General features: G+C 43.4%; 2 protein-coding genes across 4 annotated transcripts; both read right to left on the reverse strand.

The window, feature by feature from the left end:
• Positions 1-59,048: 59,048 nt before the first annotated feature.
• UVRAG (UV radiation resistance associated) lies at positions 59,049-214,545 on the reverse strand. The gene is made up of 15 exons (XM_067533189.1): positions 214,369-214,545; positions 192,953-193,070; positions 191,894-191,928; positions 183,585-183,746; positions 182,024-182,098; positions 170,480-170,565; positions 147,873-147,978; positions 146,357-146,483; positions 145,112-145,196; positions 144,562-144,649; positions 143,494-143,554; positions 137,209-137,374; positions 110,687-110,765; positions 82,549-82,640; positions 59,049-60,941 (listed from the first exon to the last, which is right to left on the reverse strand). The coding sequence occupies exons 1-15, from the start codon at positions 214,447-214,449 to the stop codon at positions 60,239-60,241; spliced, it is 2,064 nt and encodes a 687-aa protein (XP_067389290.1). The 5' UTR covers positions 214,450-214,545; the 3' UTR covers positions 59,049-60,238.
• Positions 214,546-238,073: 23,528 nt separating this feature from the next.
• Positions 238,074-275,029, reverse strand: DGAT2 (diacylglycerol O-acyltransferase 2). Of its 3 annotated transcripts, none has more exons than XM_067533227.1 (8): positions 274,871-275,029; positions 261,493-261,612; positions 259,840-259,947; positions 258,228-258,292; positions 245,621-245,825; positions 241,274-241,448; positions 239,906-240,108; positions 238,074-238,662 (listed from the first exon to the last, which is right to left on the reverse strand). In XM_067533227.1, exons 1-8 carry the CDS (start codon positions 274,908-274,910, stop codon positions 238,508-238,510), a joined length of 1,071 nt encoding a protein of 356 aa, XP_067389328.1. In that variant the 5' UTR covers positions 274,911-275,029; the 3' UTR covers positions 238,074-238,507. The 3 variants fall into 3 exon arrangements, with proteins under 3 accessions (XP_067389328.1, XP_067389327.1, XP_067389329.1); XM_067533226.1 differs by having other exon boundaries at positions 258,222-258,292; XM_067533228.1 differs by lacking the exon at positions 274,871-275,029 and adding an exon at positions 269,311-269,328 and having other exon boundaries at positions 258,222-258,292.
• Between the last annotated feature and the right edge of the window lie 13,329 nt (positions 275,030-288,358).

Below are 288,358 nucleotides of genomic sequence, written 5' to 3' on the forward strand. Positions count from 1 at the left end.
CCGGGTGGTGGTGTTAGGCACATGCAACCCATGCAATTGCAGGGGCCCCAAGGCAGTGAGGGGGACCTCCTGACATGGGGACTTGTCCCTGGTGACAAATACAGTTGCAGTGGAGCTGGAACATGTCCAACCTGTATGGAGCCCCGAGCAAAATGGTGTCCTCCATGCGGGACATGCGAGGTCACAATGTCCTGAGGACGCCATTTTGTAAAGCAAAATGGCATCCTCCGTACAGGTAGGAGCCCCCATGGGACAAATGCTGCCACTGTGATGGCAAACCCTGGTTAATCTACCTGGGATAACTTTGCTTAGTGACTTGGGCGATAACTTCCATTGTTTCCAGCTGTCTCTACCACAACAGCGTGGTTTGATTGCTCCTTCACTGAGCCTCTAAGAAGGGTGCTTGGTATATGCATCGGCTTTAACCAGCTCAGTGATGGTCTCTGGATCAAAGACTCACTTGACGGCAGCCATTAGAACCTTTCAGGATAACAATACTAAATGACTACAAACTAAGGGTGAAATTCACCCCCTGTGCAAAGGCCCAGCAACAAGGCTTATTCACCACTTAATAACAAAACCTACGCACCATTTAGCAAGTAGGATGTAAGTGGGGCCTATCCAGATTCAGCTTCTCACACAGCTGGTCCATTGGACTCAGTGGGACTAGCTGCAAGAGTGGTGACTTTCCATGAGCAAGGATAGTAGGACCGGGCTGGATAGCTAAAGTTCACTTATGAACAAATTCGAATGAAGGACTCTCATTGAAATTCAGCCATCTCTAGATGGGAGGAGAGTAGCTGTTTAATTGCACACAGCAATTGCACGCAGGGGTTCAGGTTAGAAAGTGAAAAGGAATATATCTCAACTCCTCTCTCCCTGTTTTATTTGCCCAGTGAATGGATCCTATATATTTTTTCACCCCGCAGAGTCTTATATTGCAGCAATGTTGCCAATTGTCATGTTTTTATGGCAAGTCTCATGAAATGTAATGCTTTTCTTAAAGCCCCAGACCCTGGAGTCCTGTGATTAGGTGACATGATCAACCTCATTTAAAAAAAAAAAAAAAGTTTCTAGTTCCTGTTATTTCCAGCAAAAAGCTTGGAACTGTGATCCCTAAAAACTAGGACACTGGACAACACAGAAGAAAAAGAAGCAAAAAGTTGTTATGCAAAATCTCATGATTTCTAAAACAATCCCATCATTTGAAGGGGATGGTTACTGTAACAAAACCCCAGCCACCAAGGGTCTGATGGGTATCATGTCTGCACACTATGGCCACTTGGAACTTCATGGTGACAGATCTTTGACCCCCCCAGTCCCAAATCCATACGATTCTCACCAACAGAGCTAGAGGAGAACTTTCATTCATTGTTAGCGTTACTGGGCGTAGCCTAGAGAACAACGCACTGTTGAAGACTTCCAATTCCGTCCAGTAGAGAGCAGTGGTAAACACAGGCCAGCCTGCCCATTACAATAGTGTGCCTGATTGAAATTATATAGGAAATTAAATATCTTCCATTGCTGCCTGCAGTGTTGTTGTAGCTGTGTTGGTCCCAGGAGGTTAGAGACACAAGGTAGGTCATATAATATCTTTATTGATCCAATCAAAGCTATTACCTGACCCACCTTGTCTATCTATGAAAATTAAAGGTATGCAGAATACAGTTGCTCAACTGGACCCATGCCAGGACACCCAGGCTAAGACCCCTTGGCATAGCAGCGTTTCCATGCCCCATGGAAGATACGGAAAGCTTCCTATATATGGACACCAGGCTCTCGCTAAGCCCAACTGTGTGACAGATTTCTCTGTGGGGAAGCTTCCAGTGATCGGTCTAATTAAACTAGAGCGCTCTGGAAATTCTTTTGTGGTAGAATATTTTCGGCTCTGGAACACGCACACTGCAACTCAAGGAATGAGCAACATATAATGCATCTTTGATGTCAGCTATAGCAGCCGGCCTTTCAAATAATAATAATAAAAAAAATCTACTCAATGACTTCACGCCAGCTCTCCCAGAGATAAGGCATATACAGGAAATTCTATGACACACTCGTACTGTTTACCCTTTAAGTGCCCATATCCTGCCTCAGTTTACTTAAACATAATTTGTTCTTGTCTTTGAGATGCTGTGATATATTTTCACAGTGAGTCACATAAACTCTGCCATGTAAATAAAAGCAAATTGGTTAATTCTTCCACCCACAGTCTGCTCTGGAAACTATGGGGGAGACCTCTGTGGGAGGGGAATTAAAGTGGCCCAGGAAAAACTTGGATGGGAAAAGAGTTTTAACCAAAGCATCTGGGCCAAGTTTGACCCTGTGTAAGTTCAGTTAACATCAATGGTTGTAAGTGGCATGAAAGGTGGTGGAATGTCAGCCAAAGGGATTTGCATATTAGCATTGAGAACAGAATTTTGCCCCAGAGGAATAAAGTTGCTATCTGTATTTCAGAGGAAATAATTGGTGTAAATTTACTCTGCTGCATAGGAAGCCCAAATCACAACTAAACTGTGCTAATTAATGGATTCAAATGTAGACTATGCTACTTTTACTGAGAGATTGTCCCTTTGAAAGTTTGTAAAAATGGAACCAGTATTAAATATTTCATACTGGCTACTAAATACTCAATAAATGGCTCTTCATGATCATTAAAAATAATTCTGTGGCACCATAAATGTACATAGTGCTTTATACACAGTCCCAGCCCCAAAGAGCTTACGTTTTAACACAGGTAAGGCAAACACAGGGTAAGGCACAAGACAAGACATGGGACAGCAGTGCATGGAAAAGAGAGCAAGAGGTGAAAACTGTTCAGGAGAACAAGGCTGGAATAGAGCTGCACCACAAAGGAGTACTCGCAATAAACGTTTCTTTTTTGCCTAGTCCCAGCCACATGACATGGGGAGGATGATAAAAGGTTACACCCCTGTCACACGGCAGAGGTCAGGATGCACTGACTCCAGGGGGTATGGGTACTGCAACGAAGGAAGGAAGGAAGGAACCCCAGAAGAAAGGTGTTGAGAGCAAGGCTTGGCAGGGGGGAGACTCGGCTAGCAGGAAATAGGGGACTAGTTTGTGGGGGTGGGAGGCAAGGGCACGACAGACGGTACCATGCTGAGATCAGGAGCAGGCAAAAGGAGCTTTAGTCAAGGGAAAGGACTGAGTGGGAGAGACGACAGTGAGTGAAACTGATCCCAGACTGAACAAATATCTGCACCACAGAGACATTAAGACTTCAAGTGGAGCTGTGGGCCCGCGGTGCCTCTGAAAATCAGGGCCTGACTAGCAGCCTCAAGTCCCACGTTTAATTCTGAACTGGTTAATGGGGGGGAAAGGGAAAAATAAAACCTTTGAAAAGAGGGACTCCGATGAGTCCTCCCGACATCAGACTGCTCGCTGCAGAGACACTGGACGACTGGTGTATGGGACAGGCACGACTGGGACTCTGCAGGGTGAAAAGAAGTTATTCTGACAGGGCCTCGTCCAAAGCTCATTGAAGTCAGTGGGAATCTTATAGAAGATGAGGGTTGGAAAGGACCTCAGGAGGTCATCTAGTCTCATCCTCGATGTCAGGGGCCTTTGGATCAGACATATTTCTGGATGCAATAGAATTAAGTCACGTCGACAAACAAAGAGCTTTGTTTACACTGAGAGGGATTTCGGAAAGCCCCACTCAATCATTTGGATCAGTTTCAGGTCCGGCTCTACACAGTGATTGCCGTGCACTCTAATAGAGAAATACACCTCCGTGCCGACAGCCACAAAAAGACACCACTTAAGTCCGATAGCGAATGTTTAACATGGATCTAAAAACGGCACATGGACCTTTTTTGCTGCACAGGGGTGAATTTCACCCTTCATCTAGAAAGAGGAGGGCAACGAGAGATATTTATGTGAGTGGAGAAATCCTGCAGGAATGTCTAGCGCCCTGTGGAGAAACTTTGAACTGTCTAAGGGAGATGGGAGGGGGAGGAGGGGGGAAGCTTTAACAATGTTTCAGGTTGACTAAGGTTCAGCTAGAAGCACTTGACATATTGAAAAGGGATTTGTAACTGAAGGCGGAGCCAAAAGTAGATCTTCCCTCGGGGAGCAGTTGGGGAATGAACGTAATTGCGGCAAAAGTTTAAAAAATATTGATCCATCTTTTCATTCACAAGCAAAAGGGACCAGTAAAGGGAGGGGGAAGCTTTGGGAAGCAGAAGAATAAACACTGGGGTGTTGCAAAGCGGAGATAAATCCACCTCCAATGAGAAAGGGAAACAAGCCTGGAAACTTTCTAACTCCCGACTGCACTGACAGAATGCTTCATAACACAAGGGTAGGTGCCGGAGAGTGGACCAGTGGAAAAACACTGGACACAGTAGTATTAATCTCTCCTGATTACGCCACAGAGCTGCTCTGAATTTCCTGTAACCTGATTGTGCATGGAGTGCGGTGAGGGAGAAAAAAAATGTATTTAAATGGTAATTATAATCTCGTCAGTGGAGTTTTCCTGGTAAATTAGACTCCAGACATGTTGTTATGATTGATCATTTGTATAACAGTAGCTGCTAGAGGCCCCAACTGAGATGAACCCCCATTGTGCTGGGTAATGTACAAATACAGTCCCTGCCCTACAGGGCTTACAGACGAAATAGACAACGAGCGGAAGGGGAAACAGAGGCATGGAGGGGTGAAATGACTTGCACGAGGTCACACGGCCAGTCGGCAGTGTTGCCAACCCCAAAATTCACAAGTCATGAGTCAGGCCCTAGCAAATCATGGGATTGAAAAAAAACCAGACGACTGACTTTGGGGCCAAAGAGTATATTGTGGTTCTTTGGTCTGTCCTGATTTTTTAAATCCTCCTGCCCATCGCCAGTGTGTGGGTGTGACAATTAGCATTGCCCACTCGTCTCCATTAATTGGATAAGGTAATTTCAGCCTCCTGCTGCAGGAACTCTTCCCCCAGCATTTGCCTAGCCCCTTGCCTGGCAATTAATTCTGCTCTCCCATCATTCTGCCCCCTCCTCGACTCTGCTTCTCCTGCAGCTTCCGAGATTCTTCACCTCCCTCTCCCTCCAGCCAGGTTGGTGTCAGCTCCTGACCGGGAAGGGGGAGCGAGATCTGCCTGCTCCCTGCAGCAGCTATGATAGGCTGCCCTTCCCCAGGAGGCGGGGCAGTGAAGACACCCAATCCAGGGGACGGTGGGTTCCACCCAGGCAAATTTGCAAGGGGGCTGGAACTTCTCATATCAAAGCCAGACTGGCTCCAGCTCTGGCTAAACTCATGTGATTCATGAAGTAGTCATGAGACTTGGTAACACTCAGACAATGACAGAGCAAGGAATAGAAGCCAGCTCTCCTGATTCCCTATCCAGTGCCCTATCTGCTAGGCCGTACTGCCTCCCTCATAGAAGGCAGGACCATCTTCCATTCATAGATTCCAAAGCCAGACAGTACCATTGTGATAATCTCGTCTGACCTCCTGTATAACTTGCCATAGCACTTTCCCAAAATAATTCCCAGAGCAGATGTTTTTCTAAAACACTCAATCTTGATTTAAAAACTGCCTGTGATGGAGAACTCATCGTCAGCCTTGGTAAATGGTTCCAACAGTTAATTACCCTCACTGTTAAAAATGTACCCCTTATTTCCAGTCAGTGCATTCACACGCGGTTATAACAAATGCTTTTGCTCCTCCATGAATTGAGAAAACAATTACAAGAAAGTTATTCATGAGGCCAGCAGCTATCTGCACATTCTGATAGTGGCAACGTTGCCAGCTCACAATTTGATGGCAAATCTTGTGGCATTTGGCATTTTTCTTAAATCCCCAGCTCTTGGAGTCACGTGAATATTGAGAATCTCAGTTTTCATTTAAAAAACAAAAACAGCCAGAAGTAAGTCTTTAGCCATCACAGTTGTGGAGAAAAGCTTGAAAGCCAAAGACTCAAGAACAAGATGACATCAGAAGAATCCAATATTTATTCTAATCTTATGATTTTCAACGCTTGGCACCAGCAATGCTGCATTGCTGCTTCTATTTAATGTTATTTAATTCCTTCCATAATTTTCTGATGCCAAACACTAACAACTGCTTAGCATAGTTTATTTTTCCTTTTTTTTTTTAATCCCTTGTGGATACATGATTATAGCGCTCATGAATTTTGCTGGAATGGCAGCTTCAGAGAGCAAACTCCATGGCCTCAGGACAGGCAGTGAAAACGCTACCGTATTTCCTTAGGCCCAGAAAGTATTGTTATTATTAAGCAGAAGCAACAGGCGTTGATCAGGAATCAGGCCTCCGTTGTGCTAGGTGCTGTACACAAGTAATGAAAAGACAGTTCCTGTCCAAAAAAGCATACATACGAGAACAACAACAGATGGCAACACTGACCTGGAGGGCCCATCTCCGGGATTGTACCCCCCTCCATGGCGCCTCCCGTCATTAACCCTGAAACTGCCAAAGGTGCAACTTAGCGCCATTCAATTTGTGATGTGGACACCAAACACATTTCACAGAGATCATCAAGCAACTAGCAGCTGGTATAAACTTCCAGTCACCACCGGCCTGGCATGAATGTGACCTGGCAGCCTGGAGGGAAAAGCTCACTCGATCCCTTGAGCCACCCAGTGTCTGTGGATGCAAAATATGGTGAGTTCCCAGCGGGTCACACCGGGGCTTCACTGGAAAGGAGGGTAGGTGGGAGAGAAAGCGATGTCCTTGGAGGAGGGGTAATTCCTTATGTGTTTTTCTTGGGCATTCCTCAGGAAAAGCCTGCTTTGCCTTAGTAAGCAGGTTAGTTCATGGAAATCTCTCCGTTCAAACCGTTTGGACCTGTTCTGTTCTCTCTCTCCTAGGGGATTATAACACGGAGTTTCTCAAAGGCACAAATGGCACATACGTGCACACACACACACACACACACACACACACACACACCCTGTCTCTCGCACACACCCCTAAGCCCCTTTGAGTTTTCAATGGGTGGTGAGCAAATGAGTGCCTTTGAAAATCCCCCTCATAGCGCCTAGCTCTGTATCGCTCTCACTATAGAGGGAGCCTTCGTCCGGCGCGAACAATAGGCATCGATTAGGGAGATCAGCAACAAAGTGACAACCAAAACAAAATGGCCTCCTGCAGCGTAGGGGATTTAGAGTAGGATTCAGAAGACCTGGGTTCTAACCCCAGCCTTGCCAGGGACCAGATGAATGACCTTCAGTGAGTCGCCTCACCTCTGAGTCTCTATTTGCTGCTCCCCCCTCCTTTGTCTGGTCTATTTAGATAAGATCTTCAGAGCAGGGACAGTCTTTTACTATGAGTTTGCCTTACCGGACTCCAGTCCTCAGGGCACCATATGAATACGAGGCCCTATGCGCACTTCTAGTGCTAGCATGGCCAGGAATTTATCTTCTTTGGGACAGAAGGGAGGGTTGGAGAAGGCTTGGGGAGGGAGAAATCCTTGGTGATTACTAATAAATAATAAGGAGTAGTAAAAAATTCACAAAAGAACCCCACGCCCCCGCTTCAAAATAAAGAAACACAATAAAAAAAACTCCATAAAATTCCCCCTTTCCCAGCAGGGCTCATGGGAATCGCACATGACAGAGACATAGCGCTGCTTAGACCGCTGATTAATTAGGTACTTAATGGGTGACTGCTTCGGACAATGTGCAGGAACAGCTAATAGAGTGAGCAGCACTGACCCAGAGGCCTGAGAACAGGCAGAACAAAAAACACAGCTTGCTTTATTAAATTATTGCGATTGAAACTCCTCTGCTGAGTAGAGTTCTTGTTTTAAACAGACTCTGTTTTAAGGATTAGAGGGGAAACGATCTCTCCTTCCCAAGCCTGATTCCTGCTTTTCAGCTGCAGTTCCCCCACCCATTCCCAGCAACTCAAGCGACAGCAGAGGGAACTACAGCCATGGAGGGAAATGCGTTGTTTCAGATGCAGGCAAGGAATGACGTAGCCATGAACTGTAAGATCTCTGGTGCAGAGACCGTCTTTTCATTCGATGTTTGTACAGTGCCTGGCACAATGGGGCCCTGCTCCTGACGGGGGCTCCTCGGTGCTATGACAATACAAATAATCTGAACCACAGGGTGGAACTGAGCAAAAGGGAAATTAAGACTGAATATTAGGAAAGATGAAAGGCTGCATATGAACATGAGGCCAGAATTATCTTTCTTGTGAAGAGCTGTGTAATCTGAGAGCCATGTGCAGGTCACAATAGCTGTTATTGGTCCCATAAGCTTATGAACAATGTTATGTATCCTTTTGCGCCAATAGATGACGCTCTTTGTATTAACGAATGCTCCCATAGACACAGCTATGTAAGTCCCGTAACATCTCCATCTTCCCACGGAACAGGACTAAATCACACAGGGCATGTCCCAAAGCCCAATGAATTATAGGAGTCTTTACGCAGCAGGGGCTGCATACCAGGCCAAGAAATTTGCTCCTTATATTATGGGAGAGCTGGCAACACTGCGATTAACAGGGACTTCAGCAGGGCTAGGATGGTGAGTTCGCTAATCTTACGATGGGAGAAAAATGTAGCAAAAAGCTCATTGCAAGAATGCCACACACAAATCGAGAGGAAGTGGTTTTACGAGGAGGATCATGCAGAAAGTCCTATTTTTGGAAATAGGTTTAAGCTGCCTTGGGCCCAATTCAGCCGAAGAAACATCTGGATCCCGACCCAGTAAAAGATCCCTATAAATCAGCGTGCATGGAGGTGAAACCAGACAGCATTTAATGTTTGTTTGCAGACAGGAGTCCTTCATTTGAAAACACCTCATCAGTTGGAATCTGCTATATAAAATATAGGCCTTCGACTTGGAACTGATTGGAAACATTCCCCCCCCCCCCCCCGACTCACCCCCCTACCCCCAGCAGAAAACATGGAAAACTGCAACCTAAGAGCAGGCATAGCTACAAAATTACCACCATCCATCATGTCCAATCGACTCCGGGAGAAATCCCAACTGTATGAGGAATTCTGCAGCATAACAATGGGCGATTAGCGCTTTCTCAAATCCGTGCAGTTGTGAGAGGGCCATCCTGTCCTGTCCCTTCAGGGCTGCCATCTGATACTTTCATTTCGCTTTGCAGAAAGCTAGAGGGGCCAAAAGGATCCAAGTGACAAGATAGAGTCTAAAATACCGGTCATAAAGGGACCTCTTTTATGGATAAATGTGTGATGCAGCCCGTGTGCAGCTGACAACAGCCACAACCACTGTGCGGTACCGACAGGCACAACGAAGCCAACCAGGCCTTTCTAATTAACTTCAGTGGCTTTAACTGGGTCAGAACAACATGAAGGCGAGTAACAGCAAATATGAATCCTAGAATCAGAGAAGATGAGGGCTGGCAGGGACCTCAGGAGGGCATCTAGTCCAACCCACTGCTCAAAGCAGGACCAACCCCAACTAAATCATCCCAGCCAGGGCTTTGTCAAGCCGGGCCTTGAAAACCTCTGAGGATGAAGCAAGTTAGCATGGTCAGAGGATCCCTTTTTTTTGCAAACTACGGTCCGCCCCATCTCATCTTCGGGTTCCAGCTTCCAACTCAGCTGCAATAGACAAGAATTTTAAGCTCCCCCCCGTGGAATGTTCCAACCCTTCAACACGCAGTCACAACAACGCTTAGAGGGCCAAGCATCACACTATATACCTCTCACACACCTTCCCAGGGAGCCTCGTCCAGAAGCTGCAGCTCCAAAACGCAGGCCTACGCTAAACTGAGCTAAGAAAGCTGCTAGCGGCTGTTTAACAGGCAGCTGTAGCAGATCCTTTGTCCTGTGTATGAAGCAGCCATTAGTGGGCAACATCACTCCTCACACACTCAGCTAGTGTATCACATAGCTCTTTCAAATGGGCTGATTACAAATGAGAAGCCAGCTGGGGTTCAGGGGGTGGGAAGAGGGCAACTGTTCCTGCTGGCAGGGCAACAAAGAAATCGTGCTTGGAGATTGGGGGCCAGATTCTATTCTCAGCTACGCTGGTGTAAAGTCACTGAACCCAGTGGAACTACTCCAAATTTACACCAGGGTAAGAGAGTAGAATCTGGCCCTCCCTCCAGGGAAACTCTGGCAAGGCCAGGAAAAAGGAAGAAGCAAAAAGAGGGAAGTCTCTTTTTAAAATTGTTTGCAGGACCTGGACAAAAACCAGAATCTACTAAATCCTCCCCAGATGGCATCTACTGAGCCCACACACAAATGCTCCAGCAAAAAAGGAACACAAGGAGGCAACCTCTGTCCACATCTGTAAAGCACACCTCCAGGCAGCTCCACCATGTTCTTCCCCCGCCCATGAAGTCTCTACCCTCAACATCTCCCCACGCCACATTATTTAAAATACTGACAGTAGGGGAGACTCCACCATGTATTGTTCTGTCTTCTATGGAAAGACTACGCTGGGAGAGCATCAGGGGAAAACTGTACACTGAGCAACAGCCCCAGCCTAGAAAGAGGACATCATTGACCCTTTGCTTTCGAATCCTGTGCACAGAGAATATTTTCAGATTTCAGCAAGCTGTATTCAAAAGCAACCCTGAGAAAAAGCGTACTGGATACTGGAGGGAGATTTGACATAGAGGGGCTACCGCTGCCCCTAGTGTCAGAAAGTCCCTCTCTTCCCCGCCCCATTAAACCTTTTCTCCTGTAGAATCCTTCCCTAAATACACTACTTAGCTAAACCCTGGCATCCTCTGCGGCAGAGTCCAATTGCTCATTACATTATGTGATGGCGTTGTCTGCTGGAATACGAGATTAGGTGTCTGGAACTCCTGATCTGAAAGAGAAAGTTACTTACCGTGTAGTAACTGGAAGTTCTTCAAGATGTGGTCCGTATGTGTATTCCACTGTGGGTACGCATGCGCTCCATGTGCCCGGAGCTGGCGGATTTTGAAAGAAGTGTCCATTGGTCCATACACATGCCCTGGCTCACCTCCTGCCTCCAACCGAGGAAATAAAGGGCAGGGCAGACTGACCGCTTTGCCAGCTCTGCAAATCAGAGAAGATCTGAAGCGGAAGGGAAGGCGAGTGGGGAGTCCACTACAGAGAGGGACCACACATCTCAAAAGAACCTCCAATTACCATCAAAGTTACTTTCTCGTCCTCTTTGGGCACTCGGCCCTGTGTGTATTCCACTGTGAGTGACTGACACGCCGTACTCACTTAGGAGGCGGATGAGAGGTTGTAGCTGGCAGAGCCGAATGAAGGACTGCCATTCCAAAAGATGCATCAGCAGAGGAGTCCCGTACCAAAGCACCATGTCTTGCAAACACATGGACGAAGGTCCAGCTAGCTGCCTTGCAGATATCAAGTAAAGGCACCTTTTGAAGTGATGCCACAAACGTTGCTTGTGCTCTTTGGGGAATAAATTCTTATCCGATGAGGAGGGGAAAGATTAGACAGCTGATGTTAGAGCAAAATGCAGCCCTGAGATCCATTCTGAGATTCTTTGACAGGATATAGCCTGATCCGTGACTCTTTCGGCTATGGCGACAAACAGTCCAGGAGACTTCCTGGTAGGTTTTGTTCTCTGCAGATAAAAGGATACGGTTCACTGAACGTTGAGGGAATGGAGCCTCCTTTCTTCTGTGGACGCGCGTGGTTTCAGGAAGAACAAAGGTAAGTGGATGGACTAGTTCAGGTGACACTCAGAGGCTACTTTCAGGGGTGAATGTAAGGTGCAAACGTAATGAAACCTCGTCCTTGTGGAATATAGAGTAAGGAGGATCCGTCATCAATGCTACCAAGCTATCAGTGCTACCAACCCGTCATTGATTGCTACCAGGTGGACCCATAAGGAACTGATGGACAAACCTACTGTCTTTAAGGAAAGAATATAGTCAAGAATAAGAGGAATATCTGCAACTTCTGGGGGTGTACGTATTTGATACACCAAGATAGAAAAATGCTTCCACTTGGCTAGGTAATGTTTTCTCGTGAAGTCCCTCCTACTGTTAGCAAGGATGTTCTGTGCAGTGTCAGAAAAGGATTGCTCTAAAGCCGATGCCCATCCAAACACCCGGCTCTGAGATTACTTGGGCATTGGATGGGATGCTGGACTTTGCCAAACCCCTAGGTCAGGAGATCAGGAACAGTTGGAATAACAATCTGTGCCCGAGACAACATGGGTAGGAGACACAGGAACCAAAACTGTCTGGGCCAGCGAAGGGCAATGAGAATGACTCGAACCCTGTCCCACCACATCTTGCACATACCTCGAGGCAGGCGTGGTAGTGGAGAGAAGGCAAAGCTCAGACGGGGTGACCATAGAAGGAGTAGAGCGTCGCCCTGTGAATGGTGACCTGGGACTCCTCAGTACAGGATATTTGGCATGTCCTGTTTGTATGGGAGGCGAACAAGTCCCCCATCAAGTGAAAATATTGTTAACCACAGAGTTGGGTCACTCCCACTCATGCTGGACAGCAAAGTGTCTCCTGAGAGAGCACGCTGGCACATGCTGGTTTCCTCACTGGTAGACTGCTGACAGGGGGATCTGACTACCAACGCACCAGTTCCACAGACTTCTGCACACAGGGGTGGGGGTGCATCTCACCTCTCCCTGTTTGCCGATGTGAAAGATGTGATGCTGGGATGTCGTCCGACATTATGAGGGCCTGGTGGCCTTGAATGAAAGGAAGAAATGCTTCGCAAGCCCTTTGAACTGTTTGCAGCTCTAGACCACAGAGGTGCATCCTGGACTCTCGAGATGTCCAGCTACCTTGTGCGATACAGGTGTCCATGTGGGCTCCCCAACGCAACAGGGGCGTGTCAGTAATGATCGTTCTGTTCGGTGTGGAGGCACAGAAGGAAATGCCGACACATACCTGCTGGGGATTCTTCCACCATAACAGGCACTGTGGGAACAGTCCCCACTCATGGACTCTTGGATTGGCAAGTACATAGTTTGGAGCTATGTTTGTAGGCAACGAAGGTGGAGCCTTGCAAATGGCATGACATAAGTGCATGAGACCACATGACTTAGGAGAAGGAGACAGGTCTTGACAGGCACTCAGGGACTGCTTGTAACCTGGTCTATAATATCGCTCACAGCCTGAAACCCGTCCCTTGGTAGGTAGAGCCCTTGTCATGGTTGAATGCAACGACGCCCTGCAGAAGTCTAACATCTGTGTAGGGGTGAGGATGGAGTCTTCAGCGTTTACACGCAGAGGAGAGGAGATGCAGCACTGTCAAAGTCGACACCTGGGCCTCTTGGCATGACCCGGCAACAAGGAGCCAGTCATCGGGGTGGGGAAGATGGTGAAATCACAGCATCTGATGCAGACTGCTACTACAAAGAACACCTTGGTCAAGACCTTGGGTGTGGTAGCAATGCCGAAAGGGGGTACTCTGTATTCAAAGTGCTCAGAGCCCACCATGAACCAGAGGAAATGCCTGCGAGGGGCGTGGATGTCCAAGTGACCCTTTACATGTCAAGAGCTGAAAACCACAGGTCCTTTTCCAAGGATAGAATTATAGATGCCCACAAGGAGCGGCCACCCTCAGCCGGCATGAGAAGTGGCTCCATCCCGCACCCCACCCAGGTCTGGCTGCCAGGGGGAGCGGTTGAGTGAGCCAGAAATGAGCCAGGGGGAGGTGCAGCAGGAGAAGGACAGAGCCCTCCCCACCCCACCCCGCATGTAACTCTGATGGGGCAGGGGGAGCACAGCAGTCCCCTGGGCTGGGTACAGGGTGGGGGGGGGGTCACTGGGGAAGGCAGTGGAAGCAGGTTCCCTGGCCCCTGCTTAGCCAGAGATAGGGGCACTACCCACGCTCCGTGCCTCCTCTGCTGAGATGTCTGAGAGCCTGGGAGAGACATCGGTGCTGTGACTCTCCCCAGCCTGGGGCTGGCCCCGGCCAGGCCCAGAGGCACATGTTCCCCACTCCTGTGGCCCCAGTCCTCCCCAGAGCCAGCGAGATTGGCTGCCCTGGCCCAGGGAGGTGGGGGTGGAAGTTCCTCCCAGAGGTGACAGGTGGGGCTGTCATGTGCCCCCTTTCCCCCCTGGTATCAGGAGGCACGCATCACTTACGGACCTGACAGAATGGGAGACTCGGGGTCTAGGAGAGTGAAGATGTCCCCATGAGGAGTGTAGGTCTCAGCTCTCCCTGGGATGAGTGAGGTCCTGTCCTCCTGAATCAACAGCACTGCAGCAGAGACAGTCCGTGCCACAGCTGCTGATGAAAAAGATGGTACCCCGGGGTAACCGATGCTCTTGGTGATCAGTTTGGTCAGTGCTGGGTTTTGTGATTGGAAAGTACTGCAGGTGTCAGTACCACTGGATCACGATCCAGCGCCAGCACCAGCAGACCCCTAGACTCATGGGTTTTCTTGTCATATCTCTGAGACTTAGTACATCCTAAGTTCTCTTGGGCTGATCTTATAGACTTGCTCAGTTTAGGCAGGGCTGAATCTGACTGCTTCAAAGTGGATTTGGAGGAAGACTTAGCTTCATGGTTCAGGGAATGCTTCCTGCTCTCCAGATAGACAAGGTGGGTGAGGGAACATCTTTCGTTGGTGAGACAGACAAACTTTCGAGCCACACAGAGCTCTGCTTTAGGTCTGGGAAAGGAGGTACTTACTCCCAGTATCACAGCTCAATGCAAGGTGGAACAGCTTGTTCAGCATAAGTAGTTAGCACATATTGTAAGGGACCAGTCAAGGTAGAGCGTCCCGTTAGCACCTCTGACAGAAAGAGAGAGTTAGTGAGTTACCGATTGTTGGAATAAGCCATCGTGCACCTCGTCTCTCTAACACCCTGGGACCCACATGGCTACAACTCCACTGCCTACATTTTTCTCAACATCATTTCCAAATTTTTTCATTTCTCGAAAACTGAGTTGTCTTCCTGCACACTGGGTTTTTGGCAAGCAAAACAGAGCTCAATAAGGTGTTTGGAAAAAAATGGTAAAAACATTGATTAAAAGGTCACAACATTTTGCAAAAAATGGAAAATTTCAATATCAACTTTTCTAGATTTTTTTTTTTTTTTAAACAAACTTTTGAGGAATGCTGAACCCTTTAGCTCGGAGTTCCAAACTTGCCTTGGCCAATTATTTGCTGTGCAATTTGAGGCCAGTCTTTTAGGTCAATATTTTCCAATTTGGGTATCTAAAGTTAGAGGCCCAAATCCCTATTTAGGTGCCTACTTAAGGAGTCTGACTTTCAGAGGAGATGAGCACAGTTAGTGCAGTCAGTCAGTTTGACCTTTCGAATGTGCTAGCTTTCTGGACTCGCTTTGCTCAGTTGGTTAAATGGAATAAGGTGGAGAACCAGGCTCAACAGCTTTATAATGCATCTGGAAGTTTTCCAAGAACTGCTTCCCTAATGACATTTCGCAGCTTTCATTTCTCCAGCTGGGCACCTGGGAATGCAGTGAGATCCAAAAACTAAAAATAATGAAGGAAGAGTTAATGGTTTTTTTTTTAAACCTCAGACAAAAAATTGGTTCATGTTTTGGGCAAAGTTTGACTGGTTCATTAGGAAATATATATATATATACACACACACACACTATGTCCTTCCTCATCTGACTTTCCTTCTGCAGTCATTTCTCTACAAATTTACTGTTGTCTTTAAAGTAAACCATTAAAATATGTTGAGTTGCACAGTATTTGTAGGGAGCTCTGCAAATATATTTGCGTTATCATGAGTGTCTTGTTATCTGGCAGCAGTATAAAACCCTAAGATAGATAACAGATGGTAAAGAATGCCTAGTTTTGAGTCAATAGCTGTACCATATTGTCTGAGAGGCAACTGATTAACAGCTAACAGGATGAGCAGTGCCCACTCTAGATGTGGATGGTCCAGTGCTGGTAGTGCGTGCTAAGGTTCCATCTATTGTCTCTATGTGTTTATACCACATTCATCAGCACAGTATCTCAGCCCCTGGGGTTCAGGTTCGGATTTAACAGTGTCAAAAGCTAGTGAGCTATTTTTGCAGATTTCAGCCCCAAATGATGGCAATCTTACTAGATCAATTGTTTTCAGGGGATTCCCACTATCTTGGAGCAAAGTGACATGCAAACAGTTGTACTCGTGAGATTTTAACTGCATCCGAACCAGGGAATGTCACCATTTCAGTTCCGGATCCAAGCTGGAGTTTAGAATCTTATGGACAGGTTTAGATCTGGGGTTTCTAAACTAAGTTCTGTCCTTAGCTTGGAAGGGGTAGGGCCTTCAGGTCCTGGCTGCAGATCCTAGTTTCTTCTTTGTGTAATGGTTAGATGAAGGGAACATTTGCAAAAACGCAGCCTTCTTTTGGTGGTTGCAAGATGTGCCGGCAAAATACATGCCCATATTACTGCACCTGAGACAGGATCGGAGGCACCAGTCTGAGTCCCGGCTCCGTGAATGCAGGTACAAATCAAGCAATTTGAGCAGCGCTTCCCAAACATTTTCCTGGCATGACCCCATTTTCAGATGTGTTGTTTCCCACTACCGCAGACAGCATGGAAGTTGCAGTTTGAAAATGGTGGCCTCCCTGCAGTGTGATCTCACACGCACTGCACATGCAAGATCACACCGCAAGGAGGATGTCATTGTGCTTTACGAAACGGCGTCCTCTGGACTGCTTAATCTCACACACACACACACACACACACACACACACACACACACACGTACGTGTGAGGTCATGCTGTATGCAGGGAGCTGTCTTGTAGAGCAAAAATGCATCCTCCGTGCGACATGACCTCGTGCATACGGTGTGTGAGAGAGCACGCCGTGTGGAGGAGGCCATCTTTGCACGCTCGTGATTGCCATGACCCCATCGGCTGATGAAGCGAAGCCACTTGGGGTCATGACCCACAGTTTGGGAACTGCTGAGTTAGAGGCACAAGATTTGCAGCGACCATCCATGTGCCAGGCACAAACTGCCCAGACAAACAGGAATATCAGGCCTCCACCTGGGCTGTAAATAATATTACCAGCACAAAACAAGAATTAAATGTCTAAAAATGATCAGTAAAGAGCGTGTTTAAAACAGGTAACATTCAGCGAGGTTACCATAAGGATGATTCTGATGCAGAAGATGAGAGAAGCCACTGAAGGGATCAGAGAACTAAGTGTTATTATTATAACAGCATCACTAAGCTATGACCAGAATTGTAATAGGCCTTACCCGTTGCTATATACTGAGGACAATTAGCCCAGCTAATATATGGCTCGGTATTGAAGCCTCTGTGGCAGCCAACTTCTAAAGTTTAAAATCTAGTGATCGAAGGAAAATGACTCAGTGACGCACCGCTGATGTAGAAACACTCTATGCTTTTTAGACTCCCCATGAAGAAGGAATTTCAGTTACCTTCAACCTCACTTGAGGAAAATTCCCATTTGCAAAGTTACACTGGATAGGGTTTCCCAATGACACCTAGTGGCCGCAGCAGGCGCTGCACCACTAATGATACAGGAAAACACAATCAGTGCTATTACCAGGAAGATTAATTACAAGAATAATAATATCCAGGCCTTCTGATGAAATATTTTGCAGTATATTGCCCCCAGGAGAGTAACTCTTTTACTTATTTATTTTAACCTTCACATTATGCAGATACATTATAGACTTCTTCAGCGATGCCATAGCTTTATTTACCCCTTGATAGGAAATAATAAACTTGTTCTTAGCTATCTAATAGAGCACTTCCAAGGAAGCAGTTGACATAACTAGAAAAATATCAAGGAAAATTAAGTCAAATGGAGCTCTAATCCTAGTGGGAAAGTACTTTAGCTCCACTTCAGAACGCAGATAGCATGAGAACCCCTGGTTCAAATGGAGTAGCAAGGGCCCAAGGTGGTAGCAATTATTAAAGATCCTTTTGGGCCCCTATGTGTTTTCGTGATGGATCGAGTCAAGCTTCACTGCTTCCAAAGTGAAAAGAAAGATGAATGCATTAGGAAAAGCAGAAAGCTCTCACAGAAAGTGACCTATAGACCAGTGGGTTGAAGACCCAGTTGCCTGAAAACTATTAATCTACGGTGAAAGATGTACTGATTAAATAACCGCATGTGTTCAGGTTTTTGGTAAAGCTTGTTCTCTCACTCAATATTCTGCCTTTATTCTCATTAGCTCTCACAGGGTAATGACACAGCTAGTGACAGTTGGACATCATAATGGTCTTATGGTTAACGCACTGGCGCTGCTTCAGACAGCCCGTGTCATCTTGGGCAAGTCACTTAATCTTTCTGTGCCTCAGTTCCCTAGCTGTGGAATGGGAACAATAATCCTGTTCTCGCACCTTCAGGCTGTCTTGCCCATTTAGATTGTAAGATCGTCAGGACAGGAACAGTCTCTCATTGTGTGCATGTACAATGCCCAGAACAATAGGACCCTCGGATGGGGCCTCTAGCTGTTACCATGCTGCGTAGAAAGGAGTGACAGTGAGGGAGTTCGGAGAACAGCAGCAGCCTAGGGAGAACTTGTAACATGCCCGAGGAGGGGCTCTGATAAAGGGGGAAGAGAGATTTGGATTTTCCATGGGCCCCTGGCAGCTCATGCACCACACCATGCAGCAATGGGGCACAAGCAACAAACACTGCAGGGACTGGCTTTTTGTCCCAGGTTTGTACAGCACCCAGCACAAGGGGGGTCCTGCTCCATGACTGGGACGCCTAGGTGCTACTGCAATACAAAAAACAACTCACTAATAATAGCAACTCCAGCCTCTTCCTACTGCAGTTCTCCCCACCCCCACCCCAGCCTCTTGGATACAGCCACAGGTTTAATCAGCACTGTCTCACTGCAGAGCATTTGTTAGCTGGATGGGAGTGATTAGGTCGGACAGAGAAACGCCTGCCCACCGACCCCGTCGGGAGTTTGGATTCAGATCCAGACACCACGACTCCAGCCCATCACTGCTCATTCATAATGCAAACTGAAAAGCAAAGGGGTAATATTTTCCAGGTTTCTCCTTCTACATTTCAAAGACCCAAAGGTGACATTCCTAAAAGGTCACTATGGGCTTGGGCCTAGGGTTTCTCCACACCAGCCCAACCCCCTGTGTAGCTACAGGCTGTAGGTGACATATGTACTAAACATTTATGATAGTGGGTGAGGAACGTCAAAGATTTGACTAAAACCAACTGGACTCAGAGGCAGGGAAATGGATCATGGCTGGGAGGCTGAGGAAGATTTACAATGACACATCTATGAGTGGCTGAGTTATTTGTAATGATACCCCCCCACACACACACAAATCCATCCTAAACCCCTCTATAGTCATAAAGGACCTTAATAAGATGTCAGGTTTCCAGTCTGGATGGTGAATGATACTGCAGATCCAATTTCTCTAATCACTACTATTGTTAGTGTGGTGTCCCGGGCGTGACTTGTCTGCCTACCAAAAGCCCTTGGAGTAAATCTTCAGAGACAATGCGTTATCACTTGATATAGGGCCAGGTTTGTGAACTAACACTTCATATACCCAGGACGCTCTTCTGTTTAATTCTTAATATCAACTTTCACTATGCTTTCCCCTGCCACAAAATTCCTCAGCAGATACAGAGCTCATAAGGTAAAGTGAATTTTAAAAGCACGGGCTCCTTTATGACACGTTGGATCATCATACACAATGTTATGGCATCAGCGCTATCACAGCAGGAGTTTTGGATTGGAGGTGTCCCAGACAGTGAGCCCCAGGGACTTGGGCCAGTGAGGGAAAAGAGTGTCTCAAGGTGGCTGAAGACCAAGAGGAAATGGGATAAAGGGTATCAAGGTGGTGGTAACTGAGCAGAGGTTTCAGCAGAGAGCCTGATCTCTGGCCAGACCAGTCCACCTCTGGTTTGAGAGAAGCCATGATATATGTATATAGAGTAAATAAGTGAGTTACTCTCTACCTGAGTTCATGTCACAGCTTTCTCTGACAATGGAAATTTAACCTGCTCCAAGGGGCCTCACAATGGACCAACACTCAACCCAAGGGCTACACCACGTTCTGATGTTGTCATAATATTGTTGTGGTGGAAAGTGCTAATGACTTGCGCATTGGGGTCACTGACATAGGCTCACTAAGGATGAAACTCCCCAGAGAAAGAGCCAAAGTAACTGCACCCAGAGCCAATGAGGGTTTGTGTGGCCTACAACACATCAAGTTCAAGCTTCTTGCGCTGATCTTCAAGGCACTGTATAAATCCACTTCTGTCTACATTCCTGCCCTAATCTCTTAGCATGGTAGCCCCTGCACATCCTGTTCACACCGTCTTCCATGCCCTGTTAGTCTTTTTCTCCCATGACCGTCTCCATACTGCCTCCTAGACTTACAGACTTTAAGGCCAGAAGAGACCATCTAGTCTGACCTCCTGCACATCACAGGCCACAGAATCTCATCCATCCATGTCTGTAATAGGTCTATACCCTCTGGCTGAGTTACTGAAGTCCTCAAATCAAGATTTAAAAACTTGATGTCACAGAAAATCCACTATTCACTCTAGTTCAAACCAGCAAGTGATCCACACCCCCACGCTGCCGTGGAAGGAGAGCCCCCACCTCCCAGGTATCTGCCAATCCAACTGGGGGAAAATGCATTCCTGCTTCCAAATATGGCAATCAGTTAGACTCTAAACACCTGGGCGAGACCCACCAGCCAGATACCTGGAAAGAATTCTTTGTAGCAACTCAGCGCCCTCCCCATCTAGTATCCCACCTCTCCTATGCATGAAATCCTCTTGAGATGGAACTCCAGGCTAATGCCTTCTCTGCACTCTAATCCCCCATCCAGACACCCTGCTGCTATGGTGCCTACAAGAAATTAGCCACGGCTAGGAAGCGGGCAGTGGGGGATAGGTCTATATTTTTACAGAACCTTTTAAAAAAAAAAAAAAAAAAAAAAAGCACACCCCTGCCCCATCAAAGATGTGGCTAACCTCACTCGTATAGTGTCCCTTCCCTATCGACCCTTCTCTGTTTGTTTGGCTTTTAGGTTGTAACCTCACTGGGGCAGGGACTGTGACTCCCTGTATGTCTGTACAGGGCCCAGCACAACCGGAGAGCTGCTGCCCTCTAAAGAATGAATAATAGTAATAAAATCTCAAAGAGGCCGAGTGGCTCAGAGGATCAGCAACGGGCTATGGACTCTTTCACCCCTGGAAGGCCAGTTCCAAAAGTGAGTGACCAAAAGGTGTTACTATTCTGGTGGCTGTTTGATGACCCAGGTGGAATGAGGTGATTTCAGTCCAATTCATAGTGGACAGGTGTCCACATGAGAAAGACCATCAGTCAATAGACTCAGCAGACAGAACTGACATAGAAATTCAGGTACCCACTCATTTCAGGTGGCCTTGGGTCAGCCACATTCAAACTTGGTTGTTTAAAGTTGGATATGGAACTCCATATTCAGGCACCTAAATAAAAGGGACCCAAGGCGCTGAGAACTTGCAGCTTCCACTGACACCAGAGGGATGACTAACCTGGGTAAACATTTGCAGGATCAAGCCCCAAAGCCATATGCTAAGATTAAAGTCTTGGAATGAAAGAAGGTTTGCACTGGACTTAGTTTGCTCTTTTCCTCACCCAGCACTGAGTTCCAGGGCGTGTTATTCTGCAGCAGATGCTTGTAAAACCACTGGCAAGGGTGCTGTCAATTTGAAAGATTGCAACATTTTGCAAAGTGTTCTTGCTAGCGGTTGTACAGTGACAGAACCATTACTCAGGAAACTCTACAAGAACGTTACGTTAGATGTGGGCCAGCTCCTTCCACCGATGCAAGTTCTTCACTAGAAAAAGAAATTGCTAAATACAAGCTGGAGATGGCAGTGATCACTGGACTAGGTCTCAGAAGACCTGAATTCCACTCTATAGCTGGCTCTGCCACTGCCTGCTAGATCACCTTGGCAGACCACTTTTCACCCCATGGCTCAGTTTCCTTTTCTGCAAAATTGGGATAATATTACTTCCTTTCTTGGCAAAGTGCATAGATCCACACATCAAAAGTACTCAATAAGAGAGAGTTATTATTAATTATCTCTATTAATACATGGATAAAGTACTTGGCACTTGATGGGTGAGATCACTGCATGGTCTTAACCAACTGGTCAGGGTTGGTCCTGCTTCGAGCAGGGGGTTGGACTAGATGACCTCCTGAGAGCCCGTCCAACCCTAATCTTCTCGGATTCTATGAATTAGCAAAGATTCCAAAAGAAATATTGGAGTTAAACCTGACTCCATTCCACCTTCAACAATTATATTCCATCTTCCTAAAGCTTCCCCTGCAGCTACAGTTGGATATTTTAAAATTTGTTTATATTTAAAACTGATTCCAAATTTTTCAACTGAAGCATTTTTCATGGGAAAACGTTGCCTTTTATAAAAAACATTTTTCCCCCTCAAAAAAATTGTCAGCTTTTTTTGTTAAAGATTCTCAAAACTATTATCAATAGTGTTGTCAGATTCGTTTGGCAAATTAAAAAATTTTATAATTTAAATTAAAAACTTTGATTTTCTTATTTTTAAAAAAACCCCGAGCGTGGCATTTCATTTCTTTCCTCCACAGACAGAAGCTTCCATTTTTCATCCAGCTCTGTTGTGTTACAATAGCGTGTAGAAGCCTCCACTGAGATCAACCTCAGAGTGGGCCAGTCAAAAGAACAGCTTGGCTACTTTTCTGTGGTTGCCACTGGGCACAGAAACACTGCCCAACAGTTTAGGACAGGAAGTGGAAGGAGGGGTCGGAAGGATGGTTCTGCAGTTAGGACACTCATGTAGGACTTAGAAGACCTGAACCCAGGTCTCCTGTTCTGCTCTGGTACTATGGTGCCCTCTCCATATAAGGCCATAGAAAAAGAATATTGTTTCCTGGGTGCAAGAGGGGACTTGTGGTTGAAGAACTGGGCTGGGACTTAGATCTCAGCTCCTGCCTCTGCCACAGACTCTCCGTGTTACCATGGACAGGTCACTTCATCTCTCTGGGGCTCAGTTCCCCACCTGCAAACTGGGGATAATGATCTTTCCTTTCCCCTCATCCCTTGTTTTCGCCATCTAGATCAACAGTTCCCAACCTGGTGTGCGCAACCCCTTTGGGAGGGTGCCAAAGATTACTGGGGCCCCGTGAGGCTTCTGTAATACTGAGGTAATTTAGCCCCGAGCCTGACGCTGGCTGGGCACCGCCCCCCTCAGCTCCGCACCAGCTGGAATGGAGGAGCAGCCCCCCAAGCTCCGTGCCTGGCCGGAGCAAAGCAACAGCCCCCCTAAGCTCCGCTCCCGAGGCTCAGCCTCCCCTCCAGCCCCAAGCGGGCCGGGCACCCGCCCAGAGCAGCCCCACACTGGTGGGGGCCTGGCGCAACCCTGGCCAACCCACCAGGGCCTGCCGCCACCTCCATTACCCTCCATCCATGAGGGACAGGAAGAGGCAGGCCCATATAGGGCGTGTAATGGCAGCTGCACCCAGGAAGGCTTCGCTTCTTACTCGGCTAAGAGTAATTTATTCTTATTTATGTAATTTAGTGTTGTTATTACCAGGGCCCAAGCATAATTTTTTCAGGCCCAGTACAAACTTGTAACATGGGCCCCCTCCCACACACACACACACACACACACACCACAATCCTCATCCCATACATACAATCTTATGAGCCATGAACAATTTTTTCCTCTTGGTAATGAGGGTTGCAGGATGGGCCGGGGGCCCTAGGGCCGCCGGGGGCCCCGGTAAAGTGTACCCTTCCCCCCGCCATATGGGAGCCCTGATTATTACTTGTGTTTATAGGGGTTGTGTGTGCTTATGGCCGGTGAGGGGGCAGGGGGTCCTGTGTTTCACCTAGTGTTAACCAGCGGGGCTTTCACTCAAAGATGGGGAACCACAGATCTTGATCATTGGTTCTCAACCTATTTACCGCTGTGGGCCACAGTGGCAGCTCTCTGTGTGTTATGCGGGCCACAGCCACACAATATAGATATACACACACACACATACACTAGGTGTATGGGCCTGAGGATGTCACATGGGTCTCTGCTATGTGCTGACTGGGCTGCAGGCAGCCCACGGGCCCCGTGTTGAGAACCACTGATCTAGATGGTCATCTTTGGTCCTAAACTGGGCCTGGAAACACTTCAACAGTTACTGCAGTTTGGCCTCCATGACTTGATTCCATTGGATTCAACGGCGTGACTCTCCAGTGCGTCAGAACACACTCAGGTCCGGTGCTTTTTAAACAAAGTTTTTCCAAGTTTTCCATGAAGCTTCAGCAACTCATTTCCTTTCATTCAATTTCCCTCCGAACCGATGGGCTCTGTTGCCTTTAATGAATTTCCAGTGACTGCAACCTCGTAAACCGGCAGGGGGGAATGGTTCTCCGCGCTTGGCATGTGCAGGAAATGACTGTCATTTTTCACTCCTCTCACCCAAGAAGCTGCTTACTGAGCCCATCATTCAGACACTGCAGATGGGCTCTTTCCAGAGGTGTGGCTGAGCCAGCCGCCCCCTCAGAAAAGACGCCAAGCTATTATTTTGACCGTCACTCACCAAGCACCCTGGACATTCAGGGACTCCATAAAAACCACATGCCATTTCTCTGGCAAACACTTTAGCCTCCTGTGAGTTGAGCAGCAACTCAGAGAGACACGCTTATCCCAGCATCACAAATAACGTGCCCTGTCCCTCTCTCTATTCATCTTATGGGCATCTATTGTCCCCATCCCCAGAGCATCTGAGCACCTCATCGTCTTTAATGTATTTATCCTTACAACAGCCCTGTGAATCAGGGCAGTGCTATTATCCCCATTGTACAGAAGAGCAACTGAGGCACAGAGAGGCTAAGTGACTTTCCCAAGGTCAAACAGAAGGGCTGTGTCACAGTTATGAATTGAACCCAAGTCAGCACCCTACAGACCATCTTTTTTCTCTTCCTCCTGGCATCACCAGGAGCAAGAGCAGTGAAAGGGAAAATGTGCTCGCTCAGTATTTTCTTCTCCTCCTTTCCTGGAGTGTCAGCATATGGGTTGGGAGATAAAAAGTCAAGACGTGGAATATCTTATTATTGGACAAGGCCCAGCTTCTGGACCAAATGTTACAGATGGACAAAGTTCCATTAGACCTTCCAGGTCAATCTTTCTGCCAAGCCGGGATTGTTCCCTGCAGGGCATTTCTTGGTGGTTTGCCCAGCCTAGTTTGAAAAGTCCCAAGTCATGGGGATTCCACCACTTTTGGTGGAGGCTATTCCACAGCCAGATACCTCTCAGATACGGTGATGCTCAGTTTCAATGGCGATGGGATTAGATCCATCGCATAGATACTTTTAGGAGGTGGATCCTGATATTCACTTCACATTTTCCCTCTCATGTCATCCCATTCGAATGGTTGGCAAATCCTGGCGAGAAGTGTATTTTTCTGACCTCAGTGGAGTTTACAACTTTACCCCAAGAGCACCAGCCCTTCCCATCTGTTTGCTCCACCAGTGTGAAGCAGAGACAGTGCCTTTCTAGATGTGTGGACAGCTCCTAGCACATGGTGGGCATTGCCGTAGTGCAAACAGTAAGTATGCTAAGGCAACAACTACTAGTTTGGGGTGTTTGCTAGCATTCGCAAGTGGGGGTGACAGCTTAGTGGGGTGAGGTTTGGATACTTGAGGACTAGCCAATAAGGAGAGGCGTTAGACATCTAGGAGGCAGGATGGAAAGCAGTTTGTGGACATGCATCCCCACCTGTGGTGTTGATTACTAAGGTCAAATAGCAACAATCTCGGCCTCGAAGCCCTTCCGACTATGGGTTTGTACAGCACCTAGCGCAAATGAGGTTGCGATCTCAGCTGTGGGCCTCTAGGCACTACTGTAAAATAAATATCTTCATTCATCACAATTTTCTAGGGGTTCAATCCTTACTTAACATACTCATTTTGGACAGCAGCCCTGAGTTTCCAGGTGGTTCAGTAATTTTATCCCCTTTAATACCTAAATTCTCCCTCCATACACACCTGAAATAACAACAGGCAAAGGCTGCATGATTTGCAACGTATGACTTTAATGTAGTAATAATCTGTTAAACCTGACAGATTGACATTGCAGGAGATATTGGACCTTATAGGGAATATAGATGTGCACGGAATTCACCTGGCTTGTCTGGGCAGGGAGCTTCGAACAGCATGGGACTGCCGAGGAATCTTGTTGTTGGCAAAACCAGCCTGTGACGTCTTCATTTCTCTACCCTTGACTTCAGCTTCTTGCTTAGTGAGAAGCTCAATCAGCAGGACTGCCAGTTCCACATGTTCAAAAGCCACAAGTCAGATCCGCGCCTCCCCCCCCTCCAAAATCATGACATTGGCTTAAAAATCATGAGATCTTCTAAAATAATAAATGGGGAAGGTATTTTTGCCTCCTGGATCTTGACGCTTTAGGGGAAAGCCACCACAGAAGAGACACATGCAGAAGTGCATCCTTCCCATGGGCTGCTAGGGACTCCCCTTGCACTCCACTGCTCCCAGGATGGGGGGGCTGCTATCCCATCCCTTCCAGTGCCCCCCAGCTCAGTCTCTCTCATGCTCTTCACATTACCCTGTTCCCCTAAATAGTCCCCTGCATCCTGCCCCCAATTCCCCTGCAATCCCTCACTCTGCTTCCTGCTCCCTTCTCATGTACCTTCTACATTATTTCTGCTGCTCCTCACAGTCCTTAAGTGCCAAAAACATTCTGTCTAGCCTCCTGTCCCACAGACTGACAGCCATTTTGCTTGTAGGCATGGCTTCAGTCTCACTGAAAACAGTGGGAGGTGGCAGCCATCTTTATTAAGGGCAACCTCGTTTCCACATCTAGAGAAGCAGTCCTGGGATAAAATGGAAGGTCCACCCATGGATCAATAACTGTTTAAAAAAATAGTAAAGAAAGGGTAGGAATAAATGGTCATTTTTCACAGTGGAGAGAGGTATATAGGATCTGCACCGGGGCCAGTGCTGTTCAACATATTCATAAATCATCTGGAAAAATGGGTAAACGAGGTGGCAAAGTTTGCAGATGGTACAAAATTACTCAAAATAGTTAAGTGCAAAGCAGACTGTGAAGAGTTACAAAGGGATCTCATTAACACAGCAACTGGGCAAGAAAATGGCAGCTGAAATTCAATGTTGACAAGTGCAAAGTAATGCACATTGGAGAACATAATCCCAACTATATGTACAAAATGATTGGGGGAGAGGGGTCTAAATTAGCTGTTACCACTCAAGAAAGAGATCTTGGAATCATTGTGAATAGTTCTCTGAAAACAGCTGCTCAATACGCAACGGCAGTCAAAAAAGCCAACAGAATGTTAAAAACCATTAGAAAAAAGATAATTGGACAAAAAATACAATGCCACTCTATAAATCCATGGTACACTCACACCTGGAATACAGCATGCAGCTCTGCTTGGCACAGCTCCAACAAGATATATTAGAATTGTAAAAAGTACAGAGAAGGGCAACACAAATGATTAAGTGTATGGAACAGCTACCATATAAGGAGAGATTAAAAAGACTGGGACTTGGAAGAGAGACGGAGAGGGGATATGATAGAGGTCTATAAAATGATGAATGATGTGGAGAAAATGAGTTAGGAAGTGTTATTTACCTGCTACATCTTTCCATAACACACGAACCAAGGGTCACCAATGAAATTAATAGGTTTAAAACAAACCTAAGGAAATACTTTTTCACACAACGCACAGTCAACCTATGGCGCTCGTTCCCAGGGGATGCTGTGAAGGCCAAATGTATAACCGGATTCAAAAAAGAATGAGTGAAGTTCAGGATAGGATAGGTCCATCAATGGTTATTAGCCAAGATGGTCAAGGATGCAACCCATGCATGTCCCTAAACCTCGGACTGCTAGAAGCTGGGACTGGATGACAGGGGATGAATCACTTGATAAGTTGCCTGTTCCGTTCATTCTCTCTGAAGCATCTGGCACCAGCCACTGTTGGAAGGCAGGGGACTTGGCTAGATGGACCAATGATCTGACCCAATATGGCCGTTCTTATATTCTTATGATGGCCACCATTTCCCTACAGTCTATCATGCTGGCTTCAGCCCCATTGACAATAATGCAAGTTAGTAGCCTTTTATCATGTTTTTTATAGACAGCATGAAAACACCCCCAAATTGCTAGACTCAGGATAAAAATTGCAACAATAACGGCAACACTCATGTGGTGGCTTGAGGACTGTGTTGGAATTGCAAACTAGCACTTTAAGAATGAGGGGCGGGGTCCACCTGCTTGCAGTGAACCCTGTTATTGTGGGTCCCAGCAGTCAGTCTGCAGCCAGACAGCCCAGAGTACGGTGTGGGGAGTTGTGCCCCTCTGTTTCAGGGAGCAGCCTGCTTTGTCTCTCTGTTTTACCATTCCAAATTCTAAGGAATCAAGTAGTGTCATTGTGCAGACTTCCAGCAAGAGTGTTTTGTTTTCATCTAACTTCTCTGTTTGTGCACTGTGAAACGTAAGTCACCACGTAGGAAGATTTTATGAAGTGGAAGAGCAAACCCAGGGCCCATGCAGAATCATTCTCCAACCCCTGAGTCCAACCCGCAGCTGCCAATACACAGACACCAGGGCTGAAAGCAAGGATGGAACCCCACCTGCATGAGTGAAAGGAGTAACCTAATCAATGGTAAGTAAGTAGTAGCAGGTTTTTATCCTTTATGGCAGGCAACCACTAGAGGGAGACAATCTCACCTTGCCAGTGTGTGGTAGAGCTTTGCACACTAACTCAATCAACGCAATCTGGGTGCTTTGTGGGCCACAGACTGGAGCTTTGCTAGGAGAACCAACAAGCATAGTTCCTTGGCAATGCCAGTGGGGTCTCTTCTGAGTGAGTCTCAGCAGGAAGTTGCCACAAAAGACACTGTGCTCAGACAGCACTGGCAGTTTCATCATCAAAAGTCTACTGAGCCCCAAAGGGCCCGTTGTCCTTAGAACATTATTGAGGAGTGGGCTCTCCTTGGATAGCCAGCATGGGCAGGCAGTCGGTCCTTACAGCCTTTGTAAGGGCTGGCTTTAGTTGCATTAAGAGAACAGCAGACAATACCAGCTGCACAGATTCTAGAACCAGGCCCAAGCATGTACTGGAAAGACATTCCAGCCCTCTCCAGGGACAAATCCAGCCTTCTCCACTCTGCTGCACATGGAGCGAGTGGATTTAGTGGTGGAGCCCCGCAAAAGGGACATGGCCTGATGCAGGAATTTCTGGGTGAAGTTCTGTGTTCTAGGCAGGAGGTCAGACAACAGGATTATAATGGTCCCTTCCGGCCTTAGGGTCTATGAACCTTCAGCAACAAGGTGTGGAGAAGTCGAGCAGGGGCCAACCCGTTGAAAGTGCTCAGCATCTCCCAGGAGTAAGCTCTAAGTCTGGATTCACATGGGCTCACAGACCCTGACTTCTGCCTCAGTATTGGGTGCAAATTAAGCCAAAAATCCTGAGCAGGGCTTGGTCCCAGATGTAAAGTTTCACAGTAGAATTGGGCAAATGCACCAGTCTCGAAGTTTTAACGCCAAGAAACTAATCTGCCTCACTTTGCTCCAAATGAAGTTCACTTGAAAGCATCACAAACATTTGGACGAACCTGAGCTGAGTCGGTAGCACCTAGTTTTAGGCTTCATAATGAAAGCAGCTGGACTCCTGTGTGCAATTCCTGGATTTGCCACAAAATCCCTGTGTGACATTGAGCAAATCGCATAACCTCACTGTGCCTCAGGTTCTCTTTCTGTAGAATAGCCATATTTCCCCACCTCATAGGGTGTTATGAAGATTAATTCATGTTTGTGAAATGATTCACAGATTCCTAGGCCAGAAAGGACCATTATGATCTAGTCTGATCTGTATAACAGGCCATAGAATTTCCCCCAAATAATTCCTGTTTTAGTTCAAATATACGTTTCAGAAAAACATCCAATCTTGATTTTAAAATTGCCAGTAACGTAAAATCCACCATGACCCCTTGGTAAATTGTTCCAATGACTAAAGAGTCTCGCGATGATTAGGAAAATGGCACTATCAAAACCCAAAGCCTGATTTTCAAAGGAACTGAGCATCTGTGGCTCCCATTGACTTCACTAGGATGTGTCCGTGTTCAGCACCTCTCAAAAATCAGACCATATTTCTGCAGTACCCTTGCACATCTGTGGTGTCCAGTATTGTAATCAGAGATCTGACTAAGAGTCTCCAAGAGTCTGACTAAGCTCCCACTGAAAGCAAGGTGAGTCGTGTCATTTACTTTAAAGGAAGTTAGATCAGGTCCTAACTGAAAATTTCAGATCCATCTTTTAGCCCCCATTTCCCACTCCAAATGTTTGGGGCTGTCCGTGTCCAAGGATTGGTTTGGAGCCATCTCTAATTATGATGACACAGATTTGTTTATTGTTGCAAATTTTGGGAAGGGTGTTCAAGATCCTTTCCATTGTGCAACCCTTGTGATGAGCTTTGGCCGAAAGACTGTTGCCTTCATGTTAGAAATTTCAGCTGAACCTCGTTGGCTGGGTTGATTAATAACAGTAAATTATACGATTAGGTCATATCCTGCACATCATAACCATTTCTCACATTCTTTTCCAGGCAACACGCACAGATACAGAAGCAACTGCCAAGTCTGATTGTCAAACTGTCAAATTTTGACTACTGTAATGTATAAAACATGAATCTACAAGAACAGACCCACACAGTACATTGTGTATCCTGTCCATAGCTCCACTGAAGAATGGGTCTCAATCTCTTCCTCACCTCCATAGTATAATCTAATGACCAGCAATGGATCAAGACAGTTTATCTAGATCCTTTGAACTTTTAGAGATCAGGTAAAATACAACTGGGATCCAACAGCTCCTGGTGTTTGTCCTGGTTCAGCAAAAATAAGTCCATCTTTTACCTATCATCACTAGTTACAAAGAAACCAAATTTTTGGAGGACTTGGATTCTGCTAGGGAAAAAGACAAAAAACAAATCAAAACCAACCAACCAAACAAAAAGCCAACCCTAATTCAAGTAATATAGAAATCTGAATGAAATCTACCAGCTCCACCCTGAAGAAATGACATCATCTACAGTAATTTATAGAGAGGACACAAGAAATTAGACTTCCAAATATATTCCAGGGTGCATGTTCACTCACACAGAATCATCATAGAATCATAGGAGATTAGGGTTGGAATGGACCTCAGGAGGCCATCTAGTCCAACCCCCTGCTCAAAGCAGGACCAACGCCAACTAAATCATCTCAGCCAATGTTATGTCAAGCCATACCTTAAAAACATCTAATATGTAATGCCAGTTTGCACTTGGAACAAAGTTTGATCCATGCATCAGACAGCATTATAAATAAACAAACCAAGATTAGAAAAGGGTTCCAGTCACTTCTGCGTTTTGTGGATTTCAGATGGAGAAATTATGAATTGTGTGTGTTACAATAGTACACAGAGGCCCCAGTTGAGAGATAGGCCCCATTGTGTTAGGCACTGCAGACATACATTATAAGAGAGAGTCCTTGACCCAAAGAGCCTTCAGTCTAAATAGATAAGACACAGGGTGGGAGCAAAAACAGGTCTCTAGAGTGGAAGTGACACAGAAAGTAAGTGGCAGAGCCCCGTCTACAGTGTATTCCATGCATTTGGAGAATGATAAAGTGTAACAAGGGGAAAGTATTTTCAGGGGAACTGATGCACTTCAGCTTCACCTCGAGAGATGAGGCATGACAATCTTGTGACTAATGCATGGCGCTTGGTTCCCAGCTCTGCCTCTCATCTCCTCTGTAAGCACAGATAAATCACTTAATCTCTCTAGGGCCCAATTTCCTCACCTGTAAAAACATGAGGAGGTTGTCGTGAGGCTAATTCCATTAATATTTGTAAAGAGTGCTGAGATCCTGGGATGGAAGACGCTACAGAAGGGCAAAGTGCCACCACCCGGGGCTATTCAATCACCAGTCGTCATGATTGCCGATAGCAGCGACTGACGCACCGTAAACCAATCAGCACCCTCCGTTACCCTCAACATTCCAAAAGTTCGTTCTCTGCTGATCAGGGTTGCATCTCGGAAAGCAAATGGCGCCGCTGGCCTCTGCTCAGCCACGCTACACTATAGATCAAAGCTCTTTAACGGCGCGCACAAGAGCAACATCTGAGAAAGGCATGTGAAGATCATAAATTTTAGGGGCGGGACGACGGCCATCCAAGGCCAACACACGCGCCCTTTTCAGGGTTCTCTTAATCCAGTCTTCCTGCTTTGTCACCATGCTGCTTAATCCCTTCCCTCTACCGATAGAAACGGAGAGCTCTCATCAGCTCATTTATACGCTTTGCTTCGATTGCTTTGCCAGTAATTTGTTCCAGATGTTTAATTACCCTCCTCGTGAACCACTTCTGCCCGAGTTCCTGGTTTGCTCCCTAGATTCCTGAAAGTTTGCTCAGGGCCCTTGGGTGTTTGAAAGCCTCTCCCATTGACTATCATTGATTTTAACGGGCTCCCAACATTTCCAGCGTTGCGCCCTAGAGCCGAAAATGTCACTGGTTTGCAACACACTCACAGGGACTATAGTACTGGCAGCTTTGCCACTAGTGGCTGACGGATCCCGGCAGCCAGGCTAAGAGGGGGCTGCTTCTGGGACACCGAAAGGACAGAAAATGAAGCTTTTCTAAGGGTTAAGCTCTGTGCCCCTTCAGAGTTATGGAGCGAGAGGAACGGGCACAAGCATGTCTTAAAACTGGTTATAAGTGAGACAAAGCAAAACACCTGGCTCCAATCCATCCCCACTCTGCCCTCAACAAAACAGGGACGTGCCGAACCAGAGAGAGTTCAGGGCTGAGATCCATCGTTAATTACATTTTAATATGTAAATTACACAATGCACAGGCTCCCCAATACAAACACTGGCCTCAGTCCTGCAATCAGACCTTCGTGGGCAGACCCCTAGGTTGCCCTGTGATGGGTTCGATGGGGATCCACACCAGCCTAGGTGTGCGCCTGCATCGATCCAATGGCGACAGTGGGGATTTAGTCATTCGGTTGTTGTTTCTGTAAGCCAGTAAACGGCCTTTTCCTAAAAAGAGATCTGCATATACAACACGCTGGTGAGGTCCCCTTCTAGAGCCGATCCACAGAGGAGCTGAGTCTATTACAGCCCCAGCAAGGTAACAAGCTGTAGCAGCTCCTGCATTTAGCTCCGGAGGGGAGCTGCATACATCAAACCAATAAAACGCTTTGCAGGAGGAAAGGTCCACCCGTAGGGCTTGGTTCGCAAAATAGGCCCTAGGGCAGTAGACCTAATTATGGTGGTTTTCTTTTAGTCTCGATTATGAGCGTAGGTAAGGGGGTGAGAGCCACATCAGAGCGAGTGGAAAAGCCAAAACAAGCGGGGCAGCTTGCGACACAGAGGTGCTGCCGTCACACACTAATATATCTGTTAGTGGCGAGAATTAAGCAGCCAGGTCCTTGCTGGTCTCTATTCCCTTTTTTAGGGCATTAGCCTTCAAGAGCCTGCTTTTTGCAACCTTCCTTCCCGAATAACCTCTCCCTGCTGAACCTACAAGCCTTTCTGTGACCTCATCAGCCCCAGTCCTGCAGACACTTACACACACAGTGAATCTGATACGTCATGAGCGAGCCCGTTGACTTCCATACGACTGTTTACAGAGCATACCCAATTGCTTAGCACAATGGGGCCCTAGTCTTGGTTGCAACAAGGCAAAATAATATAACACGAATAATAAACCTTAACCCAAGATCCTGTTTATATGCAAATATCCTTGGGGAAGGTCGTGAAGGCCATATGTGGGCCTTTGCGTTTTCAACATTTATGAGGGGGGAAAAAACCACACACACACACAAACAGAAAACAACGGACAATATAACACAGCAGAGGAATTGTTCCTAGCTGGGTCTTTTTAACAGACCCTAGATTGTCAGAGGGAGGAATTACCACATCCATTCCTGTGCCATTCCACAGCTTGTACAAGTGCTAATCCCATTTTTACCATGCGAGTCTCTCCTAGGAACCAGAGAGGATGCTGCCTTCCCAGTGAGAAATGAACTAGATGGTGTTTAAGACGTGCAAAGTTTAAAAACACAAGTGGAGAAATGAATGGCAACTTTTTTTCCAAGCTTTTTATTGAATTCCTACAGTAATAACATATTTTCATGACCCAGAGATGAATGAAATAATGACTTCAGCGCAACCGCATATTCATATTATGAATTCACTAGGGGGCAAGAATTATTTTATACGGGGAAAACTTTAAAAAAAAAGGCAAGTACAGAGGCTGGGGTTTTCAGGGGGGGCTTCGGGGAGATTGATATCCTGCTGCCAGCAGAGCAGCTAGTGTTGGACACAGACTGAGGGTCCAGGAGCAGAACCAGGACTGGGAGCTAATTACCAGGATTCAGGCCAGGTTGGAACACTGGGAGGTCAGAGTCAAAACGCAAAGCAGAGGCCAGGGATCAAAAGCCAGTTAACCAGGAATCAGGCTGAATTAGGGTACCAGGAGGTCCAGATTAAGTGACAGAACCAGAGGTCAGATATCAGGAGGCGGTTATCAAAAGTCAGGATAGCAGGAGGGCAAGAGCAGAAGGCAGGAACCTGTAAACCCCAGACCAGCAGTCCATGGTAAGGTGGAACCCCACTGTATGGGCAACTTACTGTTTCCTTTTCTGGCTTAAACAGGGGTTGAGGCCCAGTCAGGAGCTTGGAAGCTCTCCCAATCAGAGTGAAGGGATAGGGTTTGTGCCCCAGTTGGGCTTTCTGCACCCCCATCCCATGTGGAGGATTGGACCGTGATGATTTCCAGGGACCCCTCAGACACAGGTTCAAGACCTGCAGGGCCTGACACCAATTCCCTGTGAAAATCAATGAGAGCTCAGCACCTAATTCGTGGAGGTGCTTTGAAAATCTGAGCCTCAGCCAACAGCGCAGAGCGAGGTTCTGATACCTTCACTCACATTGCGTTGGCCCCACTGACTTCAATGGGGTCATCGATGGAGTAAGATGCTGGGCAGCATCAACAAGGGTATGAGAACCTGGCCCAGGGCACACAGGACAGAGCAGCAATTTCCAGCCAGACGGCGATGTAGCCCATCACAGAAACGTTCTCTTGTGGGCCGAGAGGTAGGACAGCATCTAGAGCCATACCAGGATTTCTTTACTCGCACTGAGTAGACACCTTATTCCTGCTGACTCCAGTGGGATGGTGCATGGTGTAAAGTTCTATTCAGTCAGGGCATCACATTCTTGCCGAGATGACTAAAAAGGAACGGAAAGAAGTCACGGAAGATCAGCCATAATACGCTGCTATTTTCATTTGACATGGCTGTGGGGCACCAACGGCGCTCTGATCCCTCGGACACAGCGTCAAGTGGGCCCTTCACATGCCCCTCTCTGATCGCTCGGACTCTGTCTCTGATGGGCCCAATGGACACACTCTGGTCTCTCAGGCTCTATGCTGGATGCAATCCTGAATACACCCAAGGCTTTACCTGTGTGCTGACACCTCCCTCTGCAGCTATAAGGTGTGGATCACCTGCCAGGGTCATCTGAGCACCTCTGACTTCGTCAATTCCCTGCTGTTGCAGGGACCTTGACATTGGTGGCACCTCGGTCTCTCCCGTTCTCTGCCTGGGGCACACAACAGTTTAGTCTCCCGAGGACTGAAATGCTTTCGTCCAACCCAAGTTACTGGGCTCGTTAGAGGAGTAACTGGGTGAAATGAAAGGCCCCTGATATCATCTAGACCAGGGGTGGGCAAACTTTTTGGCCTGAGGGCCACATCTGCATATAGAAATTGTATGGCGGGCCATACAGAGGGGCGAGTGGCTGCTGCCGCGCCGAACAACTTGTTCTGAAACTTTTCTGCAGACCACCAGTTCAGCTGGAGGGCCTGATGAAAACTCAGATGGGCCATATGCTGCCCGCGGGCCATAGTTTGCCCACCCCTGATCTAGACTGACCTCCTGTATTTAATGATCCCTTATGGCCATTAACTCCATTAAATTTATCTCCACTGCCCATTGGCCTGCCTTGGCAATAGGATATTAAATTTATCTCCTGCTCTTGAGAGAGATGAGCTGAGAGGCAACAATTTTAGATCCTGAACCAGCAAAATACACAACCATTGAGGAAGAGGTAAATAATGAAGGAGGACAGGTCACTGATTCAGAGCAATCTGGATTGCATGGTAAGTGGGGTGGAAGCAAACAATTTGCATTTTAATACAGCTAAATGTAAATGTTCCTACATCTAGGAACAAAAATGTTGGCCAGGCTTACAGGATGGGGGACTTGATCCTGGGAAGCAGTGACTCTGAAAAAGATTTGGGGATGGGGGTAGATAATCAGCTGAACATGAGCTCCCAGTGTGATATTGTGGCCAAAATGGCTAATGCAATCCTTGGATGCCAAAATGGGGGAATCTTGAGTAGGAGAAGAGCGGTTATTTTACCTCAATATTTGTCACGGGGTTGACTACTACTGGAATACTGTGTCCAGTTCTGGTGTCCTCAATTCAAGAAGGATGTTGATAAATGGGCAAAGTTTCAGAGAAGAGACAGGAAAATGATTAAAGGATTAGAAAACATGCCTTATCGTGATAGACTCAAATAGCTCAATCTACTTAGTTTAAAGAGAAATGTAAGGGGTGACTTGATTACTGTCTGTAAGCATCTACATGGGGAACAAATATTTAGTAACGGCTCTTCAGTCTAGCAGAGAAAGGAATAACACGATCCAATGGCTGAAAGTTGAAACTAGACAAATTCAGAGCGGAAATAAGGTGTACATTTTTAACGGTGAGGATAATAACCATTGGAACAACAGTTGTGGATACTCCATCCCTGACAATTTTTAAATAAAGACTGGATGTTTTTCTAGAAGATATGCCCTATGAATAGTTTTAGGGATGTTCTCTGACCTGTGTTATACAGGAGGTCAGGCTAGATGACCACAACGGCCCCTTCTGGCCTTGGAATCTATGACTTATGCTCATGCTTTACTTTACACTCACAAATATTTCCATTGACTTCAACAGGACTTTGTAATAAGAAGTGAGAGCTTAAGGCCTGTAAAACAGGCTAAGGCCTAAATGGAAAAAGCCGAGTGAACAGAAGTATAAGGGGTCTCTCAAGTTAACTGAGACTGGTATAGGAAAGTGCTGATTCTGCAAGGTTGTAAGACTGCCAAAATATTACTAAAATATGTAGTAGGTATAAGAGGTACCAAGATATTAACTCTCTGAAATGACACTTTTATGGGTAGAAATGATACATGGAGTGGCGGTGCCCAAATCAGCCAATCAATGGAAAAAGGTGGTATTAGACTACATCAGGAGGGTGGCAACTACCTACGTGAAAGGGGGCAGACCGAAAGTGTATGTAACAGTGTATAAAAGAGGGTGTCAGAGGGAATACCGGTGTCCGGTCTAGGGGATAACGGAAAGTCCCGCTGTTGGGCCGAGACCATTGTAACGCCGCCAATATGAAACTGACCCAGAGATACTCTGTAAGTCATTTCTCATTGTGCCGCACACAATAAACCTCGCTTGGGCGCCTTCGTTACTCAGCTAATCTGTGGTCGTGTCGACTCATTCGATCGTGAGAGCCGTCTCAGTTTCCTGGCCAGAGCTGGGACAGTATCTACACAGGGACACACGCACGCAGCCTACACTGATAAACATCGGTAACCAACACACCGAGTACAACACACTTCTTCTGAGCATAGTGTTAAACATGCACTTTGCTGGATTGGGGCCTTGGCCTCCAGTCCAGGGAAACAGAAGGAGATAATCCAAGTCTGCCCGTCGGTAAAATATAGCTCCAGTTAGGGCCTAAGGATAATCTGACATAGCCTGTTAACTTGATTTTTATCTGCAGACGTTTTCACACCAATGCCAGAGGGAATCCTGATTTTCCAGGACTTACCAACAGGAAACCCCAGATCCAGAGGGTTTAACTGTAATGATTTATTGTCTATTCAAGCACTGAATGTTAATTTGGATTACAATGTCAAAATCAGCTCCGAGAGCATGCAGTTATACCCCTGGTTCACCTGCCAGCAACTCCAAAATGAAACTAACCAGATGTAGGATATCGCACTCCTGATTCCTCTACACAAACACGACAAACGCTAGGGCTAAATGCTGCTGCAGGCTATCAATGCACCATCCCTTTTCACTTACTGAGGGGATTCCTCACCTAGACACACGGCGATAAGAGATCAGCCAAACCAGTTCACAATTAATCAAACGCGGTTGGAGACTTTTCCAGTCCCTACTAGTGCAGATCTGAATCACTGATTTGTGTAAGCGGAGGGCCTGAAGGCCCCAGTCAGGATCAGGACTACCACGTGCCAGGCACTTTATACATCTATGAAAAGACCACACCTGCCCACAGGAGCTAGCAATACAAGAGACACAGGAATAGACAAAGGGTGTGGGATGTACGATAGAAGCAAATGGTCATGATGAAGAGTTGTACTGCCTTCCCAGCCAAGACTCTGGGGAAGACACCACCCAGAAGCTGCAATTTGTATATGGCTGCCCCTCAGCCTCCCTTCCAGAGGCCTGTAATCAGCCAAAGATGAAGAGGGCATCGGTTGAGGCACTGGTTTGGGGGCTCGTCTTCACTATGCTGCTCCATCGGCACCACAGCATCAGTTGAGCAGGTCTGGTGAAGACCTGCTCAATTGATTGCCAAGTGCTCGCCTGTTGACTCCGGTACTCCACCGGAACAAGAAGTGTAAGCTATGTCGACGGGAGACAGTGTAGTGAAGACAGCGTGGCTACTCGATGTAAAGTACCTTACTTTGATGGAGCCACGTAGTGAAGGCAAGCCTGAGGCTCAGAAGATTTATTTGTTTTCCAGCTTTGTCACAGGCTCCCTGTGTGATCTTGGGCAGATAACTTCCTCTCTGTGCCTCAGTTCCCCCTCTGTAAAATGGGGATGTCCCAGTGGGGAGGCTTGGGGGAAGGGGGAGCGGGGCATCCCCACAGGTGCAGTCTACCAGACTGGTCCCGACCTCCTGGTTGTATGACTCAAGGGGCCGAATCGGGGTGGCCGCCCCTAGGGCCAGGGTGGCACGGTCTAATGGCCAGAGTCAATAGTTGCCCTTGGGTCAGGGCTGGGTTAGGCAAACAGTCTACAGCTACAGCAGGGGTTTGTGCATCTCTGCAGTCTGAAGCTGAGGTAGGGGGGTTGCTGTCACCTCAAGGGGAGTGGCAAGGGGTATAGGGGTGGCAGCAATGACTCCACCACTTCCCAGCCCAGGGCCCTGTTCGTGAAAGGGGTGGTCACCATGCTGGCCAATGGGGATCCCATTGCAACACACTGACCTGTTTCGGGTGGGAGATACCACTCACATCATCCATCTGGGCCATGTCCTACCATGCACCCTAATGCTGTTGACTGTGTCTCGTCGGAGCATCCGGGTTCCCTGGCATCGGTAGCTCCCTGCACATCTGGCTCTGGGCAGTCGGCTGTGGGCAGCAGGTCTCTGGTTTCCTCAGCTAGGGGCTGTCTACTTGGAGCATCTACCAGGCATCCTTCCTCCTCAGTGGTCAGCCTGGAATGAGCTGGGCTGCTCCCTTTTGTACTGGGGCAGCAGTTGGAGCATGCCCAGCAACAGCTGGAGGCAGGACTTCCGCCACCCATAGCACATTTAACTCTTTCCTGCTCAGTGCAGGGTAAGCCCACCCTGTCACGAGATAACAACCCTTCTTTTCTTTCACCCTGTGGTTGCCTTGTCAGTTTTGACTGTAAATTCTTCAAGGCAGGGGGTCTCTCTCACTAGGTATATGTACAGCACCCAGCACAATGAGACCTCTATCTCAGCCAGAGACTATGTGCTACCACAATACAAACATCTTTTTATACAAAGGGGTGAGAGCAAGGGATATCAGAACATTTTGCAAGTCCATGTGCCATTCCTTGTACAGATTTTAAAGCCCTTTCAAAACATTTTTTGCAAAGAAATCTGTAAATCCCAACCTGCGGATTACCTGAAATTCTATACAAGTTTGCTAGTGGGAAATTCCCTGCCCCCTTGAAGATCAAAACACGTGTGGATCAATCTCTCTCTCCACGCACATAGCACCATTATTAAAATAAACCATAGCAGATTATCCCACTAGGGTCCCACGCTCATCTTCCATTCAACCTGGTCTCCTCAGTCACTCATTCTATGGAAACACTCCCCTGGATATACAAATCACATTTGTATATTTTATATAAGTGTGTATGCGCGCATGCGCACACACAGGAAATTTTCTCTCAAACTTTCCATAAATAAATGAAAACGCAAACATCCTGCATCTCCCTTGTTTTTTTTATTTCTGAGACACCCCCCCTCCCCCGCAACTCTCTGATAGTCTTTCCCCTTTGTCTTTTCCTGGCGTGGTTTTACCTTTCATTAGCGTCTTTAGGCGCCATTGACATAAGATGGAGAAAAGGTTAGCAGGCTGGGGCAGCAACTTGGAGAGACTGTAGAAGCTATACTGACCCTTTCGTGTGAGGGAGTTTGTGATACTGGCTTCTTCAGAGGGGTTCTGTCCACAATCCAGATACAGAGACAGCTACAAAGGACACTGGTTGACATTTAGATCTCCATCTGCTTCCAGGCAACCACAGCAGCAGTAGCCCAGTAGCATTTTCCCCACCTGCATTTGGCTGGAAGCTTATAGCCATCACTTCCAGCTGTGGCCCTCACCACACTTATTGATGCCTTTACTGATTCCAACCCGGATCGCTGCACGACATTCATGTGGGCCTACTTGGAAGACCACTTGGAAATCAACTAAGGTATGCTGTTGCTGCTGCCGTGTATTGAGCATTATCCAAGTGATGGAGCATATTACACTGTCTTCCTGTCTGTCCAGGGGAGGAATTCAAGGGTTGGCATTGACTTATGATTTGATTCATGCTATGCTAGAGGCCACCTCATTTTTAACCTGTCAGATGAGGTTCACCATGACTGCTCGAGGGAGGCAGTTCACCACAGGGTTTGCGGAGAGTTATTCTTAAATTCACGCAACTCTTGCTAAGCCAGCCAGCATCCAAATTTCATTATGAACTCTCAGATCACGTTGCAAATACCATCCGTTTACTATGGCTTTCCCCAAACAGGATGGTGGATTGAATGGGTAGGGCTCCGTCGCTTTGGTACAGAGCGGCTTAGACATTTTTGTGGTTTGGGATATATTTTAGTCATTTTCTGTGTGTTTTAAAATGCTCTTGTGGATGAAGATTGTGAAAAGTGCAAATGTAAAATTCAAACAAAAACAGATGGAAATTCCAGTTTATTACATTTATGCACAATCAAATAGAGACAAGGCAATAATAATTCACAGGCAAATGCACAAGGGGCAGAGTTAAGGTTAATTGGTCCACCTTAAATTCTGGAATTTCCTGACTTTTGAGAGTTTGATTTCTCCACTGGAACATTTCAGTAATGCCAGGAATTTTTGTTGCATGGAGTCAATCCACACATATATATAACATCTTCCTGAGAATTTATTTTGCCTGATGATACACTGACATTGTCCAGACTAAGTGTTAAAGCTCTCCTATTAGAGTCCATATAGTTTCCAGCAAAGCTGGCAGCATCTTGTGTTTCTCTCCCAGAAGAAATCTAATCCTGATTTGAGAAATCTCCTATTTGGGTCACAGTATCCAAACAATTCCTTTTGCATTGTCACAGTACATACGGTTCACAAAATTATTTTAAAAACAATCCAGAGCCAACACAGCAGTGGCCCCGCTACAAGAGCATTCCCTGCTAGTACACGGGGAAAACAAATATGCACAAAACACATTATTGTAGAACTGAAGAAAGTTGTGTACTGGCTATCTCATTTCTCTTTTTATGTAACTATAATTTATAAATGTGCATGCTAAATGCGTAAGTCAGTTTCAATGGATGCCACTCACTGTATACAAGTGCTCAATAATCTAAGCATTTATCATGAGGGGATTTGACAGTTGAGGGCTCGTTAATCTACCACGGAATGCGTCATGAGGACCAGCAGCTGAAAAACGAAGCTAACTTTAAATAAGGCACAAATTTAACAGGCAGGGTAATTAATTGGTAAACAGTTTACCAAACGATGTGGTAAATTCTTCATCGCTTGAATCAAGATAGGGTATCTTTTTAAAGAGAGAGGCTCTGGTTGGGACAGGAACTAGATGCGGGAATTGCTGGGTGAATTTTTATGGCCTGCCTAATGCAGAGGGTCACAGATTAGATGATCATAATGCTCTCTTCCAGCTCTAACGTCTCTGGAACCTAGCGGGTCAGCTCTAAGGTTTCCAGACATATTCCTGGAATAGTGTATCCAGAGCTACTAAAACACATGTTGACGCAGGAATTACTGGGTGAAATTCCATAGCCCGTGTTATGCAAGTGGTCAGACAAGATGACTGTAACAGCCCCTTCTAGCCTCAAAACCTATTAATTACATCACCGCAGTAAAGATGGGAAGGAGAGAGTGAGCATGTTGGTGTTCATGGTAAAAGCAAACTTGCAAAGCCCATACTTTTATTTCCTTGTTTGAAGTGGAGCACAGGGTCGGCTAAATGGAGGCCGACCAATGTTTCAATGCCTCTTGGCCTTTCCTCAGAGTCAGGTGGCTTTGTAAAACGCTTGTAAAGTATCTGTCATGTCTCCTTCTATTGACTGGACAGCATAGAGGTAATGGCCAAGCGTTGCTGCTGTCTAATGAATTACTCCTTTAGCGCAAAGGATAGAAGTCTGTGCTTTTACGCTGCAGGTGCGCTGCATTTTCGCAGAAATTTAAGAGGGAATTTCATAGTAGTTTGGTTTTGCTGGTTCAAGTCCAGCAACATGCTCTGTGCAAGAGTGGGTTTTTAGAAACAAGCATCCAGAGAATGCATTTTCTGGAAATCTTTCTACTTTATTCTAGGAAAATAGCATGGGGCATACTGAAAGTAGGGCAAAGTAGTTCAACTAATGGAACTCCAAGGATGGTAGGGTGAAAAATACCTACCCGATCCAAGCTGGTTGCAAGACAATTGCTCTTCTGAAGTTTTTGTTGCAAACCCCATGGATAGCTCACCTACAATAGGGAAGGTTTTGCAGTATGCAGCCAGAAGATGACACTCAAAAGCAAGGAGATCACCTCCACCATCCCTTTATTTGGTGACAGTATTTCAACAAGGGGCTTCCAAAAGTCCCCACTGCAGCACAACATTGTTTTTGACCCCGTCTTACAAAAGGTGCAGAAATGGAGACATACATACCTTTCACCCTGCCACGGCCCAGACGCAGAACGTAATGCATGACAAACATTCAAAGTGAAGGACAGAAAATTATTCATGCAGGAGACTTACAATGCACAGGATCACTTCCTTCAGCATAAATGGCCCTTTATAACCTCAATGAGACAATTCTGCATCTCTGATGAAAATAATTTTCAGTAATGAGAGTGAGGATTCACCAGCTGTGTGTGAAATGTGGGTGACTTTGGGAAATATTCTTGGAACTATGTATGTTGGTGGTGTGGAGAATTCCCAATGGAGTTTTCACAGTACAATCAGCAACTGGAAGACGAGAGAACACTCCCCCTTCGTTCTTCGGGGGAGCGGAGATCCTTTTCCATTTAACAAATCATGGGGGGAGGAAAGACTGCGGAACCAGTGCACTGAAAAAAAGCCATCCAGCTCCTTCCAAACCAGAATGCCAAGAGAGGTCATCAGGATTCTGGGAAACAGAGACTGTGAAATGAAAGAGCTACTGTCCCCGTTCCCCACCTTTAAATCTGTGCAATACTTTCATACGCACACAGCTAGTCTGCTTCCAGAACGAGATGTAATTCCAGCACCACAGCTGAGATTTGATTCCATTACTAAGCCATCTCATCACACCTTTCCCTCCCACATAACACCAACCCCAGGCAATCACAGCCAGACCATAAAATGAGTCCTACAGCTCTTCAGGAGAAGGATCGGCTCAGCATTTGTCGCTGCTATTTGTCTGTAGTGAGAATGTGAAAAAAATATGAAAGCATCACACCAGCGGTTAATTTTAGAGATGAAGTAACAAAACACTGAAGCTATACAGCTGGTAGGATATATAGTGGAAGATGTGGGGATGTCTTTCCAGGCAGTGTATGATTTCAGAATTCAGTGCTACGGGAAGGCATAAATGAAATGCTGGTGCTGGGTTCTAAAAAAGGAGCGGGATGATTTTAATCACTAACATCTGTTGCTATACAAGCTCAGGCCTCGTTACCTTGGCCCTAAATCTATGGTTACATGAACCATTTTCTAAAACAGCTCATGCTAATTTGGTTTCAAAACAGTGGAAAGCTAAGCCATTGGGATCATTTTAAAGCACTCTGTAAAGGGTGGATGGAGTAAAAGTAACATGCTAGGCACGTCCTCAATTCCACGTGTGGGTACGCAAGCGCACCATGAGTATGTATCTGGAGATTCTTAGTAAGCAGTGTCCGTTGGACTGCACATACACAGTGGAACGCTGCGTGCTCTGAACAGAGAGCAAAAAGCACAGTGAGGGCTGACATGTCTCCCGCTCCTTTTCTTACCGCCAGTCTAGAGATTATCCACAGCAGAAGGGTCGGAGGACGAACAATGGAATACAGATAGGTACCACATATCTTGAAGTACCTCTAGGTACAGGTAAGTAACCTCCATTTCTTTAAGTGATGAGCCCTGTGTGTATTCCACATGTGCGAGATTAGTTACGTGGGTGGGTGCGATGAGGTGGGTGTGAATATGAGCTAGTTGGTAGCAAAGGATGATGCAGCCCAAAATCCACTTAGAGTGTCTGCAACGGCAACGCAAAGTGTAGGTGTTTTTCTAATTGCTTTTGTTCTCTGCAGATAAAAAGCCAGCGCCCATCAGACGTCCAGGGAGTAAAGCCTTCTCGTGTCATCAGAGCAACGCGATTTTGGAAAAAATACCAGTAAGGAGATGGTTTGATTCATATGAAACTCTGAAATTACCTTAGGAGTGAATTTTGAGTAGAGGCAAAAGGAGACCTTCTCCTTATGAAAGGTGGTATATGATGGATCTGCCATTTTCCAAGCTTGCTTACCTTTCTGGATGATGCAATGGTGCCTAGGAAGGCAACTTTCATCAAGAGATGGGATATAAAGCAGGTGGCTAATGGTTCAAAAGGAGGTTTAGTGAGAACTGAAAGAGCAAGGTTGAGGTCCCGTTGGAGTGGTGGCTTCCCCGCTGGTGGAAAAGATCTAATAACTCCGGATCAACTTGGCTGATGTGATTGCAGAACCATTGGCCATTATCTTTGAAAACTCATGGCAATTGGGGGAGTTCCGGGATGATAGGAAGAGGGCAAATACAGTGCCCATCTTCAAAAAAGGGAAGAAGGAGGAGCCGGAGAACTACAGACCAGTCAGCCTCATCTCAATCCCCATAAAAATCATAGGGCTGGTCCTCAAGGAATCCATTCTGAAGCACTTGGAGAAGGGAAAGGTGATTGGGAACAGTCAGCATAGATTCATTCAAGCCATGCTTGACTAACCTGATTGCCTTCTCTGATGAGATGACTGGCTCTGTGGAGGTGGGAAAAGTGGTAGATGTGACATATCTTGACTTTAGCAAAGCTTTTGATACGGTCTTCTAATGCAGCCCAATATTCCGTTAGCCTTCTTGGCAACCAGGGCACACTGCTGACTCATATCCAGCTTCTTTATCCACTGTAACCCCTAGGTCCTTTTCTCTACAGAACTGCTGCCTAGCCCGTCAGTCCCCAATCTGCAGCAGTGCATGGGATTCTTCTGTCTTAAATGTTGATAGGCAGATGGGTTGACATTTTCAGGAGGTGTGAGAACCAGAACTGCCTCAGCCAGTGGGGCTGATGAGAAAGACCCAAACTCTGTCATGATGAATCTTGTGCAGGACTTGTGATATCAGTGGGATGGGAGGGTAGACATACCTGAGATGTTTGTCCAGGTTAAGAGAAGAGCATAGCCCTCTGAGCCCTAGCCCAGCACTGCTCTGTAGCAGTACAGGGGGAGTTTTCTGTTCTCTTGTAAGGCAAAGAGATCCCAGGATGGTGTTCCCCATTAGTTGGAGATGTTATTGATAACAAAATCGTGAATCTCCTGCTTGTGGTCTGTTACAAAATGCGAGCTGAGACTGTCTGCTAGGAGTTCTGTGCCCCTAGTAGGTATCACCTCACACTCTCAGCAGTATACCTGATACACCAATTCCACAGTCCAGCCGTCTCTACACACAGGGAGAGGGCTCTTGTTGCCCCCCTGCTTTCTTATGAAGACAATGTCAGACAATATGACAACTACATGGATATGTTGGGTTTGGATGAGTGGGAGGAATGCGTTTCAGGACCAATGGACCACCTTTAATTCCATTAAATTGATGTGCATGCTGGCCTCCAGATGGGTCATGGTGCCCTATGTGGTATGATTGTTCAGATGAGCTCCTCAAACTAATAGGGAGGTGTCGATGACTATAGTCAACTTGGGTGTAGAGGTCAGGAAAGGCGCTCCCACCCAAACTTTCTCCAGCTTTGTCCACCAGGTGAGAAATGCCACAACATTGGCTGGAATTGATATTTTGGAATTGATCAGTTCATTTATTCACCAAAAAAGAACATAAAGTCAGGTCTGTGGGCAGTGGAGATGGAGCCTGGCAAATGGAGTAACAGGGGTGCATAAAGTCATGTGGTCAAGAAGAGAAAAGCAAGTCCTGACTCTGGTCCAAGATTTGAGGATGACCTGTTTTATAAAATTAGATTAAGATTAATTATAAGATTAAGATGACATGGAATCTCTCAGTGGGGAGATAAGCTCTCACTGTAGTCAACTCCACAGTTGCTCCTCTGAAGTATATGAAGCCCATAGGGTCAGAGCAGACTTTCTGTGGTTGACACAGATACCCAGGGAAGATAGAAGACTGAGTAGGAATGTTGTTGCCAACTGGACATCTGTGTTGGATGTGACCATCAGAAGCCAGTTGCCGAGAAATGGCAAGACGGTGCAACCATTTTGTCTGATCCAAGCTGCCGCTATTGAAAAGACTGAGTGATGTAGCTAGTCTGAATGGAAGCATTCTGAATTGGAAGTGGTCCTGTCCAATGAAGAATCTGAGGAACTTTCTGTGGGGTGGGTGAATATCTATATGAAAATAAGGGTCTTTCATGTCAAAGGCCGTGAATCAAGTGCCCTCTTTCTGAGAGGGGATTATGGATGTCAATGTAAGCATGCGGAATTTTAATTTTTGGATGAATACGTTCAGTCAGCATCCTCCATTGGATTTCTCAGAGTCCAAGAAATATAGGGAGTAGAACTCCTTCCTTTCCTGATGTTAAGGGGGTACCTGTTCTGTGTCCCCTTTCTGGAGAAAAGAATTTACCTTTTGATGCAAAATCTCCTCATGCGTGGTCCCTGAAAAGGGACCAGAAAGGGGGTTTGTGGTGTGGAGGTGAGAAACTCAATTGGATAGCCATGGTGGATGATGTCTAATACACTCATTTGTCTGTAGTTATTGATGTCCAGTTGAGAGCAAAATGGGTAAGGTGGCCACCAAATATGGGGGAGTAATAAGAGATGGCATAAGTGTCAGTATGCAGTCCTCGACCATGCCATCAAAAGAACCCCTTGGATGGTGGGTGGGGCTGGGTGATCATTGTAGAGGTAGAAGAAGCTGAATGTCTGGGTCCTTGAGTCTTACACTTCTTTTATGCAGGTTCAAATGAGTGGAGGTGATGACAGAACACCTGAGGAGGTGATCTGGACCTAAAGGGTTGCTTATGATGTTTTCTCTTTGGGGCAGGGAAGTAAATGCTCAGGGAGCATAAGGTTGTTCTAGAATCTTTTAGAGTGTGCGAAGACTCATCCGTCTTCGCATTAAAAAGATTAGTCTCAAAGAGATGGCTCTCAATGGCATTCTGGACTTCCCTGGGGAACCCTGAAAATTGCAAATACAATGCATGTCTTCTGGTTACAGCTGAAGCAATGGCTTTGGAGGTAGCACCAGTTGTGTCAACTGCCACTTGAAGTGATGCTTTGGCCACTAGCCTGCCTTCATCAATGAGGGCTTCAAACTGACCCCTGTCCTCTTGGGGAAATCTATCTTTAAAATCTTAAATTTGGCATAATAAGGAAATCATATTTTGCTAACAATGTCTGGTAGCTAGAGACTCTGAATTGGAGAGTAGGAGACTAGATGATGATAAGACTTTCCTACCCAAGAGATCGAGTCATTTAACCACCTTGTCAATTGGGGTAGTCTTAGAGTACTGTGCCCTGAACCTTTCGGTAGCTGCTCAGACCACTAAGAAATTGGGTGCCAGATGGGTGAATAAAAATTCTGCTTCCTTAGGTTGTATGAAATACTGTTTCTACATTCTCTTTGGTGTAGGGCACAAGAGGCAGGGGTTCCATGATGGCTTGGTTAATTGGAAGGGCCTCTCAAAGGCCAGAGGGCCGGAGGGTGTCGAAAAGGCCCTGTTGTGTGTCTTGGACCTCTTTGAGGTATCTACAGCTCACCTGCTATGCTCTGCAACAAGTCCTAGTACTGTTTGTGATCATCAGGTGGACAGGAGGATGATGACGCAACAACCTGATGTGAGTGGGACAACATACCAGTCAGAACCATCTTGATCTCTTCCCTCTGCAAATTCTGATGAAGCTGGTTGGTATCAGCTGAGTTGGTGTGATTCCCACACGGATCCCAGGCATGTGCTGTATGGATCCCATGGGTCCCAATATGACCAGTAGTGATGCACCAGAAGTGGGTGACCCTGGGGCATTTGGTACCTGTTATTCCCTGCATGGCTGTATTCGGAAGGAGTTAGGCTGTTCCAATACCTTCTTTGGTCTCTGACCGGACCTGTTTCCCTTGGACCTGTTTTCACGAGCATCAGAGTCACTTGACTAAATTATAGGCTCCTGTTCTATTGATGGCATCAATGGAACTGGTGGAAGGATGTTAGATGTAGACGTAATGGGGGGGGGAGGGGGATATTCTTCCCCTCAAGGTGGTCTCCTTGGGTGTAGGGATGTCTCTAGGAAGAGCCTGACCTGACAGCAGGGGTGATGGGGATAGAACAAAGCAAAGATATCCTCTGTCAAGGTAAAGGTTTCAGTCCTCCCTGGTGTTTGGGGAGCTCCTGAGGAGGGTATTGGTGAATCTGAGTCATCCAAAGGCTAGTGTTTGGGTGAATCCCACACAAAGAATGTCAGCGCCATCAGATGGGATCCCAGCGTTGAACTCCCTGATGGAAATTTGGATACTGCTCCCTAGGTTTGAAGGATGGAGACAGAGCCGGTATCATCAGATCCTTCTTCTTTCGCTCCTTTCCTTCTTGGATAGAAGGTTTATGCAGGCTTACTTCCTTAGGACTGTGAGAGAACTCACCTGACTTTAACTGAGCCAGGAAGGGAACCTTCCTCTTAGAGGCAGATCTGGGCAGAGATCTGTCCTTATGACTATGTTCAGATTTCCTGCTCTCATGAGACAGTTTCTTAGACTTCAGAGCTCAAACTTGGAGGTGCACTGCTCACAGTCCAGAGGCCAATGTACAGGGGTGGGAGTTCTCCCCATCCTGAATCTGAATGGGGTCTCACAGCCTTCTCCATCTGTTGCTTCTGCAGACTGAGCTCTCAGCCCTCACAAGTTCAGGGAAGGAAGGAGTGGCAGACACTGCACTTGGTGGCGATATGAACCTCCCCAAGGCAACAGAGGCAGTACTGGTTGCCACCACGGACAGAGAAGGAACTGGGGCAAGGCAGAGTTCTTGAACCCTGGAACTTTTGGCATGGTGCCTCTGTGGAGGATAGGGAGTAGTTAAACTGTGCTAACCATAAAAACACTAAAATACTAAGCTATTAAATTATTTACAAAGAGCATGCACAGGTTTACAGAAGAGAAAGATCAAATGGACACAGGATTCCAACTCAACCATGTAGTAGTAGTAAGAAGGAACTGGAGAGACGTTGGTCCACATTTCCCTTTATGCCCTAGGAGCATAAGGAGTTCTGCTATGCACTGTGGATCAATGGATACTGCTTGCTAAAAATTTCCAGACTCAGGCACATGGTGCACATACGTACTCTCATACAGGGACCATCACTCAAAGAACATTGGCTTCCTATGAAATTAGAAATCAGGTGCAGCGGTTTTTTGACAGTGTTTATGTTTCTGAAGACCTCACATTCTGTTTAACCATCAGGATATGTTCCCACATGCAAGTCAACATGTCCTCCATGGTGATGATAGGGTTAGTTATTGTCAGCCATCCCTATTGAACACTGCTCCTTTCCAACATGTATCAAGTTAGCCAGATTGCTTCAGAACCTGAACTGGTTTGTTATTCGATATAGGATTTTCAGATAGACATTCTCTCTCTGCCTTGAATTCTACATTTGTAGAGGTCTGTTCATCCCAGCTTCAAGTGCCATGGTATTTGAGAAACGAGCCTAGAAAAATGGGTTATAATAATTTATGGTTTACACATAATTTCACTTTGACATTCAGATTTGACCAGGTAATTTGATCTGTAGTTGCTTTTAATAGATACTTAAAAAAACACCATGCAAGAGAACTGAAAACGCTGACTTAAACAGTTATGGATTTTGCTTTCCTTTCAGGTGACATCATTGAAAGGTTTTACTGCCTGAGTGACTATTATTGACAGATATTATTATTGCTTTCACTGCGCGCAGGGAAAAGGTATTACTGGCAGAGTCAATGCCACACTTAACAGCAGAAGAAAAAAAAAAAACAAAAGCAAAAATCCCTTCGGACAGATACTTTATAGGAACGTAATGGCTAGCTACTATAATTGCACAATCCTTTTGGTGCCCAGAGCCAGCACAAGTCCCACTGCTGGCAGATGGCTGTGTGATGAAACCCGAGTGCCGTTGCCAAGAGGCTAAAACCTATAGTCCGAGCAAGCGTTCTATTTACTGCCACCGCAGCCAAAGAAACTAACCAAAAAACAGCCTGAAGTTGTTTCAATGCCAGTCGGTAATCAATAGCTGTTCAGTGCCAGCTCAAAATCTGCTGCTACAGCTATCAGCTCCTCACAAAACACCTTCCCCCCAGGAGTTTAGCTGCTCAGCTTCCCAGGCTAATGAGAACACTCAGGCCTGGTCTACACTGGCGACAGAGGTTGACATAAAGTCACTGACGTCGATTTCCGAACACCTGCGTCTACACTGGCACTGCAGTTAAGTCGAGGCAAAAGTCGACTTCATAAAACCACCTCGTAGCGCCTAATACGAAGTTATTGCTTCGATTTAGCGTCAGTGTAGACAGAACTTCACTTAACTCGACGTTAATGGCCTCCAGGAGGTATCCCACAATGCCCCGTTGTGACCGCTCTGGACATTTGCGCTGGGCTGTACCGTGGTCACACTATGTGGAAATGGCCCCTCCCCTCAAGCCCTGGGAAAATTTGAATTTTCATTTCCTGTGCAGCCAGCGTGGAGAGAGCTCTGTCGCTGGACTCCTCATGGCTACTGCATGGCCCAAACGCGCTCCAGCATGGCGTCGACCAGAGGTCTTAGATCTCATCGGGCTGTGGGGCGAGGAGTCCGTTCTGGCTCAGCTCAGAGCCAGCAAAAGGAATTTGGACATTTAGGGGAAGATATCCCAGGGCATGCTGCAGAAGGGACACAACAGGGACGTGCAGCAGTGCCGCGTGAAGATCAAGGAGCTGTGGCAGTCATATCAGGAAGCCAAGGAAGGTAACAGCCGTTCTGGCTCCTTGCCCAAAACATGCCGCTTCTATGAGGAGCTGCATGCAATTCTCGGCGGCGACCCCACCATGGTGCCGCCCGGCAGCATCGATACCTCCACTAGATCACAGTCCATGGACAATGACGAGGACTCCGTGGACGAGGAGGAGGAGGCTGAGGAGAACAGGGTGCAGGAGAGCGCGGTGTCCGTTCTCCCAGAAAGTCAGGACCTATTCCTGACCCCAGAGCAGTCCAGCAGCACACAGGACAGCAATAATGACCCCGGGGAAGGCACATCTGGTGAGGTTTTTTCCTTCTTAGCAGTTCTGTCCTTTTAAATGGGGTGGGGGATGAGGGGGGCGGCAGGAAGGGGATTTCAGGTGTTTATCGGACTTTACTGGGAGGGTTACCCCCGGAACAGATTATTTATGTGCAGAGATAAGCTCCGAGAATCATCAGTTGATATCTCAAGGAAACTTTCATGTGGGTAATCTGTTATCCTTTGCACAAGGTTTCGGGGGAGGGCAGCCTTGTTCTTCCCTGCCCGGTAGGATACTTTGCCACGCCACACTGCAGTCAAGGGAGCCGGCATCATGGCGGAACACAGCAGAGCGGCATAAGGGCCAGGCTGGTACCCCGCTGCATGCAGCAAATCTTCCCTTTCCTCGTGCGTTACCCTCAGGAGACTGATATCACTCATGGTCACCTAGGGAAGACGCTGCGTGTTTAAAATTCTGGAGCTGTACAGCAGATGTCCTGTACCTCTGTATTCCGCATTGCAGTGTCCTACCAAATCACTTTGATTATTTTTATTTGGTTTAAGCAGAGACTATATTACAGCTCCTCCCTTCCCCCGTGCTGTCTGCAGATCCCCTTGGCTTCCCATCTCTGTAAGTGCACAGCGAGCTGACCCTGCTGGGACGTTAGGAATGGAGTGAGGGGCTGGGTTTGCCTTGTGCACTGCATGGGGAGTATTGTCTACATTGTTGCAGTAGTATCATTTTCTTAGGTCTGCTAACAATGGCAACCTTGTGCATTTCTTTTCCTTCTGTAGACACCTCAGCCTTGGCCCAGCCCTCTAGAAATGCTGCAGAAAGACGATCGCAGATTAGAAAGAGGTAAAAAAAAACAAACCAAGAGACATGTTTGGCGAGCTCATGAACGCCTCCGCGGCCGCAGAGACAGAGCTCAGAGCGTGGCGGCTGACCTTGTCCCAGAATATCGACATGGACAGGGAGAGTCACAGAGAAATGCAGGAGCATGACCGCAATACCACGCAGGAGATGCTGCGAATCATGCACGACCAGGCAGACATGCTCCGGCGGCTTGTGGAGCTTCAGGAGGAGCGGAGGCCGGACAGAGTTCCGCTGCAGCCTCTCCCTAACAATCCTCTGCCTATGGCTTTGCTGCCCTGCCCCTCCTCCACCGCAAGAGGTCTCGGAGGAGACTGGCCAGGCTGCAGTACATGATGCACTCCACCCCGGTGGAGACGAGCAGAGAGCAGCGGCGGCCCCGCTGACAGCTGGCCAGCAAGAAACCACGCTACCCCCTGAGACTGTGAACGAACACTTCCCCTCTGCCCCCCACGACTTGAATGTTCATAAATAAAAGTTTGCATCATTTCAACATGTTTCTTTATTAAATCATATCTTGTTCGGGAGGGATTTGGAGGGTACAGATATCGATTGTGGGGAGGGGGCAGATGTTGAGCAAAGGCAAACAACAGCCAGGAACAGAAATCAGTCCTGCATCTCATTGCAGAACCTGGTTTTCAAAGCTTCCCTAATGCAAAGCGCTCAGCGGTTAGCTCTCAGCGTATTGCTGGCATCTGGCTGCTCATAATTGGCGGCCAGTCTTTCTGCCTCCACAGCCCAAGCCTGGGGGAACCTCTCCCCCGTCGCTTCACACACATTATGAAGAACACAGCACGCAGATATCACTGACGGGAGGTTCTTTTCACTCATGTCCAGCCTAGTGAGGAGTCTCCTCCATCTGCCCTTTAAACGGTCAAAGGCACATTCAACAACTATTCTGCGCAAGTGCTTAACCTGTTATTAAAACACTCCTTGTCGCTGTCAAGGTGCCCGGTGTACGGCTTCATTAGCCAAGGGAGCAAGGGGTAAGCAGGATCCCCCAAGATCACCATTGGCATTTCCACACCCCTGATGTGAATTTTTTGGTCAGGGAAGGAAGTGCTCGCCTGCATGTTAGAGAACAGCCCCGAATTCCGAAATACGCACGCGTCATGCACCTTCCCAGACCACCCCACACAGATGTTGGTGAAATGACCCCTGTGATCCACAAGGCCCTGCAGGACCATGGAAAAGTACCCCTTGTGGTTTCTGTACTCGGTTGCTAGGTGGGCAGGTGTTAAGATAGGGATGCGTGTCCCATCAATGGCCCCCCCGCAGTTTGGGAACCCCTTTGAGGCAAACCCATCTACTATGTCCTGCACATTTCCCAAAGTCACTCTCCTTCGTAGCAGAAATCTATTGATGGCCCTGCACACTTGAATCACGGCAACGCCCACTGTAGATTTACCGACTCGTAATTGATTCCCAGCTGAGCGGTAACAGTCAGGGGTTGCCAGCTTCCACAGAGCGATGGCGACTCTCTTCTCCACCGTCAGAGCTTGTCTCAAGCGAGTATTCAAGTGCTTCAGGGATGGGGCCAGCTCCAAGCACAGTTCTAGGAAAGTTGCCTTTCGCATACAAAAGTTTTGCAGCCACTGGTCATCATCCCACACCTGCATAACGATGCGGTCCCACCCGTCTGTGCTTGTTTCCTGGGACCAGAATCGGTGCTCCACGAACTGCAGATAATGTGTTACAGCCTGCAGCAATCGGGAAGTGTTCTGCTCGATGGCTTGTAGCAGGGCAGCCTCGGTGGCATCGCTGTTGCCTGTGCTTCGGCTTCTTGCTCTACTTTGAAAATACTCAAGGATAAGCCGTGATGTATTTGTGATGCTCACAATATAGTGCAGAGTTGAGCTGGCTCCAGGTCTCCACAGCAATGGCGAGCGCGCAGCGTAAAAAAACAGCACGAAAATCCGTTTCCTGTTTGTTTGGGGGGGAAGAAGGGATGGGAAAGCAGCATTGCATCATGGGATGATGAAACTCGTCCCAACAGCCACCGCGGCTAGTTGCACTGTAGGATAGCAACCCACAGTGCACTGCTTTGAAAGTGTAAATAAGCGTGGTGAGTATGGACACAGGAGACCTGCGCAAACAGCGTGGTGTGTACACGCTGCAGCGACTTCTAAAATCGACAGGTAAAAGTCGACTTTAAGTGGATTTCACTCGGCAATGTAGACATACCCTGAAATGGTTATGTTAAATATTCCCCTTCACTAAGACACTAGATTAAATCTTGTGAGAACATTTCCTTCTTGGAAGCGTGGAAAATGTCTGCTTTGTGCACTTATGGAAACCTGTGTCAGTCCAGGAGGGTGATAGATCCTTGCTCTCCTTCATCAGAAACTGAATCAAGGTTGACTGAACTTATTTCTGATGCCTTCTGCAAGCCAGGCTACTAGAAATTAGTTTTGTTTGTGCTGGATTTTAATTTGCTTTAGAAAGCAAAAGAGGGCTGTGTAAAGGGAAGGAAATGTTTTACCCGTTAAGTTATGAGACTTAACTCAGACTGGATAAGTATTCTTATTCAATACTTGTCAGTCAAGCAAAAATAGCCAATTAAAGTGACTTTTTGAATATAATATTACTAGAAATGGTCAGTCAAATGTTTAGAAAACATACTTAGAATCACGACAAAAAGAAAATTGGACTGAAAATTAACAGGCAAATTCATCCCTAATATTACTGTTTTAGTCCACAGCGTACATGAGGATAAATTTCACCCACAATATGTAGGTTGACATATCACATCCAAAGACCAGTTATTTACAAGTGGAGGAAGATGTCTAATTAAATATTCTCTAAAGTTGGTTTTATAAAACAAGATTTGACATTATTTACTATATACACAGTCCTCTAGGTACCAGGAGAATCCGAAATCTTCTCCCAGTCACACAGTGCTTTCCAATCTTATTTCACCAGAACTAAATTAGTAATATGAAAGTGCGCCTCACTATTGTGGGGTTTTATACAGGCAGCTATCACCATACTTTCAGAGTAAAATAGATCAAGTTTCAAGAGGCGTTCATGGAGTCTGACTCTCTCTCTCTCTTTTTTCCCCCCTTTAGAAACTGTTTGGAGAATTTTTTGTTGTTTGGTTTATTTGCTTATTTCAGGGGTTTAAATAAATGAAGGAGGTAGAGTTTAGGTAGAAGGTGTCCATGTTGAGTGTCATTCCTCTTTGAAAAAGGTTTTCCGCCATAGAAAAAAAGTCATGCTGAGTTTCCTACGGATAGTTGGTCTCTGGATTTGCCTAGTCTCCTTGGGATGCTTGTGCCATACTCAATCAAAAATGTTTTGTCCCCAACTCTCAAGTGCCTTGTGACATGTCTTGCCTCAGAGGAACACGACTGGTGAGATAGTTCATAGATCAAAATTGAGTTTAATGTAGTTGGAACTTGAGCCGTTAAACGCTTTGAAAATTAGGACCTAGGACTTAAATTACCATGTGAAGTCGACTGGGAGCCGGCGAAGCATGGGTCTGATGTGCTCACAATGACCTAGAGGGCCCTGCTAAGATCAGTTCCCCATTGTGCTAGGCACGATATAAGCATATAGTAAAATATGAGTACCTGCCGAGAAGAGTTTATAGTTTACATGGTCAAAGGAAGTTACTTTATGTATTTTACAGATTAGAATGAGAGATATTCCCAGGTCTGCCATTGGCCTGATCTGTGACCACCGGCAAGTCACTTGACCATGATCATTAGGCCCCCAACCTACTAGAATACAATACAAACTATATTTGTCATACATAGCATAGATAATTCACTTCTTTACCTAAGTGCTGTAGCTGTTTAACTGTGCACAGCAATGTTACACAACACTTTGGGACAGTTAGTGAAGAATGCTATTGAATTGTAACCCCCTGGAATCTCACCACCCCAGTTCTGCTTGAGGTTTAGGGCTGTACATTACTAGGTTTCTGATTCAGAAGTCATTTCTCTCTCACTTCACATTCCCTCAAGCCCACCCTTGCCTGGAGTCTTGGCATTTTACCTTCTGCCTGGACAAGGGAGGAAACGTCTTCTGTATCACTGTTGAAGCTTGGGGGTCCCTTCGGTTCTTCATATTACACTGCCTCCCACCCACATGCCCTGTGTCACGGTCACTCCCTTTTAGGGGTTGCAGTGGTGGTCTCGTTTGAGTGGAAGGTAAGCTCTTTTGACAGACATATGTTGCGTATTAGCGTGGATCACAGAAGGTGGTGGAAGACTAGCAAAACCTCCCTTATGAATGAACATGACATTTCCACAGCCCACAAAGCTCTGCAGACCCAGCTGCCTCTGAGCAGCACAATGCGATGTGGTTCTGTTATTCCAGCTGTGTACCATCTCTTCGGGAGGTGTGTGAAAAAGTGATGCAGTGCCATCTCATGTGAAATTAAATTCAGATCAAATGAGACAATAAGATGTTTTCTTAAACTAAACTTGCTTTCAGAATATTATTTATATTCAAATTACTTGGGGCTGATGAACTGAAAGCCAAGAAGTTTTATTGAGAGAGAACATTGGATTCAAATGTTACACTGACATGCAATTTGAAGCAATGTGCAGATTAAAAGTCATCTAGTAAAGAAACCACACACTTAACTCTTCAGATAAATACTAACCAATTTTATTTTATAAATACAGATGCCGAGATTTCTTGCAGTTACTAACAGAATTTTAACATGCCATTTATTATGGGATATTTTATTTTGTTTTAGTTATTTAAAATACCTTGCCAGGCGAGGATAAGCCAACACTCTTATGCTTGCTATAAAAATATAGCTGGACACAATCTTCCAAAACTAATATTCTGAGAAATCTTAGGAATTTCTAGTGGGGGAAGAAAATGCAATGAAAGATTTTCACTTGAAAACACTTGCAGACTTTTAACTGTGTGGTAGTGATATATCATCCCAATTTACGGTTTACCTCCTTTCCCCCACCCTAAGCTTTCTTTTCTTTTTTAATTCAGTAATTTACAAGGCAGACTGTAAAAAAGCCATGAGGTGGTGGCTTGTGCAATATTTTTGCCTTATAATGGCAAAAATAAATTTGTCAATGCTTTGATTAGCCCCAAGACACTGTTTTAGGTAGAATGTTATAAAACACTGTGAAGAAACTTAGTGGCAATTTAAGTTGTGGGTGTGCTGAAATGATTCATTATTGAAGAAAGTGTGTAAAGCAAACTTGTGCGACAGGCATGCAGAATCAAGAATAGCAGTACTGTGATATAAGCATTCTAATTACAGGGGTCAATAGTGTTTCATTAGAAGAATTTTTATCAACTCCATAAACAGTAGGTTAAAGAGCAACACAGCATATGGGAAGCCAACCATTGGGCTTTGTTTGGTTGTGTGGAACCTAATCAAGTCAATTTGAAACAAATGCAAAAAGCGTTTAAAGTCACATTGATGTTCCATGGACCCCATTTCGTACATTGTCCAATTGCTTTGAGTGAACTGGTGTCTGTGTAAGGGACCTGATTTTACAACTCTTCTTTGGGTAGATTTAGAGACACTACAACACAGGCTACATTATACTACTTCAATGAGAGTATAATGTAGAGACTTCAATGTGAATTTTGAGAGAAAGAATTCAATGAGAATTCTGTACATGCTTCAGGCATTCCAGTTTGGCTCTCATTATCCAGTCCATAGGGTTTAGTAAAAAAATATTTTTTAAGTTCTCCCCACACAGAGTAATAATGCTTTAAAACAGCTGTTAATTACCCTATGGCAATATGGACAATTAATTTAGAATGCAAAGGAATTTTTCTATGAGGTTAGAACTAAAGCACTGACTGTCTTCTAGGGCAGATGGGTCCCAATTCCACAAGATACTTAAGCATGTGCCCAACTTTAGGCATGGGAGCAGTCCCACATGGCTTGGGAATACGTTTGTGCTAAATGTTGGGCACGTGCTTAATATCGTGGCCTTAATTTCTGAATGCCTGTTATTTTTAAATGGTTTCTTGCATTATCCCGAAAAAGATTAAATACTGTAGAAAGGCTAGGTCGGCTAATGCAGTTATAAACACAAACTTTCAAAACTGTTAATGAAAATATAAATAGGATTTCAATATAATCATTAAGGTGTTACACAAAAAATGCAGCTACTAGACAGTGGAACTCTGTGTATACTGTATCTCTCACTCAATGTGTTGGTTTGTTAACCTACAATGTTTAGATTACACGTATCCAGGAGTTTAAATTAATTTAGGCTAACTTTAGAGTGAAGTTAGAAAGTAACTGATTAGTTTACTGGTTCAAGAGAAAGGTTAGAGTCGAAAGACAAATCAGGCATGATGAAGTAAATTACATTTTTATTCTGCTATATATTTTTATATTTGAGAGCTCACAACTGAGCCCAAATTCTTGGGTATACAATATAGAAAGCAAGAGCAATGAAATCCAAACTCAAACAAATACCAGGAATCACAAGCAGGCTGCAAAATCTGTTTTTCCATTAGTGCAGCTGTAAACACGTGTCAGTGGTAAACTACCCATCTACAATCAAACTGCATAACAGTGCAAACATACCAATTGCACATAGTCTGGATTACTTGAGTGTGTCCATGAAATCCATCACAGCACCTTGATGTCTGAAAGCAAGACACCTCATACTAAAGACGACAGGTGGAACTTGCAAATATAATGCATTTTTTAGGCTTTTGCCTCTGGCCTAGTAACTATATTTTAATCCTAAACCAGGGGTGTGGGCAATTTTCATTGGTTAGATTAACAGATGACAATTGAAGAATAGTTATCTAGCCCTCAAGGTCTCCACCTGGAAACTCTGCCTACTGGTAGTAGCAGTGAGTGTGGGAGGGGAAGGATGTTGTGTGGGTATCATTTACGTGGGGAAATAAACTATGGGGGGCTCTCATTTAGAGGCTTATTAAAAGATGCACATTTCTCTAGTAAGTTTACACCAGGCTTTACAGAACAGAAAACCCATCAGTGCAATCTTAGAACTCTAAGGATCGCAAATCTCAGCTGATTAAGTAGCAAATTCATGGTATTTCTGTAACACTGACTACATTGCTCAAGAGAAATTGTATATTGGAGAAGGTAAAAATATAAGGTCTGCTGGTCATACCATAGATATATTTTTAAATTAACTTTTTTCCTCAAAAGATGAAAATAAAATAACTAAATAATAATGCAAGCAGACAAAGATTCATACAATGAATGGCCTGATTGGCATTAATATCTCTTTCCAGAAAAGTATTTAGAATGGACTCTGGTAGCTGAAAAACAGCTTATAAATACCAGACAAAGAGAGGACTGGAAGCAGAGTCAAAGTTTACCTGGACTTTGAATATACCTTGATCCTGTGTTATCACTCAGGTACAAAAGTTCATTTTCCAACACCGAAGGAAGAACTTTAATCATTTTTCCATAATTAACACAAAGGAGTATAAGTGCAACTTTATCTTCATTTCAGATTGCTGCCATCACCTTGGTACAATCCACTACCAAATCCTTGTTCAAGATTACTTGTCCGAACTTTTGCGCGGCCTGCGAAAGCTGGACATGTTTTCGTTCAGTGCATAGATCCTTCGGGAGAACTCCTCAAACTCCCCTAGAACTTGATCGTCACATTCCACTGCCACAGCATGATCCACCGGGATGCAGTTAAAGGCTTCTAACTGATCTCCTGTGCTGAATCCTGTCGCTTCCATCCCAATTATTTCCTCTGCTTGCTCGACAGTGCAACAGAGATCAGGGCGGAGGGAATGATGGAACTCGCATGCCTGCTCGCTGCTTGTGCTGCCAGTGTGTTCACTAGACAGAAATGTTCCATTTATTGCACTATTATGTCCCAGGAAAGACTCCTGCTGGTCTTGGGCATTGTTCAGACTCCCATTTTCTGCATTTAAACTGTCACACAAATCCTCTCCTTTTTTGTTGGTTTCTTTTGAAGAGTCCATGGAGGTATCTAAGGACGAGGTTAGCGATCCAGATGCTTTATCCAATTCTTCTACAGGGGCTGCAATGGCAACAGGCTGTGCTAAAGCAGAGTTATAACTAGGAGGGGGGGTTTTGTACTGTAGTCTTTCATTCTCTGAGCTAGCCCGTTTCCGATGTCCTTTATCTGGAGAAGGAGGCCCGGTAGATAAGCCAACATCCAAGCCTCCGAAGGTAGAACTTTGTCTCTTTGGAACTGGAATTGCACTAGAAATATGATGCCGATCACTATAAAAAAGGTAAAAATGACAGTCATCAATGTGTGATCACAGTACAAAAGTTTATAGCCAGAACAGTATCGGCTTATGACAAACTAATTAATACTGAACCTGGACAACCTATTATTGAGGACTCCTAGAGCAAGATCATCAAGTTTGGTCCTACAATGCTGATACCCAAAATGTATTAATGCTGTATACACTGTAGAAGCCATCCTAAGTTACAAAACTATAAGTTCAGCTGGAGTGTACGTAGAAAACTCCCACTGTCTAAAGGTCAATCAACCAAGAAACTATCATATTACATTGATTCATACAATTACCTTAACTTAAGGTAAAGTTTTCATTCTCATCATTAAGTCCTCCAATAAGCAGTTGCCATATTTGAGAGCACTATTTCCAGTAGACACTCCCAAAAGCATGGCCTATTCTGAGACGTCAGGAGGTACTGCACAGGGTCTTGACTGTTATAAAATTAACTTGTGCTAGTAACATAAGGGCTTGTAAACACTACAGAGAAACTACAGTCACCAGAACTATTTATGTAGTGTTGATGTTGGGTTTTTTTTGCTAGCAAAACTTCTCTGATCCAGCAAAGACAAAAATGAGTAGTGGTGAGCCATGCTAGGGATTAAAAATCAGTTTCCATGTTACTCTACAGTAAGTTTTTGAAAAGTGCTTTCTAAAACACTTCAAGTTCTTCAGTTATCTTTATATATTTTTTACATTAAATGAACACCAGCAACACAGCCTTCAGACAAATTTATGAGAGCAATAAGCAAATATGGTGGCAGTCAGCGATGGGAACATTGCCCATGAGGAAACTGAAGTCAATGACTCAGCTCGTATTTGTTGCCAAGGAGCCATTAGATGGTAAATTGTCTGATTATATATCAAGAGCTTTAGTAGAAAACACATTTCACTTCCAGGTAACCAATTCAATTACAGCCATTATCAATCCTCTGAACTCAATCCCTTAACATTCAATTGTTGTTGGCACATGTGGCCTCCAAACACAGCCAAGTGTGAACAATACCCCCCTTTCCATTCAGGGGCTGAAGCACTTTATTCCCACTGTGGAGAGTACACAGCACTTTTCACTTGTGGAACTCAAATTGCTTTACAAAGAAAAATAAGAATCCAACTTAATAGTTGAGGAAAATGTGGCCTGGAGAGAGAAATTTCTTGCCTGAGGCCATAAAGAGAGTCAGTGACAGAGCTGGGAACACCACCCAGGTTTCCTAATTCCCAAGCCAGTGCCTTATCCTCTGGACCTCAGTGCTGCTTCAGGCCTCCCTCATTGTAAGCTTTTTTGATCACACACTTTTCATCAAGTTTCCATTTATAAACTGTTTACGAAGGGTTAATACATGATTAATAGATGTTCTAAACAGGTTACAGAGTAGTACGTGTTCTAGAGGGTTTAAGCACAGCAGGGGATGGTGTTATAGAGGATCACAGGTAACTTCTACTAACCTGTTGAACTCCAATGATTAGTCACTTGTTAAAACATCAACCACTGAACAGCCCTCTGTGTTATCAATCTGCACACAGAACCTTCATAAAAGTTCAACCCTTTTTACACAAACGGTGTGGTGAAGAGACTGCAATCAGGCCATATATTTTAGTCAAGTGTACATGGGGTAGCCTGCTCCACCTTTTTTCCTCACTCCTTTCAGCTTCTGATTCAGTACACAACCATCAAATGCTCAGTACTAAGTATTTGATATTAGTTCCTCAAATCCCAGTCAGTCTCCTTTACTTCATTTCCCCTGGGTTTGGGAAGCCTTCCCTGTGAGATGTGAGCCTTGATATGAGAAACAAAGGAACAGAGAGGTAAGAAACAGACTGCTGTGTTTTCAGGCAGTTTTACGCCATCTATTTAAAAAAAAAATGGAAATAGTTTTAATATAAGGCATTTTTCTCTGCATTAAGCTAGAACATGTTTTATGGCTAAGTTACATATCTTAGAGATTTACTCTGAGCCCTGAGGGTTTATGAAGACTCAAGGCCAGACCACATTTCTTAAGGCATTCCTTGGCACATTGTTTGGAGCTGAAGAAAGAGGCATGTCATTCTGAAGTTGTTTATGTGAAGTAATATTCTCATCTCATAAATAAATGGCTATAAAAGACCGTCACATCTGACTGCTCATTCATGGTTTAATTGCAAGGCTCTGTCTGATCACTTAAGAAACGGCAGATACTTTTTAGTATAAAATGACTGCTTACAAATTGCTAAATGAGACACAAATACGGTCTTTTGCCTGTTTTTAGATATACTGGATAATTACACGGTAGAACAAATTTTTTCCTTCATGCATGTGGTGAATGAACCTTTCTTAATAAGTTGCATACTTTGCCCAATGATCTGGCAGCATGCACCACTTGACCTGACTGAATGGGGGGGAGCTTTAACTCTGAATGTGGGCTGCCCAGTGAGGGGCTAGACAGACAAGTCAATGCCCTACCTGAAATGCAGAGCAAAGAGGAACGGACTTTCCTAGTCTGCTGCCACTGCCATGGGCCTTGCTGGAAGAGGCACATCTGCCTGTTGGGAGGAAGAGGGAGACAGAGCCTGGCTTTCTCCTGACAGTCTAGGTGGTGACTGAGAAGGAGCTTCACAACTGCAGCACCATTTGCCTAGTGCTGCAGGAATTTGGATACTGCTATATTGGTGGCACTTTGTCATCGGGTTGCCCTATGAGGAGCCTAAGACATCTCTCTTGAGCAGAGTAAGAAGCTGAACTGACAAAAAAATGCAGAAACCAGTCTGTCGAAGGAACTCACTCAGTGGGGTGGGGAGAAGAGCCATAGAAGGCAGTGATTTGTCACTCAATCTAGCAGTTCAAACTCCAGAAAGAAACCCATTGGTTCCAACCTTCAAAAGTGTCGGGGCAGGAACAAGTATATGTGCACCATTATTATTTACACAGCTCAAGAGTATGGAATGTGACTTACAGAACAAACCGTAGCTAGCTTATGATCTCACTTCATAAAGGAGCAAAAAAAAACCTACCAGGAACGATGTTCCAAAATTATTTTGTGGAGTCTGGATGAAGACAGAGTGACCACTGTGTAAAATCATAAGTAGGTCATGGGCTTTTCATGTCTGGAACTATTTGATAAATTTGCCTTCTCTATCACTAAATATATACACAATCTCTTTTAAATTGTAATGTTTTAAAAACTGTGCCAGAGGAGGGAAAAATGTCCACATGCAGACCAGCATTAATCCTCTTTCAACCTCAAGCACAAATCTTATTCCCCCACCCCACCAAAAAGGTAGACCGCTCCAAGAATTGATTCCAACATTAATTTCTTCTGTAAAATTCAAAGATGAAACCATTCTCCTTGGGTTCTATAACAATGTCAGGGGTCAACAGTCAAACGAGAATCGCTTCCTGCTCGTTGGGACCCCAGGAGAACCACACTGTCCAAAGGGGAGGGGAGTTGCGGGGGGGAGGAGAACACTGCTTCAGACAAAAAAGAGCTAGACCAGCACTTGTGGAACTAAGCCAAAATATTCAAACAAAATAAGGCATGCCTCTTACAGCAGAAGGAAAACTCTGCAAGATAGGGCATATATTTTAGAAAATGTGTTTGTGTTAGGACACAATGATGGCAGCTGCATAAACAGACACGCCACATTAACTATATTGCAGACATTTAGTGGCTAAAGGGTTAGAAACAAATTTAGTAAAACCAGAGAAAGGTTTTTGGGTTTGTTATTTTTTAAACTGTGGAATTAATTTCTAACAAGACTTTTAAAATGACACATCACAGGGTAATGGAATAAAAAAGGTGTTGTTCAGAGACAAAAACAAGGAACTCCCTTTCCTTTCAAGTAGGTCAACTGTACAGATAGAGATGCAAACTAAACGATCCTAACAGTCTAATGCAGCAGCAATGCAAAATTAATTTCTCATGATTACAAAGTGACTTCTCAATTCTTTAGAATTTGGCTGCTCTAGCTTTTCCAGGCCTACAGGAAAATCATGTCTGGCCATATTTCTTGAACAGTAAACAGGAAAAACATTGAGTTGGAACACTTTTACGATGCTCAAACATTGTCGAAGGTACTACAGTACATAAGGTGACATAGTCCCTCCTTTCCAAGAACTTACAATTTAAGGCCCTGATCCTGCAATCAGATAATTAAGGCAGAATCTTAAACCACTTCATTGAAGCCAATGGGAATCTACCCATATGAATGTGATTGGAGGAGCAGGTCTAACTTCAGATATGACAGGAAGAGGTAACAGATCAGAGCTGGAAAGTTGGGACAGGGGTTACGGAAAGAATTACTAAGTTACTTGGCAATTGCTAATGTACACCACACAAAAAACAGTGTAAATAAAATAGGTCTTACATTTAGAATAGTTTATTGATATTAAATTACTCTAAGCAGGAAATCAACGTGATCATTTTGCTGCAGGGCATTCATCCTGTCTGGAGACAGCAGAACAAATGAAAAAAGGGCTAAGTGTACTGCTGTTCTAGGACCATGATGTTTATCAAAGAGGGTGGTAGGAGAAGGATCAATCTTCAGCAATGATCTGTATTCATAAAATGATGGGGAGAGTGGAGACTGGGGCAAACAGTTTAACAAACAGCAGCTGCATGCCAGGTGTTTCCACTGTAAGCTCCCTGGGTTCTTATACTTCTGATTCAATAATTAAAATAAAGGTATTGTACTTCCCTAATCAGCACTGGATTAAGACTGGACACAGGCTAAATTAAATATACAAATTTAGGGAATATATGGAGCGAATAGCTAAATAAAAGAAATGGGACAATTAAAGACCTCATAATCCACAATTAGAAAAAAATTAATTAAAATTACAAAAAAGTGTTGGAAAAATACCATGAGTATTCTCACTGCAACAAATTTAGGACAAATTCATCCCTGGTATAATTCAACTGACTTTAGTAGAATTACACCAGGGATTAATTTGTCCCCATCTGTTTATTTATGAAGGCCCATCAGAGCCCATGGACTTACATTACTCCACACACAATACTCCAGCTGAGGCCTAATAAGCGCAGAGAAGAGCGAAAGAATTACTTCTCATGTCTTGCTTACAACACTCCTACTAGTACAGCCGAGAATGATGTTTGCTTTTTTTGCAACAGTGTGACATTGTTGACTCAGCTTGTGATCCACTATGACCCCCAAATCCCTTTCCACAGTATTCCTTCCTAGGCAGTCATTACCCATTTTATATATTTAAGTAATTTTTAACTTATTCTTTCCCTATTTTAGTCTCTGATCCTACCTCTTTTTCTCTGGAATTCATTAAGTTACAATATCTGACTATATTGGGGATTTTAGAAAAACAGTGGGCTATTTAGTTTTGCAACTGATTAAGTAGCACATTCAGTTAGCAAACTAAAGCTGATTGGCAGAGGATTTTTTAACGTTACTTTAGAATAAGTTCCAGAGGGGTAGCTGTATTAGTTTGCATACAGCAAAAACAATGAGAGTCCTGTACCACTTTAAAGACTAACAAATTTCTGCAGGCATAAGCTTTCGTGGGATCATGCATCTGACGAAGTGGGTTGCAGTCCACGAAAGCTTATGCCTGCAGAAATTTGTTAGTCTTTAAAGTGGTACAGGACTCTCGTCGTTTTAGAAGATGTAAAATGTATTTGTCTAGCAGCTATGGAGACTGAAGTCTATCTATCCAACTGGTAAAGCGCAGTGGCAGTGCAAAATTTACCATGCCACCCGACTAAGGTACAACATTGACACAAACTACTTCTAAGGGCGAGTTAGTTCAGCTTCCAATCACAACTACTTGACCCATCTTCTGAAAATGCAAACAGATGTGGTCACCTGTCCACTAGGAATGGTCTGAGACCAGGGAAGTAGATAAACTGATATAGTAAAATTGCCATCAGACCATGATGACTTAGACATCAACTTGGACCAGACTGGAGTCAGTGACCTATGAGGCAAAGTGAAGTTGTATTATGGAGTGGAATTCATAAATAAAAACAGGGAAAAGAGACTCACATTTACTGAGCATTATAGATAAGCATATTACATCAGTGACAAAATCGGAATGTTTCAATTGTGTCCAGATTTCTGCTTAGAATACTCTCTCTTCATGGATTACTGGTTATATTCTTTGGATAATCTCACAAGCACCTAATGTGCAAGAGACAGGAATTCTGCTACGCAGCAATATGGGAGTTCAGAGAGAGTTTTTTTTTTTTAAATCTGTTTATCCACAATATTTCAAAATATTTTTTCCCAATCAAGAGATGTGAATTGCAATCTGTTCAGCTTAATTTTTTAAAAAGTTCTTTCAATCACATTCATTTGAGATTATTTATTCCATCTGTAACAGAGACTCTCAAACTAACATATTATGAAAGACAAAATACAATTCACAGTCTCAAATATGTATCTTTCCCTCCCTACAAAATGTTTCCTCTGAGGAACATTACTTGATCACAGCTGGTCAAAATACTAAATCTTGATTGTCTGGCCAGAAGCCAAAATCCACAGCTACACACTATGGTATGAGAATACTTTAAAAAAATAACTTAAACACTATTTGATCTTTTTTTTTTTTTTGTTGCAAACTATGACCTCATGGTAATAAGAACGCTAACTGAAGGTGTTTAAATTGGTTTAAAGCCATTTGAAATGTTTGAAGCTCCAGGCACAGCTCTAAGCCAATATCATGTCAACTGTGCTAAAAAGCAATAATAGTTTCTCACCTTCTTAAAGATTACTGCTTAAATAATGCACGATAATGACAGGGCTGCAAAAGGTGCCAAAAGAAGGCTGCCAATTTGAAGTTAAGGTGAAATTACGTCTTTTGGCAGCTAAGAATTCTGACAATTTTTTTAAGCTTCATAAATTAAGCTACCAGTTTTCTAAGCTCAATAACTTCAGCTTTACTTTTCTCCTTGCATCAGGCACTATGAAAAATAGAGCAGTCTTTAGGAAGAAATGGTTACCAATTGGTTCCATAATTGCTGTTCTTTGAGGTGTGTTGAACATGTCATTCCACTTCAGGTATGTAAATGCCCAGTGCACAGTTGCTGGCAATTTCTCCCCTCAATGGTACCTGTTGGGATGATGCATGAGCCCTCTGCTGCCTCGTGCTGCTGCATGAAGGTATAAACGCACAGTGGCCTCCACGCTTCTTCAGTTCCTTCTTATTAGACTGCCTCTTTATCGGAGTCTAAGGAGAATGGGTTGTGAAATGGACATGTGCAACACACCTTAAAGAACAAGAGTTACGGAACAGATTAGTAACTGCCTTCAAATGATTGCACATGTCCATTCCACTTCAGGCAACTCAGAAGCAGTTTGATCTGCAGGTGGGATTGGAGCCTACCTAAATAAAGGCTGAAGGATCACAGGTCCAAACTTGACATCTCTGGACTGTTCAGAAGTGGCATAATATGAGGCAAAGGTATGCACTGGGGATCAGGTTGTTACTTTGCAAATGTCCAGAATGGGTACTTGGGCCAGAAAGGCTGTAAAGGCTGCATGTGCCGTCACTGAATGTGCTAAGACACTGTTCGGAGGGGTTACATTGGCGAAGCTGTAGTACAAACAGATACAAGAGAAGATCCAGGACAAGATTCTTTGAGAAGAGAGACTTCATGTAGTTTGCAATAGATACACACTGAAGATAACAAGATTGGCATTTTACTTGGACAGGACTAAACCAATGCTCTCCTAATATCATTCTAGAGTGTGAAGTTTCTCATTCTTATGACCATAAGGCTTACGGAAGAGAGTTCGTAAATAGCCTGATTAATATGGAAGTGAGACACCACTCTGGAGAGGAACTTCGGGTGAGGACATAGGTACACTTTGCCATTGTAGAAGACAGTATACGGTGGTCCAGACACGAGCACTCATAATTCATCCACTTTCCTGGCTGATATAATTGTCACCAAAAAGCTACATTCACTGAGAGGTGGAATAATGAATAATGGACAAGTGGTTAACAGTTCAAAAGGAGAACCCACTAACTTTGTTAACACCAGGTTTAAATCCCAAGGGGGGGGGGGGGGGAGGGAGATAGAATCCTCCCCTTAGGGATATAACCGGTCCAAAGCTTTCAGAAATCTGATTGTCATAAGATTGGGGAAAAGAGATCAGTTATCAACTGGCAGGTAGAAAGCTGAGATAACTGCTAGGTGGACTTCAATGGAACTAATGGCAAGACCAATGTGTTTCAGATATAACAAACAGTCCAACATATGATGGACTACAACCCAAAGTGGAGAAACACCTTTTCGCTTAAACCAGACAGAGAATCTTTTCCATTTCACCAGGCAAGTAGACTTAGAAGGTTTTCTACTATTTAAAAGTATATCCTGACCCCCGTTCAAACAGATCTCTTCCTAAGGTGTCAGCAATGGAGCATCCAGGCTGTTATGTAGAGGGCTGCAGACTGGGGCAGCAGAGGTGACCATGGTCCTGAGAGATCAGCTCTGAATCCGGAAGTAGTGTCAACAGAGCTCTGACTGAAAGGGTCAGCAGAATGGAAAAATCAAGGTTGCCGAGGCCACGCTGGAACTACGAGCATGACTTGTGCATGGTCCTGCCTGATTTTCAACCAGGGAGGAGTGGGACTGGAGGAAATGTATATAGGAGCTTGAGTGACCAGGGCAACAGGAAAGTGTCCATCACAGACCCGGGGCAGTGATCTGCTCAGGAACAAATGTGATGACACTTCCCACATAGACCTGTTTGCAATAAAAAAAATCAACAGGGATTCCCCCTGACCCGCTGGAAAATGAATCTGACAACACGTCTGGGTGGAGCAACCACTTGTGGTGATTGGTGAAGGATTTGTTTAACTGGTCTGCCAGACTTTTCTGCACATTTGGAAGGTGAGAGGCTTTGAGGTGGACTGAACTAGCAGTACAAAAAGTTCCACAGCCTCATTGTCTCCTGGCACAGCACAGTCAACCAGGTCCCACCTTGTCTGTTAGCACAGAACATGGCCACTCTCTTGTCTGTAAGTACGAGCAAATTTCTTCCATTGATATAGGGAAGGAAAGCTTGACAAGCTGTCAGAGAACAGAGACATCTGGCTATTTACATGAAGAGTCAAAGCATGGACAGACCATAAACCTTGTGTCTGCAGAGACCCCAGGCATGCCTCCCAATAAGGGGCAGAAGCATGTGTTAGTACATGCAAGTGTGAAAATTGGCTGAGGAGGAGCAAAAGGAATCCTGCCCAAACATTTGAAGGTTCTGTCTACCAATCCAGAGAGGTCAAGATTTGTGCTGGTACCCAAATTAACATGTCTAGAGGATGATGCACTGGCATGTACACCACAACTAGTCACCCTTGCAGTTTTTGGAGATGGAGCCTGGCATACATAAGTGAGAGAGGTCAATAGCCCTAGAAGCCTGAGGTAATTTTGAACTGCTGTGGTAGGATAGGCCTTACAGTCCAAAACAATGGCCAGCACTGCCTGTAATCTTAGTGTGGAAAGAAGATCTCAGCTTCTGTAGAGTCTGAGACAGTAGTTCCTCTAAACTATCTTTTGTACAGGTGACAGGATTGATCTCTTTGTTTTGATGAGCAACCGTAGGGCACTGAAGGTGGACTGACTGACCAACACGCTGGACAGCACCTGAGCCTTGGACTGGCCTCTCACCAATCAGTGGTCAGGAAGGGAAACATCTGAATTCTTGACTTCCTCAGGAATGCTACTACAATTGCCATGCACTTTGTGAACACACACCGGGCAATGGACAAGCCAAAAGACAGTACTGCAAACTGGCAGTGGGATTTGTTGACCACAATCCTGAGAAATTTCCTATCACTGATGTACTGCCACATGAAAATACACATCTTAAGTCAAGGGCGGCATACCAGTCTCTAGGATGGGGATAATAGAAGCCATAGTGACCACATGAAACTTTATTTTCCTCAGATATCTGTTGAGCTCTCAGGTCTAAAATAGGTCAAACACACTCTTTTGCTTTCTGGATTAGGGAATAGTGACAATAAAACCCCTTCCTTCTGAAAAACCTAAGGAAAGATTGAACCACCTGAAGGAAAGTGTCCTTGTGAGAGTAGTCCCTGAAAAGGGACAGGGAAGGGGGAAGAGAAGTAAACAAAGTTGTATCCCAATTTCACCATGCTTAAGATCCATTGGTCCGTAGTGATATGGGACCAAGCACTTAGGTAGTAGGATAGCGAATTGGCTACATAGTAGAGTAGGAGAAGCTGGCACTCTGGAAACTAGTAGACTGTCCTCAACAAACATGTTAAAATGCTAGCTTAAAACTCCCAGGCTGTCTGGATGAACTGGGAGCTGTCGCAGAAAGAGGGGGTGGTCTCCTATAAATTCTGCCCTGTTTCCTGCTTAGGTCCTAGAAGTGAGGTGTGAAAACTGGATAATGGTGAGGCTGCTGAGGTCGGAACTGCTTCTTCTTTGGGACAGGTGTATAAATGCCCAAAGTTTGGGCACCACCCTAGAGTCCTATGGTGTTTGTCATCTGTCTTCACAGAAAAGAGCAACAGATCCTCCAAAAGGTAGGTCCTGAATGGTCTGTGGACTTCCTAAGGAAGACCAGACACTGGAGCCACGAACATCTGTGCATCGTAATGGCTAATGTCATGGCCTTAGCTGCAGAGTCAGCAGTGTCCAAACTTACCTGAAGCCAGGTCCTGGCCACTAATTTACCCACATCCTCCATTGTGAGAAAGTCCTGTCTCACCTCCTCTAACTTTTAATAGATTGTCCCAGAGGCTCAAGTCATAGCATCCCAGCAATGCCTGCTGTTTAGCCATCCTGAGTTGTAGACTTACTGTTGAATAAAACTTTCTGCCAAAGGGATCCAGTTCCTTTACATCTTTTCCTTTCGGTGTAGATGTTGTTCTCGCTCACTGGCAGCTAAGACCACGAGCAATCCCGAAGGGGCATGGTTGTAAAAATGTTCAAGCCTCTTGTGAGGAAACATACCTTCTCTCTGCCCTTTTTGCGTGTGGGATGGAGAGGGGAAAGATGGACTCTCCCACAGCACCTTTGTAGGCTCCAGGATAGCATCACCAATTGGGAGAGCCACTTGAGAAGGTCCCACAGAAGCTAAGATGTCCACCAGTTTGAGAGACGTCTCTCGAACCAATTCCACCTGAATATCTAAGGAAGAAGCCACCTTCTTTAAAAAGGTCCTGATGGGATCAATAATCATCCGGTGGAGGTGAGGAACCCTCTAACACCACTGCCGAGGAGGAGAAGAAAGCCAAAACTGGCTGTGGTGGCTCCTCTAAGGAGAGGTTCAGAGGGATTTCTTCAGGCTCAGTACCAAACTGGTACTGGGAGTGGCTACCTTCTGCACTTGGCTGGGTAGTTCCTGATACCTATTGGATGAAGTAGAGCAGGGAGGGTGTGGTGGTGACCTGAAGGCAGGCAGAAATTCCCAGAGGTTCCAGAATGGCCACTGGTAAAGCCCTGGGACACAATTTTGTCCAGGCCATGGGTCTGCTTGTCAGCCAATACAGGGCCTCCAGCTGGTACCAGGGCGATTGATGGCCAAAGGGGAACGGTGTTATACATGACACGGTTGCGGCATGTAAGAGTCAAATTCAGAGTCTGAAAATGAATCATGGTCTCCTCTGACCAAGGTGGGGTTGTCCATTGGTGCCAGGGATTGATGTTGGGAGCCCAGGGAAGATGGTAGCAAGGAGATCATGGTCAGTTTTCCTCTGGATGGCACTGCTTGAAGAGGTATGCGGGAGACAAGGGTGCTCTCAGCACAGCATGATGGGATGATGCTAGTAAAAAACAGGAGCCGCTGTACTGAGCACGAACTGATGGATTGCCGGTGAAACCAGCACAGAAACCAAAGACTTGGCAGTTCCCACACTGCTATATAAGCCTCTGGAATAGATGATATTGGAATCTACTCTTGCTGCTGGGTGCTTGAGGACGGTACCAGTTAAGCAGATGGAGCCACTTCAGGGGTTAATCTCAACATGGCCAGCGCTAGCATCAATAGTTCCTCCTGAACTGAAGACTGCATTGGAGAGTGCCTCAGCCTTGAGCGCACCCCACTGCCTTTGTTCTTGCTGGACTTCGGTAGCGAGGACCTCGATATCTCAGATACTGAGTCCTTAGATGCTATCTTCTGGCGTCCCTTCCTCAGTACCAAAGAAGGCAATTGGCCCTGAGGAACAGGAGGAGTACTTCTGACAAATACAGATGTGCTTGGTACTTGTTCTGAATGGGAAAGTCCAAGGGTGGCCACAAGGCTGTCTTCATAAACAGAAACTTAAACCTAGCCTCCCTGTCTTTAGGCTTAATGTCTCTGCAAATCTGACACCGATCACAGATTGTATCTCCAAGACACATTAGGAAACTGGAGCATTGGTCATTCACTGGCATCTGTTTATTGCAGGATTAGGAGGCCTTGAATAATGGTGACTGAACTGTGCCCCAGTACCTAGTGACAGGAACCACAGTTTTTGAAAAAACACTTAAGGAATCTTCTCTCTCTCTCTAATACAATAATCTATTAAACGAGTACAAACATATGAACTATATACAAATAAAAAGAAACTTGAGATTGCAAGACAAGATGCTCCACAATTTTGGGTGGTAAGAAGGAATTGACCAAAAACCCAATTTAACAAATGGACTATCACCTGAACGACATATTGAGATAAAGCTTTTTAATATGTGGTCTAAAAACAAGATCTCCCTGAGCAGACAAAGTCGAAAGGGTTGTCATGTTTGCTATAGATGTGCAAACACATCTTCTATATTCCATTAACAAAGAAGAAACGTGTTTACTGGACAGTACAAGTCTGAAGTGCACTCTTCACTTGGTGCTCAAGTCACTTTTCCTTTGGCAACATTTTACATTGTTCTTGGAATGCTAGACAAAGTTGGACTAAAATTAAGATTAGAAAATAATGAAACTAAGCCTTAGACTTGATTTAAATTTAATTTAAAGAGCTTAACTTGTGAAAGAGAAAGCTCCATAAATGAAGAGGAATATAAACAAGTATCTTGGCCCCAAGTTATACAGTTTAAAAATGAGAAAGTGTCAGTAATCCTCAGAAGCTGAAGCAAAAGGCATGCCAATGTAGAATAAGAGCTTTAAAATATATGATGAATATGGCTGCAGAGCCATCTACATCAGCAAAAACTATTCTTAAAAATGAGCTGCTTTTCTGGAAGCCAATGAAGCTCCAAGACTAAAAGATTTGCAAAGCAGGGAGAATTATTCTCTAAGGAAACAAAAATACTTGAGTACTGCAACTGGGATAGAATACTTAACAATGTAGCCTCATCAGCTTTCATCTTAAGAAAAAGAGCCAACATCCAGCCTTTATATCAGAAAGGCAAGTCTTGCTACTCAGAGCCATCATAACAGAGTGTGGGAACTGACAAATCTATCTTGATGTTGCCTGCACATAGCACGAGAAATATTTTGTAGATGAAATATGTAAACACTGTAGAATATAGGTGTCAGGAGAGATGCTGAGGAGGAACAAGAGTTTGGAGACCTGGGAACTTGAAGGAATAAATCACTAATGTTGAGATGTGAAAACATGTATAAATCATTTAAAAAAATGTTGTGCCAAAGAAACCAAAACAATAAAATTCTCATCAGGCAGAGAGATCCAGCAGTAACACAACAGGGAAATTAAACCCTAATACAAAGACACTGTGTGCAGATCTGCAACAGAGCCATGGGCCGTCTCAGCGTTATGCACTGAAGAATGGACTCTGAAATAGGGAATTAGAAAGGTACGTCAAGCTGGTACTCTCAATTTGGATACAAATCTGAAATAAGTGGAAGAGCCTCCCCCAAAGGGTAGCAGGTTATTTTCATATCCAAACTTACGTCTATCTTGAGAAATGAAGACTTTGCTCAATTATTTCAACATTGTCATTTAAACTACCCTAACATTTCTATGGCACAAGGCAATTCAGTGAGGTTGGTAGTTGAGTGCACCCTGCCAATTCAAGAAGCACTTAGATAGTTCAGATCACATCCATGACTAAAAGGAGCAGCAGGAGGCCCCATATAATGAGGCCTGGATGTAACTGAAACTGTCCATGAAGTGGTTAAAGAAGCTCACAGCAAGGTAAGGAATAGGGAGAAAAGCAAACAGCATAACTGGATATTAACAAGCCATGTTCAAGCAAAAAGGTGCAAATCTATCCTAGTGCTCATTTAACGGTATGTCTACACTTAAAACACTACAGAAGTACACCAGCAGCACTTCAGCGTAGACTCTCACTACAGTGATGGGAAGGGTTCGCCCGTCACTGTAGTTAGTCCATCTCCCCAAGAAGTAGCACTGTCTAACACCTGGGGTTAGGTCGGCTTAAATATGGCTTTCAGGGGTGTGGATTTTTCCAATGTAAATTTTCAATGTTGACCAGCTCTAACAAAAATGTAGGACTGCACTGAAATGTGGAAGACAGATGCTAACAGACAACAGGAGCTGAGAATGTGGAGAATTCATATGCCATAAAATAACAAAAGGACTCCATGTAATTTATGAATCAGATTAACCCCAAACAACATCCTATATATTAAGAAATTCCCAGGCTTGAGAGTGCTCAAAGAACGCAGACTTCTAGCAGCACTGGTTGCCCAATAATAATTCTGTAAAAAATATGGAAGCGGGCTAGCCTGCTAAACTCCCTCCTCCCCCGTTATAACTATCTTAATAAATTGAATGGAGTTTACAGTACATGATTCATATACATTTGTAAGTAATAGTGTTTATTATTTAGACTGTAAGCTGTTTGGGGCAGGGACATCTAATGTGTTTGGACAGCATCCAGTACAATGGGGCCCTAGTAAATGACAGACATTCCTACGTATTACCACAACATCAGTATCATTTATACCCTAAATATCTTGTTGTGATGCGTATTACTTTGCATTCCCAGACTGTACCACAAAATCTGTAGTTTTGCTGGGAAAGCCATCACCACCAGCTTTTATTTTTCTAATGCATATAACATGGATGTGTCTAGTGGTTAGATCATGACCTCTGGGCAGGGCAGGCCTCAGGGGCAGGTGATTACAGCAACTGCTCTGGTTGCCAACTTCCAGGGGCACCAACCCAGCATCCAGAGGATGCCATACTGCTCAGATGTCTTTGGTTGGTTTTCTCTCTCTCTTGGCTGCTTGGTCGTGTTTTTGTGCTTGGTCACTTGGGTGCAGCACAAAAGGACTTTCTAGCAGGTTGCCCTCCCTGCCTCTCACTCCCGGGTTCTTCCACTGGCTCCTCATTGACCTTTCAGGCTAGTCAATTTACCAGCAACTGAGGGATAACGTCTACCACAGAAAGGTGAGGAAGTTTTGTCTAATGGAATTCGATCTTCAAATGAAATGCATCGCAAGTGCCAAATACCATTTTGATTGATTATATATTATGTATATATGTAACATATATAATGTCTACTTATAAAACCAATCAAAATGCAAAGCAATAATTGAATTCCAAGAACATTTCAATATAATTTTGTTTCATAAAAGGTCAAACTAGTCTTAAATTAGCAAGCGAGGCATAAGTATTCATTTTAAAACAGAACAATTCAATTTCACTTTTTTCTCTCAGAGTATCCCCCAGGCTAGCAGCATTATCCTTTTAATTTAGCTGCACTGATGTAGAGTTTGCATAGGTGGTGCAACTAGCTTCAATCTGTGCACAAAAAAACTCCATGTCGCTCCAAAGACCTCAACCTTGAAAGAGTAATTCATGACTGAAGTTCTCAATACAGAGTTGACGGCAATGGACTAAACATTATTTACAAACAGATTAGCTGAACTGATAGGTTGCCTTAACAGTTGCATTTTAAAAGTGAACCTTATCCATACTAAAATTCACAATTTCTTTTTGAATTTGTAATTTTTTCCCACATTGGTCCTAGGCCTTCTTTCCATAGGAAAGAACTGGAAAGAGGAAGCCAATGGTGCCATGTTATCAGAAGACTGCCATTAACGCAGGTCACTACCGCATGAATTCGAAGTTGTATAAAGTCAACCAAAATAATAAGATCCTTGACAAACGATCCTGTTGAAAGAGGAACTGTACTATGAACATGAATAATGAAGTTTACAGGAATAAGTTTGTGGAATAGATGACAGTTTAAAATTTAGTAAGACTTGTCACGGTTGCTGGTAAACATTAAAGAAGAGCAAGCGAACAAGACACAGGACCAAAGTAAAGAGGAGAGGCAGCAGAAGGGCAAACTTAGAAAACCAAGAAAGACTACCTCAACCACTCCCAATCTAATGTTGAGAGTTGAAGGACACCTGGAAAAGCCTCAACAATTATCCTATGAAACTGACTGTAGTCAGCCTATCAAGTGACTTACCAGCAGTGGCCTGCAAATCCCCATTTTAACAGCTGGTATTGTGTGTGCGCTTACTTTATATAGAGAGCCAGATATTTTCCAATACACGCTACGTATTTGCCCTCATGTGAATAAATGCACAACTGCAAGTGCCTGACTTTGAAAATCTAGTCTGTAATTTCTCCCTTGAGCTGTGCTCCCAGAAAAGATTGATTTCAATTTATTTTATAAAGAAGTACTAAGAAGTATTGTTTAGAATAATTAACCCTAAAAAAGAATGACTATACATACAAGTCTTAGAGGTGAGAAGGAAATGAGACATAGATATTCACTGGGGTAATGAACCATGCCTAATATTCATACGTTTTGAAAGATCACCTAGCCAAAAAATGTGTTTTGTTTTGCTAATGACCATACATCACGCTGAGGGAAATACCTTCCTATGTAAAGACAATGTCCCTAAACGATAATGAAGGCTTCCAACACTAGTACTTCAAAAGCATACTATGTATAAAAAGGGAGAGAAAAAAAGGATATCTAGCACCGTGTCTATACAAGTAAATGTACTCCTGATTATTAAACAGATCACAAACAAATCACCTCATCCCTGTTTAATCAAGATTGAAAATTTTGATCCTGTCCACATTATCGCTAAATGGATTCCACCTTTACAGAAATAATGCCAGATCCTTCTCTCCTTCCACAGGTCTAGAGTGCTCAGTGATAGACAACTATTAGCACTGACATAACAGTGATATATACTATACAAAAACTAAGATATGCTTTCCTCCTTTCTGTGACTTGTTAGAAGGTCAGAACTAGCAAAGGGAGAAAGCATGGAATTTGGCTCACAGCCTAAAGCTGATATCAGTGAAGTTACACCATGGATTAATTTGGACTTCCTGAGGGAAGATAAAGTAGAATTTCAATATTCTGTAAATTGTTTAGTGCCACCATAGCAACGCTTGTCACCATATTAATCTAGATGCTTATTCCCATCTATGAAGTTTATTACGACTTTGCTATTTTTGTATTTTTCTTCTCTATTGCCAACATTCTCTTTCAACCCTAACTAAATTACTTTCAGAGACTAATCTGAGTCCATTACTGATTAGTGTTTTTGGAGAATTAATGAAATATAATACTCTAGCCATTTAAGGGAGATAAGAAGGTGGTAATGACCTGGTCACTGGCTTGGAGGAGACTGATCTCTCCTCCCAAAAACGGCACATCAGCAAGAAGGCCATTGTGGGCACTGAGAACTAGTGACTTACAAGTTATCAGGCTCTTCTGGATTTTTGTTTTGTTGTGTTTTTTTAAAAACTTCTGGTTGCTATATTGCCTATTTTATTCTGGAATGTTCCTAAAATGCAAGTGAGCTCAAGATACATCTTAAGACTGGTAAATGAGATGCAACTGAATATACAAAGTACCAAAATAGCCTCATGACTGCCAGCACCAGTGCTCAGACTCATGCCTTTTCCTCATTCTCTACAGGATTCTATCACCATCAACAAAAACTCTGCTCTGTGGTGGGCTCTCTAAGTATTCTACCTCTACTTTGATTCCTCACACGACATCTCTCCTGCTCTTTTCTTACACCAGGGTAGACAGTGGACTATATTGTTCTATACTTCCACTAGGAATTTTACTGTTGCTATTTATTTGATGTGGAAGGTGCTCTGCTACTACACTGATAGGCAGCAGCACAGATCTCTTAGGTACATCCAGGTTATTAACACCAAAAGAAAACCAATCCATCAGTAAGCTGTGTCACTTCATATCAAATGCAAAGAAAAAAAAGATACCTTTAAATAGTACTTGCTTTGAATGGTCTGTTTAGAACCATGCAACAGTACCAGAAATGTTAAGACAATCACAGTGCTTATGGGTTAGTGTTCCCATTAAAAGGAAACATTGACTTCCTTTAGAAAGGACTGGGATGAAGAACTCATATATACTACTAGTCTTATTTTGCTGAAATGAAAACTTTCAGAATAAGGTAAATTGTTGGGTTCACTGGAGCAGTAAGAGAGCCTGCATTTAATCAACTCAGAGTACCACCAAGTGTCCCTACAGCAAAAGAAAAGTCAGCAAGGGTAAGAAGTGATTTATGAAAGTGACAATGCATGGAAAAAACCTGTTTAACATAAGAGGCTTGTGTAGCATGTGTACTTTATAATCCTAATGCCTCTGTACGTTCTTTAAATCTATTGAGAAAAGTAATGAAATTCGTACAACATGGCTGACCACTTAGCAACATGAACGATATGGTAAACGATTCACCTGTTCTCCATGGACTGCTTGGGCTTCTGATTGCTTTATAATTCAGTTCAAGGTGGTGACCAATCTAAAGACACGTATCCTTTGGATCTTTGGTTCTTTAGACACTATTTTGATATTAGAATGCTTCTGCTAACAGTTGCTAAATACAAGCATAACGGGATAACTCTCTTCCCCTGTTGGTCCAGGGTCTTAGGCCTTGACCTTAAAGATAAGGTATATTTTTTCCACTTACATGCTCCTTTCCCTCCAAAATTGAGCAGTGACTGCTATTTTAAGGGGGTAGTTAGATTATCAATTTATTGTGCTCTAGTTACCACAAGGATGTGATGTGATTACAAATGGAGAATGTCCAGAAGATTATCAGAGTATGGATTAAATCATGGTAAAGTTTGAGAATTTTTCAGAAGTTACAGGGACATACAGTAAAGCAGTGAAAAAGTACATAAGAAAATCTCCACAGGAATTTTTAATTTATTTATTCACCTGTTTCTTCTTTTTCACATTGTCCCATCAGTCAGGGTCAGCAGCTTTTGTTCTTTGTCTCCTAGCATACTTGTCAAATGTGTCTTCGAAGACATCAACTTTCATCATGTCCTCCTTCAACATCTCAAACCACCTTTTTCTAGGTCTTCCTTGTGTTTTGTGTCCTGTGACTACTAGCTCTTTACTTTAGCAACATATTCCACATTTTATCATTTCACATGTCCCAGTGATCATAAGAACGGCCATACTGGGTCAGACCAATGGTCCATCTAGCCTAAAAACCTGTCTTCCGACAATGGCCAGTGCCAGATGATTCAGAGGGAATGAACAGAACAGGGCAATTATCGAATGATCCATCCTGTCCTTCAATCCCATACTCCCCCTCAGCTATTCCATAATAGGGGCTATCTGCATCAAGGCTCGTAGCATTTCACTACATTACCGATCAGCTCTAGTATTACCTAGTATCCACCTATGCATTCTCATTTTGGCAGTGTAAAGTAGGAGTTCTCTCTCTCTCTTCCTCACTGATTAGCATTCCTACACTTATGTCATGACTGGTCCAATCTCGATCACACACACTTTGCTCTTTAGTTTACTCTCTCCATTTATATTAAGTTCTCTTCACGTGGCTCCTAAATCTGCATCCACATTCCCATGACTATTCAACACTGAAGCAAGATATTTAAATTGTTGCACAGACTAACCCCAGACCATTTAGTTTTACTGGATTCTCATTACCTCCTCAATGAAGCATGACATGTACTCCATCTTTTGTCAGCTGATTCATAAGCCATTTTCTTCAAATACAGCCCTCTACGGTTCTATGTCCCTTTCTAATTCATATTTATCTCTGGAACACGTCATCAGCAAAAACCATGCTTCATAGAACCTCTCCCTTAATTTCCTGCATCAAGGTGTCCATTACAATCACAAACAGGAATGAGTTTTAAGGCTGATCCTTTAGCCAGATATACCCTCACAGTGAATAATTCATTGCAGCCACTGCTGCTTCTCACTAGTGTTGTGCTACCCTATTGTGTGTCCATGGTAGTCTGAAATGTGTCTCCAGAAGATTGCATGACTGCAGGCACCAGCATAACAATTCTCTAGGAACTCTGTCATAATCCTATTCTAATTCCAAAAGCACTCAGTGCAATTCCTTGTTTCTCCCGGTACTTCTCCTGCAATATTCAGGTGCAAACACTGTGTCCACTGATGACCTTCCTGGCATAAACCCAAACTCGTTGATTACCTAATGTTCTAGCTGCTCATGAAAACTTCCCTTGATCATTCTTTCCAACCATTTCATCGTTCGACTTGTTAACTTGATAGGACAGTATTTATTACATTCTTGCACATCTCCTTTATGCTTGCAGGTAGAGACCAGTGTGCTCTTCCTCTGCCTGTAAGACTTTTTCCAGTACAGAGAATTACATTGAAAAGTTAATCGCCACCATGCTTTAAATGCCTCAAATGGCATACCGTCAGATCCCACTGCTTTCCCATATTTTATCTTTAGCACTTTCCGAGTCCCAATTTGAGAATAGGTCTTGTGAGATTGTTACTTGCTCATACTTCCCTCAATAGCTTCTTCACACTTTCTTCATTGAGTAGTTTCTCATAAAATCATTGTCATGCCCTAATGATCCTACCATCCTCCATTAATACTCTTCCATTTTCATCTTTGACCCACTTCACAGCTCTCAGGCTCTCTGTGCTTCTTTGCCTAATCTATATACGCCTTTTCCCCTCTTCCTTCTTTAGTAGTCCTGAATATAAGGCTTTAAATGCCCAACCCTTAGTTTCCACAACCACTCTTTTTGCTATTTTCTTTACGAGCTTGTATTCTTCATAATTTTCCACTGTTTTATCATTGCTTACACTCTTCTTTCTCCTTTATTGCCCACTATACATAGTGAGGACCACCACCACATTTTCATGCCATGAAATTTCTCTTCTTTCATTGGCCACAAGCACCTTGTTCCCTTTCTGTAAAGTGTTTCCCCCAATCCTTGGTGATATCATCATGGTCAGTTTGGACACTGTCCAATCTCCATGGAACCTCTTCCTTTAATCTCAGAATAACCTCCCTATCTGCAAGCCTCCACCACTTTAGCCTTTGTTCCGCAACTCATTTTGTATTCCCCTTCCCCACCCACCCCCCTTCCGCACTAGTCTTTCCACCCACAAGTCCATTACAAGCCATCTATGCTGCTCCACAACCTTATCTCCTGGTATCACTTTAAAGTCTCATCTTTTTTAGATCTCTTCCTCTTGTCAGGAAGTAAGAGATCTGGAACCTGTTGGCATTGTTCTTGTATGTAATTAAATGCTCCTCCCTCTGTACAATGCATGTATCAGCAACCATCAGTCCATGGGGCTCTGGCTAATTCTAAAGACATCCTCACCAGCTTCATTTTTGTTTCTAATGCCTTGTTCTCTGTCACAATCACCGTATTCTCACTGTATTCTCCCTACTTTCATATTACTTAAGTTAACTGGTGAAACAGAGGCACTTACCATCTGACCATTAGCCCGTGCTCCATGAAGTTTTTCAGGTTAGGAAGAGTTTGCCTTAGATCTGGAGTACCCAGTCCATGTTGGTATCTAAGCTACAAAGAAAGAATTGTTTAGAATTAATAAGGCTTGCTGAACACTAGACTACATTTCAAAGGTGGGGTGGGAGGGAGAGCATGGTTAATTTACTAGCTTTGTGAATTAGAACTGAAGGATAACCAATCAATTCAAAATGGGGAAAAGGAGTAATTGAAAATATGCTCTCCTTTAGTTGGGAGTATCTTAAATGTAAATTGAAGCCCCATAATAATGGATTAGAAAACCCCTCAATGACTGGGATAAAACAATCAGTCCATCTGACCATTAATCCTTGTTACATATTCTAACTACTCTGTTTCCGGCATACAGCATGACTGTGCTCTCCCTGTAAAGCAGGCTGATAAAAAATGGGCAGATTATATTTCAGTACTGCATTCCTATATTCCTAGCTTTAAAAAAAAGCTGATAGTTTGAGAACACCCATGTGTAAACAATTAAAACAATTCTGTGCTAAATGAGATATAATTTTGGTGTGGCGTGTTAGGAATTAACCCAACAATATCAGTTATTGATAATTAACCCTATATATGTAATCCCCCACATGTGCCACTTAAACAAGTCCCTGTGATCCATTTATGATCAACAACATTAAGTTAAGGCTATGTTCTATTTAACTACAGCCGCACTATACCTACTAGTTCTGTGGAATTTGGCATCACAAGTAGAGATACAATGTAGCACAATGTAGTCGTAAAGTCTTTACAGTAGTAAAAAGGCGGGGGGGGGGAGGAGGGGGAGAGAGAGGGAGACAGGTGTTTCCTGATAATGACTCACTCGAAGATTACTTGATCGAAGTATTAACTCAGATGTGCGTGTCAACAGATCAAAGAGGTTCATGGTTACGCGCGCTGTTTTTTATAAAGTTGTGAAATACTTCCACCCTCCATCTTTGATTAATGATAAACTGAATCAGACCTAATTTAGCTACCATAACGTCAGTGACCAGAAAATACTAACTTTACACTTGGAAAATCATTAGTGGTCCTGAAACTAAAAATCAATGCCTTTTACTTCTGATAGAGGCTCTTCAAGCCCAGATACCCAGGTAGTAGTTAAATTAGATTATGGTATGTAGGTTACATATGTAGATTTATCCAACTTTGTCCACTCAGAGTTCATTGTTATCTAAAATATTCTTGCAGCCTCTCACACCTACCCCCTGCTCTCCCAATGGCAACAGTTCAGTGTGTTAAATTAACTACACAACTTAATTTGTATTACTAAATGTAGCTTCTACAAATGCAAACTTAGATTAAGACCCTAATGATCTTTCATAATCCAAAGGCACTAATCATTCAGGGAGGCTTTGGAGTCAGATTTACTCTCCTGCCATTGATTATACAAGGAAAGAGAGCCCTAAAATTAAACTTTTATAACACAATCTGTTGGAATAAGTCAGTCTTGGTTTGATAAAATGATGTTTACATTTAATGAGCATTGCCATAAATAGGAGCAAAGAAATAACTGCATTTCTAAGAAATAAATGCTTAGCACCTGCTCATAGGCACTAATTCAGCAAGGTATTTAAGCATGCAAGTAAACCTCACTGAAGTCAAAGAGATTCCTCACATATTTAAAGTTACACACCTGCTTAAATATCTTGCTGAATTGGGGAGTAAATGAATATACTTTGGGAAATAATGAAGATTGAGTCTGCTCCATCAGCAAATAATTCTTATTTGATCGTTTCTTCTTTTTTTTTTTTTTAATGCAAAGTTTTTCCTTAATAGAATCTTGGAGCTGAGAATTATTTCTATTGTCATCTGAGTTTAAGGAGGAAAAAAATTGTTCTGGAAAAAAGAATTCCCAATACTGGATTGTGAGACACAAGGCCACTTACTGCAGAGTTTATTATTTCCATATGGACCTAAAATTATGTAGTATAGTGGGCTGTGATGCATACCTTCCACTACAGTGACAGAACCTGGATTAAAACACCATGCAATGTAAATTACCAAATGATCTACCTTCTCCTGATAGGGTACCATTGGATTTGGTTAAATAAAGGACTAGCCTGGAGCAAAGGAAACTATTAGAAACAAACAAAAAAATGCCCGGTGATATTACATTTGGACTATACTATCACAGCCAAATGTTTGCAAAATACCCAATTTTTAAGTCATCCTTAAATTCTACGGTTTCATGACATGAAAAGGACAAGATTAAGGGATTTTCCCCTTTAAAGCAGGCATGCAACCAGCATGAGAAGACTATATAGAAGAATGACTCTCCAATATTAAATATGGACAATAACTGTTTCTACTAACTCAATGTTATATCACTAAGTTAATTCATAAATGCCATTGAATGATCTTCCAGTGAGGCCCATATTAAAAATGTTAAGAAAAAGGCTAAGCAGATATGCTGAAATGTAAACTCCATGTTGGATTATTATCTGCCATACTATAGTACTGAGCCTTAGCAAGACATCTGATCGAACAAACTCCACTATTTCTAGGGCAGTTCAGTAAGTACAATCTTTTACCCTATAGATATGTATGGTTAATATTGCAGAGGAATAACTGAAGTTACATCTGGCAAGAGTCACCATACCCGTGATATGTGGTGACCACATGGCTGCTTTTAGAATCATGTGATTTCTTTGTACATCTACATATATAACTTTTGTCATTGGTATAAGAGGGAATATTAAAAAAATAAAATAAATTAACATTTGTGCCCTTCAAGAATTAACTGTAGATATCATTCCGCGAGTTTTTAAAATCAATTTGAACTTGTTGAACCCACACATTGTAACAAAATTTAAGCACTTGATCAGCTCTTTATGTTCAAGAAATGGTACACTGCTTGAAATAAGCATGGAGCAGAAAATAGGTCTTGCAAGAATGAGTCTTCCTTTCCAGTCCATCTGAAGATTAATTCATTGTCTTTGAAATATGTTAAGAAGGTTAAAACACGAAGTGTATCTGCTAAATATTACTTTGGCTACTTTAGGTTTTGTGATAATTCAAGCATTTAATTTCTGGCAGGAATTCTTCTAGATGCCACTCGTTACTTAAGAAGTTGTTGCAACAGCAGACTGAACCATAAAATGTAATAGCCACTGTGATGCTTCCTGGAGGCATCCAGGATTGAGAAGCACCTTATGCCTTCTATGGGTCAGCTCCCTAATTACAGTGCCATAGGCAACACAAGTACTCCCCTCTAGGCCCCGTAGACCCTGGTATCACTGCACAGGTTAGTGATTGGCAAATCCCAACCATTGAGCTCTCAGAGGTTCTCCCTGGAGTAACGAGCAGCTGGTCCACTGACCACTCACTGTGTTCACAGATTGGCTGTTTTTTCCAGAGAATTTATATAAAAAAAATTTGGTCCTAATCACTTGTGGCAATTTAAGATCCATAGTCCTTCACAACAGTAACAGTGTTATTCCCAGGGTCCTTGAAATTACCAGTTGAGGTAAATGTACTGCCTGCCTAAATTCCTTTTATTGTTTCAGTGACTTAGTGGAGGAAGGTTTTTTTTGCAGGTGAAGGAAGTTCGGGTGTTGTGAGACAACTGATATGACAGTGGAGATTCTGGGTGGTAGGTATAAAGGAATCATTAAGGGAGGCAAAAAGATAAGAGCAGGTGAAGACAGGAAGGGGAGCAATGAAGTGTAAGGCATGGGTGGAGTGAAGGAAGGAAAGAAGATACAAGTAACATACAAGTATGAGTGAATTTGTGCAATCTTGATCACTGTATTGAACTTCCAGCTATCAAAGACTTAATTGCTACCATCAAAAGCTGCCAGTTCCAACAGTACTTCCCTAAACACACATTACATTTACACAAGTATGAGCAGAAAATGGCGATTTGTTTTAGGATGTAGATAAATTTGTCCCCTTGCTGAATGTTACAAACATGACCACTTCAACTGTCTGAGGAAAGTGAGCCTGTTTTCATTTCAGAACACAAACCAGATTTATGCTAAAATTTATGTTTGTGAGCCCTTGGTGACGTTCTAGAAATAAAATATTAATTGCTCTATCCTTGCTCCAGCTTTGTTTTCCAAAATGCTGTACAGATATTACTAGAGTGCACAAAAGTCTGTTGTACACATGGAGTGAAGAAATAAACTGATTACATTAAAAGTCGGATTCAGTCTCTGGTACGAGCCTGCCTCCATTGCAGTCACTAGAAAATCACACATTGACTTTAATGGAAGCAAAATATGGCAATTTAGGGTAGGTCTGCACAGCAGCTGGGAGACGTGATTCCCAGCATGAGTAGACACACATGCACCAGCTCTGCTTGCACTGCTGTTTTTAGTGTGCTAGTGTGGATGGGGTGGCTCCAAATAGCCACCCAAGTACAATCCTGCCCAACCCCTGGGTATGTACTTGCGCGACTAGTGGTGTGGACACATCTTTAGAGGGTGCAGCACAGGGGAACAGAGATGGCAGGTCTGAACAATGTATTCTGTAAGAACTTAAGGGCATTGTCAAGTTTAAAAAACCTTTTAAAAAACCCCAAACGTTTTTTTACCTACATATCAAGAGATTTAGATTTAACAAGACAATCTCCTAAATCTCTTTTCACTATAGTTTCCTTTTTTGCATTTCTGACCTTGGACACAAGTTAACACTATTACTTTCTACTTATTCACTAGCACAATATTGCATTTCTCGGAGTGTAGACACAAGAGGAGTTTTAATGGTAACGGGTTTTAAATTGCCAAAAAAAAAAAAAAAAAAAAATCACATTGACCTTTAAGTTTTGCAAAAGGTTATTACACAAATCTAAATTTGGGGTTAAATTTGATGACAGTTGGCTCTTTAGTCTCAAATCAAGGACACTAATGTGAACTTATCAAGGATTTCAATATTCTGAAAGTATCAGTAAGATGGATAGATCCAACATATACAATGGTAAGGAACTAACACTAGGAAGATAAATTTGAAAAGTTAGGCGGCTACAGTAACGCAAATTGGGAACTCAGCTTTTACACGAAGATCATATAAATTCAAGAAGCACCTATAGTCAATTTGTGGAGAAGTATGAGATTAAATGGGTTGTTAAAAATAAAGTGTTGGGCTGGATTTCATCTGGTCTTACAGCCTCTTCACCAATTACCATTTGGAAGGCAAAGAGACATAAACTAGGCTATGTTTAAAGCAACAGTTCCCAACTTTGAGGGTGGATTTATATATACTTGATAAGTTATATACATAACTCATATTAACAACAGATAATTTCCCATTCTTGCACAAGAAATTTATGGAAGTAAAGCTAACAAGATTCTCCTGGAGAATGGAATACAAACATTTTAATGGTCATTGATGGATCTGTCACATATCAAGTTTATTCTAACCAACCACAAGCAAGCCATCTCTGGTTTAAAACTCCTTAACTTTCCATTAAAAATAAAAGCAGTTTCTAATTGTTTCTATTTACCTCTCTGGAACTGTATTACAAATTAACTTAGCTACAGCACAAAAGTAACACACTGGGCTAACCAGATGTTCCACTGATAACGAAAGAGCATTATTGAATTGTGCAGTCTCCATCTCCTAAATTCTACCATTTACAATTTATAAATAACTATTTATAGTACATTGAGGCCTTAACTAACATGAGGGCCCACTGTGCTAGACACTACCTGTACACAGACAGACTAAAGATCCCACAATTGTCAAATCCCTCCTTAAAACTGCCCTTTACACTGATGCCTTAAACAAAACACAAAACAGGCAGCTGCTGAGACCACTGCCTGCCATGGTGACTAATAGCGTCCCATTGATTCCTTGTACTCCATCAGTTAGGCCCATCTGTTGTTTTATACAGTACTTAGATTGTAAACTCTCTGGATCAGGGACTGTCTTTGTTCTGCTTGTATAGTGTCTAGCACAATGGCCCCTGGTTTATGTCCGAGTCCCCTAGATAATACTACAATGCAAACAAATAACCTAAACAGACAAAACAAAGGGTATGAGAGGAACAGGCAAGGAGATTAATACACATGCCCAAGGTCACACAGTAGGTCAGTGGCAGAAGAGAACCTATATCTCTAGTTCCAGTTCAATAACCTGTTACGGTAGCAGCAGAGTCATTCCTGGCACCAAGAAAGTACATTTGGAAGAGAACTGGGTTTTGTACAGAACCTTCCAATTCCAGAGTATTCCAAAGTATCTAACTCTGGCATTGAAATGTTAAAAAGTGTAACTTGTACATTTATGAAAGTTAGAGGGTTTTGCCATTCTATTTTCTAATTACTTTGCTTTCTCTTCTCTTCCTCGAATCGAGTCAGTTATTTTTGGCCCAGTGATGCTTAAACGTATCTCACCATTAGATGATACAATTCCAACAAAATAAACTTGAGAATATAAGGAAAAAGTACATTAGTTGTATAAGCAGAAAATTAGTCCTGGGCAAACTGAAGTCTTGGGGAAAAACAGACTACTAAACAAAATAGTCTAACCTTACAAAATCTTCTCTTCGAGCATCTTTGCAGACACAGGGAGCAATACTGCATCACCATTCATTCCTGTCCATGGCTTATTCCTCCACTAAGCACAGCCTGGTCATATCCCTGTGTATGATGCCCTGCCATTTAGATCAGAATGACCTTGGTTGTATTTGCATTTTCTCTGGCACCTTATTGTGCCTGTCTTCTGCAGTGTCCCCCACTGCGATTATAGTGAATCCCATGCTCTAATTTCACATCCTACTCTCCTAACTTAGTTTGTCTTAAAATCATTCCATTTTATACCTCCCATCTTTTAAAGAAATCATCTCTACTGCCTCCACACTTCTGATGTCTGTTCCATTTAGTGCAGCCGCTTCCAGACCATAGAGTAAGATTATTATATTGGTATAATAAGTTTTCATTTGGTATCAAATATGTTTTTATCAGTCCATAATTTTGTCAATTTCTATGCAGCACTTGTGGCTAAAGGCACATCTCCTTTTAATCTTTGCTTTGATGGAACCATTGACTGATCACGATTCCAAGGAACACCACGGATTCCACTTGTTCCACAGTTTCACTGCTGCTGCATTTCAACACAAATCTATTATCATTTTTCCAAGAGGCAATCACAGTAAATGCCAAGAAAATGAAGTAAGTCCAAGTTGGCCACACCAATTTTCCAAGATAGCAAAGAGTATCATCATTCATTCAAACATATCTACCAGTTGTACGATGTTACCTATATAGCAAAGGCATGTTCTCCAACTTATCTAACATTTTTAATGTCCAATTTAAGAACACAATGAAAAGCAACAATGATTCCATGCCCCGTTTCTTACACCAAACTGACCTAATCAGTTACTTAAATTTTCCACCAATTGTTATGGCACTGAAGAGGTCTTCAGACATAGCTTTTATAATTGCAATTATCTGGAATGCCATATGAAAGTAGCAAAACCATAAAATAGTATAACAATTAATCTAGCTTCATACTACAAGATATTCCTCTACTTTTCCTCACTGTGGTTCTAGCTGCTGCTGGAGTGCTCCTCTTATGACCAATATCGCCCAGACACTCCCCCATCTTAGCTTTGGTCTACTGAAAGGGGGTTAAAGCCCGAGGAAGAACCCATTTCATCAACAGCTTTTTTGTAGAACAAAATTCTTTGCATCTCTTGCGGACACACTTCTGCGGCTGTCATCATTTGGGAACTGTCTGCTTTGCCTCTAAAGACAGGACAAATATCTTCTGCATTTGGAAAGATAAGCTCTTTACATTCAATGGGTGGGTCAAATTCCATTTGCTGCATCATCCCCACCTACATTATCATGTTTCTTTACATCTGTCCTCAGGTTCCACTTATTACCATCACCTACAAATACACTGTTAGTTGAACACACACTTGCTCTTCCTTTTGTCTTTCAAAAAATGAGACCACCAAAAGTTTTAATTAAAAGTGAATAACACAAGCACCACAATATTTTATGGTTATTTTGAAATTCAAACCAATACAAATCTCAGTCTTGAAATGTTTCCCTTCTTTTATACTGCCTTCAAGTTGAAAATGTTTTTTTCTGAATGGCAGAACTGGTCAGAGGAAAGAGGCTGCTGCTGTGCTAGGACCACTGCCTATCACGGTGACCAATGTTGTCTCATTGTTTCCTTATACGCCCCCATCTATATCCCTCTGTTGTCTAGTCTTATACTTAGATTGCAAGTTCCTTGGGACAGGGACTGTCTTTGTTCTGAAGAGCACCTAATACAACAAGGTCCAAGTCTATAACTGGGACTCCTAAGCACCACAATATTGCAAGAAAGAAATATGAGAAACATGTACTGAGGTAGTTTGGGAATTTGGGAAGCAGAAAGTAGCAGAACATCTAGAACTGGTGGGAGAATGTTGTAAACAAGGGCAAAAGTATACATTGTTTATTCATTGTTTTAAAGCTCTTCTTTTTCCAAAAGTCAGTCAGCAGCAAACAGGCACCCATTGTTTCCCACCCCCATTATTCAACACTGCATTCAGCAATGGCGAATAAGCAGATTGGCTGGATTTTCTGCTGATATGATCGACAATAAAGTCAATGTTAACATTTGAATGTATACTAGTGGGAGATTTTCAAAAGCACAGAGATCAGTTAGGTGCTCAATTCCCAGAGGAACTCCCTGGGAGTCAGGGCCCTAACTGCCCTCTAGGGTTTTGAAAATCATCTCCTGTTTTCCAGAATTAACACCCCATTCAGAGCTCAGCTAAAAGGGCCAATATAACAGTCAGTCCTGCAAGGGGGTGAGGGGGGGTTGACTTTTTTGTGTGTTTGTTCTTTAGAAAAGGCTAAAGATGGTCTTTAAATATAAGCACAGGAGAAATGAACGTGGCCAACTTAAAGAACACCCAACTGGCAACACTGCAGCGGGCAGGAGGGAACCCACAACCGTGACTTGAACTTGCTTTCCAAATACAACCAACTCAATTGTTGGCATAACAGTGGGATGAAGAGGAACTTTCAAAACTCAAAAAGGAGTTATACACTACCATCAAAAAGATCAACATGTACCTATCCTGCATTAAAAACCCTAATTTGCTTATTTTTATATCATATTTAAATTGTGGCAGACTCTCTCCCCACACATACACCTAGTTTACGCTGAAAGGCTGAAGTTTGGAATGTCCAGCAAATTGCAGCATGCCTTTGTATCTTGAAGAATGGTGATACAGTCTGACAGACTGCTATTAAAGCCACCACTTTTATCAACTATTCACCAATGGTAATTAGTTTTGAAGGCCAAAAGTACATCATTGCAGTTAGCATAAATTAAAGAGGAAGACAAAAGCAAAAGGGCACTTGTTAAAGGCTGATCACTCTTTAGAACTCTGATGGGTAAATGGTTTACCAAAATAGAACAGCAAGACTAACATCTGACTACTCGTTGCAGGCACGCACTTTTGTACACATCCACTACACATTACATAGTTTCTCTCTTCTCTATTCTGCATTTACATTGTGATAAGTTATTACAAAGTGAAGACTCAATTTTGGTATTTCTATTTCCTTATGGAGACCTTCTGTGGACACCAAGACTGACTGATTAGAAGAATTAGAACTTTTGAACTGTCCTCTATTTCTGGGAAATATGTTGTTGCCACACTTGAAAGAATGGCTTGTGCTGTAATAAGGACACTACCACTTTTGAAAAATGGATACACAGAATGAATGACAATTTAAGTGCAGAGGAAGCTCAGACAGCTTCAACATATTAGAACATTAGAATGATAAACACTGGGATGATTAATAGTACATTGTAGAAAGCACTAATTACATTCAGCAGGGAAGTATGCAGTGGCTGTGTTAGTACATACTTAGCTGAAAGTTCAGTTGATCGCTGCCATTCTATATTTATCTGTTCACGGTTTCTTGAAATTTTTATTTATTGTTATAGGTCCCCCTGCGATATACTAATTTGTTCTCTATTCTAGGATGTGCAGAAACAGATTTCCAAACACAGACAGGACAGTGAGATTCCCGTTACCACTTGGCTTCAATTTGTTTTATTGTGCAAAGCCATAATTTAGACTCAAAACTTTGCATCTTTTTTTCCTAATCTGTAAGCAGAGTAGACATTTTTAGATACTAAACAAGTGTCAGAGTTAAAGTTTAACAATCAATTTACATATGAAGCATTCTCCCCTATAACAGTATTTATACTGATTTTAAAAAGGTGGTGTTCATTCTCTGGGCATGTGAATATTAACAGACATATCAGTAATTGCAACTGCACAGCTCAATTGCCGTTCTCCGCTATGTTCGGATAAATGAAGATCTGCATCTCTTGTTGGTACACACAAATTGGAGTAAATAAACCTGTGCCCCACAAATTTAAAAATGTTCAAATCGAGAAATAGAAGCAGAAAATGTTTTTCGAATGAATTCTACAAAGTTGGTTAGAAGCCAGCCATTTCTATAAGGTTATCAGAGGGTGTTAATTGCCAGGATACAACAAAATAAATAAATATAAATGGTAGAGTTAGTTGTTTTACAAGATCCTGAATCAGTTTTCTTAGTATGAAAGAGCCCTGGCCAGGATTCGGATGACTAAGCAATGCAATAATCAAAATAGAAAGTGTTGTTATAACGCCTGCTGCTATATAAATAACCTTGGGGAAATCAATGAAATTATGCCTGTTGCTATATAAACAGTCCTTTGTGTTTATACCTTTTGGGGAAAGTTATAAAACTTCAGATTATTTGCTCACTAGCATGTTGCCTGCCTATATTTTATTTAAAAAAGACAAAGTTGGTGAGGTAATATCTTTTATTGGATCAACTTCTGTTGGTAAAACACAAGCTTTCAAACTACACAGAGATCTTCAAGTCTCTTCTAATGAAGAAAAATACGAGCAAAAAAAAAAAAAAAAAAAAAAAAAAAAAAAAACTCACCATGAAAACACCTCCCCAGTATGCTTTTAGAAAGGATCTAAACAGAAAGACAACAGCTGAAAGAAAAGTTGTGGAAACGAATCAAGAATTGCCTTCACTTCAAGGACCTGCCAACGAACACCAAAAAAACTGCATATACATAAAACCATTTTTCCTCTTTATAAAAACTAATTTTTTTTTTATAAAGAGCCCTGCCTCCCTAAACCAACTGGATTTGAGTGCTGTGAATCTGTTTGAAGGCCACTTTGAAATGCAGATTTTTGATCTGGAATTATTTAGTTGTGAATTTTAGAGCTCATAAAACAGGCACTTGATTGACAGCCCTGGAGACTAAAGTCCTCCACTGATCCATAGACCAAGATACAGTAGTACAAGGTATGGTAGTACCAACACTAGCACAGGATTCCTCATGATGGACTTGCCAGTGTTCTTACCACTAGCCTGCCCGGCACAACCACCCAAAAGGCATTCCATCAGAACTTTAAAGGGACAGTAATGAATATGGCGTACAACAATCAAAGCAGCAAAGTTGGACACTACTTTACATAAGGAACAGTTGATTGCTTTAATTGACCTAATTCAGGTTTCCTAACAATCAGGCTTAGATTCTTTGAATTCTTTAGAATGCATTGATAGCCTATGAAAGGTGCCCAGTTGTCAGCTCTAGAGACTGAAGTTTTTAAAATGTACAGAAAGCGAAATAGTGCAAATTTCCCCATATTGCCTCACCTGGTATGTTACAACTAGAAGCCAAGAGATAGTTCAACAACTGACCTCTCTACTGAGACTGTCAAGGTTTGAATTAGGGACAACTGTGGCTGGAGGTTTCTGTATTTTCTTCTCCCCTTGCCAGTTAGAATTCAGTTCATGTCAGGGGAGATGAGTGTACAAAGTTAAGGTACAAAATTGATCTGATGGAGGGAAAGCAAGCTAAAATATTCCTTACTGTTATATTTGGACAAACTGAATTCCCCGTTTGCTTTGTCTGACTTGCTTTAAATTTTGTATAAACTTTCAATGTGTGCTTTACAATTTTATTTCATTGCTTTGGTACAGTCTGCATTAGCTGCAGTTTAAGTGACCAATAACCTTTTAAAAATTGTTTTTCTTGATATGCTTTTTACCCATGAGATTTTGATTTTGCTATTCACTTGTGGCAGCAATACAAATATTTGGGAGGGAAGGAGGAAGAACACTGCGTAGAAAGGGGAAGTTTGGCTTTATCTTCCAAGCACGGCAGAACTGCACTAAAGTTAAACTCAACTAATCTGCAGACCATAATCCACAAACACAATTAATGGTTGTTCCCCACCTTTCAATAAGCCTTTAACCCTAAAGCATTGCGGAAGTCTCATATCATTAAGTATTATATTTCATAAAAATAATTTAAGTACATTTTCTGATCCGTTCTGATAAGTCAGCAAATTAAAACCACAATTGCCTAAGTAACTGAACAAAGCACATAGTGAAGCACCATCCTTGATTGTTTACTTAACTCTAATTTATAAATTTCAGTAATCTGCAATGATTTCCCAGATATTAGTGGAAATTTGTTTCTACAATTCTTAAAACTGAAATTGAGAAAAGCTGATATTTAATATTGGATTTTGCTTTCACTGCAATATTGTTTAGTGGAGACTGCCCATAGGGATTAAGTAAATAAAGTTATGGGGAAATAAGAGTATGTGTTTGCGTGCATGCACAACACACTGTATACTTAATCATTTAGATCAGCCAAAAACTGCATTTCCTCCAGGACCCCCAGACATGGATACTCACGAAATCTTCCATGAAAATAAATATAACACCCCTCTGCCCCAGAGAGGTAGCATACATTAGTGATCACAGTTTGAATTTCTTTGGTGTCCTAATAAGGATATGGGAAACCATTATGAAAGAAAGATTGGGGGAAAAGGCCACTTATGTAAGTGAAATACTCCTATAAAACTTGCTGGTTAGTGGAGTTCTTATAAAAATAGTGATGAAGTACAGAGGCAGGGGGCTCCACAGAGGTGTTTCATACTCCATGATTATTTTACACAGCATAAATTAAAAAAAAGCAATTACTAACTTAAAAAATGCCCCCCCCCACCCCATCAAACAAAATGCACAGAACTTTCTAACAAGCTATTTTTTTTATTGTTAGACCACAATTTTGCTTAAGTTATAACCCGAATCTCCAAAGTTTATGCCTTACTACTTTTTAAACTCCTCAGCATCATGAAGTTATATTTACTGGATTCCAAGACATGTGCACATTCATTTCCTATGACCTCATTCATTGTGAACTTTTACATTACAGTAACCATTACATCAAGGATTGAAAGAGGATCAAAAGCCCAAAGAGAAACTTAAAAGACATTACAAGTTAAATAAGATTTTTGTTTGGATACATAATGTAATTTCATTTCCATGATTAGCTTTACATTCGTAATTGAACACTGAAAAGGAAATTTTGGAGAACACGACCCCCACCAAACATCAACCTCTTTGCAACTTTGTGCTAAGCTAAACCACAGGCCTGTTTCCTTTGCTAACTACCATAGATTACACTTCACTGCTTGGCTCATCCTGTTGATCTACAGGTGGCAAAGTGTCCAAACACATCTACTCACTCTTCTCACATTTATCAATTACCAAAGACATTTGTGTTTAAACAAGTATTTGTCAATGCATTAACTATAATGGGTAATTTCCCCTTAGTAGATATTCAATTAATTTGTATTTGACACTCCACTATAAGTAAACAAAGTTTGTTACATAGATTCTAATCATTTAAACTCTTTCTTCCTGGTACAATGGGAACAGTCATGGTGAATTAGACCATAAGAATGGCCACACTAAAACCAATAACCCATTTAATCCACTCCTCTGTCCTCCGACAGTGGCTGGTGCCCGATGCTTTAGAGGGAGTGAACAGGGCCATTTATCAAGCAATCCATCCCGCGTCATCCACTCCCAACTTCTGGCAGTCAGGGATTTAGGAACACCAGAGCATGATCGCTGAGCACCTTGACTAACAGCCATTGCTGCACCTGTCCTCCATGAATTCTTTTTTGAGCCCAGTTATACTTTTGGCCTTCACAACATGCCCCAGCAATGCGTTCCACAGTTTGACCGTAGATCGCATGAATAAATACTTCTTTATATTTGTTTTAAAACTGCTGCCTATTAATTTCATTCGGTGACACCTACTTCTTGTGTTGTGAAGTAGTAAATAACACTTCCTTAATTTCTTTATCCCCACCATTCATGATTTTATAGACCTTTGTCATATCCCCCTCTTAGTTGTCTCTTTTGTAAGCTGAACAGTGCCAGTCTTTTCAATTTTTCCTCATGTGGAAGCTGTTCCACATCCCTAATAATTTTTTATTGCCCTTCTCTGTACTTTTTACAATTCTAATGTATCTTTCTGAGATGGGACCACCAGAAGAGCAGACAGTATTCCAGGTAGGGCATACCATGGATTTATATAGTGGCATTATATTTTGTCTTATCTATCCTTTTCCTCATGGTTCCCAACATTTCATTAGCCTTTTTGATTAGTGCTCCATGTTGAGCTGTTGTTTTCAGCACACTATCCATGATAATTCCAAAATCTTTCTTGAATGGTAACAGCTAATTTAAACCCCATCCTTTTATAGGTATAGTTGGGATTATGTTTTCCAATATGCATTACTTTCCATTTATCAACATTGAATTTCATCTGCCATTTTGTTGCCAAGTCACCCAGTTCTGTGAGATACATTTAACTCTTCGCAGTCAGCTTCAGCCTTAATTATCTTGAGTAATTTAGCATCATCTGCAAACTTTGCCACCTCAGTGTTCACTCCTTTTTACCAATTACTTATGAATATGTTCAACAGCACTGGTACTACACAAAGTTCCACGTGGCTGATCTTTAGTAAAGACAAGACAAGCCATTTACAACATGCACTTTGCTTCTCTACAGACAAAAAAGGACACTAAACTATCTAAACTCCTACATGCCACAAGGGACCACAACAGTGATACCCTTAATTCACCCAACAATATTGTAAATCTATCCAGCTACACACTTAACTGGACAGAAGAGTCTGTTCTATCTCGGGGACTCTATTTCTGCCCCACCACCCGCATGCGAATGATACAATTCTGCGGTGATCTGGAAACCCACTTTCCCCATCTCCGACTCAAGGAATATTTCCATCACACCACTGAACAGCACACTAACCCTCAGATACCTTCCCACCAATGCTACAAGAATAACTCTGCATGGACTCCTTCTGACAGTCAAAACCACAGATTAGACTTTTACATAGAATGCTTCCGCCGACATGCACAAGCGGAAATTGTAGACAAGCAGCATCACTTACCCCATAACCTCAGCCATGCAGAACGCAACGCCATCCACAGCCTCAAAAACAATTCTGACATTATAATCAAAGAGGCTGACAAGGAAGGTGCGATAGTCATCATGAACTGGTTGGATTATGAACAGGAAGCCGCTAGACAACTCTCCAACACCAAATTCTACAGACCACTGTCCTCTGATCCCACTGAGGAATACCAAAAGAAACTACACCATCTGCTCATGAAACTCCCTGAAGCAGCACACAGATACACCCCTAGAGCCGTGATCAGGGATATTCTGTCTGCTACCCAAAATCCACAAACCCGGGAATCCTGGATGCCCCATCATCTCAGCCATTGGCACACTTACAGCACGTTTATCAGGCTATGTGGACTCTCTCCTCAGACCCTACACTACCAGTATTCCTAGCTTTCTCTTCAGGATACCACCGACTTCCTGAGAAAACTACAATCCATTGGTGATCTTCCAGAAAAACAGCATCTTGGCCACTATGGATGTAGAGGCTCTCTACACCAGTGTTCCACACAAAGATGGACTACTAGCCATCAGGAACAGTATCCCAATAGTTCCATGGCACACCTAATAGCTGAACTTTGAGATTTTGTCCTCATCCACAACCATTTCAGATTTGGAGACCATTTATACCTTCAAGTCAGCGACATGGCTACCTGCATGGCCCCAAAAAGTATGCCAATATTTTCATGGTGGACTTAGAACAACACTTCCTCAGATCTCGTCCCAAAGTGCCCCTCCTCTACCTATGCTACATTGATGACATTTTCATCACCTGGACACACAGAAAAGAGTCCCTCAAGAATTCCACCAGAATTTCAACAATTTTCACTCCACCATCAACCTTAGCCTGGACCAGTCCACACAAGAAATTCACTTCCTGGACACTACAGTGCAAATAAGTGATGGCTACATAAACACCACTTTATGCCGAAAGCCCACCGACCGCTGTACATATCTACATGCCTCCAGCTTCCACCCTGGACACATCACATAATCCATTGTCTACAGCCAAGCCCTAAGATACAACCACATTTGCTCCAATCCCTTAGACAGAGACAAACACTTACAGGATCTCTATCAATCGTTCTTAAAGCTACAATACCCACCTAGGAAAGTGAAGAAATAGATTGACAGAGCCAGACAGGTACCCAGAAGTCACCTACTACAGGACAGACCCAACAAGGAAAACAACACAATGCCTCTGGCCATCACCTACAGCCCCCAGGTAAAATCTCTCCAACACATCAAGGATCTACAACCTATCCTGGAAGATGATCCCTCACTCTCACAAACCTTGGGAAGCAGGCCAGTCCTTGCTTACAGACAGCCCCCAACCTAAAGCAAATACTCACCAGTAACTGCACACCATACAACAGAAACTCCAATCCAGGAATGTATCCTTGCAACAAATCCTGTTGCCAACTCTGCCTGCATATCTATTCAAGTGACACCATCACAGGTGCTAACCACATCAGCCACACCATCATGAACTTGTTCACATGTATACCTACTAATGTGATATATGCCATCATGTGCCAGCAATGCCCCTCTGCCATGTACATTGGCCAAATCGGACTGTCTCTATACAAAAGAATAAATGGACACAAATCAGACAAAGAACAACATCCAAAAACCAATAGGACAGCACTTCAATCTCCCTGGACACTCAGTAACAGATTTGAAAGTTGCCATATATCAACAAAAAAACTTAAACAAACTTCAGCACAAAACTGCAGAGCTGCAACTCATATGAAACTTGACGCTATCGGACTAGGTCTGAATAGAGACTGGGAGAGGCTAGCCCATTACAAAAAATAATGTTCCCTCTTTTGGCATTCACATCTTCTCAACAACTATTGTGAATGGTACTCATCCACCCTGATTGAATTACCTCGTTAACACTTCACCTCCTCACCGTGATGTAACTCACCCATCCTTGCATCTGGATATATACCTACCAAACTGAAGTTTCTACTTCATGCATCTGAGAAGTGGGTTTCTACCCACGAAAGCTTATGCCCAAATAAATTTGTTAGTCTTTAAGGTGCCACAGAACTCTTGTTATTTTTCTTTATTTTGAGTATAACCTAGCTCTTAGGTGAGCTAGTGGGAATATGTACAGGACAGCTGATGACCACTGAAGGTGAAAAGCATTCCCCTGTGGATCAGTAACCCAGGTCTGCCCCTCGAGCAGAAGTGAATACATTTCTTGTTTAAGTATATGGTGAATAAATCTATCTGAGGGGTTCCTGACTGACAAAATGGTGTAAAATGCTGGGGCAATTTCCCACTCATGGTCTTGGAACAGGTGCCTCTCATTCATGGTCATATTCTGAGCCCCTGGAAGATAGGCTGCTGTGACTATCTGGTTGCATATGCACCAATTCCAAAGCTTGGCAGCCTCAGTGCAGAGAGAGGGGAAATCTTGCTTCTCCTTGGTGGCTGATGTAAAACATACATGATATATTCTCTATCATGTTCTTTGTTCATTTGACCCTAATCAGTGGTAGAAACTGGATATAGGCCTATCTGAGCTCTCTGAACTCCAGGAGGTTGATGTTTAGTGTGGCCTCCTGCAAGGTCTATGTGCCCTGGGTCGAGTGAGTGTCTAGACATGCTCCCCACTCTAGCAGAGAGGTGTCCTTCATTATGACCTTTGGGGAAGGATGTGCAAATGGAACTCCTGCTCACACGTTGTGATGGTCTTTCCACCAGCTGAGGGATTGCTTATGGAGATAGGTAGGGAAAGCAGCATTTTAAAAACTGTCTACTTAGAGAACAAGCCATTCTGAACCACCCTTGAAGGCAGTGCATTCGGAACCTCGCATATTTTGTAAAGAAGGTGGTGGCTGCCATGTGCCCCAGCAAGTGAAAAGAGTTCTTGACTGTAATTGGGGTCTGAGATGAATTGAATTGTGTCAGCTACATTGGAAATGGCCATAAATCCGAGAGAGGAAGGTAGGCTTTTGCTGTTACTGAATCGAGCTGTGCTCCTATGAATTAAGTTTTGGAAAGGGGTCAAAATGAATTTTTGGATGTTCAGTTGCAAGCACAATTCAAGGAAGACAAGTATGGCCTCAGAGGCTCAAGGCATCAGTTCCAGGGAGCAGTCTTTCAGCAGCCAAACATCCAGCTAAGTGAATACTAATGTATTTTTCCTTTGGAGCTGTGCTGCTACCAACGACATGACTTTGGAGAACCACCTCAGGGCAGGCAACAGGCCGAAGGGGGGCATGTGGTATTGAAAGTGGTCCTGACCGACAGTGAAACATAAGGATGGTTTGTGGGATGGTGGATAGAAATATGGAAACAAACATCTTGACGGTTATGGGGCTGGGAACCACTCCTCTAGCTCTAATGATGGAATTATTGCTGCAAGTGTCATCATTTTGAATCTTTTTGCCTTCACATAGCTATCGAGTAGTCTCAAGTCTAGGATGAGTCTCCAACTTCCATTTTTTTTTGGTACCAGAAAATACCTTGAATAAAACCCCTTCCCTCTGAGTTGCCTGGAGACTGGTTCTTTAACCCCCAGTGTAAGAATATTTCTTGATGAAGTAAGCTCTCATGAGAGGGGTCCCTGAAGAAGGCGGGGAATGGAGGGTTCATTGTTGGAAGTGTAATAAAATGAATGGTGAATCCTGTGGAGATGGTGTTCAAAACCCACCTGTCTGTAGTGATCGACTCCCAGGCGCGCCTGAAGCGGTGAGGGTAGTTGCCAAAGGCAGGATGGCTGAAGAGGATAAGAATGGCAATTTAAGCCCTTGATGAACCTCCAAGTAGCAATTTTGACAGGTGGCAGGGTGTGAGCCGGGAAGCTGAGAAGTGGATCATTTCCTTCTCTGGCATCTATGCCTCGTTTGGTGCAGTTCATACAACCTCAGAGAGGTAAGAAATAGCCCAGAAATCTCATTCTGCTCAATCTGTGATTGCCAAGTTCTCTCTTGTAGATGAGTGTGTAAATATCAAGAGAACATAAGGTAGCTCGAGTCCTTTAATTTTTGCAGAGACTTGTCTATGCTATCTGTGAACAAATTAGATCCATGAAATAAAACATCCTCTACTGTATTCTGGACCTCTTTTGGGAATCCAGAGAGTTAGAGTCAGGAAGCTCTTCTCATCACTACCATAGAAGCATTCAAATGGGTGGCAGTATTAGCAGCATCAAGTGAGGCTTGCAGGGCTGTTCTGACAAACAGCTAGCCCTCCACAATAATTACCTGGAATTGTTCCCTGTGCTCTGTTGGTAGGTGGTCAACAAAATAATTCAGGTTGGTATAACTGACATGAATATACCTTGCCAATAATGCCTGATAATTGGTGATTCTAAGTGGTAAGGAGACAGAGGAATAACCTTTCCTCTAGACGCTTATCTTTCTCATGAAGTGTGGTTTTAGCATGGTGCTGCCTTCCACGTTCATTAGCTGCATCAACTATCAAAGAGTTAGGTGAGGGATGGGAAAATAAAAACTCAGTCCTTCGCCAAGATGTAATACTTCTTATCCGCTCTTTTGCATGTAGGTGGAACAGGCGCTCCATTCAGAAGAGCTTTGTTGACAAGCAAAGCTACGCGGGCCAATGAGGTTGAATGGAGGATATCGAGAAGCTTATGAGGCTCTTTCTCCTCCTCAAGAGGAATCTGTAACTCTCTTGACCAGATTCTGAAAGTGTTTAAAATCATCCACCAGGGACGGAGGAGATGGCATGACTGCTTCATCCAGAGATGAAGAGATGCTGACCATAGAAGAAACCTCTATCAGCTCTAGCTTCCTGCTCCTCAAAAGATTCCTCTTGAGGGTCAGGTATCCCAGAGGGAGCAGGTGATGCAGGTTGCCCCTATGATGGGTGGCACACAACACTTTGGAAAATTGTTGATAAGCCACCCAAGGGTCTCAATATGGCCAAGGAGGTGATGCATAAGGCATTGGAGGGGGAATCAAAGGGTGCTCATACCAACAAGGCATTAGCAATAATCATGGGCCACGAATAGTTAGAGCTTCAGAAGAGGCTTCCTGTATAGGAACAAGGGGAAGAACTCTGAATTGACACTTGAGACACCAAGGTAAGGTCTTCACCAGAATCCCCTTTGTCAAGCTTGCTCTGGGATGATGGAGCACCTGGAGAGATCTTGACAGTCTTTCTATAGTATCCTCAGTGTTCTGCATTTTCTTGTTATCCTCTTCTTCCCATGTGCTCTTTGTTGGTCATTCTTATCACATTCAACCCACCTCCAATGTGTGCTATCCAACCTATCACTGAGAATCCCACATTCATTTCCCCCCTAGTTTCCTCCATAGACATGCCACCATCCACTTGCCTGCCATTCTCCTAAGTATATTATTTTCTACCATCTGTAACTTTTCTTTGATCTCCATAAAACCCACCATACCCAAACCATAGAGATAGCAGCGTCAAGCACATGCAGCATACACTTCTCCTTTCAATTTGGTACTTAACTGCCGGTCTGACAGTACTCTTGCCACGTTTTTCACTACTGATCATGTACATTGGGTTCTTTTCAATTCCTCAGATCAGTCTCTGCTGATACTAAATATACTTCTCAAGTACTCAAATTCTTTCTTCTGCTTCAGCTTTTCACCTGAAACTTCAATCAACAACTCTTCTTCCACCTGCCCTACATGCATAACTTCAGTTTTCTTTGTGTTTGCCTTCAAACCACAATTCCCTTCTCTTAATCTTAAAATATAAATGCTTTAAACCTTATAACATGATCAGGGACTGAGCCTATGCACCTTTAAGTACACGTTTCCCTAGCTAGTTACGTTACCCATGAATGCATGCAGACTGCACATTCTATCTGAACTGTGCACTTTATGATCTTAGTTTAAAGAGCTCATGAAAGAGGTTCAAAACAGAATTCAACTTTCAAAGGGCCAGAACTATATATTTCCCCCACAATTTCCATATACAAGTAAAGGTAAGGCCTAAAAATCTCATATTTAAATCTTTTAGTATTTTTTTAAACAAGTATGAAAGTTATTTCAACAGTTTTTTTTTACATGTGGCATTATTAGTACTCTTAGGCACCCAAATCCCTTTTGGTGAAGTCAGAGATAGGCACCTATTTAGAATTTTTAGTGTAGTTAATTAATGTCATTTAATTACCATCTAAAGAAATGTGGTTGACCAGAATAAGAAGATTGAAAAATGAAAACTTACTACACGTATTAGATTAATAACTGAACTATCCGAGAATAGATGAGCCAATTAGGATGAACCGGTAAATGCATATGTATCTATTGTATCTTACAACCTGTAAACATTTAATAGCTTAATAAAATTATCTTTATTAAAAAAGTTAATAACTACAAGGTTTCTCATACCATGCAATTTCCAAATCAGATACTCTTCCCTGGAACAGACACCTCAATGTCTGCATCACACAGATATATTCAAAGTTTAGTAAGAATGGAACAGAGCTCATCCTTATAACACAACAAATTATATTTGTGTGTGTGCTTCCTCCCTGGTCGAGACATAGTGCATAACTAGGCCCTGATCTTGGAAACACAAATTCTCAACTTTATGCATACTGAGCTGACTTCAATAGGGCTACTCGCATGTGTTTGTTACATGTGTCTCATGTATCTGTTGAATACAGAAGGAGGCAAAGCACTATTTTAGAGATATCAAAAAGAATAAATCCTAAATTTATTTGCTTAGGCATGTGTATTTGGGCAAATTTTAAGGAAAGGGTAAATATTTGTTGTAATAGGTATTTAAGAGGAACAAAGATACAAAGCTTGCTAGCACTTGGCAACCAACAAGCCAGTACACGTATGCCACATGAATGCAAATTCAAGAGAGTTTCCTGAGAACAAAGGGATACATAACAGGAAAATGCGCACACTACATAGACATTTACAAGGGACCTCCGATATACTAGTAGCCCCTGACAGTTATGGCATCTGAGCATTGCCCCTGAATGACCTCCCCTTCTCTGCTGTTTCTCAGTCATTACCAGGGTGTACAGAAATCAATATTTTTAAACACTATATTTTTCATTTAAATTAAATACTTTTAAAAAAATAAACCTATTTAAAATTGAAGTTGACAACTTATATTTTTAGGCCTAAAATTACAATCTATTTATTAAAATCTTTTAAGTTAACTACTTTTATTAATTTTAAAGAATCAAATCACTGAACTGGCAGAAGTCATTGAGGAAGCACTTGGACCCAGAATTCGTTCAAGTGCTAAACAAGCTTTTGACAGTAGTAGCCTCTTGTGCAGGTACAGAGAGAATACTTCAATACAATTTGTTCAACTAGTTCAGTTTGATGACTAGTAAAGAAACCAATCAGGAGTTGAAAAAGCAAGAAAGCTGGTTTTCCCTCTTTCAGTCTATAAATAAAAACTAACTGAAAGAAGATGAGATCTACCAGTTCTAAAATCCTGAAGGACATGACCACCAGAAACAAATGATTCAATTCATTAACTACAAATAAATAGTTTAGGTAAATACTGTTTACCAAATCAGTTTGTTTTAAATGCAAAATGTGTTTCAATACACTTTTTTTTCTTATGTATCTAGCGCATTTAAAATAGGATTTTAATTTTTATATTAAATAAAACTGTTTTGTGCATTTCATTGAATTTACATTTCCATTCAAATAGAGCTTGACACAAATAAGTAAAAAAATTAATCTAGTAAATAAGAAATACATCATTCACCATTTTCTAACAATTTGTACATGTATTAAGAATCTGAATAAATGTAAATTAAGCTATACAGCTGTGTGACGGAGCGCCTGCCCCTAACTGGCCAGGAAAGGGTTAAGAGGGCCCTTGGAGAGGAGACACTGTGTTAAATGTGGTGGACAATTCGGGCACACAGTCACCCCGATACAAGGGGAGAAAGTGGGGAATAGAGGACAGTTACAAAAAGTGCCCAGCATAGTATTTGACAGACTGAATGAGTGCTGGAATATGGAGCCGCAATATATGGAGGCACTCTTTGCAGAGGGGAGCAGAACTGTCCTCAGCTAAGCCTTGGACTGGCCAACCCCAATGAAGGGGACAGACAACAGTCAGGGCAAATTCAGGCCCTCCTGATGCAGGTCCTGGAAAATCAGCAGAGACTATGAGAGGCAAACCAGCACCTACAGGAGTACTTGATCAAGATTTCAGAGCAGCAGTGGTACTTAGTCAGGAGCTGGGGAGGAGAGGAAGAAAAAGGCCATAAGGATTGACACGTGCAAGAAGACCCAAGGTCTGGAGGTATAAAGCCCAACCAAAGTGCTGTTACCTATATGACCAGCTGCTTCACCTGCAGAGAGTCTGTCCCTACTGAGGCAGGTGGTGGAAGCCTCACCTGGAAAGCAGGATAGAAAGGAAGCCCCAGGGCATCCCACCTGTGAAGAGAGCAGGGTGGGGGGGTGGGCAAGTTGGGCACTTATGGAGGGAATGCCTGGAAAGGGGCAGGAAAGACAAGGCTAGTTCAAGGGAAGGAGCTGAACAAGGGAAGGACCAGGGGAGGCCTGTGGTCAGGGAGGAACCAAAGAGATGTTTCCGATGCCAGGAGGAGGGCCACTTAAAAAAGGCACTGCCCCTTAAAAAAAAAGGTGGGCTAGAAAAGGGATGCCTGGGAGCCAGGCCAGGTCAGAGACTGACCAGAGGGATGGGCCACTGAGGAATGACGGCCTAGCTGAGAGTCATCTCCCACACCCAGCAAAGGGCAAAAAGGAGATAGGAGATAAAATGACTGGGACAGCCAGATAAGGAAACCTACATGGAAGCCGAACAGCGTGAGGAAGGGACCCAGACCCTGGAGGAGAGGGTGCTGGAGGATTCAGTGGGCCAGACAGAAGAGCTACAGGGGAAGCTGATAGTTACTGAAGAAGCGCTGCAGATAGTGGTGAAAGAGAAGAAGGATCTATGTCTATGCTCAAAGGTTGCTGAGAACCAGTGAGAGACCTTGAGAGGCCATCTCTGGGTAGCACAGAGCATAAGGGTGGCAGGCTTGAGGGGCAGGGTTGTGTCGGGGCACCTGCCCCTCACTGGCCAGGAAAGGATTAAGAGGGCCCTTGGAGAGGTGGCACTGTGTTACAAGCTGCTTAAATAATTGTCTACAGATGTAGTGTAAAGGCTGCATTTAGTTGCAAATTAATGCTGATTATCAACCAATGAGAATCAGCCTCTAGGAAAACAATTTTTAGAGGTAAAATACAAATCAGCATTAAAATCAATGATTTAAATAAAGATTTTTTGCTTTGTTTTAAAATCACAATTAACACTGGTGATTTTAAATAGCTTTGATTTAAATCAATCCACGCTGGTCATTACTGTAACACTTTACCAAGTTTACCAAATGCAAACCTTTGGCTATTTAATAATCAGAACTTGATAATGTAATAATCACATTCTAAGTAACACTTTCAGGAAATTGACAGTGAACATAAAATGGCCATACTGGGTTAGAACAATTTAGCCCAGTATCCCGTCTTCCGACAGTGGCCAATGCCAGGTGCTTCAAAGGAAATGAAAAGAACAGGGCAATTATTGAGTGATCCATCCCGTCATCCAGTCCCAGCTTCTGTAGTGAGAGACAGACACACACGGGGCATGGGGTTGTTTTCCTAACCAAACTGGCCAATAGGCATTGATGGACCTATGGTTAAAATACTCAACAGAAAAAAATAAAGGTCCTATTTTCCACTTCTTAAACCCTACTTGCAGGATCACTATAGTCAGGGCCAAAGGGAACTGGACATTTCTGGGCTTCCTAATAGCAGCCACCACAGAAGTGGGAGGAGCTGCTCCATGTGTTTAATAACGGCTTTGTATTTTACAAATAAAAAGGGAAAAATTCTGGGCCCAAAACCCATTCATGCTCAGATGGAAACAGATGGAAGCTATTATACACATACAGAATTAAAACACATCGTTTTGAACGGCGAATGAAACAGCAAAGCATGTTTCCCAAATAATGCTTTACAAAACAAGTACTGACCTACTTATAAATTCCACCTGAATTCTCCTGAGTGCAAGACATGGTTTTCATTTTTATGACCCAGTTTTATAAAATACCAGGTCATCTTTAGAGAAGCTTTGATTTCATTAACTTTGCTGAGTATGGACCAAGTCTCCTCCTCACATACAAAGGCAGGAAGACTTAAGGAAATTCTACCAGATTCCCCACAAGAGGAGGAGGCTGGGGGAAATGCAAATTTGGCAGGGGGCGTAGGCTTCCCATTTACACAGATCACTAGGACCCTCATGGAAGGGCCCCTCCTCAGACTTTGAGAACAGAGCTCTTTCCACAACACTCCATTGGCTCTGCCACGCTGACAGCCTGGCTCATGCTGCTTCACATAGCAACCATGGCAGGTGACCTTGGAAGAGTTAAAGATCTGAACTGTATTAACTTTTGATTAAAAACTGGTTGACCTATGGGAGAGACGTTGTGGAATGTGGCCAGCTCCTTGCTCCCATTCAGATCCTACCCGTAACACCAGGTAGTAATGTTGAAAGGAGGACGAAGAAGCAGCATTCTCCTTTCCCTACTGACTAGTGTAAGTCCACCCACATCATATCCCTTCTGCATATACAAGACCCTCTGTTTGTTCCAGATGAACTAAACTACCTTTGAATAATTTTCAGATGTCTTAAGATTTTGCAAAGCTCACTTGAATTTGACAGTCTCCAACTCCGCCCTTCAGAGCAACATTTAAAAAGGGACTATAACTTCTGATTCTTTCCCTTTAAGTTATCGTGGTCAAGGATAAATTTACAACATATATACCAAGTGCTTTAGTTTCCTGAGGAAAAAATGTCTACCTGCTCTTGTGCTGAAAAGTTCTATTTTCTATACAGACATACAGCCAAGTTATATCTACCCTGACTTTTCTTTAGCAGTTTAACACACCAGTTATTTCACCATCCACAACTGAAGAGACCTCTAACTCTAGGAACAGGTAACATTTAAATCAGACCTCGTTCACATCCAGAGAGATGAAGGAGACTCCCTGAGAGTACTGGAAGACTCAACATGACTACTATTTTAGGGGACCATAAACTTTCTTCATTTAAGTGCAGGTATGACAACAGTATGATCGTAAGTAAGGATAAATATTTGGTCACAGATTCCGTGACTTTCCGGGATCTCCAGGACTTCTGGGGTGAGGCTGCTGCCAAACAGCTCATTGGCCGGCCAGCCCATTGAAGCAGCAGGCTGGAGCAGCTGCGAGCCCTGGCAGCTTTTTCCCCTCCCTCTCCAAGGAGGCTGAGTCCATTAATTTTTGTTCATTACCTATGACTTGTCCCTGACTTTTAGTAAAGATACCCGTGACAGAATCTTAACCTTAATCGTAAGTCAAAATTTATACAAGTTATTTAGGAGGCAAAATATATAAAAATTTACATAGCAAAAAAATCAAAGGGCAAGAAACAGAATAATAGCACTTTTCCAGTATAAGGATATGACTTCTTAAAGAATTTAAATTATTTAAAAGAGAGTAGCTGGATAAAACACTACCAAGAAGAGATAAGAAGAAGAAAATTGGTTGGAGGTGTAATATGGGAAAAGATCAAGGGCGAAAAATAAAGTTAAGGAAGGAATGAGGTAAATAGATCTTCTGGAGCACATACGGTCTCTTCTCAGACTACTAATGTTAACATTTTTACAGCTTTTGTAGGACCACATCCAGAGTACCGTGTTCAGTTAAAGGCTGCATAATTTGAAAAAATAGAGATGTTAAACTGTAACTCATTGGCGCTCTCTCTCTCTCGTGTGTGTGTGTGTGTGCGTGCGTGCGCGCGCGCGCGCGCGCTGCCCCAGCTCTGCACAGATAGCCAGCACAGCAGACCTTGATCGAACCGTCCCAAAAACACAGTCCCATTTCAGTAGCAAAGGCATCAAGCCAGGTTTATTGTCAACAAAGCATAGTCCTAATGCCCTGGTTCAATGGTTACAGGTACATGAACACACATATGCCCATGACAATGAACACAGCTCAGTGAATGGCAGGACTTTCCATTCCCCACTCAACTTGACAGACACCCCTTCTGAGACCCTCTTTTATACACAGATACAAACAAGTTTTGTATTGCCCTCTGACATAGTTAGTTACCACTCTTTACCTTGTACATGTTGGGTAAATCAAAACATTTCTATCCAGTCTACTGTCATTCTGACCATATCTTTAGGAGGGGGGTCAACATATCCTTGTTATCTTCAGGGAGTGTGTTTATATCATACTTGGTATGGGGGTATTCTGGTACCACCCTTCTGGTACGTGTTTACATCAGTATCCTTTGCCTAGTACTTCTTAGGATTGTTTGTTCTTGCCATATTTTATTAACTTGCAAGCAGGCATATTTTGTAATCTTCTGCCTTCTGCTCACCACCTGACTTTTGCTAACTTTGCTTTATATATCAGCAGGGCTTGACTACTATTATATTTCAGGCCTCATACCCCTTCTCATGCCTCAGGCTTTCACTTTCTACTACATTAACTAATTAGCATCTTTTGGGCTTTGCATGATCATGAGCACACAAAACAGGTGTAATATAATCAAATCAATGGGATTTTTGCTTAGCATACAATTCAAGGGCCAAATACAGCACTACAGAAGCCCCTGACCCTGTGCAAGTCCCAAGAGTTCATGGATGCTCATTATGTCAAACTGCATCATCTGGACTAAAGGTTGGCCTGCTGCAGCAGCCCATGTCAGATTCAAAACACTTTATAAAAGTGAGATGCACTCATTTAATACAGGCCACTTGTGCAAACATCACATGGTGGTAAATTCCTAGAGAAACATTGCATGTCTTTCTGTAAGAAGTCCCAAAATTTACCTACCTGTGCTATATTTTTGTTGAGAAGGTAAACTCCATAATCAAATTGAAGTCTCTCTCCTCCCTTTGGATATAGTGGAAACCTGATGAGAAAGGATGAGAAGAAAAGTCAGTTTTAGAAAGTACATATTCAATATTTACTTTTAAAGCAAGTCTAAATTAAGCAGAATCATTCACTGGGGGCTGGTCTACACTGGTGGCAGCGGTCGAAGGGAGATACGCAAGCTCTAAGCTTGCATATCTCCCGTTGACATACTTATGTTCATGTAATGCGGCTCTTCATGGTGCTGCGTCGATGGGAGATGCCCTCCTGCCGATGCAGCCTTATGCCTTCGGGGACATGGATTAATTCAGTTGACCGGAGAGGGACTCCAATTGGAGAAGACATGCTCTGAGATACCAGCAAGGACAATTCTGAGAGCAGATAAATCCACAGCCATCTGTTTCTGCAGGCTCTGAATCCCAATGAATCTGCACAAGTTGCATACCAAGTACTCACCGATCACACTTAGACTTCAGGCATTTTCTTCCATGAGATATTCTATATCTAATCCCTTCCATGGCTTGGACTGCCATGTTTCCATTGTCTCCTTTTTTTCAAGTCCCTCTTGGAAGCAAATGTCTTACAAAGCTCTCCCCTCAAGGTGTTAAGAGCCAAAGGCACAGTCTTCTTCAAAACACCTAGCATAATAGTGACTCTATATAGAGCCCACAGCTACCATGTTTCAAGGGGTTATTTCTGTTGTACAATATGTAATAAGGGAAGCCCTGAGACATATTTTGCAGGATCTCTAAATAATACTGAGATTTAGACAATAGGAAAGTATATTACTCACAGGAATACTTTTGTATTAGAATCACTGTGGCTAGCTGCTGGTTCTCAGCTGCTGCTTGTTATAAAAAAACATTATTTTAGCCCCAAATGTAACTGCAACCTATTCAAGTTTAATCTTCACCATTACTGTAAGATATTAACATCAGAAATGCAGGTTCTTAAAAAAAGATTTAAAACAATTGTTTATGATGAAGCTGCTAATGCCAGTTTTAATCTTACTACTGCACTCTTTCCTTAGGTTCCTCATTTTGACTCTTCCTCATATTGTGTCTCGCCAGCTCGACCTTTGCAGGTTGCGGTCATAGTGGTTAACCTGTCAGTTCTAGAATCTATCAAAACTACCACATATGGGAGTGTCACATGAAACAAGCTTTTGCCTTTAAACTTAGTATCCTATAAGCTATCTACACAAAACTCCCATTCCCTACAAAACCTCTGCTTATATCCAAGTTCAGATCATAAATACACAAAGTTATACATCAGATCAGAAAACAGATCAGTATCCACTAGAAAAAACATACATTCTAGAGATGTAATTACACAACATCTACTTTATTAGGACTTAAAAGGACTGCTTTACTGCAATTCAGCCACAAAGTTTATTATTTGTGACATTTAATAAGAATTTTAAAGAGCCATTAGAGCCAAATGATAACAGGTCAGTATTATGGCAGATCAAATATTAAGACATCAGCTCCAAGTTTTATGCTACTTTCAAACTCTTAATGGGTTGCTTCAAGTTGAGCAGTATAAAGATCACCATAACTAGTATATCCAGCTCACCTTGTTTAATAGATCTATAAATCGAATCTGTCTACAGTATACAGGAAAATAAAAGTGCCTTTAAAGTGAAGATGTATGCTGCAAAAAACGTCCACTTAATATACTAAATGTAAGATACAAATCAAAATGAGTTAATTTCAATATGTACAGTTACACTACCCGTCTGTAGCAGAATTTATTTGATAAAGGCTACAATTACAATTAACAGTATAAAACTCATTCAGTCTTGACAATAAAACTGCTGTTAAAACACAAAGCATGCTTCATTACATGATAGTGTTTCATTAAATCACTGAAAATGAGAGCTATATATTTTCTGTTAGAAATGGAAACCTCAATTATAGGGAGAATGAAAAGGACAATATCAAGCACTTAAAAAGTCTCTCTCCTGTACAATCAATTTCTTGTAAGGGACCCTTTAAAGTCATTAAGATTAAACTTCTCTCTCTACCAGTTTTGTCCTTCTGACACTTGGTTAACATTAAAGATTCATCAGTGAAAAGAGCTGGGGAAACAAAGTTAATAAAATCTCTTCCTATATGCTCATGTCATGACTACAATATTGAATACCTTGGATTTTAAGCTGTAAATCAGGGAGTGTCTTAGCCTATGTAAAGTGGCATTCACATATTGGCATATACAATGGAAAATGTGTTACCTGATTTCTATGTGATCTTATTTTGGTTTATCCTCATCCTCCCTCTACTCTTCCCTGTCTGTCAGTCACACTCATTTGTTGAATCTAGTCAAACTGTAAGCTCTTGGAGCATGGACCAAGTCATCTTATGTTTTTAAACAGTACTTAGAGTGATGTGGCTGCAAATAATTACTGTTGATGGCTGTCCTGTGACCTATGTGAATTGAATTTGTACTCCTAGCTCCTAATGAACAATGCTGCTACGCTCATGCTCTCAACTTGCCATGCAGCCCAAGGGTTAGTTTGTAAGGTTTCCAATTAAGTCTGTTCATCAGCTCAATCATCATCCACGCAGACACTCATATCTTGAAAGCTTGAAACATTAAGTATTGTGTGCTTATTAAAGCTCTTCCAGTCCATTAATCATGTATTCCACCCAGACCCGCCTGATCTAATCTCCGTTTACACACCGACAACTTGTTTGCATTTACCATCTTTAAAGTAGATGACAAACCTATAAAGTTGACTGAGTACTCACTCTATAATCGCTGCTTACTTTCACTGGGAGGTTGGTAATGCAACATCCAGTGGCCAATTGATGACATTGGTATGTTAATGAATTTGCACGAAGCACAAGGAACACCAACACTTAACAGGTGCACCACACGAAGGTTGTCTCCCATGTTGATTTGTCCTCAGCACATGACACCATCTGGATACACGGCCTCCTCCTCAAGATCTCCCACGTCTTTCACTGCTGGCCACTGATCAGTTTCGTGGCAGTGATAACTGGGGACTGGCACTTTAAGGTACCTTAAAAGCCAGATCGGCGGGGCAAAAACTCTTAACTTGGGCATCCCCCAGGGCTCCGTCCTGCCCCAATACTTTTAAATTTATATACTGTGGATATACCAATGACTGAGTCGAGGAAATTTGTGTATGTGGATGACATTGCCCTAGCTGCTCAGCACACAAGCCTCCATACCATCAGCTACACCCTAACTTGAGATCTTAACATAATGGTTGATTATTTCCAATGCTGGAAATCTAGGTCTAACCTAAAAAAAATATATATATGGTGACCGCTTTCCATCTGAACAATAAAATGGCTAATGCCAAAATCGATGTGCAGTTCTGTGGGAAGAATGTCAGCCATGAGGCTAACCCAAAGCATCTCGGCATTACACTGAACTGGAGTTTGACCTTCCAGCAACACCTTGAAAACACCCGTGATAAAGTCAGATCATGTCACGCTTATTAGGAAACTGGCCAGAACATCATGGGCTCCAGTTCATGGACCTTACAAACCGCAAATTGCCTTGGTACAGTCTGTGGCTGAATACTGTGCACCAGTGTGCTCTAACAGCAGTCATACTAATCGCCTTGATACTCAACTCAATAACGCCATGCGCATAGTGTCAAGGACACTTAAATCGACCCCAGTTGACTGTCTTTTGGTGCTATTGCGCACTCAGCCTCTCCAGATTAGAAGAGTTGCCCAGACATCTCACTTTCTTAACCATATCAATATAAATACAAGGATCTTGTTGCATGATGACTTGCAGAACCCTCTAAAGAAAGATTAAAATTCCGCAACCCTCTATGGAACCACATCAAGACTCTGATACTCAACTTCGACACTGAGGCTCAATGGAGAACCACCTGAAGCATTTCAACCACTCAAAACAAACAGCTCGTTGTTGACCCTGCCAAGGAGCTACCAGGTTTTAATTTGTGTCAGAAAGACTGCTGCAGATTGAATTGCATAAGTACATCTCATGAGAGATGTGGACAAACACTTTTTAAATGGAAAATGAGGCAAACACCTGAATGCAATTGTGGTCACCAGTCAAACGATTGACCACATCATGTCTGAGTGTCCCTTCATTCTTTCGCTGGGGGCCTGAGGGACATTCACCAGCTCACTCCAGCAGCAATGTGCTGGCTATCAAACCTAGATATCAATTTGTAATCATTGCAAGCCATACGATAGTAGTAGAAGTAGCAGTAGTATTCATTCTGAGAAAGGGAATTCCAACGTTACAGGCCAAAGCATCATACAATGACCAGATTAAAAACAAGAAGCTGTTAGTCAAGACTGGTTTTAACGCCTGAATATAGTATTTGTTTATGTTCAAATAAGCTCTTTTTAGGGGGGTTAATTTCACACAGAAGAGTCTTTATACAGGCTTAGAAAATGTTAAATTTGGAGGTGCACACCCAAAGTCATTCTTTGTTGTGGTGAGATTTTAGTGTTTCCTAGTTCCCACACCAGACATCAAAGCAAGGCTACCACACTGTTACAGTGACAGAACTAAGTAAGTGTGTTATATTTTGAACCACACAAAAGTAATCTTATCTTTCAGTAAGATATTTGTATAGCAAAAAAAGGGGGACGTAATTGACTAGCCAGTAGTAGTACTGCAGAAAAGGAGTGGAGGATTATAAATGGATCACAACCTGAGTATGAGCCAACAATGTGATCAATCAAAAAAAGGTCTATGGTGTATTAACAGGGAGTGCTATATGTAAGACAGGCCATAATTGTTCAGCTCTACTTGGACTGGTGGGATCTAAGATGGATTACTGTGTCCAGTTTTAGGCATCACAGATGTGGATAAACTGGAGAGCAACAAAAATGATAAAATGTTTAGGACCCATGACACATAAGGAAAGGTTAAAAACTGGGCATGTTTAGTATTGAGACTAAAGACAACTGAGAGGGCGATACGATAACAGTCTTCAACTATGTTAACGGCTATTATAAAGAGGACAAGTTAGACAAAACAGATGCCAAGGATGGTCGAGATATATATATTTGGTCCTGCCTTAGCATGGGGGAATTACTAGATGACTTTTCAAGATCCCTTTCAGTCCTCAAGGTGCTAAAACCTAGGCTCCAGTCCAAGCCTAGAGGTCTACAGTGAAATGAAACAGCCCCAGAGCCCAAGCCCCACAAGCCCAAGTCAGCTGGCATGGGCCAGCCACCAGTATCTAGTTGCAGTGTAGACATAATGTGAGTTACTGTCCACTACACCCATGTCAAAACGTAAGCATCCCTATTTTTAAAGATGGGGAAATGGAGGGTGAGGGTCACGTGATTTGTTGAAGATCACTTGAGCTAGGAATGACACAGATCTAACACCTAGCCCTGTTCTTTAGCCGTAGGATTGTCCCTTCCATGAGTTAGAATGAATAAAAGCACCCGACTATATTTTGCAATAGCACCACGTAATACTTTTAAGTTTTAATTCTGTAAAGACCTCTTGTAACATGGATAGCACAATGCTTCAAACTTTTAAGTTTAAAAGTCAGTATGCATAGAATATTTGAAAACCTTTCCAATTTTCACAAAGCAACAGAATTGCCACTTTCGCTGACTGGATAAGTTCCTAGCTCCACAGTTACTCTACAAAATAGAGTCTTAGAAAGCCATTTCTTAAAAATTAGTCTTCATTTTTAGCTAGTATTCTCCAATTGAGTAAATTTGGTAATGTAGCATGGGTCTTCGGTGTTCAGCCACATGCTATGTCAAACGCTAATAGTTGAAGGCAATGACATTTTCAGAATATAGGGAAAGATCTTGCATTGCCAACTTACGTTTAAAAACCCTTCTACAAACATGAAGTAGAGAAATTCAATGTGTGGTATAAATCACAATTTGGAAAGCTAATGGAGACGGAATACTGTCACTTCAAATCAGTCGACCAGATAAGATGTAATCAGTGAAATAAAAGTATCCAAGCTAAGCCAAGATAGATATTTCAGTATTTACTTACCAGTTCTTAAAAAGCACCCTTTTCTGTCTCAGGGAATGTGCACAAAATCTAAAGCTTTCATGACTGGTGGCTGTATTGATTTCCAGCTGCTGTTGGATGATCAGAAAGCAGCAGGGTACAGAAATGCTTTTTACCATCTGCAGCTAGCCATTGCTACCATTTCTTCCTGAGGCAGACCTTACTGCTGTGATACTACTATACCTCAAGACTGGATTACTGCAATGTGCTCTACACATGGCTAGAGTTCAGGATAATATGGGAATTTAAACTGGCTCAGAATGCAGCAGCCTGCCTGTTAAGTGATGCTTCTCAGTTGCAGCACATCACCTGTGCTCCATGTTCTTCACCAGCTACCTACAGGTGTCCTGACTGAGTTTAAGGTGCTTTTGATCTCTAAAAGGCCTAAATGGCTTCCAACTTTGTTATTTGATATTGCCTCTTTCCTCATGCCATAATGAGATCAAAGGCACCTGAACTGGATCCCTCTTATGTTCCACAATGCTCTCTCTGAGAGTGGCCCTATAGCTCTGGAACAGGTTCCCCCCCCTGGAGTCTAAAAACAGAACAAGTCCAAGTCGACAGACCTTCATGGCATGCTACAAGGCACAGCTTGTTAAGTTGTGAGTGGGCTTAAGGGAAGTCAGGTTTTGGGGGAGCAGCTAGGAGAAAGGTTTGGTGATCTGCAGGTCATTTATTTTTGTAGTTTAGGGTGGAGTGTCTAGAGTTTTGGATTAGGGCCCCTTTTCTTTTTGGTATAAATGTAAGAAAAAAAACATGCCTCTTTTCAAATACATTCTCCAAAAGGAAGCAATCACCCTTCCAGAAAGCACATTGCAAAATGTCTTGTGCCACACTGTAAAATGGTCAGACACTTGTTCTGGTGGGTGAGTGAGGGGAGACAAATTCCAGAGCAGAAGGTCTCCTATCAAAGTGGCCCGCCACCAGCCCTCAGACATTTAAATGCAGGGACTGAACGTGCCTTTGGTACACAGATTAATTGGAGACATGGAGGAGACCGGCTGAGGTAGCCAGGAACCGGAGCACAGAGTTTTAGAGATCAAAAGTTAGCATCCTGAATTGCAGTCAGAAGACAATGACGTCGAACTTGAGTAACATGCTCTATTAATAAAGTAATAGAAGAAAAATGGAAACGCAAATACCTACACTAAGGTAAGGTAGGAGTCAAAGGTTTTGGTAGCAATATAAAACCTCTCCCATAAAGATTTCCCAAAATAAATCTGAAAAACCAACTGTCCACAAAGGCTGCATACAATACTAACAAATTACTGCAAATATTGCAGAATACTTATTCAAATTTAATTTAAATATGTTTACTGAAATCATGAGTTCATGTAAAACTAGTTTTTAAGCCAATCTTCTAATTGCATATTTTCTTTAAGCAGCAGCTAAGTATTTTGTACAACAGTAAAGACTGCTAGGCTCTCAAAGTATTAAAAATAAGCAGGAAGATCTTCTAAAAGAGATGTACTTCACCTGTGGAAAATCTGTCATGTACCAGTAGTTTTACTGACGTCACATGCTTTCAGATTTCAAGTTTATCAAAAATGTTAGAGACTTGGCCATACTCATTTCTGTTTCAAGCACTGTTCTGAGACCACCATTGTTGCAGCTAATGAAAACAATTAGACTCATAATCAATCTTAACTATCAACTAGTTCTCATCTCTAACCTATTTTTTGGGATTACCTTAGAGAAGTACTTACCAGTCATTGAAACTTCATTTATTTTATAGCCTCATATTTGTTATTGGGCTAATCTTTACCTGTTCAACATCACACAGCAGCTTAAATATTTGAATAACCTGCAGTAAATCTCCACAGACTGTTTGGCTAATCAGATGTTAACTGTTAAGTAAACCTAAAAGGATGTATAATCCATAAATTTATTTCAGACAGTAAGGTTGCTCTTATGAGTTTGTAAGTCCAAACAGCTAGATTTTGAGATTTATGAACTCCTCATTTTGTATCCAAAAAGGTCACATATGTACCAATATACTGGTGACCGATTTTTACTGTATATAGCCACCTGCCTTTAATACAAACACCATTTTAAAAGTTTAAGCAATCGCTTGATTTTTAACTGCCTTCACCTGTTTCCAATTTGGTATTAAACATATGGTTTGGATTTTTTATTCTCTTCTAATCAGTCCCTTTTCCACATCCCAAAAGTACACTGAAGAAAACCTAAGCAAGGAACTAGAAATCTCAAAATTTAATCTCCACCAAAAAAGGTCTTTGGACAAGCCTGAAGAGAAATAGTGACATTTCTGATAATTTCTAAAAGCTAGTTTTCTACAGACTGACGTGCGGCACATTTAAAAGAAGGTCTGTATTAAATACCAATGAGTTTCCAAGTGAATTACCTTAGGAAAAAATGGTTGTGGGAATGTATAATCAGTCTGAAATAACTACTCCTAGAGGTCAAATACTGAGGCTGAATTTTCAAATGGCTGGAAAGTTTCAGGTACACTAATATCTGTAGCTATGCTAGTTAAGTTAAAATGCAATAGTTGATTTCCTGGAGACATCTGCCTACTCGCTACAGCGCTGAACAGATGCTTAGGTGAAAAGGTTGCCTCGCTATTTCCTTTAAGGCACCAGGTACAGACAGACCACTGTCAAAGGCTGGCTATATCAGACTCAAACTAACTTAACTATTGTGAAACTGCAGTATGGGAACCGCTACATTTGCCTTTGGGCTTGTCTACATTGCACTATAGTGTGGATCAAGGGGGTGTAAATTGCAGAGCACACCAAAACGTTGCACTCCAACTGCCTTCTGTGGACGCTGATGGTGTAAACTAAAAGGTACATAGTTCACATCAATGTAGTCCTCTTTCAAAGATGGTGCCAGTTGTGAACCGAGTACCTTTTAGTTTGCCCCAGCAGTGTCTACATATAGCATTTGTGCATGCTCTGCAATTCACAATGCTATACTCTGCACTGCAACCTTTGAAAGAGGGTTGTGAATTTTGTGCTTGTGAATGAGAGAAGCTAGTAACACTTATTTGGTGTCCTGAAGAGTTAGGTGCCCAATTCTAAAATTTTGACCTTAATGTCAGACACTGAAAGTGAGCTGACTGTCAGAGGTCGAGCCTGCCACTGTCAGCAAGCAGGAAAACAGTACGTTACTACCTATGTGACCAAGCAAAACTAACCGACACCTACTGAATGCAATCCCACATAACTTTATGCTTTCTGCCATTACAATGTCTGTATCGGTCTCCTAGATTTTGACCTCACCCCTCCAACCCACCCATTTAGACTTGTGTTCCGAGGTAAACTAACAGCTTTTCTCCACTACTTTCCTCTTTTCAGAAAGTTGACTATATGGCAGGCTACGTAAAACAAAAATATTGGGCTTGATTCTCCACTCTGTTGCAAGGCATGAAATTGGTTTAATTCCACTGATTCCAGTGGAGTCAATGGGGTACCTAAATGGAGAGTCAGGCATCTAGTCTCACCCTTTTAAAAAATCTGCATGGAAACTGTGCTTCACCCACGCCTATTAAATTATGTCAGTTAAAAAGAGGATGAATTCTGGACTCAAACCAACTAACCTAATTTGCTCCAAGGGCTAGGGAAATAGTCTGCCCAATCCTGTTAAAGACAGACTGCATCTATAAAATATCCATCAATGCCAGATCATTAAGTTTAAGGCCAAAATTTGAGTAGTATAAAATTGCTATAATCTTTGCTTATTTGTTCTGAGCCTGGAAATCTGATTGCTTTGATTATGGTATAATTTAGGAATTAAGTTTAAGTGAGTCACAGCATTTCTCATTTAAATGCATTATTTCATATATCCACTTCTGGGAAAGCTTGCTTTTTTCCTCTTCAGTGCGTTTTGTTCATTGTTTTACAAAGGAATACTATGCCTATAGCTGGGAGGAGACTGGCAATTCTGTGCTGGAGGATTTTGAATGCTGGTTGCATTCCAATTTGGAACAAAACCCAAAAATTTAGAAATCCTCCACAAAATGGATTTACCGTCCTCTGCCCAGCTCTACTGGGAGGATTGCCCATGGAGGATTCCACCTGGTAGGAAGCCCTTAGAGCTCAGGCTGCCAAGAATCCAGGAGGCAGGAAGCTGGAGCTTTCATCTCCCCACCAGCCCATGAAGAGGGATACTGAAGAGCCAGATGAGTGAGCTGGCAGGAAACCAGCGTGGCAGGTAGGGGGGTTCCCATTGGAAATGTACCTAATTCCCAGTGGAATTTCATCAAAATCCATCTCCACACAACTTTCTGACTTTGATAAATTGGCAAATTCTAATGAAAATTCGTGATTGAATTTTTCTGACTAGCTCCATTTGTCATTTTCTGCACTTCCACTTCAACTACGTTCAGAATTACTGCTGAGTATTTCCACTAACAATGCTGACAATTAAAGTGGCTTTGTAGAAGTTATTTAAAAATTAATAAAAACGTACAGAATCATAGAATCGTAGAACTGATCGAGAGGTCATGCAGTCCAGTGCCCTGCATTGAGGCAGAACCAAGCATCCCTAGACCATACCTGACAGATGTTCGTCTAACCCGGGGTGGCCAACCTGCAGCTTGTGAACCGCATGCGGCTCTTTGCTCATACAAATGCGCTCGGCAGCCACACGCTGCTCTTTGCTCTGCACATTGTATGGGGTGCCAAAGTGAAATTGACAAGCTGCCCCCGAAATGAACGGATCAGCGCAAATTGGCTCTTTTCAGTATCTATAGCTCTTTTTTTGGCTCTTCATCTCTGACTGGTTGGCCACCCCTGGTCTTACCTGTCCTTAAAAACCTCCAGTGATGGAGGTTCCACAACCTCCCTTGGAAATCTATTCCAGTGCTTAACTATCGCTATAGTTAGAAAGTTTTTCCTAATATCACCTAAATCTCCCTTCCTGCAGAAATCTCCCTTCCTACTACTTTGGCACAAGGAGATAACTGATCATCGTTCTTTTCATAACAGCCCTTAATGTATTTGAAGGCTTATCAGGTCCCCCCAGTTTTCTTTTCTCAAAACTAAACATGCCTAGTGTGTTTTTTAAGCTTTCCTCATAGTTCAGGTTTCCCAAACTTATCATTTTTGTTACACTCCTCTGGGTTGCCTCCAGTTTACCCATATCTTCCTTAAAGTGTGGTATCCAGAACTGGACACAGTACTTCAGTTGAGGCCCCACAAGTGCCAAGCAGGTGGGACAATTACCTTCTGTGCCTTACATATGACACTCAATACAGCCCAAAATGATATTAGCCTTTTCAGCAACTGAATCACACTGCTGACTCGTTCAATTTGTGATCCACGATAACTCATATCCTTTCTGCAGTATTACTGCCTATCCAGTTATTTCCCATTTTATAGTTGGGGGTTTCATTTTTCCTTCCTAAGGGCAGTACTTTGCACTTGTCTTGACTGAATTTCATCTTGTTGATTTCAGACTAATTCTCCAATTTGTCATGGTTGTTCTGAATTTTAATCCAGTCCTCCAAAGTGTTAGCAACCCCTCCCAATTTGGTGTTATCCACAGATTTTATAAGCACACTCTCCATCCTATTATCCAACTGATTAATGAAAATCTTAAGCAGTACCAGACCAAGGACAGACACCTGTAGGACTCCACTGGATAAGTCCTTTCAATTTGACAAAGAACCACTGATTACTACTTTGAGTGCGGTCTTTCAACCAGCCAAGCACTCACCTTAATTTAATCTAAATCACGTTTCCCTAGTTTGTTTATAAAACTGTGACGTGGGACTGTGTCAAAAGCCTTACTAAAACCAAGATCACGTCTACAGCTTCCCCCATCATTAAGCCAGTAACCCTGTCAACGAAGGAAGTTATATTGGTTTGGCAAGATTTGTTCTTGACAAATTCATCTTGGTTATTACTTATAACACTACTATTTTCTAGGTGCTTACAAATTGGTTGTTTAATAATGTGTTCCAATATTTTTCCAAGTATCAAAGTTAGAATGACTGGTCTCTTAATTCAGGTCTTCTTTGTTCCCCCTTTTAAAAGAAAAGTACTATGTTTGCTCTTCTCCAATCCTCTGGGACCTCATCCGTCCATTCTCAAAGATAACTGGTAATGATTTCAAGATTGCTTCAGCTAGTTCTTTAAGTACCTTACAGTGAATTTCATCAGGTCCTGCCGGCTTGAGTACATCTAACTTATCTAAATATTCTTTAACCTGTTCCTCCCCTATTTTGACTTGGGTTCCTTCTCCCTTGTTGTTAATATTAACTGTGTTAAGTATCTTGTCACCATTAACCTTTTTAATGACAGCTGAAGCAAAACAGGCATTGAAGTCCGCAGCTGTCTTGATGTTGTCCATCTTTAGTTCTCTCCTTACACTTTCCTTTGTTATTCTCTTGCTAATCATGTAGTTAAAGAACCTCTTCTTATCGCCTTTTCTGTCCCTTGCCAGGTATAACTCATTTTATCCATCAGCCCTTCTGATTTTGTCCCTACATACTTGTACTATTCTTTTGTTCTCATGCTTCGCAATCTATCCACATTTCCACTTTTTATAGGATTCCTTTTTGATTATCAGGTCATTAAAGAGTTGATGGAATGATACTTGCCTCTTACTATTTGTACTGTCTTTCCTTCACGTCAACATAGTTTTCTGTTGTACCTTTGATATTCTCCCTTTGAGAAACTGAGTTCTCCTGAACTCCTTTTGTTCCTACATTTTCTTCCCATGGGACCTCACCTACCACTTCTGACTTTGTTAAAAAGTCTCCTTTTTTAAAAAGGTCTGTTGTCCTTATTCTGGTGCTCTAACTCCTTCTTTTCCTTAGAATTATGAAACCTATCATATCTTCACTGTCACTCAAATTGACTTCCACCTTCATATTTGTAAACATTCCTTCCTGTTAGTCAGAATCAAGTCTAAAATGGCTGTCCCCTTGGTTATTTCCTCCACCTTCTGAAACAAGAAGTTATCCCCAATACATTTCAAGAACACATTGGATTTTTTGTGTTTTGCCACATTAACTACCCAGACATCTGTTGGAAAAGTAGAGTCCCCCATTATTAACAGGTCTTGTGTTTTGGATATTTATTACTTATTACAGAAATGCCTCCTCCACTTCCTCCTCCTGATTTGGTGGTCTGTAGGAGACTCCGCCCGCTGGTTATCTTCCCCCAGACTCTCAACTGGTCTGCCTCTGAAGTCCAGAAGGAGGTGAGAACTGTATATATTTCTTGATGAACAATGTAACACCTTTTCCTTCTTCTCCTTGCCTATCCTTCTTGAATAAGCTATACCCCTCTACACCAATACTGCAGTCACGAGATTTATCCCACCAAGTTTCTGTGATACCATTTTCAGTTCTTCCCGCTTATTCCACACACCCTTAAATTGCTAGCTTACAATACTCCACTACATTGACATTCAAAGTCTTAAGTTCCTATCTGTTAAAAAAAAAAAAAAAAAATTAACATATTCCCCTCCCTACCAAATTCTTCTCCACCCCAGATCACACTATTTGACTTTAAAACAGCTGCCAAAATTACTGAAGACTAAACTGCTTTCTAGGGAAGCCAGCTCAATTTGCATGGTAGTAAACCTAACTTCTTAAGCAAACAAAAGGTGACAACTACAGTAATGTATTCAGCTTTACTCCTGTCTTTATGATTTTCCATTAATGTCTGGCTTCTACTAAGTTCTGAGTAAATTATCACAAAAGGTCAGCTGCGGACACCATTAAAAGTGAAACCGAACATGCCTTTGTATGCAGATGTCTAAGATTTCCTCACAGCTGTTTGTGAATCCCTGTAACTCAGATGGTTTCAGCCAGATTTATGTCTCTCCTTCTTCCACTTCCCCCCAACCCCACACACATCCCATGAGGAAGTTACCAAAAAACACTCCAGTAGCAGCCCTTTCATCATCTTTGGTTAGGGAATGCTAGCTGTTCATCATTCACCCATTCCTAGCAAGCCACATAGGGCCTCTGCTGAAATATCTCTAAGGACTTTAAACCATTTACTATTTACTTTGAAGTTCTAATAGAGAAACACGATTTGAAGATATTTTCCTTTTACTCTTGGGTATTACATATATTCAGAGAGGAGACAAGTCTTCTTTGTGAACTGTCTAGGAGGTGTAAAGTGTTGTAAAAGCATGCAAACAAACCCAGCTGAGAAGTACAGTAGAACCAGAGTTACCAACTGACCGGCCAACCACACACCTTGTTTGGAACCGGAAGTATGCAATCAGGGAAGCACTGGGTCACGGACCTGCGGATAAAGCTTCTCCACCCACTTGAGGAACCTGACCGACATGGTTTGGGAGAACAGCGATCTCCCCTCTAGCGGCTGATGAAGGCTGAAATGGTCTCCTTTGGTTGCCCGACCTCCTGGGGGACCACTGCTGGGGAGCTGAGGATGAGCTAGGGGGCTGATTTCTTCTGAAAACAGGGTTACTTACCAGTAACTGTTGTTCTTTGAGATGTGTTGCTCATATCCATTCCAATATAGGTGAGCGTGCGCCACCGTGCACTGGTTCCCGGAACATTTTTCCCCTTAACAAGCCCCGTAGGGTCGGCTTAGGCGCCCCCTAGAGTGCCATGCTCATGCCGCGGTATATGAGGCACTGCCAACCCTAGGGGCCCTCAGTCCCTTCTTCCTGCCGACTCCGACAGTGGGGACGGAGGGTGAGTGTGGAATGGATATGAGCAACACATCTCAAAGAACAACAGTTACTGGTAAGTAACCCTGTTTTCTACTTCGAGTGATTATTCATATCCATTCCAATATAGGTGATTAAATAGCCATACCTTGGAGGTGGGTAGGAGTCAATGGCGAGCTGCTCTCATCCGTACGGCCCTGCCAAAGCCCGCATCCTCTCTCACCTGCTGCACGATGGCGTAGTGGGACATGAAGGTGTGTACTGACGACCAGATAGCTGCTTTGCAGAAATCCTGCATGGACATTCGCTTCAGGAAGGCCGCCACTGAGGTCTGGGCTCTGGTTGAGTGCGCTGAAACAGCTCCTGGAAGCGGCAACTTCGCCTGCTTGTAGCAGGTCCTAATGCAGGCGGTGATCCAGGTGGAGATGTGTAGGGTGGAGACAGGTGAGCCCTTCATCCGGTCGGCCACTGCCACGAACAGCTGTGTTGACTTCCGGAATGGCCGCATCTGCTCGATGTAGTAGGCGAGGGCTCGTCTCACATCCAGCGAGTGCCATCTCCGCTCCTCCTCCAAACCGTGCGATTTAGGAAAGAACATGGGGAGGAAGATATGCTGGTTATAATGAAACTGGGACACCACCTTAGGCAGGAAGGCCGGGTGGGGTCTCAGCCGCACCTTGTCCTTATAAAAAATGGTGTAGGGGGGCTCTGAGGTTAAAGCTCTTATCTCAGAAACCCTCCTCGCCGATGTAATGGCCACTAGGAAGGTTACCTTCCACGAGAGGATGAGCAGCGGGCATGTAGCCATGGGCTCAAAGGGGGGTCCCGTCAGTCTGGCGAGGACCAGGTTCAAGTCCCAGGGAGGCACCGGGTCATGGACCTGCGGGTATAGCCTCTCCACCCCCTTAAGGAACCTGACTGACATGGGGTAGGAAAATAATGACCTCCCATCCATCGGCTGGTGGAAGGACGAGATGGCCGGCAGGTGCACCTTCAGAGAGGCCAGTGATAGACCCTGGAGCTTCAGGTGGAGCAGGTACTCCAGGATCGCCTGTATAGGCGAGCAGCTCAGTGGGATATCCCGGGACTCCGCCCAACAGGTAAACCGCTGCCACTTGGTCCGGTACACCACCTGAGTGGAGGGTTTTCTGCTGCCCAGCAGAACCTGCTGGACCTGTGCCGAGCAGGCTCTCTCCCCCTCAGCCAGCCAGAGAGCCTCCATGCCATCAAGTGGAGTGAGTCCAGGTCCGGGTGCAGCAGGCGACCCTGATCTTGGGAGAGCAGGTCATAATGTCTCGGGAGCGGAACTGGCGGGGCGATGGACAGGTCCAGCAACATATTGAACCAATGCTGTCTCGGCCACCCTGCACCGATCAATATCACGTTCACTTTGTCCCTCTTGATCTTCAAGAGGACTTTGGGCAGCAGCGGAATGGGGGGAAACACATACATCAGGGTCCCCGTCCAGTCTATGAGGAACGCATCAGAGATAGAGCCTGGCTCGCGACCCCGGAGCGACTAGAACCTCGGGCACTTCCTGTTCTAGGACGATGTGAACAGATCCAGTTGGGGAACACCCCACTTGCGGAAGATAAAACTTATCACCTCCCGGTGTAGTGACCAGTCGTGTCGGGGTAGAAACGGGGTAGAAACTGCCTGCTGAGGCGGTCCGCCTCGTCGTTCCTGACCCCCGGGAGGTGAGAGGCAGATATGTGGAAGTCGTGCCTCACCACAAAGTCCCAAATTCGAATGGCCTCCTGGCAAAGGGCTGAGGAGCGTGCTCCCCCCTGCTTCTTCATCTAGAACATGGCCACCGTGTTGTCCGTGAGGACCTGCACCATCCTGCCATCAGGAATCTGAGGAACACCTTGCAGGCCAGGCGGACTGCCCTGAGCTCCCGGACGTTGATATGGAGGCTCCTCTCCTCCTCCAACCAGAGTCCCTGGGTGCTCAGGTCGCTGCTGATGTGGGCCCCCCACCCCACATCAGAAGCATGCATAATGAGGGTGACCAATGGATCCAAGTGTCAGAATGGAACCCCCTCAGTACTTCCCCGGGAGTCCTCCACCAGTTCAGGGAGACCAGTACCTGTGTGGGAACCGTGACCACCCTGTTCAGGGAATGCCTGGCTGGTGCATATACCGAGGCTAACCACACCTGGAGAGGCCTGAGCTTGAGGCGAGCCAGCCTCACTACATACGTACAGGCCGCCATGTGTCCAACAGCTGCAGGCAGTGCCAGGCTGTCGTCGTGGGGGACCTGTGGAGATGGTCGATTATGGCGGCCATTGCCTCAAAGCGAGGCTGTGGAAGGAAGGCTCTGGCCTGAGTGGCATCCAGGGTGGTACTGATAAAGTCTATGCGCTGCACCGGGGAGAGGGTGGACTTCTGCTTGTTGATAAGCAGCACCAGTTTGGTGCATGTCGCGCAAGTGAGCTCCAGGCTGTTCCTCACATGGGCCCTAGACCTGCCTCGGATCAGCCAGTCGTCCAGGTAGGGGAAGATCTGGACCCCTCTGTGGTGTAGGTGGGCCGCCACCACTGTCATACATTTTGTGAAGACCCTTGGGGCAGACAAGAGGCCAAAGGGCAGAGCCGAGAACTGGTAATGGCAGCCAGCTACCATAAAGGGAGGAAGCAACTGTGTCTGGGAAGGATGGAGGTATGAAAATACGCATCCTTTAGGTTGAGGGCAGCATACCAGTCTCCTGGATCCACTGCACGAATGATGGAGGCTAGGGAAACCATACAGAACCTGAGACGCCTGATGGAACTTGTTCAGATGGCAAACATCTAATATGGATCTCAGGCCCCCCTTTGCCTTAGGGATGAGGAAATACCTGGAGTAGAATCCCCTCCCTATTTCCTGTGGAGGGACTGCTTCCACAGCCCTGAGGAGGAGGAGGGAATTCACCTCCTGCAACAGGAGTTGCTCGTGAGAGGGGTCCCTGAAGAGGGACGGGGTGGGAGGGAGTACAGGGGGAAGGCCGTAAACTGAAGGGCATAGCCCTTGCGAACTACACTGAGGACCCAATGGTCTGATGTAATCCTTTGCCACTCGGCGTAGTAGGGCCTGAGCCCTTCTGAAAACGGAAGGGATGGATCCAGGAGAAGGGTATTGGTGCCACCCTTGGGCGCACCATCAAAACTGCCACTTATTGTTGGGCCTCTTGGCTGGACCCTGTTGGGAGGCCACAGATGACCCCAATCAGTTGCAGCGTCCAAAGCCCCCGTTCCTGTCACGGTCCCTCCGGGGCTGGGAGGACCTAGGTGGCAGCCTGGAGGACGGCTGGGTCTGGCGCTGGGGCTGTGGCCGAGACTGGTGCCTCGAGGCCTGCGGGGTGTACAGCCCCAATGATCTGAGGATGGCCCTAGAGTCCTTCAGGGCATGCAGTTTCTCATCGGTCTTATCCGAAAAGAGACCTGCCCCATCAAAGGGCAGGTCCTGGATAGACTGCTGTACTTCCTGGGATAACCCAGAAGACTGCAGCCACAAACACCTCCGCATGGCAATAGCTGAGGCCATGGCTCTACTGGTGGTGTCCGCGGCGTCACTGGCACTCTGTAAGACTGCCCCTGCCACAGCAGCGCCCTTCTCTAGGACCATTGTAAAGTCTGCCGCCTGCTCTTGGGACAGCCCCTCTGCAAATCTCCGCATGGAGATCCAGAGGTTGAAGTTATAGCGGCCAAGGAGTGCCTGGTGGTTAGCGATCCTCAGCTGCAGGTCCCCGGCAGAATAGACCTTGAGACCGAACAGGTCCAATTTTTTTATTGTCTTTATTCTTGGGCTTGTTGCCCAGGCCGCCCTGTCTGTCCTGCTGGTTGGCCGCGTCCACTACTAGGGTCCCAGGGGCTGGGTGGGTATACAGGAACTCAAACCCCTCCGATGGAACATAGTACTTTTTCTCGGCACCCTTGGATGTGGGGGCAACCGAGGCAGGGGTTTGCCAGAGAGCCTTGGCCAGCTTCAGGACTCTCTCATGCACGGGCAGGGCCACTCTGGATGGCCCTGCTGACCCAGCCACCCAAAGAGGGGGTCCTCCTTCTCAGACAGCTCCTCTAGTTCAAGATTGAGGTTGCTAGCCACCCTCTTGAGGAGCTCCTGGTGCGCTTTAAAATCTGGCAGGGGCGCCCTATGGTCCCTGGCGGTTGCCTCGTCAGAGGAGGACGACGACGACTGTGGGAAGGGCCCAGTGGAGGGTCCCTCCTCAGGGTCCGATTCCTCTTCCGAGGAATGGCCCTTGGCTCGCTGGCTAGGTGGGGGGGGGTGCCGGTTGAGCCACTGACGACAGGACAGAGACGGTGCCGTCCCATCTGCGCGCCCTATGGCCCTCACTATGGCCACTGCCCTTGGGGCCATCCCAGTGCCGGCATGGGTGCCGGCTGCGGCACATCCGGGCGGTGCATGCGTGACCCCGACCTGCTGGAGTGGCGCCAGCGGCTCCTGCCTTCCTTTGTCGAGGACCTGCTCCGCGATGACATCAACGAAGATGAGGAGCACCAGTGCTGTTGCACACGGTGCCATCGGGGAGGCGTGCGGCTCAAAGAGCTGGAGTACGACCTCCATCTCGGTGCCAAGGTTTTGCGGCAGCACTTCCCCTTCGGGGACCGGGAGCGGTGCCAGCCAGTGCCTTCGCGGTGGCAAGTCCAACTCTGAATGCGAGCGGTGGCGCGGTGCCGATGTCCGTGCTGCCGGTGCTGAATCCGTCGGCACCGGGATCCGTGCCGGACTGCGGTCCGGGGATCAAGACCGGTGCCGTGGCGAGGGACTGGGTACGGGAGCTGCGCACCTCGTGTGAGGTGGAACTGTAGTGATGTCACCTCAAGCGTGAAACCTCCGGTGCCCTGGACCATCCTCTGTGCCGCGGTGCAGAGGTTCTCGACGACCCGGAGTTGGAGCTGCGAGGGGAGCCCGCACGCTCTACCCTCTCTGACCGTCTGGGGGGAGACTTGGACTGCGGTCTCGACCACCTACCGGGGGCACCCAGCGTGGGTTTACCCCGAGACACCGGTCCCTGCACCCTCAGCCAAGGGGGGGGACAGAGGCGTGGGCATGGCCATGAGGGCGCGTGCCGCATGGAACGTCGACAGCCCTTGCAGGGGCGCTTTCCCACACCAAGGAGTCGGGGGAGGCTCCCTGCATGGAGATGCAGGTGCCGGAGTAAACTCAACGGCCCATGGCTGATGCATCTCCTGACTCCCCCCAGGCGGCGCAGGGGAGTCCTGGCGCTCGGTGCCCTGGCGCTGCTTCTTCAGCACCGGTGACTGGCGACGGGCTGACTCCGGTGCTGGTGGAGCGCTCTGCACCGAGGAAACGCTCAGTGCTGCAGGAGAACGTGCCGGTTCAGAGTCTGGGCAGACCGCGGACTCCATCAGGATAGCCTTCAAGTGTGCATCTCGTTCTGTGTCTGCAGCTTGAAGGCCTTGCAGATCCTGCACTTATCCTTTCTATGTTGCTCTCCCAGACAGCAGAGGCAGCAGTCGTGAGGGTCGCTCATGGGAAAGGACTAGCTGCAAGCGACGCCGGACTTAAACCCGGTTGTGCCAGGAATGGCCCAACCCTAAGCCACTAAGGGCTTCTTATCTAACCTAATCTAACTACTATACTAACAACTATACTTAACACTAATTAAACAACTACAAGGAATGAGAAGAGTTCAAACGGGGACTGCTACTTGCTAGAGAGCAGGAGGAAGACGTTCCAGCAACCGCCACAGGTGGAAAGAAGGAACTAAGGGCCCGCAGGGTTGGCGGTGCCTCATATACCACGGCATGAGCACAGCACTCCAGGGGGCACCTAAGCCAACCCTACGAGGCTTGCTAAGGGGAAAAAAGTTCCGGGAACCAGTGCACAGTGGCGCACACTCACCTATATTGGAATGGATATGAGCAATCACTCGAAGTAGAACCCCCTATTCCTATAGGGTTGGAAAGGCCTGGGCGGAGGCCTTGGCTGCTGCTGAGCCTGAGGCCGTGACAGACACCTGGAAAATGGGCGTGTAAAGGCCCAGGGAGCGAAGTGTGGCCCTGGAGTCCTTCAGATTGTGCAGCTTCGCATCGGTCTGTCTGAGAATAGGGCTGACCTAACAAAGGGGAGATCCTGAATAGCCTACTACACCTCCTGGGACAGGCCCGAGGATTGCAGCCACGGGCACCTTCTCATAAAGATGGCGGAAGCTATGGCTCTGCCCGCCGAGTCAGCAGCGTCACAGGACGTATGTAGCATTGTCCTAGATACCGCGGTTCTTTCCTCCACGATAGCACTAAGGTCTGCAGCCTGGTCCTGGGGCAGGGTCTCAGCGAACCGCCTGAGGGAGTCCCACAGGTTGAAATTATATCTGCCCAGGAGGGCCTGATGGTTGGCAATCCTGAACAGCAGGCTTGCCGTGGAATAAATCTCTCCCCCAAACAAGTCCAGCTTCTTATTGTCCTTGTTCTTGGGAGTTGACCCTGGCTGACCTTGCCTGTCTCTCTGGTTAACCGCTTCTACTACCAGGGTTCCCGGGGCGGGGCATGTGAACAAATACTCAAACCCCTCGGCTGAGACGTAATATTTCTTCTTGGCCACCTTTGACGTAGGAGTGACCAAGGAAGGGGTTTGCCACAGGGCCTTTACAATCTTAAGGACCCTTTCGTGGACTGGGAGGGCCACTCGCACTGGGGCAGTTGCCGCCAGCCTTTTTAATGTGCTATCTTTGGCCTCTTCTAACTCACCTCCAAGTTGGATCCGGTGCATCTCCATACTCAACCCTGCCCGTACTGTCGGCACAGGGGAGTGTCCGCGCTCTGCTTCTTCCTCTTCGGTGCCGGCAATGTTGCGCGGTGCCAAGTCGAGGGCAGTGCTTACGGTGCGCTCTGTACCGCGGTCACACTCGGTACCGAGGCGGAGCGGGTCAGCTCGGACACAGGGGCTTTCAACCAGATTTCTCGGTCCTTTTGAGTTCTCGGTTTGAAAGCCCTACAGATCTTACACTTCTCTTCCAAACAAGGGGAATAGTACTTGCTGAGAGCAAGTCTAGTTCCAGCAACTGTCATGGGTGGAAAGAAGGAACTGAGGGGGCATAGGGCCGGCAGCACCTCACATACCACGGCATGTGCGCGGAGCTCCAGGGGGTGCCGGAGCCAGCCCTATGGGATCTGTTAAGGGGAAAAAAGTTCCAGGTAACCGTGCACGGAGGCATGCACACACCTATAATGGAATGGACATGAGTAAGCACTTGAAGAATATGTATAAACTCCAAATCTGAAAATGTAGGTGGTGCAGGTACCAACACTTATAATTAAGGTAACTCAAAACCTTCCATTATAAGAATCTTTTTCAGTTTTTTATTACCTTGCCAAATTTTAATTGTTCAGGCTGACATTCTAAGGCTTTTTTTCCCCTCCTTTTCAAATGTTTCAACTAAAACAGGTTAGTTTATTCCAAAAAGGCATTCAGGGAAAAATGCATGGTTTTGCCAGGTTAAAAGAATTCTTACAATCATTTCACTGAGACATAGTAGCGCCTGCATGCTTTGAACTGCATGCAGGAACTTTAAAAATGGGGCGAAGGATGCCTATGTATCAGGGATGTTCCTTTTGCCGTGAGAGGAAGTTTGCTCAAATTTGGCAAACTTTTAACCCCTCTCTAAGGGTAGGTCCACACAGAAGAGAATCTACTATTGCTACCAGTTACTCCACTAGTTCAAGAGGTAGGTCTGGTGCTGTGTATCTAATGATTCCAACCCATACAGAGGTGGAGGGGAGAAAGGGGGTCAGTATAGTTCCACAATATGAAATGTGTTTTTCCAATTTTTGTTTTAAGTTTGGGAAATTATATATAAACTTAAAAAATAAGGTTGCCAAGTCAAGCACTCAAAAGTTAGGAAATGCCAGAATTACAGTTGCCTGTGCAACCTTAATTCAGCCTCCCTGTACTGATGTGTTATGATAGTGTTTGATCACGTAATTAAAGACTATTTTTTCCAAAGGACCATGCCTCATTCAGTGCACAGAATGGAAGGTGCTTGCTGAAGGGGTAGCTTTTTTTTTTTTTAAATCCTCATTTGACATGTGACCCCATGCATTATTTACTATATACTATACAAACCTGCACCAAATACAGAATTAAATTTCCTCATGGGCTTTTCTATAGTGCTCTCTCATCTTACTATAATCAGTGCCTTACAAACAAAGTCATTAATCTTCACAACACCCGAACAAGGTGAGGCATTGGTATTTTCTCCCATTATAAAACACTGGGAACTGAGGCACTGAAATGAAAGTAAAAACTGACAAGTCAAATAATTTTGGGCACCTTTTCTAGCACTACATATATGAAGATCGACTAGTGCAGAACTGCTCTTTTCCCAGGAGCCCTGACTGACGGACCAGGCAGAAAGAGAAGCATGCACTGCAGGACTGGGAAGAAATCCCATCCCAGCCTTCCTGCTGCCAGACAGCCTCCCCAGTGGAGGGGAAGAATGTCACTCCATACTAAGGACAAGATTAGCTGCAGGCCATCTGATTGCCCTTGAACCAATCATTTGGTCGAGGGCTAGAAAGAACAGGCTGCGGCCTCAGCACGTTGCTATTTTTTGCTGTTGGAAGGAACAGTTCCAAACACAGCCTGAACTTTCGGCTAAGGGGATCAGCACAGTAAGCAGGTCGCAGCATTACTGCGACCAGGGTAAGGCAGCAGCCTAGATCTAGCAGAGAGGTCTTGACCAGAATAGTGACCACAAGCATGGATGCCAGGCACTGCAGCAGAGGTCAGGACTCAGCACTCTAAGCTCATACTGTGCCGAAGAACCAGCAACTGCCAGGAGAGTTGGAAGGTAAAGGTACCATGTTAAGGACTAAGACCGGGAACTTTTGGATTCAATCAGATTAGAAAGCATTAGGCTGTTTATTTAGGTGCTGGGGACCAGGTACTATTCATGGAAGTGTATGTAGGATTACTTATAGGGGACCTCAATGCTAACTTAGGATTCTCTGTGCTTAGATGTGCTTATTTTTTGAGTGCATTTATTTGGGAGTTACTTCCTGCCTCCCTTAAGTACCGTGGAAGGAAAACAAGGGATTTAGGTCTAGTCAGAGGTGAGTGGGGTTCTTTAGGCACATGGCTTTGGAAACTATTCAGTCAACACAATGGTGCCCTCACCACATATACATAGAGCAGAGCTCCCAGTGACCTCAGTTGCAATTTATCAACACTTCTGCAAATCAGACCCTAGGGTGTTCATTTAGATATCCTGAAAATGAGGAGCACAGCGGATGAAGTTTCAACATATGCAATTTGTCTAGTGTCACACAAAAATAATCTTTGGCAAAGGCAGGGATAGAACCAATTCTTCAGGGGAGCATTCAGCTGCTTTATCCAAAAGACCATTCTTTCCTACAGTTCCTTGCCTCATTCACCACAAGGCATCCAGCTTCTGCAACAAATGAGACAAATGAGGGGTCCTACAAACAGTCCCATTAACTACACAGCTCTGGTTCACACTCCAGAGCACTGTCCATTCGGTGAATGAGGCATAAAAAGTGTAAACAACTGAAGAAGGGGAGAACTGAACTGAGAGTTATCCTCCTTGAAATCTGTGGGCTCCCAGCTAGCAAAGGTTATAATTGTGGTCAGATGAACTACAAGGTAGGCCTTTTTCTTTTCTTTTTAAAGTGTGTGTGAGGCACCTAAATACTATGGCAATCATGACATAATTACTCAAATGAAATAGAGTCCCAGGAGCTATAGCAAAGAAAAATTGTACTTTTCAGTGAGTCAGGTGCTACCCGTCTCTATAAAATCCAGAAGCAGACTAATGAAAGTGTTACATGCAAGTGTTAGAATATGTGACAAATATGAAAACTATGGATTAAAAGCACACCTACAAATAGAGGAGAGAGTGTCATGCTTCTGTTTCTCAGAATAGTGCCATGAAGTTTAAATTGGTTATTTATTCAGCACAATCAGCATGGATGATACCGTAGAGAAGAAAACCTTGTACCGTCCCTAGAAGCTTAAAAGTCCAATCCAAACAAAGGATACATATTTGAGTCCAAACTTCAAGCAGCGTGGAGTTCTTTATTTTTAAAATATTTTCTGTACTTTCAATGTAGTTGTAGAAAGACACCATTGAAGAAATGTGTCTTAAGGAGATATTTAATGAAAACAGTGTTCTTTTCTAAAAATCACTGAAATAAGACAGTTCTATAAACAGAAACTGAGAAATTTCTGTGAGGGAACCTAAACATCTGTTGATACAGGACTACATGTAATATATGAAGGAGGGAACAGGTAAGGAGTTAGATTATATCATGGAAACATCATAACTAATACTTCTGTTTATGATTTCGAAACTGGCTGTACATCGAAGACCAGTGGCTGATATTTTCATACTTCATCTCTAGTAACTGAGGAGATATACAAGTGTTGGGTACACCCTGTAGCCTCCTGCTTATTTTACAGCCAGTCTTACTTTCAATGTAGTAAGAAAGCTAATCCCATACTCTCCTAAGAACGTAAGTGGTCTGGATCATCCACTTTTAGTAAGAAAGTGCTGTATTTGCAATTGCCAAGATGCTTGCTATGTTTACCAGTGTGAACACATTTTAGAATGCATACTTCCCAAGAGAAACAAGTCTACCATGTAAGTGTTTAGGCACTATTTACGAAGTTTATTTTAGGAAACCTGTAGTAAGTATTACTTTTAAGTATTATTACAAATCAGTTTGGTTGCTGTATTAAGTTTTTAAATAGTCTAAATTCAAACCACCCAGCACCATCCCCACTTTCAGCAGAGAACTAGAGGTCGTATGCATAGGGTACATGAAGAGTCTCATACAAAATTTGAGCTAATTAAAGAGTTAAGACTTTTGAAGTTACATATAGGATATTATCTAAATTATTTATCTATAGAATTACTATGAGAAAACCTAAACTGTTAATGTCCAGTCTTTAATGCTCATGTAATTTATATTACCATTTTTTATTCTTAAAGTTTATATGCTCAAATATCAAGTAATGACATGAAAATTCACCTTACACATGCCATAATGTTGGCCCACAAAACATATCAATGAAATAATATATTATGTATTCCACATCATTCAAGGTAGACTTGTATTAGTGATGTGCATGTTGAAAAGTTTCATATATACACACACACCTTGTGAGTCAAAGATAATGTTGCTGTTGGGGCGAGATGAATTTTCATGTGTCAGTGTTGGTATATGAAGGTATCCAGGCTCAGAGAATTCACGTAAGTTACTTTAACTGGGCATTTCTTGTCTTTAGTGCTTAGGTTTTCTAATGGTTATACTGTAGTTACCTAATTCATTAAAAGTTATATTTCCTCAGCAACCTTAATCAAGCCTGTGTGAAAAAATTGCAGGAATTAAGATTCTGATGGCACAGGACAGTGAAGTCTTCACTGCTTGGAATAAAACAGACATTTGCCGTATTGAATCCATTGCTGGTTACAAAACACTGAATATGGATCAGACTAAGGAATGCAAAATATTCTAATACATAAGAGTCACTGCAGTCTTTCTGGTTTACATGTGTGACAATGAAGTTTCACCAACAACTGAGGTTTACTAACTTTTAAAGAAAGTAGGCCCATTGTGCCCCTAAACTAATGGAACTAGAATGAAGTTACAAATTACATAAAATAGTTTAATCTAATTTAACTAGTCTGCTACAAATTTCAACCTAATCGATTCACTTGGGATTCAGACACCACAATGGAAACTGCAAGCTTGATTCAGGCATTAAAACAACTTATTTCAATATCAGCTACTGCAATTCCATCAACATTCTCGCCTAGTCAAGATGCTTATCTTTCTTAGAAAGTACATATAAAGATGACATACTTACTCTCGCTCTTTCTCTGTCAGTTTGTCATTGATATTATCTTTGATTGCAGATCTGGAACCTTTGTGAATTATAGGATACCTGAGGGGCACTTGTAGGAAGAAGGAAATCATTGAGACCAAGTGTGCAGTGTAGCCCAGGGCAACAGCAATGCTTCCATCATCTTTTGCTATTAATGAAAAAACAGCTCATTTACCCAATTGAATTCTACTGATATGTTAGATATTATAAGTGTATTAATGAAAATTTAGCATGAAAAATGTGTCCACATTACATGAACAGTAAAGACTTAAAAACATGACAAAAATAATATTTATTAAAGGATTAACAGCTGCACACTTGATGGAGAGAAAGTAAGACTTCAAGTTTCTTACAGAAATCTTAGTGGTAGTATTAAGCTTACTCAATCCTACTCGTATTACAATGCATGGTTCTGACATGTTTATGACGTGATAACAGCACATTTAAGCATTCAATAATAGAAAGAGATACTGCATTTCCAATATAGTGTTTAAAACTTTTTTTTAAAATAGTGACTGAGGCACTATATTCGAATGCTGATGTTAAAACCCCTCCTAGTTTTAAATCTGTTTGTTATCCCCAGTCCATTATTTGTATTTGGTGTTGAAAAGTGACATCAGATAGGGTATAGTCTGAGCCTACAGTTTAAGACATACTCTAGTACTTACAAACTGCAAGGGAAATAGTTTTCTGCTTCAAATGTTAACTGAAAGTTGTTGGTTTTTTTGTTTTTTGTTTTTTTAAAAAAAAGGTTCCCTAGGCCAGAGTTCAAAGTCTTCAGCGGTCTGTGATTCTCTAGCTGCAGCTGATGACCTCACTAACACCTACAGCAGAGAAAGAAGCTGCATTCGTACACTGCTTTAGGCATTAGTGAGACAACCAACTACTGGACAGGGAAATTGAATCCCAGGGCCTGAACTCTAGTCTTGGCCAGTAACTGGGGGAAACTGATTTTTAACCATTGTTTTAGAAGGATAAAGTTTCACATTTATTCTACAAGTGACTAGGGATCTGAAACTATTTTTAAAAGTTAATTTACCTCAGGTGAAGATTTATCTATGGCTCTTCCACCCTACCATCTAACCCCTTTTCCACAAAAAATCATTAGAACTTTTAAAGCCATTTTCAACTTTCCATGCTGTACCTTAGCTGTATTAAAAAAGCACAGATGAATCTATGAATAGCTGGAAAGAAGTTATAGCCATCCCAAATCCCTTTCACCAGAATTTTCATGGTCAGTGGAACTAACTAAAATACATGAGGACCAAAACAAGGAAAGAAAAGCACTTGATCTTCACTGACATCTATAAAATCATATGTCTTGTCTTACTGAGAACAAGGTGACACACAGGCTTAAAAGTAACACAATAACAACACAAAAGTAACAAAAGAATTATTCTGTACAAAGGGATTAAACTTCTGCAGCAAATGTGGGTCTCATTAAAGTAGAACTCTGATGTCATAAACTTCAGATTTTATTTTTCAACTAACTGTTCACTATCACTCTACACGAACATGCAAAAAAAAAAAAAAAAAAAAAAAGATGAACACCAAGTAAAAATCAATATTTCATTTTTTCCCCACTCAGTTCATAGTATCCACAGGGTAGGCAGACTAATTCCTTGTGACAAACCTGAAAGGACTCAGTCTCTTCAGATAGCACCAATAAATTATGACAATCTAAACTGGCACAAAGGCACTTTAAACATGTTTCAAACAAGACAGCTGCTCAGGATTGTAGAACTAGTACTATGGCTCATCTTTAGAACAGTTAGAGAAGAAATACTAGCCACACTGATATCTCCCTATCTCATTTCACTTGTATTTTTCTGACATTTTAACTCAAACATATCAATGGTCCCCACACCAAATATGCTAGGATTTATACTAAATCACTTGTGCTGTAAAGAACTAACTACTACACTATAGACTATGTTTTAAAAAGCTAGTTGCTTTAGTGAACAGTAGCAGGAGTCAGAGAACAGGAGCAGCAAACAAGAGTTTTGCAAGGGAGGTCTACAGGTGAAGGAAGAGCGACTATGTGACTCTTGGGTGAGTTTGTCATCAGTTTGTTTGTTGTGCGCCTGCTCGATTGGAGTTTACAGTGTGGTGTGTTTGCGGGGCAGTGTGTTGAGCCTAGCGGCTTGCTGGACAAGGCTCAGAGCCTCCTTAAGAAGCTCTAAGCCTGCCATCCTTTGATCCCTAATTCCTCAATAAAGGAGGCCTGGCTACTCAGGAAGAACTCTGGGTTAAAAAACCAATTCCTAAGCGACCACAGGTGCTAGCAATCAGGAGCAGTAAACATGAGAGTTTAGAGATAGAGTATGAGAGCCAGATACACATAACATTCTCTAAATTTAGGCCAACAAACACACCACAAAACAAAAACAGATGCAAGAATAAAAATTATGCAGGCAGAAATGTAGCAGCAGAGTGGGGGCTATCCAATAGCACTGAATGTGGCATATATGATTACGTGGCCTATGTAAGCATTCAGTGCAAGCAGGTCATAACCTTCAAAGACCAAGCAGAGGCTCTTGAGACCAGAGTTGCTGAACTGGAGGAGCTAAGGGAGACAGAGGTACATATTTGAGACTCTCTCAGAAACAGTAGAGTAGTCCCACCCCCAGTATGACAGCCTCCATGCTGTTGGGGATGAAAGTCCCAGGGAAGGAAATCAGCAAACTGGAGGGGAGGGAAACAATCTTATAGTTGGGACTCTCCTTCCAGATGATGTCACAGAATCCTCTTGCATTGAGGATACCCCTCCAGGGGAAGGGACCCAGCTATTTGGAAGAGACAGGTAATAGTAATGGGGGATTACATTATTAGAACTACAGATAGTTGGGTTTGTGATGACTGGGAGAACCACAAGGTGAATTTCCTGCCAGGTGTGAAGATTGCAGTACTGGGGAGGACCCAGTAGTCATGGTACATACAGGTAGCAATGACATAGGGAAAGGTAGAAGAATGGTCCTGGAGGCCAAATTTAGGCTGCTAGGTGAGATTAAAGTCCAGGACCTCCATAGTATTTTTTGAAAGGTTTCCAGTCCCACAAGCAGGACCAGTTAGACATGCAAAATTGCAGGGTCTCAATGTTTTGATGGGATGATGATGTAGGAAGGAGGGTTTAAGTTTATTGGGAATTGGGGAACCTTTTAGGAAAGGAGGAGCCTATATAGGAAGGATGGGCTCCACCTTAACCAAAGTTGAACCAGATCGCTGGCATGCAGAATTAAAAAGGTCACTGTGGAGTTTTTAAAAGAAGGGCTGGGGGAAAGCTGATGAGTGAGGAGCACCACACTGTTCAGACAGACAGACATTCTTTGGGGAGGATCCATTAACAGGGATTCTCAATATCCTGATAAAGAGGAAAGGATAGAAGTTGTTAATGTACAGGTAGGAGCTGAAGAGAAACAGTAAAATGAGAAAAAAAGTCCCATTCAATTACATCTCATGAAAGCAGACAAATATTGACAAATTTTATACACAAATGTTAGAAGTCTCAATACTAAGATGGGTGAACTTGAGTATCTGGTATTAAATGAGGATATTGATATAAACAGGCAACACAAACTTGATGGAATGATGATAATCAATGGGATACGGTAATACCATGGTACAGAATATATAGGAATGACAGAGTAGCTCATGGTGGTAGTGAAGTAGCACTATATGTGATTGCTTTGTGAAAGTGTTTACCCACAGGTGATAAGGAGTTTTTATTTATCATTTTCCTGTGTGAGTTCATTTGAGAGCGTAGTGATTGTTTGGTTTCACCACATAGTTGTTACTGGGGCATTTAGCACAGTGGATGAGGTATGCCACATGTTGTGATAGGGATGTGTAGGATCCATGGCTCTTGAAGGGTGTATTGTGGGGGGTGTTGATCATTGCAGCAGTAGAGACACAAACTAAAGGAAAGAATGGTTACTCCCCCTGTGCAGTAACTCTGGTTCTTTGAGATATATTCCCCTACGGATGTGACAGTCCAGGTGCACTACCGCCCCCCTGCATCTTTGATTGGAGATTTCTCATAGCAGGGTCCATTCGGCCTACACGTGTCAGGCAGCCTTGTTCTCTGCTATGGAGCTTTGCAGTAGAGAAGGAAGTGAGGGCGGTTTGCGCGTGCTATGCTATACAACAATGGTACGGGGCAGAAGATTGAAGCTTGGTCTACACTGGTGGCAGTGGTCGACAGGAGATACACAAGCTACATAACATAGCTTGGGTATCTCCCATCACCGTACTTACGTTCACATAGCATGACAGGAGATGCCCTCTCATCGACGCAGCCTTACTCCTTTCAGGGAGCTGGATTAATGGAGTCCACCAGACAGCGCTCTCCGATCAACTGAGCAGGTCTACACAGACCTCCTCAATTGAAGCTGCTGCATCGATCCCTGTGCCATGGCAGTGAAGACGTACCCTGACTAACATGCATGCACCCGTAGGGACACTACTCAAAGAAATAGTACTTTTTCCACACAACATACAGTCAACTTGTGGAACTTGTTGCCAGAGCATGTTGTGAAGGCCAAAAGTATAACTGGGTTAAAAAAAAAGAATTAGGTAAGTTCATGGAGGATAGCTCCATCAATGGCTATTAGCCAAGATAGTCAGGGACACAACCCCATGCCATGGGTGTCCGTAAACTTGGTCTGCTGGATGCTGGGACTAGATGACAAGGGATGGATCACTCAAATTGCCCTGTTCTGTTCATTCCCTCTGAAGCATCTGGCCGCTCTCAGAAGACAGAATACTGGGCTAGATGAACGATTGGTCTGATCCACTATGGCCATTATGTTTATTACTTGAATTCATGTTTTTATTTTTCTGAGGCCACATCACTAGCAGACTGAACAAAAGTCTGAGAGGCAAGAGTTCCTGAGTGTAATTATTATTTCAGTAATTTTAATTTTCAAACCCTTACATAGATAAATGTAAAGGTTGGTCTACAATTGCTAGTGGCAGGCATATAAAGACAAAAATATATGCCATACAGTATCTGCAGATTTATATTTGCACTTATGATATATTATAAATAGTGATATAAAGGCAATTGAAATAGTGTCACCATAAAGATACAGTAATGTATATATTTGATGCGGCCTATTTGGTGTAATATTGTTTATATTACAGGTAGCTAGTATGATTTTTTTAAAAAGCCAGGTAAACATACTAGAGCTAAAGTATTTGTATGAATATGTACGAAAAGGTTAGTCAGTGTATAAGGATTGACAAGCACATATGGTGTCATGTAATTTTAGGTCAGAATCCAATTTCTTGTATGTCCCCCATCACAGTAGTTTTTCAGCACCTCCCACTACTTAAAAATAACACTTCTTTCTCTGCTGGCAAGCAGCACCCTTTTTGGGGTGAGGGAGTTGGTGTGTTTTGGGATGTTATTTATATAAATAAGGGTTTATCTGTTAATTTCATGTTGTGGGTAACCCGAGTTAGTTCAGTTTGCACGATTAAAGGTGTGATTTGCTCCATTTTGTGTCTCACGGGGGTTGGGGTTTTATCAGCCAAGGTCTGATTTCCTGGTACCTATTAATGTGTTTAAAATATTCTTTCAGAATCATGGGACAGAGAGAGAAGCAGCTCAGAACATCAAGGGATTGGTCTTTACCTACCTAACAATGTCAAAAGTTTTCTGCAAGATTGGGGCTGTGGTGACAACATTTGAATCTATGGAGAGTCCCAGAAAGACTGTCATGCACTCTTTGCATCTCCAGCAAAATTGGACGTGGAGTTAGTTTTATAGGAGATTACAGGAGGTAAGGCATTAAACAAATACCAAAAACAAACCAAAAAACTTTCCAGTGAAATTCTATTCATGATGTAGAGAGTGGAGGGATCATTTTGGAGGTTGTCTATCCCAGGGGTTCTCAACCTTTTTCTTTCTGAGGATCCCCAACATGCTATAAAAATTCAAGGGCCCAGCTGGGGGGCACCGGCACTCCCAGCTTCTGCCCACCAGAGCTCATGGACCCCTGAAACTGCTCATAGCCCTCCAAGGGGCTGCAGACCCGTAGTTGAGAACCGCTGGTCTATCCAGCTGTTTTTCTATACTACCCTGACATTCTGCTTCTAACTTCTCTTATATTGTGACTTGTCAATTTCTGAGTTACTCAGGAGGTAGGACTGGGCAAGAAAGTTTCCAAAAGTGGACTCTGGCTCCTAAATGGTAAATCTGCCCTATGTAATGCTAAAGTAGTGTCACAACTCTAGGTAGTAAATGAAAGATAAATATCCAGCTACCTTGAAAGTCTTCAGAATTAGGCAGCTTGACTCCACAGACAAAGTAATCCTTTTGATCATTCTGTGGATATGAACAGCAGAAAATGAGAATGGGACATAGAACATATAAAAATAAGACAGAAGTTGCAAGTTCCAAACAAAACTTAGAGGCATATTAAAAACAGACCAAGGAGACTTTGTACATTTTCAATCAGTTAATATAAATGAAAAATTCAAAATTAAGAAATTTCAGAGTAATGTCTTTCACACAACATTACATTTAAAATATTTGCAGAAGACTAATTCAAACAGGAATGGCTTCACATTCATTCAACTGAATTTACAAAAATCTTAAACTTATGTTGTGTGAAGGATGTTGGGACTCAATCTTCTGATGAAGATTTTTTGCCTACTGTGTTAAAATTTAGCTAAGTTAGTGAAGTCTGGTAAGATGAGTATCAGCTACTATCTTGTGCTCTAACTATCAGTTTTACTTGCCGTTTCAGAAGCCACAACGAGCGATCCAAGTTTAAATAATTACCATGGTTCGGTGGCAGGGTTCTGTTACTACAGTGCAGCACAATAAGGTCCTTTCCTTGTGGCATTTACAATGTAAGTTAGAGAAGTAATTCAATGTGAATGAAAAGACAGCCACAGCTCAAGCATGTACCAGCCTTCTATGGACTCATTTGCTGAAATACAGTGGTGTGGCAACAACTAATTCCCAAAGAAATTGCTGCAGCAAGATAAGGGAAGAGAGAGAGAGAGAGAGTGCACAGGGGCAGGCTGAGATATGTGAGGAGAATGGGGAGATGTTCAGAGGCAAACATTATCAAATCAGAATCCTAGTGACTGAAAGGGAGAGGAGCAGGGACATCAGAGTAGATGAAGTTCCTGCCAAACAAGCTCACTGTCAGATTCAAATTAAGAAACATCAGAAAGGAAACAGGAGAAAGAAATGGCATGGAGCTCGGAGCTCAACAGTGTGGAAGAGAAAAGCATTTTACTCTGAAGGCAGCTAGAGAGCACATCTGGCAGACAAAAAGTTTATTCTAGTTCCATATGTTTCTTAAAAAACTTGAAACTTACCAAATCAATAGGGTAAATATAGGAAAGTTCTGATAATAACTGCCTGCATCGAATGGTCAACTGTGCATTGGTCTTCAGGAACAGTTCTCTTTTGGGGGAGAAAAACCAAGATAATTAGTGAGCTCAAACTCCTTGCACTATCATACCCCGCTCCTTAGCAAAAAGAAAACCCCAGACAACTTAGCAACTGGAAAGATAATTACAGAAGGCAATGTTACCCTGTAATTTTCAGTCATGCTGACATATTGCTTGTACCCTTTTCAGTTTTGAGACCAATTTTTAGTGTTATAAAGCAATTATTTATATTACAACAGCACCTAAAGGCCCCATCAGTTTATGTGCTGTATACATACAATCCATGCCCCAGAGAGTTTACAAGCTAAACAAGACTGGAGAAAGGAGCATTGTTACATATTTTTCAGATGAGGAAACTGAGGCAGAGAGATTCAGTGACTTGCCCAATCTTGTGATTCTAATCCAAGTGCCTTAATCACAAAACTATCCTTTTCCAATTACAGATAAAGATGAATGGAACCATGGGTCCGTTTACCTCTTCGCACTGCATTCTTTTCTCAACTCTTGCAGGGATTCTTTATGCATTTGAAGCCTCTGGTATTCAGTCTCAAAAGCATTTCCTAGAGAACAGGAACGATTAGAAAAACCATTTAACAGCATTGTATATTCTGTGAATTGACAAACTTCAACACTAACAATTCTGAAAATTAGATACAAGCTTAGGTACACAAACCTCTTCAGTTATCATTAAGTGTGTTCTTCACAGTATGCTGCCATATGGGGTAATAGCGTGAATAGCTGTAGAAACGCCACCTCCCTCCAGTAAAGGGGGAAATGGTCTGCACACACTGTACATCAACCAAACACAGCCAATAGAAAAGCTTAGTTTTCCTTGACACATGCCCAGCCTGACTCCACAGTTACGGAGTTACGCAGATAAAGTAGCTCTATTTCTACTGCTAGAGTTAAGGGGGAAGAGTTACCAGTAAACCCTCTATTTTTAGAATACCTAACTATCAATATTCCTTGAATGTCCTATCTTTCAATCTACTGTAAAGTCCCATGCTGAGATCAAACTGTTTGTGCAGCTCACAATACATACATGATTTCTAGAAAAGAGATCAGTACTTAATATTAATATCTTATATTAACAATATGCTTTCTGCTGTACCAACAAACTGAGTGTTGAAGCATTTATTTAGATAGTAAGCTTTTTGGGGTAGAGACTGTTTTTGTAGCTTGCCTAGCACAACGGGGTCTGACTTGATAATGTGGCACCTGGGCATTATTGCAATATAAATAATCCCTCATCCTTCACAACTAGAATTTGAGATGTGCTACTATTACACCATCACTTACTGTGTTGTGATGTGGCTTTATATATTTCGGATATTGCTAACTGCTTGGATTCAGCATGGAACTAATAACTTTCATAGTGTGATCTCCACATGGAGCAATCCTATGTGATTTTAGTTGTTAGGCAAGATGGATAGCAGACGAGTATTTTCGGTGTCATTTCACTTGCATCTTCTAATGTCACTCTGGTATGTTGTGACTGATCATTCTTTTGATGCAGCCATTGCACAGGTTAAGTGCAACTCTTTCAGATTGAAGATAGCACATTTGGCTGCAAACTTTAAAGTGGGAATCCAGCTACTTAAAAAGATGATGTGATCTCACTTTTGTAGTAGTTTTCATACTCACAAAGCAGGCTACTTGGCCTTTTGGATATTGAGCTGTGAATACTGCCACTGGAAAATTCCTTTCATTCTACACTCACCTTTGTCATGCAACGTATTTTGTTCCTTATGCAATAAGGCCACCTCTCGACCCAATGCCTTTTTCTGCCTCTCCAGCTCATTCCGAAGCACCAAAATCTTCAACTGTAAACACTCACTCTCTTTTTTCTATTAAAAAAAAGTGGAGGATTGATTAATATATTGAAAGGAAGCTTCCTCATGCACTGTTACTTAAATTAAATACAGTAAGATTCAATAATAGGCACTCTCTGGCAGCACCAACTTGTGCTAACAAGTTGCCAAGAACGTCTAAATTATAGTTACAAATAGGATTTTCAGTTATTGAATTTTTTTAAGGGAATATACACAGTACTTTACAAATAATATGCTTTGAGGGCAGCACAGGAAAAGGCATCAATAGAGATAGCACCATTTCCCAGAAACTAGTCTATCCAGTCTGGCTTCATCTGATGTAACAACACACAAGTTTGAACTTGTAGGAAGGCTGCAGCATTTTGACTGGGTCTAATATACATTATCTTTGTACACAAGTATCTCTGTCCCCGTCGGGAATATATTTGTACATATTACATGCGGCAAGACAGCTGGAAACATTGCACACCTGAAAGGTAGCAGTACTACCGACAATGAACCAAATGTTCAAAGAGCCATTCAGTAAAATATACTGCAAATCTTTGGATGTGAAGATGGTCTGTCACCTGAGTAAAAAGGATTGATTACTTCTTTTACCCACTCTATAGTTAAGAAAGAGAATTAAAGCATGTTTTGTCAAAACCTTAGCCTGGTTTGGGACACTTACTGAAATTAATTCAGTATTCTCAGTCCAGGACCTAGCACATCGCAAAATTATTGGCTTTTTTTTTTTTTTTTTTTTTTTTTAAAGTGATACAAGGCGCCAGGAGCCTGCCAACTAGTGCCAAAATAAATTTCTAAATTAAGTCAGCATGAGTGATTTTGGCTAAGTTGGCTTACAGCTCTGAACTGAGCTCACTCCTTCTGTGATAGAAACTACTGCCAATATGCTGCTTTTCTCAAAGCCAGTGAGAAGACGGCACAAAGCTGTAGCGGAATCATAGTTTAAATTTAAACTAGACACGTCACTTGTGTCTGAGAAGTACATGCAATGCACTAATCCCGAAAGACTGAGCTGCAAATGAGTACAACTATTAGACTCAGCCCAAACAACTAGAACCCACCACACTTTCCACTGGTAGATCATTAATCCCAATCTCTAAAATTTTATTTTTTTCATAAATGTTTTGTGTTCACTTTTCAGCTGATGTTTATGCACTAGCAGTGTAAAGTATTAAGCGACCTATTAATTTCCCCCCTCTCAGTAATGTAGATATAATACAAAATCCAATACACTGCACTTTTCAGATGAGTTTCCATTCAAAATAGCTGATATTAAAATGTAAGGAAGGTTTTATACTAAAGTTTTAAAAGATGCTTGTGTGTCCATTGGGCATCATTTAACTGCATTCTTATAAGGAAGTCTGAAAGAGTAAGATTTCAAAGTTGAGTGTTAAAGCATACCAGTTCATTGCTTGTGGATGTAAGTCTCAGTTTTTCTTCAATCTCCCTTCCTATTTTCTGAACAGTTACCTGAGTCTGTTTAATTGCACACTGGGCTCTATGAAGCCTGAAAATAAAACACAAGTTAAAGAAGGAATTAATTATTTGTATATAATGTGCCTTTGTGATGAATATAATGGTTACTCCCAACAGCAGAAGCAGTATGAACACAGACTATTGACTCTGATTTTAAAAGGGGAAGAATACCAATGGTCTCTTTAGACATCAAGGTTTTTTCATTAGGTGCCCAGAATGTGCCTCTACAGTTTTAACTGTGCCATGTGTGTCAAATGTCCTCCCCATTAGTAGATTGAGATTCACACTACAGAACTTCACAGTAGTCTACAGGAGGTCAGGTAAGTATGACATGATGGGCTGTCACAGGGGAGCCCCCCATGCCATAGCTGGCTGGAAGTTGCAAGACATAAATGGATTAAGATCAGGAGTTTATGAGATGGTTATTAGATGTTCACCTCTCAATCTGGGTAACGGGAGCAGGACAGGAGTTGGGCAGTCACCACATACCACTGAATCGGTTTTTAAATACAAGTCAAAGGAAAAATGTGAAGGAATTTAATAGCAAAGCAAGTCTAGAAAGTATTAGATACTCATTCCTAAAGCACTAGGAAGTACCATAGGGGAGTCTAGGGATATGTCTACACTGCAGAGTAAAGTCGTCTTACTTAGAAGTTGACTTTCACCCACCGATTTTTAGAAGTCGCTGGAGCATGTACACACCATGCTCTTTGCGCTGGGCTCATACATCTATACTTGCCATGCTTATGTCAACATTCAAAGCAGTGCACTGTGGGTTGCTATCCCACAGTGCAACTAGCCGCAGTGGCTGTTGGGACGAGTTTCAACGTCCCATGATGCAATGCTCCTTCTCCCTCTCTTCCCCCTCCCAAACAAACAGGAAACCGATTTTCGCGCCGTTTGTTTATGCCGCGCGCTTGCCATTGCTGCAGAGACATGGAGCCAGCTCAACTCTGCACTATCATTGTGAGCGTCACAAATATATTGCAGCTTATCACTGAGTATTTTTGAAGTAGAGCAAGAAGCCAAAGCACAGGTAACTGCGATGCCACCGAGGCTGCCCTGCTACAAGCCATCGAGCAGAACAATTCCCGATTGCTGCAGCCTGTAACACATCATCTGCAGTCCGTGGAGCACCGGTTCTGGTCCCAGGAAAGAAGCACAGACTGGTGGGACCGCATCATTATGCGGCTGTGGGATGATGACCAGTGGCTGCAAAACTTTTGTATGTGAAAGGCCACTTTCCTTGAACTTTGCTCGGAGCTGGCCCCATCCCTGAAGCACGTGAATACTCACTTGAGACAAGCTCTGATGGTGGAGAAGAGAATCGCCATCGCTCTGTGGAAGCTGGCAACCCCCAACTGTTACCGCTCAATTGGGAATCAATTCGGAGTCAGTAAATCTACAGTGGGTGCTGCTGTAATTGGAGTGTGCAGGGCCATCAATAGATAGTCAAAGATAGGACTAAGTATACCTAGACTGTCTCAATGCAGGTGGAAATGGAATAGATGACTCTTCTAAAGCAATGGTTCTCAACCTATTTACCATTGTGAACTGCATATGCAGCTCTGAGTGTTATGTGGGCCGCATCCACACAATATATTAGACACACACACTACCTGTACGCCTCGGGGAGGGAAAGAAAGGTTTTGTATTTGTTATGACAGCAATACAATTCAAATTGATATAGTACCTTTCATTTCAACACTGGTAAATGTCTACCAAGATCACTTCAAATTAGCAAAATAAAATATTAACTTTTAAAATTTATTTACTGTACAGGTGGCATGGCGTGGTGTACTGCCACCCTTGCTTCTGCACCACTGCTGGCAGTGCAGCTGGTCTGAGCGCCTGGAGAGCACAACTGCGGAGCCTGCCTACCTGGTGCGGGGAGGCCCCCCAGCACTCAGCCCCCCACCGGCACACATGGCTGCTATGCAGACTTTTTCTTTTTCTTTTAAAAAAAAAAAAAAAAAAAAAAAAAAAAAAAAGAGACAAGAACCCCTGTCCAGGGCAGAATACCCCCCCTCTCTCCGAGACTGTACCCTCCAGCATCCTGTTCCCCACACAGGGACTACCCCCCAGCAATTGCTCCCAGCTCCCCCAAATCAATCCATCCCCCCATCCAGGGACCGTGCACCAGTATCTAGTCCCCCAGCTACCAGTCCTCCCCATCTAGAGTGTCCTCCATGCACCAGCTGCATCTCCCTTCCCCATGGCCCCAATTTGCTGTGGCCACAGCCCCCTGCATCCTGCCTCCCTGCACCTGATGGTCTACCTTAGCTGCCCGCCCCGCCTGCTACCTGCTACTGCAGTCCTAGTGCAGAGATCCTGCTTCAGCCAGGGTCACTGGATCCACGATCCTACAGGGGTTGTGGGAGAGGCACTGAGCACCCTGTCCTCCTGTTGACACTGCTGAACCTGATCCTCCAGGGTGAAAGGAATGACGCGGCTGGGCCTGATTCTCCGCCGCCCCATTTTTGCACGCATGTGCACACACACACCCTGCCTGCTCTGCACCCAGGGCAGGTACCCCCCTCCCTAGTTACAGCCCTGAGGACCTTACAGGGGCCACAGCTATACGCTGACTAGGCTGCAGGTTGAGAACCACTGCTCTGGAGGTCCCGTCCAACCATCACGTCCATGATTCTATGAAGCTACATTTTAACTGGCTGAGAAACATCTACATAGTCAAAATAGAGACAAAACAGAATCCATCTAATCAAAGTTTCAAGATGAGACTAGAACTATGCTCACGGTAAGGATCTCCATATACTCCAAAATACATTTTATCAAAGTCAGTGTTGTCCAAAACACAAAGCAACCTGAAACACTGCTGATGTGTGAATGCCTGTTAAACAGTGAGTTCCAAAATACAAGTGATTCATGGCCATAATTAATGCATGACTTGAACCATTTGGTTTTCATTGTCCCAAATGCTTTCTGATCTTACCTTTGGGGCTTAATCAAGCATCACTGACCCTCAACAGTAAGTGCATTTGTGAAAGCATTTCACAATTAAGATTCTTTGAACCATCGTCAATAGCTGCCTTACAGGTTCATTCAATGTGCTTTGCTACTCCCCCTTCTATTAACTTTAAGGCAGTTTCTTCATACTGCACTGTATCTGATGTGTAAAAGTCAGCAATGCCAATAAGATGTGAACATTAATGCTCAAGTTTACTGCCTAAGCTTTAGATTGTTTCACAGGCTTTGAGAAAGGCTTTTTATTTGGACTGATAAGAGTTATATGATCAGGTGTAATATTTTGAAGTTTAAAAAAAGGTTAAGTCACTATTCATTTAAAGTGTGATAAATAGTTAAGAAAGCTAATATTGAATTTCAATTGAGAACACATTTTGGTACCAGGTTTTATAAGGGTTAGCATTCATGCAGTTAAAATGGGCTATACAAGAGTAGTATTATCTAGCGCAGTTTAACAGCCTCTGAGTTATCTACTCTAATAACTAGGAACACTCGATTTGTGCTTATAAAATGCTAGCTAACAAGTTTCAGTGCATGAAAAAAAACAAGTTACATCTGAAGATGTGTAGGAAGTCTACTATAAGGCAAGCTCCTCTAGGCAGCAAAAAACAGTCTTTTCTTGTCTTAAGTACCTGGCACACCCACAGCACTTTATAATTGTACAGAGCTTTACACAGAGTTACACTTAAGGTTGAGATAATGACAAATTGCTAGTATTAGAAAGCGCCCCCAAACCACCCCTAGAAACTACACAGAAAGCCACTTTGCAAAAGCATTCAACTGGCTAGGATAAACTTTTGTAAAAAAGAGTAAGTGACTGAACAGGATATAGGCTCCAATACTTGAAGCTAAAAACCCCTACATAAATTTTATGCACAAGACCATTTTGATATCACAGCTGTCCAACAATCACTACTCAATGGTTTCATCCAAACATACCACAGAGATGCTCCCCTCTCCCTCATCTTTCGCTAACTACAACAGCCATATAGGTGAGAACAGGTGAGAATGCTGTATGTTGACAAAATTTCTCTGGCTAAAATGAGGAAATACGTCAGTTAAATTAAAAACAGCAGTAACAGAGTTAGAATGATGTTATAAACCACTAACTTTGTTCAATGTTACCATGTCATCAGAAGAGTGCATAAACATTCAGGCTGTGTGGTTTACATCACATGCTCAGAGGGCTCTATATATGGCTGAAGGCAATCTGCTTTCCACTGTATGCCTGAGTAAACCAAAGTGCAGCATTTGGAGTACTGCACAATTTAACCAGCTATTGCATTCATGATTAAAAACTAAAAAATGAAATGTTCTGTCAGGACATAAGCTAACTTTTTCTCTCCCCTCCCTTACCAGAATATTTGAAGTAATACAGACTCTCTCCAGGACAGCTCTCTCCTGAATATGATGAGACTATACTTAATATAGATTAAGGAAAGCATCCAGGGTCTGGTTTACATTACAAACCTATATCAGTATAACTATGTCACCTATGTCACTCAGGGGTGTGAAAAACCAATACCCCTGAGTGACGCAATTATACCCCCATGGAGACAGCACTATGTCAGCGGAACAGCTTCTCCCACGAACATAACCACTGCCTCTTAGGGAGATGGATTAACTAAATTGATGAGAGCTCCCCATCAGTTTAGAGCGACTAGACTTAAAGCGCTGCAGCAGTGCAACGTTTTAAGCATAGACATGCCCTGGTTCTGCAGCAGTAATTTAGATACACCTTCTTTATATTACACAAACCGGTCATAACTCCAGCTAAACTACAGCACGATAAAAAAATTTTTTTTTAAGTGATGGTAGTGTAAAAAAGACAAGTCCTATTACTACATCTTCTCTTTGGAGTTCCCTGAACATAGTTTTTAGTCTGTTAAGAAGAAAGAAAACATTTCTGGTGATATTTCCAGGACTGTACCAATTCTAAAAAGTCAACAGCTCTGCTATGTAAATTTGGAGACATCACTTAAGAAAGTCAAACTTGTTGATAACCTTGTCAGTTACACAATTAATAAATAATATAGCCATCTCCTTGAAATAACACCAGCACTTTACTCTGTGGGTAGCATTACCCAACAGTGAAACAAAGTTTGTACCATAGATTGTTTGAGACAGGCCATGCCAGTGATGAAGACTTATCCCAAAGGAAGCACAGCTAGAGATTCTAGTCTGAACTTTTGCTTCTAAACTGGCAGTGCACTTAGCCCCTGGGGCACGAAACACCTAAATACAAGAATGGCAATGAAAACTCAGCTGCACAAGTGCTATTGACTGGAACTTGAGAGAGAACTATTAATTCTTGACCAGAGGACGGTTCTTGGGATGTGAAGCCTTGGAGAGACTATCACCAGAAATCCACTGTAGGTGAACACATGCATCTTCAAGTTTGGATGCAGTGCTGAGCTGTTATTACTTTGGAACAAATTACTTATTTGTAATTTAATACTTTAGATGCCTGAATATTTTGTTTGCAAGTTTTCAGATGGTGATAACTCAAAATGGAAAGGTACTACTCTGCAGTGAGCAAACATGCCACCTGCCATAGTGCTTTTTAGCTAAGAAGTCCTATAAAAAGATGACTGACAGTGATCAAATAAAAAATATGGCAAGTCCTACACATGAAGTGCATTTCTCATGCTGAGTCAGGAACTTCTAATACACGGGAGTGAAGGAAGGAATCTGTGAAGGCTATTTGTATGTTTTTTTAAAATTAAACCTCTGTCAGTTTTAATAATCTCCATTACAGTATTATAACTGCCACCACACTAAGTATGAGATAGCTCCATATAGAATAAATTTTCCATAAACTCTCTAAATTAAGTTCTCTTAATTTTTGCATTAAATCGCTAATTGCTTGAAATACATTCTTAGAGATTTTAAAAACTGGATTTATTGCTGCATTTGTAAAGACAACCTTCCTTACATTTTTGCTGTTAATCACATCAATAGTGCTCTCTACTTACTCAAATACTAAACCTAGTTGGTTAGCATTTTGAAGCCAGGATTTCCTGACACACATTCACACTGATTACAGTAAAGCACCACCTGCTCCAAGAGTCTGCAATTTTACACTTGCAATTCACAGAGAACCCTGAAATAAACACTTGTTTATGCTCAAACACCACCTGCTTGCTTTAAGAGATCATGAAGCTCAAGCTAAGTACACTCCCCCCTAGGAGCAGAAGTACCTTGGTGATATTTAGAGTCCTGCACGGATACACAAATAAGGATTTGCCCCCAATCATCTTACCACCGACAGCCATCCGCAGTGTGATCATCTGCACCCGCACACACCTACAGCGCTGGGACCCCCAAACCACTTCAGGCAGCTGCCCAACAGCTGATCAGCATGCAGGGGGGCTCCACGAAACAGCTGATTGAATGGCAGCCCACAGGGCAGTCCCCCCCCCTCCGAGCTCTTCTGTGGGGGCTCCCCTGCTGGCCACCAATCAGCTGTTCCACGGGGGCTCCCCTGCTGGCCAGTGCCCCCACGGAACAGCTGACCGGTGGCCAGCCCCAACCCCAGATCTCAAAGGTGGAGAAGCAGCCTCAAAGGCTCTGAGCTGCAGAGAGCTACTTCCCCACCTCTGAGATCTGCATCCAATACACCATCTGCCAAAAAGTAACCTGTGGCTATAAAGTGGCTATCCACAGCTATAGCGATATTTATTCAAGAAACTGTTGCTTGTAGAAAATACATCTGTATCCAGCATAAAACTCCAATAAGATTGCATAGATTCACTAAAGCACAAAAGACAACATATGACATACCAAAAAACGGGCGTACCCTCTTTCAGAGTGCAGTGTTCAGTCTGACAGCTGCAATTTTAGCTGAGTAGAGACACAAGCAGAGGTTACTGGAAGGATGATGGAATTTAAAAAAAAAAAAGAATTACCTACACATGAAAGATTAAGAATTAGAAGCAAACAGAGTTAAAGACTGTGGAGAGTACAGAAAAGCGCTCAGTCCTCCATTGTTACACCTTGTAATAAGAGATCACTAAATCTGGATCAGTAAAGGTATCTAGCCCACTCTTTAAACACTGCTTATCAATATAGATCTAGGATTAAGATTCCCAGAAATGAATACTATTTTCCGGGTATTTATATAGCACAGGCATGTGGAGATGTTCCAGTGATGGGATGACTATACAGCTCAAAATTGCACTAGCTTATTTTGCTGCCATATCATAGGGCAGACTATTTAATTTGCTGTCCTATTGACTCTGCTGTCTCAGCTTCACTGGTTTCCAGATTACTCCTTCCCAGTAGGTCTGGATCATTCCCCCCCCCCCATATATTAGTTACAGACCGAGGCCTGGTCCATGCTAGGAAAGTAGTTCAGGATAACTGAAATCCATCCCATAGTGTGTATACATGGTGTATACAGTGGTAGGTCAATGGGAGAATTCTCCCTTCAACCTAGCTACCACCTTTCCAAGAGGTGATTTATCTACACCAGGGGTGGGGAACCTCCGGCCCGCGGGCGGGCGGGAAGTGCGCGCCGCCGAAACCCTGCCGCTGAAACCCTGCCGCCGTCTGCCCCATTTTCGGCAGCGGGTGGAGTCCGGAGGCGGTTACTGCCCCACGGAACCCTGCAGACACTGCAAAACCGCGCCGCCGAAAAGGCGGAAACGGCGGCGGCATTTCGGCAGCGGGCACCACCCCACACGTAACTGTGCCGCCGGCGAATCCCCGCCCGCCGCCAGGGCCACCATCAGGCCCTTGGCAACAAAAAGGTTCCCACCCCTGATCTACACTAATAGGAAACCCCCCCATCAGCATAAGTAGTGTCTTCACTGAAGTAGTGCAGCTGCGCCACTGCAGCATTTTAAATGTAGACAAGCCCACAGAAAAAGATAAGAGTATTGCATTTTCCTCTTGGCTTCAATCCCCTTTAGTTCTTTTCTGCCTAACTTCTAATCAGACTGGGCCCATTTGTATTTTCTTCTCTCAAATATTTTACTGGTAAATGCTACTCCTCACAATTTGGTATTCATACTAAAAGTGTGCTGTTTTACTCAGTTTTCTACATCACCAACAAAGATACTGAGTAAAATGTTCAGAAGCGCCTAAGTGACTTAGGAGCCAGAATCCAATTTATGTCCTTTTTTTCAAAAGTAGAAAGTGAAAACAGAACTTAGGCACTTTTGTAAATGTCATCAGTTGACAGAGATCTGGCTAAATTATGCTTTTAAAAAAAGCATTTTTATAAAGCCATAGCTCTCAGGCAAGTTGTGCAATATTCCAGTTAGTACCTTCCAAGAATACTATTACTTTCAGAATTTTTCATGATTAGCTGTTTTAAGCGGTCTCATGCCCACAATAAGGTTAACAAACATTGTAGATATTCATATAGGCTTATTTAAGCCAGTACGTACCTTAGCAGGATATTTTTTTCAAGGTGGTGAATTTATATGTAAGCTATTTCAGACCTATTCAAACTGTCACACAAAATAATTTCATGTGACAATTCAGTCCCACAGTCAAATCTGCTCATATTAAATGAGAGACTGCCTGATATTTGATTTAAAAGTAGTCATATTCCAGTCATTTCCCTGTGATCAGAAATAAAAATTACTTAACTGTTATATTTGATTGCCTGGATGCCTTCAAAATAGTGCCATTTAAAATAAGGTATCAGTGTGTAAGTATATATACATACACTAAGTGAATGGAGAGGATCTGTGTATTAAGTGTTGCCCTTTTTTTTCGTTTTTTTTAAAAAGGTTATACAGTAATGTCCTGTCCACAGCTGAAGTTAAACTACCCAAATTAAAGTTCTAAGGGATTTCCCTGTCAGTAACACTCCAACTGAACTCTCTTAAAAACAAACAAACAGCAGGCATCGAGATCTGCACTACTCACTGTAATATCATCAGGGACGTTATGTGCACATCTTCCCCATGCCAAGGGAGAAGAGTACTATCCCTTTATCTAGAACTGTCACGCTGTCTGGAGTGGCTCACCTCAAGTGGCTCACCTAAGTGCCTACCTCAAGGCAGACTGTCAAAAACAGGGCAGATACCAAACTAGTGGTATGTTCTATAATTAGATTTCATCAACACAGTAACAAAATGTAAACTCTTGGATCACCATATCAGTCTTACCATGGAGTCACAGACAATCCCCTTAGGCTCTCCAGTCTATCTTACCACCAAGTCAAACTGGACTTAGTGATAAATGGTCACACCAAAATAAATAAATAAATATTCAGGTTGCTTCCAGTCCCGAGAGACCAGGAAGTAATCATTGGGGGGGAATCTCCGCCTTAGTTTAAGGTCTCTGCTGTTTTAACTCTTAGGGCCAAAGAGATGAAAAATCTTCATGTCAACTAATTTTATTTCCCTCTTCCAGCAATAAAACCAATGGGGTGAGGCCTTCTGCATGTACTTGGCCATAAGCTTTTGTCTTATAATGGCCCACTTGAATTTTGACAGTCCTCCTGGATGGGCAAGGAAGGACAATTCCCATGCCTGGCTTCCCAACTTCAGAGCAAACATTTTCAAAGTTGTAAATCAAAACTGACATATTTCCTGATAGCATGAAATACCAACATTACAAGTGAGATTAATGTATGCAAGCATTTCAGAGTGTCTTAACACTAAATGCAGTCTTAAGACTAATAAATATTTTGAACACAACTAACATACAAGTGAGCCGGTTTGGTTTCGAGCTATGAGTTGTTAATTCTTAACTAACACCTACAGCCTTAGCCAGAGCTGACACTTTGTTTACCGGCATCACAACTCCTCAATTTTCTAGAAGGACAATTCATAAGTTTGATTCATGTTGGAGAAAGTGTCTAGCATTTCAGTGAGACCAAATTCTGAGCAGAGAAGAGACTATCATTACAGAAAGGAAAAGTAGTGGAACGGCCGTCATCTCTGTCCTCTAGCTAATTGACCATGATCCTGATTCTCATTTAAACAACCAGCATACACCTCTGATTTCAGTGAGTTACTTATGATATACCCCACTGGAAAAGAGATCACAATCTGATCCACACATTTGAATGCTACCATGTCCATTAAAACTGGATTAGAAATCTAGGAGTACTTTGCTGCACAAAGTTCCATTACCATCTTCAATCTGAGACCATTCCCCACAGTTCTCATCCGAAGATTAGCATGAGCTGTGCTACAATCTGCTATAGTAACGATGACAACTGTGAGCAAACAACATACATACATGTCATCAACCATCGTAAGATTCTTCCTAGGTTGTTTAGGATTTTATTAGAATTAGCACTTTAAAAGCTAAATTCAAAAAGATTTCAAAAGTCCGCTGGCCTGTGGCAGACTTTACTTTGGAAGCCTGGGGATCTGAGCCAGTTTTCACAGGATGTATGCTTTTTTAAAACAAAAACAGTTGAGCCAGTGTTGTATTCTCATTCAGGATCTGCAGATTGCTCTCCAGTGTCTCTGATGCAGTTCAGCTTTATCGAGCAGCAGTGGTGACATTAACAAAATGTGAGCCAGTGTTACTGTTACTCAAGGCCCTGTGAGCTGCAGTGCAATTCTCCAAAATCACGCAAGTTTCAAGCTTTTAGGAAAAGCTATATTCGTGCCGGGGGGGGGGGGGGGGGGGGGGAGGGGGAGGAACACGGGCCCACCCAAAAGTAGTTTAGAGAGGTAGAATAGCTTAATCCTTATTTCTCCTCCTAATCCCTTATCACAGCAAGTGGAAGGTTTCAGAGAGCATGGAAGAGGAAACAGCTCTCTTCTTTGCAAAGGAACTGTGAAGAGGGAATGGAGTAGAGCGCACATGCACAAACTTGATACTAGTCAGAGACCAATATGAAAGACTGATTCCCTAAACCGGGTCCAGAAACAGCATACAGGTAGAACTACCTCTGTTCTTCTCAGCAACTGGGGTGGCTGGCAGGTGAACCAGGCTTCTCAGCAAATCACTATTGGTGACTAATAAAAATAATAATCTGAAATTTTTCAAGGCTGAACTGGTTTCTATATTAGCCACAAAGCTTCATACTGGAAGTGTGAACAAGGTTATGGCCAATCAAAGGGTAAGATTAAATAATTTCATCCCTTCTGCACTGTGCATGTATTGTGAACTCTGGCCCTTATATAACTGGAGATCACTAAAGTCAATGGGAGTACTGATGTGAATTGAGGATTGCAGAATGTGACCCTTAATCTGCAAAGTCTTTGGATTTCTTCACCATGCTATGGATATCTTAAGACCAGAGTAGTTGAGCTAATTAGTTGTAAAATGACAGGATTTAGGAAGAGTGAATGATCTTTGCATATTTAACAGTCCATACAATCTCAATGACATCAGGGAGTCACTGTTTATACAACTTTGTGATCCTCAAGTTCTATTTTCTTTAGAAAGTTGTAATTTGCCACAGCTACCAATCTGCCATTCATTTTCTTCTCTAGATGTTTGGAGGCTATTTAGAGTAGTCACAATTGTTAGATTATAGCTTTTATTTTGTAGATTGTTACCAATCTTCCTTTATACTTGCTCTGGATTTGCATTCAGCAGAGATTTCTTGATTTATTAGACAGATGTTTCTTTGATACATAGATGTGGTTAGTTCTCTTTGGAAGATTATTCAACTTTTTGTATTGTCCCAATTATTTTTGTTCTCTTCCTTCTATCTTTTGTATCTGGATTTCCATGTACAGTATTTGTTAAATTCTTAGTCTGGGTAGTCATGGTTGACAACTCAGACTAAATACAATAGTCATATGCTACAGCTATCTCTCACAAGAGAAATAAATACATTGAAGGTCATATTTGCTAAAACAACCTATGTTTACACTAAAGTTTATTTAAACAAAGTATTGACACTGGGGATTTAGAAAATAGAACACAGCTTTTTTGGCAACAAGAGAGATATGGAATACCCAAATTGCAAACACCCAGCATCCTTATTAAAAATAAGACTTCTATTAAACAGATATTAAATAAAAATACAAGGCCTGTATAAACATTTCTTTACATTTGTCCAGAGACTAGATTCTAGGAAGCTCATGCCAGACTCCAGCCAATTAAATATATATTTATTTTACAAAAGCCCCATTAAATTGTCATTTACTTTTTCTTCATTTTCTTTCCCACCTAAGACAGCCAATAGATTTTTCTACTTTATAATCAATCTCACCCTCACCTAATTCCTTTAGAAATGTAACAATGTGTGATCTTGAAATTTGACCTGGGCCAAGAAGCAGAAAGTGGTGATGGAAGAGAAAGGATGGAGTCTGAAAACCTAGATTATATTCCTGGCACTGACATTGACTTCCTGTGTGACCTTGAGAAAGTTACTTTACAGAAGAAGTTGCTGGGGCACAGAGGTGAAGTGTAGGCTTCTGAAGCACTTTGGACTCTCGGATGAAATGTGCTATGAAAATGTAAACTATTATGGGTGGCAATCCATAATGTAAGATTATTTCCTGTTGGGTGGAATAAGCTCCTGTCTTGAGGTGAGTAAGCACTCACTTCTAGGATTCAAATCACCAGTAGCCAGAGTGAAAAAAATCAAAGGAACAGGAAAAAGTGTATCGGGGCTTACCTGAAAATCTCCTTTCTTCAAGTAATAAGGTCCACAGACCCACTACAATGGGCACTTCCAGCCTGCTCGCAGAACCACACTGGTCAGTCACTACCACTAGGGGAACGCCCTGCTGTGACTCTCTCTCAGGGTGCCCAGGACTAGGAGTCACCTTGGTACCCCGCCCCCACTCCCCAGTGAGGGAGTCTATTGTGGTAGTGGGATGCCAGCACCTGCCTTTCAACCACTCAAATACTCTCCTCAGGACTCCACCAGCCCTGCTTTTCAGGTTAACAGTAGGTGCACCTCAAGCCCACTTGAAGGGCATTTCCCTATGTGTCCAGCCCATCTCTGGATACTCAGTAATTAACAGATTCGCTACTCAAGGGAATAGTATGAACATATCAGCTTGTTTGATTCACCTAAGTTATCAGCTTCAACATAGCACAGCATTGTAATCTATTTATAATGATAATAAATACAAATTTATTAATAAAGGTTAAGATTTAACCGACAATGAGCAAGAATAAAAAGGACAAACGGGTTACAAATAAAATACACGTATAACATGTTTTCTAGAAACTAAAACTTCACAGGCTACAATCCTTGTCTAAAGCAGCCTTTTCCACAGCATTTCAACCCAGGTCAGTTAAGATCCTGTTTTTATGGACGTAGCCACACTGCCAACTTATAACCTCAAGCGCAGGATAAAAGAGCTGCTCTCTTACACCACAAAGTTCACTGTTTGTTTCCAGAGTCTGAATGATCTCCTGTGGTTCAGAGTCTGATGTGCTCTCCCACCTTGAGTTCATCCCCCCCATGAATCTTTTTCCTGCTGACTTTATATGCAAATGGGGCTTACTTTGTATTGGCTTTACTGTGCTTAATTTACACTGAGACCCAGGCAGACAGATGATTCCACATCCCTTTGTCTGGTAAAACCTACTTGTCAACTCTTCTTAGGACAGATTCTAAATATATTTTCACTATGTACCTACAATTTCTTAAACATCACCCATACATACATCACGCAATGATTAGAAGGATCGGTATGACACAATTTGCATTAGACATCTCACAGGACCCTTACTGGGTAAATACTATGAAAGAAGAGTGTTAGGTGCAGTGAGTTTGCCAGACCTGATAGGAGTTGCTGTTACAGAACAGTTCCAGAGGGGTAGCTGTGTTAGTTTGTATACAGCAAAAACAACAATAGTTCTGAGGCACTTTAAAGACCAACAAATTTAATTTCAGCAGGCATAAGCTTTCGTGGGCTCTAACCCACTTCCTCAGATGCAAGTAACAGAAATCATACAGGAGGCAACATATACGGTATGGTATCTTCATGCCTCCAGCTTCCACCCTGGACACACTACACAATCCATTGTCTACAGCCAAGCCTTAAGATACAACCGGATGTGCTCCGATCTCTCAGACAGAGACAAACAACAACTACAGGATCTCTATGAAACATTCTTAAAACTACAATACCCACCTGGAGAGGTGAAAGAAACGAATTGACAGAGCCAGACGGGTACCCAGAAGTCACCTACTACAGGACAGACCCAACAAAGAAAACAACAGAACACCACTGGCCATCACCTACAGTCCCCAGTTAAAATCCCTCCAACACGTTATTAAAGATCTACAACCTATCCTATGGGATGAGCCGTCTCTCGCTCAGGCTGTGGGAGGCAGACCTAACCTTGCTTACAGACAGCCCCCCAACCTGAAGCAAATACTCACCAGCAACCATACACCCTACAAGGCAGTCAATCCAGGAACCTATCCCTGCAACAAACCCCGCTGCCAGCTCTGCCCACACATCGACTCTAGTGACAGCATCACTGGTCCTAACCACATCACTCACACCATAAGGGGCTCATTCACCTGCACATCTACTAATGTTATATATGCCATCATGTGCCAGCAATGCCCCTCTGCCATGTACACTGGACAAACTGGACTGTCACTACGCAAAAGGATAAATGGACACAAATCAGACAAAAGAACACCCATTAACCAGTTGGAGAACACTTCAATCTCCCAGGACATTCTGTCTCTGACCTGAAAGTTGCTATTCTCTCAAAAAAAACTTAAAAAACAGACTTCAAAGGGAAACTGCTGAGCTTGAAATCATCTACAAACTTGACACAATCAAACTGGGTCTGAATGGGGACTTGGAATGGTTCTCTCATTACAAGAAGTAATTACCTCTGATCACCCATTCTCACCTCCTACTCAATGGTTGTAATTAGGCCTCAAGTACCCTGCTTTCATCCACCTCCCCCATTGTTGTCACTTCCCTTGGATATGTATATGTTGCCTCCTGTATGATTTCTGTTACTTGAATCTGAGGAAATGGGTTGGAGCCCACGAAAGCTTATGCCTGCTGAAATTAAATTGCTTTAAAGTGCTGCAGAACTCTCGTTTTTGTTACAGAACAGTGAACCCTTTACCAGTTGAAAATGGAAGGTCCTTAAGAGTCACAGCTACCTCATGAAGTTCCCTCCAGTGGAGATAAAGATTCTTTAGTTAGGATAATTAACATCTACTTTCCTAAATTAGAGACTGTGTTAGTATTAAGAGGAAATTAAATTTCTCCTATTACAGAGCATACTAAATTTCACCTAACAAATCTAAATCCTTGGATGTTAATTTCCATCTCTTTTTGGATAATTCATTTGTCTCTAGTTGGGCTGGCTCTGTGGATCATATTACCTGAAGAAAATAAATTTTCAGGTAAGCACAAAAATTTTCCTATGCATTGTAGCTTCCATAGATCCATACATTGCAATTTCATAGCAGTGTGCCTACATGATGGGAAGCAGGATCATCTTTTGAATGTGACATTCAAAGTGAGACAGATTTTCATATCATGTCCTTAATCTTCCCCTGCGCACTAATACAGATTTTTTTTATTGTAATCTCTTAAAACATTTAATAAAAAAATATCCTGAATCCATGAGTTTCAATCAAAAATTAAATTTAAAATGGTTACTAACCTCCAATAACCGTTGTTCAAGATGTGTTGCTCATGTCGATTCCAAGACGGTGTGTGCCTGCCACATGCACAGTCACCAGAAGGTTTTTTCCCCTACTGGCATCTATAGGCTCAAGCTCTGGTGCCCCCTGGAGTTGCGCCCTCATGGCACCACTTATAGGGCCCTGCTGACCCCCTGCTTCTTATGTTCCTTCTTGCCGGCTGACTCCGACAGGACAGGCAGGTAGGTCTTGGAAGGGACATGAGCAACACATCTCGAACAGTTACAGAAGGTTAGTAATGTTTTTCTTCGAGTGCTTGCTCATGTCGATTCCAAGTAGCTGACTTCCAAGCTGGTCCACTGGAGGAGGGCTCAGAGTTCAAAGCCCCATGGATTGTAGTACTGCTCTGTCAAAAGCACACAGCACACCAAAGATGCTGCTAACGATGTAGTGTGCAGCAAACGTGTGAATAAAATGACATGTCACTGCTCTACAAATGTCCTGGTTAGGGATTTGGGCCAGGATTGTCGCCGAAGATGCCTGTGTTCTTGTGGAATGAGCCACCAATGCAGGGGCAGGTACTCCTGCCAAGTCATAACTTGTCTGGATACACAATGTGATCCATAAAGAAATTCTTTGAAAAGAAAAGAAACAGGGAGACCTTCCATCCTATCTGCTATTGAGATGAAGAACTCTGTTTTCCTGAATGGTTTTGTCTGCTCAATAACGAAAGCCAAGGCCCACCTGACATCCAGAGAATGCAGCCTGCGCTCTGAACTGTTGGCACGTGCTTTCGGATAAACAACCAGGAGGAATATGTCCTGGTTTGTATGGAATTAGGAAACCACTTTTGGCGAAGCTGAGCTGGTGTTAGGGATGATTTAGGACATGACCTGGTTCTGTGTGCCTGGGAAGTGGATGGTCTGCTGAATTGGGCGGAGTAGGAGGACCACGTATCTCATCTGGGCCAGTGCATGTGATATGGAGCAGGTGGGCCAAACCATGGGGGTCCAAAACATTGGATGAGGTGGAATATTAGAATGGCGATGTCTTTTGTGCTTCTGCACCTTTGGGGAAAGCTGTTGGGAGAGAAAGTGTGGCCTCTTCACCATCAGTCAACCTCACTTGAAAAAGATGTAGGTGAAATAGGACCTTCTTGAGAAAACTGAACTTGAGATGTGTCAGTGCCGTATAATGGAGAAATGGGGGAGGATGTTAAAAAATTCCTCCTCTTTCTTGATGCCTGCACTTTATGTGTTTTCTTGGCGCTGGTGTTGCTGGCACCATAGTCGGTGCTGGTGCTGATGCCAGGATCAGGTCGGTGCAACTGGTTGGTGCCAGGGCAGTCATTGGTGCAGACGGTGCCGGGGACTGAGGCTTGGCTGTTGTTGGTGCCTTGCTCATGGTCGGCACCGAGATTTCTATCAGTGCTGGTGTGACGGCCGTTTTACTTGTTTTACGGACCATTAACTTTGACAGTACCGTACTCGAATAGGAATGTCCAGGTTTTTCCCTTTTGCTCCATACTGGAGCGAGAAGGCTGTTTTGACCCTGGGCCAGATAATGTACCCGAGTGACTTGTAGCCTTTTTGGTACAAATTCATTTAGCCGTTGAGGTAGGTGATCTCTTCTTTTTGTGACCGATATCAGGCAGAGTCAAGTTCCTTTTTCTGGCGGTCTTGTCGTGGGAGACTGGTTTCTCTTGGCCCAGGTCAAAGGCAGATCTGAGAGACCTTTCCATTAGCAGTAATTTGAGTCGTAGATCTCTATCCCATCAGGCTCTAGAGCTTAAGCTTTTGCAGTGAGAGCATTTTTGTACTTTATGTCCCTCTCCTAGGCACTTAATGCACACAGAGTGCTCCATTGGACGCGGGCATTACGTCTCTGCAGGTGGCACATCTTTTTAAACCAGGTGAGCTCGGCACGTCGGCCTCTTTGGTGAGGAAAGATACTAACTAATCTAAGTTAAGTCTAGAAGAAAAAAAAATGTATTTATTTATTTTAAAGGTAAAACAGGTTAAACTAAGATAAAAACTAAGGAAAAAGCTGACTGACTGTCTACAAACAACAAACTAAGGAAATTCAGATGAGCTGTGAGGAACCACTAGAACCTCAGTCTCAGACCACGGATGGTTGAGAAGGAACTGAGGAGATTGTGTTGCGCGCACACCAAAAAGTGCGCCAACAGAGTCACGAGACAGTCATGGGCACATGCATGACTCAGACAAGCACTGCTAGCAAAAATCTCTAATTGACAAAGCACGGATGCGCTAACACCTAAAGTGGAGCACCAACAGGGACACTACTCAAAAAAAGAAAGGCGGTTGCTTTCCCTGGAGCCAGTTCTTTTCTAAGTCTGTCTGACTCCTTCCCTGACAGGGGATGGGGACCAAAGTAAACCCAGCCAGCCTAGGCTGCTTTTTAAACTATTTAAACCATTTAGTGCTATGCTACATTGTTAGAGATTATTACTGGGAGAAGGGATAAGTTGGAGGAAGCAGTTTATCACTTTTGCTAGTCAGTATAAGAACCTAGCAACTAAAAATCATGGTACACTTGTTCACCAAAGCACAGTGATCAGCTTCTACTTCGCTTCACAAGTTAGGAAGAACTAACATGTCCTAGAGTAAACAAGGCTTCCATGCCCTCTGGAGTTTTAGCTTCCCAATACTGCTACTCTGATTCAGCTTCAGCAATGGAAATGCACTGGTAACCAGTGACATTTTAGCCACAATGAAATCTAAACCTGCTTTGAAAGGAGTTAGAGGACACCATGTTTAGCACCTTGGCAGCCATCTGGAGCTCTACTTACATTAATTCTTCCATTGCTAACTATGATACTACATTTTAGAAAAAGTTCTAATGCAGAAACAAGCAAGCTTTTTTAAAATTTACATACAGCTATAAACATAACCTGGTTGAAATACCTCAACAACTGCAGTGAAAATTGCCAACGTGTATTCAAACCTATAAAGCCCTCCTTCAGGGTGCACTCTGTGCAGTTTAAGGATATAGGGATCAGGAGGAACAGCAAGAACTACCCACAGCACTAGATGTACAAAAGGGGAGTCCGCTTCATAAGGAGCATGTTCTCATTATTTCCTTATACTCCATCAGTCTGTATCTACCCATCTGTTGACTCTTGTTTAGACTATAAGCTATTTGGGGCAGGGACTGTGTCTTTTGTTTGTACAGTGCCTGACACAAGAGGGTCCTGATCCATGACTGGAGCTCCTAAACACTATGAAAATACAAATCACTTTTCTTAAATAAATGATATAGTAGCAAAAAGGCTAAATGGTTTTAGGAAGTTTCCTAGGCTATGGCTACACTGAGGGCGGCAAAGTCACCGCTGTCAGATCGACTTCTCTGGATCAACTGAGCAGTCACTGAAGACCCGCTCAGTCGATCCAGAAATCGACGTATTAAAACCACCTTCTCAAGTGGTGTAGTGCTGTGTCAATGGGAATGCAGTTCCCATCGGCGCAGTGCAGTGAAGACGGCATGCAGGACAGAAGCAGAGAAGTCAACAGGAGTTACACAAGTTTTTTGCGTAGCTTGCGTAACTCCAGTCGACTACCGCCGAATCTCGGAGGTAAGTGTAGACAAGCCCTTAGATTAAGACTGAGTGTTAGACACAAAATCAGGTGATACCCAAGTTTAAAATTACACATGGAACCATAACTGTGCCTTTGTGGATCTGCATTATTAGTATGATAGCATACTAGCTCAAATATAGTGTCTTCTCCACCTCCACACCACACCCTTGTATACAAGATGCACACCTCACAAGTGACTTTCATGGACTTCCATGTACAGTAGTATACAAGCTGTTGAACACGTATTTAAGGTTGTAGAGAAATAAATTTCTTAAAAATAATATCAGTGATCAAGACATATGCACAATGGGAAGTTAAGATTCCATGCAACTGATGACTAATACTTACCCAACGGACTATCATTTTTAATGCAGTATGTGGGTGGATTCCATACATCTACATATATTCAGAGGCACACAAATACTATCAGCACAATATAATAAACTGAATGTCACTGAATATAATAAATTGAATGTCCTGCACAATGACAAACGCTAGTACATAATGCCAACTAATTAAAGATGTTTTTAGATTTAACAGTCACTTATCGCTCACTACTACATCTGATTTTCCTGGTGAGATTATTCGGATATACAATAATGCATTTTACCTCATTTTCTGCAGTGCACCAACTAAAACCAGATACATAATGAAGATTTTAAGACTCATGAAACCCTACCTGTAACAATTAAAAGAATAACCAATACTATATATGGGGACAGTGTGGCAGAATTATCACTCCAGGGGAAAAAATCTTTTCCAATTTCCATCTTGGCTGCTTGATTTCAGGTCTTTCAAACATTTTGGCTCTTTTTTTTTTTTTTTTTTTTTTTTTAAAAGGAGAAAACACCCCTAGTAACTATATAGCTTGAGCAGCTTATCAGTGTTTGCCTCTGTGTCTTACCCTTTTTCCCTTCAAAGTAAGATTGCTTGTGAAGCTACAAAAGGTGTTGGAAACATCTTACTCTAGAGCAGTGTTTCTCAATTGGGGTTCCGCAGAACCCTGGGGTTCCGCGAGATGAATTTCAGGATTCCGCGAAAAGAGCCGACAGCGCGCGCCGCCGAAAAGAGCCGACAGCGCGCGCCGCCGAAAAGGGGAAGATGTCCCGGATTTTTCAGCGGAGGGTATCGCATAGCCCCGCAGAAGTTAAAAAGGGTTCCGCAGCCAAATTTAATTGAGAAACACTGCTCTAGAGTTAAGCTGTCTGTGCACTGCAGGCCCTTCCATCTGCTTCAGTAGCTGAACTTGTAAATGTCTGGAATTAAGTATCTGAATGCACATGCTCCAGCTCTACCTTAAACATCCAGCTAACACTTTAATGAGTTTTCTATGTTCACAAACACTAATTTGTTTTTAACACACACAAATGTAGCCAAGCACATGCTTTTCCTTAAAGCCTATTTACATACCAACCTCCATGTTTTAGCACTCAGCTGTTTAAACTACTTGTCGAAAAAGTGCAACTCCTAAACTGCAAGACATTCTGCAGACTTTCCAGAAAAAGCATTTCAACAACAGGCAAAGACCAAGCACAAAAAACATCACTTGAAGGAGGCTTTGAAAGGACTGTAAGAAGAATGAAAATAGAAACTGCTTTGCAACTTTAACTATAGCATGCACTACCTTATACAGCCAACAGAGGTTAGCAATCATGTAGGAACCTTTTAGGAGAAGGAGGAGGCACGAAGAAGTAAACACCACACCAAAAACAGGAAACAGTTAGAATTTCTTTGATATTAAAATGAAGCAATTCAGTTCAAGTTCTCGATCTGCACTTGTTACTGACCAACCAACAGCTTAGAGAGTCCTAAAGAACACTGAATGACTTCATCTTCCACTGACTTGAGTCATGGGTATTCCACAATCAGGTCCACACTTAGAGACTAGCCAGGACTAGAAACAAGGCTTCTGGCCATTGGTGATCATGACTGAATAATGTATACTATGGTAACACCCCAAAACTTCTATGCAAGGGAATTACAATTTATATTAAGGAAAAGAAGGGGGGAAATGGGTATAACATATAAGCAGAGTGATCAGGGTGACCGCCACACAGTCTCAGTTCCTTTTAAATATGTAGTTTTATTCTGGCAATAAGGTTCTATAAAAGTACTGTTTCCATTTGTCTCTAATAGTGTCTCAAAGTAAGTTGAAGACTGTACAGTAGGCACCTTGTATGTTTTCTAGTACAATTCGAAGAGAACTTCAGAATGCAGCTTTCACTTTAACATACTGTTTTACAGAATCAAGCTTAATTTTTAAAAGCGCCCATTGTTTAGCTTCTGAGTTAGTGAATTAGAATCAGCTCAATACATTTCCTATCATCTCTGCTGTAATATAGAATATACTATTGACATTTCTTAAAGGCAAGAGTGACACCTCCTGGTAAGATTACTAAATGGATTAGATGTTTACAACTAAAGAAATAAATTTAGTTTTTAAAATTCCTTCAAAAAATCTTCTTGAACTTATGGCTCTTTATCAAGGGTTTCCTTTGTGACGTGGATATTATGACTATCTAGATCTGAAGTTGAACACATTCCTAGGTAAGAATTATAGAAAGTCTTATAACTAGACTTTCTATATAAAGCGTCTCAAACATACAGGCTATAGTTAATACTGAAGCCATAGGTTACACTCCCCCAACACACGCTAACATACACCAAAATTTCTCAAAATATCGTAGCTAAGTCAGCCCAGCAAAGTAGAGCTCCCAACTGACCTGAACTTTTTCCCAGTGGAGATTAAAGCATACAATAGTAAATTAAGTCACAATCCTGCATGGTGATTTGCAGTCAGATTGTTGTGCCTGTGCAGAGTCCCTGCAGTCAACAGCGTGCTTGCACGGGCAGTGTGCTATGTGCACACAATACAAGACAGGGGCCTTAGTTTGCCCAAGGCAGCCACAATTCAGTGGTTGATTAGAAGACTAAGAACTACCCAGTGCTAGTTTTGTTCTGACTACAGAATCATCTAACCCCTTAGTACTAAACCAAAACCAGGCACCACCCTTCTTCAGATGACAGTTTTTTTAAAATGCATTTAATCTGCTTTTAGACTGCTGTGCCTAGCAGACCAGGTTTTTTCTGCAGGGCTTAACACAAGAAGTAAGTTCCTTGACTGTAGAGCGTGGAATGCACAGAGACTTGGAATTGTAAACTGCTAGCACTGGCTCTACTTTAGGCTGTTTTAAATCTCCCATGAAACAGGTTTAGATAATACCATGGTAGACAGACGTACGTATTCTGTTGACACTTGCACTCCTGCCAGCGGTGAAGCTGCACAATTTAAACGTTTCCCAAAAGGAATGGTGATAGTCTAGTTTTTTGGGTGGTTTTTTTTTTTTTTTTTATTTTTAAATAAAAGGTATATACATTTTCTCTTACACCAAACAATTTAAACACACATACAGCAATATTCTAAAAGGTCTTACCTAAGCAACGAAAAGACATCATACGAGTTACGGACACAGTTCTGATCCACCTGGAGAAGACTACTCTTCTGGGTGCCTGAGTGATCCTTAAGGCAAAGAAAGGAAATCAACTGAAAATCAGAGTAATTTTTTTCTGATATGACTAAATATCTGCTTGGAAGCACACAAATGCCCTTGCATTTAAAGAATATTGTATATTACAATAAAAGCTCAAAAGCACCAAAGAAAAGCAATTTAATTCTCAGGAAGGTGGTGACGGTGGAAGGACGGTGACAGATTTATAGCAGGGTCATAACTTTACAAGTAAGCATTTATGCCTTAAGTTATTAGCTGTGTTTAGTATTCCATTTCATTTTCCTTAGCACATCTTTAACCTCATTTAGCATGAGCTGCCTAATACTGTCTACTCAGACTCAAGGACGCATATATAACTCACAAACTTCCCAGTTTCAACCAGTTTTGAACACAGACTTTCTGCAAGGCACAGTGCTTTCACGAACCTGCCCTCAGACATAAAACACTAACAGACTCTCAGTAAGTGATAATTAGAAATGTTTATTGTTTATCCACACCATAAATACACTTCAGAAATTCATTTCTTCCTTGGGACGAGCAAGGTATCCATGCAGGAGCTTCCTACACATTTTTAATAGAACACAAAAGATTAGGGCTAAGATCTGCACAAGGGATGGCAGGAAGAATTGCCATGCTATCTTGTGCTGCAATTTTGTCAGACCTCGAACTATTCTGTGCCAGGCAGATTCCATACTTTGACAGACACCTAGGAGCTGTGAGAAATCTGGAAGTCTTCCTTCCCAGTCAGCATTAATAGTGTCCCAGCACTGCATTAAGGCATGAACTGATAGTGACAAAAATCAAACAAGACATAGGACAAGAGGCCTGGCCATGTGTGGTCATTAAAGATTTGATGATTCTTTAAAATACAGGCATTTACCTTTATATATTTACCAGTTTCCCTGGAATTTCACCAGGTCCCTGGAAGAGTTTCAGCAGGATATAGTGATTTTCTTCACTTTAATCACACACCATAAATTTAAAATAAACAGCTACTGCTTTCCACCACTGACATGACTGCACTTTAAAGTGGGTGAAGTAATCCTACCTAAGCATCCTTTACATGCCTCAGAAGCCTGTTGTGGGGCTTAGCTAATACTAAAACACTTGGAGGTTTTCTGCTGTACACAGTTAAATCACCCAGGGGCAATTCAGTAGGGAGTTTTCTCCTTTCCACTGAAAATATATTTTTCTTGCACACAATATGGGACAGCTTGCTCTTGATAATGACAATATAGCAAGCATGAGATCCAAATATTAGGAAATCAATACCATGTGTTACTTGGCCACTTCTCAAAGGAAGAAACCATTTCTTCAGCTGTCTCAGCTTCTCATTTTCTTTCTGGTATGTTAGGAGTTTGAAGTGTAGGATCCATCTTCTGGAAAGATACTAAAGCAAGACTTCACCACCTGAATCTCACTCAAGGATTAACACAAGGCAGGAAACTTGCAAGGCATTGCAGTGGATCATCAGCATCTCATGCTGAGAAATGGGCCGTGTTTGGTCTCAAACATGCCACGTTTAAAAAGTAGGGCATGGAATCACAAAGTTGTTCTTTTGAAGAGAGTGCAGTAGACTAGATTAAACAGTCCCACCCCCGCCAATATAATGGAAGAGGGTGACGTAGTAATTTCAGAAAGGGAAAGATACTCATCACTATGAGTATGTCAGTCCCTCTTTTCCCATCCTGCTATAGGATGGTAGCCTTATTATGGTGCCACCTGCCAGAAAGCAAATAGCCAAAGAAAGAATGAGAGGGTATATATGGAGGCTAACTCCACCTCCCCAACTCTCAAGTAACTGTAAATCTGTCTGCATATAGCAAAATATGAAGAGGGAGGGATGCACACTATATTCAATTTCTGGGCGTGGCAAGTCATGCCTTTAGATCAAGGACAACTGGCTTTCTGGAGAAGCAGCCTGGAACACATTTTGACTTCCAGACCAGTTATGGTCCACCTGATATTGTGGTTGATGAACACCTGAGAAAAGAAACAAGTCTGGCATGTCTCTGGAGTTGTGACTTCAGTCCCTCTCCTTGCAGAAGGGAGACAGAGTGACATGACCCTTCAATAATAAATGTGGAGTCTTATCTGCCTACTTGTCTCATGGAACTGAAAGCCTAGCCACTGCATGAAATGTGTCCTAGAAGACAAGGTGAACTTTGGGCCACAGTAAAAGGGGTTCAAGTTACCAATGCAATACAAAACCTTTTTGTCTCCTCCTCTTCAGAGACACAAACAAGTCAGTATCTGGAAAAACATGGAAGTGGAACCCAAGACTCCCCTTCCCTTCATCTTCCCTCTAACTGGTCCCTAGAGAGCTGATATGACCTGCATGTGCACTTTCTGAACCAGCTATAACAAACAACTAGAAAGCATGAAATATCTACATGCACGTAGCAAGAGACCGTCAAGTAGTAGCTGAAAGATTATGCAGATACTATAGCCAGAACTTTTAACAGCCTCAAGAGGGAACCCCTTCTAAGAACCTATCACTCAGCTTCCTGGCCATGAGGCTCAGATCTTCATCTCCTGCTACGACGCTGGGCAAGCCCAAGGCAGAGATGGGGAGGCTCTCTGTTGTTGCTACTATGCAGGGTGGAGCAGAAATTACAGGGGTCCCAGCCAGCATGGAGAAGTGAGAACGGAAGATCTAATAAACACTTGACCGTGGAGGCTAAGTAGTTGTACCAAGGAGGAAGCAGAAACCCATCCACACAGCATATCATGAGGCTGCCTTGCTGAGTAGCTGAGAAGGTTACTGCAGAGGCAAAGAGCCTTCAGATGCAAGGGACAAGGAAGAAAAATCTGTACTCCAAAGATCACTAGAAGAGGGGGACCACCGAATTCTAGGGGTTCTTAGGTCTTGAGGACGAGTGAGGAGCAACGCGGGAACTGGCAGCAGAGTTGGAGAAGGCATGAGAGGGGTTTCAAAGTTGCATGATGGTCTCAGGCAGAACAGCAGTGTTGGAGGCACATGGTTTAAAATTCACACCCCCAGCAGTGACTGGGCCGCTAGGATCAACAGCTAAAAGGGCAAAGAATTGAAGGGGACCAGAGAAGAGCTTTTTAAGCCTTCTGCCCCCAAAACCTTTTCCTTCCATCCAGTGCCTATGGGCACAAAAAAAGAAGAAATTGGCATTTAAGGGAAAAAAATCTTAACAAGGCTTCTTTGTCTCTTCGATTGGTGGTGTAACTCGGGTTATGTTGCATCCTAATACAGAGTGGATGAAAAGGGAAATGAACCAATACCTCCCTGGAAATTCAAAGGTACAGTTTAATAAGACTCCCATAAAACAAATGTCAACTGTCAAACCAAGTCGACAAAGTCAGTTGTTAGTCTCTACTGGATGATACTGAAAACAGAACCTTTGGACACATTGAGAAATGAATACACAATGCCAGGCATGTGGATGGCAGCTTGGGACCAGTCTGTCTTCTCTAGTGTTTCTCTACCAAGATTAGCCCTTGTAGTGCATATCCTTCAACATGACTCCTTTACAGGAAAGGTGGCAGCTAGGAATGTGTACAGAACACAGATGGGAATTTTGCAAGACTATTCTTCTGTCTTGAGGTGCAAGGGCTTGAAGGCTCCAAAAGAGAAATTGCAATGCTTTACCCAGTGACACAGCAAGTATGGTTCCATAGGAGGTTTCGGTACATACTAATTTGGAACTTTACTTCCAAGTTTGTGGACTTTAATTTGTAACCACCTGGGCATCATTTAGTGGCTACTGAGAATAACAAGTTAGCTGCTTAGATGGTCTGAGTTTTGCATCGCCATTTAAGCTTTTTCACATTATCCTTTCAAAGAACAATTCCATAAAAAAAGGTAGCATGATGGTATGTGCCCCTCTGGCTGGCTAGAGATCAGGGCTACGTCAAGTCCCAGCCACATTGGGCCAGCCTTCCTGACTGTGGAGACTAATGAACGACAGCCACAGGAAAATGAAATTTAGTTTGGATATGCTGTGGCATCACCACTATGTCTGTAAACTCCCACCCAAAATAAATTTATTTTGCCAGAATTTATTTTTACTATTCTACTCTATCATACGAAAGTCAATGTGAGACCAGATTGTGTACCTTACTTTTGAAAATCTCAAATGGTTATTTCTGGTTATTAAATAAGAATATAAAAACTGCCATACTGGGTCAGATCATGGTCTATCTTGCCCAGTATTGTGTCTCTGACAGTGGTCTGTACCAGAGCTTCAGGGGAAATTAACAAGACAGGACATCTTCCACTCCTGGCTTCTGGTAATCAGAGGTTTAGGGTTGCCCCACACATGGGTTGTTGCCCTGACCACCTGAGCTAATAGCCATTGATGGCTCTCCATTTACTTATCCAGTTCTTTTCTGATCCCAGTTATACTTTTGGCCATTACAAAAATCCTGTGGAAATGAGTTCCACAGGTCAGTTGTGCCTGATGTGAAAATGCACTTTTTGTTTGCAGTCAACCTGCTGCCTATTAATTTCATTAGGTGATCCCTGGTTTTTGTATTGTAGGAAAGAGTAAATAAAACTTCTGTTCACTTTTTCCACACCACTCATGATTTTTTTAGACCTATACAACATTCTCCTCCCCTTAGTTGTCTCTCTTCTAAATTGACCTGCCCTGATCTTTTTAGTCTCTCCTTGTATGAAAAACATTCTATACCCTTGATTATCTTTGTTGCCTTTCTCTGAAGCTCTTCCAGTTCCACTATATCCTTTTGGAGATTTGGTGACCAGAACTGGACACACTATTTAATATGTGGACTCACCATGGTTTTATATATTGGCATTATGATATTTTCGGTCTTATTTTCTATCCCTTTCCTAATCGTTCCTAACATACTGGTCACCTTTTTGCCCACTACTGCACAGTGAGTGGACATTTTCACCAATCAATCCACAGTGACTCCAAGATCTTTCCTGGACAGTAACAGCTAATTAGAATTTATTATTTTATATGCATAGTTGGGATTATTTTTTCCAAGATGTGTTACTTTGCACTTATCAATGCTGAATTTCATCTGCTATTTTGTTGCCTAGTCACCCAGTTTTGTGAGATCCCTTTGTAACTCATAGCAGTCTGTTTTGGACTTCACTCTCTTTTATAATTTTGTATCATCTGCAAACTTTACCACTTTGCTGTTCACCCCGTTCCAGATCATTAATGAATATGCTGAACAGCACAGGTCCTTGAGGGACAACGCTGTTCTCCTCTCTCCATGCTGAAAACTGACCATTTATTCCTACCCCTTGTTACCCATCTTTCAACTAGTTACAGCAGAACCCAGTTTATCTGACCCTCCATTACCCAGCTCTCCATATTAACCAAACAACCAGTGCACACAGGTCCAGAAGCAGGAGATCTGTCCTGTGCCCACTAGATGGTGCTGCAGCCTTGCACTTTCCCATTCCCTGGGCTAGCCACATTTCTGATTAGCCGATCTGGCCCTCGTGCCAATCAGATCCGATAAATGGAGTTCTGCTGTACTGGACCACGAGAGGATCTTCCCTGTTATCCTACGGCTACTTAGGCTATATCTACACTACTGCACACCCATACGTCGGCAAAACTTATGTTGCTCAGGGGTATAAATATTCCACCCCCGAGCAACGTAAGTTACATCCAGAGAAGAGCTAGAGTGCACAGTGCTTCTCCCTCTGACACAGCTTATATTGCTCATGGGTGTGGTTTTTTAATACCAACGGGAGACCTCTCCCACATTTGCATAAAGCGTCTTCACCAGACGCCCTGCAGCGGCACAACTGAAATAGTACAGTTGTGCCACTACAGATGTACACTGGCGTTAGTTTCCTTAAGAGCCTTTGGTGAAGGCACTTATCAAAAGGCTTTCTGAAAATCCAAGTACACTATTGCCTTTTTGTTCCAAAGCCTCTTCTATTGAGGCATCAGCTTGGGAGTTCTTCAGATTTGTTGATCAAAAGAACAACTCTGACGTGCTTATATTCCCCATATCCCTGCAGTGAAAACCAAACACAAAGAATTCATTTAGCTTCTCTGCAATGGTCTTGTCTTGAGTGCTCCTTTAACTCCTTTATTGTTTAGGGGCTCCACTGCCTGTTTGGGAGGTTTCCTGTCTCTGACATACTTAATTTTACTGATAGTTTTTGCATCTTTTAGCAAGTTGCTTCTCAAATTCTTTCTTGGCCTGGCTTATACTTTTACATGTCACTTGCCAGATTTTGTGCTCCTTCCTATTTTCCTCATTAGGATGTAACTTTCAAATTTTAAAAGATGCCTCTTTTTGGCTCTAATAGCCTCCATTACTCTGCTGTTTAGCCATGGTTTAGCCATTATTTTGGTAGTCCTGCCGTCTTTTTGGATACATTTGGTCTGAACTTCTATTATGGTGTTTTTAGTAGTCTCCATGCTGATTGCAGGCATTTTACCCTTCTGATTGCTTTTTTTTTTTTTTTAACTTCCATCTAACTAGCGTCCTCATTCCTGTTTAGTTCCCCTTTTTAAGAGTCAAATGGTACTGTGGTGGGGACGGAGAGTTTAGTGTATCTCCCCCCTCAAAAAAAAGAAGGATGCTAAATGTAGTTAGTTTACGGTCGCTATTATCAAGCGGTTCATCTTGGACCAGATCCTGTGTTTCACTTAGGACTAAATTAAGAATTGCCTCTCCCTTTGTGGGTTCCAGAATGATTACACCAAAAAGCAGTCATGTATGGTATCTAGAAATGTTCTCTGCATCATGCCCTAAGGTGACATTTACTCAGTTAATGAGAGGATAGTTGGAATCACCCATTATTATTGCGTTTTCTGATTTTGTAGCCTCTCTACCTCCTTTAGCATTTCACTGTGACTGTCACCATGCTTCGTCTGGTGGTTGGCAGTATATACCTACTGCTAATACTCTTAGTATTCAAGCATGTAATTTCTATCCATAGAGACTCTATGGTACAGTTTGATTCATTTAAGATTTTCACCTTATGACTATGTTTTAACATGGTGCTACTCCCCCACCAGAACACCTACTCTGTCTTTCCTATGTATTTTGTCATTCCTATGTATTTTGCTATTACCATGTCCCACTGATTATCCTCATTCCACCAAAATTTCCAAGATGCCTTTTATATCAATTTCCTCATTTAATGGCTGGCATTCTAGTTTACCCATTTTAGCATTTAGACTTCTAACATTTGTACATAAGCACTTGTACGTTTTGTGAATATTTAGCTGCGTCATGTGTTATGGTTACATGGGACTCTTCATCACTAGCTCCTACCTGTACCTCACCAACTTTTTTCCTACCCTTTATATGAGGGTATAGAGTTGCCCCTTTAATAAATTCATCCCTAAGGGATGTCTCCACTCAAACCATGTGCTCCTCTGCACCTGTTGCCCATCTCCCAGTCTTTAGTTTTAAAAAAATCCTCTACAATTTTTTAAATTTCTGTGCGAGCAGTCTGGTTCCATTTTGGTTGTTGTCATATGATTAACAACATTCCATTATTGTCATAATAGTGGACAATAGTGTGGGGATGGCAAAGAGCCTCTTTTTTTTTTTTTAATATTTAGCATTCATAGAATAGAATCATAGAATATTAGAGTTGGAAGGGACCTCAGGAGGTCATCTAGTCCAACCCCCTGCTCAAAGCAGGACTAACCTCAGATTTATCATCCCAGCCAGGGCTTTGTCAAGCCTCAGCTTAAAAACCTCTAATGATGGAGATTCCACCACCTCCCTAGGTAACCCATTCCAGTGCTTTCTGTTTCCGGATACCAAATGTAAAGCTGGTTTGTCATGATTGTATACATCAGTTTATAACCAGCATCTCTGAACAAGATTAATTTAAAATGGGAAACTCTCGAACTCCACGTATCTAGTTCAGTAAGAAGATGTCAAATTCAGAATTGAGAGAAACTGATTCTGTCAATGAACTGTTACATTTATTTTCAAGCACCACAAATTACAATATGCTAGCTCCCCAATGGGACTTGATTATGCCTGTGCCATATTGCATGTTACTGTTACTAGGAGTCCCAGTTACAGATAGAGATTTTTAGTATCAAACACAAACATTAAAAATCCCCCAACCTTAGAAGTTCTCATTAGGCCTTGAAAATGTTTTCTCGTGAGAGACATTTTATCAGTAGGTCTCAGCCTGGAAGGACAGCCTGAGAGGCAATCTCCCAAGTAGCCGGTTATCAAATCCTATAAGTCTCTAAAACACATTAAACCCAGAGTCCTGAATTCCCTCTGGCAACTCATGGGTATCCAGCATAGTTCAAGGATACTGGTGTTATGTCTGTGGTGTGTTGTAACGGCCGTCAGGAAAAGATGACTTGTCCACACACCACAATAAAACCACTAAAATGTTTGCAAAGTATATTAGGTCCCTCATCTAATAGCCATTACGTCTCACTTGTTTGCATCTCAGACAGTCATCTCCATGCCATTTTTGAGGCTGCCCCAAAGCATGGAATAGTCACCCAGACTGTAGACTGTAAAGCCACTACTAGCCTCTGTTTATATCCCTCAGGAAAACTCATTTCTGAAATAATCACAAGGAGCAAGTCAATAGCTGTATTTAAAAAAGCCAGTTATTTCTTTCTGTTGGCCTTCCTGGGCCACTTGCATACAATGATATGTTTCGGTTGCAAGCTGTGTTTCAATTGCAAGTTATGGGTCTTGTACATGGTCAGTGCTTAGATAATGCAATAATTATATTCATACATGGTTGTTACTAGCACAGTTTCAACTACAGTATGGTCAGGTCAAAATATTGACTATTCTACTGGCCTTGTATTAGCTGAAAAACAGAGGATTAAAATTAGGAGACATAAAAGAGAGGGGAACTCATTCAAAGAAGGGGGTGAAAGAGCTACAGTGCTTCATGTAAATGGCAGTGAGAAGGGGGACTTCATTTTATCATTTGTTTGTCTGGCCTTTAAATGTTTTGAAATACATCACCACTGAAGGTACTTTAGATTTAAAGTAATCCTTCATGATTACTAGTCACTCGAGTTCATTTCAAGCTTTTTACAAAGTTTGTTTTTTCCATGAGCATGCTATTGGTGCTGATTGATTGTTGGCACTCATGACCACTTACTGACTAGTTTAAAAACCATAGCATTCAAAGATGAAAACAAACATTTGGGGGGTAGGAAGCTAAACACAAGATAGTACAGAAACTCTGGAAGTTTTTTTTTTTTTTTTTTTTTGTTTTGTTTTTTTTAAGATGTAGATTGAATGTTGGGCCTACCAACTTTGAAAGTAAGCATTTAGCATTGTGTATCAGCATGAAATCTCATCACTCTAGCATTTGTGCTCTGCACAGTCATTAAGATAATCAAAGTTTAGTTGCTGCAGATTCAGTTACCCAAGATGGCAAGGATCAGGAATGCTCTATCTGCCGCATTCTGCTTCGGTAGAGAGAAAGAGGTAATTTCATTCAGTAGTGACCCTTCTGGTCATTTACAAGCCAATTATTGGCTACAAACCAGTTTCATTAAAATTACTGAGAAACCAAAAGTTGAAGACAGCAACATGACGCTTCAGAGACCGAGGTTAAGTGAAGGACAGTAAGAACTGTCTAAAATTTTGAAGTGTGGGTGACTAAAGTTCAGCACCTACAGAAGAGTGGAAAAGGCTCAGCACTCTTGAAAGTGAGACCATTTGTTTAAGTGGCCCAATTTTTTTTTGAGATGCTGAACACTCAACATCAAATTATTTAGGTGCTTACATTAGGCGCCCAACTTTGAAAATGCTGATCTATGCCAAAAGAATTTAAATTACAGCCTGTGACTATCAATACTAAATAATTTGTACTACTAACTACTAGTTTTCAAAGAATCACAGGACTGGAAGGGACCTTGAGAGGTCATCTAGTCCAGTCCCCTGCACTCATGGCAGGACTAAGTATTACCTAGACCTAGACAGGTGTTTGTCTAACCTGCTCTTCAAAATCTGCAATGATGGAGATTCTACAACCTCCCCAGGCAATTTATTCCAGTGCTTAACTACCCTGACAGTTTGCAAGTTTTTCCTCATTTCCAATCTAAACCGCCCTTGCTGCAATTTAAGCCCATTGCTTCTTATCCTATCCTCAGAGGTTAAGGAGAACAATTTTACTCTTTCCTCTTTGTGACTGTCTTTTATGTACTTGAAAATTGTTATCATGTCTGCTCTCAGTCTTCTCTTCTCCAGACTAAACAAGCCCAAAATTTTCAATCTTCACCCATAGATCACGCTTTCTGGACCTCTAATCATTTTTGTTGCTCTCCTCTAGACTGTCTCGAATTTGTCTACATCTTTCCTGAAATGTGGCACCTAGATCTGGACACAATACTCAAGTTAAGGCCTAATCAGCATAGAGTAGAGTGGAAGAATTACTTCTGTCTTGCTTACAACACTCCTGCTAATACATCCCAGAATGAACTTGCCTTTTTTGTAACAGTGTTACACTGTTGACTCCTATTTAGCTTGTGATCCACTATGACCCTGAAATCCCTTTCCACAGTACGCTTTCTTAGACAGTCATTTCCCATTTTTTAGATTTGCAACTGATTGTTCCTTCTTAAGTGCAGTACTTTGCATTTATCCGTATTGAATTTCATCCTATTTACTTCACACCATTTCTCGAGTTTGTCCAGATCATTTTGAATTTTAATCCTATCCTCCAAGGCACTTGCAACCCCTCCCAGCTTGGTATCATCTTTGTAATTGTGCTCTCTATGCCATTATCTAAATCACTGATGAAGATATTGAACAGAACCAGACCCAGAACGGATCCCTGTGGGACTCCACTAGATATGCCCTTCCAACTTGACTATGAACCATTGATAACTACTCTCTAGGAATGGTTTTCCAACCAGCTATGCACCCACCTTATAGTAGGTCCATCTAGGTTGTATTTCCCTAGCTTATTTATGAGAAAGTCACGTGAGACAGCATCAAAAGCCTTACTAAAGTCAAGAGATCTACCACTTCCCACCATCCATATGGCTTGTTACCCTGTCAAAGAAAGCTATTAGGTCAGTTTGACATGATTTGCTCTTGACAAATCCATACTGACTGTTACTTATCACCTTAATATCTTCTAGGTGTTTGCAAATTGATTGCTTAATTACTTGCACAATTATCTTTCCAGGTATTGAAGTGAAGCTGAGTCATCTATAATTCCCAGGTTGTTCTTATTGCCCTTTTTACCGATTGGCACTATATTTGCCCCTTTCCAGTCCTCTGGAATCTCTCACCTGTCTTCCATGACTTCTCAAAGATAATCTCTAATGGCTCAGCTAATTCCTCAGTTAGCTCCTGGAGTATTCTAGGTTGTATTTCATCAGGATCTGGTGCCTTGAAGACATCGAACTTGTGTAAATAATTTTTAACTTGTTATTTCCAAATTTTAGTCTCTGATCCTATCTCGTTTTCACTGGCATTCACTACGTTAGGTGTCCAATCACTACTAAACTTTGTGGCAAAAAAAGTTTTCCGTACCTTCTGTTCAAATGATGCTCCATAATAGCCATCATTCAATCCAAAAATTATTTCATTTGGGTTTCGAGCATGTATCTGTTTAAAAACAAACAAACAAAGAACAAGGACATTAGCTTAATATTAATTACTATTTTTATGACAGTCACCTTTTCAGTTCTTCCTTCCAGTGCTAGTAGCATGTGAACTTGTCAACAAGGGAACTGAACTATTACTGTAGAGAACACACTTGACTTTCCCAGCTCTAAACTGACAATGGCTGATATGCTCAGTGATATATTCCCATCTTCCAAGATGCAAAGTGAAAATTAATATTTGCCTTAACCATTAGTATCTTGAACTACTTACAGTATCATATAAAGAAGTCTTCCTCTTTCTCAGAGCCAGAAGTAGAGAAATAGTAGGAAGATCAAAAATAATAAAAACAAACAAGGAAACTGCTCATTCAGACAGCTCAGTTATAAAAGAGCCAATTTTCAGCAGATAATGCACAGTTAGATCACTGTTTATGGCTGAACACAAAACTGGTCCTACATTAGTTTGTTAGCTGAGGGGAGGGGAGGGAAGAGAAGGTTACTTATAAACTAAAGCTAGTATTAGAGAATATTCTCTAGAGGTTTATTTCCTTGGCACAATAAAATGAAACAGAACACTGAAAATCACGTCCTGCACTGCAAGTAACTGGATCCCATAACAAATGCTTTTTCATTACGAGCCTATTTTATAAATAATTTTGCCATTTCAAAGCATTTCCATCTTTTAAAGCTGTACATTCATTTTAGAATAGCAAACTCAAAGAGCAATAAAAAGACCAGAGCAGTATACTCATGTAAGACAGTTAGTTTAGAAAAAGCATGTCAACCTATTGCTATTACGATGAACGGACACCTTGCATGTGTTTCAGGAGTGATGGCTCTCTAAGTATTTTCTTTTTTACATCAGTTAGAAGTTTAAGAAAATATGTAAAAATTGATGTTAATGACTCACATTTCTGTAAAATCATAGCCAAAAAGATTCCACTTGTTCCATAAGACCCACAAATACTAATGTCAGACAAGCTATTTCCCAGGACTAGAGAAGGATGCGGGAAAAGTCCCAAGGTTAACACCATCCTCTTAGTCTCTTACTCTGTAATTGAATTGAAGACTACCTTGTGCAAGGGTACTGTTGGCATTCTAGTAGTATTATTATGGTCCAATTGGAGAAGATAAAGAAAATAAATTGTAACCATATACAGAGTAATGTCATACACTGTTTCTTACTTGGGGCTACTATTGTGATGAAGAAGCTCAAACAGCTAAAGCAACTGAATCTTTAGGAAATGTCAAACATAATTTTAATACAATATTGTGCCGGTCCAGATTACTTAAACCTCCTTGCAATGGGTACAGCTATCCAGTCCCTTTGTAACTCGTTTTATTCCATAATTAAGATACAGTGCTTATTACATTTGATCATTTTCCTTTTCTGTTCAGTCTGTTCATAGCCTTGATCTTATAACTCTGTTTAAAAAAAGACATTAGCTACCTAATCCACAAGTTGAGGAAACATGCTTTTATTTTACCTGCTGACCCAAGTATTTCAGTCCATCTAGATTGACTTTCCATTCGATCAACAGCTGATAGAGCTCTTTCTTGCCACCCCAGATCCTCACCAAAAAACATGACACAGATGTATCGAGGCGATCAGGCATTATTCCAAAGTCAAGACTCCTCCATGTTGGATTCTGTTGATAAGTAAAATAAAGATGTAGGAAGGACAACATTCTTTGCTGCTATTTCAGTTTAACAACATGCAGTGAGTTTAAATTTAAAGAGGCCAAGTAGGCTCCCATTTCCATCTGCTGCTGCAAGCCTCTGGGCTTTCAGACCAACTACTACTTCCTTCCATTACAAGATGCCAGGAAATTACTTCATTAGCTGCCTTTTGCCACAACAGGCACTTTTTCAATTTAAGAACTATAGGAAAATAGGAGTAGTGTGAAGACAGTGTTCAATTCCATTTTAACATTTGGCTTCAAAAAAAGGGCTGTAATTTATATTAACGCGGATTTACTTCTCATTAGCTGAATTTGGGTTATCTATTAATGGGGGCTTTGTTCCTATTCCCCTTCCTCCCTCAAGTTCTGTAACGTGGACAACAAGCCCTAAGTGCTGCTACCTTCTGAAGAGCTCTCTTCCTTCTAGAAAGTTAAAGCACCAGCCAGACAAGTCCAGACCTTAGGATTTATGGAAGCCAAAGAATAGACTTAGAATCCTGCTGCACTAACTTCTCTGAATTTAGAGAAGGTTTCAAGTCTTCAAATAATTTTGAATAATCATAGTACCAGTATATTTAAGAAATTATGAAAAACAGCCATAACAAGGTGAAGCCACAACTCACTACAGTAAGTGAAATAAATGCCATTGAGACCTTTCATCATGGTGCCTAAGCAGCACAACAAGCTTAAACATGCATAGTTACCGATTAATAGGTCAGACTGAGAAAATGCCAAAGAGTATTTATTTTCCCCCGTAAGTTTTACAGAAGTCCCTTTCCCCTTCCTCACCTCTTGAATTTTTCTTAACAAGAAAGAGCTACTTACATATCTATGAAGGTAGCCAAAAACAACAGGAAATTAAATACTGGTAAAGTGCTTGGCAGTTATACGGGAACTTACTAAAATACCCTACTTTAAAAAGCTTCACAGCACGGTCGGTCAGGACTCCATCACTTAACCTTGTGGTTTTTTGGATAGAGTCCCGTTTTATTACTAAAGTTCCCATTTCAAATTAAATACAGCAGAATTCTAGTTATATAAAAGGTCCCAGGGAAAACTCAATAGGTCTGGACAACTTGGGGAGGTGGGTCAAATCTGCAGATCTTCAAATATGTGCTCAAGTTCTCCTGACTTCAGAAGCTCTTCAAAACCTGCCGGATAGCTCCTCCAGTTTTCTGCCAAATCCTCATATACTGAAGTCCAATTCCAGCACATAGAGACTGAATTCAAACTGCCAGGAAGGTAACAGATCTTTGGACATAACTTAGCAATGTGGTGCGCAGATAAGAAATTTGCCTTATGTTATTTCAACACCAATGTCTTCCCAGCCTTAATACTCTATTACAAAGACAGATAGACAAGTTTCAGATACTTTCAAAAGATATAACCACCAGCATCTTAGGCCTGAGTCCTGCAGCCCATATACAAGTACCACTGAAGTACACACTGAGTACAGAATATTTGCAGGAGAGAGGATTGCAAGATCAGGTACTTGGCTCCAGTGTAGCCTAAAGCTCACAGACATCCACAGACTGTTTGCACATACCACAATTTTAATTCTCAGTTTCTATGACCTAAATTTCCTAAACTGTAAGCTCTTGATGGTAGGGAACATATTTAAATGTGTGCTTCCACAGCACACAGCTATTCCATAATCACCACCTGTATAAGAATGTTATATAACATTCGCAACAACTCTAGCCCTTCCAAGAAAGTTTGCGAGAAGTACTAAAATACTCCAGTGAGAAGCTCTATAGCTCAGATTTTTAGAACTTATTGATGAATAAAAATAATGTTGAGATAACTAGGTTTTCAAAGTCATTTTGAATTCACTGTTAAAGCTTAACTGGAAATGATTTAGAATCATAGAATATTAGAGTTGGAAGGGCTCTCAAGAGTTTAGTCCAACCCCCTGCTCAAAGCAGGACTAACCCCAACCAAATCATCCCAGCCAGGGCTTTGTCAAGCCTTAAAAACCTCTAAAGATGGAGATTCCACCACCTCCCTAGGTAACCCATTCCAGTGCTTCACCAGCCTCCTAGTGAACAAGTTTTCCCTAATATCCAACCTAGACCTCCCACACTGCAACCTGAAACCATTGCTCCTTGTTCTGTCATCTACCACCATTGAGAACAGCCTAGCTCCATCCTCCCTGGAACCCCCTTTCAGGTAGTTAAAGGCTGCTATCAAATACCCCCTCATTCTTCTCTTCTGTAGACTGAACAAGCCTAGTTCCCTCAGCCTCTCTTCATAAGTCTTGTGCTCCAGCCCCCTAATCATTTTTGTTGCCTTCTGCTGGACTCTTTCCAATTTGTCCACCTCCTTCCTGTAGTGGGGGCCCAAAACTGGACACAATACTCCAAATGTGGCCTCACCAATGCCAAACAGAGGGAAATAATCACTTCCCTCAATCTGCTATCAATGCTCCTACTAATGCAGCCCAATATGCTATTAGCTTCTTGGCAACCAGGGCACACTGTTGACTCATATCCAGCTTCTTATCCACTGTAACCCCCAGATCCTTTTCTGCAAAACTGATGCCTAGCTCGTCGGTCCCCAGTCTGTAGCTGTGCATGGGATTCTTCTAAGTGGAGGACTCTGCACTTGTCCTTGTTGAACCCCATCAGATTTCTTTAACTACATTTGTCCCTCATCATGTTGGTATCTGTGGCATTACTTCTAAGTATTAGGCGTCAGGCTTTATATACAAGTTGGCTTTGGGTACAAGGGAGGAAGGAGAAAAGTAATTACACTGGATTGTTTATTTTGTGACAGCTAGAAGAGGGGAAAACAATAGTTTATGGGCTTTGCTGATATCTGTAAGAAAAAGTAGGTCAAGTTTTGAGTCTAGAAATCATGACAGTTTCCCATTACAAACATTGGATTGTAGGGGGTCATCCAGCACCAACAATACCTAGCACTGCATGTACCATTATTGCAACTTACTCTTCCAGATAGTGAAAACTGAGTCAGCTAGCACTGATGCCATCAGCTAAATAATTCACACAGTTTGCCAGATGATTTACCCTTTTCAGCTTTCAAATTGAATAAATTTTGTAAATCTTTTAACCTAGGTAGAGAATGAAGAAAATTCACATATGAAAGTGAATTAGCCTAGAGAGTTTTGTTTAGTTCCAGCAATGAAGATACCAATATAAAATATTGCTCCTAAATGTAATTTGTTGAAACTTTACTGCTATTCAGTAATTCAGCTTCTAGGGATTTCCACACATTTGAAAATGACTTGGAATGAGTACAAGAATTTGTTATTTTCTTTCCCAAAGCTATCAGGAAGTGTGACATGCTTTCCTTTACGAAACTCATTCTGGGAAATCATAACCAAGATGTCCCAAACTGAGGGAGTGGGGGACAAACAGTCACTTTTCCAAGAGGAGCCAATTCTAAATGTTGCATAGAACTGTGACCTGTTGGTAAGTGGGAATAAGTTTATTTCCTCCCCTCCTTCCTGTACTTGAGACCTACTTAGAGGAGGAGCAGACAACTATTCAAAGATGCCCTCCTCACAAAGGAAGCAACAGCCCACAGCACTACCCCTCATCGACCTTTGGGTCAAGGATCATCTTTGAGGGGGTGGGGAAGAAAGGATGAATTGAAGAACCTCCTCCATATTCTGGGATACAGCTACCAGAAGTGCATTTGAGGCCTCGGGCTCAAACACTTGGACTCTAATTAATAGGACTGGACACTTCACACTTGAAGTGGACTCTCCATAGCTGCATCCACTGGATAGGTAACATCATGCTTAACCATGCACTTACATTTTAGGTGTGCTATTTTCTTATAGCTGTATAAGACTTTAGTAGTTAGTCAGATAGCAACACCAGCGAGACCAAAAGCTACGATTACCAGGACCCACCGCAGCCATCTATATTTGGAAGCAACAAGAAAATAGGTGCTAAGCCTCCAACTACATCTATTTGGTTTTTATCTCCATAGTCTATTGTTGCTAGCATAAGTGGAAGTGCTAATATACACAGGGCGCCCTACTGCACATGATAGAGCAGACCAAATGCTGGTCTTTTTAATGCTGCCATCATTACTAGTAATGGTAGAACTACCTCAGTGCTAGAATATGTCAAAATCTTCAGTAGTAAGGACTTAAGAGGCAAGATTTGAAATGCAAAAAACCCACAGTACTCTGAGGCCGACATGAGAGATGCCCCACTACCCATATACCAGGGCTAGAAGCAACTTCCTCATGAGAAGCTCTGCTTCTCTTCATTGATGCTGGGAAGGATAGTGTTGGGGGGTGGAATAGGTTAGATGGATTTAAATTAAAGTGATTTAAATAACCATTTTAATCATGATTTAAATCAGCAAAACAGGAAGCCTTGATCTAAATAGTTGATGAAAAACATGACTAAAATTTGCACTTTAAGAAAGTGACTAGTTAGTAGCTATTAAAACATATTTGCAACTAAATATAGCCTTTACACTAAATATGGTGCTTCTTTTTGCTATCCAGGATGATTGAAATATATTTCAAACACGATTTTTAAAAATTATATAGCTTACTTATAATAATGTAAAAAATCTGAATAAATCTGTTAGAAAATGGTGAATGATGCATTTCTGATTTACTAGATTAATTTTTTTTTGCTTTCAATTTGTAACAAGCTCTGTTTGGATAGAAATTCAAATTCAATTAAAAATGCAGAAAAACATTTTAATTTTTTTTTTATTTAAATAAACTACCTTAAATGGAGGAAAAAACATTTACCCAGAAGTTTATCCAAAACATGTTTTGCATTTAAAACTAACTAATTTATTAAACAAAGACTATCTGTAGTTTGAATTATACGAATTTCTTTAGAACTAGTAGATGTCATCCTCTCTCATCTAGTTTTTATTCATAGACTGGAAGACGAAAACAAGCTTTCCTGCTTTTTGAACTCCTAATTTCTTTACTTTACTTTGAATGAACTAGTCATTGAACTGAACTAGCTGAATAAACGGAAATGAAGAAAAAACAGTCTCTCTGCATCTTCACAAGCTACGGTTTTCAAAAGCTGGTGTAACACTTCAAACTCTAGTTCAAGGTTTGTAGGCAATGACTTCCATCAGTTCAGATGTCTGACTTTCTTTAAAACTTGACAGCAAAAGTGTACTACAGGTATCATTACATATAATAGTTTACACTTATAGGTATATTTTTAAAAAAATCAACTTGTGCTAATTTAAATAAAAATTTCTGATTTATTTTTTAAAAAATAATCTACTTTATCTTCCTTGGTGCAGAAAGAGCACTTTTCTCCTGCCATAGCTTGCTAGCTACTTCAAAGTAAAGAATGGTTCTACTATTCTATTCAACATCTTTTTGAGTTTGGATCCTCCTCTCCTGCAAGTAGCTCCACTGTTGTCCTACTTCTTCAAAGCAGAGGAACTCTTCAGATTTTGTTTCTGGGCTGTCATGATAATTTTTATCTTCTATTCTTGCTCACCAAAACAATGGGTAATATTTTACTTTGCCTGTCAAAAAACTACTTGATCTGCATAATTTCTTGTTTTATCAATACAACCTGATCCCATTACCAAAAAAATCTATGGAACTATTACGTTTATTCTACTCATCTTATTGCTGTTTTCTATAAAACAGATGTCAAAGACATACTTTGACACCTTAATAACAGTGTCCACAGGAAGTCCACCACTTTTCCAGGGGGCTGCGAAGAAAGGAAGAAAAGTGATTCCTGCTGTTTAGTAATGATAGAGTACTTATATCTTCAAAGCTATTTATGAACTTTACTTAAATGATGATCACAACAACTCTGTGAGCTAGAGAAACTAGTGTCCCCATGTCAAGATGGAAAAGCTAAAGCAGAGAGGTTAAGTGACTTGCTCAAGGCCACAGAGGGAGCAGCAGAGCTGAGCTCAATACATAGGAGTTTGTATTCAGACTTTGCCCTGTACTGGTATAAGGCAATAACTCCAGTCTGTAGGCCATAAATTAGTTTCAAGATTACATGTTGTAAGGTCAGCAACATATGGAAGGTTGTTAGTCAGCATCCCTAACTAATTTCATCCATCAGTGGACAGCCAACCTGAGAGCAGAGTATGTGGGATGCACCATTAAAGAGGTTTTTTTTAAAGGGAAAGCAGAAACACAAGAACCCAAGTTATATATCCAATGCAGTGTCTGGATACCTAAGTGAATCTGAAGAACACCATCTTGATGGAAGGGGCCTCTGGTTTCTTTGATTTCCTGGCTTTTATTAAAAGAGAGAGATCAGGCTACACCTGGGAAAGCACAGAGATCAAGGAGGCGAGCCTGACAGACCAGGAGATGAGAAATCAGCAAAGTGATTGACCAAGAGAGACAGAAAATTAAATGCTCTTAGAAATATAAGGTATTGCTTTTGATTCACTGTCATTAAGCCTAGCGTGTCCCTGTCTCAATAAAGGCTTTCAAGTCAGATAGGTTACATAGACTGTCTTTTGTTTTTATCTCATCTTTCATTTCTAGTTAAACATTTTGTTTAAGAACAAAAAGTGACCGAATAATAAACTGCTGGATAACTTCAGACAGACAGAGAAAACCACCCTCAATCTCTTCACATGGTCTTACTGGCCAAAATGGTACAGGCTAAGGAGTTCTCCACCTTAAGGTGTTTTGCTAGCTAGACTGCATTCTAACGATCACAGGGAACACTTGGGGTATGTCCACACTAATGAAAGACCTGCAGCTGGCCTGGGTCAGCTGACTCAGGCTTGCAGGTCTTGAGCTGTGGGGCTATATAATTGCAATGCAGACATTTGGGCATGGGCTATAGGCCAGGCTCTGAGACCCCAGAGTCCAGAATGCAGGCTCCAGCCTGAACATCTACACTGGAATTTTATAGCACCACAGCCCAAACCCACAAGCCTGATTCAGCTGATCCAGGCCAGCTGTGCCTGTGCCATGGGTCTTTTTTTTCCCCCACAGTGAAGATGTATCCTTAAAGATCACAGACTAAAACAGTGACAGGGAATGTACAGCTCTGAAGTTGCTCGGCCAGCTTTAAGGGAGAGGTTCCTGCCCTAAAGTATGAACTGAAGCAGAGCAGAACTGTACAGCACTGACCATACACAACACTTCAATTTCTGGCTGGGTACTGTATCAGAGTCCCTTTTGGCTACCAAGCCACATGATCCATCACCACTAATGTGTACCCCAACCTTACATTTAATTCCCCCTTGATAATGGATTTACATGCTGAGGTTACCCAGCAAGCTCTTTCTCCCATTACAGCTGCAAAACAAATGCCTTCCAAGACAATGGAAGACTAAAAGCATAATGTGCAGGGTGCAGCCACCCACCGCCCTTGATATTAAGAAGAGCAAAGCACAAGTCAAAAGGAAAGGCAAAAAAAGTTATTTGCCTGGAGTCACAACAAGCAAGATTTCCTTGACTCCTTCCCCCCTACCACAACTACAACTCCTGTTCAAGGTTCAAATTGTATCCTCAAAGATGACCACACTCTTCTTGACCATAATTCTCCAGACTGTTTTGTTCAACTGCTAGGTTTCTCCCACCCAAAAGTGTCATCATCTGCAACGTCAAACTTTAAAGGGACAACTTGAAATAGTTTTAAGAATTGAGTTATTTGTAGTTTTGTATACTACACCTGTCCTGAATCCCTTTTATCAGTTTTTGTGGATGTACAGATGCATGTAGGGTTCTTGGATTTTGTTCTGTTTTGAAGTATGGCTTTCCTCTGTTGCTAACAGGTGCAACGATGAAACTGACTATACACAAGATATTGTCAAATACAACAAACAGATCTTTCAGTTAGGAATTGCAGGTGCTACTTTTAACAGTAATTACAACAGGAGTCCGAGAACTCAGATTTACGTGACATTAAGTTGATAACATCTCCCTCAGGTTGTCAGTCTAAAACATTGCTTTTACCCCATATGGCCATGAACCTTCAGGAATGGACAATATCCAGCTGTACTAGTTTACTCATTGCATCTAGAAAGTGGAAGAAAAGACTGTTTCAGATATTTTACTATGAGTTAGTTGCAATATTTCAGCGTTAAGTAAACCTGCACATTAAGAGAAAAGTGAAGCACAAGGGTTTCTATACAAGATCATCAATATTAAATCAACTTACCAGAGAGTTCTTGATCACTTCACTCCTATAAAATTCTAGGAGGGAAAAGAATGAAATGAGTAAAGAGAAATTCAGCCCATGTCAATATTTATGTTACAGTATGAATACTTTTTTTAAAAATGGGAACTGTTTGTAAAACAAGTCCTAGAAGTATGTTTTATGCAAAGGTAACTGTTGCATTAGTTCTAGTAAAAACTGAATCAAATGCCACCTAAAGAGATCAAACAGAGCTTGCCCATGTTCAGAACTAAACAAGGCCAATTTTTTTCTCCCATTAATGGCACTTTCAAAACTCTACCCACCCATCTCTCAAATTGTAGGTTGAAATAGAAGGCAAGAAGGAGTACGTAGGAGTAAAAAAAAAAAAAAAAAAAAAAACCCCACATTCAAACATGCTCATCAGGAACAGGCAAGAGACTAAGCATATATTGCTGTTTAGGGACTCAGTGCTCCACAACTGTTGTATGGAGCTTAGTTACCATAGTGATAAGCATCTTAGAACTTAAGATAGACTGTGCCTGGGAACAGTAGCGAATAGGTCATATGTAGGAGAAATGGAACGTTTGTTCAAGAGTTGATCAGGCTTGATTGAGCCTGCCTGGTGCTGATCTCTCAGCTGCCTATCAATGTCTGAGGCAAATAGTTCGGGGCACTTTGGCTGTACAGTCACCAGAGAAGACCAAACCTTGAAGCCCTAATCTAAACAAATTTAGAGAGAGTGCTCCATTGTGCAGGTACTTGGTGCTTTATATACGATGGTGCCTATTTGCTAGAAGCCCAGCTAATGGTACCAGTGTAGCCTAAGCAGACAACTCACTCAGCTTTACAGCGGCAAGACCTATGACAGAACCAACTATATGCTGATAGAAGGAGAAAAATGTGAACGGTTTCATTTATCTGAAAATACTGGTGAATTTTAATGGTGTTAAATCTTAAAGGAAACAAAACCAGAAATTCAACATAGAATGAACTTCAAAAAATGCAAAAAAGAACAAAGCATCATGATAGTTACTACAGAACGATGGAGTTAAGTGAGAAGTGTTGATAATAGGCCCTTACCTTTACATATCTTAGTGTTATCACACAAGTGAAGAGTGAAGTAGGTATCCAGGAGGCGATAACCATTCCTATTAATAATGTTACGTGCAGCAATATTCCGTAGGTGACGAAGCCGCCGCTAAAAAAAGGACATGGAGATGCAGGAGTTAAACTGGATGCACCGCTTTATATTTTTTGTTTGTGTATAGCAGTTTTATTCTAGGAGAAAGCCGTTAATAGCAGCCTATTTAGACTTCAAAAAAGGACACTAATAAAAAAAATCTCCATTTCGACAGGAAAAAAAAACCAGTTCATAGAATCATAGAAGATTATGGTTGGAGGGGACCTCAGGAGGTCATCAAGTCCAGTGTTTCTCAACAACCAGTTCACGGACCGGCACCGGTCCCTGAGATCCCCCGACCCCATTTAGGAAGACAGTAAGACTGTCCCTGGTATCAAAAAGGTTGAGAAACACTGATCTAGTCCAAACCCTGCTCAAAGGAGGACCAACCACAACTAAATCCTAGCCAAGGCTGTCAAGCCTGGCCTTAAAAACCTCTAAGGATGGCGACTCCACCACCTCCCTAGGTAACCCATTCCAGTGCTTCATCACCCTCCTAGTGAAAAAACTTCTTCCTAATATCCAACCTAGTCCCACCCGCCCCCAATGCAACCTGAAACCATTGCTCCTAGTTCTATCATCTACCACCAATGAGAATAGCCTTGCTCCATCCTCCCTGGAACCCCCTTTCAAGTAGTTAAAGGCTGCTATCAAATCCCCCCTCATTCTTCTCTTCTGCAGATTAAACAAGCCTAGTTCCCTCAGCCTCTCCTCATAAGTGCTGTGCTCCAGCCCCCTAATCATTTTTTGCCCTCCTCTGGACTCTCCAATTTGTCCTGTAAGGGGGACCCCAAAACTGGACACAGTACTCCCAATGTGGCCTCACCAGTGCCAAATAGAGGGGAATAACAACTTCACTCAATCCGCTAGCAATGCTCCTACTAATGCAGCCCAATGTGCCATTAGCCTTCTTGGCAATAAGGGCACACTGCTGACTCACATCCAGCTTCTTCTCCACTGTAACCCCCAGGTCCATTTCTGCAGAACTGCTACCTAGCCAGTCGGTCCCCAGTCTGTAGCAGTGCATGGGATTCTTCCATCCTAAGTGCAGGATTCTACACTTATCCTTGTTGAACCTATCAGATTTCTTTTGGTCCAATCCTCCAATTTGTCTAGGTCACTCTGTATCCTATCCTTGCCATCCAGCGTATCTACCACTCCCCCCAGCTTAGTGTCTTCTGCAAACTTGCTGAGGGTGCAATGCACCCCATCCTCCAGATCATTAATGAAGCTGTTGAACAAAACCGGCCCCAGCACCGACTCCTAGGGCACTCTGCTCATTACCAGCTGCAAACTAGACATTGAGCCGTTGATCACTACCCGTTGACCAGTGATCTAGCCAGCTTTCTAACCATCTTCTACTCCATTCATCCAACCCATACTGCTGATAAGAATATTGTAGGAGATCGTATCAAATGCTTTGCTAAAGTCAAGGTACATCACATCCATCGTCAAGGTATATCACATCCACTGTCAAGGTACATCAACCAGCTATGAAGATACATGTACAAAATAGCAGGTAGGGACTGGCTAGCTGGAACGAACAGTTACTCTGAGCATTCAGAGACTGCTAGTTAACAAGCACATATAAACTGCCTCTCTGAGAAGTCAGTCTATTCTTAGTCCTGCTCTGGTGCACCTAGTCTATATAGGTTTGTCTACCATGTTCATCACAATAGTGTGAGTAGTCTTCCAGTCATGTAGTTTAATGCACTATGAACATCTGTCAGCTGCTGAAGCAGTAATGCCACCCAAAGGTTCTGCATCCACTGGCAACAAAGCAGAAAGTTTCCAAGTTAAGAACTATATTATTTTGGAAAGGTGCTGCTGGCAACACAAGGAGCAAAAGTAGCTGTAATAAAAAAAAAAAGAGTCACCCAAATTAGAGACATGTGGGTGGCTAAAAATAGCTGCCTGAATTTATAAGAATGGCCATATTGCGTCAGACTAATGGTGCATCTAGCCCAGCATCCTGTCTTCTAACAGTGACCAATGCCAGATGCCTGAGGGGGAATGAACAGAACATGGCAATTATTGAGCGATCCATCCCATCATCCAATCCCAGCTTCTGACAGTCAGAAATTTAGGGACACCAGTGCATGAGGTTACTGTCCCTGACCAACTTGGCTAATAGCCATTGATGGACATATCCTCCATGAACTTATCTAATTCTTTTCTGAACTCAGTTATACTTTTGACCTTCAGAACATCCCCCAATGAGTTCCACAGATTGACTGTGCATTGTGGGAAGAATTACTTCCTTGTGTTTGTTTTAAACCTGCTGCCTACTCATTTCATTGGATAACCCATAGTTCTTGTATTATGTGAAGGAGTAAACAACACTTTCTTCACACCATTCATGATATTTTAGACCTTAATCACATCCCCGCCTCAGTCATTTCTTTTCCAAGGTGAACATTCCCAGTCTTTTTAGTCTCTCATATGGAAGCTACTCCATACCCCTAAACATCTTTGCTGTCCTTTTCTCTACTTTTTCCAATTCTAATATTTAAGATGGAGCAACCAGAACTGCATTGTGAAAGCTATATTCTCATATCCTTAAACAAAAAGGCATTAATTTCATCCTACGAACACAGGCTTCCCTGTCATAATGGATAATTAGTGAAAGAGGCTCAAATAAATTTCTCATTGGGTTGCTAATCCTTTTATATTATTAAAATGAAAGTTTACTTTTCACCATTTACTGATTTTGTCCAAGCTTCAGCTTGTTTTCAGACTAGCACAATATATTATTTGTCATTCAAGTACCCCAGAAAATGTTACCTCCAAGCTAAAGTAAATTCACTTTTTTTTTTTTTTTTTTTTTTTAAATTTCAATGAACGATTTCATTATTGTATCAGGTTCCAATAAAAATTGTGTCTTAATCCTAGATTTTGAGCCAAGGTTAAGTTTCCTTTCAAGTCCTACCATGCCTCACAGTTGTGCCCAAGCTTCTTGGTTTCACAACATGCTAAGCCTCTAAGAGCCTGACATTAGCACACAGCCAATTTTATCACAATGTGCAAAATTTTACAAAACAGTGACCAGTCCAACGCAAGTCAAAAAGCTTTCTCCCCAGAAGCAAGCAGTTACTTTAACCACGCACTTCGATCTTTTTGTTTTGTTTTTTGAAAAACACACATGCCTCAGAGTTAAGCGCTTTAGGGCCTGTTTTAAAGGTACAGCACTAAGCAGCTGCCATTCAATGCTCAACACTTGTAAAAAAAAAGTTTTCACTGGGTGCCTTGTATATTTCAAAAAAGTCTGTTTTCTGGCAGTTCACTACATAACTACAAATATTCCTCTTAATTCAATTCACTTTATTGTTCTGATCTTCCCAACCTATTTCATATACCCATGTGCCCTATCTCAGACAGAGATTAACAATGTGTGTCTGGGTCCTACTTAGGAATTCTTCCGTTTGTTTTAGTTTCTCAGCAACAAATAATGGACTTAGTACAAAATATTCATATTCAGGAAAAAATTCTTTATTAGTTTTAAGACAGGTAACATTGTGAATCTAAACCAGAGGACAGTGGCCTTAATATTAATATTGCTGGATATATGGTAAGCTATCATTTACTTTGAGTCTCATGCAAAAAAATACAAGCCTAGAAGGGCAAAGTAAGGAAAGCAGGAGAAAATTCTCCCACAATATTTGTATGGCCTCCCCATCACTGAAGTTTGTCAGTTTTAATATATTTGTTCTTATCTTTGAATCTCACCTGCACACAAATGTCAGTGAAGAAAAGGTGATCAGTCATCAGGGCCGTCCCTAACGCCCACCCACCTCCTGCCAGGTCCCCTCTACCAGCCACCCGCCTCCCACCCACTCTGGCGCAGGGCCCCCCAAAGCGCAGGGTTCGGGGCCGTCACCCCAATTCGCCATACCCTAGGGACAACTGTCAGTCATCCTATATTTATGAACTACTACTCCAAAAACAAAGGCTAGGATAGTTCATGCAGTCAGTGAAACAGAAGCCACCCCTATTAGTTACTGGTAATATTACAAGCTGGCTGTGCCTCTGATTTTAAATAAACTATAGTGAAGCACAAGCAACCAAAATGCAAAGTTAAGAGTTTTCATTTCACACCAAACTGATACTTCAGCTCTAAAACTAGAAGCTCTTACACAATAAATAGCTATACAAACCTGCACTTTCAAGATCAGATTTGAGCCCTTGGCACACCACATTTCAGAAAGCCTTCCCTATCCCTGTGGAAATGCTTTGATTCTAGATTTCTCACTCTGCCTCCGAAAAGACTGTCATAATTCTTCCAACATACCTCCCTCCACTTTCAGGATAGAAGGGGAAATCAATCATTTAGAGCAATTTAAACAAATAATTACAAAAGTCCTTGACTGCAGACATTCAAGAATGTCTAGTAGAAAAATGTTGGTGGCTAAAAGTTGATCTCCTCACTGTCAAGACCAAGGCCCCAACTGTCACACGGAGATACTAAGAAGCATTAACAAGAAATAACCTGTGGAGCAATAGCAGGCAACTCAAAGGCTATGTCTACACTGTACTGTAAACCCAGACTTGTGGGACCCACGCCTGTGGACTGTTTCCAAGCCTGTGCTTCGGTGCCCAAGCTGCATTGTAACCCTGGATTTTCAATTGCTGGACTTGGGTCGCCTAACTATGCCGCTGTGCACTACGCAGACCTGAATGAGACTTTCTGCTTCTGGGGTCGTATCCCAGGGTTCTTATCACCCCTGCCAGCTGTACCTGCTCTAGGCTTCATTCAGAGTGTACTGTGGGAAACTTGTCTATCTATCCCATGGTCCTTGAATAGAAGTTGCCTAAGCCTGTGAATGCATCCAGCTGCATCATTTCTGGGTCCGCATGCTGCCAACAACTAGTCAGTATGGATGGAAGAACCTGTGTAGATCATACATTCAATGGGATTTCAGGAGTCAGATACAGCATCCTTAAGACACTACTGGACATGTCAGTAGTGGTTTCTGTCTTATCGAAGGCACCTTTTGGGAGGTGGTACAGACCTGGCAGACGCCAAACAGTTGATGCTGCTTATGCCTGTTGCCTTAACTGCAGATTCCCCATATGTAGACCAAAGAAGCAGACATTCCTGGAGCTTTGTCCGAATCCTCCAGCATCAGGACATATGCATGGAGGGAGCATGTGTCGGTCTAAAAGCAAATTGCTCTAGCCATCCAGAAGCTGGCTATCCCAGACTATTACAGTTCTGTGGCCAACCAATTTGGTGTTGCAAGTCAACTGTTGGGATTGTGGTGATGAGGTTTGTGACGCAATCACGACTGATTTACTCAAAGGTGGTGTGCATTAACAATGCCCCTGAAATAATTGCTGGTTTTAAGAGAACAAGCTTTCCAAACTTCACCAGCACCATCAATGGGACTCATGTGCCCATAGTTTACCCACCACAAGGAACACATGAGTACATATACCAAAAAGGTTACTACTCCATCATTATGCAGGCCCCGTTTGACCAGAGAAGCAGGTTTATGGACACTAACATGGGATGCTCTGGCACAGTGCATACTGCCAGGGTTTCTTGAAAGAGCAGGACTTGACCTTCATGTACAAGGTGGAACATTATTTCTTCCAAATGACAACGTTATAAATAGAGTCACTGTCCCCACAAAAACAATGAGAATCCTGTAGCACCTTAAAAACTAACAATTTGTTAGTCTTTAAGGTGCTGCACGAGTCTCATTGGTTTTTGCTGTATACAGTCTAACACAGCTACCCCTCTGGAACTGTCCCCAGTTATTCTAGGGCAGTGGTTCTCAACCTGTGGGTCCACTGACCCCTGTGGGTCCACAGACTATGTCTAAGCAGTCTGTGAAAGACATACTGAAAACTGAACAGAACTCAACTATATGACATAGACCGGGGTGGCCAACCCATGGCTCGCGAGCTGCATGCGGCTCTTTGCATGCGGCTCTTTGCTCTGCGCGTTGTATGGGGCGCCAAAGTGAAATTGACAAGCTGCCACCGAAATGGACGGAGCAGCACAAATTGGCTCTTTGCAGTATCTATAGCTATTTTTTGGCTCTTTGTCTCTGACTGGTTGGCCACCCCTGATATAGACAACGGATCCACACTTCCATTTGAAATCTCCAAAAAGGGGCCTGCAAATAAAGGTTGAGAATCACTGTTCTAGGGGACACTGCTTAGAGATGTCCCAAAAGAAAGTCTGCACTGCAGGAGGATAAGCAATACTTAGAGGATGACTGCTTGTTAGCTCAGAGAGACTTTTTTTTTTTTTTTTTTTTTTAAACACACAAGTTTTGTTAACTATTTACATAGTTTATTTCTAAGCTTTTCCTAAAAAACTGAACATGTATTTATAAACTTCACACAACCAATTCTACACCCATGAAGTTTTACTGTGACCTAACATTGGGCTTTCATCACAGTAAAAAAGAGTGACAGTAAAAAAAATAATTACCACTTCAAATTTTACACTGTAAATCATTAAAACAATAGTTTTAAATATTATGAAAAGAGCCGACAGGATCATTAAGTCAAACAAAATGAACATTCCAACACTGTGACCAAAAAAGAGTGAGTAATCTTAATTATTTTTCATCTTGGCTTTAAAATTTTTATTTAATATTTTCCTGAGTAATCTTTTTAGCATGATTAAGTTGGACAATGGTTCCTCAACATGAAGTCTATGGCAAAGTAAAACCAATACTGCTAGCAAAAAGTGACTGCGGGAGCATCAACAGGACGTTGGTAACAACTTCTCATTCTCCCCCAAACAAAAACAAAAAAAGTATTAAAAAAATCTGGGTGAATCTGAACTTATAACCGGCATTTATTCCTTTCTGTTTTACAGTAGTATCTAAAAGCCTCTGTCAAAACTACAGTCCAATTGAACCAGATATATACAGAGAAGGAGAACAGTCCCTGTTCCAGACTTCACAATCTAAGATGACAATGAGTACAGACGGAAAGCTATGGACATAGCAACAGCTTCATGATTAGACATAGGCCAGCTATGTTTACAGATTTTTTTTTTTTTAAATATAAAAAATTAAACAGATGAATATACAGAGTTCCTAGAGTCTATGCACTCCACCATTATCAACTGACAGATTACTGTCAGCACCACAGGAGATAAAGGGTTTGAAACACAAGGCATGAGTCATCTCAGTAAGTCTTCTCACAAGTTACTCTAGTTTACAGTGATTTTGTTTGGAACATCAATGTTATTGTTTTCTGCATATCAAAACATTAATCCAACTGGTTTGTTTCTTTACTAATAAGTGACAAGAGGTACATTTTTTAGCAGATCACGGATTATTAAAATATTAGCACAATGGGCTGAAGTGCAAATTTTAGTAGCGTACCTCCAGGCTTTCGTGACCAACATAATACATGGAAAAGTTATTTTGAGTACTACATTTGTCCTAGTCTACTGCACTTTCAAGGGAACTAAATAAGTAAGGGGCATTCAAAATGAGAGACAGGGACGCCAACTATTTGGTTCAACTCTAGCTCAGGTTGGCAGTAAGTGGATGTGATTACCATATGGTAGCTATTTGGTGACCTACCTGAAGTAAGTTAGTGCTCTATTTTCTTCAGAACAATTGGCCACATCACACAAAACCCACTACTGAGAAAAACAAATCCTGAATTGAAATCCTTAATTACAAAGTAAGTTTTTAATTCTGTCCCATCATTCACATTTCAAGTATTCCAAAGAGTTTTGCAGAATCTTGTTGAAGTTCTGAAAGCCATCACAAGTGAGGAGAGCAAAAAATTTTTTTTTAAAAAGTCAGGCTATCAAGTTCTACAGTTACAATATTGTTAATAGAATTTAAAAACTAGTGTGTCTACACAAAACTGTTTCACAGCACATCTAAGGGTGCAGTACTGATATGAGATTCTTTCAGAAGTCAAATTTTGGTATTTTGTTAATAAAATGTTTGATTCTCTTCAAATTCTGATGAGTTATTTGTTAATGCTACCATTAAAAGCCTTTCTGGAAGTCTTTCCAGGACTACTGTGGAAGCCATAAATAAGGAAACACAGGGAACAAGTAGTGCTGGCATAGAAAAAATATTTTCATCAATGTTCCTGTTACACTGGCTTATAGTTGTTGCACATATTTTGCACTTTCATCAGCTGATGTCAAAAGCACTTTGCAACAACCTACCTCACAAGAACGTTCTGAACCTTAAGTGTAGAGTGCAAGGAGTTTAGTTCCAAATTAGAGGCAGGAGAATTCAGGCACCAAGAGACAGTGATTTGTCCAGGGTCACACAAATTGTGGCAGAACTTGGACCAGAAGGCAGGAGTCACAATTCCTACTCTAATTTAACCCCTGAATTCTATTCCCTTTAATGATATAATATTCCAGAACAAAGTAAATATGCATAAGTCTCTGCTGGAATACTGCCAAGGTGAAAAATTTCTGCCTCCTCTATGGATCTAACTGAGAAACACTACCTGCTAGTAGCTTGCATACCTCAGAGCTTGTAAACACTACTACTTATGTCAGTATAACTTATGTCCCTCAGGGAGGTGAATAAGTCATCCCCCTCAGTGACATAAGTTATACCAACCTAAGTGCTGGTGAGGACAGCACTATGTTAGCAAGAGACATAGCTGCTGCCACTCAGAGCATCTTCACCAGACATGCTGGTGCTACATCAATGTAGCGCTTCTAGTGTAGACTAACCCTCAACCTTCCTGAAGTATGAATCAAGGAGCCCACACCACTAACAGGACAGCTTTGGCTGCTGGCCACTTCTCATGTGCTATGCTGATCCCTCTGCAAGTTTAGATTAAAGGTCAGTTAGATGTTTTGTCTTGTCAAATCATGCAGCAACTTTTGCAGTGACTGAACATCATGGATTGTTTATTCAGCAAACAAGATTTATTAACGATTTACATCATATTAGCAGCCAGAGACCTGAGTTAGAACTGAAGCCCCCTTGTGCTAGGTGCTATACAGACTAATATGATACTGCTTTTGCCCCAGGGTGTTTACAGTCCAAGACGACAATGTGAATGGTAAGGATAAGAGGATAGAGGTTCTAAGTGTATTTTATTATGTAGTTGCAATTTCAAAATTGTGTCAACTAACCTTATCTGCCCTCTCAAGCTACCATTTAACTGGCTTATTGTCGATCCAGCAGAGGCTAGCTGCTTTAAAGAGCAGTACAGGGAAAGCACTGAAGGTATGACTGCAACAGCCCTCAAAACATTAACACATGACCAATTAAGAGGCTACTCCCACAACTGGATTTGCATGGGCAGATTCCTGAACTTCACAGATTTCAACTTGTTGTGAAGATACAGGATGTTCCCAGAATGAAGTCCCATTGCATTCAATGGAGCAGGAATTCAACCCACACAGAGCCAACTGAAAGATCAGGAGAGTTTTATTCATTACAGTTTATGCTGTGAATTTAAACCAATAGTTACATCACAAGAAGGTGTTTACACAGTGGGAAGGGGAAAGGAGGAAATTATATGGGTCTAAGTGCCTTTTTTCAGTATACCATATATCACTTGGGAAGGAGTTTAATCTAAACCAAAAAACCACTCATACCAAAAATAAGTTGGCATGCATCGGCCGTGCCCAAGGGTGAGCATGTAGAAAATCTGAGCAAAATCCTTCCAGCTGTTTTGCAGTTAAGGAAGAGTGCAAAAAATTAACTCATGTTAATATAATGTTATATATATTAAACAACCATAGTAAGTGTGGCTGAAGTTTCAAACTTCACACACTAACCACGCAACAGCTCTTAATTCATTCACATCACTTAATACTTGTCATAATTTAGTCCCTGTGTTTTCTGTAGCCATAGAACGTGTTTCAAACTACTGTAGCCTGGGATTATGGTGCCAAAGTCTTCCAAACCTGAACCAAATGGAACCAGTGCAATGTCTTCATATTTGCAGACAGCCTGAAGTAGATGAGAGGCACAAACTGCCCCTAGTCATGACAATGGGAGAAACTAATGACTACATTGTTAATTAGGTGGCTATTAACCATTTTAGCAGAAGTATCCACTTAATATGATTATTCCACAGACCTAAATGGCCTCCCACAACTTCCTGTGCATCAAAAGTACTAACTGTCCCTTATCCAGATGCCAAAAGCCCCAGCTTTCCCATAATTCCTTTAATGCAGTTGTATGCTGCAGTATTGCCAATCCCAAATGTTCAAAAATCATGAGTCAGACTCACCAAAAATCATTAGATTGGCTTCAAAAATCACAGGATTATGTAAAAATAATAGATTTTGTGGTTTTTATTTGCCTTCTGCTTTTTAAGCCTTTGGAGTGCACAGGAGTCATATTTTGAAGCTTTCTCCACAACTACAATGGCTAAAAACTTACTTTTTCCTTTAAGAATGAAGGCTGAAATCATCACATATCCACTTGAGTCCAGGAGCTGAGGCTTTAAGAAAGACAGCAATCAGCATGAGACATGATAAAATCATGAGTTGGGAACATATTGTCAAAATAACTGCAGCCCTCTGAAAATTGAAAATTTAGCAGCAGCAAATAAGTTGACTAATATTTAACTTTTAACATTGTACTCATTCCATCATTTAGTTCATTAAAACTCCCACTTTTAGTGTACCTAAAGAACTCTGATTTAGTTAGACATTTTGTAGTGTGATACATTTGCAGCCTTTGACAACTGATGATGAGATTTTGTACATAACTGTGGACCCTGGAACGGGTAAAAGTGTTTGAGATATAAGAGCAGAACCAGCTGAGCAGAGACCCTGAAGGACATAGCGGTTAACTGCTCATGCACCAAGAGTGCTCTCAGAGGGTTTGGTCACCCCTCCTCTCCAACATGCAATTTAGGCCACCGTAGAAGACAGCAAAACTGATGGCACTGCAGACCCATCAGCATGCTGACAAGCACTTCTACTTCTCCATTCCAACTGAATCCAGATAGCATGCTGTCTTGGCTTTCCTGAGTTGAGGGCCAAAAATGGATGAGGCACAAATTTGGAAGCCAAAGCTTAATCCTCGTACAGTGGAAGTAATAATGGATAGCTAAAAGGAAGAAACTAGACTGCACTACTAGAATGGTACCAGTAACAATGGGCAAACCTTTAGAAGTTATTTCCAGTTTTACAGGTATTACTGGTTTCAACAATATTTTCAGTTTTATGTGTATGGAATATCATTAGAACTGATACTCTCAAAATTCATTACAGTTTTTAAAAAGACCCACCAGAGCACTGAAAGAGTCTGCTAACCCTTCATTCAAGTATATGGTCTCAGGGTAATGGGACAGACATCATTAACTTTGCATATGCTACAGAGCAATCTTAACTTCACAGTTCCTAAAATTGAGTCTTTAACCATGCAACTGCAATGTTTTTATTTAAAGATGGAAGCAACTTCAGTGTCCAGAACTTCAGAATTCTCCTGGATTGCAAAGGAGTTTGCAATAACGCATTTGACTTGCATAACTTGGAGCAACGTGGCTACGTACCACTGAAAGACCCTGATGCACACACTTTAAGGAGGTACGTGGAATGAAGGCTCTCTTCGGCAAGCCTTATGAGCTGCAGAACACCCAAGATGCATCAAACTGGTACTCCCTCCTGTAAGCCTTACAGGGCATAAACCAGCATTCCCTAAGCCCCAGGCATTTTAAGAGCCCCTTACCTTGCACACCTGTACTTATTACTGTTTTCCTCTCTGCAGCCACGTACACTATGTAAAGTCTATTTGTTAATGTCAAAACAGGCAACCATCATGGTCTGCAGCAGATGATGTAAATCCTAATGCTAATGGAGAACTGAAACACTGATTTTCAAAGCCAAGCAGGATAGATTGCTTCCTCATAGGTAGTCATTACAACACTTGTTTTTTGCTTTGACCTTTTTAACATACCACCTTTCCTTCACCTCTAAAGGTGCCCAAACTCTGTTGCCCACCAGGGTCCTTCCTTGTAAAGATACTTGAATTCACAATTACTTTTTCAATCATAAAACTGAGACAGTTCTCCTACTGCTTCAGAAAACTGCACTGCAGCTGGTCATTGCTCACCAATAGCAAATAATTTCCTCCTTATTTCACATAATTATGATTTACAAATCCACACACAGTGTCTCAACAAAGTGCAGAACCAATGAGTCAGACAAGACCAAAACTAAAATTCACATTTAATTGTTATGATCCCCAGGATGTCTACCGAATTTCCCACTACTGTTTCCTCCTACTCCATCAGTTTCCATATGTACCATCAAGAATATTAATGTTTATATAAATCCAGTAGAAATTGATTCAGAGAAATTCCATTCACACAAATGATTACAATTTGTGCATCAAATTGCAGCACCTGAACAGTTAAAATGAAATAGGGAGATCTCCAGATATCATGAACACTGAACACGATTGAACTTTAGGATAATAAAGGTTCAAATTAATGGGTTAGATGTAAAGTTGGAAGTTCAAAATGTAAAGCATTACATTCACTACATGAATTGGGAGTGGAAAGGACAAAAGCAAATGCTCAGAAAACAAAAACTACTTACAAGAAAGGAAAGAAACTAAGATAAGGCAAACAATTAACTTCCTTCCCCATTCCAACAGCTATATTTATCATGTAGTCATCGTAATGCTAAGGACACAAAACAATTCTACATAAGAAGTGATAGAGAAGGTGAACTCATCAGGTAAACTGACCAACATTCAACAGAGATTTGAAGAATGCAACCCTAAATTAAATAAGATCTGCCCACTCACCCTGCACTCAGCCAGATCAATTTTGCCTTCCAAATCTTACGAAACAGGCAAGATAGGCATACTGGATCTCTAGTTCCACAACAAGGAAATACTTTCCTCTTAAGTTGTTAAGATAGTTCTATACAGAATTTCCTTTTATTTTGCCTATATAAAGCCTTACATTTTAGAAGATGAAGGCCAAAGAAAAGTTGGTTCTCTCCTACAATGGGGCAAGCATACTAATGGTTAGGAAAGGGGACCAAACTGAAGACGCTGGGTTCTAGTCCTAACTCTACCACACACAGTGAAATCTTGAGAAAGTCAGTTAATCTCTGTTTCTCTCCTCCACAGCCAACCTATAATATTTCTCTGAATAGTGTTGACTGGCTTACGAATGCCCATAAAGCACTTTGAGATCCTCAGATGGAAGGAAGACTTTGAAAGTGCATTGCAAATAGATACACTTTATTGTAATACCAAGCATGCATCACCAGACCAAAAAAAGGCACTTTCAGTCTTAGTAAAAGCCACCTGATTTCATGCAAACAGACCGCACTACATTATAGACTCAGACTCCAAGATCAGAAGGGACCAATATAATCATCTAGTCTGACCTCCTGCACAACACAGGCCACAGAACCTCACACAGCCACTCCTGTAATAGACCCCTGACCTATGACTGAATTATTAAAGTCCTCAAATCATGGTTTAAAGACTTTAAGGTACAGAGAATCCACCAGCAAGTGAGCCGTGCCCCATGCTACTTAGGAATATGAAAAACCTCCAGAGCCTTTGCCAATCTGCCCTGGGGGGAAAATTCCTTCCCGACCCTAAATATGGCGATCTGTTAAACCCTAAGCATGTGAGCAAGACTCATCAGCCAGACACCCAAGAAAGAATTCTCCATAATAACTCAGAACCCACCCTATCTAACATCCCTTCACAGGCCATTAATATATCTACCACCAGTAGTCAAAGATCAGTCAATTGCCAAACTAGGCTGTCCCATCATAAATTTATCAAGTTCAGTTTTGAAGTCAGCTAGGTTTTTTGCCCCACTGCTCCCCTTGGAAGGCTATTCCAGAACTTCTCTCCTCTGATGGTTAGAAACCTGCATCTAATTTCAAGTCTAAACTTCCTGATGGCCGGTTTATAGCCATTAGTTCTTGTGTCCACATTGGCGCTGAACTTAAATAATTCCTCTCCCTACCTCATCTTTGCTCTCTATAAATACATCAGAGAGATAATCATATCTCCCCTCAACCTTCTTTTGAATAGGCTAAACAAGCCAAGCTCCAAGTCTCCTCTCACAAGCCAGGTTTTCCGTTCCACTGATCTTCCTAGTAGCCCTTCTCTGCACCTGTTCCAGTTTGAATTCATCTCTCTTAAACATGGGGACCAGAACTGCACACATTATTCCAGATGAGGTCTCACCAGCACCTTGTATAACGGTACAAATACCTCATCAGCTTTTTTCACAGCCACATCACATTGGCGGCTCAGTCATCCTGTGATCAACCAATACGTCCAGGTCCTTCTCCTCCTCTGTTACTTCCAACTGATGCATCCCCAGCTTATAGCAGAAATTCTTGTTATTAGTCCCTAAATGCATGACCTTGCATTTTCCACTATTAAATTTCATTCTATTTCTATTACTCCAGTTTACAAGGTCATCCAGATCTTCCTGTATGATATCCTGATCCTTCTCTGTATTGGCAATATCTCCCACTTTGTGTCATCTGCAAACTTTATTAGTACATTCCCACTTTTTGTGCCAAGGTCAGTAATAAAAAGGTTAAATAAGATCAGTCCCAAGACCGATCCCTGAGGAACTCCACTAGTAACCTCCCTTCAGCCTGACAGTTCACCTTTCAGTATGACCCATTGTAGTCTCCCCTTTAACCAGTTCCGTATTCATCGTTCCATTTTCATATTATCCCCCATCTTTTCCAATTTAACTAATAATTCCCCATGTGGAACCATATTAAATGCCTTACTGAAATCTAGGTAAATTAGATCCATTGAATTCCCTTTGTCTAAAAAATCTGTTATCTTCTCAAAAAAGGAGATCAGGTTGAGCTGGCATGATCTACCTTTTGTAAAGCCATCTTGTATTTTATTCCGATTACCATTAACCTCGATGTCCTTAACTACTTTCTCTTTCAAAAATTTTTCAGAGACCTTGCATACTCCTGAGGTCAAACTAACAAGCCTGTAGTTACCTGGATCACTTTTTTCCTCCCTTTCTTAAGAATAGGAACTAGGTTAGAAATTCTCCAGTCATACGGTACAGCCCCTGAGCTTACAGATTCATTAAAAATCCTTGCTAATGTGCTTGCAATTTCATGTGCTAGTTCCTTTAATATTCTTGAATGGAGATTATCTCCCCCCCCCCAATTTAGTCCCATTAAGTTGTTCAAGTTTGGCTTTTATCTCGGATGTGGTAATTTCTACCTCCATATCCTCATTCCCATTAACCACCCTACCACTATCCCCAATATCATCATTAGCCTCATTAAAAATAGAGGCAAAGTATTTGTTTAGATATTCAACCATGCCTAGATTATGCTTAACCTTCACCCCATGCTCAGTGCTTAGCGGTCCCATTTCTTCTCTCTTTGTTGTCTTCCTATTTATATGGCTATAGAACCTTTTACTGTTGGTTTTAATTCCCTTTGCATGGTCCAACTCTACTTGGCTTTTGGCCTCTCTCACTTTCTCTCTACATGTTCTGACCTCCAAGAGGTAGCTTTCCTTTCTGATCCCTCCCATCTTCCACTCTTTGTAGGCTTTTTGCTTTCTCTTAATCACCTGTCGGAGATGCTTACTCATCCAGCTTGGTCTACAACTCTTGCCTATAAATTTTTTCCCCCTTCCTTGGGATGCAGGTTCCAAATAGTTCCTGCAATTTGACTTGAAGTAATTCCAAGACTCCTCCACCTTTAGATCCATCAGTTCTTTAGTCCAGTCCACTTCCCCAACTAATTCCCTTGATTTTTTAAAGTTAACCCTTTTGAAGTCAAAAACCCTAGTCACAGATCTAGTTTTGTTTATCCTTCCATTTAGTTTGAACTGAATTAGCTCATGATCACTCGAACCAAGGCTGTCCCCTACAGCTAGTTCTTCTGAGGTCCTCACTACTCACCAATACCAAATCTAAAGTGGCATCCCCTCTTGTTGGTTCAGTAACTATTTGGTGAAGGAATCTGTCAGCTATCACATCCAGGAAAATCTTGACTGTTAATACTACTAGCACTTGTCCTCCAGTCTGTATCTGGGAAGTTAAAGTGTCTCATAATCACACAGTTTCCACTAGTATTTACTTCATTAAAAGCCTTAAAGAGGTCTCTATCCATGTCCAAATCAGATCCTGGTGATCTGTAGCATCCCCCAAGCACTATCCCAAGGGAAACTCCAGTAGTTTTCTTCCCCAAAGTGATTTTTACCCAGACAGACTCTGCCTTATCAATTCCATCACTTCTAATTTCTTTACAGTCTACCGCATCATTGATAGAAAATGCTACTCCATCACCTTTGCCTTTATATTTGTCTTTCTACTGTCAATATCACCTATTAGACTGGTATCTACACTACCCTTCCTCTTAATGCCCATTCTGCTCTGGACATTGTGTCCTTTCTTACTTCATTTTCCTCCCTCTCAATGCTAATCAGGTGTAGAGATTACCTAGGCATCTCCCAACTATCTCACCCAGCTTCCTAGTTTAAAGCATTATGTATGCTTTTAAAGGATGCACATGCCTAAAGAGTTATTACCAATAAATGTGTAAATAAAGATAAAACGCTGTCATGACATACAGCTAGAGCAGACAAAGATGAGCCAACACTGGAGTTTATCACCAGTCAAGTCTTTATCCCTTGTGTTTTGTCCTTAGTAGCTAATATATTGACTATAACTAGCTTGTAATTTAAAAAGGCTTGTGTGCAACTCTGGGAAAAGCATCAAGGTATCAAATGGCTATATATCGTACTTCAGTGCTAAGCATCCAATCTATATCCTCCTTAGGTATAGATCAGCGGAGTAGAATAACAAAGTTGAGAATTGCACTGTGTACAGAGCAAGACTAATCCCAAATTGTAACAAACAGTTTTAAAGGCTTGTCTATATATTAAAGTTGCACTGCTTTAGCTATAATTAGAGATATACAACATCCTACTGTGGCTGCAGTTCTATGGTTATAAAGTTACTTTATACTAGTATAGCTGTGCCCAACAGGAAGGAGAGTAAGTATACCAATATAAGGTACCTTTAACAGTATAACTGTATTCACACTAGGCATTTGACCAGTATAACTATTGACGGAAGTAGGGGGAAGGGGGGGAAATCACACCCCTTACTGAAAGAATTATACCCAGCCTAAGACAAGTGAAAACCCCATTTAAGTGCTAAAATTTCCTTTCTCCCTTTAGTGTTGTTTAACACTTCCACTTCCTCTTTTACACAAAAGCTACCAGTGTCCTTTTACTAGTAGGAAAGTAAGAAAATTACTTCACATTTTTACTACTGTAATAAAATTATGTAACATAACAGAAAGATTCTCTTCTCCACACCTTTCTAGTTAAATACGTGGCTCACACATACTTTTCCCAAGTTTGAACAAAAGCTGCTTCCCACTCCCATCTCCATACTGTCCCTTCCTTTTGAAAAGCCTTTCAAAAACACATTCACCAAGCCAGCAACCTCTCTTCAAATCCCTGTTAAAATCTTGATTCTGCCATATTACTTACAAAAAGAGAAGTAATGTATACGCATTAAGCGTGTGGAATTTTAACACTTGTATTACCTCACCCTTTCCCAACATTATATGTTCTTATACCCATTTAAGTCATATCTGACTTCAGACTGTATGCTCTTCAGGTCAGGGATTGCATTTGATTGTTTATCAAGCGTCTAGCACATTTACGTATTTTATTATTCGAGTCCAGAAATCTAGCCAAGTATTTGGATTTATGGGGCAGCTGGGGGAACCCACAATGGTCTGGAATTCCAGCCATAGCTTTATAAAAGTTATTTTATATAACTTATTTTATAACTTTATAAAAGTTAGTTTGTTTGAACCCAAGATCCAGAGGAATAGTTTAGTAGTCTAAACTTCAAATGTAATATATTCAGACACCTTGGAACGAGAGCTGAATCCCAATTCATCTCATTCCTAAAAAAATAGATTGCATACTATGTAGTTTACTGTGTTGGGGCCTTTCACGTAAAACTTCACAGAGGAGACAGGAGCTGTGTTTTTATTGACATTAAATATCTTTGATTCTTTTTGTAAAACAGTGGAAGGATTCAGATTTCCTACTCACCACAAACTCACTATTCAGTGAGGAGACCCCACCCCTGGCAAGAACTTCAGGATATTGCTTTATATGTACGGTTGTGATCTAAGAATATATTCTTTACCCCAACCCTCCTGAAGAACATTTCTTGCAATTATTTTCAGAGTTCACTGCAAACTTTCACAGGACAACTATAGAATTAGAAGGACACCGACTTTTAATCGGTGGTCCCCAGAACAAGCTAGAGTAACTCTATGGACTGATCTAAGTTACAGCTACCTGACTGGGGCTTCTAAATAATACAAACAAACCTTTTCTCAAGTCTACAAAAATTGGCAGGGGGTTTTGTAGTTACATTTTCCTCCTTTTTCCACAAATAGGGGAGAGAAAAATCTTAGAAAGACCCACACAAACAGAAAATAGGCTACAGAGAGCACATCAATGCATAATATAAAGCTGAAAAACTAGTGGAAAACGGTTACACATTTTGAATTTTATGAGTGATATTTAAGTTGACTGCACCCTTTATGTATATATTAACAAGATATTTATTACAAGTTACATGTTAATGCAGCTGTTTACAGAACAAGGAGATTGACTAATGACAAAACTTCTGGGCCCTCAGTGATCATCTCCACCACAGATCATTAAGATCTTCAAACCTCCTCAGACCAAAATCAATGGCAGAATTCTTATCAATTCTAGCAGGAGCAGAAATGGACCACATGCTGCATGAAACCTGAAAAGGGGCATTCCTCTCTCTAAATAACTACACATTACATTTGATCAGAATCAGTAATTAGTACAGCAACACTGAACAAATCACTTGACTGCAGCGTGACTAGCTCCCAATGTTAAGACTGCACTTTTGTTCAGATCCTTCCAACTGAACCACTGCAAGCCTAGAGATCTTATTCTTTCCTCTTGACTGCCTATGACAGGGCTGGAAAGTGTGTTTTAAGCTGTTACATATCAGATACACAGACAGATACAGACCACTTTCTTTCTAAAGCGGAATAGGATCAGCAAACCTAAAAATTTTAGATGAAGAATAGAAGCTGACATTTTGACAGAGCTGTAGGTTAGTTACATCCTCAAACAGTGCAGTCAAACATTACACATAAACAAACTTTATGTGCATACAACAATTTAAGCATTTGTTCTTTGCTGGAAAAATAGCAATGAACTCAGGTCACCATTTCTCATGTTTGCACAGTTCAAGTGTGGCACTGCCTGTTCTAATAAGGCACCACGTACTGGAACATGAATTAGTAAGTGTACATGTGTGCTAGAAAATTGTACATGAAAAGTGTACATGTGCGCTAGAAAATTAGCCTGAATTATGTGGGATTCCACACAGATTTTTCATGTTATATAAACAGTAGACTAAAATAGAGATTAAGTCAGAATGACTTTCATATTATTTCTAATTAACAGGGAAATGAAAAAAAAAAACCAGTACAGGCTCAAAAGTTTCACCATTTTTGCCTACTATCATTATTAGTATTTTTTAAGGGAGCAAAGAAAGGAGACATTTGCAGAGTGTTAATGACTATATGTGAAAAACATTTTACATCTCAGTCAAAACCACGGACATCAAGGCCAGATACTACATGGGGGACAGAAGGATGGTCTTAAGGTTACGGCAGTGGACTAGTATTCAGGAGCCTTGGGTTCAATTCCAAGCTCTGTCACATAATTCCTTTGTGTTTAGAACATAGGCTCTTCATAACATAGCTTTTATGTGTTTGTAGAATGCCTAGCACAGCTGGGCCTCAATCTCATATGCAGGCTCGCTAGCCTAATACTTTTAATATTAATCACCCATACACAAGTGTACTATAAAATAATGCCCTCCAAAACTTTGAGTGTCTCTCTCTTCTTGGTTTTACAACAGGGCTAGCAATCTCTTCAGTTGATTTTGATGTCTATTGATCTTCTTTGAATCATGCTTAGGTACTTATTTACAGGCACATAGAACTGAGAAATACAGCTCCCTTCTGTTCTTTAGCTATCAGTGACATCAGCTATAACAGAAGTAACAAACTCAGTTCTAAGGGTGCAGATTCAAGTCTTATTTTACAAGACTTCAAAGAAAAAAGGTAAAACAGAAAAGGATCATCTCACTTGCTAATTACACACACTGACAAAGGTAAGAGTTTTGAAGTTTGACTTCTAACATTATATTACTCAAACTCACATTCTGAGTCATTGAGTATGTCAACACTGCAGCTGTGCCACTATAGCATAGACACTTCCTAGGGCAACGGAAGGGGTTTTCCCCCCATCAATAACGTTAATCCACCTCTCTGAAGGACAGTAGTTAGATCAACAGAAGAATTCTTCCCTTCAGCCTAGCTGTGTCTACACTGGGGATTATGTTGACCTAACTACAGCACTCAGGGCATCAATTTTTCAAAGCCTTGAGCAAAGCAGCTATGTTGATCTAATTACTTAAGTGTGGAGACCTTAAGTTGAGTTATTCTTTAATAAATGATCTGCAAGAAGCTGTATTCATGAGGAAAAAGTAGGAGCTTTGTTAAATATGCTTTGCTAAACATTTATACGCTTACAGAAAAAAACCAGCATTTCTTACTTAACCTTGTTTTAAACTCATTCTCCAAGATTAAAAGGCTCACCTGCTGAACCAACAGCTACACCAGTAAACAAAGTTGGGAACATTTGAAGGCGGGAGTAGGAGGTGGGCAGAGGCTTATCCGTCTCTTAAACAGCCGTAATGGAATCGTTTTTATTCACAGACACCCTTTTTCTTTCCCCGCTGACATTAAAACAACAGTATTTGTTCTATTACCACAAAAAGCGTAAGACAAATTTATGGGGGGGGTCAGAGGAACAGGAAAAATAGCTTGGTGATGCAACTCCCCCTACTCCTCCAAATGAAGAGCTGTGTGTATGTTACCACCTATGAAGCAGCAGCAACCCTGCCAGTGAATCTGCCCCTCTCCTCTCCGCACCCCAAGGGTTCCCCTTTCCTTCCCTCACCCCACAGATACCCCAGGCACCCTCCAGCCTATCCGCCTCGCCAGCACCTGCCCGGCTTACCCATACCTGGAGGCACCCCCACCTCTATGACCCACTCACCACCCCCTCCCCCACCATCCCCCCCACTCACCGCCCCAGGGACCGGCCCCCACAGTTTCCCCCCCTCACTGCCCCCCACACTACCGTCAGCGCCCCCCTTTCTCAGGGCCAGGCCCTTCCCCGCCAGCACCCCGTCCCCCCGCCCGCAGGGACCCCCGTCCCCCACACACACACACCCCTAGCCCCCCCGCAGTCCGGGCCCCAGCTACCTGCTGCGAGGGCAGCTCCACATGCAGGGCCCGGCTACCGGAGCCCGCGGGTAGCGCGGCGGGGCCGGCGGCCGAGCTCATCCTCACGGGAGGGCAGCGGCCCGGCAGCGCGTGAGGCGCCTGCGCATCGGCCCCTTTACCGCAGCCGGCCACCGAGGGGTTAATGGCGGCAGAAGCACCGGGCCGGGACCGCTCGCTCAGGGGCCATATTACCGCAGTGCTGGGAGAAACCCGACCGCGGATTGGGGCGCCGAGCCGCCTGGCCGCACAGCTATTGGTGGCGGGAGACGTCACTCAACGTTGCTTTCAGCGCTGTCGGTCAAACCGCTGAAAGGTAATTGCCTCCAACAGCCTCCTGATTGCCTGAGGTACTTCCGGGGGGCGGGACAACAGCGGACGATGGTGATGCTGATTGGACAACATAGTTGTGATTGGGATGGTAACTGTCCCCCATCACGTGGGGACGTGTTTTTATCACGTGAGATGAGAAAAATATTTTTCTGGGTAACCTGGGGGGGGGGCAGTCTCCATGGTAACAGAGGAGACTGGAGTTAGGCCTGGCCCTGCCTAGGGCTGCCCTGGTAATGGGTGGGAAGCCTCTCCCAGGGTCCATCCATGCAGTGCAGCTCCCCCAACACCAGCTCCCAGCATGCAGTGCAGCCCCCCAACACCTGCTCCCAGCATGCAGTGCCCCCTCCTCCCAGCATTCAGTGCAGCCCCCCAACACCTTCCCCCAGCATGCAGTGCAGCCCCCTCAACACCTGCTCCCAGCATGCAGTGCACCCTCCTCCCAGCATTCAGTGCAGCCCCCCAACACCTGCTCCCAGCATGCAGTGTCCCCTCCTCCCAGCATGCAGTGCAGCCCCCCAACACCTGCTCCCAGCATGCAGTGAAGCCCCCAAGACTACTGTGCACCCTCCCCCCAACACCTGCTCCCAGCATGCAGTGTACCCTCCTCTCAGCATGCAGTGAACCCCCCAAGACTACTGTGCACCCTCCCCCCAACACCTGCTCCCAGCATGCAGTGCAGCCTCCCCCCCCACCATGTAGTGCTGGCACCCTCTTCCTCCCCCCTCCCCCACCACAGTGAAGCCCAGCATGATCCCAGCATGCAAAGTTGTCTGAATATACCTGCTCCCAGCATGCAATGCGGCCCCCCACACCTTCTCCCAGCATGCATTGAGGCTGGGGCAAAGTCAGGGTAGCTAGGTTGCCTTTATGATCTCTTTTTCTTAATAACTACAACAAGGTTAGATGCGTTTTAATGCTCTCAACCTTAACTTCAATTTAACTGACTTTTTTTTTTTTTTTTTGGTCTGGGGATCAAAATGATGAAGGTACATAATACACGACAGATTGGTAAACTGACCCAGCCAAGAAATAACGGCAGATCTTTTCCTCCAGGTTAGCATTCATAACAAGAAAGAAGAAAACATGTTAACATAAATGGAAAAAGAAATTGGGAGCTCCCAGCTTGGAGATCAGTTCAGCTCTATGGCATTGCTGATGGAGCCCAGCCTTCCCAAAGTCCTTCTCCACCCCCACTTATCAATGCATCTTGCTGCCAGTCAGCCACATCTTCCCCTTCGTATTTTTTATGGATAGCATGAAACAACTACAGACCCTGTGTTTGCTGATTATCTGGTAGTGGCCATGCACTCTGTGGTATATGGGTGTGTGTCTTAAGACCACAGATTTCGAAAGTGATTTTGGGTGATTCAGTTTTTGAGTGCACAACTTTCAAGACCCTGGGCCTGAGTTTCAGAGGTGCTGAGCACCCACAGCTCTGTCTGGAGTTCTGGATGTTGCTAGCTCAAACTGGGAACCCAAAAAAATCAGGCATCCCAAATCAGTGGCCATTTTTGATAAATTTGCTGTGAGTGCATAGTCAATCCTTGCTTTTGTATTCTTGTAAAAAAGATAACAGTATATCTCAATGTTTTCAGCAAGTTACTATTGCCAACCTCATACATTAAAAAATCATTAATCAAGGCATAAAAATCACGAGATTTAAAAAAATAATAATACATTTTGGGTTTGTTTTATTTGTGTTCTGCTTTCTGAGCCCTTAGATTGCATTCACTTAACATTCTAAAGCTTTTCTCCTTAATGATGAGGGCTAGCAACTTACTTTTTTTTTTTTAAATGAAAGCTGAGATTTCTTTTGCCAAATCTCTTTATTCCAAAAGTTGGGGCCTTAAGAAATATACCCAAAATCAAAAGACTTGTGGTAAAATCATGGGAGTTGGCAACACCATCCAAATATGCTTCTGCTTATTAACTAAAGGATAGAACTGCACATTCCATTTTGTAGGTGTAGTTGTTTCAGAAATATAAGTCAAAAAAGCTTTCAGAAAATTGTTTTAAAGTGAACAAAAGGTAAATTCAGAGACACCATCACTCCTTTGCACAAACTTCTGCAGAAGAAAAATCTACCCTAGGATGAGATTTATAGATTGTAAGGCCAGAAGGGCCCATTGTGATAATCTACGCTGAGTTCCTATCACTGTAAGGCATGTTTTCTAATCCTTTAATCATTGTTGTGGTTCTTCTCTGAACCCTCTCTAATTTATCAACATCCTTCTTGACTTGTGGGGCACCAGAACTGGACACAGTATTCCAGCAAGAGTCACACCAATGCCAAATACAGAGGTAAAATAACCTCTTTACTCCTACTCGAGATTCCCGTTTATGCAGGATCACATTCGCTCTTTTAGCCATAGCATCACACTGAGAACCCAAGTTCAGCTGATTGATTATCCACTGCGACCCCCAAACCTTTTTCAGTATCACTGCTTCCCAGAATAGAGTCCCCCATCCTGCAAGTTTGGTGTACCTTCTTTGTTCCCAGATGTTACATTTACATTTAGCTGTATTAAAATGCATATTATTTGCTTGAGCCCCAGTTTACCAAGAGATCTGGATAGCTCAGAATGGATAAAGTGACCTGTCCTCTTCATTATTTACCACTGCCCCAATTTTTGTGTCATTTGCAAACTTTATCAGTGCTGATTTTATGTTTTCTTCCAGGTCGTTGATAAAACTGTTAAACAGCATAGAGCCAACAATCGATCCCTGCGAGACCCCACTGGAAACACACCTGCTCAATGATGATTCCACATTTAGGGTTACATTTTGAGACCCATCAGTTAGCCAATTTTTAATCCATTTAATGTATGCCATGTGAATTTTATATTGTTTTAGTTTTTTAAGCAAAATGTCATGTGGTACCAAATCACACGCCTTTATCAACCACACTTGTAATCTCATTTTTTAAAAAAGATACAAAGTTAGTTTGACAGGCTCTATTTTCCATTAACCCATGTTGACTGACATTAATTACATTGCTCTCCTTTAATTCTTCATTAATCAAGTCTCGTATCAACCACTCCATTATCTTGCCCAGGATGGTGTCAGGCTGACAGGCCTATAATTATGCAGGTCATCCCGTTTATACTTTTAAAAAATTGACACATTAGCTTTCTTCCAGTCTTCTGTAACTTCTCCACAGCTCCAAGACGTATTGAAAAATCAGTGTTAATGTACAGCGAGCTTCTTGGCCACCTCTTTTAAAACTCTTGGATGCAAGTTATCTGGATCTGCTGTTTTAAAAATGTCTAACATTAGTAGCTTCTTTTTAACATCCTCCAGAGATACAAGTGGAATGGAAAGAATGTTATTATCACCACATCCTGTTTTTCCCCAAATACAGAACAGAAACATTTATTGAACACTTCTGACTTTTTTTGCATTATAATTGATAATTCTACCATTTCCATCTAAGAATGGATCAATAACCATTGTCAGGAATGTTTTTGTTCCTAATATATTTTTAAATCTCCTTCTTATTGTCCTTAACTCTGCTGGCCCTAGAATTATCCTTTTGTCCTTTGTCTTCCATTATCAATTTACTACTATTCTTAACTTCTGATTTATATTCATTACAATCAGCTTCCCCTTTCTTCCATTTGTTGTATTTTATATTTTTATTTTTTACGGCTTCCCCTGTAAACCAGATTGTTGTTTTTTTAACCAGCACAACCTTCTTCCTCAATTATGGTACTGTGGCATTTTAGACATCTTGTATGGTGTTCTTAAATGATTCCCAATTATCATTCATATTTTTCTGATTAAGTTTTTCCTCCCACCTGATTTGTCTTATAATTCTTTTCAGCTTTGTGAAATTGGCCCTATTAAAGTGCCAAGTATATATATTACTGGTGTGGATTTTATTCTGCTCGCACATGTCTGATCAAGACATGATACTTGTACCTAAACTAGCATTAGCTGTTAGGTCTGTCATCAATCCCTCTTCATCAGTTAGGACAAGGTCTAATATAAAATCCTCCTGGGTTGGCTGCAACACTTTTTAAGTTAGGAAATTGTAATGTTTAGAAATCTGTAATGTTTAGAAATTCCAAGGATATTTTAGTACTGACAGCATGAGACCCTCCAGCATGTCACTCAAACTGAAGTCCCCTATGATCACAGAGATTATTTTCCTACATGTTATAAGGAGACGTAAGGAGGCAGTCATCCTGTTCCTAGTGTGATTTGGTGATCTGTAAGCAGACACCAACTAGTACTCTCATGCGGCATGTGCAATTTCAGGTTGAATGTTTTGGGTTTGATGAAGTTAGAAGTGAGCTGAAAATTGGGTTTATAATGAGAAGCTAGCACTGTCACAGATGATTTGATTAAAGCACTAAAAAAGCATTGAAGTTACTAATCCTGGGGCAAAGCCTCATTGCTCATAAATCTATGGGAATTTTGCCACTGACATCAGTGAGAGAAGGATTGTGCCCCTGACCTTCATATCTTTTCCTTGTATAACATAGCTCTTACTTCACTGTTTATATTTCCAGAGGGTTAGCCGTGTTAGTCTGTATACAGCAAAAACAACGAGAGTACTGTGGCACTTTAAAGACTAACAAATTTAATTTTTGTAGGCATAAGCTTTCGTGAGTGAGAGCTTATGCCTACAAAAATTAAATTTGTTAGTCTTTAAAGTGCCACAGAACTCTTGTTGTTTTCACTGTTTATGTGACTTTGCTCTGTACCTTACTGTAGTGTTGCATCAGTGAAAAGTCCAAGACTAGTGTATTGTGGGTAGCAGCTTATGAGAAAGGTGTGCTGGCATGATCGTGTGGTCCACTTTTATTTATTTATTTTTTATTTAACAAAACAAGTTTTTTCACTATACGTCGATAAATGAGAATCTCAAAATGGTCTTCAATTATTGGTATTGTTTGGAAAGGTTCAACTACAAGATATTTTCTTACAGCAGCAATACGTACATGGAGAAGTTTAGTTTAGTTACAGCTATACAGAGACTGGGAGAACTATTCAACAATTTAACTTTTAAAAAATAAAATTCTCCCTCTAAAAGAAATTAAGATACAGGCAACGACAACAAATCCTGTGTCCACATAATAAAGAAAATGGGCCAGATACTCAGCTAAAGTAAATCAATGTAACTCCACCAAAGTTCATGGAGTTATGCCAATTTACATCAGTTGAGGAGCTCACCCTATCATAATTCATAGTTCAGACTACAGCGTTGCCCTTTGCTAACTCACTGTGACAAGGAATTTATTGCCAGATGCTCCAAAACAATCAGTGCATATGGTGCCATATGTGTTGTAATACCTAGGTATTACAAGGAGAACTGAGAATGGGATTTCACTGCTTTTGACAGGTTAAGTCAACTTTACATAATTTAATATGGATTTGTAGATTGTATGTGGCCTGTAAATAATAATTGCATATTATGAATACATTTCATCATAGAATTTATAAATTCCTTTGGGCAGGGAATGTAGCTTCCCTTATGTTTTATATGGTATCAGCCACTCTAAAGGCACTTAAATTATTAATAAGAATGGTAACACAGTGAAAATCTCAGCTGTACACTGGGCATTACATCAAATCTTTTGTCATGGGCTTAAATCTTCGCAAACTGTAATTTGACATTTTATACCAATTGTGTTGTCTATTCATGTATATTTGATGATTCTAGAGTTACCTAAATTAAGGAAGGAGACAATACCAATAGAAGGAATAGTGCTTGATCTGTATTTATCATGAAGGGACTCTTTAAGTGAAATTTCTGTAGCTACAGCAAATATACAGATATGCAGCACTCATAACTCCATTAACAAATCCTCAGTCCTGCTCTCATGTGAATCCAATATACTGCAACAGCAAGAATGTTTTCAGAATAATCACCTTACTTTCAGGCAGGGAATGTAAATGCTTAACAAGCTTATGAGTCTTGTGTTCACGTAAGATCTAAGCTCACAAATTCCGTATGATAAGAGGGCTATTCATGTCAATGCTAAGGCTGGCCAGAAACCATTTCTTCCAGTTGCTTTTTGGAAAATAAGGCCAGGAAAGAATTAGAATAATTATTAAGAGAATTTTAAGACGCATTTTCAATGGAATAGAACAAACCATTCTGTAGAAAAAATGTATTTCATGTCTCAGAAAACTTCTTAAGGAAATTGGATGGAGGGCCATTAAGAAATAGGCAGGCATTGATAGAAGTGGTGCCTGGAATTCATTATGTGTTGTCTTTCTTCTGAATCATTAATACATCAGTACCTTTGCAGGTAAGTGGCATTGAATCAAAAGCAATGCTGTTAGGGATGCTTTGCTGTACAAGCTGCTGTCTTTCAGATGAAAAGTAAAACAGGAGCTCTGACCACTGATCATTATCAAGATTCCATGGCATTTTTTGGAAGATTAGATGTGTTAATGCCAGTGCTTTTGCCAAATTCCAAATCAAGTGATTGCATCCTGTCCATGTTGAATTCTCAGCCTAGCCATTTGTGCATGCAGTTCCCTCAAGTGTACGAGCAGTCACTCCAACTGCATGCACGATTTAGGCACATGAATGAACACACGTTTGCTCATGGAAAAGTACATGCAGCATTCTGAAAATCTGACCCTGTGTGTTCGCCTATGTGTTCATTTGGCTGGAAGTCTGGAAAATCCTAAAGTTAGAACATAAGAATGACCATACTGGATCAGACCAATGGTCCATCTTGCCCAGTATTCTGTCTTCCAACAGTGGCTAATGCCAGGTGCTGGAGAGGGAATGAAGAGAACAGGTAATCATCAAGGGATCCATCCCGTCAGCCATTCCAAGTGAGACTTGAAAGACAGGTCAGATCGTACTGCTCCAGAAGCATAGGTCCCCGTCATTGAACTAAAAGAGGAGTCTCCTTTTGATCTGCGTCTGCTAACAGCTACCTTATCAGGGGCTATAGAAAGTTCTATTGGATAATGTATTGGTAATTTATCAGGATATTTTCCAATTCCTTTTAATACACATTATCCTCAGAATCACTTCTAATCTTACCATTTTCTAGTAATAATATAAATTCCCAAAATAAACATGTCTTATTTGGTTAAGGTGGGTTTGATTTGTTGATCTGGAATTTGTTGATCTATTTGCTGATGGGCCTGCTTTTTAGAGATGCTGATCACCAACCATGACTCCAGTCCAAATCTAGGGGACTGTTCCTCTGATAATCCAGCCCAAACTCTTCTTTTTATCTACAGTATAAGCAATGTGCCAATTCTCTTGATATGATCACAAGATTATTTTAAAAACTTGTGATTTTTAGGCAGCTGTCATGATTTTTGAGTCCTGATTCATGAATTTTGAATGCTTGGGGTTGGCAATACAGCAGTAATACAGTTAGTACGGGCAATCAACAGGCTGAAACTCCCGGATGCGCACCCATTTATTGTAGATAGCTTCTTGGTGTCTTGGGCATGTAGGAGGTTCTCCCTGGCAAGTGAGTCTAAAGCCTTAAGTTTCTCCTGCAGGTTTAAGACATACTGAACTATGTTGTCAGCTCAGGATGGCTGCTCTTCCTACATTTCCCAAATGAGATCTAAAATCCCTCAGGGTTGCCTCCCATATGGCGAGAAGCCAGTGGAAGATTGGGGAATTTCCCAGACCACAAACAGAAGAGGAGAGAGTAGCTGATCCCAATGTCAGACATCCACCAGAACAAACCTTCAGAGCATCCTTTTTAGGGTTCTGTTAAAGCGTTCCACCAGGCCATCTGTTTGGGGTGGTATATAGCTGTCAGTAGTATCTTGATTTTTAGTAATGAAGCAGAGTTGCTTCATTGCCTGGGACTTAAAGTTTGTTCTCTGATCTGTCAGGATCTCCTCAACTCAAGAGATACTCAAGAGAATATATTCATAAGTTCATAAGTTCCATAGCCACCGTTTTGGCATTCATGGAGCATAATGGCACAGCTTCTGGGTACTGGTGTGATGTTCTACCCCGGCAATCTGGACTGGTGTGTAGCTGTGTCACCCCAATTCCTCACTCCTGGGCCCCAACCTACTCCACTTTGCTGTGTGAACCACCCACTCGTGGATCAGCCCACGCCCAGCCTCCTGCGAGTAATCGGTCTCTGATCTAGTGAAGGAACTCTTCTGGCCAGCCACTCATGGGATAGACATTCAGCAAACACCCCCAGTCCCAGATGCAACCCCAGGAACTGCTGTCTTACAGGGTTCAGTGCTGTACACTGCACCCTGCAAGCTCATTTACATTTGTCAGTCAATTTATCAAAGAAATTGATTTGCACCAGCATTGTCACTCTGAGTGAAGTCTCTGCACACCTTCAATCCACACACACTGTTTTAGATAAAACAAACAAATAAGTTTATTGACTACAGCAAGTTTTTAAGTGAATATAAATCAGATTAATATAAATCAAGAGATTAATAATGCATCAAGGAGTTGGTCACAATCAACTAAAAGGTAACTCGCATCCTAAGCTAAGATTAATATTTCAGTAGCTTTTCAGTCTGTAATGTTAGCTTACCACACAGGCTGGCTGTGATATCTCTAGCAACCAGGCTTCCACTCTCCACCTCTCCCCGCTCCCTGTGGGTAGATTCTCAGTCTTTGGTGTTGCTTAGAAGATGGATTTCAAGGGGAAGATGCCTCTTTCTTTTAACAAGTTTCCTCGACCCCCCGGGGTCCGGTGATCGGCCATGTCCGGCAATGGGCATGAGTTCTTCCATTTGAGCCCAAGTGCTCACAGATGCTTAGGCCAGTCCATAGTTCCTGTATGCATGCCTCTGCTGGGCATGGAAACACAGCTTTGAATTTGTCTGCATCTACTCAAGCCATGTGAGACACACATTTGGGGATATGACATAGCAGAGTTTCATATCTGTACATATGTATGACATTGCAGGAAACATGCTACCACAACAATAATGTTCAGTATGCCATGAGCATTTCAAAAACACCCTAAATGACATACTTTGCATTAGACAATACACAGTTACACCATAAGGGTGAACATGAATGATACACAGATCACACTATAAGGGTGTGCATAGGGTACAGCGTGTCACAACTGGGTCGCATAGTCCATTAAAATGAGAATGAACCAGTATCCAGCAGCGCTCTTCTAAAGAGGGCCGACTATGTGGATACAATTCACTCAAAAGACACACTCATTTGGCCGAGGTGCAGTGAGCTAGCACTCTGGGCAGGAGGCACAGAAATCTGCCACATCTTTGTAGACCCCCAGCCAAAAGAACTGGGCCAGAATCTGTGCTAGCGTCTTTTCCTTTCCAAGGTGTCCAGCACTGGGTATGGCCTGGGTGAGCCGCATAACCTCCTTCCAGTTGGGGGTGGCATCAAGAGATGATGCTGAACCTCTTTAGTCTGCTGGTCCGTCTCTAAGTGGTATAGACGGTCACCCTGACTCTCAAAGCGGGGGAACTGTCCCATTCAATGTGGTTCAATGGTCTCCCCATTCACCGCTGCTGCCTGGGCGTGTGCTCAGCTCGGTGTGCTTGCTCTTCAACAAAGTCAGAGAGGCTAGTCAGAATCTCCAACTCGGGTTCCTCGCCCAGCTGGAGTGGGGGGGGGGTTGGGTCTGGTCTGGCTAGGTTGGCACTGAAGATTGGGATGTTTCCTCACCAAGGTATATAACCTCCCCCACACCGCAAGGGTCACAGCTTCAGGCCAGCCTGTGGCCAGCAGTAGCGGGTCCTGGCCATTGGAAGGAGGCTCCACAAGCTCGGTTAACAATTCCCCGGAATAGCTCTAGTCTCCACCTAAAATAACTGAGTAGACGAATGTCGGGGCTTTTCCCATCTTTCTACTGTTAAAGTCACTTCTGTGCGGGGGTAGGTCCTCACGTCCCCATCACACACTAACATGACAGTGCCCTGAGGTGGATCTGGGTTAGGAGCCACTGCACTTCGTACAAGGGTCTGGGCACACCCCGAATCTACCAGCCCCACCAGTTCTCTCCCGTTTATCCACACCAGGATGATCAGTTTTGCTGGGTTGCCTTGATACACTTGTGTCCGCAGGGTCTAGATATTCCCAAAGCTGCATTCCATATAAGGACAGTCTCTGGACCAATGCCCAAAATGGCTGAACGTGAAACACCGATCCTGATCTTGGGTGGTGCGGGTGATTCCCTGTCTGGGCATCCAGATGGTCTCTTCCCCATGGGCTTCCCCGAGTTCTGGGCCAAGCAAGGCCCCTTTCTGAACTTCCAGTGGGCCAGTGGTTTCTCAAACTGGGGTGCGAGCGAACGGCTCTTAGCCTCTGGGTCGGGGAACCCAGGGCCTCTTGGTCCTTGGTCTCTCTGGGGCTTTGGTAAGGGGGGAGCATATCTACACTCCTCAAGAGGCTGGGGTCTACGGGTGGTTCCATCCTTTGGGGGCTCTTGGTCCCCGCAGTTCCCTGGGTAAGGCATCATCACGGGGGACCTGGCGGCTAGGTAATTCTCAATGAGCTGGATGGTGTCCGTCATGGTTTTGGGACGGCGCTGCAATACCCACTCTCTTCCCGCAGGGGGCAGGATCCGGACAAACTGCTCTAGCAGAACCAGCTCGGTGACCTGCGCTCCCGTCTCTGCATGAGCCACCTCCAGCAAAAATTCCACAGCTTCTGGGCAACCAGGCGGGGTCGGGCTCCCAGGGGGTTCTGCTGTGACGTTCCCCTGGTGCAGTCTGGACTGGTGAACTGCTGTGTCACCCCAATCCCCCACTCCCGGAGCCTGTCTTACCCTGCTCTGCTGTGAGAACCCCCACTCCTGGGCTGTTCCCGCACAGCCTCCAGCATGTAAGCCGCTCCCAACTAAGTAAGTGAGTGCCTCTAGCCAGCCACTCGGCCCACTGAAGAATGTAAGCTCATATAAGTTGTCAATTTAACAAAGAAATTGATATGCACCAGCCTTGTTATTCCAAGTGGAGTCTCCAACACACTTCAAACCAAACGCACTGCTTGAGGGAAAACAAACAGACAAATTTATTAACTACGGAAGGATTTTAGGTCATTATAAGTCAAAGCATAACAAGTCAGATTTGGTCACAAGAAACAAAAACAAAACACATTCTAGACCACGCTTAACACTTTCAGCAACCTTACAAACTTAGGGGATTCTCACCACAGGCTGGCTGGTTTCCCTTCAGCCGGGCTCTCCCCTTTGGTCAGCACTTCAGTTGCGTGGTGGTGTTTGTAGATGGAGGTGGAAGAGAGAAAGCCTGGCTACTCTCTCCCCTTTTTCAAATATTCCTTCTCCTCTCTGAGGCTTTGCCCCCTCCTCAGGGTGTGCGGCGATCTTAGCAGATTTCACATGTAAAACAGAATCAGGCCTCGTCCATATTGGATGAGGAAATCTTAAAGGGAAAGTCAGGTGCTGCAGGAAATGGTATTGGTAACTGAGGCCCCATTTTAGCAAAGTATTTAAGTATGAGAATGTTAAACCCCTGAGTAGTCAGATTTCATTGGGACCACTCTTGCTTAAAGTTAGGTATGTGCCTGTACCGTGCTGAATCATGGCCTTCAAAACCCTGCTACAGCATGGCTATAGGGGCTATGTGCTGCAGGAGGCGCTGTTTTGGATCCAGTGTAAAACTGAGATCCTGAATGTGGAGAGTCATTAAAGGTGCTCCAGGACAAAAGGTGCTGTATTAATAGTTCCTTATTAAATACACAGACAGCCGCTGGGTGACACATGCAGCTTAACGTGGTCATTCAATTTACTGACTAAATTGACAATTAACCATTTCATGATCCAAAAAGGAGAGAATCCAAAAAAGCAGAAGGGATGGCCAGATTTGGGGTTGAGAGCGAATTTTTCCTCAAGGTGCATTCTCATGGTTTTAGTGGCTATAAATTCTCAGGCTGCTGTGAACATGAGGACTCAATGAGCTACATGCCCGAGGGCTTACATGGAACTGAAGAGATGCATGGGTCTTACGCAGGCCTTCTACACAGGGTTGAATTCTATCTTATGGCACCCGTCGTCACGCTGGGCTGAGCAAACTGGGCACACCCTTCTGTAGAACTTCCTGCTGTAACAATGCTCGTTTCCATGCTTTTGTCCTTTTGGATGATGTTGGGCTGGATGACAACTTTCCACTAGCACCTTCCAAGTTCTCTTAAAACAAGATATTGCAGAAACTAGTGGGGTAAATAGGAAAATCTATTGTAAGACGTGCACTGGGATTAAACTGTTATGCTTTGATAGTTTCAGGACATGGGCTGGGGAAGACATCGTTTAATATTTTCCTTTGGGATCAGCTGTTCTTGAACATGTCGTTTCAGTGTATCTTATTTAGAGAGGGGTATGATTTAGTGGTCTGGACAAAGGACTAAGAACAAGCCATTTCTTCATTCTAATCCCAGTTCTGACACTGACTCTTTTTGTGACTTTGTGCCAGTCACTCAGGCGTGGTCTGCACTAGAGAAATTCAATCAGCGAAAGCTCCCAGAATGTTTACAGAGCACTTTGTATCCACACAGAAACACGCTCATCTGACCCCAAAGAAAGCATTTAATGAGCAGAGGAAAATAAATTACAGCTATTATTAGAACCCAAGGGTGACTCTCCCCAAAGCTGTGTCACTGCAGCACTCCAGTGTAGACACTCACTATAACAAAGGGAGGGGTCTGCTGTCACTATAGTTAATCCACCTCTCTCAGAGGCAGTAGCTAGGCTGACTGAAGAATTCTTCTGTCAACCTGGTGCTGCCTACACCAGGGGTTAGGTCGGCTTAACTACGCCACTGGGGGTGGATTTTTCACAACCTTGAGCGACATAGCTCAGTCGACCTAACTATTTAGTGTAGACCTGGCCTGAGACTCTGCAAAGATGACGGACTCTGAGAAGTTAGTGAGACCAGGATGTTAATCAAAGGCTGGTGCCCAGGAAGGCTGAGTGAGTTTTTGGGAGGCCATACAAATGGAATTTGGGGTCTTGGCACATGAGTTTCTGAAGTCCCTACAGGGTTGAACCCTACAGGGTTCAAGAAGACTCAAGGCCTGTCCTCTGAGTATGCTGAGTCAAAGGGAAGTAGGAAGCAAGGAGGAGTCTAGTCACTTTTTCTGGAAAAGCTCTCTGTGTGTGAACTGATAGAAATAATGGAGTAGATTAGCTATGGGCCAAGACCACCAGTCAGCCAGTCCAGCCCAGCTGGAAGCCCCGTTAACCACCAGTGCCTCTTTTCCAACACAGCACAGCTCTCAAGCAGAATGATGCAGCAAGCTTTATTATCCTGTACAGCCAGAAGGTGGAGTAATGTAAGCTCTGTGTTGGCCTCTTATTCTGCTTCCCCTGCTAAGGTAAACCATGCTGCGTAGCAGTCTCCTTATGACAGGTCTCCACTTCAATCCTGTGTTTAAAGTAGCCATAGTGCTGCTAACGCCTGTGCTATTCAGGAGGCCTTGCAGTCATGTGACTACATCAGAATTTCAGCTTTAATTAAAAAAAAAGTAACTATCTAGCTGTCAAGATTGCAGAGAAAAGTTTGAAAACATGACCCCGAATGTCTTGAAATGACCCCAGAAGTCATGAATAAAGAATAAAACCCTCCAAATGCTTTTTTTTTTTTTTTTTTTAAATGAATGATTTTTTAAGCCAACCTTATGATGTTTTGAGGCCCGGCTCCTGATTTTTGAATGCTGAGAGCTGGCAGTTCTGTAGCCATCAATCCAACCTTGTGAATGATTCCTACACATTAGCATGTGTCAGTCCTGCTGTGTGTATGGAATCATAGTCTTTACCATGCCAGAATGTTATAACACAGGAGAAAACTAGTATGATGGGAGATTTTACTTAAAAAAAAAAAAAAACCCTGGGGAAAGACACTGCGCCCTTTGTTTTAGTATGAATAGCTGAAGGTATCTTTTCTGCTTGTTTTCTTTGAATTTATTGATCAGTTTCAATTTGTTTTTAAAAAGTAATTGTTACAGCAAGAGTCACCAGATGTCAGTGGTGCACACAGCCTTAGAAGTTCTTTTTCTTAGCATGCAAGTGATGCTCAGCCTTTGACGACATGCTGATAGTTTTGTGATGGATATTCTTTTGGGGGAAGCTGAGGCATTCAGTCTTAATCTCTCTTCCTTGAATCAGTTCTTGGGGCAAAGTGGGCAGCTGGGTTTTGGTTGAGTTTCTGAGAGAGGGGATTGTCTGCCTGCTGTTTGTGACCACCTCTGTTCAGGGACAGGTGAACGTAGTGTAAACAAAATTAGAGGGAGCAATAGTATTTTCAATTGTAACCTAGAGAGTGAATTAAATCATGTTTTACAAGACCAGAGAGACTTGTTTTTAATGGCTTTTGTCTAATGATCAGTAACTAAGATCTCTCCATCTTGTCCCATGAGTCATCAGTGGAGTAAGACTTTAGGGTACTTGTTTAAATTTCACCTTCTCCTGGTCTCAGACACCTTCAGTTGGAGAAAGTAACCCCTGATGCTCTCTGGGATTCCTGACATGAAATCCAAACTAAACTCAGTTCATGAAACAAGCTGAGGGCCTGCTGAATAAAAGGAGATGGCCTGATTTTCCAAAGTGCTGAGCACCCACAAATCCCATTGAACTTAATTATTAGTGGAGTTGCTCAACCCATTTAACAATCAAGATATGAACCCAACCTTCACATGACCTTCTTGCTATATATCAGTAAAACCTCTTTGTTTGGAATAGTGTTTTAAAGTGTCTGGAAAGTATCTCATTAAAATTATACTCTTGGGTTCTGGTTATTGTCTGTCAGTGACTCCAGATCAAATTTTCTCAGTCTAGACGTAAAGAAATGTCTTTAGCCAGCCCTGCAAATTTACACTCTCAGACTCTAACTGGAATTTAATGAACAATTCGGTTAATCATGCGCAAGTCAGGGCAGGTCTACATTTAACACCGCTGTAGCACTTCAGTGAAGACGCTACCTACAGGAGAGCTTCTCCCGTGGGCGTAGTTAATCTACATCCGCAAGAGGCGGTAGCTGTGTCAATAGCAGAAGTCCTCCCATCGACACAGCACTGTCTACATCGGGGGTTAGGTTGGTATAACTGCATCACTCAGAGGTGTGGATTTTTCATACCGTAGTTATACCAATATAGGCTTGTAGTGTAGACCTGGCCACAGAATCAAAGCCATCGCACTCTCCCAGAGCTATATTGACACTTCAGAGCTAATAGGACTAAAAAGTAGTTTTTAAAAAATTGCTTAAATGACTAAAATAAGCAGATACGGCTTGGAATGCACACATTGGGGCTTATCTTTTGGGTAAGAAGATGCTGTTTTCACATAACCCCCATAATGCTATTAAACTGACGTTTTGGTGACTCACAGAGAATGGGGTTTTTTAGGGCAGTTTTACTGAGCGAAGATTGGAAGAGTTCTCTTTCTCGATAGACATTCATTATTGTGGCCCCACCATCAATGATAAAACGACAAAGCATTTATGTCTGGCAGGGACTGTCTTTTTGTTGTGTTTGTCTATCACCTTCCACAGTGGGGTCCTTTTTTGTGACTGCGGCTTCTGCAATACATGTAATAAATAACATTTTCCCAGTATTTCCCACCATCCGTATTTCCTAAAACGTACACAAAACCAGATATTCTATTGTGGCATTACAGTGATTGATCACGTGAGGGCAGCACATGCTTACTGTTTGGTCTCCTGTTAGCACGGAGATGACAATTCTCTCTGTAAAGCCCAACCAAAAAAAAAAAAAATCACTCTATTTGTATATGATAGTCTGAGAGTCCCTCTGTTTCTGTTAATATAAAAATATCCCTTTCCCTCTGTGGATCTCAAAGCACTTTAGAAACATCAGTGAATTCATTCTCACAACACACTTGTAGGTAGGTATTATTACATCTCTCATTTTACAGATGAGGAACCTGAGGCACAGACCAGCTAAGTGACGTGGTGGAGCTAAGAATAAAAATCCAGAAGCCGAGTCCCACTTCTGTGCTTTATCTACAAGACCATTCTGCCTACTCTTTCAATCACTCTCCCAAGATGGATAGATCTGCTTTTACAAAGCTAAGCAAAAATGAGCAGGCCGCTCCGCATAAATAGAGACATTTCAGGGTGTGACTATAGGAGACAGGCACCAGCTGAGCTACTTTTAGCACGAGGTGGCAAAATGGGATGAGCAGACTTGGAATAAGTACATGAGAAACAAGAGGTAAAGTTCTCCCTGCTTTGACAGGGGGGTTGGACTAGATGACTCCTGAGGTCCCTTCCAATCCTAATCTCCTATGATTCTACTTAATAAGGAGGGAGAACCAGTGTTTCAAGTGGTTTGAAAACCAGAGGGCCAGGATCTAGCATAACTCTCCGTGGAGTAACTGTTCATGCATTTGACTCAGACACGTCACCATTTCATTATACATGTATTAGGTGGCTGCATGCAGTTGTAAGCTACGGAGGCTTATTGATATAGTTTTTAAATGAGGTAACAGGCCTCGTTCAAATTACTAACATAATAAGTTACTAACATAATAACATAACATAATAAGTGTGGGAGATGAGGGGGCAGGAGGAAGGGGGGCTCCATGACATTCAGTGCGGTTGGAGGGTCTCTCTAGGGACTGGGAGCTGATGGGCACAATGAGAATCAATAAGGTGGGGGGGTGGCGCGTGGGTTTGGGATACAGAGGATGCAGTGAGGTTCAGTGGGGGTGGGGGGTCTCTGAGGATGGGGGGATGGAGGTGCAGTGACACTGGGATTGGGGATCTCTCTCTGGGGCTGGGGTAGCTCAGACTGGGGATGCAGCGACAGTGGGATTAGGGACCTCTCTGGTTCACTCACAGTCAGTGGGTTTGGGGGGGTGTCTCTGGGGCCCAGGGTGCAGTGACAGTCGGGGGGTTGGAGCTGAAGAGGGTCTCTCTGGGGCTGGAGGTGAAGTGACAATCAGTAGGGTTGGGGCCAAGGGGTCTCTCAGGGGTGCAGAGAGTCCCTGGGGCCTGTGCTTGGGGTACTGCCCTTCCCAGAGTGCTGCCTCTGCCTCCCATCCCCGCCTTCCCTGCTAGCCAGGCTCTGAGCCTGTCCCCACAAGGTGCTGGGAGGACAGCGGAGGAGGGTCAACACCCCCTGCAGCTTCTCCTGGCCCCTTCCAGGCTCCCCCTGGCGTCTAGGCTGTGCCAAGGCTGGAACCCCAAAAGCTAGATCTGGGGCTCCCCCAGGAAGTGGGATACAGGCCCCTGTGCACATGACAGATGGGCCAATGAGTGGGCTGTGCCTGCCCATGGGGAGTGGAGTGGGGCTGGGATGCTGTATGGGGCAGCAGCTCTGACCCTGGTCTGAGACCCCTGCACAACTCTCCCCCTTAACCCACCCCCACATACACTGTAACTACTGGGGTGAACAAGTAACAGGTGACAATGAGGAGGTTGAAATGTCCAACTACTTCCCTTCCCTGTCCAGGATGCAGGCTTAGGAATGCAATCCCGGCTAAAGGGGAAAGAGAGACCTCAAGGTAGAATCAGCAACTTTGATGCAACTTAACCTAAAGGAAGTAGCAGAAATAATCTTAGCCATTATTTCTGAGAAGACCTGGAGGGCAGATGTGGCCACAGAGGATTGGAGAAGGGCCAACACACTGTGGGAGAGAGAGGGAGGCCAAGCAGTTTCCCTTTAATACCAAGCATTTTGCTGTAACAATTAATAAAGCAGAAGAGGAAAATAAGGTGATAATGGAAAGCAATGGGGGTTTATCAGAGGCCACAGATACCAATATATTAATACTATTTACTATTATTTGTATGACAGTGCTGTCTAGAGGTCCCGACTCAGATCAGGGCCCCCTTGTGCTAGGCGCTGTACAAACGTGTGATAAGAGGTCATCCTTGCCCCAAAGAGCTGACAATTTAAAGAGACAAGACAAAGGGTAGGAGGAGGAAACAGAGGCCCAGAGATGGGAAGTGATCTGCTCATGATCACGAGGCAGGTCAGTGCCAGAGCTGGGATGAGAAGGTTGGTTTGCCAGGTCCCGGTGCAGTACGTAGCTCTCAGAATAGCGTAGAGCTAGTTATGCTGGACTTTCCCATAGTAAAAGCCATGGGAGGCGGACAAGGGCACAAGCAACTCTGTGAGGCTCATCTTGGCGTGTCCTTCAGACACTCCCATCGGAGTGAGTGGCTGTGGGGTCTGCAAAGAGCGCAGCCTCTAGCCCTGAAGAAGGAAGCTGCAGCACATTCTACATGCCCCAGCATGGGGTTGTCTGCCCAGCCAGCACCGCCACAGGGCCTCTCCTCAGCATCTGACTGAGCCCCCTCTCTAAGAGAGCAGCTGTGCTAAGGGAGAGGGACCTATCATCTCTCAGGGGCAAGGTGAGCTCATTGGCAAAACAAACACGGGAGCGAATCGTCTTCACGGTCAGGAAGGCAGTGACAGACTGGTCCTTAGCTATTATCCTTGACTGATGAGTCAGTTGGCTCCCTACTTCTTTGTAGGTGAAGCCCCCAGGGCTCTGTTTCCAGGAAAGCCCAGCTACGGGCCCATCGCTGCATGAGTTATAACAGAGAAAACCTGCAGCAGATCAGACGTTAACCATCAGCCCCACTCCTCAGTCCTGCTGTGAGACTCCGGTAGAGCTTTTCTGTCCACTTGGTGAAAGGGAATGCGATCTCAAACCTTCGGAGATCCTAACTGTGAATCAGCCTTGAGGAATGAACTGCCCTGTCAGCTTGTCTTCTCAGACAGCACGTGTTAGAGCTTCTTAGAGCAGAGTCACACGGATGTTGTCTGGTCTCTTGGTCCCAGATCACCTGGGGGGAAAAGTTCCTTTTTATCACTTTCCTAGGGCCAACAGCCAACCGGCCTCCTGAGCTTTCACGAGACACCCTCCCGGCTGGTTAAGCACTCCCCTCTAGCTACTCCAGCATTGCCAAGCAGTTCTCGTACCTCAGACTAGTTTTGTTTGTTCCCTGATTTGGGATTTCAGTGTAATTAAGCAGGATCTCTAAACCTCCATGTCTAGAGCCTTGCTAATGGAGTATCTCTTGAACAAAGTACACACAGGAGCAGCCGGGCTTCAGGGTGGGGGTTTGAAGCCAAGAGCTCCAGAGTCCTAATCCTAGATCTGTGTGGCTTTGGGCAGGTCAGGCTCTGTGTGAGTTGGTGATGTTGCTGGCTAGTGGAGAATTGGGGACTGTTGGATCAAGAGTTCTGAAGTGGGACAGGCCTGTCTTCTTTGGAGCTGAAGGAGCTGGGTGTGTGTACAAGGGTAGCAGAAGTCTCCTAGGAAACAGAATCCAGGTTTAAAATGAAGGAAGCCAGCAGCAGAACCGTAAGAGCGAGGCAACTGGAAGATGCCAAGGAGATGGCAAGGGCTGAGTTTTTCCTCTCTCTTTCTGAAGGTTTCCCCCAAATAACCAAAGACGACGATTAACTAAACTGCACACAAAAGTAGAAACCAATAACCAAGCCAAAGAGTAGCACAGATCTAACTGTCCACTGTTATCTCCACACATTGAGACTCGCAGGGTTCCAAGACACCAGTGGTATGTGTACCCTGGGGGTACACAAGACATCTCTGGGGGGTACGCAGGAGAAATTGTGTAATGGTGGCTTTATTAATTATTTTAATTTATTGCATTTTCAGAACAGGCTTCTCAGACAAAGCTTTAAAACGCTGTGGGAATTTGTTGTACAAAATACTTCAAGATGTTAATTTATTTGAAGATGTATCAACGAGAACACGGATACACAGATGTACGGGAGCCCTCACCTCCAATCAGCATACAGCGTGGGTTCAGTTGCCCAGCAACTATCCAAGCCAAATGAGCTCAGAATTTAGGGGAGGGGCTCAGAATTTAGGTTGGTTGTATACGTCGCACTATAACTATATCTGTATGTAACCGTGAAATATGAACAGATGGTTAAAGATGGGTGGCGTTGAGAACACCACACAAGGTAACGGCGATGAGACGCGAAGTTATGAAATTTGTCTTGCCAATCCCGGTGCACTTGCTGAAATCGCTGGTAAGCCAACTACTGACGACATGGGGCATTCAGCCTGTGAAGCGAAATGTTGACACCAGAGACAAAACAGGATCTATATCAAAGAGATGTAAATATGATGATTTACTTGGACTGGAGACAGTGAATACCCTTAACCGCAGCGTTTGTTATGCGGTGAGGTGTTGTTGAATAACAGCGTAAAATCATCTCTTCTACGCAGACACTTGGAAACAAAACTAGAACAACGTTAAGGACAAACCACCAGAAATTTTCAAGTGGACCCAAGCGCAGCTAATGGTGAGCATGAAAGCTTTGCACGCTGCTGCTGCTGCTAACATTAAGGCTCTTGAAGCATCATACTTAGTGAGTTACAAACTTGTGAAGTCAGGAAAACCTCACACCATCGCAGAGGACCTCTGCTTGGAGAAAAGGCTCAAAAAGGAATTCAGTGAGTGCCATTATCAAACAATGCCATCTCGAATTGATTAACATGGCCAATGATAGCCTAACTCAAGACAGGAAACGTCAGTAGCAGCCGGTACTTTGCTCTGCAGCTTGGTGAATTCACGGAGGTGGCAGGCTTAACTCACCTTCTGGTGTACGTGCGCTACATTTACACAGGTGCAATAGAGGAGGAGGTTTTGTTTTGCCAGTCACTGCCTACCAGACCAACAGCTGAGGAGATTTTCTGGTTGCTTGACAGTTTCATAAATCAACATATCATCTGGTCCCAACACACTGGCATCTGCACCAATGGAGCAAAGCCAATGACTGGTAGGCATAGCGGAGTAGCGACACGTATCAGAGCAGTCGCTCCCACTGTGATGTGGGTACATAGCCGCCTACACAAGGCCACATTTGCTGCCCAAAACATGCCTATCAACTTGGAGGTGCTGGACATTGCTGTGAAGATGGCAAACTTTATAAAAGCTCAACTTTTGACTTCCAGAATTTTTTCCGCTCTATGTAATTTGCTGGGAAATGAGCACATCAATCTTTTGCTCCACATGAAGGTTCGACAGCTGTCACGGGGCAAGGTCTTGGCACGTTTCTTTGAACTTCATGCCAAGGTCGAGGTATTCTTTTCAGACCACCCATTCCCACCCTCTCATTGTCCGCCTAGCACGGCTGGGCTACACGTCAGATATATTTTCGCCTGAATAAGTGGAATCTAGGACTTCAAGGGCTGAATGCAACCATCTTCAACGTCCAAGACAAAATTATTAAAGTCCTATATATTACATGTATTGTAATTTGTATGATGTTTGGGCCTTAAAAGGGTTAAAATAAAAAACCTGTATTCTGGTAGGGGTACATGGGCAGCTCTGGAAGGGAGTATGCAGTAAAAATAGTTTGAGAACCTCTGCTCTAGATGCTACAGGCCTGGGTGTGTTAGAAGTGTAGGTAGAGAAATGTGGATATTCTTACTAGAGAAATGGATTAGGAGAACCAAAGGGAATTTGGCAGCATCCTTCACTGATGCTTTAAAGTAACTTGAAGAGGCTGATTTCGTGCCTCCACTTCACCGCTGCATATAGGCTTTGAAAGCATTTCCCCACAAGAATCCAGGAGTTGTGGATGACTAGACAACCAAGGAGGCTTGTGACAGACACCAAGCAAATGAAATCGGAACAACACGCAGCTTGTTTGTTAACACCTGCTTACTCTAAATGCCTGGAAGAACCATTCAAGATTCAGCACCCTGCCTTCAACTATGGGCTAAAAAGGCTCCCAATCCACTTCCCCAGGTCTTTAACCCATTAGCAGAGAGGAGTGATTCCTGCAGCAATAGGCTAATGTATTGCCCAAAGACCAATTTAACCCAAGGGGCAGCAGTTTCCCCACTATATATCAACTGAATGTACACTTACATGAACCTGGTCCCACAGTTCCGGTTACAGAAGTATGAACTGCAAGCGTGTACCAGCGTGCTGTGCTCCAACTGCCCAGTGTGGACCAAAAGGTACCTAGCTCGTGTGAACCTACTCCTCTTTTGGACTACATTAAAGTGAACCTTTTATTTCACACCCACAGGGTCTACATGGGGGAGCTGCAGTGCAGCACACTAGCATGTACTGCAATTCACATCCTTCTAGTCTGAATTGCAGTGCCGTGTAGACAAGCCCCCAAGGCTCTGTTGTGTGGGGCACCTTGCAGTTCTGCTCTCTGAAGTCGAAAATGACTGAGGTATAAGAATCTCACAAGAGGCGTTTCAGCACTTTGCAGTGCTGCACTCCAAACCTGGATCTCCTGGAGGACCTCTAGGAAGTTGGGGTTTTCATTTCTGATAGGTTGAGAGGGGAAGTGAGTCTATCATTTACTCCTGCTTACATGCACCAAGAGTCTTGGATAAGCACTTGCAACACAGTCTAAATAAAATAAACCAAATAGCCACAGACAACAGTTGAGGAACCCAGCTACACATTTGTCCGACGAAGAAGAGAGCAATGGTGCAGGAGAAGAGGTTGTGAACAATTTTTGCTCAAATTTATTTCTATAAATTTGTACAAAAAGTTTTCGATGTGGTACAATATTCCATCAAATATGGAAGGATGAACATTTAATTTTGATGCAAGATTCCAGGACTGTCCTCTTGCATAATACAAAGGCACATTTCAGAGCTTCAATACACTCAACAATTAACTGTTGAAGAAGGCAGGTTACACATGCAGTAGTGCAATCTTTTAAATTACACACACACACACAGACACAGACACAGACACACACACACACACACACACACACACAGTACTCTGAATAATAAATCTCACTACAAGCATCAGTGTCAACGTCCATGTAAACATTTTATAAACATTTAAAAACAGTCAATAACTGTATATCCTGTGCAGACTTACATCCACTGCATGGAATATATTAGAATTATTTTTTATAAACTCATCTTTAAAACAGCAGAAATCATTCCCAACTTGACCTGTGGATCCTAACCTTGCAATCACATGCATCACTTTATGCATATGAACAGCCCCCTTGGATTCACCCCGCTGCACGTCCCTAAGTGTTTGCAGGATCAGGACCACAGTTACATTCACATAAAATTGCACCTCCCAATACTTCTAGAGTTTGTTTAAAAGTATTGCTGACTAATACTGAGCACTTCCAACATTTTCTCATACAACACACACATTCAAATGTCATTTAAAGTCAGACCTGCTTATAAAGCCATTCAAAAATTAGGGGGAAAAAATCAGAGAGCTAAATGTACAATATATTGTATGGAAATAACATGGTCCATTAATGTTACAAGTTCTTTGGTTTCCAACCCCATGCACAGCAGAAACTATAAAACGGGGCCCAACCATCCAATCTGCATTGCTTGTGCTTTCAGGGGGGGCCTTTCCCAACCAGAAATGCCCTTGTGCTATGTACATCTAAAAGCAGATCTTGTGCAATGTACCTACAATGTACCTGCAATGTACCTACAATACTGGGGTCACTATCAAATCAAATAAGTGCTTTCCTTTGGTTACAAAAATAATGGACCCTACTTTCCCAGCAAAATCTGTGCCACTGCTGGTAAGATACTGTAGCAGTGGGAATATTTAAAGTCCATCATTGGCAATCAGAAATATTATATAGCAGATTACAATGGCAACCAGGTTTTCCTCGGTTCTCATTCCCACATCTGTTCTTCTCGATAGTGATAGCAATTTATAATGGGATGTATCTGAAGTAAGATTTTATTTTTAAAAAGGTCTAACATTTGAATAGCGTAATAACTTTTTTCCTTTAAAACAGACACCCATCCACACATGCTTTCAGATTTATAGAACAAAAACAACGTGGATTTCCGGAGACACCATCTCCAACTCTGATTTCGAGCAGGTCGCCAGCAGGCCGTCAAACGTAGCTCTCTCAGTTGATGTCCAATACCTCAGTCTCTGGCAGGCCAAACTTTGTCTTGTACTTGTCAAAGAGTTTAATCAGAGAGCTCACATACATGCTGTGATAAAAGTCTATCTCCCTCTGGCTCGGATGGTCAATTTTAGGAACCGTGATAGGCTCCCCAACTGAAATGAAAAGCAAACAAACAATCCGGAACGTTAGACAGTTTGTTTCTCCCAATCCAGGGTCTGAGATTTCTGCACTGTCCATAGTCCTATCTCTGTTGCGGTTTTGCACTGGTGTAGTTACACTTGTGCAGTCCCCGATGGAGATGCCATGCAAAGGTGTAAGACAGGGCTTGCACCAGAACGATTGAACCCACTAAGGGACCTATCCAAAGCCCATTGCAGTCACTGGAAAGATTCCCACTCCCTTCAGTGGGCTCTGGGTCAGAGCTCAAGTCACATTGGTACAATCCCTGTTTTCCAGTGATGCAGAGTGTGTCTTCATTTGCCAGTTACAGTGGTTGTAGCAGAATCAATAACGTTACATCAGTGCAAATTTCGCTGCCACTGTATCGGGAGTGTAGTAATTTCTGCTGTTATAGACTGGCAATATCTTACTACCTCCTCAAGAAGGAGGAAGAATTGTATCTTAGAGGGGTTTTGGGGGTACAATGCCCCCTGGTGTTACTTCAGGGGTAGTGCATCTTATGCATGACACTGTGCTGAAAGCTATCATCTAGCTCACAGAACTGTTCATGGATAGTCCATGCCTCTTCTGCACTGTCCTGAGTTGGCTTACGGTTCATGTGCTGTGCTTATCTGGGTCACAAGGGGAGATTCTGCTTTACAATGCTGTAAATAGGATATTCACACGTGACAGGAAAGGGGGACAGACTAGGGAAACCATGCTAACTTTGGACTCTCTGCAGAGTTTAGGCAATTGCCGTAGGATGGGTTATTCAGTCACTGTGGATCCTTTAGCTGGCTGTAAGAGTCTCAGTTTCTGGTAGGTCCAGGTAACTGCTAGAACTGATTAATTAGAAACCAGACCTACATGCTACAGTAAGGGAAATCCTGGAAGGAACTGGGTTGTTTCTCCCTCCTAACAAGCTTGCTGCTTTGGGAGGGGAGAACAAAGAGGGGGCTCAGTGTCAGAACACTCAGCCTGGAGCGGAGACACCGATCTGGATTCTACAGAACTACCCAGCATAACAACTTCTGCTAGATCGACACGGTAACCACAAGAAATTCAGTTATCCTTAGAAGGATAAAGGGCTAAGTCGACCCTGCTTGAATGGGAGCCTTTGGTTCCAGGGAGGCTAGTTATCCAAACCTCAGCACGGGTTGCTAAACCAGCCTCTTCTCCAGCCAAAGAGAACAGCTCAGTGCTGTAAGTCATGTCATGCTCAAATCCAGTGCTTACCGACAGTGGTGATGGGCTTGGAATAAGGTAGCAATCCCCAGGTGTTGGAAGAGAAAAGGCCCCGGCCATGAAATATGCATGGAGCAAAACCAACGTGTTTCTGAAACTTCTTCTGGACCCATCTTCCCCAGGAACCCTCCTCGAAGATCACCTGCTTGTAAACCTCGTTCTCACCAAACGAATACACCGGGACCAAGTCCGCTCTACAAAGATAGAAACCAGACAGGCATCAAAACCTTCCAGGGGCTGGAAATCAGCGTCTAGACTCAGTGCCAACAGACACATCCCTGAACAAAGAAGAACAGCAGAAGAGGCTCCTGCTGATTTTCTGCATGCTGTATATATGTACTGCAACTTTGCCTGCAACATACAAAACGAGCCTTCACTCTTGCTAGGAGTTACTATGGTTCGCGAGGTGTAATACATGCCAGTGGGTGTCCTTTTCAGGTGTACAAATAATCAAAAGCCCAAGTCTAAACTAGAGAGGGAGGATAGTATTATGATTAAGACTCCAGACTGGGACTCAGGAGATCTGGGTCAATTCTGCTCCAGATTCCTTGGACCATCAGTTCATCTTTCTGTTTCTCGTCTGTAAGGAAGGATTTCCCTCATTTTTCTCCCATACTTTGTCTTGTCTCTTCAAATTGCAAGATCTTCAGGGCTGGGACTGTCCATGTATATGTACAGCACCTAGCACAATGATCTCAGCTAGGGCCACTAAGTGTTATCATAACACAATACATGATAGCAGCTACAGTGAAGTACTTAACATGTAAAAAACACCCCCAAAATTAGAAAAAAAGGTGAGCTATCCACAAATCCCTTACACAACCACAGAGCTGCAGGGGAAGGACTGAAGCAAGCATCTGAAGTGCCAGCTTCATATAGGTGCACACACACAGTTAATCTGGTTCATATTTCAGGGTTGGGCAGAGCAATGCCAGGGAACTGGAACAAAGGAAAGGGCGACACAAGGCTTTGAAACAGCACAGCCTCATTGCATTTGTGTAGGTGACCCAGTGGTAACTGCAGATGCTACAAAAGCTGTTTTATATCAGAGCAAGAACAAGGGAAGTTGGCATTACAAGTGAAAGATCTCCACTGCCCTAGGCCAGGTCCTCCCACTGCAAACTGCTCCATGGACACACAGCCCCAAAGGGAAAGGCAAGAACAAGCTCTCCTGCCTGAAATCCTGGAATCACACACACACACACAGAACGTGGGAAGACTGCAGATATATCAGCAGGAAGAATGAATCCAAGGAATTAATTGCTTTGTGTAATGACTGAGGTAGAGCACCGGGAGAGAGGCCCCCAGAGCTATGCTGGAAATTAAAGTGTTTGAGATTAGAGCGGATTTCTCCCTTACCCATGCCGTAGAGCCAGCTTCACAAATCCCTTCCGATTTTTCAAAGTCACCGAGTTCTTCCCTGGCGTGCAGTTGAGGGACTCCGCAGCTCCTCCCACCACAATGACAATTGCGTTTCCGCTGCCGTTCTTGGACAGGATGTAATCGATGCTGTCACGGTTCACAGGACATATACCTGAGCGTTCCCGGAGAGAAAAGTCGGGCTAGCAATTACTGAAGACTTGCCCTTTGCAGTGCACAAGAGGAGCGGGTAAGAAGATCCACATTTGGTTTTTAAAACTCAACCCCGATCCCCACCCCACTCCAACTGTTAAAGAATACCCTGCCCCCCGCCCTCCGTCCGAGAGATGGCATTTATTCAATTCCAACCCTTGGTACAAGTGTTCTAGAACTGCTGGAGGGTGCTAATAGGTCGACCGTCCTCCTAATCTAGAATGAAAATCCCCACAGGTCAAAATGAACGCCAACGATTTTGTAAAAGTCTTGTGAAAGATGTCACACAGTTTCCTGCAATCCCACTGAGCCGTGGACACTGGCTGTTAGATGAGCTGCTTGGATTTCAGTTATTATGGCTCAGCTTTTTAAAGATAGATAGGCGTTACTGAGCTCAGCATTGCAGCACCTAACTGATTTAGGAGTCTAAATCCTATTTTCAAAAGGGATTTAAGCACTAAAGCATCTAAATTGTATGGATACCTGATGGTATTTAGATTCCTAAGTGCCTAAATCCCTTTTGACAATGAGTTAGGTGCTGCAACACCCGGGCCTAAAATCTATCACTGCAGCACTAGTCTTTACATCAACACAAGGCCCCTAATTAAGGCTGAGAGTCTGTCATGGAGGTTGTGGAAGTCATGGATTCTGTGACTTCCCGCAACCTCCATGACTTCTGCAGCTGCAGCGGCCGGTGCAGCTGGCCCCGGGGACCACCAGGGGTGCAGTAGTCCTAGGGGTGACCAGAGCAGCAGTCCCAGAGGCTGTCAGAGAGTGGTCCCCGGGGCCTTGGCGCAGTGGGCGGCCAGGGGCAGTCACAGCCCCTGCCACCAGACCAAGTGTGCTAAGATTTAGCAGCTAAAATTTAGTCAGGTTATTTATAGTAAAAGTCAGGGACAGAACACGGGCCGCAAACTTTTGTTTATTGCCTGTGACTTGTCCATAACTTTTACTAAAACTACCCATGACTAAATCTTAGCCTTACCCATAATCCCACCGGGCTTTTGCTATTATAGGACGTAATTGCTCGGGCGTATGGGAACTGAACTTTACCCTTTCAGTTGGTCCTGCTGTCACTGGTGTAAGATGATTAATGTGCTGGAACTGCTAGTACATAAGGGGTCACTTCTGCTCTCAGAGATGTATGCCCATTTGTCGAAGAGCCAAAGGGCTGTCTAATGGAAGGGAGAAATCCTGCCCCCCATGTTTTGCTGAAATAAGAGTAGTTCTACATTTATTGAAGTGAGACAATACTCAAGTGCTCAGTCAATTTTACAGGATTTTCTGAATATTTTAATGGACGTTTAAAACTAATGGCTTTTGCTGGGGGACAGAGTGTGAAGCCATGAAGAGAGACAGGAAATAGTGAGGAAGAAACCTCATTTCCCTGGAAAGATGCTTTAGTGTTGCATTCTGGGAAGGAAAGCAAGACATGGACAAAAACAACGAGAGTTCTGTGGCACTTTAAAGACTAACAAATTTAATTTTAGCAGGCATAAGCTTTCGTGAGGCTCAGCTCACTTCGTCAGATGCAGAGGTAGAAATGAGAAACATAGGAGCATCATATATGATGTCATATATATCATATATATATATATATATCATATATGATGCTCCTATGTTTCTCATTCCTACTTATGCCTGCTAAAATTAAATTCATTAGTCTTTAAAGTGCCACAGAACTCTCGTTGTTTTTGCTGTATACAGACTAACACGGCTACCCCTCTGAAGACATGGACAATGCACCTTCACAGTGGGATCTCTCTTTATTCCAGTGCCCAACCACCAAAGAACTAGTGCTGTTTTCTAACAGTACACTTATAGCTCTCCCCACTTCAAAGGAAGTTAAAGCAAGCCGGATACTGAACGCGGCAGCGGCTCCAGCCCTTGATAGGAAAGGAGAGAGCAACACAAACTGCCTTTGAGTCTCCACTCCCTTCTGACGCAAAGAAGGCAGACTTGCGTTGATACAGAGCTGGAGAAAAAGTAACAGGATGATCCCCAATGGCCTTACAGACAGGTATCTGGAGAACAGATTGACGCCTGTGCTCATTTACCATGAGCAGAGAGACCTAGATCCACTGCTCTGTTCTCTCCCCAACCTATTTCAGAGGGTATCTTATGGCATAATTATAGAACATCAGTGCGAGGAGGTTTTCTAGTCACTTTTAATTGGCTGCTCCATTCTTTGGGCACAAATCTCTCTCTGCAAGGAAGCGTGTCCTTGTTCCTAAATTAAGTTTAAGATACATAGAAACACAGTACACAGTCAGCGGACTCATACTTTCCCTGAAATCGGTGACACAGCTTTCTCACGACAGCCTACAACATACACGAGTTAAAGACTGGAATGAATTAGATGCATTAGTGCAATGTAGCAAGATCAGTTTTACTGGTTAATCCCTCCCGCCCCATCTAGAGAGACAGATCCTTTTGAAGGGAAAAGCACTTTGTGGACCAGCTGTGTTAGCACAGCTGCAAGCTGAAACAATACCGTTACCTAGCCTTTATCTCTGGTAGGTAGCTAACGAGCAGATACGACAAGCAAGTTAGCAAAAGACCATTCCCTCCTTGGTATTAAGCAAAGGCTCATCTACACGAACAACTGGATCACAGCAAGGTGGGGTGTGACTCTACTCCACATTACCTGCCAGGGTCTGTTTTCATGCACTCTGCTGATGCATGCTAACAGTTCATCAGCGTACTTTGAGCTAGTCCTCTGAGAAACAACTAGATAAGAGCACATTAGCAGACTATTAATGAGCATCATCACATTGCACATGGACAGTCCATGGCAGACTAGCACGGGCTAGATTCACACCCCAACTTCCCACATCTCCACTGCCACTTATGTCGGCAAAATTTATGTTGCTCAGGGGTGTGGGGCGGGGAAGACATCCCTGAGCGACATAAATTTCGCCAGCACAAGTGGCACTGTGTGCAGCGCTATGTCGGCGGGAGAGCTTCGTTGAGGTGGTTTTATTATGTCGATGGGAGAGCTGCCTCCAGCTGGCGTAGAGCGGCTACACAAGATTGGCGCAGCTGCACTGGTACAGCGGGGCCGCTGAAAGCTCACTAGTGTACACGTGGCCTGAATGCTCATATAGTCAAGCCGTATGTGTAACTTCACCAAGTCTGCTTACACACAGAGCATGTCTGAGTCATTCCAGAGCTAACAAGAGTTTCCCTCCTAATGCCAGGTCTACACTACACACATTTACTTCAGTATAACTACATTGCTCCGGAGTGTGAAAAATCCACATCCCTGAGCAACATAGTTATAGTAACCTTATGTCCCACTGGAGACAGCGCTATGTTGGCAGGAGAGCTTCTCCCACCGACAGAAGTACCATCTCTCACAGAAGTGGAGTAACTAACCTGCTCTCCCGTCGGCTTAGAGTGTCTTCATCAAAGTGCTACTCCGTCTGCCCTAAGATTCCTTTCCTGACAAATGGCGTTTATGTTTTTAGGGGGGAAACTTGGACTACAGTACTGACTAACAATTTTCTATAGCCTTCATAAAGTATCTCCCTTTTTGGTAATTAGTCAGTATAACAGGCTTGAGAAGCAAAGTGAACCACAGTATTAAAATATCAGGCACTAAAGAGAACACTTATGGTGGCTAGACATAAATTTGGCCTGTTTTTTCTCACCACCTCCAGATGCTCACTAGATCTTGGCAGATGGAAGAGGCTTATTGTATTCCTTAGCCCACATCCACGGGTGCACTGCTGGATTGCTTGCCTGCAGAGTTTCTTAGAACTATGGCTTTGAGCAGGGAGTTGGACTAGATGATCTCCTGAGGTCCCTTCCATCCCTAATCGTCTATGATTCTATGGTATGAGCTTCAGTGCGCCTTTGTCTTTATATTTAAATAAGCCAGTCTCAGCCACTTCAGCAAGCCAGACGGGAACAAGCCAGTATGTGTGCATCATGAGGAAGAGGAGATTCTGGAAATAAACTGATTTAAAACTTCAAACTTTCAATGAGGAAGCAGCAGCCCTCTAGGTGATGGGAGGATTTCTGAAAGCTTTCCAGAATGTTTTTCCAGGCATTGAAATGGAGACCAGAAGAGAATTTGGAGAGGGGGGTAGGTTGGGAAAGAGGAAGATGAGTGGGATCTTGCTCTCTTACCTCCAGACATTAAGTAGTCCCTCAAAATAGGCATTCTAAAGTTCCCAGCTAGCGTCGCAACGTATGGTCGGATACCAGGAAACTTCTGGCCAACACCAGTGGCTTCTGTGCTGAAGTTGCAGAATGCCCCCAAGGCCATGATTCCATGTGGATGGTAGCCAAAAATGTAATTCCTGTTGGTCAGCAGATTGTGGGTTTTAACGAGCTGAGAAAGAGAGAAAAGGAAAGGCACGCTATAACAATTGTTTGTTTAAAGCACCAGTGAAATTGCATGCAGAAATTCTCTTGCACGAGACAACTTAGGGCCGAAAGAAAAGGAGGTTTTGAAAAGTAAACATGACTCTAAATTCTGAAATCCGCAAAGCACCAATGGTGCCCAGTTCAACAATACTGATCGTATTATCCCAGCCTTGAAATTTACCTCCCATCGCCAACCACCCAGGAAACACAGGACGTGCCATCTTCAATTCAGTCATGACAGTGGAAACGAATGAGAGATTCAACAAGAAAATCCTTTGGGCTCCCCACGTTTAGGGGGCAAATATTGTATGAATGTGTGTTCCCTATCATGGGACCACATGCTCACTTTCCCATGTTCAAGGGAACGACTGGGTTTCAGTAAAAAAAACATTTCCCTTCAATGCCCCTCCTGCCATCCCAATCATCCCTAACGTCCTGCAATCATATTCTTTGCAGTCCTGGAAGCATAGGCTGCATTCCGTGCCACAAAGCCCTTTAGACTGAACCACTGAACAGGGGCTGCTAAAGGAACGAGGGAAAACCATTTCCTGTATTCGTTACCTGTAGCTGCACAAAATTAAATTTGCTTAGTACCTAAACGCAGGTTCTGTGACTCCCTGAACCCACGTCTGCTGCTGTGTGTTTCTAGAGCACTTTCCGTTTAGTCACCTGCCCCACCTCCCTAAATAAGCAGCCTCAACATGGTTTGCTCTTGATTGGCAGCAGACAGTTCTGTAACTTTTTTCTTCCCATGGTTAATGAGATCTTTACTTTCCTAAATGATCCCATCCTAGCCCAGCCCTTCTAAAATGCCAAAAACAAGTGCACATAACCAGTGGCTGGTACTGTTCAGTTCCTGGAGGAACTGTACAGGAATCCAAGAGACAAGATTCAAGGTTGTGCGAATTTTCTGGCCATCTGTAAATAGGGAGAAGAAAGGCTAGCACAAAATCAATCCTTCCTAGACCAACTCAAATTTCATCAGCACATCTCAGTTCTCAGCCACCCTTAGCAAACAAAGTGCAGAGAAAAATCCAAATCCTGCCTGAATCTGTGCCAGTTGCAAACTGGTTTCACTTACTCAGTGAAAGACCTGCTACCATTTAGAGCAGAAAAAACTATGAAAAGCCATCTGGCTGAGAAAGGCAAGCCAATAATTGTCATGCAGTTCAGTGTACCTGCAATTACAGTACAGGAGTACTGCATCGTTTGGCATCCATGAGTGACCTTCTCTGCCATTAAACCCTGGATACCTTATACAAGCTGTCAACTGGTCTTTTGCAAGGCAGAACAGGGATCACTGAATAGAATTCTTTGGTGGATGCAGAAGCATAGAGACTGGCTTTATTTCACATGGTGCATTCAGAGTCAGACTGCATGGACTCTGCCAGGTCCCGAAAAAGCAGAGACTTTAGCTGCTCTGTCATAGGATATGGTGCAACACACCACAGTCTAAATTTCGGCCTCAGATATATACATGCATCGTACATTCAAGTCACTTTAATGGGTTAAATTCAGTGGGAATTATGCTCATTTATTTGTACTGTGGTAGAACCCACGAGCCCCAGTCATGAGTCGGGATCTCATTGTGCTAGGTGCTGTACAACAAAAATATATTTCCTTCCCCTAGACTTTACAATTCTCTCATGTCTAAAGGCAGAATATGGTGCTTTGTATGCACGTGTAAGAGGTTGTATTTGAAAGAGCGGAGAAACTTTCCAAAAAAAACCCAACTCATGCCAATAACGTTGCACCATCACAGCTGATTTACGCCAAGTATCTTGGTGGTATGACAACACAGCTCGACAAAATTACAAAGCACTGAAATGTATCTCTATGAGCCTCCTGTGTTGCAATTAATCAAGTGCCCAGGCATTTATATGCATGTGCAATAGGCTATATTCGAAAGAATGCAGAAACTTTCCAAAAAAGTGGTGAAAGTAGGTTTGCACCATCTCAACGCATTTAAGACAAGAGGTTTCTTGACAGTGGAAGGCAACTCAGGACAACATGACTTGACAAGATTACTGATCACTAAAAAGCACCTAATTGATTGCAATTAGACTAGTGCTCCGGAATTCGAATCAAATACAGAACGGTACTCCCAAAAACAATCTACCAGTGTTACAGCATTTGTTCTGAAAAAAGCATGTGAATGATACTTCAGCAGATTAAGTGCATGGATTATCATCTTCCCCAGGGACTTTCTTTCTGTAACAGTTACAATGTTATAAATTGTGTGTGACTAACATACAAGGAGCATTATAAAGATGCTCAGAGCTTTATTATATTATAGTAGCAGCCAGAATTCCTGAGCAGGAGGGGGCCCTGTTTTGTTAAGCGCTATCCCCGTGCCCACAGATTCAAGATTATTGCTTTATAAATTAGGGCAATATTTTGCAGGGTTCCCCCCCATTTTAGTCTCATAAAAAAGAAGAGCCAACAAGATGACACCAAGCAAATCGGTTTTCCCTCTCTGGAGGAAAAAGCCTCCTAGGTCTGATTTTCGGCACCTAGAGTGATAATCTCAAAATGAACTTTCTGCAGATACGCAATTGTTTGTATTGCAGTAATACCTAGGATTCCCAATCATAGACCAGGATCCCATTGTGTCAGGTGCTGTACAAACTCAGAACAAAAAGACAAGTCCCTGGCCCACAGAGCTTATTATTACATTCTGGCATTCACAATCTGAGAATCAGGCCCCATGTGCTTTAAAGTTAAAATGTTTCATGCCTGATCAGCAGAAAAAGAAATGGATTCAGTTTTTGCATTTAACTCCGTCACTGAACCAACTGCTACGCCTCATTAATTGGCATGGTCATGCACGCTACACAGCAGGAAGAACATTGCACATCTTTATGGCTTTGAGAGGCAAGAAAATGTCACGCACCCAGATCAGTGGATGGAAACGGCTTTTCAGGAGTATCAGGGATGACTAAATGGAGGGGAATGGGTGGAGAGAGTCACTGAAAATTCACAGTTATGGGTATAATAGTATTACCCAATTTCTCTTGCCCTAGTACTGGGAGAGGGAGGTTGGTAGCAAGAAGTCCGTAGCAGGCCTGGGGATTGAAGGTGGTCACAGCACACCTGCGGGTCAGTTTAACCATCCTCAGAGTCTACAACTCACACAGTACATGTATTCATAGCCTGAGAGCTTTAGCCATGCCACAGTTAAAAGGCTGGAGTGTCCCTAAAATATTAACGTAGGTGAATCTGATTGTCCATTTGCTTTCAGGCTAGCAGTACAAACAACGAAGGACAGCTTTCCCACTGCTGGGGTAGGCTAGAGAGGAGAGGAGGACATGAAGTCAGGACTCATGGGTTCCATTGCCAGCTCTGCCACTAACTTTCTGTATGACCTGGGGCAAGTTATTTAATCTCAGGGGCTCAGTTTCCTCAGCTGTGAAGGGATGGGGCCATACCTCTCTCTCAGGAGTAAGGCTGCTCTGGGGTACAGCTCAGAGACCTTGTAATTACAGATGCTGCACGGGTTCTCTTACATCTCTGCAGTCTAATAATACATGCGCACAGGCTGCCCCTGCTGTATGCCTCACTGACCACACAGGGAGGGGGAAAGAGCCAGTCCATCGCTGCAGCTGTACTTTGTCACCCTGAGGTCCACGTGCTGGTGTTTATCCTGAGAGGAGGGAGTTCACACCCTTCAGTACCTCTGAAAGTTGAGCTCTACGCTACAGCCGTTTGTTTTCCACTGGAACCTCATCTGTCAGGGCTTCCACTGGGCAGTAGGCCCTGTTGCAACCTTGCCAGCCTTGTGGAGGCTGAAGCAGCAGTGCGGAGTGTTCTGTTACCACCCCTATATCCTTCTAAGGACACTGGGAATGGGCTACAGCAACCTCACAAGTATGTCTACAGTGCAGTCTGGAGGCAGGACTGCTTCCCGTATAGCCAGATGTGAGCTAGCTCTGATGGAGCTAGCTTGCTAAAAATAGCAGCATCGCTGTGGTGGGAAGGGGCTCGCCCCCTGAGTACAGTCCCACTTTGGCTTCTGGGTACAGACTTGGAGAGCTAGCCCATGCCCCTGCATCTAGAGGGCTAGCTGCATCCCAGCTGGCACCCATAGGCCAACACATTCTGCAGTCACACCTCCCGCCTGCAGTGTAGACATCCACCAAGAGCGGAGTGCACCACCACGCCACTGCCATTTCCAGGGATCTGAGCACCCCACGTGGCTTTTCTGTACAGCAGATGGGCACATGTGGCCCACACCACCGTCGGTTGGTGGACGTCTAGCACCTGAGACAGGCCTGTTAGAGTTTCAGAAAACTACATCCTCCCTTTCTCTCCTCCTTACTGTGACACAGCCCCCTGCACTGCCTTTGTGCAGCATGACGGAAGGATGGGGCAGGCCAGCCCCTTATTTCTGTCATGCCTGCTAAGGGGGTAAGTGCCGGGTTAGTCGATGTAATCTGTGTGCAGCGCAGGAGGCTCTTCAAAGCTGTACCACAGAGTGATGTGACATTGCCACTGACGCCAGGGGGCTGCTAGAGAAAGGAACATTCAGGTAGAGAGGAGAATAGGGCAAAGAAAAGCCAGAATTGTAATAATTAAAAAACAAATGGGCACTTTGGAAGGGCTATAAATGCTGCTGCTGCGGCAGGGCTCCAGCCAACCCTGCACGCGGCCGAGGCCAAAAAGGAAAAACTTTCCCTGGGGGCAAGTTACCCAGGACGAACCCTGCAGGGTTTCTTGTACCTTCCTTTGAAGCAGATGTTGGCCACTGAGAGTGGCAGGATTGTGGACTAGACGGACAACCTGCCTGAGGGGGGTTGTCTCCACAAAACCTAAGGGGCCCACCCATGGATGAATAGGGAGAGCGCTCCCTCACTGCCTGGTTTTGTTTTCCCCTGTACATATAATACGTCTTTAGTACAGAGAGCTTAAAGCTTCCCGTTTCCCCCTTCGACACCTCACTCTCCATGCCCTGTGAAACCCTCCTCCTCCTCCAGTTATTTTACAGGCCTTAGTAGGTGAAAGACACCATAATGTAAAGCTCAGCAGCACAAAAGCCTCACCTCAAGCTGTTGAGTAGTAACCACTGAAGATTGAGATCTAAAAAGGGTGACCCTGCCGGCTGAAGCACGGACCTTCGACCCAGGGCCCTGAGGCTGGACTTTCCTCCCACCAGCTAATAAAACTGGTGTGAACGTGACTCCTGGGTACACGGGGAGGACAGGCAGCTGTTTCGTCTGACGTGGTGACAGAATGTGCACACAGAGATGTGGATGCAGCTACAGTAACAGGACACAGTTCAAGAAGAGAGCCTGAACAGCCTCGGGTCCAAGGGTTTGAACACCAGCCAGACATAGGAAGAAACATCCCATAGCATTTACTGCCCCAATTTATTTGTAGACCAAGGTACGTCTGCCTTGCAAGTCGGAGCTGTGATTTCCAGATCGAAGAGACGTACACTCACCCTAGCAGGGGAGCATGGTGGCAGCGGTGTGATGGGCCCGCTGCCTCCTGTATGTGCCTAGCATGTCAACCAGGTCCATGCTGGGGCCAGCTAGCCCCTCCCGCTACACTAGGTTGAAGCCCCTAGATCAATGGTTCTCAACCAGGGATAGACGTAGCCCTAGGGGGGATGCAGGTCTTCCAGCTGGTACTCAACTCATCTAGATCTTTTGTTTCTCAACCTGGGGATTTACAAGCACAGGGTTGCTGTGAGGGGGTAGCAAGCAGGAGAACTCCCCAGGATGCCACACCACAGGCCCCCCCCCCCCCATGTCCACAAAGGTAAGTTACATGCTACAGCCCTGGGAGACAGGGCTGGGGCTTCAGGCAAGACTCACAAGTGAAAGACAGGCTCCACTATCTCTCTGTCAGGTACATACACTATTTATATTCCACTCGTTTTACAATTATATGGTGTAAATGAGAAAGTAAGCACTTTTTCAGTAACAATGGGCTGGGACATGTTTGTACTGCTAGGTCTGATTTTGTAGTTTTTAAGGGAGGTGGAACTCGGGGTACGCAAGACAAAGACTCCTGAAAGGGATAAAGTTGGAGAAACACTGCACTAAATCAAGCAGACCTTCGGTCATACCCCGACTGCGGGTACAGCTGCTCAAGCGGGAATTTACACCTGCCTCTCAACAGGTAGGCTTACCCCAAGAGCCACGGAAAGGACCACAGCGTAGACGCGGGGAGGGAGGGGGGACTAGGAGCATACTGCTAGCTCCTGGTCGTATTTTATTCCTTTTTATGCTGGATCAGCAGAAGGGGTTAGGTAAGTGGGTGTGGGGGAGAGAATTAGAACAAGTGAAGGGAGAGCAAAGGGGGTGGGGGCAGGGGACTGGAGCAGAGCATGGGGGGCAAGGAGAACAAGGCAGGCAGCACAGAGTGTGAGGAAGGTGCTGGCACAAACGGCCGATGAGCAGAGTAAACGGTGGCTGAGAATTCCCAGTGCCGCAGGCTGGCTGCTGACATCACTTGGGTCCAAAGTGTCTGGAGCAAGAGATACCAGTCGGGCATCTCCCTGCCTCCGTGGTGCTGGGAACACCCCTTATACCCCCGACACTCTAGTCCAATTTGTCCTGCCCTGCTTCCTCTGCAGCCCAATCCCCTGAACTGGGGAGGGGGTGCGGAGACCCAATGCCTCGCTCCCCTTTTCGCAGAAATATCCCTCTACTCGGTTTTAGCAGAGCGGCCGGATGTTATTGAAACTAGGGATTAAAAAAAAAAAAAAAAAGATCTGCTACAGCTAATGCAGGACGCGTGAGCCCCTGCTTCAATGTTGTTGCAGACAGACCAGCTTAGAAGGAAAGAAAATGCTCTGCTGTATGCCAACTGGGCCAGCCAGCTCAAAGGGACTGAGGAGCAAGCTGGAAAAGCTCTTACAAGCCCCCTTTGCCATGAATGGTACAAGGCTGCCTGCGGCCACCTTTGACTCTGCCAGCGAGATAACTGTCAGCTGCTTAGTTGGGAAAAAAAAAAAAGTAATAAGCCGAGACTGTCTGCAGCTGCCCTCTTTGCTCTTGAATGGCTTCAGCAGAACTTCAAGAAGCCAGCCTTAAAGTGGGTGCAGCTATTCTGATCAAGCGGGCACTTTATAAAACTAAGCACGATTGTTTACACTGGTTTAGAGCAGTGGTTCTCAAGCAGGGGTAGGCAGAGGTCTTCCAGGGGGTACATGAACTCATCAAGATATTTGCCTGGTTTTATAGCAGGCTACAATGCAGAGCACTGGCAAAAGTCAGCACAAACTAAAATTTCATAACACAACAAATAGTAAATAAGCAGTATAAACATCAGTGTTTCTCTATAATTGTATGGTAAAAATGAGAACGTAAGCAGGTTTTCAGTTATAGTGTGCTGTGACATGGTGGTATTTTTAGGTCTGATTTTATAGGCTAGTCATTTAAGTGAGGTGAAACTTGAGGTACACAAGACAAATCAGACTCCTAGAAAGGCTACAGTAGTCTGGAAAGATTGAGTACCACTGGTTTAGAGAGACACACAGTGTAAGTGTCGATGCGCACCTATGCGGAGTGAAATGAAGAGCCCTAGTTTGTGACAAGACCAAGTGATGTCATTTATCCTAACTCGCTACGCAAGCAAGGATTACCAGAGCATGCACGGGAAGGGAATTCAACATAGAATTCAACACAGCACAGTCTGCTGCTGTCTAGAACTACTCGATTCACAGATACAGGTAAATATTAGTCACTGCACCTGGTCCAGAGGGACAGTAGCAAAGAGTAAGCCTTATGTAGACCTAACCTTGACTGTGACACCACAGGCTGTCGAGCACCAGAAATTGTTCTAGGACTGTAGTTTACCTGCATTGCTAAGCTCAAAAAACTCCTACTCGCCGGGCCAGTCCCTAAGTAGTAGCAGACATAAGCCTCACTAAGCCAACAGCTTCCTAAGCTTATTTGTCCCACTAACTGATGTTATTCTGCTCCCTCACATCCTACCCTCACTAGATATATTACTGACAGCTTTGGCAGCAGGTCAGTTTTGTATCCTGCATGATCTTCAGCTGAGAGAGGACACAAGATTCACATGGAGCTTGCTCTGCTGCCCAAACCTTGGCAGTTTCAAAATACAGTACAGCTTCCGAGCTGAGCATCTGGCAGCTCAGAGAGCATCGTGGCTGATCCTCTCTTCTGAAAGCCCTAGGGCCGTAGTTTGGTCTCTTATGTGTAAGACTTCATTAGTACTACAGACGCGGTGCAACAGTCCACGTCCATGTCTTTTCCACTCAGCAGCATAGCCAACTTGGCTACAGAGACTGCCAAAACCAAAGTAGTACATTTTGATGAGAACACTACGCTGGCTGGCTTCTTTGCTCATTCACAAAATTCCCCCTTTCCCTCATCATTATGGGAGTTAACTGGGTTCTCCTGGAACCTGCTCCTACACATTTGCAGACCCAGTGGAGTTTGATCTTCATGCACTGTTCCTGTGTTTTAAAAATTTTGGATTTAGTAGTTATTTGGGTCACAGTAGCAGCTAGAGGCACCATTGTACATTCCACGTGGGAGGTAGAAACTTACAACCTAGAGACAGGATATCCAAAAAACAGGGCTGGGGGTGAGGGGTGGTACACAGCAGAGGCCAGAAACAGAAGCAAGGAGCTGAAGTGACACACAAGGTCACAGAGCAGGGCCATGGCAAAGCTGGGTGTAAAGCCTAGATCTCTGGACTCAGTTCTATGGAGGGACCCATGGGAGTACACTCTTCATTTTGCAAAAAAATGAATTCAACTGCATAGAGCAGACCAGCAGAGACACAGTAAAAGAATTAAACGCCAACCACAGTGACTGTGAGCTGGAGACAGACACTAAAGATTACACTGCTGCTCAGTGACCATAGGAAAGATTCATACAGAGGAAGTTCTGCATACCAGAGTGTTCCCCCACCCCTTAATTAATTACCAGAAGGGGCTCTCAGACCCATACTGCCTCTTCCATCCCCCTTGTGCACTTCACTCATTATACAGTTGTGCAAGTGCAGAAACACGTTGACCGAACTTTCCTGGAGGGCATTTGACCCCAACACACTGCCTCTGAACTAGATAAAGCTGTTTACAAGCCACGGTTCAGTTTAGGGAGTCACCCTATTGAAGCGGTGGTTTTAAAGCCATTTAGCACCACTGCATTGAATAATTAGGACAGAAACCTGCATGGAACAGAAATGTAACACTGCACTCGCTGTCAAATTTGAGCACCTTCCAGTAGGATAGTTGTGCTTCTTCCTACTGCCAAGCACTCATGGGATCACAAACTCTGTCCTGGCTCCTGCCGCTTCCCAAGCCTACATGCCTTATAGTTCAGGACTTAGCCTAGCCACTCGCACCTATTTATGCCGTTCTCCCTGGTTGCACGCCCTGCCTTACAGGTATAAATGCTATCTCACATTTTCATTTCTGCCTTTTAAATGCAGTTTATTGTTAGGATCAGCATAAAGAGAGCTAAAGCTTCACTATTATCCAGCCACAATGGGACAGACAGCTAAGTAAAGTATCTCAGTGGGACTAACGTTATGTCTACACTAGCACTTTCGTTGGTAAAACTTTCGTTGGGCAGGGGTATGGGGGGAAAAAAAAGAAAAAAACAAAAAACAAAAACAAAAAAACAACCCACCACCCCCCTGACCGACATAACTTTCAGCGGCAAGAGAACTAGTGTGGGCATTGGTACGTCGGTGGGAGATTCTCTCCCGCAGACATTGCTACTGCCACTCGTTGGGGGTGGTTTCATTACGTCAGCAGGAAAGCTCTCTCCTGTTGGCACGGAGCAGCTACACTGGAGCCCTTAGAGTGGCACAGCTGCAGCGGTACAACTGTGCTGGTGTAAGGTCTCCAGTGTAGACGTAGCCCTAGACAAACACTGAGCAAATTTTAATCAGATTCCAGAGACTGATTCGAGGGTCAGCGCTGGCTCCTGCAACGTTCTTAGAAGGTGTCAGTAGCTGGTTTGCTATCATCCAGATGAAGACTGGAGCACGTGGTCTCAACAGGAGCCCCGTAGGACAAAACATATTTAAGCCCTGCTATTCATGCCATGTTTAGCTGTTCAGTGCTTATAGGAACTTCAGTCACTCCTCACCCAAGGACAGGTGGCCACTGCATTGCCACTTAAACTGGACCCAACGAAAGGAAAGCTCAGGATTGTGTGTAAACCCTCCCCTGACACCCATGTCAGCAGGAGCATTCACTCTGACAGGGCTGGGTAGCATGCCTAGACCTGGCATGTGTCTTTCTGGAGGGAATGAAGGCCAGCGGAGAGGGAGGGAGCTATGCAGCAGTGACAAGAGAGGGAATCATGTGGATACACAAGAGGACTCGAGAGCTCAGGATGAGAACAATCCATACTGCAGCCTGGGCTGCAGGCGTCACACCCGCATGCTCCAGCCAGAGGGATCTGTGGCTGCAGATCTGACAGCTCTGTAAAGTGGCCCCGCTTTGGATTTTTGTAAGAGCTGTGCTGTCTGCACACGTCAAACAGGCAGATGTCTGCTTTGAGACTTCTAGGATGTGAGCGCAGCCCAGCCAAGATGACATCCTCATGAATGTTGGGGTTCATACAGCCAGCGGAGGACTGCAGGAAGCATCTAGCTCATTGCTTTCCCCTCTGTTTAATATCCTCCTCCCCCAAGTCTGCCTGACATTATCGGTCACCAATGTTCCAGGTCTCTGCTGAATCAGCTGCTGACTTCACACTCTGCTGTTTGTGTGGTTGATAAACCATGCTTATCTCAATTCACCACCTACATGCAGGGGCCCAGGGGTCAGTGAAGTTGTGGTACACGCTCTCCATAGCAACTTCAGGGAGATGGCAAGTCAGCAGGGAGTCCCCTTGGTTTAAGAAATTCCGTATGAGGTATTTGACAAGCTAATAATAGGAAACCCCGGGCGCCACAGTTTTGACAAGCTTTTGTTCTCTCATGTGCATGGTTTTGTAGCTATGCTTCTGATTGCTAAGGCCAGCAAGGGTCATAATTAAAAAGCCAGCAGCCTTCATCTATTCCAATTATAGGGGAAGCATTCTTAGATATTATTGATGTAGTATTGGATAGCAAATACAGACTTTTTAATAGCTACTTTGTTCTAGGAATGCAGCAGTGTTTGTTCTTTGAACTACCTGCCCTTTCTCCAACAGACCCCTTCCCAGCTCCGAGCCCTGTAACTAGCCCCAAGGAGTCCCCAGCTGCGCAGCAGGATTACTTCCATGTGGGTTTTCCCATCTCATGCACTCTGCCAGTCCTTCCTCTCCTCAAGCAACCAGTCTAGTTGGGTCAGAATTATTAGCTGGGAGACTGGTTGCATGGGATGGAAGATGCACATGCTAGAGGATCAGAGAGGTTTGCAAGATCAAGGGGAGAGTGATTCCAGGTCCAAGTCATACCCCCTCTGCCCCACTGCTGGAGTCCTTCCCAAACTAGCTACAAACACACACTTAGTCCGCTCCACTTCAGAACTGGCCCCTCCCAGAAGGTTCAGGACCATTTCGTTAGAGATTAAGACCTTTAATTCCAAGACCTTTCCCCAGCTACCACCTACACCACAGCACAAAACAAAGCAGGTAAGTGGACTGCTGCTAATTATTCCAAGGTCTTGTTCTGCAAAGCGGCCTAGAGGAAGCCTTGAATTCTTTAGCTGTAGAGCTTGATGCTGTAGCTTAATGAAAACTGGTAATCTCAATTTAGGCAACATACAACTCGAACAGCATCGCAGGAGCCCAGAGACAGAACAGTTATTTATTCAGGCTATCATATCATGCCCATCACTAGCAAGCAGATGCAATTAAAAATGCTTGTCACAGCCCCTTCACCCTCCAAGGACTTTTTGCATCTTGGTAATAAAGTTAGAATTTAGATGTTATCATCCCTATTCCACCAGAAAGGGTAATGGGACTAGATCTTGGTCTTAGGTAATGTTCTATGAAATAAAGATGCGGGACATGAAAGCTGTCCCTTCTGCATGGTCTAGCTTGGGGGTGGGTGGGGATGAACAAGAAACTTAATTGTTTATAGGATAATCTTGTACCATCAGATTTCTTCAAGGCATCAATTTGCCTTGGGTTATTAGGGAGTCATCTTGGAAGCAAATGACACTCCTGTCAGAATCGATTAGGGATGCATCAAGATTGTGAGGCAAAAGACTGTTTCAGAGAAACACGTGGTGGGATCCTAAGCACATTTTACTATCTTGGTATTTCAGTTTCAGCTAACGATAAAGTAAGGCCTGTGTGCAGAGCAACAGCTGGTTTCCTCATGTCAAAAAGAGGGTTTTCTACAACAACCAAGGAGTTACTGCAAGACAAATTTCAGAGGAACAGAGCAGCCTTCTGTACAGTCAAGGCTGGAGCAAGAAGAAAAGGTTATTTACCCGTACTGGAAAATAATCTCTGAAGTATCTCCATATGGCCCAATTTCTGACCCACTGGGATCTTCTTCCACCTTGAAGAAAAAAAAAAAAAAAGGAGGGAAGAAAGTGCATTTTGAGACTATCAATAGCAGTTTGGAAGGTCAACACCACTGATGCCCATTAGGAGATCTCAGGACAGGACAGATGCCCTATAGCCCTGTGAGGTAGGTATTACCCCCACTTTAGAGACTGCACAAAGCATGTTAAGATCTCATTTTCAGAGGTTTGGAGTACCTACACCTCTCCTTGGCCTCAGCACTTTTAAAGGGAGTTCGGCCTCAAGCAACAACTGCACAGCAGAGTTGACAATTGAACCCAGAAGTCCCAAGTTCCAGTGCCACGTAAACGCTAGAACTGAACAGAGGGGTTTGTAGTGCTAAAACATCCATGTTTACCATCTTTTGTCTCAGAAGAAGAAACTGAGGAAGTCCCATTAGATCAATCAGGATCTTTTTGCATTGAAAGCTATATAGAGTCTAAGTCTGGCTGATACATTAAGTCTTTAATGCCTGGTGGGGTCCCAATTGCCCTCTCTGGTTACAGGAACTCCCTTTTCTACTAAGAAAGCTTATAAGCAAAGGGCAATTGCATTCAAGTGTGTCCACTGAAGTAAGAGCGGATCACTGTCAAACTAGTTTCCACCAAGTCTTCCAGGAGGTCAATATACAAAACTCCCAAGTCAGAGACAGTAACTCAAACTCAAAACAAAACCCGTTAAAGACATGCATATCACTAACCAAAGTAGCCACTTGATCTTAACTGTGAGCATTTCAACTTCCCCATTAAAATCTGATTTGGCAAAAGTTATTTGGCTTGCAAGATTGAAGCAGAGAACTTCTGCATCTTGTAAAAGTTTTTACGAGACAAGTAATTAGCCTGTGGAACTCACTGCTACACTGCATCATTGATAGCAAGAGCTTACCAGGATTTAGAGAAGGATTGCACATTTATAAGGGTAATAAAATTTGCAATCACTACCCAGGACAACAACAGTTAAGGCAGGAGATAAGGTAGGCCTTAAATTCTCACACAGTATTTCCCAGAGCCCAGGGCTTCTACCCCACAGGTTTGAAAAGTATTTACTGAACTCTGCTCCAGACAGCTCTGGCTGAATTTAAGCCCTGACATGAGGTCTTGTCTACACAGGGACAGTGTGCAGGAAGCTATGGTGTGAGTGTGAAGCACATTAGCTACTCTGCACTAATTCCCTGTGTGGACACACTTACCGCACACTAACAGTGTCCGCAGGTGGTTTAGCGTCATACACTTCCAGAGCGCATTAGGCTAACGTGCACAAAGGCACTCTGTGCACAGAAAGTATCCCCAGGAAGAGTTAATAGGAGTAACTGGTGTGCACCAGCTACTGCTGGCTGCCCCTGCCCTGTACAGACAAGCCTTAAGACTCATGTTACACAGCATAAGCCAGCCACTAACTGACAAGTGTTCTATTTTTCCCCATCACACACACAAGTTTCCATAATTGTCTATTATGGGCATTCTTGCACCTTCTTTGGCATAGGTCATTTCCTAGGTAAAGCCCCCAGCACATGAAGAGGAGGTAATACTGCATTCTACATACCTTTCTTTGGAGTATTCCAGTCAAACACCAGCCATGCCAGGTACACAGCTGCAATCACCCAGCAGTCTGTACAGAGTACGTACATGAGGATTACAGTGCAAGCAATACCTAGAGTTGCCAGAGAGGAGACAAAGGAGAGGGGAAGTGGTATTAAAGTCTCCTTTTTGCAGAGAAAGAAAACAACAAGTCCTGTAGCACTTTAAAGACTAACAAATTAAAATTTCTGCATCGGACGAAGTGGGTTGCAGCCCACGAAAGCTTATGCCTACAGAAATTTAATTTGTTAGTCTTCAAGTGCTACAGAACTCTTGTTTTTGCTGTATACAGACTAACACGGCTACCCCTCTGGAACCTTTTGCAGAGAGGGTCTCTATCAGCATTAACACCCCTTGCCTTTTGACCCGGCCAGACTTAAAGCTTTTTAACTAAATCTGATTTAGTTGTTACAGATTAGTGACATCACATTGAGACTAAGCCTTTGGCAGAGCTGAGACAAAGCTTCATCCAAAGCAGCCTACTTCAGAGCAGTTATTCCCTGTCCCTGCCTCAGAGTCCACAAGTTCTCCCATTACTGCAGCAGGGTCACTGGGCCTCACCAAATTGAGGAGACTGAGCCAGCAGCAGGATTTTCTTGCGTCACAGGTAAGGTTCTTAATGTACAGGAGGTTCCCTAACACATAGTTCCTCTGCAATCTTGTCGGCACCAAACCGGGCACCAACACCCACCACCTGCACCATTCTGGGACTTCGCATAAAAGCAGCTAGCATTGGCTTTAAGTTATCAGATGGGAAAGAAAATTCAATCCATGTCCCACAGACTCGGCGGGGATGAAACAAGAAGAAATTCACCTGGAAACACCCAACGGGCAGCCCGTTTTACCCTGAATAGGAAGTATTTGACAATAGACATGTTCACTGTGACCATCTCACCAAGTCCAATTTGAGCCACCAGGCTATCCAGGTACCCAGAGAAACTCACCAGTCTGCGTTACTTTAATATGGTTATGGGTTTTTTCCTTGCTCAATAGTCACTAAAATGCTTCCTCCCCACTCAGCGCTCCTCTTAATTAAGCAAGAAGGAAGAGTCTTCGCAACTGATGTGACAGTTGCACAAGTACCAGCTGTAAGATGGCTAGCTGGAAGTGCTCCCCAGCAGGGAGTTATACTGGACTGGAATCTCCAGAGGGAAGTCATGTTGCTAGAGAGGTTTAAAACTAAATTGAACAAAGCTCTGAAGAATATACTATAAGCAGCAGCCCATCCATGCTGAGGAGATTGGCTAGGTAACAGAATGGGTCTTTCCATAAGTTCTGTATTCTTAGCTAAGTGGCTGCCAACAGAAATGCAGATTTGTTACTTTTTTGCCCCACTATATTTGGAGCATTCATGTCAAGACATAGGTTTATCTGCAGAGCAGACTGTACAGAAGGGAGGATTTTAAGAGATCTGCACCCATGTGCTCCAATACCTACAGATCAGCCCTGCTTACATGTGTGTGTAGTAATCCTTCCTATGTGTTTTGTTTATCTAACAATAGCAATACCCTGTTCTTAAGAAATAAAGATAAAACCTATTAAGTCTCCTTCAGCTGTTAATGCCCACGATTTGATTTCTGCCAGGCCAGTTTTAATCAAGACAAAAGTTATTTCTTACCCATGACAAGGAAAGTAAGAAGCCATTGCAGCACAGATATAATCTGAAGTTGCTTCTCTACTTTGGACTTGGACAACCAGGATAAATCCTGCAGAGCAGAGAGGATACTTAACCCAGTACCTAAGAATAGAAAAATAAAGATACAATTACTCTGTACATGCATTTAGAACAAAGCCTCATTTCAAGTGAAAAATAGAGGGTACAACGCACCGAGTTCTGTGCCACATTATAGGAATCACTTCCGCTTTAAGATTACTGAACACGGTTTATGTAGTTTACATTAATCTCTTGTATGTCTCATCCGAGTTTGAGAGAGCCAAGAAACGCATTCAGATGACGAAAGCCCATGGGCTTTCCTTTTTTTTACTCCTGATTCTAGGACGTTGCTCTGAAGACTGTATAGTGGGGAGGGGGAAGGGGGTGAGGGGAAAGCCTGAAGGGGAAACCTATTTTATAACTAAACAAAGCTGTTCTATAAATGCTCGCTGTAACTGCTGCAAAGCAGCAGAAGTCTTCTTCAGTGTTCTCAAGTGGAATAACATGGCGCATACAACCAAAATCTATACAGTAAACATTAAGATTAAGTATCCTTTCACGTTCCCTAGTACTTTGAAGTTTGCATTACAAGCCCGGGATGATCACACCGAAAGGTCTATTAGTACATCTCACGGTTTTACAAACGGGGAAAAACGAATCCCTATTTATGATCCTGTGATTGGCTCTCAATAGCTGGATCTTTCTTAAAGAGCGAGGTCAACTTCATGTTCGCAAACACCCCAATAAGCCAGACCACAAAAAGCAACTATTGCACTACCTTAAGTCACCATCAATAAGACGCTCTTGCAAAAAAGCTGGAGGCCTTGTAAGTAAAAGCCAAATTCTCTGTGTTCCTTACTAGCAGAGTTTTGACTCTGAACAGGCAGCTGGAAAGTTACACATTTACAGATCCACCCAGACAGGAAATTCCAAGTATAAAGGAATTTGACTTCTGGTTAACCATTCCCAACAAGCTTTTAAAGTGTATACTATACCATTTGCCAGGGTTCAAATCTTGTGTTTACAACAGGTACCCACACACACACCCCCACACAGCACTGATCAGGAGGGTAGAAGCTGCAGAAGTCAGTGACAGATTACTGGTTAGCATGAATTTAGGGGAGAGTTCCACACTATGGCAACATGCATGCTTTAACCAAACATCAAGCCCTGATTGGTTTAAGATAAATGTAGCGTAAACAAATGAGAAGAACTATACTGCTAACTACTTCACAGCAGATTTAAACTACGGCCAGCAGATAATGACTCTCCAAGCAGCCTCTAGATTAAAGGAATACACTTCAGGTGCTGGCTTCCAATATCTGATTTCACATGATGTGCTGTAAAAAAGGTCTGCTTGATTCACTAGAAGCTTGAGATGAAGCCTTATAGTTAGTCTGATTGAGACACAAGTGCTATACGCCAATATTCGTTCACTAGAAGCCAGTTAGTGCATAAGTGCAAGCACAAGCATATTAAAGTTTTCCTTTGATGAGAGTCATGCAATTTGATGTGAAGCCAGATTCCGTAAGAGATGAAAAGCGTGGCTGGCAGCATTGAACTATTCCATAGTGAGAACTAGTAGTTTGAAAGTTAGTAATTGGACAGGAAGCTTTCCTCCTGCTCCAGGTTACTGGCCTGAATCTACCTTAGAGTGGTCATCAGGCAGACAAGCAGTCTGATAGGAACTGAACTGCAACTCCTCCCACAAGCTAAGGGCATGTTAGACACTTTCACAGTCTGTACTAATTGATCCCCTGATAGTCCCAGCAGAGGCATTAAGGATTGAATGAGCATTAAGGCACATCAGTCAGTGGAAGAGCACAGGGAAGACCATGGGGACGAAGCCTAGTGTGGAATTCAGACCACTCGGTATCTGCAGGGATCGCCGAAGTTTACTAGTTGTGGTGTCTAAAAAGACACGTGGGGTGGCAGAACTTACAGAAGTGTCACTGTCCAGGGCAATTGGCATGTGACTTCATAACATGGCATATTACAGAGTGACCTAGACAAATTGGAGGATTGGGACAAAAGAAATCTGATTAGGTTAAAAAAGGAGAAGTGCAGAGTCCTGCATTTAGGAGAGAAGAATCCCATGCACAGCTACAGACTGGGGACCGACTGGCTAAGCAGCAGTCTGGCAGAAAAGGACCTGGTGGTTACAGTGGACAAGAAGCTAGATATGAGTCAGCAGTGTGCCCTGGTTGCCCAGAAGGCTAATGGCATATTGGGCTGCATTAGTAGGAGCACTGCCAGCAGATTGAGGGAAGGGATTATTCCCCTCTATTTGGCACTGGTGAGACCTCATTTGGAGTACTGTGTCCAGTTTTGCTCCCCCCGCCCCACTATAGAAAGGATGCGGACAAATTGGAAAGTCCAGTGGAGGGCAACAAAATGATTAGGGGGCAGGGGCACATGACTTATGAGGAGAGGTTGAGGGAACTAGGCTTGTTTAGCCTGCAGAAGAGAAGAATGAGGGGGGATTTGATAGCAGCCTTTAACTACCTGAAGAGGGGTTCCAGGGAGGATGGAGCTAGGCTCTTCTCGGTGGTGGCAGATGACAGAACAAGGAGCAACGGTCTCAAGTTGCAGTACTGGAGGTCTAGGTTGGATATTAGGAAAAACTTTTTCCATTAGGAGGGTGGTGAAGCACTGGAATGGGTTACCTAGGGAGGTGGTGGAATCTCCATCCTTAGTGGTTTTTAAGGCCCGGTTTACAAAGCCTGGCTGGGATGATTTAGTGGGGGCTGGTCCTGCTTTGGGCAGGGGGTTGGACTAGATACCTCCTGAGGTCCCTCCCAACCCTCAACTTTAGGATATAAGCTGTCTAGAACAATACCTAATGTCAAGGGCACTAGTCTGACATAGCACTGGGAGGCCACTGAACCCTCAAGGCTCCTCCTCCTGCTGCCGCTGTCCCTAGGGGAGGGGATCTCCGCAGGCACCAGGAGCAAGGAGGCAGAAAGCCCACTGTTCAGTTATGAAGCGCATGCACCAGTGTCACTGGGGCTGTGAAGATGCCACTAAGGAGTCCATGGCACTTCCCAGGGACTGAGGAAGCCCTAACTGGGTCTCTCCTCCCTTCCCACCTCAAATGAACTAGACCATCTGCTGCTCCTCCCATTATTTGGGAGACAATGGCACCGAGGTTCCAGCCAACGTCAGGACCCCACTGTGGCAGGTGGTGTGTGAACAAGTGAGGTGAGAGGCTTGGCGTGGCACAGACACCCAGAGATGTTGCCCAAGGTCACCCAGAAATCAGTAGCAGAGCTGGGAACAGATCTCCCTGTTCAGTGCACTGAGTGCTCCTTGTCTCTGGATGGTCCATCCAGCAAGGTGCTGCTGATCCTCCTCAGCCCACATGACTGTGGGGAGGGTGACCCTGCTTGGGGACAAAAGGGAGAGGAAGGATTCACCCTACCACAGCCAAATCAGACGAAATCCTTGTCTTGGAACGGGACAGACCTACAATGTGAGCGCACAGACCTTCTAAGAGGAGTTACAAATCGGTAAAACGCCACCGGTCATACACCAGAGGGGAGTTCCCTCCCACTTACAACTTGGGTGCAAACAGAACATTCAGACGCAGGTCCGAAGTCAGAGGACACAAGCCGCAAAGCAGTTAACCAGAGACACTTCAAGCATACAAGACAATAAGTTAGAGGCAGCACAACAGAAGGGAAGCAAGCTTCACCTGTTCTGAAATGCATAATTTAGAGGGATGCCAGATTTGCAGTAGTTAGGTTTCATTGAGAAGCTAAATGAATTTGAAGCAGTTCCCAGGACAAAACTAGACCCCAAATCCTTTCAGTGGCCTTGTGGGTCAGGTAAGTATTTTCCTGCTTCTGTAGACAGACGCCCCATTCAGTTCCCACTTCAGTCAATGGAGTTTTCTTATTGACTTCTGTGGGAGCAGGATCTGATGCAAGATAAGCAAGATGCATTTTAACATTCTCTCCCTGTTGCTGTGTGAAAGGCTCACAGCTTCTCCTTTTTTGAGAGGAGCTGGAGGCACATTTGAGGTAGGTGTGTGTAAACAAACCTAAAGTATATGGGAGCGATTTGAGCTGTTGCAAGTAATGCTGGTTAGTAAGATATTCAGAGAGGAATGCAGTGCCCCTTTAAAGACAAGACTCCCAGCTAGTACTGGGTGGTGGGGAAGGTTAACCAGCAATTCTACAGTAGACCTTCCTGACTTTGTCCACCCTTATTATTTTAGCTATAAATTCAGTTTGAAAAAGAGGCATCACGCTACTGAGAGCTAGATGGTAATTCTAGGCCCAGCTCCATCAAGGATGACAGTGTCTTTCAACATGTCATTTAACACTCCCTCCCCAATCTTGCGTCAGATCCTGCTCCCACAGAAGTCAATAAGAAAACTCCATTGACTGAAGTGGGAACTGAATGGGGCTTCTGTCTACAGAAGCAGGAAAATACACACCTGACCCACAAGGCCACTGAAAGGATTAATATTTGTAACAGCAGTAACAGAATGGTTGGTCTTGTGTTATAGTTGAGATGCAAATATTCATCTCACTTGTGATGCTACCAACAACGAACCCTAGAAGAAAGGTAAGGGTATGGAATATCTGCATGTTTATCAGCTTGAAGCAAAGTCCATTAAGCCTGCCTAGCAACCTTTTCTCCCAGGAGAAGGGAGAACTTTCCTAGCTGGGAATAAGCAGCCAGGGGTTCAAGTGGACACATCCAAAATAAAAACCATGTCCCTGTCTGAAAAGGAGGCTTACTAGCGCACAAGAACTGATGAGCTAGTCACCATTAGTATCTGGTGAATTGTAACTGAAGTCTAAAGGAATCTAATAAATTGCAGGCACTTAGTTTGGGGGAGTGAATGAAACTATGCAGATTTAGGATTACAGTTTGAGATAATTATGTACCTAGAATTAGGAGAAAGGATCTTCCCCTTCTGGCAGTCACCTAAAAATAGAGACAGCTTCACTTTTAGCATTCTAAAGAGGGAGAATTGCAACACCATGGTAAAGAGATCAAGGCAACAAAAGTATTTAACTCCTTAGCCTTGTAAAGATCATTGAAAAAAAAAATGGGGTCTGTATAAATCAAATGCATTGTGGAATTGCAAGACAGGCTAATACAATGCCCTCTGCCATAGCCATGTTGTGGCAGAAGATATTTTGTTCCATCCTTTAAACCAAAAGCCATCTGCAAGTCTTACAAGAAAAGGACACTACACCTACAAATAATGAAAGGCCCTGTGTTATGGTAGAGTTTATACCATCCAGCAAGGTTCACCAGGAGCATGGTTGCTGGCAAATCCACATATAGGAGGAATTCCTACTGCTGTAGTTTTTGCAAAAGCTGAATTGCCTTGGTATAAAGCTTAACAGAAGGCCTGCAAGGAACAGCAAGAACAGATCCTCTGCAATAATCACACTGGAACAGACCAATCTTGTCCAGCACCCTGCCTCCAAAAGTGCCCAGTGCCAGTTACTGGAGAGGAAGATCGAGTACATGGCCAATTGTACACTACCTAAACCTGGGGGGACAGTTTCCCTCCTGGAGACACTCAGCAATTAGTTTATGCCCAGAAGCATAAAATTACAAGGATTGGGCTTTTATCATAGCATAGCTGCAGGTGCTACTATTCAGAGGTATGTCTAATTACCTGATTAAGGCTATTCACTCTACTCTTAGAGGATTGGGATCGCCTCCTTCTCCTAAACCAAGCACCAGTTTAATCCCCTGTTAAACTTGTTCTTCAGCATTTCCTGGATGCTATAAAAATACATGGGCTATTTACACTACTGACAACCCTTAATACTGGGTATTGCTGATCTGTAATATGCTATCACCAATACACCTGTGCTTGAAACTGTACTATGCATCATGTGTGCTATGATTCGCTGCTTCCCTGTGAAGTGATACATACTCCAGAGCACAGCAAAGAAAAGCTATTCATCAGAAGCAGATTTAACAGGTTGCTGTTTGGATTTTAGCAAGGATTCAATTACAAACACACTAATCCACAAAATAAAAACCTATTATGAAGTATTTACCAGACTTTATTCAGAGGGTTTTTCACAAGGGATTATTTTAAAGCTAAATTGTAAAAGCAAAATGAGTTGAGTTAAACTCAAATTTGTGCTGAATGCTCCTACTTAATCAGCCCTTTGGAAAGGAAAGTTTTAAATTAGTTATTTAGAAATCTGACTTAGTACTTTCCAGTTCATTAGTGTAGGTCAGAAGAAGGTCTTCTGGGATATCAGAGATACCATGAATTGCAGCAAGATTTCCTGAAAGTACTGGTTTGTTAGCGATCACAAAGGAGGTTAGAGAATTTGTAAAGGGGAATTATGACGTACCTCCACGTTGGCTGCTCTGCATCGCTTAGTTACCGGTGGCACTAAGTGTGAGCAGAAGACAAACTTACAAGGAATCGCCAAAAAAAATGCAAGATGTTTGCCAAGGAGACCCGCTCCCCCAACCCAAGTACTGGGCGTAGTAAGTTACATGAGTAACAGAGGTGACAAATTTTGACTTGATCAAAAGGACTGCTCATAGCTCAGCCTTAAATGTTCTACACTACCAGCTTCGAGTAGAGTCTGAATGCATTTCCCCATGAACTTAAAAAAACTACCACATGCCCCTAGCACTCTCTTTCCATTTCAGAAGCCTGGTCTACATTTGCGGTGAAATTAGGCGGCAGTCGACGGGAGAGACGCAAGTTATGTAGAGTAGCTTGCGTCTCTCCCGTTGACTTCCTAAATTCTAATTAGTGCGGCATCCCCACCATGCTGCGCTGACAGGAAATGCCCTCCCGTCGACCCAGCGTTAATCTTTTTGCAAGGGGGGGGGGGGTGGAAGGGTGGATTTATTGAGTAGACTTCCAGATCGATTGAGCAGGTCTCAACTACTGCTTAATCGATCCCACTGCGCCTACAGTGCCGCTGTGAGTGAAAACATACCCTGAAAGAGAATGAAACTGGAAGAGAATGAAACGGGTTCTCTTCAGACATCCATGAGTAGCCCCTTTATGAGGGGAAGCAAAGATGATATGGACTGACCTGGGCTTTGACCACCATTTACATTAATCTCTTCCCTGGGATCAAAGTTTAATCCTGCAAAAAGAGGAGCTTCCATCTTCTACTGAAGCAGTAATAAGACAGTTAGTGAATGGGACCAAAGAACAGTTACTACTCGCTCAGCTCTGGAATGTTTTCTGGCTGTGGTTATGGACACCCAATTCCAGAACATCATTCCGGAACGGGACTACATTGATCCTCTGTGCCAAGCTGCCTATCGCTAAGCATCTGAAAGATAGCCTTCCAGCATAGATTATGAACTGTGCTGGACCATAGTCTACAACTGGCATCTCCTTTATATAGAATTCACCTGGAGAGAAGGGTCCAAGTTTCAGACCTGGAGCCCAGACATTTCATAGAGATTTTTTTTTTTTTTTTTTTTTTTGAGTAGGTATGTTGCAATATTTCCTAAAGCCTCAAGTACAGCATGCTGCTCAGACGTGGAAAAAACTGACTGGTATACCTTAAAGATTTCCTTAATAGAAGCAACCTACAAGGAAGCAGATACTGGAGTGCATTTTCTAGAAGAGAATGGGGATGAGGGGTCATTCCTCTAACTGGAGGCAAACAATAGTAAGGACAGACATGAAAGGAACTCCAGTGGCATTGCTGGTTGTTTGAGACGAAGAGATAAAAGTTCACACAATCTAGGATACGGAGTTGTTTGTGCCTTTTTGCCAAGCTTCATCGTTCCCCTCTCATCAGTCAAATCAACACTCACCTATGCTGGTTCGTACTACAGCCTCTTCCCATTTGCACTTGGTACCTGAAACTACAAGCAGAACAGCTGTTGACCCTTAAGTCTTGTCCTACAGTGACTTTAGAGCCACTAGTGCAAGCCCTAGTGAAGACACTATTTACAAGAGTGCATTTTCATTTGTACTAGTGGACCCGGGTAAACTGCACTGGTGCACATGCAAGTAAGAGACTTTTACATTGGTTTCCTTACAGAATAGGCTGCCCCACACAGAGGTGATGCCCAAGTCAGAGACTCCACAAAACAAACCAACCACTCAGGACCTCATTATTACCAGTCTATTTTACACTGGAGGTGCTCAGATACTATGGTGATGGGCATCAGTAGGGAACTCCACAAGGTTACCCCCATTGGCTAAAAAAAGTGTAACCAAGTCTTTGGTCTGTCAAGCTGGCTCAGACAGCAATAGACAAACCAAGTACAGGCATCCACAGCAGTTGGTTAAAAAGCAGCAAATATAAATTCTTATTGCTATGAGGACTAATATGCAAGTGCTACAGACAATTAAAATATGCTGAAGGCTTATTACAACAAAGCTTCACCTATTGTATTTAAGTGTGATTTCTAAGAGGAGTTAGCATTCAGTTTGATTGGGAAGGAGGTTTTATTGTAGGCCTTATTCAAAGGAGACAGAAGGAGAGCTGGAATGAGACAGAATGAGAGCTTATTTTCAGAGCCACTAAACAGACAAGGAACACTGGGCCAAATCCTCACCCATGTAAAATGGCATAACTCCAGTGAAGTTAAAGGTGAAGTGCTACACCTTTACACCCAGCTGCATACATCTGTGCTAGTTTACACCAGCTGAGGATCTGGCCCTCCAGTTCCAATGTTTTACTAACAAGAGGAAAGGGAGTTGTTTCAGAAGGGTGTTTTGCCAGTAGGTATGTCTACCACGGCCAATACATAAGTAATTTAGTAGAGGCATGGACAGGCACTGCAGAGCATATGGTAAAACCCTGTGTACAACAGCCACCCTCTGTAAACCAACTACTGACTGATGATCTCAGGGTTAGCAGCAAACTGCTAAGTCTGCAGCCTACTTCCAGCCCCACTGACTTTTATTCTGTAGCGTGTAGTTCTCTAGGAGAGGGTAATGTCACAGAACACACGCACATGTTTTGGTTGAGCTGGTCAGCTCCATCCTCAGGCAGACTCATGAGAGGCCTGTCTGTGCCTAGTCAGAGGTTTTGGATGGAGTGGTGTGCGGGTGGCCCAGCCTGGCTGGATTTACATTGATCACGGCTATTTTATAGGTTTCAGTTTTGGCTCTGAACAGGTTTCAACCTGGCAGCAGGCCAGTGCTGGCGCTGAAAGAAGGACTCTAGGGGGAAGGGGCTGATGGAGAACACAGGAGCAAGCATGGCCAGATTAGCCTATATAGTGTCCATTGGCACATCTCCAGGGCCTGGATCTAGAATGAGACCTTGCCCAGGCCACCTAAGCTTCAAGTCCAGCTACAGCATTGCCTCCTGCTCCACAGAGCGCCGCCTGCATGAGCCTCGCTTTGCACATGCTGTGCACACACAGACTCCTCGACTTGCCTGTACACCCCAGCTCTCACTCACCCTGCTTGACCCATGATTGCCTGAGGGGGAGACGCCAGGGAGGCAAGCCGAGGGAAGGGCTCAGGGCACCTGAGCAGCTCGGGTGGTCACACAGGGTCAAGATGGAGTTGGACAGGAGGAGCAGGATAGGAAGAGCGCTGGAGGGGGCCCACTGATGAGATTTGGGAGAGGTCATGAGAGAGAGATGGGAAGCAAGGGCCCTTCCTTGAGTGAGGAGAAAAGAGGAGATGGGGTGCTGAAAAACAAGGTGGTCTGTTATAGCGCAGCTCCCCCCTACACACAGCAGTACCTCTCCCAGCGTCTCGCTGGCTGCCACTTCCCAGCTTGACAGCTGCCATCTAGCTCCCGCTGAAGACAACAGCACCTAGCACAGGCCAGGGGAACATCAAGTGGGTGAGTAACGCAGCACAAGGAAGCAATTTTTCCCAAAGGGTCCAAAGCGACAGCCCCCGGAGCTCTCTATGCATTTTGGCAAACATCAGGTTCTTCTCGCTTACTTTCTCAGAAAGTTACCCAAATTGCGACAGAACGTGCACACGACCCTGCAGCATTCAGAGGCCAGGGGTCCATAGACTCAGACTATACGGTCAGCAAGGACCACTGTGATCATCTAGTCTGACCTCCTGCACAACGCAGGCCACAGACCCCTAACCTAAGACTGAGTTATTGAAAACCTCAAATCGTGATTTAAAGGACTTCAAGGTACAGAGAATCCACCAGCAAGTGACCCGTGCCCCATGCTGCAGAGGAAGGTGAAAAACCCTGGGCCCCCAGCTTGTCCTTGGCATCTCTGCTGTGCTCTGCCCCTCTTGCACACGGTGGGGTGGTAGGGCTGTGCTCCTCACCACAGAGGTAAGTTTGTGAGTGGCAGGCTCCAGCAACGGTACAGAACCACTGAGTCAAAAAAACCCACATGCACAGCAGGGGAGGAACAATGGCTGGCAGTAAGTTTCGTGCCAGGAGCAGGCTGGTATCATCCCTCAACCAAAAGGTGGTTTCACAAGAAGTTTGTCTACCCGAGACTCTTTTTTACTTCAAGTTGATTGCCATCAGTTACCTCATGAAGGTCTAGTGTAGACAAAACAATGCAGTGAACTCTTATCTGGGCTTCAACCCATTCCTAGTATTAGATCTAAATAGCTGCAAATAGAAAATGCTTAGATGAAACGTTTTAAATCTATTCCACCCACTCTCCCCTACGGAAAAACCAACACAAACTCGGAGCTGGGCATCACTGCTGAGCCCCCACTTGGGTGGGGTAACCCATCTTTTCAAGGACAAGCCTGGAGACACCAAGGCATTATGGCAGCTCCTGGAAGCCACGACAGACATGGGTACCATTGCACTAGGCCCTGTACAAACACCTAGTGAAAGACAGTTCCTGCCCTAAAGAGGCCACAAACTAAATCGACAGAGACAAGAGATAGGATGGAACCAGAAGCAGACAGGCACAGTGATTTGCCCAGTGTCAGACAGCAGATCAATGGCAAAACTGGGAATGTAACCCAGGACTCCCAATTTCCAGCTCTATGCACTATCCACTAGGATCACATTGCTTCTAGATTTCCTGTGCCCCACAAGGTGAATCCCACTGAACACAAAGTTTCTGTAAAAGACAAACTCATTCCTGTGGTACAGCAGGAAATCACAAAGCTCCAGAGCTTCTCTCTAGCTGGGGCCCTTCTCGTTTTTTTTCCCCCAGACAGGCCCCCTCCTCCATTTTCAGTCACTTCTAACAAATTGCAGGGCTGTGAACAGCTTGCAAGCATAGAAAGAGGTGAAATTTAATTAACTTGCACCATGGTAGGAGGATTGCCTTGGTAACTGCAGCTCTTTCACCTTCTATTACAGCTTCCCAGGTGAACAAGTCACACTTACGGAAGAGAATTTGCAAATGCATCCGTGCAGGTCTGCCAAAATACAAGTCTCAAAAGGCAGCTGATCTGCGTGGAGAATAAAGATAGCTTTCCAACTCCAAGTCGGATTATTTTGAGTTAAGGCCAAGACTGTATCTGAACTACAGGCCAGTTTAAAACATGCACCTGCCCTAAATACATTATTAACATAATGGCTCAGAATGGACCTCACAAAAGAGGAACCATTACGGTCTATCAGGTCAGTGCTGCATATTTGATACCTTCCATGAATGATTTAGTCTTTTCTTCATAGAGAAAGTTGAGTACAAGAACTGAGTATTGTAGTTCACACAGCCACAGTCAGCTTGTGTCCCCGACTCCCTCATCTCCAAGTGGGACAGCAAAATACTGTCTCTTTCCCAAGACCCTGCAATCAGAACTGCTCAGACAGCCCCCTGTGCTGGTATCAACTCCTATGGATTCCAGGCAGGCATCCCCAAAGCTATTTGCAGGACTGGAGTCCAAAAGACACATAGAAGATGGGCAATCCAAAGGCAAGGACAACTGCGGAGGGAATGCGTGCGGGGCACCGGCACAGGCGTCAGAAGAGTGGGTTCTTTTCCTCAGCTCTACCTGTTGGCACACCCTAGACAAGTCATTTTACCTCAGGGCCACTGTTCCCTTTCCCACTGTTTGTCTAATGTCTACTCAGGTCTTTGGAGCAGGAGCGGTCTGGGTACAGTGCTCTGCATGATGGAGCCTCCAGACACCAATGTGATACAGATCATCAAGTGTGTGGGATTTTTTAAAGTTATAGTTTATCAAAGTTACATAAACCTTCACCCGTGTGGAAGCCCTGACCCTCTGCACCGAGACCTGCAAACATGTTTCTCTAAAGGGTAGAGAGCAGGCTCTGAGGAGCAAACATTTGTACTCACTAAGTTTATTGTGGCTGTACCTTCAGAGGCTTTTTTTGCGGACACTCAAGGCAGCTGCAACAGGAGCGTCCCTACATCGCCCTTCCAGGGACCTCAACCCTGAGGTAAAGGTTGGACCCTCCCTAGACGGGGTGTCCAGTGTCTGTATCAGGTAGACTGACAAACTGTCTCCTCGCCAACAGCCGACACACCACAGTTGAGAACCACCAGCCCCATTTCACTATGGAAACAGGAGGGGAATTTTGCCTTGGTGGGTAGAGACGAAAGGAAGTCTTAGCCACTAACCTATGCTGCCCCAGATAAAAGCCTATTTTTAAACTTAATCCTTAAGATGTTTTAGGGAGCTGGGTATCAGTCACTTCTTTCCAGCGTCTTCCTACTGCCCTAGGCACAGGAAAGGGGGCATTTAAGAAAGTAAATGGAGTTTTCACAGCTAGTGTCCAATGAAGACGGGTCACGCGCAGCAGCAATGCAGGTCACAAAAGCGGTCGTATTCCTCTTCCTCCAGCACACAGAAACCAGTTGGGTTTTTAAGAAAGCAAAACCCACAGGGGTCAGGAACGCAGCGGAACCCAAGAGAGATGCGGGCGGCAGGCCTGGAAGCATCAGAGTGGGACCAAACCCAGCTGTCTGTCCACGCCCACTGCAGAGTGGGGGACCCAGCCAGGACACTGGGGAAGCCTCCCAAAGCCAGGAGCAGCACGACTGAAGGCTCAAGCCATTTCCCCTTCCCCTAAGGCGCTGCCACCCTACTCTTGGGGAAAGGCAGAGAGAGCCTCACCACACACAGCTCTGGGGCTCCGCCAACAGCCTTCCCGTGGCTCTAGCCCACCTGCACCTGGCAGAGTCAGGCTACTAACACCCCTGCAGCCTAGTCGGTCCCACCGCCCAGAGGCGGGGAAGAGAGCCCCAAGCCGGGGGCTGGGACGGGGCTCAATGCAGCTGCCGGGGGGCCCGCTCCACGTTGTGCTCGGCGCTGCTGCAAAGCGCCCCGCACCCAGGCTGGGGGGGGGGGGTCTCCGCCTGCAGAAGGAGCATCCTGCCCGTGCATCCTTCCCCCCGGCAAAGGGGGCGGGAGAGCCGGTGCGCAAGTCATTGCCCCGGGCCGGCTGCGCAGAGGCGGGCCCATACAGGGGCATATGGCCCGGGCAGGCTGCGGTACCTCGCAAGACGCCCGAGTAGGCGGTGATGATGGTCTTCATGGTTCAGCAGCGGCGGCGGCGCCCCGCGGCCAGGTCCATAGCGCGCCCGCCTAGGGCCGGAGCGTCCGCGGGGGAGGCTGAGCGGCAGACAGCGGACCGCATCCAGCCAGCGCCCGGCCCCAGCTAGCCCCGGCCGCCGCTCGCTGGCCGCCCCGCTTTATAGCGGCGGGCCGGGAGTCGGGAAGGAGGGAGGGGGCGCGCAGGCGCTGTGCCCGCCTCTCCCTGGGGGATTGTGATGCGGATTGTGTGTCTCTGTGTTGCAAAAAAAAAAGGCCCGTGTGTTGCAAGCGGGCGGGGGGTGATTGCAGCGGCCGTTCCTGGCAGGCGAAAGGCAGCGCTCCTCTCCCCAGCGGTGGGTGCTGCAGGCCCGTGGCACTCGCGGGGGACCGGCCCACAGGCAGGCACGGGGCGGCGGCAGGACGCCTGGGTTCCCTTCCTGCCCCTGCAGCTGGCGCCGCGCCTGACCGCCGGCGAGTGGCTGGGGCGGTCGAGCAGCGGCGGGTGACTCTGCGCTAGTTGCTGCTGCTCCCTGGGCTCCATTTAGCTCAGTAACGGGAGGAACTAGCAGCTGGCCCATTCGTGTGTGTCATTGCTAGCCCTGCAGCAGTTAGGAGCCCCAGGCCGGGCCGGGCACCTGTTGTGCTAGGCGCTGTCCCCTGTGGTGTGTAAAGGCCTTTCAGATCCTTGGGTGGACAGCCTGAAGGAGCCTGGAGATCACTGAATACGTATCGTTTTCCCCACCAAGAAATTGCTGGATTAAAAAAAAATATGCTCCAAACAGTAAATCTGTTGCCACTGTTTTGCATCTGATCTAGACAAAGACTGTGTTTAAGAAAATAATATCACTCTAAAATCCTTCGTGGATGCTACGCAATTTTAATGTAAGATGAGGTGTCCTCTATTTGTGCTTTTCAGTGGCTCGGGGGTTGTGGGTGTGTGTGAGCTAATGTAGTGTTAGTCAGAGATCAAAGTGCTCTCTAGAAGTTAGGAGACAGGTTATCTTCACATCTCTACTAGGGTTTGATCCTCCACCACTGACGTTAACAGCTCTTTGGGCAACTTGGGCTAGTCACTTAGGCAGGATTTTAAAAGGTATTTAGGCACCTCAAGATGCAGATTGCACCTACTGAGATTTTCAGAAGTGCCCAGGTGCCTAATTCCATCCTAGTAGGTACCATCTTTAGGCACCTAAATATTTTTCAAAAGCTGGCTTATTCAGCGCATGTTCCAGCTTCATAAGAACATAGGAAAGGCCATACAGGGTCAGACCAATAGTCCATCTAGCCCAGTATCCTGTCTTTGGACAGTGACAGGTGCTTCAGAGGGAATGAATAATCATCAAGTGATTATCAAGATAATCATCAAGTAATCATTGAGTGATCCATCCCATTGGCCATTCCCAGCCTCTGGCAAACAACAATCCCTGCCTATCCTGGCTAATAGCCATTGATGGACCTATCCTCCAGGAACTTATCTAGTTCTTTTTTGAACCGTGTTATAATCTTGGCCTTCACAACATCCTCTGGCAAGGAGTTCCACAGGTTGATTGTGCATGGTGTGAAGAAATACTTCCTTCTGTTTGTTTTAAACCTGCTGCCTGTAAATTTCACTTGGTGACCCTTATTTCTTGTGTTATGAGGAGTAAATAACACTTCCTTATTTACTTTCTCCACACCAGTCATGATTTTATAGACCTCTATCATATCCCCCTTAGTCGTCTCTTTTCCATGCTGAAAAGTCACAGTCTTATTATTCTCTCCTCATATAGAAGCTTTCCCATACTGCTAATCGTTTTAGCTGACCTTTTCTGTACCTTTTCCAGTTCCAATTTATCTTTTTTGAGATGGGGAGATCTGCACGCAGTATTCAAGACATGGGCATACCAGAGGCAATACGGTATTTTCTGTCTTATTATCTATCCCTTTCCAGTTATTCCCGACATTCTGTTAGCTGTTTTTACATTGTTGCACATTAAGTGGATGATTTCAGAGAACTATCCACAATGACTCCAAGATCTCTTTCTTGAGTGGTAACAGCTAATTTAGAGCCCAACGTTTTATATGTGTAGTTGGGATTATGTTTTCCAATGTGCATTCCTTTGCATTTATCAACACTGAATTTCATCTGCCATTTTGTTGGCCAGTCACCCAGTTTAATGAGATCCCTTTGCAACTCTTCGCAGTCTGCTTTGGACTTAACTATCTTGAGTAGATTTGTATCATCTGCAAATTTTGCCACCTCACTGTTTACCCCCTTTTTCCATATCATTTATGAATATGTTGAACTGTACTGGTCCCACTACAGACCCCCTGGGGGGACACCGCTATTTACCTCTCTCCATTTGGAAAACTGACCATTTATTCCTACCCTTTGTTTTCATTAAAGTCAGTAGGATTCTTTCCATTGATTTTAGTGGGAGTTGGTTGGGTGAAGTCCTCACAGTCTGATCTTCCACTGAAAGGGTCATAGCATCTCTGCTGGCAGTAGAGCAAGCTGTGACAGTAACTTCTTGGCTTGGGGACACCCATCTGTTAGCACTTGGACTGAGACCAACACCTCATTTCACAATAAGGTGACCAGACAGTTAACAGATGGTTCCAACTTTTGGTTGCTACCATCCTGTGCTGGACTCAAATCAGCGACCTAGCGGTGAAAGGTTTCGGATTTTCTCTATCAGCAATCCCCTGAGCCATTACTGTAAAAACCATTTGGTGCCAAAAGAGCATTTGAACTGTCCAGTCAACAGTCTCAATATTCTGCTGCAATATGTACCAAAAGGGAATATTGCAACAGTCTGTCTGGAAGGTTTGTCTTGCCCAGCAACTCCCGAGTGTAAAGCACAGGGATGCCTCCGGGATGGAAAAACCCATAGTTACAGTGTAGTTCAATATTGTCATATAGGAAAGAGGATGGGCAAGTTCTGTGGCCTGCGTTATACAGGAGGTCAGATTAAATGATCACAATGGTCCCTTCTGACCTTGGAATCTATGAACATCTGGTGCCATATGACTGAGATAACTCTATCAATGAGATCACCAACCAGCACCGAGGTGCTTTCTCCCATGCTGCTTCTCATTTGGTCGGAGCTCATTAGAAACATCTGCAAAATTAACTCATTATCCTCCTTCAAATCCTTCCTCAAAACTGTCCTTTGCCATGATGCCTAAAAACACTTGACAGCAGTTGGTCCATTGGTGTTCTCATGGCTTATCATGCTAACCATGCTGTTTCCTTGCATTCCCCCATCGGTCTGTCTGTATCCATGTGTGGTGTCTTGTCTTATAGTTAGATCGTAAGCTCTCTTTGGAGCAGGGACTGTCTTTTTGTTCTGTGCTTGGACAGTGGCCTAGGACAATGAGGTCCTGGTCTTTAACAAGGGCTCCTCGGTGCTACCGTGATACAAATAATTGTAATGGATAGAGATGTGAATTTCCAGGTCTCACTTTGGAGGCTGGCTTTATCAGGTTTCTCTCACTGCACCCCAATAATCATGTGAGTATAATTTTCCACTTCTGCTTATTTGCAGAAACAATTTGGGTTACTTAAAATGTCAGAACCTGATGGCAGCCTCAAACGCAATACCTAGATCATCAAGTGACAGTAAGTGTGGGCCTAAGTAACTGCAGCACCAAACTGCACCTGTAATTATTTGCACCCACTTTTTGCAGTTGTAAAACGTGAGACCAGTTTTTAAAAATCTGGTCCCAGATCTAATAAAGCCAGAGGCATGCGCACGGGGTGTGCCGGGTGCGCCCAGGCACACCCTAATGCAGGGCTCGAGATACCCAGGGGCAGTTTTTCCGGCGGCGGGGAAATCACGTGAAGCGTGACGTGCGAGCCGCCATCGAAAATAAGATCGCCGTCAGTTTCTTTCGGTGGCGGGGAAGGACTTGGCGTGCGATGCGACTTGCCGCTGATCATCAGGACGCTGGTACTTTTTACGGCGGCAGGTAAGACGCAGGGAAATAGGTAATGTGTGCACACCCTAATCAAATGTGCTGCGCACGCCTATGAATACAGCTCTGCTAAATCCTAGCCTGTCAGCTTTTTGGGATATGGTGTCATAGACTGGGACATAGGTAGTCAGGCCTAGTGGTCAGACCAGGAGCCAGAAACTAGAATCGGGGGTTAGAGTCAGAGTCTAACTAAGGGCTGGAGCCAGAGTCAGACTCAGTAGCCAGGCATAGGGCATAGAAGCAAGGTTCTGGAGCAAGGCAGCAGGGCAGGGATCTGGAACAATCAGGCAAGAAAACAGTGTCCAATGTAGCAGTCAAACCAAGGTTCACCTAGTAGCTGCTCAGACAACTGTTTGGCCCGCCTTCTGGCTTAAATAGTGGGTCTGAGCCAATCAGAGAGCCTACATATCTCCTCTGGTTGGGAGTTTTGTGGGTGATGCGTATGGTGAGCTAGGGTCCAGTGAGCTGCCTGGCAGTGGCTGCGGTTTGAGGCTTGTCTGAGGACCACAGACCCAGGTTAGAGACTGATGATTCTTCATACGTGGTCTGCCTCTGTGTGGATTGCCTGTACGCTGCCAGTGTACAATGGGACCCTGATTCTGCGGAGACTCAAGGGCCGTCACAATTACAATAATGAATAACAGCAATGTCAAAGTATACTTGAGTAATAGGACATGGGAAAGCAGTTGATTGTAACCCAGATTCTGCTTCCCTCCCCTGCATTAAGTAGTACCTTGTTCTGTGAGTTGTCCCATTCGTGGAGTAATGTGTGACTCAGCGTGAGTATGAGTGGCAGAATTGGATCCTAGATTTTTTTTTTTGGGTTATCTCTCTCCCTGCTTAAAGACCCATCCACCAAACTGCTCACTTGTGAAATGTTTTTGTAAATTACAGGGGGCTGGGTGGCGGTGATTGTTTTTTAAAACCAGTGATGCTTTGTATTAAGGTCCTTGCTTTAGCACCAAAGTAATGTAATCTGAATCTTCCGCATAGTCTTCCTCAAACAAGGCTATTCTTGCAAAAAGCATGCTATTAGTTCACTTGAGCCTGAGGGATAACAGGTTTTGATCAGATTATCATGGATGGTAGGCAATCTTTGGGGTGTATACACCAAACTGATTTACAGTAGTTCCAGAATCCTTGAGGCAGCATTTTTGTGTCTTTGATAAGCAGCAGGACCTGAAAAACAATGCACCTTTGTGCAGCTGCATTTTTTAATGAATGCACTGAATTTTTAAGAATATGCCTACTGAATATTAAATAAATGTCCATGAAGCTATTGGTCCTTCCACCTAAAAGCAGCTTTTCTCTTCCAGTGACATACAGTAACTCTGAAAATATTTGGCAGGCACCTGTATACAGCAGTTTTTGAGTCAGAAACAAGTTTAAAGCAGCTCTGTAGGGACCTCTCTCTCACCATACAGTATAACAAAGCCAGGTTTTCAAAGTCAGGCAAGAGTAATGATCTGTGTGTGCCTAATTCACAGACACAAATATCTAAAGTACTTACCCAAAGATCAGGTATTTGCATATGTGTTTGGCCAGTTAGCACAGCATATATTAGGCATATACAAATATGTGTGCGTAACTGAGCTCAGCTACCTTTGAAATTATTTCCCTCTGTTTATATTTTTAAAATTTAGTTAATAATGGGTAGGGAAGTAAGTTAATATTGTTGGTGTTGCTTTTATAGGTTTCTGGTTCCAGGTGATATCATTTTTAGTAGATTTTGTTTCCAGGAAGTTGAGAGAATGTATAACCAACCATGCTTGAGCCATCGCAGGATTTGAACCTGATACCTGCAGCTAAATTGTAGGCAGAGCCTATTCATGGTCCCCTATCATGGGTTACAAACACAGTACTTGTTAAAGCTTTTTACCCCCAGTTTCCCTCCTGTTTGCACTGTCAACAAGGTGCATCATCTTTAACCACCTCTAATGGAAGGGAAAGTAATTCTGTCTCCTTGCCCATTCACACCTTGACCTCTCTGTTAAACTGGTCAGGAAGGTTCCAGTTGTGATGGAACTAGATATTCACATAGGTAAGGAATACTCACATGAGTAAAGGTTGTGAACTGGGTCCTCAGGTCGTGTAGGAGCAAATATTCTTGTGAGTTTGGACTCTTAGATTTGAGTCAGAAGGCCAGGATTCTGATCTCATTTACGCAAGTCATAAATCTAGAGTAACTACTTTGGGTTTGATGGAGCGACTATGAATTTACACCAATGTAACTAAGAGTAGAATTGGGACAAAAGGTGAAGGCCACCTCTTTGCATGCTACTTCCTACCACCCAGGTTGGCTAAATCCACACTCTGAGCCAAATCCTTCTTATCCGCGTTACTTGGGGGACTCAGGTGAGCATGCGTCATTCCAATACATCTACAATCCAATAAACCACATTCCAGTTGGAAACAGCAGATCTCGACAATGTCACCCAGCTAGAAGGAACAACATACCTCCTTGAGTTGGCTTGATGAAAGAGCCAGAGAGATAAAGCTGTAATGTATTTAGATAGTACCACGAATTGTTGTGTATTCGAGCCCAACCATGTGTCATGGGAGTCAGTAGGAGTTCTGCCATTGACTATGTTGGGAAGTCGTTTGAGATCTTAAGGGAATGGGTGGATCTACAATCTTGGGATTTCCACCTCAATTTTACTTTGATTCCAGGATCCTATATTGATAGCAATAGTAATTATGCATTTAATTTGAATAAGGCAAGCCACATTTTCTGTTACACAGCATACTGACTAGAAGATAAAAGCGAATATATAAATAGGGAATTTGAACTTGAATGAGAGAGCCAGCAAGATTTATTTTGTCAAATTGCCAAGAAGACAAAACACGCAGAAAAGACTTGTTATAACTGTTGCTTTGGTTACTGTTTTACCTGCCACACATTTGACTTCTGCTCATGTCTTGTTGCTCTATACATTACGTGGAGCCCCTAGTTGTGCTCGCTGATGTCTGATGCTCTCTGATCAAATGATAACTAAGATGCCTTCACAGGAGATAACTCCACCACCTTTAACGAAGACGTGCCCACTTCCTCCATCAGTGAGTTTGGCACAGATTCCAGTGATTATTCACTTGAACGTCAGTCTAACATGATCTGCAAGATGCCATCTGGAGTGAAAACCCTTTCTGATGCCACGCTTGTAAGCATGGAAACTAGAGATGGAAAACACGTATTAGATCATCAAGTCCATCCCCTAACATTGCAAGATCGTAGTCTACAATATAGTTTCAAAAGTTTTGAGCAGAGATAAATGAAACTCCATGTGATCTTCTGCTATTCGACAGATTTCCCCCCTCTTTTTCTTAATTTTAGTGCTCAGTAGAAGTTCCAGATTAACAGATTTGATGGCTGAAGTCCCGTTTCCCCAGAACATCTTTGGAAGCAACAGTGACAGCTTCCCCATGCTACCCTGTCAATAGACCTCAACTTTAAAGTGGAGGGACTACCTGTATAATGGAAAAAGGGTAGCTTGTTAGCCAATTCACGTACTACATATTGCCTCCTCCAAGCATCACATAGAGATGAGTAAGTGCTACTATTCCTATTTTACAGATGTGAAAACTGAGACACAGAGAGATGCAATGATTGGCCCAGGGTCACACTGCACGTCAGTGACAGAACTGGCTGTAGAATCCAGGTGTCCTAACTTCCAGTCCTGTTACTTATACACAGAGAAATGCTGCCTTCCTTCGGTGGTGCTCGACCTCACCAGAAGCACTGCTGACTTAAGAGGGGCAGTGTGGGAGGCTGAGTGCCTGGACTCTCAGCTCCGTGCACAGCTCCCCGCCTGGAGCTGCCACTCCCCTCCCCACTTCCAGCCTGGCTGTCCCATGGGCTCCCCATTCTCTGCTGGGAGCCTGGCTACACTGAGGCTCCGCATTCCCTGCCAGGAACCCGGGTGCAGCCCCAAAACTCCCATCTCCCCGCTCCCCCCCAACTCTCAGCTCCCTGCCGAGAGCATGGCTGCTCTCCCCCCAGGCTCTCGATTTCCTGCTCCCCGCTGGGCAGCTGCCATGCTCTCCGCGGAGAGGAGGGAACCGGGAGCTTCAGTGGAGTGGGAAGCCTCGGGGCAGCAGTAGCCCAGCGGGGAGTGGGGAACCAGGACCCTGGGGGGACAGTCCAGCTCAGAGTGGAGTGCCTGGACAGCAGCCTGGCAGGGAGCCGGGGGCAATCGGGCTCTAGCTGGATCCCCCCCACACTCCAGGCTTTCTTGTCAATGTCACAGTTCTAGCATGGAGCCGTGACATTGACAAGAATGACAGCCAACAGCCCATGTAAGTAACCCCGCAGCGTCCACACAGGTACTGCGTCGCCCTCACCACACTGATGTAAGCCCGCGGCTCTCATGCAGGTGGAGTGACAATGTCGGTGTGGCACAGCACTTGCATGGGCAGGAGGAAGGCTGCGGTGTGCACACCGACATGGTTATGTCCACCAAACGCTGTAGCGCAGACCAAGCCGAAGTGAAGGTTTGGATTAACTGCTCTGGGGTTCAGCCTGAACGAGGAACCAGGGAAAAGAAAATACAGAAAGTAAAGCCAAAGCTAAGACCCAGATCCTCAAATCTTGTTAGGCTCCTAACTGATTTCAGTGGAATTTAGGAGCCTAAATACATTTGAGACTCCAGGGCCCTAGTATTTTAGGTCAAATTCTGCTCCCACCAGCAGTGACACCAGTGTTCGTGGAGCAAGACAAACAACAAGCCGATTTTTCACTTGCTACCCCTTGTATAGATTAATTTCAACCCACTGTTCTAGTGGTGAAAGTCTCTGAAACCGATTCCTATCTTAATGAGCCATTCAGTCCCTGTGTTGAATGTGGTCAGTGCGTCACCAGGATCCGTTGGCACTGCATGATCTAATATTTCATGTTTTCAATGTTTTCATGCATCTGACGAAGTGGGTTTCTGCCCACGAAAGCTTATGCCCAAATAAATTTGTTAGTCTTTAAGGTGCCACAGAACTCTCGTTCTTCTCTAATATGTTTATCTCAGGTTATTCTATGCAGCCCATCACCGAGTGTCTAAGCCCTGCTGTCACTTTCTAAACCAAGCACTCGTTTAGAAGTCACTTTTGTTATGCGGGCAAAGGGTGTGTTTCATGTAATATACTGGTAAATGATGCAACTGCAGTACTGAGCAGAAATCTCTGCTTTTTATGGCACTGGGCTCTTTTTTTTTTTTAATTTGAAAAGTTAAATAAAGCTGTTGAAAGTCCATAGATTTTGAAATGCAGCGACTCCTTTTTCAGCTACCCTAGTGGCTTCTGCTCACAAGTAGAAGCAGAGGAGGACAGGGGCAGACAGCAGGATTTATGCAAGTTCATGAGTAATGGCAGATTTCAGTGTTTAGGACCCTTGCCATAGTTTAGCAGACTATTGATTGTCTAAAATTAGCCTGCAAAAGGTGGACTGTCTGGTTAAAGTCTTCCATCCCTGAGTTGGGTTCATGGGGGCTTTTCCTGAACAAGGAGAGCAGCATTAACAACGGGGCTGATCAACGTTTTGTCATCAAAACTTTTTTTTTTGTAATTAAAGAAACAGCTATTCAACCAAAATGAAAATCTCCACAGAAAATAGCTGCTTTGGTCCAAATTTTCCATTTTTCCTCTGAAAAAATGTATGTTTTGCGGATGTGTGTCTCCCTCTTCTACCGAAATGGGAGGTGGGGGTGGAAATATAGATGCAGCATATCCCTGTATGAAAGTGCTTTTGCTGGTATAGCTTTTTCCGGTTCTCTGAGCGAAATGAGCTGCACCAGCAGAAGAACTTTGATCGATGCTGGTACAGCAGCATCTACACTAGGGCTTTTGCCAGCAAAGGAATGTCACCGAAAATAACCCTCCCACCCCAATCAAGATAGCTAACCTGTCAAAACTTTGTGTGTAGACCAGTGTTTCTCAATTAAATTTGGCCACGGAACCCTTTTGAACTCGATAAATAATTGCGGAACCCCTCAAACTCTTAACAGTATTTTTACATATGGGGCCAAAAAAAATGTCAAAATAAGCAAATTATATACAAACAACTAGGTCAGCATTTCTCAATTAAATTACACTTACATTCGATACCCTCCGCTGAAAAATCCGGGACATCTTCCCTTTTTCGGCGGCGCGGAGAACAGCTGCTCACGGAACCCTAACAGTGTTCCCGCGGAACCCTAACAGTGTTCCCGCGGAACCCTAACAGTGTTCCCGCGGAACCCCAGGGTTCCGCGGAACCCCAATTGAGAAACACTGGTGTAGGCTGAACTAAGTTAGTGTAAGGGGCTGTAAGAGCATGTCTACACACATAAGTGGCACCATACAGGTATAATTAAAGTGATACCACCCTTTAATGTGGATACAATAAGACAGGGATAGAGCTATCTCCATAAGGGAAGGGGAATAAGCTCGCCTGGTGTAAACACCTTTATATTGATATGACTGCATCCAGGCTAGTAGAGGTATGTTGGTGAAACATCACAAATCCCCCCAATCCAAATAAGTATACAAATCCCACAGTGTGCGTAGCCCAGGTCTGATTTTTTGTACACATACATAACCCTTGAACTAGCCTTCCATCTTGGGCACTGGTGCCTTATGTAACAATTGAGGCGTGGGCCCCAGAGTTAGCTCTTTTAGAAAATAAAACAATTTGGGATTGACCCTCACTCACCTGTGCGCCACACCGGTAATGGAAAGGAGACGACTCGAAGTGTAATTTACATCCGCTTTGAGCCCCCCAGTGTAAAGGGGTATAAATGAGACTTAGGCTCATTGACCGTCTGCCCAAGCATTTGATTTCATCCCTGTTCCTCCCTTTTGGGGGGACCCGTGCCGGGCTGGGATTGGGACCGGTGGCTGCCACCCACCGAGCTGATAACTCTCCACACACACCTCTCCCCGCTCCCCAATATTATTAGAGCGATCAATTGCTTCCTTTGATACATTCTAATTTTACCTCCTCTCATCACTGCCATGGTGTTAAAGAGGTCCCTGGCCAGAAGCTGTTCACCCACACCACCCAGTGCCACCCACAGATACAGAAGGCGCAAAGCACCCGTCCCCTGCATGGAATTCCCTTCACCAGCCTGCTCCAACACCTGACACCACATGCTGGATTAGCGGCAGGGCATCCTCCTGGATTCTTTATTGCAGCATTAGCCACAGACCTCTCTCCAGAGAGCCATTAGATTGAAACACATCTGTTAATTAATAGCCAGGAGGGCTCATTTCTAATCCCAGAGCTGTGTGTATACTCCCCCGCCCCACCACACAACATGCAGCAGTGTGTGCAGCAGGAGAAAGCCCTGCAGAGTACATAGGGCTGCATCCTGGGAGAGTGAATTATCCTGCCCCCTCTCCTCCGTCTGCGAGAGCTCAGCGCCTCTGAGGTCCCACTCCTGCAAATTGCAAGGCTCCCACTGGAGTCAAAAGGAGGTGTGGCTGCTCAACACCTCTCAGGATCAGGCCCTTAAGTGGGTGCTCAGGCCCAGATCCTCAAAGAAATATAGGTGCCTAACTCCCTTTTAAATCTGTGAGAGTTAGGTACTTAATTACCTTTGAGGATCTGGGCCTCAGTGCCTCCCTGTACTCAGGGGGATAAGGCCCAGAGCAGAAGATTTTTCAAGGGAGGAGCTTGGTAGCTGAGATATTGGCCCAGGTCCATACTATCCAACACCCATACCTCTGCCCCACCACACTCCTGAGCTGTAGGGTCTGGCATCCAGGCTCAATTCTTAAGTCTGCCACAGACTTCCTGTGATCCAGGGCAAGTCGCCTCATCCTACTGCTCTGTTCCCATGTGTGAAATGCAGATGATACTCCTTCCGTTCACCCACCCACCCTCTGTCTCTCTTGCCTGTTTCGATTGTGAGCTCGTTGGGCCAGGACCTGTTTCTCATTGTGTTTGTACAGCCCCGAGCATAATGGGTCGACCCCTCTAGCCACTACAATAATCAGCTAATAATAATAGAGATCCAAACCTGTACCTCTAGCTCGGTCCACTTCATGTCGTGTACCCGTAGTAGGTGCCCAGCTGGTGCAGGGTTATCCAGCATGGTTGGACATGCTGTCAGAAACGCTCATGCCATCCTTCTCTATCCTCTCGTTACACCAGTATAGCAAACATTCCCACCTCACCCAAACTGCATGTGCTGTAATTAAAGATGCCACTTCTGAGGTTTTTCTAGTATCTATCTGATGTAGCTAGATTCTCACCTGGTGGAAACTGTGATGTCAGTGCTAGTCAATGCCATTGGCTTCAGTGGAGTTGAGGACCTTCAGCTATCGACCAGCGGAGGATCTGATGTTTAAAGTATATTGTTTTTTTAAGTGACTGTGGAGTTCTCTGAGTGCCAGGATCTGCTTGAGCTGGATTTCTCGGTATTTTTATTATTTACTATTATTTTATCAATTGCACCTGCCGTAGCGCCTAGGAATCCTAGTTATGCACTAGGACCCCGTTGTGCTAGGTGCTGTACAAATGCAGAACTACCTATTATACATATTATTAAGCATTACTAAAATATGTAGTATTCTGATAGCTTCATTATTAGTCCAGACTCTGCCTCAGTTTACCTACAATAGTCACCCTTAATACGTTATCCATTGCCAACAGTTATCACAGTATTGCCCTCTACTTGAGATGGGTGTGTGTGTGGATGGTGGTGGGTGGGATGTGTCCATATCGCATTTCATGCCATATAGGCAGTGGGTGAGGGAAAGGAATCAATCAATAAGGGGAGGAGCTAGGATTCTTTGGGAGGAGGAGATAAAGTCAATAACTTTTTCCTCCAGTGCGAAAAATTGGGATGAGAGTGGGGAGTAATAGGTACCTATATAAGACAAAGCCCTGAATATGGGTACTGTCCCTATAAAATCAGGACATCTGGTCACCCTAGGTACACCATATCTTGCATTGTATAAAGCGTTAAATAGATTGTGACAGTCCTTCAGCAAAAGGGAGGAAGTTTATCTAGTAGTTAAAGCACAAGATGGGAAGCCAAGAGCTCTGTATTACATTCCTGTCTCTGCCGCTGAAGTGTTCAGTAACCATGTGGAAGTCACATGACCTCTCTGCTTCAGTTTCCCCATCTGTTAAAGGAGGCTAATAATACCCCTCCCACAGGGGGATTGTGAGGCTTAATTAATTAATATTTATAAAGTGCTGGTCTTCAATGCTATAAACAATGCAACATATGTTTATTAAGATATTAACATGGCCTGATATGTCACACAGCAAGGGATTATGCAACCCAGGTAACTACAGGGGATTAATATTTATTCCCAACAGTGACAGGATGATAACAGCAGGTCATTCAGGGTAAGATTTTCAAAAGTGACTCGTGATTTTAGGTGTTTTTATTTTTGGTTGCCCAACTTGAGATACTTTAACACAGCTTAATTTTCAGAGAGCAGCTACTTAGTCATTGGTAGTCACTTCGAAAAGTCTTGATGTTACAGTATTCCAGAGTTATGTAGGAGGAGGAGAAT

The sequence above is a fragment of the Emydura macquarii genome, unplaced genomic scaffold, assembly GCF_026122565.2.
Source record: "Emydura macquarii macquarii isolate MOO-44397 ecotype Brisbane River unplaced genomic scaffold, CSIRO-AGI_Emac_v2 contig_3328, whole genome shotgun sequence".
NCBI lineage: Eukaryota > Metazoa > Chordata > Testudines > Chelidae > Emydura > Emydura macquarii.

What these genes read in the sequence shown, in the direction of transcription:
- UVRAG (XM_067533189.1), bottom strand. Translation starts at nt 214,449, where the DNA reads ATGAGCTCGGCCGCCGGCCCCGCCGCGCTACCCGCGGGCTCCGGTAGC. An exon ending in TAACACTAAGATATGTAAAG is followed by an intron (nt 191,929 to 192,952) that starts GTAAGGGCCTAT and finishes TTTCCCTCCTAG; the next exon opens with AATTTTATAGGAGTGAAGTG. An exon ending in GAGCATCATTTGAACAGAAG is followed by an intron (nt 170,566 to 182,023) that starts GTACGGAAAACT and finishes CTTTGCCTTAAG; the next exon opens with GATCACTCAGGCACCCAGAA.
- DGAT2 (XM_067533226.1), bottom strand. Translation starts at nt 274,910, where the DNA reads ATGAAGACCATCATCACCGCCTACTCGGGCGTCTTGCGAG. An exon ending in CTGGAATACTCCAAAGAAAG is followed by an intron (nt 258,293 to 259,839) that starts GTATGTAGAATG and finishes TTTTTCTTCAAG; the next exon opens with GTGGAAGAAGATCCCAGTGG. An exon ending in GGACTACTTAATGTCTGGAG is followed by an intron (nt 241,449 to 245,620) that starts GTAAGAGAGCAA and finishes GGGAACGCTCAG; the next exon opens with GTATATGTCCTGTGAACCGT.